General features: G+C 32.7%; 18 protein-coding genes, 1 long non-coding RNA gene and 3 pseudogenes across 21 annotated transcripts; 8 read left to right on the top strand and 14 right to left on the bottom strand.

Moving 5' to 3' along the window:
- Positions 1-302: 302 nt before the first annotated feature.
- LOC128163534 (natural resistance-associated macrophage protein 2-like) lies at positions 303-21,406 on the bottom strand. Of its 2 annotated transcripts, XM_052827155.1 has the most exons (15): positions 21,220-21,405; positions 19,794-19,919; positions 16,808-16,973; positions 16,169-16,229; positions 14,543-14,681; positions 13,673-13,828; positions 12,716-12,874; positions 12,259-12,306; positions 8,997-9,029; positions 8,356-8,475; positions 7,756-7,979; positions 6,360-6,516; positions 5,958-6,008; positions 4,793-4,842; positions 3,380-3,517 (listed from the first exon to the last, which is right to left on the bottom strand). In XM_052827155.1, exons 1-14 carry the CDS (start codon positions 21,367-21,369, stop codon positions 4,801-4,803), a joined length of 1,632 nt encoding a protein of 543 aa, XP_052683115.1. In that variant the 5' UTR covers positions 21,370-21,405; the 3' UTR covers positions 3,380-3,517; positions 4,793-4,800. The 2 variants fall into 2 exon arrangements, with proteins under 2 accessions (XP_052683114.1, XP_052683115.1); XM_052827154.1 differs by lacking the exon at positions 4,793-4,842 and having other exon boundaries at positions 303-3,517; positions 21,220-21,406.
- A 7,911-nt stretch (positions 21,407-29,317) lies between these two features.
- On the top strand, positions 29,318-34,334 carry LOC128164238 (endoglucanase-like). Its single transcript, XM_052828006.1, has 3 exons — positions 29,318-29,396; positions 33,389-33,643; positions 33,985-34,334. Exons 1-3 carry the CDS (start codon positions 29,366-29,368, stop codon positions 34,332-34,334), a joined length of 636 nt encoding a protein of 211 aa, XP_052683966.1. The 5' UTR covers positions 29,318-29,365.
- Positions 34,335-35,029: 695 nt separating this feature from the next.
- Positions 35,030-36,636, top strand: LOC128164066 (uncharacterized). The gene has a single exon (XM_052827790.1). The coding sequence runs from the start codon at positions 35,069-35,071 to the stop codon at positions 36,080-36,082; it is 1,014 nt and encodes a 337-aa protein (XP_052683750.1). The 5' UTR covers positions 35,030-35,068; the 3' UTR covers positions 36,083-36,636.
- On the top strand, positions 36,243-37,007 carry LOC128162230 (endoglucanase-like). Its single transcript, XM_052825404.1, has 2 exons — positions 36,243-36,306; positions 36,650-37,007. The coding sequence occupies exons 1-2, from the start codon at positions 36,243-36,245 to the stop codon at positions 36,976-36,978; spliced, it is 393 nt and encodes a 130-aa protein (XP_052681364.1). The 3' UTR covers positions 36,979-37,007.
- Positions 37,008-43,882: 6,875 nt separating this feature from the next.
- Positions 43,883-47,080, top strand: LOC128163354 (endoglucanase-like). Its single transcript, XM_052826925.1, has 3 exons — positions 43,883-43,999; positions 45,456-45,710; positions 46,677-47,080. Exons 1-3 carry the CDS (start codon positions 43,969-43,971, stop codon positions 47,018-47,020), a joined length of 630 nt encoding a protein of 209 aa, XP_052682885.1. The 5' UTR covers positions 43,883-43,968; the 3' UTR covers positions 47,021-47,080.
- Positions 47,081-47,613: 533 nt separating this feature from the next.
- On the top strand, positions 47,614-54,077 carry LOC128163355 (endoglucanase-like). Its single transcript, XM_052826926.1, has 3 exons — positions 47,614-47,665; positions 52,153-52,407; positions 53,678-54,077. Exons 1-3 carry the CDS (start codon positions 47,635-47,637, stop codon positions 54,019-54,021), a joined length of 630 nt encoding a protein of 209 aa, XP_052682886.1. The 5' UTR covers positions 47,614-47,634; the 3' UTR covers positions 54,022-54,077.
- Positions 54,078-60,800: 6,723 nt separating this feature from the next.
- Positions 60,801-68,944, bottom strand: LOC128163979 (uncharacterized). The gene is made up of 3 exons (XM_052827687.1): positions 68,781-68,944; positions 61,880-62,086; positions 60,801-61,025 (listed from the first exon to the last, which is right to left on the bottom strand). Coding segments are annotated over exons 1-3 (297 nt in total). The 5' UTR covers positions 68,783-68,944; the 3' UTR covers positions 60,801-60,937.
- A 5,391-nt stretch (positions 68,945-74,335) lies between these two features.
- LOC128163591 (tripartite motif-containing protein 2-like) lies at positions 74,336-76,796 on the top strand. Its single transcript, XM_052827218.1, has 2 exons — positions 74,336-74,412; positions 75,122-76,796. The coding sequence occupies exon 2, from the start codon at positions 75,139-75,141 to the stop codon at positions 76,141-76,143; it is 1,005 nt and encodes a 334-aa protein (XP_052683178.1). The 5' UTR covers positions 74,336-74,412; positions 75,122-75,138; the 3' UTR covers positions 76,144-76,796.
- A 4,145-nt stretch (positions 76,797-80,941) lies between these two features.
- LOC128163998 (SAP domain-containing ribonucleoprotein-like) lies at positions 80,942-87,449 on the bottom strand. The gene is made up of 11 exons (XM_052827707.1): positions 87,329-87,449; positions 86,848-86,947; positions 86,259-86,284; positions 85,570-85,637; positions 85,161-85,251; positions 84,786-84,856; positions 84,329-84,377; positions 83,818-83,889; positions 83,161-83,232; positions 82,411-82,494; positions 80,942-82,190 (listed from the first exon to the last, which is right to left on the bottom strand). The coding sequence occupies exons 1-11, from the start codon at positions 87,362-87,364 to the stop codon at positions 82,152-82,154; spliced, it is 708 nt and encodes a 235-aa protein (XP_052683667.1). The 5' UTR covers positions 87,365-87,449; the 3' UTR covers positions 80,942-82,151.
- A 4,673-nt stretch (positions 87,450-92,122) lies between these two features.
- LOC128164270 (ceramide synthase 2-like) lies at positions 92,123-108,971 on the bottom strand. Its single transcript, XM_052828043.1, has 10 exons — positions 108,750-108,971; positions 102,177-102,300; positions 100,978-101,084; positions 100,129-100,186; positions 99,684-99,734; positions 99,186-99,278; positions 96,769-96,897; positions 94,886-94,992; positions 94,311-94,467; positions 92,123-94,026 (listed from the first exon to the last, which is right to left on the bottom strand). The coding sequence occupies exons 1-10, from the start codon at positions 108,911-108,913 to the stop codon at positions 93,886-93,888; spliced, it is 1,131 nt and encodes a 376-aa protein (XP_052684003.1). The 5' UTR covers positions 108,914-108,971; the 3' UTR covers positions 92,123-93,885.
- A 10,811-nt stretch (positions 108,972-119,782) lies between these two features.
- On the bottom strand, positions 119,783-126,105 carry LOC128163617 (uncharacterized; annotated as a pseudogene).
- A 1,369-nt stretch (positions 126,106-127,474) lies between these two features.
- On the bottom strand, positions 127,475-139,952 carry LOC128163801 (uncharacterized). Its single transcript, XM_052827466.1, has 2 exons — positions 139,126-139,952; positions 127,475-130,027 (listed from the first exon to the last, which is right to left on the bottom strand). Exons 1-2 carry the CDS (start codon positions 139,922-139,924, stop codon positions 129,156-129,158), a joined length of 1,671 nt encoding a protein of 556 aa, XP_052683426.1. The 5' UTR covers positions 139,925-139,952; the 3' UTR covers positions 127,475-129,155.
- Positions 139,953-143,221: 3,269 nt separating this feature from the next.
- LOC128163800 (tripartite motif-containing protein 2-like) lies at positions 143,222-145,742 on the bottom strand. The gene is made up of 2 exons (XM_052827465.1): positions 145,656-145,742; positions 143,222-145,435 (listed from the first exon to the last, which is right to left on the bottom strand). The coding sequence occupies exon 2, from the start codon at positions 145,399-145,401 to the stop codon at positions 143,737-143,739; it is 1,665 nt and encodes a 554-aa protein (XP_052683425.1). The 5' UTR covers positions 145,402-145,435; positions 145,656-145,742; the 3' UTR covers positions 143,222-143,736.
- A 9,668-nt stretch (positions 145,743-155,410) lies between these two features.
- Positions 155,411-162,043, bottom strand: LOC128162525 (uncharacterized; annotated as a pseudogene).
- Positions 162,044-162,537: 494 nt separating this feature from the next.
- On the top strand, positions 162,538-164,919 carry LOC128163677 (uncharacterized). The gene has a single exon (XM_052827305.1). The coding sequence runs from the start codon at positions 163,317-163,319 to the stop codon at positions 164,424-164,426; it is 1,110 nt and encodes a 369-aa protein (XP_052683265.1). The 5' UTR covers positions 162,538-163,316; the 3' UTR covers positions 164,427-164,919.
- LOC128162231 (uncharacterized) lies at positions 164,444-167,336 on the top strand. The gene is made up of 2 exons (XM_052825405.1): positions 164,444-164,921; positions 165,937-167,336. The coding sequence occupies exons 1-2, from the start codon at positions 164,444-164,446 to the stop codon at positions 167,004-167,006; spliced, it is 1,548 nt and encodes a 515-aa protein (XP_052681365.1). The 3' UTR covers positions 167,007-167,336.
- A 3,842-nt stretch (positions 167,337-171,178) lies between these two features.
- LOC128163882 (tripartite motif-containing protein 2-like) lies at positions 171,179-177,299 on the bottom strand. The gene is made up of 2 exons (XM_052827563.1): positions 175,634-177,299; positions 171,179-172,138 (listed from the first exon to the last, which is right to left on the bottom strand). Exons 1-2 carry the CDS (start codon positions 177,269-177,271, stop codon positions 171,263-171,265), a joined length of 2,514 nt encoding a protein of 837 aa, XP_052683523.1. The 5' UTR covers positions 177,272-177,299; the 3' UTR covers positions 171,179-171,262.
- A 6,720-nt stretch (positions 177,300-184,019) lies between these two features.
- LOC128162431 (tripartite motif-containing protein 3-like) lies at positions 184,020-187,872 on the bottom strand. Its single transcript, XM_052825647.1, has 2 exons — positions 187,769-187,872; positions 184,020-187,544 (listed from the first exon to the last, which is right to left on the bottom strand). The coding sequence occupies exon 2, from the start codon at positions 187,508-187,510 to the stop codon at positions 185,855-185,857; it is 1,656 nt and encodes a 551-aa protein (XP_052681607.1). The 5' UTR covers positions 187,511-187,544; positions 187,769-187,872; the 3' UTR covers positions 184,020-185,854.
- Positions 187,873-193,307: 5,435 nt separating this feature from the next.
- On the bottom strand, positions 193,308-196,017 carry LOC128163955 (uncharacterized). The gene is made up of 3 exons (XR_008240882.1): positions 195,679-196,017; positions 194,727-194,777; positions 193,308-193,912 (listed from the first exon to the last, which is right to left on the bottom strand). It is a non-coding gene; the product is annotated as an uncharacterized LOC128163955 (long non-coding RNA).
- A 1,842-nt stretch (positions 196,018-197,859) lies between these two features.
- LOC128163509 (E3 ubiquitin-protein ligase TRIM71-like) lies at positions 197,860-204,388 on the bottom strand (annotated as a pseudogene).
- Positions 204,389-209,290: 4,902 nt separating this feature from the next.
- On the bottom strand, positions 209,291-220,895 carry LOC128163507 (lethal(3)malignant brain tumor-like protein 3). 2 transcript variants are annotated; one of them, XM_052827124.1, is made up of 2 exons: positions 220,616-220,895; positions 209,291-209,873 (listed from the first exon to the last, which is right to left on the bottom strand). In XM_052827124.1, the coding sequence occupies exons 1-2, from the start codon at positions 220,857-220,859 to the stop codon at positions 209,860-209,862; spliced, it is 258 nt and encodes an 85-aa protein (XP_052683084.1). In that variant the 5' UTR covers positions 220,860-220,895; the 3' UTR covers positions 209,291-209,859. The 2 variants fall into 2 exon arrangements, with proteins under 2 accessions (XP_052683084.1, XP_052683082.1); XM_052827122.1 differs by lacking the exon at positions 209,291-209,873 and adding an exon at positions 216,959-217,238.
- Positions 220,896-234,249: 13,354 nt separating this feature from the next.
- On the bottom strand, positions 234,250-236,497 carry LOC128162232 (fibropellin-3-like). Its single transcript, XM_052825406.1, has 6 exons — positions 236,353-236,497; positions 235,857-235,970; positions 235,376-235,489; positions 234,883-234,996; positions 234,392-234,505; positions 234,250-234,257 (listed from the first exon to the last, which is right to left on the bottom strand). The coding sequence occupies exons 1-6, from the start codon at positions 236,495-236,497 to the stop codon at positions 234,250-234,252; spliced, it is 609 nt and encodes a 202-aa protein (XP_052681366.1).
- Between the last annotated feature and the right edge of the window lie 9,852 nt (positions 236,498-246,349).

The raw sequence follows: 246,349 nt of genomic DNA on the forward strand, positions 1-246,349 counted from the left end.
TAACGCCTCTTTCTGTCCCCGTTTATTAGTACATGAGTAGCGATTTTACAACTTAGACTTTGGTGTAAAAATATAAAATCTGTGATGCAATGGTTCTTAATGAGAGAATTTTTGAAGAGATGTATTCCATTTTTCACTTTTTCGCAATTGTTTCCCTTTTAAAAGGGTCTTGTCCTCTATTTTGACAATTAAGAATCCCCTTCCTATAAGGATACCTTGTATTAGGTTTGGTTACTTAAAGTTTGACCCTGTGCTTCAAGAGAAACCTTAGGTTTAGGTGAGCTAAAAACAAAACATTAACATAAAATGCCCGCAATTTTTAATAAAATCATCAACAAAGAAAAAAACAGAATAAGCACTTTCTGATTATCATAACAAAGCAACTGCATATACACTCCTGTAAACAAAACTGAACTACAAATGATTCAAATTGAATTGAACATTCTTGAATGGACTTGATTAAAAGTTTTTTGGCAATGTAAGATCGTTTTGCGGTTTCAAAATGAGTTGTTAGACATGCAAGATACATTCTAAATCTATAGCCATGTACATGCATTTGAAACAATCCAAAAAAATGACAATTACTCATTTTCTTCTATATAATAAATAATTTTCAGTTTTCCAATAAGTTTTTGGGAAACATCGTAGCTTGAGATATTAAACAAACTTTTCTGTGTGTAAATAATCTCTGATAGGTTCATCTTTCATTTAAACTAAATAAGATATTCATATTGGAAAAAAAATACCATTTATTAATCTTTTTCAATTTTATAAAAATAAATTATCCATCAAAACTCTTTAAATCGGTAAGTCATTTTCTTGCAATTCTAGAGATTTTTGTTGTAATTTTTAACTATAGCCAACAAAATTTCTGCAAGTTGCAATTTCAAAATTACCAGGATAATAGCGAAGCATTATTCATCTCCAAAAAAGGTTGGATATATGGTATTATTACAAAATTGGGGAAAAAACTAAACATATACACGGAAGTTGTTTTGATCAAACACAGGCAGAAATATTATTAACTGTCTATGAAATACATGCAAGTAACATATGAATATACAAATAACAAAAAAGTCGATATCTTTAAAAAAATAAATCATGAAAGACTTCACCAACACTGTTAATGGAGTAAACTAAATATTGCACCTCATTCAATGCATATTAATATATATCAGATCTAAATGTATATTGAGATGTTCTGGACTTTTTCTCAATCATATAAAATGTTGCTGTTTCATATCAAAATCAAATCTCATATCGGTAACCCAGTAACAGTTAAAGAGATTAACAGAATATTTTTTTTGGTATAAATATACACATCTTAACGAGAGACATTTTAATGCACAAGATAAAGATTTTAAAACTTACAGTGACTGTTACAAACAAAATTGAACAGTACTACATATATAAACCAAATAATATTCGCAGCAACATTATTTTACTACATACGTGTACAATATGTACTAGCGATGAAATTAATTAGCTTTGAATTATTCTTGCAATGGAGCCGAGAGTAAAATGAGTTCTATATATATGCATTCTTCTTCTTTTTCTTCAAATTGTGAATGGAAGATTTGTTTTCTCTAAAAGTAATATTCATCGTTTAAATAATCATTTTATAAAAGAAATGGACACTGGTATCCAAAACTAAAGCTAGCAGATGTTGCTTGCCAATATGACAGATATTTAGAATAATTATGTGCTGATTCAAAATATTTCATTCCCTCTAACAAAATATGACATACTGTGTATATATAAGTCAACTTGGCAGTGAGAAATATTGTGATGATATATATATTCTGGAAAAGCTTGCAAATACATTGTAAAAGCGCATAAAAGTTGGTTTATACAATCATGTAGTATTTCTATGTTACACATTTATGTTTAAGAACTTATTAACTATGATAAACACCCTTATGTATTTAGGAAAAACATGATTTATATATCACATGTTCAGGTTTCTAAAACTTCAAATGAATCAAAACTTAACCCTCTAAGGATATACCAAGCACCAATTACATGTACATTGTAAATCTACAGATCTCCGATTCATCCATTGACGATATTGACAAGGAAAATTTATTAGTTAATGTAACTACTTTTAAATATTGAGTATATGCCACAATTAAAGTATATATATTAATAAGAATAAATAATTATCTCTAATAATTAAAATATATTTGAGATTCAACTTTCTAATATCGGCATATTACATAGCGGTACTTTAATAAAGTGCTACTCTGTTCCATCACAGAATAAGCCTACAGACTTTGTTAAAACAACACTGACTAAAAACTACAATATTATATCACATTTTATGGAATGTCTGGCCCAATGCTTCATTAGAAAAAAATATCTTTGATCTATATTGAAACATATCATTAATTTTATATTGAAAACATTTTACAAATCAAAGTGAATAGGTTTAAATGTACTTGTCATGAAAATATGTTTTTTCCATTCTCAAACATTTGAGTATAATTATCACTCACGTAGAAAAGGATATACACTATACATGTATCTGATTTTATTCAATTAGAAAAAAAAATCGGCAACTTTTTTGTTTCCAAAACTTTCATTTAACAATTCATAAAAATGTTTAAAAGTAAAGCTGTTATTTAACTGTAATATGTAAGAGTTTCTTTGGTATTTTCAAATTCTTAATCGCAGAGGATATCTTTAATATGTAAATTTGAAGAAAAGTTGAATCATTTCAAAGAAAACAAAAAGAGATGAAAAAAAAACCTGAACTGTTTTTGGCAGTAAAAGCACCTGTTTCACACATAAATCTTGATTAACAAAAAATGACCTTCGTGGTAAAAAAAAAATATTTCATGCGTCTACAAAAATAACATTTAACAGCACTTAGGCTGCACAAAGTTAATTCTATGTTTAACGTCACTTCAAAATACCAAACCTATGATGGAGGGCAACAAACAAATTTTTAGAACAAATGATTTTTATTCATTTACATCATTAAACTAAAATATATTGAGCATTCAAGCTACATGGAGGCTACCTCTTCACTAATTATCTTTACTTACAATCCCATTGAATATCTGATATATAGTCCATAATGTGCTCTAAAAAAATTCAAATTTCTACAGATTGCAGCATTTGAGTAAAATCAAACTAGAAAAACTCAAATCAAAATAGGGGTTTGTTAACTTATAAAAAACAACACCCTATGCTCTCTGATTAAGTTAAACATAGAATTAACTTTGGACCGCCTTACCATAACTCTCTTATTGGTGTGAGGTATAGATTTGATATGGAAGACACAGTTTTTTCATCTCCGATGGCTTATGGACAAAAAGCTAGCGAATAATTCATAAAGCTCCTAATTGCAATTACACGGGGTGAGTTGTTAAAATTCCTCCTGTTCTTCGCTGACTGGTCTCGTCTCTGACGTCGACCCAAAGTCTGTTGCGTCTGCCTGGAAATCAAGGCTGGTTCCAGAGATACTCTCTGACAGGACATAAGGGGTTTCCCTGGGTTTTAGGCAAGAAAGACACTGGAAAGAGAAAGTTCAGATATATGAGTGTGGTAGAATGAGCAAGGCTTCCAATGCTCAATAGTGATCTAATTGGAAATCATTTCCACAGCATAAGAAGCATATGAAAAATTACCCCTAGTACATCAAAACATTAAACATTGAAAAAGATAATAACATTAAACATTGAAAAAGATAATAAATATTAGCTACATATGATTAAATGTACACAGTTTCATACAATTGTATTTGTTTTTAATTTATAAATTAATCCATGATTTTAGTTAGTGGGCTAAAAATTTTTGTGGTGTTTGAAAATCATACAATTATATTTGTTTTTAATTTATAAATTAATCTATGATTTAAGTTAATCTATGATTTAAGTTTGTGGTTTATCATTTGGTGACTATGGAGTTCATTCCTTATAAATCAATTTCTATCAAATGAATATATAATTTTATAATCAAATAAGGTATAAATAATATTTTGTTTTTACATAAAACAATATATTATACAACATATATAACATATCATATTATACAAAATTTAAACAATCTCATGACAATTCATTTGTAGTGCATTAAGATCAATGAAAATGGTGAAACACTAAAACCCAACAGTCATCTAAATTATGTATGCACATATTAAGATTGTTAGGAAAAAAAATCCATCTTTGAATTTGTTGAATTCTTTAGAACCATTCATTTCAAAATTTTAATTTTTTGGTCCAGAATATATTTAGAAATTGTTTCTGCAAACATACATTTGTCTGTTATATCGTTGCCTTAACCTTTACAAGTAGATCTGGCATAAATACAATGTACTGTATAAAGGGAAATATTTGCCCCATTTGATTTTTGCCCTCAATGTCAGGGGGCAAATTTAAGACTGAACGAATCAAAAACAATTTTAAAATAACTCTGTATATAGAAAGAGTGTCAATAAATGTATACCGTATATTTCTAAATTTTTCTGTACAAATTCAAGACAGAACGAAACCATTAAAGCCTGTGTAGAAGAGTGAAACGAACCCTTTATACAATAATCAAAACTTCAATAGTGCTTATCAAGGTGGCTCAGTACACCTTGAAATGTTATACGTTTTATCTTAAAAAGTATAAGTTTTGGTGTAGTGAGGTACCTTAAACAGGGGAAAAGCAATATCATACATTGATTGTAAAACCTTTTTTCTTCTAAACCTAACTAAGCAAAGGCACAAACATGTGCATGCAGTGAGGATTATTACAAGCAAAAGAAAAAAAACAATCAAACAACAATTTTCGAATAAACCAGAACCTTCTCTGTCAGAGCAATGGGGTTCTCTCATCCAAGGCAGAGTTCTCTGTCTAATAAAGAAATATGTTAGAAAATTAATTTAGAAGCTGTAGAAAACCATACAAATCATGCAGTGTTCACCAATATATTCACCATGTGTTTCTACCACTACACAATAAAAATCCAATCCCAACACTGTATGCATCGCACCCATTTTATTTTCGCCTCTATAAACGTTTGCCCTCATTATCAGCCGTGCAAATTTTTTTAAATTCCAATGTTTCAGATTATCTTTCATTAAACACAACTTTGACTTGGCGAATTCAAGACGAGGCAAAACTATTTGCTGGTAAAGGACGAATTCGAAAATAACTCAGGGCGAAAATGACAGTATGATATGGTACAAAGCTACACTAATGTGATACTGTAAACCAGCTTGTATTCGCTGACGACTTTATTTCATAATTTTCTTTCAGGGGTTTAACTAGTTAGCAGTGACTAATTTTTGCATGACATTGTGTAATAGTGTGTATATAATAGGCTCAGTACATGTACTACCACACTCCTGCAAGCACTAGCTACTGGGTCATTGGGTAACCCTTTACTTCAGTCTGAAGAGCGTTGGTTTTTAAACTGATGGGTCCCAAGTTTGAGCCTTTCCTCCTCTTCTATTACACATGCAATCAAGTTGTAGATTAGTTGGAAAATGAAATTCCAGAATCATTTGAGTACTTATTTGCAGCCAGAAGTTTTCACTATGATCATGCTCCTTAACCATACAAAAAGTTCCCGCACGCAAATAAAAGTCGGTTTACAGTATAGGTAATAAACTACCGTGAAGGTATACAAAAAAGCTCTCAGTGTGAAGATATACAGCAAAACTCGGTTATAACGAAGTCACCTGGACCTAAGAAATTAATTCGTTATATCCGTAATTCGTTATAACCGTATAAGAAATTCATTAAATTTACATAGCTGGGGATCCAAGATGACTTCGCTATATCCGTGAATTCGCAATATCCGTGTTTGTACTAAACGAGTTTTACTGTACTAATCCAGATAAAAAATATAATTTTAAAAACAGCGTAAACAAATACCTAAGTTGTGTAATTTCTAGTATTATGTTACAAATATATATTTTTTATAATCATGTGAAACAATTATGACCATGAAGTTATTTACTTACTGGCATTCTTTCAAAGAAATGGAATCCATTGCTTACTAAGCAAAACCAAACCTGCAAATGAATGCAAATTCAAATTGGAAAATTTCAGATTCTTTTTTCAACTATGTACTGGTAATATAGCGTCCAGCACCAATATTCTTATGTTTAATGTAGTAAATTTAATAAATGTAGAAGGTTGCAGATGTTGACCAATATAAATACTGGACGACCAAATTGAGCCCTCATTTTTCTTTTTCACATCTACATGTATGATGAGTTTTATTTTCAACAATATTTTTTATTTATCAAACAGAATGAAAACTTGCTTGCTCCATGTTACAACATTTTCTGCAAATTAAGAAAATATCACAAACAGTTCCTTTAGAATTTGTCCCAACTGATTCAGAAGTAATTTATACTTACCAAATATATAACAAAAATGATGTACATCAGGACTAGGACAGACACCAGTAAGTACATGGCCCAGTGATTGGGGAGGCTATGGACATACACTGATATAAAGAACAGGTTAATTCCTATCACTACCACAGCTAGCAGGCTCGTGAATATTGTCATTAACCTGTAAAATAGGATTACAGTTAATTACAGGCCTGTAAATACTGTCATAATCCTGTAAAATAGATTGACAGTTACTTATTGGCCTATATACACTGTCAGATAAATAAGAACAGGTTGATTCCTATCACCACCACAGCTAGCAGGCTCGTGAATATTGTCATAAACCTGTAAAATAGGATCACATTTAATTACAGGCCTGTAAATACTGTCACAAGCCTGTTTAATAGGATTACAGTTATTTATTGGCCTGTATACACTGTCAGATAAATAAGAACAGGTTGATTCCTATTACCACCACAGCTAGCAGGCCCGTGAATATTGTCATAAACCTGAAAAATAGGATTACAGATAATTATAGGCCTGTAAATAATGTCATAATCCTGTAAAATAGATTGACAGTTACTTATTGGGTTGTATAGACTGTCAGATAAATAAGAACAGATTGATTCCTATCACCACCACAGCTAGAAGGCCTGTGAATATTGTCATAAACCTGTAAAATAGAATTACAGTTAATTACAGGCCTGTAAATACTGTCATAAGCCTGTTAAATAGATTTACAGTTAATAACAGGCCTGTATATACTGTCATTATCCTGTAAAATAGGATTACAGTTAATTACAGGCCTGTGAATATTGTCATAAACCTGTAAAATAGGATTACAGTTAATTACAGGCCTGTAAATACTGTCATAAGCCTGTTAAATAGATTTACAGTTAATAACAGGCCTGTATATACTGTCATTATCCTGAAAAATAGGATTACACTTAATTACAGGCCTGTGAATACTGTCATAAGCCTGTTAAATAGGATAACATGTATCTATTGGCCTGTATACACTGTCAGATAAATAAGAATAGGTTGATTCCAATCACCACCACAGCTAGCAGGCCCGTAAATATTGTCATAAAACTGTAAAATAGGATTAGTCAATTACAGGGCTGTAAGACTGTCATAAACCTGTAAAATAGATTTACAGTAAATAACAGGCCTGTATATACTGTCATTATCCTGTAAAATAGGATCACAGTTAATAACCGGCCGGTAAATACTAAATAGAATTACAGTTAATTACAGGCCTGTAAATGTTGTCATAACCCTGTATAATAGATTTACAACAAATTATAAGCTTGAAGACTGTAAAATAGATGAGCAGTTAATTACATGTATATTTATATACATGTAGATGAAACTTTGATCTAATGTTGAAAATTATGGTTTCCATTTCACATTTTTATACCTTCCATTCTTAAAATCCCCCATAATGGCTTCCGAGCTTGTGAATGTGAGTATGGGGATGAGAGCGAACGGCAGCTGTAGACTCATCAACACATTCAGCATGTCGTTCATCACGGTCAGGTCCTGTATTCCAGAGAACGTGGCCACTAAAATGGTAGGGAATATAGCGATGCTTCGTGTGAACAGAACTCGCACCCAGCGCTTCCATTTGAGATTCAAGAAACCCTTAATATAGAAGAAAAAAAAGGAAATGCATGAAATATTGAGATAGGAAAATGCAAGAAACACACTACTGCCTATACCAACACATCTCCACCAAACTCAAATTCTCTGAAAGTTTAGAATGTTTCATAATGTTTCGTGACATGTATTTTCAATAGAACTCAACAAGCTTCACTTCCATCGATGTTGTTGTTTAAATTAAATATGATTTATTCAATTCAGTGCTCTCTCAGTTTGTACAATTTTTACATTACAAACTCTTTTGCTTATTTCAACACATCACAATAACCTACAAGTTTTTTCTATCTGTTGCACTGCTGTCAACAGAGTTAATGGATTAATGTTTAATGAATTCAACACATAATCTTGTGATTTTTACCTCCATCACAAACTGTCCAGTGTAGGTACCAGTCATAGTTGAACTTTGACCCGCTGCCAGAATACCAACGGCCCAGATGTACATGGCAGCAAGCCCGAACTGACATCCCAGAAACACACCCTGAAATTACGGCGATTATAAAAATCGGTTTTAATACAGCTGGATGTTCCTTACCATTTTTAAACTATTTTAGTCTCCTTTAAAACGTCAGAGAGCAAAAATAAACAAAAATTAAATTTTTCAGCTCATTAAATTTTAAATGTCTGTTTTTGGTTTGTCTTTCAGTATCATGTCTGTTTTTGGTGTTATATTGATTATGACATCAATAAACATTTTTTGTTTCAGAATACACATGTGGTGTACATATAAAATTTTGCATTAAATTGATTACTTTGTACCATATATTGGTGTGTCACAATTTTTGTGAAAATGGGGAAAATGTGTAACTTTTTTTTATTTGGGTCAGTAGTTTTTGGCGATCTTAAAAATTTTCTTAGAGCAAACAATTTCAGACATAATTTCTGCATACTGAATATTTTTGCGATGTAAAAGTAATCAGGAAAAAAAAACAAAAAATGAGATCACAAAAATTACTGGATATACGGTAAAGTATAAGTACTTATTATAAATCAAATACTTACCCCTCTAAATATATCAACTTCCAATTTTGTTGTCTAAAATAGAAAAATAGAAAGAAAATGCTTTTAATTAAGATCTAGATCTAGGCCTGGATGGTGTTGGCCATTTTTAGATAATATAAATATCCTAAGAAAAGGAGAGGGCGTTTTGTATAAAGATATAGCAAAATATTCAAATTTCAAATCCAAAATATATAGAATAGAATAATTTATATAGAAAATAGAGTACAGTGTTTAGGATATTTTCTTTACTTAATGCTAATTTAAAACTATATAAATCCTTCATGAAAATTTAGGAAAGATCTGAAGGTTAATTTGTAGACCTCCCATCCTCCTTAAATTAACATATATAAAAGGACTATATATGATAAGGGCCTAAAATGGCCCCCTAAAATGAACATCATCATTTTACTATCATTCTTTGTTTGCTTAGTACAGATATGTATGTGATGTGTTTACATAATAATTATTTTGGTTCAAGTGCCCACAATTTAGAAATATGACATTGTAAAGACAACCTTTTCCCGCCATTTTTGCATTTTTAGCGTAAAACAGCTTATTTTCAAGCAGTTTTTCCTTCCGAAAACATAGAGCGCATTCTTGAACAAATAAAATATTTTAATCAGAGATGTATCTAGCCAAGACTGATAAGTGACAAAAAAATTTTCCTTGTTCAAGCATGCGCTCTGTATTTCCCATTCGTAAATAGATATGAAAAATGTCAATTTTTGGCTGATTTTGATTGAATTATAGAAATGGCGTCACTTCTGACATCATATACTGCCAGTGAGTGCAAATAAATCAAATCAGTAGATGAAAAATATATTTTATATCAACTCTTCTAAAAAATTAGTTAACATTTTAGTGTACCCGAAACACTTAAAAAATGGCGAATTATGGGGGCCAAATTTAACTCTTATCATATATAGTTCTTTATATAATAATTTGATTTAAATAATTAAGGTACGTATCATAATTATCTTTTTTATAAGATAGATCGAATTACATGTATATTGATGAAACGTTATAAGTCATGTACTAATTAAATATATACATAAAATTTATCAAAAAATTGATTGATGTTGTGCTACATTTTTGGTTAGGCATTTATTAAATGACACATTATGACATTTATGACATGCACATGCATGGTTGCATTCAAAGTTAATTGTTTGACAGTTTAATTATTATTTCATTTAAGGGTGGTACCATGGTTTGGATTTCATGATGATTTTACAATAGTTCCAAAATGCAGGACATAACTGTATTACTATGAAAATTATTAAAGGGATACATGGTCCAGATATTGATAAATCAATCATATCATCTGTTTCATTTTAACACTCTTTTAATTATTAAATAGAAAGCAACTGATACTTTGTTGAAAAATTATATTTAAGGTACCTCACTACACCGTGAAATAGTTTCTCAAATCAGCAGGAAATTACTTGATTATGATAGAAAGCATGATGGATAAGAAGTATATATGTCAAATAAGCGAAAAAATGTGCAATTTTAGATAAAAAATGATGTTTTCAAAAATTCCATTCGGTAAACATAAACAAAAGGCCCAGGTGGATTCGAACTCATGACCTGCGGTTCACAAGCCTGATACTTTAACCACTGAGCTATGACGATATACATCTGAATTGATTGATACAAACAGTTTAACAAAACATTTAAATCGCCATCTTGTGACGTAGTGTCTTAAAAAGTATAAGACTCGGTGTAGTGAAGTACCTTAACAAAATTTACCCTTCATTGTCAAATATGGTAGTTAAATCAATGGAATATGGAACATCATATTTATTTACATTATAAAAGATCATGTCAATATCAAACACCTACAAGTCACTTTGGGCAGTTAGGCGTTACAAGAGTTCACAGGCAAACAGACACAATTAAATTACATTTGTTAGAGAAATATCTTGCACATGACACTACTTTTAAGTATGTGTATGACCTTTTTTTCACTTATGATTAAACTGTACATCCAAACAAACTCAAACTAATTAAAACACCTACAAGTATTTCATTGTCTGACAACAGTTTATGGTACATGTAATACATGTATCAGTTACCATTTTTGTCTTAATATCATAAAAAGGTTTAACATGATTGGTTGATGAATGGTTTATTAAAATGATTGGTTGATGAATGGTTTAAAATAAAATGATTGGTTGATGAATGGTTTAAAATAAAATGATTGGTTGATGAATGGTTTAAAATAAAATGATTGGTTGATGAATGGTTTAATATAAAATGATTGGTTGATGAATGGTTTATTAAAATGGTTGGTTGATGAATGGTTTGTAAAAAGATTGGTTGATGAATGGTTTAATATAAAATGCTTGGTTGATGAATGGTTTAATATAAAATGCTTGGTTGATGAATGGTCTAACATAAAATGATTGGTTGATGAATGGTCTAAGACTAACATAAAATGATTGGTTGATGAATGGTTTTGAATGGTTTATTAAATAAATGGTTGATGAATGGTTTTGAATGGTTTATAAAATGATTGCTTGATGAATGGTTTATAAAATGATTGGTTGATGAATGGTTTTGAATGCTTTATTAAATAAATGGTTGATGAATGGTTTTGAATGGTTTATAAAATGATTGCTTGATGAATGGTTTATAAAATGATTGCTTGATGGATTATTGATATGGTGTTACTCTGGAAACTTATTAAAAGCATTGTCCTTACCCACACAAGGTAAATATTAAAAGAACCCTCTACAATCAGGATGGTTATAATGAAATTATTATTAAAAATAGCAATATTTGCAAGAAATGAGCAATTATTTAACAATAATAATTGAATACCAGCACCAGATCTTTTAAGCCCATAAATAAAAAACAAATACAGTTGAACTTTGATATCTATAAAACTGATATCTCAAATACAATGGATATGTTGAAAAAGATTTTTTAGTCCCAACCACTTGTTTTTTAAACTATTTTACCCTCATTATCTTAAATACTTGGATATTTCGAGGTTTTTATACATTCCCATCTAGTTCCAGACAACAAAGTTTGACTGTATTTCATACAGTGCTCCACATTTCTGCAATCTGATATGTTACATGGTTCTTTTAAAAAAGAAACAGAAAAATGAAGGTATGACTCTGCTGCTTATTGTATTATAATAACAATAAATGAAAAGTCTTAGCTTGCATGAACTTTTTAACCAAATTATATTTAAATCAAAACTTCTGCAGCAAATATTGCACAGACAAAATACAAAATGGAGTTCACTTACATTGAAAACTGAAGCATGGGGACTTCCACTTTGCAAACAGCTGTCATACTGGAAAGAAAATGGGATCAAGTTTTATCAACTTGATTAATTTAAAATTCTGAAAGGCCCTCTACCCCTTATAAAAAGTTTTTTGAACCAGTTCCAGTAAAACAAGTTATATTTAGATTCACTTTCTTTCCCTTTACTTTGCATCGATTGATTTGAGTGATATTTATGCATAACACAGAAGACCCACTCATTCGCCATTTTATTTCCGGCCTCATTGTCAGCATACAAATTTAAGACTGGGCAAATTCAAATGTCTCAGATTATCTCTCTTTTATTTTAACACAACTGCGTATGAACGAAATCTTGACAGGGTAAATCCATTTGCGAGCGTAGACGGTTGAAAAGAAACATGGGGGATAAATAACCCTGAATACAGTACTGTACATGTATATTACAAATAGCATATTACCACTTGTGTGACGTTTCTTCCGTAAAATCCTTCAGCAAACACGGCGGTGACAAAGACGTTGATGAGGAAGGACACAAACAGAGCAATGGCCGCCTCCACAAAGAAATACTTGTTCGCCTCCTGCACTTGGTCTTTCTTTGTTCGATCAATATCACGAGACTGCAAACAGCGAAACAAACAGAAAAAACTTCAAATTTTTTACATGGCTCTACTTAATACAGGAAACAGAGATGTGATTGGCTTATTAGCAAAAATGACCTTCTACTTTTTAACTAAATCTGCTAAAATTAGCGTTTCTGCTGAAAAATAAAACATCTCCAAGTAAAAACACGGTTAGATATTGTATAATTGTAACATATTCATGATCATGTTTGCAGCTACTACTAAGTCGCATCATAATTCACATATCTTAAGATTAACAAATATTGCCTATGCTTGGAGTTAAATGCATGCAGGTCCTACCACACTTTACTGATCAAGCTAAACGGTTAAACCTACTTAGCCAGAATTTATACAAATGCCACTGTAAAGATGAGATATTATCTAACACAAAAAATTGTGAAAAAGCATCCTAAGGCTTAATTTGCTGATTTTCAAATCTAACTTTTAGTTTTCTTATCATTGTAAAATTACAACAAAAGTTTGATGAATGGTTTATAAAATGATTGGTTGATGATTAATGGGTTATGAAAAGGATCAGTTGTTGAATAGTTTATACAATCATGTAGAATGATTGGTTGATGAATGGTTTCAAATGATTTATAAAATGATTGCAGATTTTCAAGTCTAACGTTTAGTTTTCTTATTGTTATTGTAAACTTTTTGAAATTACTTTTTGAAAAAGTTTGGTGCTCCCATTTGAATTTCTCAATTCCATACAAAACAGTGGAATTGCAAAATGAAGTACATTATACAAGGAATCTATGGTATTTGACATGGTCACATGACCACACTAACCTTGACTAGAGCTGAGTGTAGATAGATGTTGTGGGGCATGATGATAGCACCAATAATGGCCACGGCCTGAAGTATCTGCTCGGGACCGCACCCCTCACAGTACGGGACAAACATCCCGCGGAGCAAGGACGGCTGATCTGGACTCACAATTATGTACTGGAAAAACAGACAAAATTACATGACTGTAGAATCGTTCAAAATTGTGGATTGGAAGAGGATAGCTGGCTGAAACTCACAATTACAGTGTGTATACTGGAAAAATCAAACAAAAATATACATTAGACTCTGTCAGATTTTGAAAAATTGTGGATTCACAAGTTCTAAATGGGTCTTGATATATTCATATAAACAATGTATTATACCTAATAGCACTGGGACTGATTCATAATTATTTACTGGGAAAACAGTATTGTTTAAAATTTAACATTAAGTAAAGATGCTTGGTTGGGATTCATAACATGTTTTTACTATGCACTGGAAAAAACGACAAATAATACATTACCAAAATGTAGAATCATTTAAGGTTGCTCACTATACCTTAAAAATGTTTCTCAAATCAGCAGAGAATTTCTTGATTATGATAGATAGCAAGATGGCAAAAAATTGGGCAATTCAGGATAAAAAAAAATGTTTAAAAAATGTACTTCAATAAATGTGAACAAAAGCCTGAGGCGGATTCAAACTGCACACATTAAAAATCATACAATCATAAATTTCCATATTAAGCATACTGAACAATACAACACCATTTTGTGTTCATAATCATTCAGAAAAAATACAAACCATCATTAGCTTAACATTAACATATACTGATTGGCTTGAAACTCAACGAAGAGTTGCATTCACATTCCACTTTTAAAATTTAATTACCTCATATCCAAAAGTAACCACCATAATAAGAATGAGGAAGGCAAAGAATGCCTCAAGTTTCCGAAGTCCGTATTTGTCCAGGAGAAGGAAAGTGAACGTGTCGGCTATTGTAATCAGTACACCAGCATATAATGGAATTCTGTAAAACATAAACATATAATAAAATGTACTCTTAACTTCCTGTATTGCATAAGATATACGTTCTTGAAAGCCTCACATAAAAGTCAAAGCTTTGTAAACATATAAATTTAACATACTGTAGATTTTGATAAGCAAAACCTGCAGTAGGGAGGCTGTAGAGATTAAAGAGGCTTGATGGTTGTCACTTTTTTTATAGCATATCCTTACCTCTAGACAAAAAAAAGTAAATAGTTTCGAAGTTGTACTGATAACATAACATTTTAAACTGCCAGTTTGAGAGATATTAAAACACCAATATGCAAATTGTGCTTAACTTAGTACACAAAGTAAAGATTTTGAAGATTATCATATGCATTGGACCAATTGTTCCAAAAGTCTGGTTGATTCCATCACTAAGTCAGCAAACAAAAAAAATCCAGAAATACACAAAGCGTCTCCTTTAAATAGATTGAACTTTGATCCTTCCCACAGTTTTCCCCAATTCCCCTATTCCCTAATTAAATGAGCAAACAAAATAATCCAAAAATATACAAAGCATCTTTTTTTAAATGGAATGAACTTTCATCATTCCAACAATTTTCCCCAATTCCCCGATTGCCTAAAGAAAAAAAAAATCCAGATATACACGCATCTCCTTTTAAATGGATTGATTTTGATCATTCTTGTTTTTTTTTCTGAAGAGACAGTTGTAGTTTAGAAGCAAACCAATTAAGACTAAAATGATCTCCATTGGGAATCAAGATCTAGAGTTGTCTGCCATATTTTTTGATTTTTTCTTTCATCACAACAACAGTATAAGAAACTGACAATCATATTCTCAGGTTGTGAATGTTCACTTTCTAAATAGCAATTACACAGAAACCTTTTGATGTAAAATTAAGTTTGTAGTAGTACGCATCCTCACAAAGTCAGGGTATTCATGTGTCCTCTCTTTTAAAGTCAAGGATTTTTTATCTGATCCACTCCTCTCAATACAAACCCCCTAACATACAGTATACAGGGAAATACATGCATTTGCCCCCATTTTATTTCATCCTTGTTGTCAGAGGCTGAATTTAAGAATGGCGAATTCCAATGTCTCCAATTATCTTTCTTTAAAAACAGCTGTGTCTAAGCAAATTCAAGACAAGGCAAAATTGTTTGCAAGTATAGAAGGGCAAAACTTACATGGAGCAAAAATAACCCTGTACATGTATACAGTATTTTCAGGGTTGTCTCTAAGATCCGGGGAGTGGGGAATTCCTCCGTCTAAAATGATGTAATTACCCGGCTATTATTGCATTCAATCACAATCTAGCTATAAGCTAGACCTTTAGAACCCCCATCTACTTTTTTATTTCTTCCTCCTACTTCAATTTTTTAGAGACAACCCTGATTTAGCTTGTGGACACAGTTAGGACCCCTGATGTTGTGTGAGGATAAGTATTGTACAACATGGCTGAAAAAATAACATTAATTTTTACTTTCAATCAAATGTTTACTCACTTTCCATCAGACAGGATGTAAAAGGCTATGGCTGTTCCAATCACTTCCTGCATATCTGACCCTACAATAATTAGAAATGTATAATCATAAAAGTCTTTAAAGGCCTGAGTGACTGTGCAATCCTATTAATTTATGACAATGTGATTACACAGGGAAAAGTGGCTCACATGAATTTCATGCGATTTCCTTTTCATGGGAAAATCGTGCGAAAATCATGCGAAAATCAGATGAAAAGTTTCTCATGCGAATATCATGAAAATGTGTTTGCATGAAATATTATGAAAATTGTACAATTAATATGGGAATTTCATATGAGATTCATGCACATACAAGCCACTTTTGCCTGTGTAGGATTTTCAAAACAAACTATCAAATTGAAACACAAACAATATCAGTTTTAGGAGAATAATAGAAATCAATCCCAGTGAGAGTTATCTCTCTTAGCAAAAGGTTGCTGCACCTCAACTTTTTATTTCATCGATTTAAATTTTATCAAAACAACAAAATGTATATTCTTTTTAAAGTCTGAACAGTATCTATGTATGTCACTGATGAGGCTTTATTTCTACAAATTGCTTCCATAATAAATGCATGAATGTGACAATTTCGTAAATAGCCTTCTTAAAAAATGCACCATACCAATAATGGCGATTTCCACCATTATCCAGAGGACAATGCGTGGAATTCTGGGATAACTCCTGTAGCACACCTCGGCCAGGTGCATCCCTGTCACCACCCCCAGACGTGCGGACAGACGCTGCATCAGGAGACCAAGGAACGTAGCCGACATTAGTACCCACAGAAGCTGGTCAAAGGGGAAAACATTATACTTCAGACATGCATATTAAACATTGATAATGCATTATAATAACACTTCAGATATACAGTCTGACTGTGTGACCCTGGCTTCAGAAAATGGCAGGCATCAAGACCCACAGATGCTGAGTTCTGAAGCTGATCCAAAAAAAACCATTCAATTTGATACTTCAGCAGACACTTCAGAATTCAGACATACATAAACATTGATAATACATTATTTATATACACTTCAGATATATTGTGGGGCTTTATGGTAGTTCGAATTAGGCAAAAAAAAAAAATATTCCTGTTTCCTGTCACCTGACCAAAAAAATTAGGGTACGGTAGGTAGGTAGGGAAAAAAATTATTTTTAAAAAATATTTTATTTTTTAAAACTTGGAGCATGTCTGTAATGAGAAAGAAGTATACAGCTGTATTTACAGTGCACGGTATGTTAATGATGACTTCAAATTTCCAAAGGTCTGTATTATTGATGCATGTATTATGTATAGAAAACAACAGGCAAAGAAAATTTTTTTTTAAATTATAAATAAAAACTAATATTATTTGCAAAATTAAATCTACATGTGTATGAATGTATTTATCCTTTTCTGGATAAATATTTCTGTATTGTATTTTAATGTCAATATTAATTAAATCAGTCTCTGTACATGCGTGTATTCGGGGTATTACCGGTAGTCCAACCCTTTGACCCACTTACTACCGTACGTTATGTAGAAGACGATTGGCTGTTCGTTCGCCCTAAAACGCGCTCGCCCTTGACACCGTTCGCTCTAGTTTCTGTTCGCCCTAGGTCCGTTCGCTCTTTAATTCTCAAGACAATGAATAAAACAGTTTTATGATAATTTTAACATTTATTGCAAAGTTATTAACTAATGAGGTTTTTAACTAACTGTTATATCATGATTTAAAGTAATAAACATCTTTTTTGTAATTTCCAATGCACAGTATGTTGTTGCATCACCCGTATTTATAACCCCTGAAGATAAGATAGTCGCAAGTTATTAACCACAAGATTAATTTATGCTATAAAAATGTCTGTAGATTATTTTGCTATTATTATTTTTCCATTGGGGTTAATTTGTGAATTGTGAACTCAGAAGACTGGGCACCTTCACTTCTCTTTCCGAGGAAATTCTGGCGAAGTTACCAATCACCACAATTTAATGATCACAAAAAAAACTTTTAGGGTCGGAGGGTAAAAGATAGGGTCGGTCGGGCGACAGGAAACAAGAATATTTTTTTTTTTGGCCTTACAGGAGGCCCCAGAACAGAACTGACATTAGGACCCAGAGAAGTTGATAAATATATAGTGGGGCTACAGTAATCCAAGATAAAAAGGGGCTTTATTAATTCAGATTACAATCATCTGGATGCCTCATCAGGAATACAGTGGGGCTTAAATTTGGTTATCCAGATAACAATAATCTGGATGCTTAATCCAGATTACAATAATTTTGATTTTTCATTTAAGATACAAAGAGACTGGGCTTTACAGATAAATCCATATAAAATAAATATTCCAGAGCTTCATCAGTAGCACAGAGAGGCTTATCAATCCAGATTAGAATTATCCGAATGCTTCCACAGAGAAATACTAAAAAAAAATCCAAATTACAATTTTATCCATATAATGCTTTTGTACAGCATTTATTAGACAGAGTGGATGACTCTTTATGGGAAGTGAATTTGAAGTGAATAGTCTCCGATTTGTACATCTTTTCTTAAAATGCTTTGTTAATCCAGTCAATTTGGTTTGAAATGAAGGCCGGAGTCTGTATTAATGAGGCCCTACTATTAGAAGACATATCAAAGCACCTGCTAATTAGAGAAATAATGGCAACATTGACATTTTTTTTTCTAATTTCTCTGATCCTGACCCCGACTGACCATTTCTTCAGATACCTGAGCTACTTGTTGACATGCAATGCTAATGAAAATACACAGGAGTTTTAGGTTACCGGTACTGCTTTTATCACCTGTAGTGTGCCCACCTTAATTAATTAGCCAGAGCTGATTAAGCACCTGACTGTATAGGTAAAATTGTTTTCTTGTAATACAGTCAAACTCCTATATCAAAAATTATCAATCTTGATCAGACCAGAACAAATTGTAAGAGGTTTAACATTCAACTGATTAGAGATGTGTGCCTACTTTCAAGCTCAATAGACACACTTATAAAGGTATTCCATCCAGATATCAAAGTTAAACTGTTCTTATTTCCAAAATACATTATACACTACAACCTGGTAATACAATTTTTCCTACCGCTTTACCAAATGTACATGCACCTTAACTGAATTTAACCTTCAACTTTCTCTACCACTGTGTGTTCTGTAGAACGAGAGGCCCATGGGCCACATAAATCACCTGACCGACTATACTGTTAAGAAAAATGAAACTTTTGTAGAATCTTGTAAAACCTACAAAAATTCTCAAATACTTATCTAGTCAAGAATATTGTGGTTTCATCAATATTCGTTGAATACCAATTTTCGTGGATTTCGTTGTTAAGTTTATCCATGAAATTAAATGTTCATCGAAGTGCAATTTCTACTATTTATTTGTATTGAAAGGATCATTGGCCACGAATTTGCGTATCCTTGAAACTGTCATTTTCAATTTATCCACGAAAATTGATACCCTTGAATATTAATGAAACCACAGTACATTGAATATTCGCTATACTTGTTATTACAAATCTGTTGTACAGATAAAGTAAATAGATTCCACTGGTCCCTAGGAATTCGATACAACCAAGTTGTACTGTACTGCCTTTTTTTTACCTGTAACCTTTGTTCCTACCTTGAACTTTGCCACGGATCCAGACCGGAGGTCGGATTCAATGTTCCCTGGATCCAGATAGGCTATGCTCATCAGGAATCCGGGGCCTGTAAAAGCCCATAACTTCCTAAGGCTGAAAACAGGATGCTGAAATAAAACAAAACTATAGTATGATGAATTAATGAATTTAACCAAAAAAATTTCAGATTTTTAACAAGATTCATTGTTTTTCTGAGCAATGAACATTCTGTCAAATATTAATTCTGTTATAAAATGTGTCCAATCCAGGATGTATCCACATGAATTTCAAAATAAATCAATCCAATATCCAAACTTTGTCCATTGAACAGACCATGAGTATTATATGGAATTCTGCATATAATATCATGAATTTCTAAAAAATTAAGGATCAATGATATATTTTCAAAACTTTCCATATTAAATATAAAGCAAAACAAAGCACTACTCAGCTAGTATATCATGCAGTCACTCACACAACACATGTTGATTGTTTTCACATTCCATTCGGCTTTGCCCGTTACAAAATTAATATTTATATTGTCTGGTAAATCATAGACAAAATAATGAAAATAAAATTATTGTGAATGACTGCACTCCATCTGTGCAGAAAATGAGATAATTATGTGTTAATGGCTCTGAACTAGAGAAAATTGAGCAAATATTACTGAATGGTATTTAATAGCATCTTTCATGTTTATTTATATAACAATTTTTTGAAACTGCTGCGGAGTGCAAAATTACCGGGGTACTGTAGATTCCTAATTTCATGCGAGTACATATGTACTAAATATGATTTCATGATTCATGATCCACTGTTTTGCATAAAAAAATGATAATATAAAATTGCAAATGCAGGATTTCGACCATTACTTTCAAATATGTGTAGTTCACAAGACTTAGTTCATATTTTGCAGAAAAATGAAAAAAATAACACATATTTTCTACATTTGAATCTAAAAAATCAATATAGCATGCAATAAACATTATGGTAATCATTCCATTATGATATTCTTTAGAATTTAAGTTAGTAATTTTTAAGTTAGTAACTTAAATTCTTGAGGGTTTTGGCAATCATTATAAAGACCTGTTTTAACTTGGACTTTTTCTGGGATGTAACTTAATCTAGTTTGCTCATCAAATCAGTCTGTCAATTATTGACATTCTTTCTTCGGATTCCCTGTGAGACGTTTATAAATATTCATAGACTTCTCAATATCATAGAGTTATAACATACGACTAAGCAGATAACCCCACCTTCTTCAAAATCATAAAGTTTGACAACTGCTGCCAAAAATCTAAGCATTTGTTTAAACATGCCTAATTTGCTTCATTGATTTAAAAGTGAGATTTTAAAAAGCGCAAGGGATGCATGTGCTTTTCACAATTTTAAGCAGACATTAATTCTGTGCATTTGATTTTACAGTACCTGTACATCCTCTGGGATGGGAATCTTGTTGTTGAAGTATGTGGAGGCGATACTGGTAGTACTGGCACTGCTAGCTTTGATTGGCTGGTTCTCTTTTGGAGCTGTCGACCCCTCCCTCTCCCCCTCCCCACTTCCTGTCTGGTCCTCCATCTTGTTCTTAATGAAAATCCTCGCTCATATTATCAATCTCTCTCTGATCTGTTTAGAAATAAATAAAAATGTTAGAATGTTTTAAGTACTATTAATAATAGTAGTGAAAACACCGCATACACACTGAATTGCAGATTTACAGAGGATTCCTAATTTTATGCAAGTACATAATTCCACGATTCAACTAAATTGCGTACACCATATTTTTGTCATAATTTCTGATAATCTACATGCCTCCAAAAAATAAAAGCGAGATATTAAAATCCGCGAGATGTACTTCTCGTGATTATACACAGATAATAACTCCTCGCTTTAAATTAGAAATTAACAGTACATTGCATGCATTAGGAAGATCAGTTTATATTGATTCCAAGGTCTGATTATTAAATTGATTTCTCTCACGTCAACTTTACAAACAATGCATTTGTCGCTTATAGTACTATCATATGAATCTATGAATTGGGGGGGGGGGGGGGTGTCATTATATCAGTTACACAGTAGCAAGTACTATGATGCACATTATAAAATCAATAATGAATGAACTTCTCAAGATTCTGAAAACCCTTTAAAACTATTTTTTTAATTAATTCAAATCTTAATCATGTTAATAAAGCATAACCTCACAATATCAAAAGAAATGCTGTGTTTAAACTAGGTCTTTTGAATTAATTTTCATAACTTCTTTTAAAATATGAATGAGACTTTATAATTTTCTACATGCATCTTTTTAATTGATACAGATAGTTGTTACTACTGTAGATTCCTTAGATGAAACGCGAAATTAAATTACATGTACCTGTATATGCAAGAAGCAGCAGACAAATTTTAAAATCTTGTTTAAATTTTATTTTTCTGAAAGTTGTGACAATAAGAAATTATAAAACAGTTTGGTGCTCGTGTTCTTCATAATATTCTCACTGCATGAATTTAATTCACTCAAAAGAACAAAATTGTATACTATACCGGGTAATTTAGAAATTTAAGTACTTGCACAAAATAAGGAATCTGCAATATTCAAGAATCAAGGAAGCTATGTACAGCTAATACAATGAGCATCAAACAATATGTACATGCTGTATTTGACATTTCATAAAGTGATAGCAATTTTATGAAGTCATTCAACCCAGTTTCGACATCAACATTCAGACATGTCAGTAATGATAATAGTGAAGTCTGTCAATATGGAGATTGACCCAAATATAACAGTTCGTGTGTGCGGTAGAACTCAATCAGGGCAATGTCTCTACGATTTTAATTACTGGATCAATAACAGAATGACTATAACACAGAATGGGTTAATGGCTGCGGTGACCTAGTATCTCGATCAGTCCACAGATGTTTTTGTCATGTACCATGTGTTATACAGTACAAATTGAGCAGTATAGGGCTATATACATGTACAAGTAGTTGAAGATCATACACAAAAGGTGAACACAATGTTGGATTTTGAACTTATTCTTTCATGCCCTTTTAGCTGGTAATTATAATAATTAAGTACATGTACCTGAATGTAACTTATACATGTATAAGTAAAAGTTAAAGTTAAAAGTAAATGCAATAGAAGAAAAAAATCAATCAGGGGAAACGTGTTTTATAAATATGTCACCTATCAGTATCTACCATCAGATTATCACAAAAAAGGATCTCTCCATATATATATAACATGTATAAGAAAGAATAAAGAGTATTTTACAATAGCGATAACAAACCACATATATATATGTATGTCATGAACTTGAAAATCAACGTTCAAGATGGTCGTCATATTGTTCCTACCATTATCACTTTGACAGAAATTATCAAACAATCTTATACATGTTATATGCAAGCTGCTAATTAGGGTCTAGTGCATTGTTTGAGAATGTGTGAAAACATTTGACAGATATATTGTGATAAATATAGGTGAATATTATACAATGTAGATGTTATGCATGTAGGCAAGTGGAGATTTTTCCACAATGGTATACACTTTGTGTCTTCGTCATTTTAAATTCACTTTATGATTATGCATGCTAAAATTAAGAAGGGGGCCCGGATGCCTAGAGGAAGTTGCGATTGAAAAGTTTTGACGGACGTCTCATCGTTTCAGTCTCGACGAATAGATCGCTGAGATTAGAGGAAGTTATTTTTTTATCAAATATTTTTTCGCCTTTCATTGTAGCTTTTTAAACTAGATGAAATAAACACAGTATGCTCTGAAACCAGTTGAATTATGTTATACAAAAAGTTTTTTACATCTCATTCTACATTGAAATAAAAAAGAGAAGAATACCATCATAATGTCATTGCTGAGGAGATGCGGCAATTCGGAATGAAATAACTCAATGGAAACAACCGAGAAGTTCCGACAGAACAAGCGTTTCTACGTTTTCTGCACACCACGCCCGATGTTTAATTCATTCAATTCCAAACCTCCTACGTTATCTATATCATACGATCCATATTTTTATAAAAGGTATCTTATGAGTTTTTTCATATAATTTAATAGATGATATTTTAAAATCAAATGGAATTCAGCCTGAAGAAATCAAAATATTTATTCTATAAGACTTCAATTTATATAACTATACAGTGTAAATAATAAATTCAATCTATTTATATAACTAAATAATAAATTGATTTCCTCAGTACACGTCATTCAGTAATAAAATCTATCAAATCAATCAAGAAATATTTCAATATGGAACTATTTTTTTTACAATGTTTTAGACGAAAAAAATCAACAATATACAATTAATTCCATCTTTTTTAAAACTTAATGAATTGTGGTATGTGTCAGGAATATATTCTGTAGGTCCCTTTTGAGGAAGCGTGGTCACGATTTATGCTGTATTTTTTAGAATTGTATTTTTTCAATCTCAATGTAAAAAAATGTTTAACTAAATTCGGCAAGTAGGTCGTTCGAACGTGTTGTTTTGCGCTTATCTTGCATCAATTGATCAATGTTTCAGTGCCATATGTACAAAATCGGTTTAAAATTTTGATTGTTTTTTTTTCTTTCAAAATTAAACTTAAAAAGAGAATATTTAGAAGCATCGTTTTATTTGAAAATGTTTAGTACTTAGTACTATTTATACATTTATGAAGTGCCCATCAGGCTTGACATTTCACAGTAAAGGTATACCTCACTACACCAAGACTTATATTTTTAAAGATCGACACTACGTCATGAAGACGGCGATTAAAATTTATTTTTAACTGTTTGCATCACTCTAATTGGTTGTCTCTCACCATAGCGCTAGCTCAGTGATTCAATTAAGTATCGGTTCTGTGAAATGCAGATCATGAGTTCGAATCCACCCGGGGCTATTGTTTATATTTAATGAACTATTTTTCAAAAATCATTTTTTTTATTCCAAACTTGCAACATAATCAATAAATTTTTGCTGGTTTCAGAAACTTTTCTCCAGGTTTAGTGAGCCACCGTTGAATTTCAACTTTCATACACATGGATAGCTGCAAGTCTGTGGTGCCCGGCCTGAAAAAACTCCCAAGTCGACCATCCGATTTTTTTTTCAGGCCGGGAGCTATAGACATGCAGCTAACATATGGAAAGCCAAAAGGTCCCATTCGTATACCGATCCTTTACTTGGCCTCGGTAAATATGCTGCCTCTCGGGTAGCTAAATCATCGTATTGACCTATACCCCCCCCCCCCCCAGCAATTTAACTGTATAAAATACAAATTTTGAAGACAAACTTACATGTACATGATTAACAATAAAATCATTTCAGCCTTTAGATATGGAATGATGATTAAATGTATATTCATTACGTTGTCTTTACATTTATTGATGCATTAATGTAAAGAATAAAAAAAGACAATAAACACAAGTAGTTGCATTCTGCCAGGCTTAATGGTATACATCACATATCACAATATGTTGTCACCACATTATTTTCAGAAAAATAAATCCATATTTTCCAAAAAATAAATCGGAACTCGGGGATTTAAAATCGATTTCAATGATTTTGTACAGATGGTGCAAGAACGTGCTTGTATGTGGATGCATTTGTTTTTATTTTATGGTGTATTGATGTACATGTTCAAACACATCTCAAATAGAACTATTTTAACAAGAGCTTGGACTTTGGGTAGTTAATTGTGTCAAACAGCAATGTGACGTAGGTCTATCTATTTTATTGCTAGCCGTTCAGCCATGGCTCTTTGAAATCAATAAGATTTGTCTGGCTTTTGAGCTAATACTAGACAATCTGTGTATATATATTTCACTTACATTTTTGTAATTGATTAAAACTGCGTAATTTTTAAAACCTGTTTTGACGCAAGAAATAGATAGCTACGCTCTACTGAAAGTCCAAGGTCTTGATAAAATGGTTCTAGTTCAGGGAGAAATGATGATATATACAATTTTAGACAAACTCATTTTATTAGAAAAAGTAAGGCAAATATACGCAAGTATCACATATCTGAATACGCGACACCATAGTAATTTTAGATCTCCGGGGGTTTAAAGGGGATAGCTATAGAGTCTGACACGATTTAAGCTCAACATATGTTTTCATTTTTTTTTCCTTTAAAATTCTATTTTTACATGTATATTATTTTCATATTTCTGGTGTCAGGAATTTTTTTTTTTTTAACTTACCTGAGCTGAAAGCTCAAATGAGTTTTTCTGATCACTTAATTTTTCCTGCTTCTGTTTAAATGATTTCAAAGTTTAAGTGCCATTACTCGAATTGTACAAGATGAATACTACAGAACCATTTTAACAAGACCTTGGACTTTCAGTTGGATGTAACGATCTATTTATTGCATCAAAACATGTTACGAATATTGCTGGTCAGATTGTGTAGTTCTACATGTCGCTCAAAGGCCAGGCAAATCTTGTTGATCTCTCAGAGCCATGGCCGAGTGGCCAGCAATGAAATAGACAGGCCTACATCGCATTGCTGTTTGACACAACTACCCGAAGTCCAAACTCTTGTTAAAATAGTTCTATTGGCACAGGACTTCCATGTAGAGCAGGCAACTATTAGCTGCCAACTGGTGCTAGTCTTGTCCCACGATCCATGATCCCTTGCTCTTCGATTGCACGGAGTCCCCAATCGAAGAGCAAGGGATCATGGGACAAGACTAGCCTGCTTACTGCCCAGCTGCTCATTTCCGAATGCCTACTGCCTTGCTAACGCAATGTGTAATTGCTTAAAAAAAACTATGTGAACATGTTGAACATTCAAAACGTTGTAAATATTGATAATTCTAGTGCTATACCACACTAAATACATGTACATGCACAAAAACATTTCGTCCGTTTTTGTCAAAATTTTATTTTAGAGGATACGGATTTTCTAATTTGCAAATAGTGAAATATTAGTAATTGGCAGTTCTAAAGCTGCAAACACAAACAGTAAGCATACAGTTATCATCCGACAGTTGGCTTGCTGTTGTATATAAAATTCCATACAGGGACGCAACATGTGTTCTGCACCAAAACTAGCATAACTCCATCCCGTTGCAAAAACACATTTGGAATATTATAACTTGATATGATATTTCCATCTTAAGAGGGATCGATGGTCATGGCCATTTCAAGAGTATTTTAATCTCCTTTAAAAAAGAGCTCTGTGTGATATATATAGAAAAATGATCAAATTTTAAAACCAGAATATTTGAATGTTTTCTTATTAGTACTTATTGTTATACCCCTGTAAAACAGTTACTATATAACTCTATACGAAAAAAAGTCCAGCATTTTGACTGTTGGACTGGAACTGTTAGATTGGAACTGTTAAAATCAACTGTTAAAAAAGACTGTTGACCGGTGACGTCACATTCCGCGAAAACGTGTTATTGATTTGAAGGGGTATAACAAAACAGTTGTTGACTGTGTCTCGGTCAACAGCTGATCTGTCGGACCGCCTTCGGCCTTGGGCAACAGTTTGCGAGCCGGTCCGACAGATCAACTGTTGCCCTCGACCCCAGTCAACTACTGTATAATGTTAGTTTATGCAAGGACGTAGATATAGTATATACGTCACTGGTTTATGGCTGAAATATCGTATGTTAAAGTTTAAGGCAGGTCTTATGTTTAATTTGTTGACCACCCTGCCTCCTTAACCGTGGTTCAATAAACGTTCTGTCAGAATTGGATGCAGTAAAAAACAGTAAAACCATGCATAAAACTTAGATTGTTCTAATGTCTATAAAGATAAATGTTCTATCCGAATGTCAAAGTAAGTTCTGTTCTCTTATTTTATGTTCATTTCAATTAATAATAATACATGAAATAAAAGGGCATAACTTGCTTTCGAGTAGAATTATTCTTTTCAGTTTAATTAATCGACAATGAATGTAAATCTAGAACAGATGATCCAAAATAACGAATTGCTAATGAACAATTAGATGTAACCTAGCTGTAAACACAGATCGACAGAAAGCAGTTAGTAGTAAGTAGTAAACATTACAGTTGTCAGTTAGCGGTAAGGTGTAAACACGTACAGTAAGTATAAGGCAGTAAGTTGTTAAAACTTACAATAAACAGTTGGCGGTAAGCTGTTAACACGTACATTAAGCAGATGGTAGAAAGCTGTAAACACGTACAGTAAGCAACTGGCAATAAGCTGTAAACGTGTACAGTAAGCAGTTTACAGTAGGCTGTAAACACGTACAGTAAGCAGAAGGCAATATAAGCTGTAAACACTACGGTAAGCAGTTGGTAGTAAGTTATAAACACTTTCAGTAAGCAGTTGGCAGTAAACCGAAAACAGTTGACAGTAAGCAGTTGTCAAAAAGCTATAACAGTTAGTAAGCTATAAACACTTAGAGTACGAAGTTGGCATCTGACAGCTAGGTGTCATGTATGGAGTTGGATGTAAGCTGTAAAACAGTAACAGTTTAAAAAGTTTACAGTAACCTGTTAATAGTAACATTAAGCAGTTGTCAGTATGCTGTAAACTGTAAATAATTGATAGTAAGCTGTAAACAGTTAGCAGTAGGGTGTAAACAGTAATAGTAACAGTACTAAGCTGTTGACAGAAAGCTATAAGCAGTTGGCAGTAAATTGTAGACAGTTATAATGTAAACAGTTGACAGTGAGCTATAAACACTTAAAGTAAGCAGTTGGCATTTGGCAGGTGAGTGTCAAGTATGGAATTCATCGGATACAAAGTTCACATTTATTTGTTTGTAAAGCAGATCGATCCAAACAAAGCAAATAATAAACTAATCAAACCTGACATATAATATACTTTTAGTTTAAAATTCATTAAGGTATCAAATCAGTATCATACCTTTTTGATTAAAAGTTACCATATTTTTCAACCTTTATCTTATGTTACCTGCGAGAAAACACCTGAATATTAAACAATTCTAATTATGTTTTACTTCACTTCTTTTATCAGCAAATGAAACAATTCTTTTCTTATCCAAAATCAAATAGAAAGACAATACCAATCATCAAGTGTTTATTAGATATGAGTTGTGTACACTGTACTCAGCATTTTACATTATATAGTTATTCCATGTGATCCATCTTGTGTTCTACATGTACAGTTACTGGAAAATGAATTTAATTTGATATACAAAATATGATACTTAAAATTAACGTATATAAAATAAAATACATTTCAATTTTAAATTTACCGCCTAGAATTCTATTAGTTTAACGGTATATGCTGTGCGTTGATTCGATACAAAACTACAAAAGAAAACAAAAACTATAAATAGCTCTGTTAAACGTTTGCAAACAAACACCACATTACTCGAATGACTTTAACCCCGGAGATGGAAGTTAGATATACACCTTGACCGAATCACACAAAAATCAATGCATAATAACCTTTTTTTTATTTTTCCCATCGAAATCCCCCCTACTAATAACTATAATTGGTCGAAAAGAAGCTAGGTTATTTTTTAACACGGAAAGTAGGACAAAGTTCATAATCACTTTCAGATGAGCGCTGTAAAGGAACCCGTCTAAATCCTGCTGCTCCTCTCTGACGCCTTATCTTTGTGAAGACGATACAATATAGGGATGTGGCCATTATCTGTTTTTTGTATTCTTGGTAAGTTAAAGCTCTTGTTAAAATTTTTAATTTTATTGATCCCTTGCAACTCATTATATGATTTTATTATTTATATTTTTTTTCGGGGGGGGGGGGTGTATGGTTACCGGAATAAACTGCTTATGAAATGGAAACAGGTGTTGATTCCACGTAAATATAAAATTATATATTTCATATCTCAAAATGGATATAATATCCCCCCTTTTTTGCATAAGCTTACCTCTCTCATCTTGGTTTTTTTTACTACAGTATAAACCATTTACCATGCATTTTTTCATTTGGTTCGAACATTTCCAACTTTGATTTGCTACGAGCATTTTTTGAGGGCATACTTTTACAATCACGTAAAAATAATATTGGAAAGTTTGTTTGCATGAAAATCCATTCAACTGAGAAAAAAATAAGTGATTAAAAATCAGTAGCGGTAATCCGGGTTCCAAGAGCTCAAAAATCACATTTTTTCTTTCTTTGATAAAAATTTTAAGAAGATAAATATTAGTCAGAGCATTTTATCATCCACCTTTAAGAATATTAATTTGATACAAGCTGTTTCCTACACTTGGATAAGGAGCTCTTTAATAATTAGCATGAGGGAGTAGCGCAAAATGCACATAGATCTAATACATGTACATGTAACATGTACTAGTATCCAACGGTGCCTTAATTTATTTCCCAATTTCCTGATGGCAGTAGTGTGTGATAAGCCTTAAATTTAATCTAACTGTTTAATTGTCACAAATTCATTTTATTTTACTAGATATGTTCTGTGATAAATTATATCAGTTGACCTGAAACAGTTAAGGATCCGATTAATTTTGACACAGTCTACGGATTTTCATTTCAATGTATATATATATATATATATATATATATATATATATATATATATATATATATATATATATATATATATATATATATATATATATATATATATATATATATATATATAGAATGACGTGAAAATACTGTGTTTAGCAAGTGCTTCAGAACCTATTTAAGTCTTCGATACCTACAACCTTTAAAAATATAACATTTCCAGCTGTAACCCGTGTTTTATTTCGCCCATATCTTGTTCATGCAGTGGTTGATCCAAAAGTAGTATCACGGACAGTGAACATTGTCCTAAATAATATGAGCTATATAACAGAAAATAAAAAAAGACTAGACACGATCTCGTTGCGAGCAACGAGGAGGTCTTCCGTGCGATTTTTTGAAGGTTATATGACCTTGACTTTGATATTTGACTCTTTATCTCCTTATTGGGGCAACAACAAAAAAATTTGACGGTTGAATATTGTTAGGAACATCATTCTCAGCATTTTATTCTATATTGATTTTCAAAATGATGCTTTTTAAAATATTTGTTCTTTTTGAGATATGTTATAAAAGTTTTGGACTTCTGGCCCCTTAAAACCTATTAAAAACCCCCTAATTACGGAACACATGATAAAATAATTATAATTTATTGTTAATTCCTAAACATATAACAGAATATTTGTCAGTAAAGTGCTATAAAAGAAATACTTCAGAGCCTTTATGCCCCTAAAAATATTTTTAGGTCTTTTGATATTAAACATATTTTGTTCAACAAGTGTTTAGAAATTCTTTGCCGTTTTTGAGCTATTTTGTAAAGACCGTTTTACGGGCTGATCCCCTTATCTCCTTATTGGGGCCATATGACAAAATTTCGATGGCTGAATATTGACAAGCGCATCATTCTAAGCATTTATTATTCAATATTTCTTTTCAAAATATTTCTTAGTAAAGTGCTATGGAAGAAAGACTTTACAGCCCTTTTGGCCCCTACATTGAAGGGCATGCTTCTTGACATCATATGAAAAGTCTTTTGATATTAAACATATTTTATCCAACAAGTGTTTAGAAATTCTTTGCCGTTTTTGGGCTAACTGGGATAGGTCGTTTTAGGGGCCGACCCCTTATGTCCTTATTTGGGCCAGATAACGAAACTTTTATGATTGAATATTGTTTAAAACATCAGTCCTAGCATCTTTTATTCTATATTGCTTTTCAAAATATTTGTCCTTTTTGAGATATAATTGATCGAAGATTTGGACTTCTGGCCCCTTAAAACCCCTAATTACGTAACACATGATAAAATTTTTATAATGTTTAGTTTTATAAGTGATAAATGAACATTTTTGCTTCTTAAACATATTACAAAATATTTCTCAATAAAGTGCTATGGAAGAAAGACTTTACAGCCCTTTTGGCCCCTACATTGAAGGGCAAGCCCCTTTTTCTTGATATCATATGAAAGGTCTTTTAATATTAAACATATTTTGTTCAACAAGTGTTTAGAAATTCTTTGACTTTTTGAGCTATCTGGGATAGGACGTTTTAGAGGCCACCCCTTATGTCCTTATTTGGGCCAGATCACGAAACTTTTATGATTGAATATTGTTTAAAACATCAGTCTAAGCATCTTTTATTCTATATTGCTTTTCAAAATATTTGTCCTTTTTGAGATATAATTGATCAAAGTTTTGGACTTCTGGCCCCTTAAAACCCCTAATTACGAAACACATGATAAAAATTTTATAATGTTTAGTTTTATAAGTGATAAATGAACATTTTTGCTTCTTAAACATATTACAAAATATTTCTCAGTAAAGTGCTATGGAAGAAAGACTTTACAGCCCTGTTGGCCCCTAAATTGAAGGGCAAGCCCCTTTTTCTTGATATCATATGAAAGGTCTTTTAATATTAAACATATTTTGTTCAACAAGTGTTTAGAAATTCTTTGCTGTTTATGAGCTATCTGGGATAGGACGTTTTAGAGGCTACCCCTTATGTCCTTATTTGGGCCAGATCACGAAACTTTTATGATTGAATATTGTTTAAAACATCAGTCTAAGCATCTTTTATTCTATATTGCTTTTCAAAATAATTGTCCTTTTTGAGATATTATTGATCAAAGTTTTGGACTTCTGGCCCCTTAAAACCCCTAATTACGAAACACATGATAAAATTTTTATAATGTATAGTTATATAAAAGAAAGATGAACATTTTTGCTTCTTAAACATATTACAAAATATTTCTCAGTAAAGTGCTATGGAAGAAAGACATTCGAGCCCTGTTGGCCCCTAATTTGAAAGGCCGGCCCCTTTTTCTCGATATCAAACGAAACCTCTTGTAAACATAAATTTTATTTGCTCTATATCTTATGTTCAAATATTTTTAGGAAAGGAGATACAGAACGAAAACCATTCAAAATCACGTCGTTTTTCGAACTCGATTTTCGGGTCCAGGCGAGCTTCGACGCCTTTGAAGCCAGACAACCATACAGGCCTTTAAACACATCTACAATCATCTTGTCTACAATCCCTGAAAATTTAAATTCAATATCTGTTTTCGTTTAGGAGGAGATAGCAGGACAAACCAACCCTCTAAAAATCGCTAAAACGTCAATATCTCCCGAACGGAAATGACGTCATAAAAATAAAAAATTATATAAAAAGGTTTTAATCAATATCTACAAAATCTGAATTTTTTACGAAAATCGGTCGAGTCGTTTTCAAGAAATCGCTTGTACAAAAAAGCATAAGAAAAAAAAAATAAAAGGGAAAAAGAAACAAAGCAATAACAATAAGGTCTTCCGCTGGAAACGGAAGACCTTAAAAAACCAATTTCAAATAAATCTAGATGTTTCATGAATTTACATACAAGATAAACAAACGTCAAGTTAAAAACCATCCAAATAAAAGAGTACTTTAAAACAGAAAAAATGTTTCGTCAAAAGAAAGGAATGAAAAGAGAGAAAGCAAAAAAAAAAAAAAAAGAAAAAGAAATCCATGCCGAAATATGCGAAGGATCTAGTAAATAATTACATTTAATCCTTAAAAGTAGATTTTTATTATTTTTATCCGGTTTGATAATAATATTATAATAGCAGGATCGGCACCAAAATCTTCTCACTTGAAAATAAACAAAAAATGCTAACAGGACCTACAAACTTTATAATTTTTAGCGATCGGGTACGTGAGTTGTGAACAAAGATGCCAGGGGTCGCCAAGAATGTACAACGGAAAGCGATGTGCTTCGACCACCCGATACAACGACTACCACAAGGGGGCGTGCAAGTGTGGATCAGCTTCCGGTGACAGCCAATTCGGTTGGAATCACGACCACTTCGTCACTGCCCCCAATCAGATGTTTTTTGATGAAGGATACAGCGGCAGGTGTGGTCAGCGATGCGGAAAATGTGTCAAGCTGACCACAACAGGTATGTATAAATCTGATCTCCCGATGACTACGACAGGTATGAAATAAGGTATTTACAAATGCAGTCTACTTAAAGCAAAGGTAACCAGAGCAGGTATTTATCTACTTATACCTTACGTTACCTTAACAATACAGGTAAGTGTATATCTAAATACCTTAGGTCAAGGTGACTACGATATTTACAAAAAGGTAATCAAGTTTATAGACCTAAGAAATCCCTCACCTATAACAATATCCTCCACTATCCCCCACCCCCCCCCCCTCCTTCCCCAGGCTGGTAAACAGTTCTTGATCCGCGCCTGTACTTTATATTTGATCAGGTGTTTTCTTTGTCTTACACAGGTGGTTACGTACCCGGACAAGGAAGTCCGACCCCCGCTGGTCAATCACACGTCTTCATGGTTACTAACCTGTGCCGCAACGTCTATCCCAACCAGAACTGGTGCAACCAGGGCACCGGGCCCTATGGAAACGGTCATAACGACTACGGATACGTCGCCCATTTTGATTTGGGAAATGGAGCCAATCAGATCTCGCGCATTGGTTGGAACAACCCGGAAGTGACGTGGGAGATCGTCAGTTGTCATGGAGCGAACACCCCCACGGATGAAATGTGCCAACACTGCCAGTGTGCCCATCACGGTAAACGTTCACTCAACGAATCAACGAACGGCTCGGAAAATGGATTCTGATTCTGTTATGCTGATCAAATTTAGTTTAATAAAAATTGTGTAATATTTAATGTATTGGCATTGGTATCATCTTCTTTTTTAAAAATAGGTGATATAAAAATAGTGCATTTGGAATGAAATGATGATGATTTTTTTGTTGTTCCTCTTCTCACCCCTCCAAAATACTCATCGCAGAATAAAATAGCCATAATGGTATTTAGACATTCGTTGATATGGACCTTTAATTTTACATTTCAAAGAAATTATGTATCACTTCAGTAGAATATGTTCAGTACACTTAATAGGGTTTATCATCTCTGGATAAACCAGGTTATTTTAAGCATAGGTGTTATGTTAATGTTTCAAGATCCATAACTCTTGTTAACTGTTATTGTTGAAAGATCCATAACTCTTGTTTAAGACAACTATATAACTGGGCATGCGCGGTTGCTACTTCCTTTTCCTGCTCAATCCAAAGTTGATAGGTGGCACAAATTCATCTTTGAAAAAATATCCAGTGCATCCAAAGTTGAAGAGGTAAATTATGAATTTAATTTGAATAAATTGCTTTTAAAACATAAACATATTAATTTTGCCGTGAATTTAAGCATTATTAATTAAAAAAAAAACAAAACAAAAAACACGTCTGCATCATTTCAGATAAACATAAGGAAACAAGGATTTTGAAAAATTGTAGTATAACCAGAAATTTATTTTAGCCTAATAATATTTCTTCAAATTTCTTATTTCACGAGATGTTGAGAGCTAGCAAAGTTAGGACGTCGAAGTCCAAGAGCCCTTATGCCAGACCTCCCACGAGGGGAGCGGTTGTAGCCTCCCGGGCGTCTACACGGATGCCAAATGTGACTTCGTCCTCCAGCGGTCCTTCCACAATTGCAGTTACCGAGTCTACAGGTAGAATATATGATAGAAGCCAAAGTTTGCCAGTCCCGGTAGTACAACCAACTGTACAACCTGTTCTAGACCGGGCAAGGGCCCCATCGGATCAGACGGTCGAGCCTTCAGTAGCAGGATCTAGCACCAATACAGGTACAGATTGTTTGTTCGACATTGAAAACCCCACACCTTTCCATAGTGTAGTATCGTCACTTGGGGCTCATGTACCCATAGCATTGAAAGAAAAGATATGGAATAACGATTATATTGCACTTAACAAGTTGTTAATGAAAGAACCTGCATCAGATATTCAGCATCATATTGTATATCATGATGGGGCGATTCAGGTCAAACCAAAATACAAAGATGAAACAATAGTGTCCATTTCACAATGGACAGATGCTTTTCTAATTTTTGCTTCGATTTATTGTGCCAAGCATTCTTTGCAAGCTGTTCATTTATTTCGATACATGGCTACAATTAGGAAAGGCGCAGAGCGTTCACCAAATTCTTGTAACTGGAGGGAATACGATGTTCAATTTAGGTTGAAAAAATCAATTGATTCCAGTCTCAGCTGGGGTTCAGTTGATGCAGAATTATGGCTGTTTTACATGCAGCCGGTAGTCCAAAATAACATTCCAACCCCTACAAAGCAGTTTAAATGCTATTCTTACAATTTTCAGGGAGTATGTGAAAAACAAAACTGTAGGTTCTTGCATATTTGTGTCAAGTGTAATGGTTCACATCCTTCTTTGAATTGTAGATATTCCCAGAATAACAGTACGGGTAAACAATACCCCCCAGTTAAGCCCGCATCACAGCAATTCCGCCCTAGATTCCCACAGAGATCATTCCGCCCAATTACACAATAAATTATGGCAATTGGGATCTACTCCAATAAAAGTTAATAATCTTCACAAGTTAGTTAGAAGTTATCCAGACAGAAAAGTTGCACACTTGTTAGCACAGGGTTTTGAGGGAGGATTTTTATTAAACTATCATGGCCCTAGAATTAAGGTTGAGTTTAGGAATATGAAGTCTGCGATTCAACACTCTAATGAATTGGCAGAAAAGATTAAGAAGGAAATAGATCTTGGTAGAGTTTTAGGTCCTTTTTCAGCCCCACCAATATCAAATTTAAGATGTAACCCAGTTGGTTTATTACCAAAAAAGCAAGGTGGATGGCGTATGATTACAAACTTGTCCCATCCATTTGGAGAGAGTGTTAATGATTACATTGATCAGCAATTTTGTTCCGTCAACTACTCTTCATTTGATGATGCAATTAACATAATTCAAACAAAGGGACAAGGGGCCCTCATGGCAAAAATGGATATTTCTAGTGCTTTTAGGCTTTTACCAATAAGTCCAAGAGAATTTTGTCTGCTTGGTTTCAAGTTTGATAAATCATATTACATAGACAAGTGTTTACCAATAAGGAAGTCCGACCCCCGCTGGTCAATCACACGTCTTCATGGTTACTAACCTGTGCCGCAACGTCTATCCCAACCAGAACTGGTGCAACCAGGGCACCGGGCCCTATGGAAACGGTCATAACGACTACGGATACGTCGCCCATTTTGATTTGGGAAATGGAGCCAATCAGATCTCGCGCATTGGTTGGAACAACCCGGAAGTGACGTGGGAGATCGTCAGTTGTCATGGAGCGAACACCCCCACGGATGAAATGTACCAACACTGCCAGTGTGCCCATCACGGTAAACGTTCCCTCAACGAATCAACGAACGGCTCGGAAAATGGATTCTGATTCTGTTATGCTGATCAAATTTAGTTTAATAAAAATTGTGTAATATTTAATGTATTGGCATTGGTATCATCTTCTTTTTTAAAAATAGGTGATATAAAAATAGTGCATTTGGAATGAAATGATGATGATTTTTTTGTTGTTCCTCTTCTCACCCCTCCAAAATACTCATCGCAGAATAAAATAGCCATAATGGTATTTAGACATTCGTTGGTATGGACCTTTAATTTTACATTTCAAAGAAATTATGTATCACTTCAGTAGAATCTGGACCTGAAATACGAAGGGCCTGTCGACACAATCGCAGTATCTCGGGCCTTTCCGGCAGGCTCGGAAAAACACCTCGAATGTATTTTTATACAAAATGGAGTCGCTTCCCATTAAAATAAGTATCGGCTAGACAGCCTCTTGTGTCGCTTTTGTGGTCAATGTTAGGGTATATCATTGACTTTAACGAAGTCTAGGTGACATCTCAACAGATCGTAAAATGTGTTGTATGAAGTCTAGGTGACATCTCAACTGATCGTAAAATGTGTTGTATTTATATCAAATTGTATAAAAAGGGGGTTGTCATGGCCGCTTAGGTAATACATTCGAGGTGTTTTTCCGAGCCTGCCGGAAAGGCCCTAGAAGTTGTGTTTTTCCAAGCCTGCCGGAAAGGCCCGAGCAGTTGCGATTGCCTGTCGACAAAGAGTACTCAGTAAGTGAATTCGATAAAGTTTTTTTTATACATTTTGTTTTTTCTTGGATTACTATGTCGCAACGATGAAAACTTGGTTATTTAAAGATGACTTTCAGATCCCATTTTGGACAAAGCAGATGAGTTATACAGTCGCCTGTGTTCGAAAGACATTTCTGTTAAGCAGGCTATTGATGATCCTGTTTTCACTGCATTGGAGAAGCGTGTTCGAGACAGGTTTGTCTACTGATTTGATTATAGTGCAGGTATTGATGAGGAGCGTGAAATCTACAGGCGGATTAACACGTGGAAGATGAATGGGGAAAGCTCAGAGGGCTTAACGGCTTTTGTTTATGCCAACATTAGTAGAATATAATCAGGCGATGCAAACATTTACTGACACAGGATACCAAACAAGTGATCAGCATGTCGATATGTCAAGATCAAGAATGGATAAAGACAACAAAGATGTCAATGTATTGCGCGACTTCTTGAAAGATAGGGACCCATTTATCTTACATGACAAGACTTTGCGTAACATTGAAACCGGAATTATTGCAGACAACGATGCAAATGCAGATGCTGCAAAGAGTATAGGCGAAAAAACTATACAGTCTATGGCTGGACAATTGGTATCAGAAATTTCATTTAAAAGGAAAGATCAAGTGGTTCCTCTTGATATAAAAGGAACATCGAACAGTAATGTCACACAGTTCTCGCAAATTGATCCTCAGCTCATGTTTCAGAGGTTGACAGCTGTTGGATCAGAAACACTGAACACAACAGCTGAGTTGTTTCAATGTGAACGTTCAAGCTCTCCGTCATCAATATTTGAAGCAAATGGTCTTTTAAAGCAGGCAGCAAAAGCCACGCTTGGTGAAGCTATATGAATCGAGTACAGGAGACTGCCATGCTGAAGAACTCCCAACAACAAATCTATTAAATGTTATCGATGGAGGATCTCTACTGCATCGAATAACATGGTCCGAAGGCGAGAATTTTCCCAGATTTGCTCAAAATATGTTAATCATGTCAAAAGGCACTTCCAAAATCCCATCGTTGTAATGGATGGTTACATCGGTACGTCAACTAAAGATATGACTCACATGAGGCGCAGCAAAGGAATTCAAACAAACACAATCACTTTTACTGGGATATGCCACTGAGAATAAAGAAGGAAACTTTTCTTCTGAATGTATCAAACAAGCAACGCTTTGCTGAACTCCTTGTACAAAAACTGCAAGAGAGCAATATCGAAGCTATACAAAGTGAGGGTGATGCAGATTTGTTGATATGTCAGACAGCTGTTAATAAGGCAGACGATCACACAGTGGTTGTGTATGGACAAGACACTGATTTGCTAGTTCTGCTGTGCCATTATGCAAAGGAAGACAGATAAATCTTTTTCACAACTGACAAACAAACGTCAAACCACAGAATTTTGGGATATATCAAAAGCAAAGTCAGTTCTTGGAAGTGATAGTTGTCGTCAACTCCTGTTTATTCATGCTTTAACAGGGTGTGACACAACTAGTCGTTTGCATGGCATTGGAAAACCTGCTGCCTTGAAAAAGATAATGACTGACATTTATCTAAAATCACAAGGAGCTGTATTTTTGCAAGAAAATTCTAGCAAAGAAGATAATATAAAGGCGGGAGAAGAAGCATTAGTAAACTTGTATAGTGGGGTACCGCTAGAGGGTTTAGACATTCTCAGATGGAGAAAGTTCACCACAAAAACAATGTCATCTAAAAGAAATGCTGTGGTTCAAGTGCAGTCACTTCCATTAACATCTGATGATGCCATATTTCATTCAATGCGAGTTTACTTACAGTGTCAGTACTGAAAGGCAAATCAGTGGCAGATCTTGATCCTACAGAATGGGGTTGGACTCTTAAAACTGGCAAACTTCTACCTATTGGAATGTCCAAACCACCTGCACCCGACTTCCTATTAAAAATCATCCACTGCAATTGTAAAACCAACTGCGACAATAAGAAATGTAGCTGTCGAAAATATGGCATAGCGTGTTCAGGTGGATATGGAGAATGTAGAGGAATCAACTGTAATACTCCAGAATCTGATGACGAGAGTGAAAACAAAATTTGAAATTAGAAAACTGTTATATTCCTTTACAATAAAAGGATGTTAATTCGATTTCCATTTTATTGTTCATGGTTGTGATGTAAACAATTTGCATCAATTGTACATATCCAATCTTGTTATCAGGTTATAAAATAAGCTGATGCCATATTGATTTGATTATTAATTATTTCTTTATTGATTCGAAAAAATTAAACAAAATAATTTTATTTTAAAAATTGCCATAAATTTGACCAATGTTTCATGTTATGTTATTATTTCAATTGTTCAAATACTATTCTGTAATTTGGAGTGAAGATAAGTCGTTACCAATTGATTTGATATTGTTTTTACTTTTTCCCACATTTCCACAATTTTTTAATAACAATACATAAAAAAGCAATATTTGACCCAAAAGAATCTTAAATATTTCTCGTGAAATTGTTTTACATGTATTACTCGGACAAAATAAAACTTAAAATAAAATGGAGTTTAGAATAAGCTGATACCAATTTATAAAATGTTTCCATATTTCCGCGATTTTTCAATAAAAATGCTATTTTTTACCCCAAAATACCTTCAATATTTGTTGTAAAAGCGTTTTAATCAGTTATACATATGAACTCATTTCATTTCAAAACAGCATGAATTGATACTCATTGATTTAATTTGGTTAATTTTTTCCAGATTTCTGCGATTTTTCCATGAAAACCCATGTTTTTACCCCCCAAAAAACTATTTTCCGCATATCATACAAATGTTTATTTTCAATACAGTATGTTATTTGTATATACAAACACCTTTGATTTCGGTGGTAACTAGCTTTGTAGCAATTTTCTTGAGGTTTTGCTGAAATTTTGACAGATTGACTAGACTATATAAACAAATTTGGAATTTTATAACTTGATATAATATTACCATCTTAAGAGGGCTCGATGGTCATGGCCATTTTTACAGTATTTTAATCTCCTTTAAAAAAGAGTTCTGTATGATATAGATATATTGGAAAATGATCAAATTTTAAAACCAGAATATTTGAATGTTTTCTTATACTTAATATTAGTTTATGGCTAAAGTATCATATGTTTACGTCAGATCTTGTGGTTTGTTGACCACCCTGCCTCTTTAACAGTGGTTCAATAAACGTTTTGTCAGAATTGGGTGTTTAAATGTGTGGTTGGAAACCATGCATAAAACTTAGATTGGTCTAATGTCTATAAAGAAAAATGTTCTTTACGAATGTCAAAGCAAGTTCTGTTCTTTTATTTTATGTATCATTTCAATTAATAATAATACATGAAATAAAAGAGCATAACTTGCTTTCGAATTTTACAGTTTTCTTTACAGTTTAATTAATCGACAATGAAAATGCAAATCTAGAACAGATGATCCAAAGTAACGAATTATTTATAATAACAACAATTAATTTATCACGAAATTAATAGACCAAAGCTTTGTGAAGAAATGAACTCTACTCTTGATTTTGAGTCTAATAACTGCAATTTGAATGTGTACATTTTGTGTTTGTGTTGGGAAGAGATGGGGGGGGGGTTAAGCTGTTTGCTTAGAAAAGGGTAATAATACGTTATTTACCTAACAAATAGTGGCAATGATCTCCCACACAGTATATAAAATTTATCAAATATTTTCTCAGCTTGAATTTTGGACTAAGTTTGCAAGCGTGTATAACCATCATAAGAGTCGGAAAAATCAATTGGATGTAAAATGTAAATACTTACAGTAAGTAGTTGGCAGTAAGCTGTAAACACTTACAGTAAGTAGTTGGCAGTAAGCTGTAAACATGGACAGTAAGCAGTTGGCAGTGAGTTGTAAGCAGTTGACAGTAAGCTGTAAATACGGACAGTAAGCAGTTGGCAGTAAGCTGTAAGCAGTTGGCAATAATCGGTTGGCAGAAAGCTGGAACAGTAAGTACAGAACCGATCAGACCCAACCTAATAGAAAGTAAACACCAACAAAACCATGAGTTTATTTTTGGGTTTACTCTGGGTTTACTAGAGTTAATCCAGAATTAACCAAGAGTCAACCCAAACTAAACCCAGAGTGGACACAGAGAGTGAACCCGGTCAGAAGTATACCCCTGAAAACAGTCGTTGTGTATTCGGAATATACAAGGGACAGGGATTACAGGCAGTAGGATGGTAAGATAAAAGACGGGTCTGCTTCATACATCAGTGCGTACAGTTGACCTCAAAAGCAATTTCCAAGTAAACCCAAAGTAAACCCAAATTTTCAAAAAGTAAACCCAGAATAAACCCCAAAAGTAAACCCGTGGTTTAGTTCGGGTTTACTGTGGTGTAAGGTTGGGTTTGATCGGTACTGTAAGCTATAAACACTAAGAGTAAGAATCATCAAAGAGGCATCTGAATACAATTGAATGTAAGCTATGAAAGAGTAACTGTATAAGAAGTTGACAGTAAGCTGTAAACAGTAGCATGAAGCAGTTGACAGTAAGTTATAAACAGTTGGCAGTAAGACGTGAACAGTAAGCAGTTGACAGTAAACAGTTGGCAGTAAGACGTGAACAGTAAGCAGTTGACAGTAATTAAACTGCAAACACTAACAGTCTGCAGTTGGCATTTGGTAAGACAATAACTCTAATCAAGTGTTAATTAGATATGAGTTGTGTACTCAGCTCTTTACATTACATAAATATTACATAAATATTCCATTTTTGTATTATTGTGTTATTCTATGTTTGTAATTCGTCTTCTGTTCTACATGTACGGTTGCTGGATAACAAAATTAATTTGATATGAAAAATATAATTCTTTACTTATGATATAAAATACATTTCAATTATAAATTAACCATCTAGAAATCTGTTAGTTAAACGGTATTTGCTGCGCGCCGAATCGATGCAAAACTACAAAAGAAAACAAAAACACTATAATTACCGGTGTAAAACGTTTGCAAACAAACACCACATTACTCGAATGGCTTTATAGAGCTTCGTTCCTCTGTTTTTAGGTAGCCATTGTGGGTCGTTTCTAGTCTGGAAATTATGCATCATATATTAATTGTACTTATTAATTCATATTTCACAATGCCAAATAGACTACATGTATATTGAATAAAATAATTAAGGAAAAATGACATATTTTCAGAATTTAATAAAGGACTATATTTTGAGGCGGAAGGTTTTTAAGAAGAAAATGAACATTTTTCATAACTTAGTTGTTTTAGAGTACCATAATTTTACCTTCCGTATTCTCCTTGCAGACCAGAGTTGTTTCGAAACACATATTTTAAAATTTTTTCGATTTTTCTATCGACATATATTAGCATTTTCAACTGATATTTTATAAAAGTCAACAAAAAAACAAACTCCAAATTTTGCTTTAAATTAGCTTATTTCTTGCCCTATCTCAAATTTTACATCATAGACCAATACTTTTGGTTTCATCTTTTTAAATTTATAAGACGTTTCTGACAAGTATATTATAATTTAGGAAAAAGTTTGAGACTCTTAAATATTTCATTGCATGTTGAATCGTTATTAGCTAAAAATAGCGTTTTGTAAGTGCAAAAAAGTCAAAATATCAATTAAGTTAAGAAATCTTTATTTTTATGTTAAATAGTATAAATTTGTAGTCGATGCCATGGATCATTCCGATAAGAAATTATACAGGGAAAAGTGATTTATATGCAATTTGCACTTTCAGTGCATAAAGGTCAAATTAATTGCACGTAGCATCAAAATAAGCATAAAGACCCCAAAATTTTGTTTGAATTTTGGTTAAGCTATGTGTGTAGATTTTTAAAAATACTTTAGAAAAAAAATTGAAGACTTTTGATTGCAGGATCCAACGTCCTTAAACCCCGAAGATAGAACTTAATAGATATACACATTGACTGAATCACATAGAAATGCGCAATAACCTTACTTCTAATGCTACATATTTCTTATGAAAACGAAAAGAAAAACTAACCAAAAATTTTTGGAAAAGATATTAACTTTCTGGTGTCATTTTTTTTTAGTTTGAGGTCATTTGGACCAAAATTATTATTTTTTTTTTTCTGATTTTTTTTATTTTTCCCATCGAAATCCCGCCTAACTATAATTGGTCAAAGAGAAGCTAGGTTATTTATCATTACGGAAAGTAGGGCAAAGTTCATAGATAATCACTTTCAGGTGAGCTCTATAAAGGGACCCGTCTAAAACCTGCTCTCCTCTGAGGTCTTATCTTTGTGAAGACGAAACAATATAGGGATGTGGTCATTATCTGTTTTTTGTATTCTTGGTAAGTTGAAGCTCTTGTTAAAATATTTAATTTTATTGATCCCTTGCAACTCATTATATGATTTTATTATAATTTTTTTTTTGGGGGGGGGTGTATGGTTACCTGTATAAACTGCTTATGAAATGGAAACAGATGTTGATTCCACGTGAATATAAAATTATATATTTTATATCCCAAAATGGAAATAATATCACAAATGAAATCTAGATATTGCCCACGGCGTTTTTGGCCCCCCCCCCCCCTTTTTTTTTGCACAAGCTTACCTCTCTCATCTTACATTTTTTTTACTACAGTATAAACCATTTACCATGGATTTTTTCATTTGGTCCGAACATTTCCAGCTTTGATTTGCTACGAGCATTTTTTTGTGGGCATACTTTCATAACCACGTACAAAATAATATTGGAAAGTTTGTTTGCATGAAAATCCATTGAACTGAGGAGAAAAACAATGGACAAAGTGATTAAAAAATCAGTAACGGTAATCCGGGTTCCAAGAGCTCAAAAATCACATTTTTTCTTTCTTTGATAAAAATTTTAAGAAGATAAATATTAGTCATAGTATTTTATCATAATATTAATTTGATACAAGCAGTTTCCTACACTTGGATTACGAGCTCTTTAATAATTAGCATGAGGGAGTAGCGCACAATGCATATAGATCTAATGCATGCACATGTAACATGTACTAGTATCCAACGGTGCCTTAATTTATTTCCCAAATTCCTGATGGCAGTAGTGTGTGATAAGCCTTAAATTTAATCTAACTGTCTAATTGTCACAAATTCATTTTATTTTACTAGATATGTACCGTGATAAATTATATCGGTTGACCTGAAACAGTTAAGGATCCGATCAATTTTGACCCAGTCCAAGGATTTTCATTTCAATGTACATGTATAGAATGACGTGAAAATACTGTGTAAAGCAAGTGCTTCAGAACCTATTTAAGTCTTCGATACTTACAACCTTTAAAAATATAACATTTAACAGCTGTAATCCGGGTTTTATTTCGCCCATATCTTGTTCATGCAGTGGTTGATCCAAAAGTAGTATCACGGACAATGAACATTGCTTAAATAATGTGAACAGAAAATAAAAAAAGAAAAACCAATATTAAATAAATCTAGATGTTTCATGAATTTACATACAAGATAAACAAACGTCAAGCTAAAAATCATCCAAATAAATGAGTACTTTAAAACAGAAAAAAAATGGGGTTTTTTTTCAAAAAGAGAGGACTGAAAAGAGAGAAAGAACTAAAAAAGAAAAAGAAAAGCCATGCCGAAATATGCGAAGGATCTAGTAATTTATTACATTAAATCTTTAAAAGCAGATTTTTATTATTTTTATCTGGTTTGAGAATAATATTATAATAGCAGGGTCGGCACCAAAATCTTCTCACTTGAAAATACACAAAACATGCTGACAAGACCTACAATATTTATAATTTTTAGCGATCGGGTACGTGAGTTGTGACCAAAAATGCCATGGGTCGCCAAGAATGTACAACGGAAAGCGATGTGCTTCGACCACCCGATACAACGACTACCACAAGGGGGCGTGCGGGTGTGGACCAGCTTCCGGTGACAGCCAATTCGGTTGGAATCACGACCACTTTGTCACTGCCCCCAATCAGATGTTTTTTGATGAAGGATACAGTGGCTGGTGTGGTCAGCGATGCGGAAAATGTGTCAAGCTGACCACTACAGGTATGTTTATACATAAACTCCCGATGATTACGGCATGTATAATCAAAGTACTGAAGAACTGACGGGAGTTGATTTTGTCGATGTTTATTTATTTTAAAATCAATGATATGTTTTTGGCATGACAAGTACACGTATACGTAGTTTCTAATTTGAATTACGCATATTTTGAATTTTTGAACTTTTTCGACTAGAATGTCGAGAAACCTCCATATGAATCATGTTAAATAAAATTTAAAGATAAAATTAATTCAAAAAAGTATGTATCAGTGGTAGAAATATTTCTCGAAAATTGTATGGATCCAAGCAATATTGAACTAAAGTCTCGTTCAACCAAACGCTCGGCTGACACCGTAAATCTCCGACAAGGGTTTACGGAGACAGCCGAGCGTCGAGTTGAACGAGACTATATTGAACTCTGGCGTAGAAATACATACGACTACAAAAAATATTTCAATTGTTCGTACCATTTAAAATCTGACTATTTTAAAGGTATTTGTAAATAAGTTTCCCTGAAAAACAATGCTTTAGCATACATCACATCGAATTCATCAATTATTTTCAAGAACTAAGTCTTGTCAGGAGCAATGATTTGTGCTGAGGTCCAAACACTGTTTCACTTTCGGTTTGTCCGAGTGACTGCATAGGAGAGTTGATTAAAAATCAACTCCCAAAAAAAGGTAATCACAAATAAAGTTTACTTAAAGTCAAGGTAACCAGTGCAGGCATATGTATCTACTTATACCTAACGTCAACTGAAAACTACAGGTAAGTACATGTATATATCTTAGGTCAAGGTGACTACGACATTTACAAAAAGGTAATCAAGTTTACAGGCCTACACAATCCCTCACCTATAACAATGTCCTCCACCCCCACCCCCCCACCCCCTCCCCAATGGCTGGTAAACAGTTCTTGATCCGCGCCTGTACTTTATATTTGATCAGGTGTTTTCTTTGTCTTACACAGGTGGTTACGTTCCCGGACAAGGAGGCCCGACCCCCGCTGGCATGTCCCGCGTGTTCATGGTTACTAACCTGTGCCCCAACGTCTACCCCAACCAGAACTGGTGCAACCAGGGCACCGGGCCCTACGGAAACGGTCATAACGACTATGGATACGTCGCTCATTTTGATTTGGAAAATGGCGCCAGTCAGGTCTCGAACCTTGGTTGGAACAACCCGGAAGTGACGTGGGAGATCGTTAATTGTCATGGCTCGAACACCCCCACGGATGGAATGTACCAACAATGCCAGTGTGCTCATCACGGTAAACGATCGCTCAACGAAACAACGAACGGCTCGGAAAATTGATTCTGATTCTGTTATGCTGATCAAATTTAGTTTAATAAAAATTGTGTAATATTTAATGTATTGGCATTGGTATCATCTTCTCTTTTTTTTAAAATCGGTGATATAAAAAAAATGCATATGGAATGAAATAATGATGAATTTTTTTTGTTCCTCTTCTCACCCCTCCAAAATACTCTTCGCAGAATAAAAATAGCCATAATGGTATTTAGACATTCGTTGTTATGGACCTTTAATTTTACATTTCAAAGATATTATGTATTACATCAGTAGAATATGTTCAATACAATTAATAAGAATCTGGGCCTGAAATACGAAGGGCCTGTCGACATGAGTAAGTGAATTCGATAAAAAAAATTTTTTATACATTTTGTTTTTCCTTGGATTACTATGTCGCAACGATAAAAACTTGGTTATTTAAAGATAGGCTAAAATTCAGCGCATGCGTAAATGAGTCAGTCTATGTCAGACATGGATGAACTAGTAATCCTTCTGCATATGTATCAACTAACACGTGCACACAGACGTAACTACCCCCCCCCCCCCAAACTTCATACTAGACTATAAAGGGGCAAATACTGAGTTCTTATCTTTTCTTGAGAGTATACGCAGTAGAAATGTGGTCCTTATCTGTATTCTTTATTCTTGGTAAGTTAGAGTAAAAATATTATTTTAACTTTCATTGATCCCTTTCAAATTATTAACTTTTAGGGGGAAAGCATAAAACGAATTCGGAACGGCTGTTGTTTCTTTGTGAATTAATAATAATTATCTTTCATATCCAAGGATGAAAAAAATAACAAATTATCTCATTTTCTAAATTGTCTTCAGAGTTTTGGGGTCCTGTTACTTTTCGCATTCATTAATCCCTGATTGATTTTTCGACAACAGAATCATTTGGTTTTTAAAAACATTTTAATTTTGTAGGCCTATACCTTGAAATATTTGCTTAATTATAATGAAAAGTTGATATGCTTATATAAAGCAATTTGTAAAAACAATTCAAAAATCAGATGGCGTAAAAAAAAGTTCCAGGATATTATAAATGCACGGTATCGCGGCAACATAGCTATCAAAATGAAGAAAAGTCTGCAAAATAGGGCCTATATTTCAGTTGGGTTGGAAAATTAAGAACTATTTTTCTTTCTTTGAAAAACGTGTCAGATTTTAAAAAAATAGCAGAATAATCTGCAATTTATCTTTAAGTTTAATCTTATACATGTACATGTAACAGCTGGTATATACATGGGGTATGAGCTCTATATTGAATCACCTGAGGGGGGCGTACTTAACGGGCGTTTAGTTCTTGGTAGTTCTGGCCCCAGGGCCATAAAAGTAAGACGAGCTCACTTTTAATAATCTCAGTATCACTTTTCCGCTACATTTATTCAAAACCCTTTTGTAAAAGTGAGACTGAGATCAAATGTGAGCTCGTCTAAGTTTTATGCCCCCCCCCCCCCCCCGGGCCTGGTCCCGGAGACATAGAACTTTAATGAGCCAACTTCTGATCTAAGTCTCACTGCATGTGCCGCTATATACTCCTCTTGTAAAAGTGAGACTGAGAATGAAAATGGATGTCTTTGTCATTGTTGAAATATCCAATAATTCTACGTCGACCGTGATTTCCATTTTTTTCCCCTTGATCACAACAGCGTTTGATGTATTAATATTTTAATTGTACCTTGAACTTAGCTCTCTGTTGCAGTCACAAATTATTAATTGCGAGATTTTATTGTTCTAGTCATATATGATGTGTGCTGTGATATATTAAAGTTGACCTGAAAACATTTTTTTGAATCCATTCTCAGCAAGGGTACTATAATTTCAAGATATATATACTGTAGATTCCTTATTTTACGCGAGTACTTAATTCCGCGTTTCAACTGTTTTTCCAACAAATCGCGAGAACATAAAATCGCGAATGCCAATATTTTATGAGTTTCATGTAGTTTACAATAGGCCGAAAATAAAAGGCGAGATTTTAAAATTCGAGAGACGGGCTAGCGCTTCTCTCGACTTTACGTGGATATTTATTTCTCGCGTTTAATTAGGAATTTACGGTAACTGTGAATAGCATATACTTTAGAACCTATTGCAATCTTTAAAACTAACAACCTTAAAACTCTTATACATACACCAGTTGTTATCATATCTCCATGCGCCCATTATTTTAGAGATAGTGTCATCACATAATGCATGGTTTTAGTACACCGTTTGTGCTACATGTAGCTGTATATATATATTTGTTATACTTTCATGTTAAATACTGAAATCTGATTGGTTAAGACGCAGTTAATAATATTTACTATTACCCTCAGCGTTAGCAACGCACTTGGCAACGGGTAATATTAAAAAATGTTACATGCGCGAAAATTATGCGCGTACGGTTCGCTGTAGAATTCACGCTATTCCCATATAAAAGCAGTAAAATTTTCTTAAAATTTTTAAAAAAGACATTCAGTATAACAAAATAAATAGTGCCTGTTTGGGAGGATAACAGTTGAAATTGACACCCCTCGAAAACCATTGTCAACCTCCGCTTCGCGTCGGTTGACAATGGTTTTCTCGGGGTGACAATTTCAACTGTTACCCTCCCAAACAGGCACTATTTATATAATATCATAGGGAAAATATCAACATTTGGACCAGATTCTACTTGAAACTGAATAATTATTAATATATGTTTTAAAATTCAAATAATTGATAAATGTTTAGAGCTTTGCAGACACATGTTATCTCTGCATCATAAATTATTATAAATCAGTGTCAAAATCAGTGTTAAACCTGAATCAAACTTTGTCAGTGTGATGATCTGTATTTCAAAAAAAAAACTAGATTATACATTAGTATTAATTGAATCTCCTGTTTATTTTATGTAACGATAAATGAAAATCCAAGAATTGAAAATAAAAATCTTGCCAACTAGTGGAATCGAACCAGGATACAAAAAAAACCCAGCTTTTAATATGCGGTAAGTGACAGCGGGGAAGCCCATTGAGATATTCAAACCTCACAGTTGCAGGCACGTAGCATCAGGGGGGGCCAGGGGGGGGCCTGGCCCCCCCACTTTTTCTCGCAGCAACAAATTTTTGAAAAGTTACATATAAAAAAATGAATTATAATGGAGTTGGCCCCCCCACTTTTTTGGAAGTTAGTAAAAAATTGGTATGAAAATTAGGAAATGAGTAGTCAAATTGAAGTTAACACCCCCCCCCCCCCCCCCACGGATTAGGAATTTCATGATTTGGAGGGAGAAAAATTTTGGTAGGGAAGAATTTTTTTTTGGAAGTATAGTTGAGTCTACTACCCCCCCCCCACCCCCCCCCCCCCACCCCCCCCCCCACCCCCCCCCCCCCCCACGGATTAGGATTTTGAAGATTTTTGGAAAACTTTAAATTTCCCTTTTTTTTGCTTGTCAAGATTTTTTGGATGGGTCTGGCCCCCCCACTTTCAAAAACGATGCTACGTGCCTGAGTTGTAATACGTAAATTTATATAAACCACTAAGTATAATACAAATAAGTTTTTAAAAAAAAATTGCAGTTTTTTTTTGCAAATTTCGACCCCTGAAAAAAAAAATTAATCTCATTTTATTCCTTTTATCAAAACATATCAACATATCTTAGATTTTTTAGGCAATAGCGACAGGTCTTCCTTGACTAAATTCTGGGCCAAAATTTATACAGAAATACAAGAAGACCGTTTTACTGCAAAAATGATGATAGCTAACTTGAAGGCTAATTTAAGAATTATAAACGCAATATGCTAGGTTCTAAATAAAAATTCCAAAAATTTAGAAATACACGTATACACAGTAGAAAATATAAAATGAACTTTTTGGTTTTTAAAAGTGATTTTTTTTCGGGAAATCGATCTCCCTATAGATCAAATCTTTTGTTATATACAAGTGATCCTTTGGGCATTTTCCTATAATACATGCACTTTTATATAGAGCTCTTCTTCCAATGGAGATCAATTATACCGTCTAAAAATGGCTACGGCCATCGAGCCTTCTTAAAAGTATGAAATAAAAATAGAAATGAAGATTTTTCCCTCGAAACGCCACCTATAGAATAAAAATTATAACAACGGTGATTATGCGTTGCAATTGAAATGAACGTGTCAGGATAATAAGCGTTGAAAAATTGTGCGAGGTATTCCGAGTGACTCCGAATGCAGAAAAGATAACAACATTTTCCTTAACTATTATTATTTATAATAAATCTCCGTTTAAGAAATCTGCTTTTGTTCTGTGAATTTTTTCGAGTGGAAAATAATGTGTCGGTGAAGAAATTTTTTAGCTGTACTTCTTTCAAATGAATGTGAATTTTACAAATCGTTCAAAATGTGACGAAATTTAGGATTGTGTTTTGTCTAAACATCTCGGAAACAGTACTGTCAGATTATATGATGTTTTCAAGATATCCTATATCAATTAGCGTGTCACAACGTTATATGTTCATGGCATCGGATGAAGAAGTTATAAACTCTTGAACATTTGTTGAAAATTTTTCTCATTTATGGTTCCTAACAGTTGCTGTGCTAGCAATGTTTTTAAAGTTAGCAGTTTATCCGCAGAGACCAAGCCCGTTTTAACATCAATTTCAATGTAACCATAAATAAAGATTGAAATTAACGCGTGTTAAAACGGGCTTGGCCCCTGTGAGTTTATCAACATTTGATATCTTATCAAATTAAGGACTACGTTTAAGGGTTTGATATCTAATAAAAATATTATTAAAATGTTCCATAATTTAAAGTCAAAAATTGTTTTTAAATCTCAAATTAATAACGTAATGAACAAATACATGTATCGATATTTATAATTGTTATCCGTGTGTTGTGTATTTGAGGAAGATATGGCAGGACCAAGCAGATTTTAATTGAAACAGAGAAAATTCTGACTAATTTAAAAAAAAAAAATTTCGCTTAGATTTTTTTTTTGGGGTCACAATAAGTAAAATATTCAAATTCATTTTTAAAATATAACAATTTTTTTTTAAATCCATGTTTCGATTCTTCCCACCCTCCAAATTGTTTTACTATACGTAGTTTTTTGGCAATGTCAATTCTATTCATTTAAAAGTATAGATCAGAAAAATGCAGTGCTAATTAGAATACATTAATGATTTTTAGCGATCGGGTACGTGAGTTGTGAACAAAAATGCCATGGGTCGCCAAGAATGTTCAACGGAAAGCGATGTGCTTCGACCACCCGATACAACGACTACCACAAGGGGGCGTGCGGGTGTGGACCAGCTTCCGGTGACACCCAATTCAGTTGGAATCACGACCACTTTGTCACTGCCCCCAATCAGATGTTTTTTGATGAGGGAAACAGCGGCTGGTGTGGTCAGCGATGCGGAAAATGTGTCAAGCTGACCACTACAGGTATTTATGCTTGTTTTCCCTCGGACTGTAATGTCCCACCATCATTAACTTAAAACAATTGCATCATGACTGTCAGATACATTTTTATGTCCATGTGGTTGGATTAATATTCGGCAATATGGCCGAAGCCTTGCTTACGTTCCGCTGAATGTAAATTACCAAAATCCTCCCATTAAACCACAGACGCCTGGCTTCAATAATATTTTTCTTTTCATACAAAAAAAATGACTAGCCTTGATAACAAGGCTAGTCACGGTCGCCATTTTGAATTTTTAAGACGGGTCACCATTTTTGGTTTTCTCGTTATGCGGAGAGATATACTGAATTCGGAGTATTATTTTCAATTGATAAAAGGAACGACGATGCGCAAGTATACAAATAAAAGTAGTAAAAGGCCAAAGGAGATACATGTTTTTGTACATCTTTTTAACAGTTTTGCATGAATTGCATCCAGAAAATCGAGATCCAGGCAGGTCTTGAAATTCAAAATAGCGACCGCTGTTATTATTATATTAGAACGGGAAATTGTCTTCTTATTTAAACAATAAATTTTTTTCTTTGGTGATTCATGCGGGATATGAAGGTAGCGACAACGCAGAAAAAATACATAACTCGCGTTAGATGGTTATGTAATTTTATTCTGCAATGATCGCTACCTTCATAACCCACATGAATAATCAAAGAAAGCATTTCATTGTTTATATTTACTTCTTTCTACTAACAAATGAAAAAATTGATTTTAAAAAGTAAGTAAAACTCACTTAAAATTTTACTGTTATTGTACATCAGTACGTTAGCTAAAAGAAACAGCCAAATCAGTTCCTATGGGAACTTGAGTCTGACATCATCACGAGTATTTTGTGCAGTCCGTGACCTTTCTTAGGTCGCTATAGGTTTCGACCTAACGATAAATGGGGCGTGTATATTTCGATCCTGTCAATTTCTACAGTTGTTCTATAGTGCTATGAATTAACTATAAGTTTCCGTAAGAAATAGAGGGAATCAATCGTCGGATACCCACGAGTGATCGCGTCTTTTACTTAGTGATAAGTAAAAGACGCGATCACCCGTGGGTATCCGACAATGGAGGGAATCATATTCGGTAGATGTAAATATAAAAAATAACGACAGGTGACTGTGCATCAAACTATATCTCAACTCCGACAATGCCACCTGCCTACCCTTCACTCACCCACAAGTAGTAAAAACTCTAGATCCGCGCCTGCATAATACATTTATCCGGGTATTTTTCTTTATTAAAAAAAAACAGGTGGTTACGTACCCGGACAAGGAGGCCCGACCCCCGCTGGTATGTCCCGCGTGTTCATGGTTACTAACCTGTGCCCCAACGTTTACCCCAACCAGAACTGGTGCAACCAGGGCACTGGGCCCAACGGCAACGGTCATAACGACTTCGGATACGTCGCCCATTTTGATTTGGAAAATGGCGCCAGTCAGATCTCGCACCTTGGTTGGAACAACCCGGAAGTGACGTGGGAGATCGTCGGTTGTCATGGATCGAACACCCCCACGGATGGAATGTACCAACAATGCCAGTGTGCTCATCACGGCAAACGTTCCCTCAACGAAACGACGAACGGCTCGGAAAATTGATTCTGTAATGCTGATCTTTAATAAAAAATATATTACACTATAATCATGTACCGTCATTTCGTATTATATTTTATATATTGATGATGATTAAATTGTATATTCCCAACCGACCCCCCCCCCCCCCGAAAAAAAAAGAAGTTTATTAATAAAATAAACATGCCACTAAGGGTATCGGAATATTTGTTAGTATTTAACTTTAATTTTTTATACATTTAATAGAAAACATATGTCACTTTAGCAGAATATGTTAAAAAACAATTAAAAAGAACCTGAACTATATTTGGTGATATTAGAACTATCAAGTGGTATCATCAATATGTGATTTTCAATCCATAAGTGATATTACAATCAATATACGATATCAATACGTGATACAACAATCAGAAAGGGATATGACAATCATTACGCGAAATTGCAATTAATACTTTATATTGCAATCAATACATGTTACAGCAGTCAAAATGAAAACTGCAATAAACAAATGATATTACAACCAATACGTGATATAACAATCAATAAGTAATATAAAAATCAATTAAAGATATTAAAATTAATACGAGGTATTACACTTACAATAATCATTATGATATTACATTCAATACGTGATACTGCAATTAATTAACTAGATATATTACATTTAATACATTATATTACGATCATTTCTACGTGATATTACAATCAATACGTGATATAACACCCAATCAAAGATATTACAATTAATACGCGGTATTTGACTTCATGGTATTACAATCAATAAGTTATCGATTAACTTGTGATATAACAAGTAATACATCATATTACGATCATTGCTTTGTGTTATTTCAATCAATACGTGATTTTACAATCAATACAATCAATACTTTTAAAATATTTCAATTAAATTGAATACGCGATATTTAAATGATAAAGTAATGTTACAATTAATACGTGACATAAGAATTATTTATACGTGATAAAACAATTATCAAACAAAATATATTGCTTCATTATGTATCACATATTTTGTACGTTACAGTTAAATGTGGAAAAAGCTAAGGTATGCTAGTTAAATTCTGGTTGAACAAAGCTTAATATATTATCACGTCCTGCATAAAAAAAAAATAGCTAATTGGTCAACACTTCAGTTAAAATTTATTGATTTGCTGCACTTGTTTAAGCTAGTACATGCAAAAATTGTCCTAATAGCACTGTTTTGCAGCAAAATAATCATTAAAAGTTTCAACACATTGATAAAATGAATATAGATTCCGATTTGAAAGGGATTAAAACTTGTAAAGGATAACCAATTGGAGCTTATTTATTACTTTTTTGGAATCATATGTTCACTCAGATCAAAGTTGTTCTTAGCTTTAGGTTAAAAATTGCAACGATTACTTAACCTTATCTAATAAAGCAGCGTTAGACTTTATAAATGCGTAGTAGAATGTTATATATTGACCCCCAGACCGACATTTATAATGACCCCAAACCGACTGATAAGTACACAAGTATACGCATAAATGTCTGAAATGCATGAAGAAAAATGAATACTATAGTAATTCTTCGCACATTTCAGCGTGATCGTGTTATTGCTGTTAAGCACGTACATGCCAATAGGAGTAACAGAAACGCTATCGCTATTTGCAATTTACTAATAAAATGTATTTGAACATTACATTTAAAATAACGAATGCATCAATTTGGTTTTCAACTGAACTGCAGGATCTACCATTTACCTGACTATTGTGAAGATATTAAGATACATTTGATTAAAAGTCTCTTTACCCGTTTGATTCTATATACTGCATCGATAAAATACTAGTTACATGTGCATGTATAGTTCTAAGAAATGTTTAAGAATATAACACAGAGAAATTATTACATGCAGACTTTTCTCTATCTCTACATAATGTACATATGTACATGTTGCTCTCAGTTTTTAAACAGATCTAGAATTATATGTCGATATGACGAAAAGTAAGACATTCTGAATTTGTGAGTACATTTTAGGTGTAATATCATTATCTGCAATGAATTTAAAAGAGTTTTGGTTTTCAAAAAACGCATGTCCCAAATCCAGTTTCAAACTAGGCTTCAAACTAAGAATTGAATTTTAAATAAAAAACAAGCGTACTATGCTTATTTTATTGATGTTATGAGGGGGGGGGGGTCATTACAGAAATACCATATACCTGAATATTGTGAAAATATTGAGATATATTTTATTTTGATAATTTTTGATTTTTAGAAAGATGAATTTTATTATTTTTCAAAGAGGGAGTCATTGAATAATTTTGTTGTATGCACTAGCAAAAATAAACGAAAATTCCTTGAATCGCGTGTACAAAAGAATTATAACAAAAATATCATTATACAGAAATTGCAATGTCGTTTTGTCGAAAAGGTTATCCCACGTACTCATAAGACAGGTCAAATGTTATCTAAAAGATTTCAGCATAAAGTTGAATATCTGTACGTTCGCGTTGCAATATTTTGGAACTTCAATTTAATAAATCATTTGAAACCTTTCTTACTGGCTGATCTAAAAAAGGGCCTTATACAAAAATTGTAACCTCTTTAAGAAACAACTAGCTACCAGTCCACTATTTTTTTTTATCACAAGTAGACAAGTGGTGTTGGTTGGTGAATGAAAAAAAAATAATTCAGTTTGTCATTTAAAAAAAGAAAAAAATGCGGGAAAAATACGTCAATTGAAATATTTTTATTTTTGCATTATGGATTTCGATCATTTGTACAGAATGATCTTCATAAGGTAGGTAGGTATACCCGTATACATACAGACTGTGTTTTTATTTCCTTAATCAATCTGCATGTAAATTTATGGGTGCAATAAATCACAATATCAAATTAGTACTGTGTACAGGGTTATTTTCGCCCCATGTTATTTTCGCCCTTTTACAACTACAACCGCTTTCGCCCCGTCTTGAATTCGCTCAAATGCGTTAACAAAGATATTATTTGCAATATTGAATTCGCCCAGTTTAAAATTCGCCTTCTCCCTATGACAACGAGGGCGAAAGGGGCAAAATTAAAACGGAGACGAATATTTCCATGTATACAGTATTTTCGTACGCCATAGCACATCATGTTAACTGTATGATCCTAGTAGATCAATATACTCGTATTTACATATGTACTATAATACACAATGCTTCATAAAATTTAAGGGAGTTGGATGGCATAGTGGCCATTTTAATTAGAAAATTAATCTCCTTGAGGTGAAGAGCGCAGTATAAAGATATGCTATGCAGATTTTCAAATTTTAAAGCTTAAAGTAGTATGGGACAGCTGACGATATCAATGTGAATAAGAGAACATCATGATCAAAATACCGTTTTAGATTTCTTAATATTTACAATATTTGACCAAAAAAGTATTTCTTAACATTTTTTGTAAAGGTAAAATAATTTTAAATAAAAAGCCATCAGTGAAACTACTATCTAAAGTGTGCTGTCTTATACGTCTTATAATGTCTTTAAGTAACTTATCGTAATACCGATATATGACCTAAATATGTATGTCTTACTTTTCTTAATAATGATATATAGTATGACCTAGATCTGTCTTAAAATGAGAGCAACATGTACATGTAGAGATAAAGACAAGTCTGCATGTACTTTCTCTCTGTACAATCAAGAAGTATTGTATTCTTTAACATTGTTTAGAACTATGGCTAGAAATTACATTGTATATCGATGCAGTAGAATCACACTGTAAAGGATGTTGGATGGTCAACAAATTAACCATCAGATCTACCTCAAATTTTGGCCCAGACCCCCCTCCCCTGTAAAATTCAAATTTCTATAAATTACATTATAAAATGCAGCGAGTATGTTTCTGTTTTGAATTAAATTGTATAAGGTTCAGTGGAAAAAAAGTAGGTCAATACAAATATTTTTTTGAAAGGTTCTTGACCTAATTAAAAGATGTGACCTGATTGTCATCAGCAAAAACGTCATCAGTGGTCAAAAACAGACACGGATCGACCCGGGGCCCTATATGGAACTGATCGGGAAATATTTACTAATATAGTAAAACAAAAACGCTCCACATGTGGTTGTTTCAAATGGATTCAATTCCAGGCACAGCAGTAGAAATATCTCAAACGTTTCATTGTATGTGACAGGTTGTTGTGAGATCATTTTCCTGTATATTGGGTCGTCGATTCATAGTAAAATGTCCTTCGCCGACTCTTACTATGACGTCAAAAAATTCGTGACTAGTACATGTGTATTTGAATTTCGATGATGTAAATAATTATCTCGTTAGCCAATCTAAAAGTCAAATCGCATGAGCTTCATGTATGAACTAAGGAGGCAATCATAATGACTTATCTATTACATGTATTATGTACTATTAGATGATGTTACTATAGTCAACCCATGGTTGAACCCAGCTGTTTATTTCCGCGATATACATGCTATGTTTAGCCTTGTATAATGACTTCTATAATGAGATAGTTCCAGACTAAAAACATTATTGGTCGTACACGAAATCTGTTTTTCTTTAAAACCCTGGTAAATAAAAGGATCTGTTGCGAATAACAACAGACTTGACCTATAGGGTCGCTATTGGTTTCTGTCCTTACAAAGGCATATCAATTTCCGTTCAATTTCTTGATTTTAGACCACACACATTAAACTCGTAGGTTCTAGTTTTCATGATATAGAGTGATTAAAAATATTTCACAGTCGTTGTCCGATCAGCATGAGTTATGGACCCTTTTGTGTTACTTTATCATCTTTAAATTTTATTTTCAGTTTACCTTCTATAGTAAGATACATACAAGGTTGTACTTTATATGCGTTTATTTACAACCACGGACGTATAAGTAGCTATTGAAAGTCTCGCGTTTTATGCATCAGTTTTCTTTTATTCCATTTCAAACATTAACAAAATACTGTAAACGTACATTTTGCTTTGCATTCTTTTTTGCGTTTTTGGCGGAATGCGGCTTCCGTTAAATAAAGTACATCGCTATAAATGCCATGCATATATGTTAAGAATAGTCACATTCAGAATACGCTAATTCAAGTCCACGCCAACTTGTTCAAAAACTAAATTCCGCCAAATATCGCACACGCCAAATATAATACGTTAACTTCACAATATACTTTAAAAAAATAAGGAATGTGTTATTTCACTTCATTTCCGTATAGAATCATAATAATTACAATGATTAAATGCTCACACATGTCGTGTCCACAATGATATGAAAATCAGATATTTATTTTCCTCATGTCTCATTCAGTTTAAAACATGACGACTACTAGTAACCAAATCTTCAAACCGAATACGAAAGACTCGTTATAATTAGATTGTAATAATTCTCGTCACACATGTTTGATGTCTTTCTCAAATCAAGTTTCGTAAAAAAAAAACTTGAAATATTCTTTCTCTTAATTCACTAGTAAATCTGGGATTTCACTTTGGTTGGTTTCTGAGGAAACTTGTTTTTGAGTTTAGACGTTTCAACTTCATGCCCCGCTCGCAAGTGGTAGTCTTGCCAATGAGAAATACAACACTTGACACCAGCTGGAACAAGCACACCTTGCTGTATGAGAATGTCTGTATGTGCTAAACGTGGAATGCAAACCTTGGGACTCTTTGCCGCAAATGATTTCCAACAGACATATCGGGAAGAGCGATAGCTGCAGATGTAGAGGGATTTTTACGTGAGGTTTGGACTCTTTTATTATTCACTGTGCATTCAACTAAACTCCTTTTGGTATTTACGGCTACATTCGTTGTATGAGGATACGTACCTGATGTCGGATTAGCAAGGGACCGGAAAATCCTTATTACCTAACCCAACCTCCTTTTCTATTCTATAAACCTTACTTCTGCATATACTTTCTTTCCGGAGAATGTACTACATCTACTTTGCAATACTTCTTCTGCAATGGTACCATGGCCATTTCTCAGAGTTGTTTTTGAAAGGCAAATGCTGCAGTTTTTGCTCGGCATTGTTTTTCGTGGTCTCGACTAATACATACTGAACGGTGTTTATAAATGGCGTCAATTTTAAAAAAAGAAAAAGTATGCCCACAGATTGAATGGAGCCTGGGCCCAAAAATACCCCAGCGGTTTAACTTCCTGAGCTATTCAGAACGTACACTTTTTGATGTAAATATAGACCAGTATAATAGAAATCATTTTCCGAAATATTGAAGGTTTTATTTTGCAAAATTTGATCCAAGAGCCTGGGTACCCTTAAAAAAATCAATCTTAATTTATGCCTGTGAACAAAAACTATCAAAATATCTCATATTTTTTTTAGGGGCAGGTCGGTCCTGAAGGATATCTAGAAATATCAGAATTATACCATTTTACCGAGGAAATACTGATTTTACCAACTTTGAAGATTAATAACACAAAAATGCTAAAGCAATATGATAGATTCAAAATGCAAATTCGAAAAATTTAATAACATGTACGATATAAAGAAAAAAAACCCCAAAAACAATTTGATTTTCAAAAGCGATTTTCCCGGGAAATTCATCTCCCTTTAGGTCAATTCTTTTGTTATTTGCAATAGATCCTTTATGAAATTGCCAGTCTCCACAGAACAATGATCTACTTTCCTTCTTCCAGACTGTTTGGATTTTAGTGTGTACAAGATATAGTCATAAAACTTGGACCTCTTGTATTATTTGTATGATTTTACAAAAGAATAAATGAATTGAATTAAAATTGAAATTGATACATGTATTTTTTTAAAAAAAGTAAATACTTTCTTTGCTATGCCAGCTAGTTTTAAACAACAAAACAAAACCTAGTTTCCGCAGAATGCAGTTTATTATTCTTCTTCTTTTTCTTCAACGTGAATAAGTTGCACATTCATTTCACATACAAAAAAACCCACCACACAGGTATGTCTTAACAATAATGACCAATAGAACTTGGAAAACTCGAGCTACATTTCTGAGAGTGCCGCCAAATGTAACAGATTACTAATTTTCTTCAATTTCTGTTTATTTCTTTGATGAACATCTCGTCCGTATCTGAAAGGAAACAAACATCTTGTTATTGTTACCGAACAATTATTGCGACAATTATTTTAGAATTGTTAATATTGAAACATTGAAAACATTTAAAAGGGTAAAAATATTTTTTGACGAAAATCGTGACCATGCCGCTTTTAAAACAGAACTCATTTGTATCCAAACATACCCCGGTCCATATATGTATTAATTATTTCAGGCAACGTCTGTCACGAACTCGGTTGCATGGAGACTGGTAATTAGGGGAAAAAATCCGCAAATTAGTCTACGGTCAGTAAGCTTAAATTTTGCGTGACCTGATTTCTTACGACAGGTATCTTTCATTCAGACACCAACATAATGGAATTTGCTAATTTATTTAGTACCATGAATACATGTATTTAAGAAATAAACAGCAAGTTAAAAAGTTTACCGGGATATGAACTTGGTTGGTCATGTGATCAAATCTTGTGAAGTCCGAATGGCTTTTCAGAAGATTTGATCATGTACCAACAGTTCAAATCCCGATGAACTTTTTAATCTTGCTGTTTATTACTTACATTTACATTTGAAAATTAAAGGCAAATTGTTCAGAATTATTAAAATTACTGAGATTTTATGTTAACAATAATCCAAGCGACAAGAAATGAACGTTTTCGCTATTCTATAGGTTCATATAAGGAAATATATTTGCAAATGTGAATATTTACCTATCAACAGTACATACGAGCCTTATACATTACCTTGATATTGTTGTATATTTTGGATTTATACAACTTTAATTTCGTAATTGCATGTATGTTGCATTATTGTTTTCTTATGAGTAAGAATTATTTAAAATTTCAAATATCAGATTGTCAAATCACGTGACCTACCTAGGCCGAGACATCATGTTATAAAATCTGTTTAACTCCATTAAATAGCGCTGCATTTCCTGGAAGTTTTGAAACCCGCTGGGTCTGGAAGGGGGGACGAGGGCCATCAACTCTAGATCCGGGTCAAGGGGAGCGCTGAAGGTCACACTAAAGGTCACGGTCAGTAACAGCCCAAGGACAACGATCTGCCGCGTTACCGTCTGTATCCTGCAAAGAGACAAGGGTTACCTCCCTTTATCATATACTCAATAAATCAAGTTTCTTTTCACTGTATCTTTTCCGGAAAATCAAATAAAAATTGTATTGTAACCGAATTGCGCTTTTAATACGTATGACGTAGCACACAATTACACATCGTTTGCATTGGATGTCATTGTGTAGTCGACCATTTTTAGGTAAATGTTTATCTTCTTTATATGAAGAGTTCCGTTTAATGCTATAGAAATAATGATCATTTAAAAGATTTTACATTATTTTTGCGTTACTAATGAATGTTTTATGGTCAAAATCATCATGTTTACATCTAATCAAGACATATTTGATAAGGAATTTGTTGACCACACATGCGCGTTGTCGAAAATGTTCTTGCTTATTGAGTAAACGTTACTGTATCCATGGAAATATTCGCCCCTGTTTGATTTCGTCCTTTTCATCCTTGTTGTCACGGGCAAAATTTAAACTTGATGAATTCCAATATCTTATAATAACTCTTTCTAAACGCAACTGTGTCTGGGCGAATTCAAGACGGGGCGAAACTGTTTGCAATTATAGAAGGGCAAAAATTACACGGGGGGAAAATAACCCTGTATACAGTAAATAAATTCATTTATTTCAAAGAAAATGTTTCGTTATATTTTTAAATAATGATTGAAAAGGTATACAAATCTATGATGATTATAAGAAGAATTTGATCCGAAGTGACATCACGTTAACACACGCTGATCATTAGAGCTGATGCATGATGCATGCCAACTCTGCTTTTAATCATTAACAAGACCATTGCATTGAAGTACATTGTAGTCTATGTTCAGCAGATCTACTAGAAATTTGACTCTGACAAAGACCTGTCTGTTTAATTGACTAACGTTCATTAGTCGTTGGCTAATCATTTTTCCGACTCGTAGGTTACGATGTACTTGCGTCATCATCGCTCGTATTACTTGACGCCAGCGACAGTTTCGTAAACATGACTGTTACGTCATTACCAAAAGGCTATAGACGGTCGTGTTTCTATTCATACATATCAACCTAACGTTATGAATTGTACATAATCTCTCACTTAAATATTTAAAGCTTCCCTCTGAATCTTGGCTTCGTTATATTACCAATTACTAGCTGCATTCATATCTCCATAAATGTAATTACAATGTATTCTGACAAAAACATGTATGTTCGAGTTTTAAAAAAAACGGTAGTAATAAACAAGGTTTACAAGCGAAGATATTTTCTCCAAATTCGGCACCACGAACTTGTTTTGCTTTGTTAGAATTTTCTAAGATCTAAGCAAGCTGAGTAATCATGACTGTTTACAATTTGACGTGTTAAATTAATTAAGTTTTTAAAAATTAGTTGTTTAAATGTTTTAATGAAGGCATGAGTGTTGATAAAGTAATGATGTAATAAAATACAAAAATACTCAAGTCATTAAAAAAAACCCCAAAAACTTGTTGAAATATACATCGTATATGAAAGGGTTAATACATGAATTTTTCAACTGAAAATCAATAGTTTTGAATTTATGTCGTCTGCTTCTTTTTTTTTTGGCCGTACATGACGCCAGTTGCTCTATAACTTATTTGATACCACAGTAACAATTAATCTTGTATCTAGAACTATAACAATTGTAATTGCTAAAATCAATCCATTAATTTACTCAAAAATTTAGAATATACTTTCTATAAACTTCACTTTCCTTTCGCACTATTGATTTTATAACTAGCATTTGGCGCCGTGTTTTCTTGTTATTTTGTTTTCCTTAACGAAGAAATGGTGAAACCGCCTGCCGGTCCAAATGTTTTTCTAAGACAACACTAAAAAGTCCCATGGAGTTCCGGCACATCCTTTATAATTTTTATTTGGGGTTGTAAATTTACTGTCAAGCGCCAAGACAATTTGTCAAATCAGTGATAAGCCATTACGTGTGTAAAGATGGAATAAACGGTCGAAACGTCATCTTTCAGCATTAATTTGAGAAATGTTGTCGTTTCTCAAGCCATTTCTAATAGATAAAACTCTTGCACTTAATCTTAGCTGATTAATAGCTTGAGTTTTGCAATTGCCAATTCGGAAAGTTTATAAACTGGAATGAGTTTTTTTTTCATTAGGCCATATTCTTCCAGAGGGATTGGTATTTGGTCTTACGTCACAGAATTGCATATTAAAAGAGCAAAACGTGTTGTAAAAAAAGCTGAATGCTTTTTTCAAATTGAAAATTTAAGAAGTTTGTTTCATTTGTGGTTAACAGAAATTTAAAAAAAAAAAAGGGGTTCATGATGCAACAGACAGCAATAAGGTTGTCAAGCCATTAAATTGCAGAACGCAGTCAACTGTTCTTTTGCTTATAAATGGTGGATCTGAATGCATACACAAATACGGTCCAAAAAATCATGTGAAACACACATTGGAGATGTAATTTTTGGGAGTTGATTTTAATCAACTCTCCTATGCAGTTTCTCAGACAAACCGAAAGTGAAACAGTGTTTGGACCTCAACACAAATCATTGCTGCTGACAAGACTTAGTTCTTGAAAATAATTGATTAATTCGATGTAATGTATGCTAAAGCATTGTTTTTCAAGGAAACTTATTTATAAATACCTTAAAAATATTCAGATTTTAAAAGGTACGAACAATTAAAATATTTTTTGTTGTCGTATGTATTCCTACGCCAGAGTTCAATATAGTCTCGTTCAACTTGACGCTCGGCTGTCTCCGTAAATCCTTGTCGAAGATTGACGGTGTCAGCCGAGCTTTGGTTGAACGAGACTAGAGTTCAATATTGCTTGGATCTATACAATTTTCGAGAAATATTTCTATCACTGATACATAGTTTGATTGAATTAATTTTTATCTTTAAATACTTTTTAACATTATTCATATGGGGGTTTCTCGACTTTGTCGAAAAAGTCCAAAAATTAATATTATAAAAATGTGCGTTATTCAAATTAAAAACTACATGTACTTGTCATTCAACATAACGTATCATTGATTTTAAAATACATAAATTTCGACCAAATCAACTCCCGTCAGTTCTTCAGTAGTTTGATTTTTACACTTACATGTACTCTAAAATTGTGAGTTATTGTCTGATATGTTGAATAAGACAGGCAGGTCTACAGAGATGTGTTTATATTAATTATTTATCTTTAAACATCAGAGTGAGTTTACAAATTGAGGGAACTCTGTTACTAATGGCTTTGGAGAAGGGTTCATTAAACAACACAAATTTTCAAATTTTACGCCCAATCCTAATAGAACCATTTTAACAAGACCTTAGACTTTCAGTAAGACTTAACTATCTATTTCTTCCGTCAAAACAAGTTGAAAATGACGTTGGTTTGAAATGAAATACTCGTATACACCGTTTGCAGTCTTGGCTCAAAAGCAAGACAAATTTTGTTGATTTCAAATAGCCATCACTGAGAAGCAAGCAATGAAATAGACAGGCCTCCGTCAAATTGCTGTTTGACACCAACTACCGAAAGTCCAAGCTCTTGTTAAAATGGTTCTAGTATAATAGTACAGTTAATAAACATATATGTTCTAATCAGTTCAACTTGGGTTTTTTATATATAATATTCTTATACGTGAACCAATTTATAAACAAAAAAATTAAAGAAAATAGATAATTAACTTCGTTGAAAACATTATGAAGGGTCCCTGTCAAAATAGAAATCAGTGTTCGTATAACATAAAAGGACTTAATTCTAAGACAGTGCTCAAGTCGGACTTAAGGTGGGTCGCGGGTTTACCCCATAAAAAATCTCACCAGAAAACATACCCGTTAAATCGTTATTTAGAATTCACAGTTCATTATATAAATTTTTTATCAAATTTACCTACGCTATTTGTATGCAATACCGCTCTAAACTTAGTATCGTTTGTAGTGCTGTTTTGACATTTTTCTTATGAAATATATAGGAAAATGAGCATTTTTCTCTTTATATTCGAAATGGAGTTTTTTTTTATAAATTGCAAATAGCTTCTGAACAATTTAGACAAATTTATCAAAGGTTTCTATGTGTAAAGAAAACGTGATTTACGAATTATTTATGTAAAAAAATATATATCTGTTCTCGCTAGATTTTTTGCTATTTTATGTTTCTGATTATTCTACCAAAAATTATCGCATTTCCGTATTTGACGTCATGATATATCCAAAACTTAGGCGCCTTGTAGAGGTGACTTAAACGTGTCTTAATTATGTATTATTTACACACATTTAGAAGTTTTATTGTAAATTATTGCTATTCTGCGTTTGATTACAGTGTGTTTATCACATAATTTACACAGAATTAATACTGTGGAATCATTAGAATTCGTGGTGGCTCAATGTCCGTGGTATTCGTGGGTAGCCCTTCCCCTTGAATTTACGCCCTCAACGAAAGCAAAGTTAGAAAGAGTTATATTTGTTACTGAAACTGGATGTATCATCCATAAAATTACATCCCCACGAATAAGCAAAAAACCCATAATCCAAGACGATTTGCCCCCATGGAATTAAATGATTCCACAGTACATGTGTATCAATATTTACCAATATAAAAGTACATGTATTGGTAAAATTAATATTAATTGTGGTCGTAATGAGCTGTAACATTTTACATATAGTATGCAACCAGGCTGCTTAATAGGTCATAAACACGGCATGTATACGTACTCGTCAGTTTACAGTTGGGAGGGGTAGGGGGTGGGGGGTTACTATATGTATCACTTCTATTCCCATATAATAACAAAGATACCAAGCCCTTGTTCTATAGAGCTACAAGTGCATTCAAATTCTCCAAAAGAAATAAATCTTTTTTGCTTTATAACATAGGCCTGACCTAGCTATGTCATTGCTAAGTTTGCTTCAGACATACTTAAGTATGACTTATGAAGGTTCCTTAGATTCCACCTAAGTTCTAAAATTTTAAAAATTAAGTCAAAATCTAAGCATGCTTTATGTTACGGACCACTGTATTTTAGTAGTGCGTTAAAAGCGTCATTATGTTGACTATTCTAGCTAAGTGAAACGCTAAGTCGTATATAGTATGGTGAAATAACCTTTAAAAGAGACAAGAAAATTAATCACGAACAACTTATTAAGGTGTGAACGTAGCTCTTAAAAGGATTGGTGATCGTGGCCATTTTTACACTATATTTATGAAGAAGAAGAAGAAAACGCTATATAAAAATACGGAACATATTAGAATTTTAAAGCTAAAGAATTCGGAAATTTTTCTTTATAAATTGCTACGAGATTAAAAAGTTAAAATATAGATCTGATTGATAATTTATTGATCACCCAGCCTTCTTAAACATTCACCTCTTTCTATCCTCAACCAGCTACCTCATTTTCTAATTTACCGGCAAGCTACTGCGTCTGAGGATAAAAAAAACCCTCAACAATCTCACAATTTTTTTTAACTTAGTCTCACTTTTCACCTTCTCTCCTTGCATTGGGTCAGCAGTGGCAATTACGCTTCTAAAGATGAGCTTACGATTTTTATATAAAATGCCTCACTGTTACAATTAAAAGTATATATATTTGAATATATGACAGAAGCTCTGTCTTAACGAAAGAAATTTGTCTCCCTTTTCTCATTCCCTTACCTAGCAAATGAAAGAAAAACATCACGTTGTATCTGGCCTTTAGCGGATAACTTTACAGTCGAACTTCGTTATCTCGAACAAGATGGGGCCGTTAAAAACTTCGAGATATCCGAGTATTCGAGGGTAAAATACTTAGAAACAATAGGTGGCTAGAACTTATCACTTCAACATATCCATTGTTTTCGAGATAATAGTGTTCGAGATATCGAAGTTCAACTGTACATATGGGGCAAATTTCACCACCAACAAACAATTAAAATGCATCATGTCGTTATCGTCTTGGCCTCTAAGTCACGAAATGCATGTATATCATAATATGAAACCCTAATGAATTTTTTTGGAACAACAGCCCAAAATAAAACTACCCCTTAACCTTGCATAATTAAACTGCTACTGTCTGCAAATTATAAGGATCTCATTTCATAGGTAATAAAATTTTTACAGAGGATTACATTTTCAGGTGGAGGGGAGGGGGTGGAGGTGAGGGAGACTCGTTCAAATATTCTTAACAAGTAATTAAAAAGGCAAGTTCGCAAATCATGAAAATCCTAATGGGGGGCTGCCTGATTGTGATGTCAGAAGTGTGGCGCTTCACCGTCTGTCTGTCTGTCTGTCTGTCTGTCTGTCTGTCTGTCTCTCTCTCTCTCTCTCTCTGATCCTGAGCTAAACATTCGGAACCTGGGTTGCACACAAGATGAATGAAACACACGAAACAAGGTTTATCTCCAGAGCAGTAAAATTATTATTATTTAAAATCATTGTTCTCATTTTGCATTAAAGACAAGGACAATCTTTCAGTGTTTTAAAGAAGCTAAGCGTCCATCAAAAGAAAATATTCCAATGCCAAAAAGTGATTGCATGATCATTTATTTTAAAAAAGTGCATTTTATTTTTAATTCAAACACTTCTTTTAAACACTAATCATTTTTTACAATAGTTGGTAATCAACAACAATATTTTTGTTGGCAATTCCCATTGAATGAATAAGCTTTTTTATGAGTTTCATTATCACCTCCCTTCCCAATCCCGACCATCAAGTTATTACATGTATGTGAAAAAAAAAGAAGATATATGCAATATTTACTTACATTCTGCCGAGTCTCGTTCCACAACTTATTCCAAAGAGAGAACCGACTCGTGTCACGGACTTTTTAAATTCGCCTTAATTTTCACATCACCCACAAAGTTGTCAAAAGAGATCGAAATCCATGATCTGTTTGCTTGGACCTAAGAAATATAAGTGGGTGGCTTTACCGTTTGAGCATGCGCATCGTTTAACAAGCTCTCTTGTCACTTGCTGGTATAATCAACCCTGTCTATTTCCATTTCGAATTGGAAGCTATACAGATGGCTGAAGAATGTTGCTACTGGTGAATAGCGGTCAGACTGCGAGTTAACATCAATATCACCTTACATTCTTAGATTATATATATCAAATGAAAGCAGGCCGAGTAATGCATGCATGCAGCACTTTCACTAAAATCAGTAAAGTGGACTGTTCACATCTTATAATTTGAATTATAAAAATCTAATTTCATTGTGTATATGTTAACATCAATTAAGTGTGATTCCGTCAATTTTTTTTTACGGAAATTAATTGTAATTCACAGCTATATAATTCACAGACAGAACTGATAGGGCTTTATGGAAGATTTGATCACGTACCAACCCGTATTTATATCCCGATATACATCCAAAAATGATACCTTATTTCTTATACATATGTATTTACATTTGTTGCAAGTATTTGATTATCATGATAAATAAATATGACACTACTTTTGACAAGACAACACTTTTTTTATTATAATAATAAAGTGAAACAGAAAAGAAAATTCACTTGTACATGTACAATTGAAAAAAAAAAAAACCAAACGATTTAAGCTTGGCGGAATAGTACCACTATTGTTGAAGTCGCAGAGCGGTTGGAAATTTGAAAACGAAGCGATTGAAAGTTGAGTAAGAGTCTACAATGGCATTTTCAGGGGAAAGTCTATCGCAGAATTAGATTCAAGAGCATAAGGATTTATCTCCGACATTATAGAGAAAATCTTTTATAACTTCTAAGTTCTTTTTTACGGAACGAAACGGACGGAGAAGCACAAGGAATTTAATTTGACCGTGATTCGTGAATGAACTAAACACTGGAGGTCTGTGATATTGCGTTTTCGATTTTGCTGGAGGCTTGTAATAAAGTCAGAAATGAATTTTTACTGAATTAACTCCTTTGACAAATTGCGATTGTAATTTTCAAGAACATCTCGTTACGATGTGGATCCATAAACATTTTTCTGTTTACGGGCCTGTTCTTAACCCCCCCCCCCCCCCGCGGCAATTAATGTTTTATTTTTTAAGAAAATAAATGAATAAAACTTCGTATAACAAAATACAGAAACGTTTATTTTTTATGCCTAAATTATGTTTTCATATATATATATATATATATATATATATATATATATATATATATATATATATATATATATATATATATATATATATATATATATATATATATATACACACACACACACACACACACACACACACACACACACACGGGCCTCTTCTTACCAGTTTATTGATCGGTGAAAACCTTCGGCAACCTAAGCAAAATACTCAAATTCTCATTTAAAACTACTAAGCTGTTTTTACATGTTACAAAATTTAATTACTTATACTCACTCATTGTGATAAACTTAAATTGCTTAAAGAAAGGTGTACACATGTAAATATCAACAAAATCTATTGTTTTCTTTGATAATTCATGTGGTTTATGAAGGTAGCGATCATTGCAGAACAAAATTGCATAACCCGTTGGTTTTTTTTCCACGCAGTGTCACTATACCTTCTTTTCCAACACGAATCACAATAGACCAATCCACACTTAACAAAAGTTATGTCCCTTAGCCACCATCTTTAGGGAAAAACCCATATATTTCTCACAGTAGCCTTTGTAGTTTAGAGGGTTGTAACTTTGTCATTTGACATTAGAAATTCGTTTCCACTGTAAATTTCGATTGCCCAAAGTTGGGGCAACCCACACATTGAAGGAATAAATTAAATTCCAAGAGATTTCTTCACAGGACGCCCAAATATTTGGTTGCATAAAGAAGGGGAAAGTTGTTTTTTTCCTTTTGACCTTTAGGTTGATCCCGCAAAGTGGAACAGCTTTTGCAAAGTGTGGATTGGACTATAGAAAACATTTAATTGCTTAAATAATGGTTCAAAAATGTGTTTATTTATCCAATACACCCCTTCCCCCCGCCAATCCCATTTCCTAACCTCCAAACACAGAATATTCATTTAATTGAGTTTATAAATAATGTGGAGGGGATTGTATTTGATTTTGAACCATTACTTTTTCCTTTACAATACAATCACATTTATCTATACAAAGAATGTAGATTGAACCACTAGTATAATGACTGGTTTAGAATCAAATAAACATGATTAGGGTTGGGGGTTGGGATGGTTGAAGGTCGGGGGAGTGGGGGGGGGTGTATCGGATTATAATACATGTTGTTTTCTGCATATTCCATGCAGTTAGCCACGCAGATGAATGTTGTGTTAGATTTAGAAAGATTGACATAAATTTTATTCGATTGATGATCATGACGAACAACTGTAGTTTTAAACTAATATATAGTTCTTGACGTAATGATAGAGTATTTTTTAAGCTTCCAAATAGCTTAATTTGTGAAACATTGCGTAATTTCTGAGAAGAATAATATAATTATATTGTCTTAAAAGTCCAACGAAGATTTGATATTTTGCAAATATGAAATCTTTAAAAGAAATTCTTATTACGTTTTCTGAATTATAAGCGTCAACGACAGAGCTGTAATAATTTTAAAATTTTTAAATCAATACATTAATGACAAATGTAACTTCAATATATAACGCATAATTGGATAAAATTCCCTTTTTTACGAAATGAAAAGTTGGAATATCATTTCGTCGAAAAGTACGGTAGCCTAAATTCAAAAGTCGCTTTGTCAAATCACTTCCGGTGAAATTCGCCTGACGGCAAAATTCAGTAATACAGAAGGCCCCTTATGCACATGTTCATTTCCTGTTTCGTCGCATTTCCTTTTCAGCCGCTTATAACAAAATTACGTTGCAAAAGAAGAGGTCCGCATTGAATTTGTACAAAAGAAACGGGGAAGGTTATTACGCTATAATATAATCTGGAAAGTAGAAACGTCCGTGAAATAGCAATCAAAGTGGCCATTGAAACATGTTAAAAGCTAAGATGGGTGATGAACGTTTGGCTTCGATTTTCGATTGTGTGGCGCATTAGAAGAGGTTTTTCTACCACTGATTTCCTTGGAATCCTATCTATTTCATCGTTTCTTCTATTCACCCAGGTCTAATGAAATTAATTTATTTGGTCAGTGTACGTTCTTCGTAGGAATGACCTTTATTTCAATATGTGTATCGCCGTTATATATTACTTCCTCTTTTGATTATGTTAGGAAAATAAACAGTTTTATTGGAAATGAGTAAAGTTCATGTTTATTATTGTTTGTGTCCGTGCTCTATCTTTTTCTCCTCGGAAAAGCAAAAATCTAATTTTTTGTGCGAATATACATGTTAATGTATTATACAAATTGAGTGATTTGTTTACAATAAAAAAGACAGATTATTGCAGAAACTTTTTTTACGCGTAATTCTGTAAAGAACATTTTGTCTATAATCGTTAATATCGTGCGAGATATTTTCGCGAGGTTTCCGAGAGCCTGGTCTTCACGAATCTCTCTAAACGCGAACCAGTTTTCAATTAATTGTCTCTGCAAGGGAAATTATTTTCAAAAAATCATGATCGAAAAATTAGTTTACCAAAATTTTGTACATCGCGAAATAAAGTCGGCGCGAATAAGAACACATGTACGCATGGATACCAATGAACTATCAAAAATGAATGCACTTAATTTTGCATAATTTTAAAGTACATTGTATCCTTAAGTTTCTGCAAAGTTTCCGAAGGGTTTGTGTCAAATTGTTATGGGTGCAGAGTTCGGAAAAAAACCCAGAGAAACGGTTTGAAAATGAATAAGAAGATTTTTTTCAATGATACAAATGAAATTCACAGATTTGAATGTTTCACATGTCAATAAAGAATAGGCAATATTTTTTTGGTTTAGTTTTAGTATTACTGCATTAGGCCAAATTCGACGAGTTGTTGTTTTTTGTTTCCAGTGTGGTATTCGTATAAGTTTCAATCAAATGTTGCTTTTTTGGGTCACTAATATTTCTTAAAACACATTCAACCAATTTATCTTTTTTTCAACTAGTCATTTTAACAGAGAAATGGTCTTTGTCTATACTTTTAATACTTTACTACTTTTGTAAACAAGTATAAGAGTCGAGGTTTGTTTACATAACAATGATTAATATTTCTTGTCTGTGTCTTGACTTTTAATTGATTACTCTAAATGCACTAGTAAACCATTTTATACCTATAAAATAATTTTTTTATCGCAAATTGTTTCTATTAAGTTCCTCTAACATCTAATTAAACGTACTGAAATGGCAAATGACTCATATGTTTTAAAGGATTTTTTTCTTTAATTGCATTTTGAATCTTGCAGTTAAATTTAAAATAGACTAGACTTGTATATGTACATGTAAGTTCGTTTCTCTACAATACTGTAACACTATGTACATCAATTGTATTTAACCTTCGTTATTATTTTTTTTTAATAAAAAAAATCCCAATTGAAAACTTCTTGATTGTACAGCTATAGCTTACATTTCTCTCCCATTGTGTCATGGCACCTCAGCTGGAGGTTTTGTAACCTTTATAGTAACCCCCTCATAAACTCAAATATAAAACATTTTTGTATAAATATTGTATTACACATATAGGAAACACTGGCCTGGTATATATGGGCGGAAACATACCTGAAGAAACAAAAATTACCTGCCAACGTGCTCTGTGTGCACATGAACTAAACAGATGCCAGATGATAAGTCAAGACTGGGTCAGACCGTTCTATTAACCCAGTTTCTGTTTTGTTTTGGTTCATAAGCCGTAGCTGGTGTCTTTATTCATAAACAAGACAGTTCATGCGCGGATCGGAAAGGGGGGGGGGGGGCTACAAAACTTTTAAACTGACATAGTTATGAAAACTTAGATATAAAAAGTCCTGCTTCTTTTCTGGAATACCAAAGCTAAATTTAAAGAAGTCAGTTTCTTAATTAAACAAGGTGTATTGCAAGATGTACACATATATTATGCGGCAGAGAAAGAATTTAAATCCCATTCTGTAACTCTGTGGTCGCCCCCTAATTCCACATCACAAGCCCTCCCCTAGGATAAGCATTTTGAATTGTAGGGGAAGAGAATTTTTTTCCTGCGTTTGTAAAGATTAAGAAATTTAATAAAACCTCTACACGCGCGTACTTCATATATATACGTTATGTATACGCGGATCCAGAGGAGGTACAGACCCCCCCCTTCAGAAAATTCAAACTTATTACTAGTAATTGAATTTTCATCACCGAAAATAGATCTCGCCCCCCCCCCCCCCCCCCTCCGACAAACACAATATTCTGGATCCGCGCAAATTATTTACTCAGTACGCGATGTACACAAACGCTTAATCTCGAGACACGCAGATACTTTTAAAACTTTTATCGCAACAACGTTTTCTCATAAATATGCACACTGATTTATTGCACACAACAGCTAGAATCTCATCATTGATTAAGAGGGTATGTATCATCAATGTTGTCTGATATTTCACAATGTAATTGTATATGGACAAAGACTTGTGTACAGTGTACATTTGTGTGTTTACTTTACCAAATAGGTTAAATGTTTATCGTTCGTCGTATAACAGTAGCGACAGCTATATACCTGTAATTTTGAAAAAAAAAAAAAAGAAAGTAAACGAGTTCACTGGCTTTTAATTTTTTTCCCCCAAGATGAAAATGCCAGTATTGTATTACAAGCCTGAAGGTATAGTTGGTAATTTTTAGAGTATAAAATGACATATACACATGTACATATGGAAAACCATTTGTGAAATAAATTCAGAATTTGTTCGATATGATGTTCCGGTACGGATGAGCAGACTAGTATATAAATGCGTACAATACATGTATATACAAAACAATCTGTGTCATGATAATTTTTTTGATTTCCGTTATATTTTACCATTATCATTGAACCTTTGAAATTTTAATTATCGAATCTACGTTAAATTCAATGCATGTAACCCCCCCCCCCCCCCCCCCACCTCCCTAACAACAACAACAACAAAAATGGACTAAAAACAAGTCTTGCAAACAGCAACCGTACATGCATGCATGTGTACCTAAATTTTTATGAAAAGTATATAATAGGTAAAATGGCTAATGTGTTGACAATCCAGCCTCCTAGTTAAAATTGATTTATGTACGCTCTGTTTTTGTATTTCAGGTATTGATATTAGCTCAATGGCCACAAACTACACGAATACAGATGCAATGGCCCAGCACTTTGTGCAATGCCAACTTTGCCCAGAAAACTCCCAGTTCTACTGTAAACCATGTGAGGTTAGACTCTGCGAAGGCTGTGTAGGGATTCACCTCCAGAAGAAATCACCAGAAGCTCATCAATTCATCCATTATCACAAGTTATGGAAAAACCGGAAGTTGATGTCCGAACCGGAAGTTGTATCAATAGTCACGTGTCCTTATACCAATATGCTGGATATCGCGCGGTGGGGGGAAAGCAAAATTTACGTGTGTAGTACTCTAAGCCGTCACATTCACAAGTTCGACTTCCGTAAAAATGAAGGGGTTGACAATTCGCTAGCTCCGGGATGGCCGCGTCGCCTAGCAACGTTTGGTGAAGATATCATATTCACGGAAAGAAATGAAAATGACGTGAAAATCCTCACCAAAAATGGCGAATTTAAAACATTGTTCAGCACCGCTGATTGGAGCGCTCGTGGTATCGGATGCACAGCATCCGGGCACATCATGTTGGGTTTACAGAAACTGAAGACGGGTAAAGTCGCCATATTTGACAAAGCAGGCAAGGTGCTGAAAGAAATTGTTCACGACAAGCAAGGAAAAGCATTGTACTCAAACCCTTATTACGTCGTAGAAAACAAGAACGGCGACTTTTGCGCGACAGACATCGTATTGTCTGCTGTTGTTGTTGTTGATAGCGAAGGGGGGTTCAAGTTCACCTACACTGGTAATCCATCTGTTGACGGTAGATTTGATCCACACGGCATCGCTGCAGATAGTCTGTCCAATTTAGTCATTGCTGATTGGCTAACTCGTCAGCTACACCTTATCGACGAAAACGGTCACTTCCTGCGTTATTTTGACTTCTTTCCCAATAAGTTTATGTCCGAGAGTCCCACTGGTTTATGCATTGATTCCCAGGATCTGCTATTTCTCTGTGGTTATGATAGTGACAAAGTTAAAGTTATGAAATATCTCCATTAATCGTCTACTGGTATTATTATAAATATCTATTGTTCGGGGTCGCCTTATGTTCGCGATTTCCTTGTCTCCGTATTTACGAATTTACAATAAAGTATATATTATTATAATTTTATTATGAAAATAAAAACCCGCCGAGTATGCAAGCTTGCAATCAGTGCCATGCTGTTCATATTAACGAAACAGCCAAATATCATTTTTTTTTTGTTATTAATTTTAACCGAGCGCTATTTTTCACGACCATTTCTCACAACAGGCAGATAGCCTCGTATTATTATTTTCATTTGAAAAAAAACTGAGAAAAAAAAATGAAAAAAAAATCGACTTGGCCGAGTAAAAAACCCGTAATATACATGTACATTAATTTTCGACAAATTAAAAACTCCGAAAATATGATATGTCAAACATATTAGAGTCAGAAAGTAAAAAGAAGTGGTAAAAAAATCCCTTCAAGAGCATTATTTTTAAAAGTCGGTGCCTGATATATTTTTTAGACTTGTTAAATCTAAAGAATACATGTATCAGTTTTTAAAAATTGCATCCTGCTGAGTACAATTTTAATCCACAGCCCGCTTCATTATTATACGTGTACAAAAATTGAAAAAACATATTTTGTAGACTTACTTTAAGTTATTATATCGATTAAAGGTGTATAAATGAAACATGTATCTTGTTCATTTTTGAAAAAGAAAAAAGTTCAATGCAAAGACAGCAAAATACGGATGAACAAAATCGGAACAAAATGTAAAAGGTATCATAATTTTCTTCGGTTTTTTTCCCTATAATACCGGTATTTTTATAGTGCATGATACATTACAAATCATGTTACAATTTTAATTCCTTTCTGTTGTTTCCAGAACTATTTTCGTTACGTGTTATTTTCGCCAATCTACACTTGCATTTAATCGTTTCGCCCTGTCTCAAGTTCTCCAAGTGACAATAAAAAATAGATACTCTTTCTAATTAAAAAAAAACTATTTGAAAAGTGTTCTTTTCGCCCAGTCTTAATTAAATTCGCGTGCTTTCAATGCAAAAATAAAACGAGAGCAAATATTTCCCTGTGTACAGTATTTTGTTTAAAAGGAATACATGTATAAGGCATTCTATTGACACAAGAGAGATACGGAAACAGAAATTATAATCATTGTTCAGTACATATAAGTGCCCGTAATTAGAATCATTTTAAAAAGACCTTGGACTTTCATTAGGACGTAATTATCTATTTCTTGCGACAAAACAAGTTAAAAACGACGCTGGTTTCAAGCTAAATATACACCGATTGCGAAGTCTTAGCTCAAAAGCAAGACAAACCTTGTTTGGAATAAAATAGACAGGCCTACGTCACATTGCCGTTTGAAACAACTACCAAAAGTCCAAGCTCTTGTTAAAAAGGTTCTAAATGAAAGCTGGATGATCATAGTCATCTTTTTCCTCTTTGGAACTGGTAAAACTTAAAAATCTAATTTAAAAAAAACCTTAAACAGCTAGTTGCCGAATTGGACTCTATTTATAATAAACAATCAAAAGGATCACATATCAGATCTAAAGCAAAATGGGTAGAAAACGGTGAGAAAAAAAAAAAAACACGTCGCATTTTTTTTTAGAAAAGCAACAATAGTCATCAAACGCAATAGCTGAACTTATGACTTCAAACAATGAAATAATTCATAATACAAATTCACTTAAGCGGGGAAATGTTCAAGTTTTGCCAGAGCTTATACGCACGTAAAAACATTGATAATAAATTAATCGATGATTACTTATCGGAAATCAACGTACCATTAATAAGTGAGGATAATGAATATAATTTTATGCTAGATAAATTTCCGACGTTCGAGGAATGTACGGAAGCTTTTAAATAGAATGAAACCTGATAAATCACATGGCCATGATGGATTTCCAAGTGAATTCTACAAATATTTTTAGAATGTAATTGTTCCTTATTTTCTAAGCCGTATACTATATGCAAACAATATTTGTCGAATTAACTCTAAATATTTTTGCCGTCTGTACTTTATTTAAAATTTATAAACAATATCAAATTATATAGTGAATATAAACACCTTAGTATTTTAGGGTATAAGATAATATGCTGCTTTCTAGACAACTTATTAGAAAAAAATATTTTTATAAAGTAAATTTTAATGAAAAACATGTTTATCGATATGCACTATTTATATAAACAATTAAGGAATTATACGCCATATATCTATAAGGTTACGCTAATTATTTTGCTTGAAGATTTTGTACACTTTTAAATGTGTTTGTTCTATTCTTTTGAATTTCTTGACAAGAAGTCTTAGAGCTCTGTATAAAATAGAAAAAAAATTCAAATTCAAGAGCTAATTTAAACTTTTAGATTTGTTCTTACTTAAATAGCAGTTTATGCTTAAAGAAATCATCTTTGATATTTTTTAAGGTACATGTAGATCTGATGGAGAATTGTTGACCACCCAGCCACCTTAATAAGATGGTTGACTGCAGCGAGGGAAACAACTGTCTCCCTTCATTTTAACCATACTGTCTGTTCGCTGTTGGATTCGATGCCATAAAACCGCAATTGTCAGTGGCGATTTTGATATATACATGTATCATATCCGTTTTAGTTAAATATGGCGCATCTTCCCCATAAACATAAGAAACAAATACGGAGGCAAGCAAGGTTTTCCGGTTTTTATTTTCTTTTCTATATTCAGTCTATTATAGTGGCATGGCGTACATTATAATAAATTTCCCCTCTCGCTTTCTGCAACCTCCGAACACTGTTGTACACATTAAATCAAACTCAAGGTTTTTATAACTGGGGAAAGTCGCACTTTAAGTAGGTTATAAGGATGTCAACAAATTATCCTTCAGAATATAATTGTTTGTAGCTATAAACTACACTGAATGTTTTGTAGTAAAAAAAAAACCCGAAGTGTTTTAGATAAAAATATCAAATAATTTTCCTGTGACTTTATATTTCGCTCTTTTTCCCGAAGAGATTAATATGGTCTAAACAATGGTCAAGATCATCCAGCTTTCTTGATTAGGATATATTTATTTAACTGTTATGGAAACGTTTAAAGGTTCGAGGAATACCTCAATAAACATTACTTAAAAACATTTTTCCTTCCGAAAACATCGCAATAAAAAAATTCTAAATTAACAACTCATCATCTTATCCAGGAAACACCTAAGCTACGATAAAGGTTAAAAACATGACTGCTTTCGGAGAATATTTTTGTTTGGTAGCATGATGCAATTTCACATTGTTCGGCTTTAAGTAAGACAGTTACTCCATCCCTGCATCAGCAATTTCCTGATTTTGATTCCCCATAATTGATTATGCAAAGTGTCATGTTGTAAATTTTGCATTTACACCCACCCAGTAAATTCAAAATTTTCAACATGACAATACAGAACGCTTTATGACAGGTTTTGATACACAAATAGACGACCAATTAGAGTGGAAAATGGATCATAGTAACATGTCCAGTTAACGATGTTTCATCCATCTATCGCAAAGTTGAAGTATGTTATTGATTATATCGCATGAAACTTTTTACATGTACAAGTTTACGTATTGATATTGTATTACCTCTTTAATATTCTAATACTGTCGGTAGTCCTATATTATACAAGTCCCGTTTACATCCTCAAATTCGTAAACATTGCCGTGTTGTCCGATATCGAGTTAACATCGTACTATTCTATCCTGTTTACATTGTCGACATCGATACGACATCGCTTCTCTTCCATATAGTTTTAATTACAAACCAATGCTGGCCGACATCGAGTCCACATATCGTATCACCAGCACACTGTCGACACCGCAGTGTGGACGATATAAACTCGACATCATGTCAACGTCATCGACAATGTTGACGATGCTGATATAAAATAAATACTAGTTTAATCAACGTCGACAATATAAACTCGATATAGTGTCGACACTGCGATATCGACAATATAAATTTGATTATCGTGTCAACAATGTTGACGATGCCGATATAAAATAAATGCTTGTTAATCAACGTCGACAATATAAACTCAATATCGTGTCGACATTGCGATATCAACAATACAAAATCGATTATCGCGTCAACATTGTTTACGATGTCTACTCAACATAATTTACATCAATGATCCGAAACATTTTGATATTAACTCGACATCGTATATCAATAGTGTCTTCGTTTCGCTGTTGACGTTACTGAAAAAGCAATATGTTTTGAACAGGAATGCCTCATCCATCTCTTATTTCACCTTAATTAGCATGAAAACAAAAACACAAATCTATTATTACCTAAAATTTATTTAACTCAACCTTGAGTATTAAAAAAACGTATCTCTAGTATTACACATGATTAAACATGAAAAATATAGAACCATTTGTAAATTGTGAAATTTACTCTTTTTATATGATTAATCTAGGAGGAATGGGACATTCTCCATTACATGATATTCTTTCTTTCAAAATAAACGATAAAAATCAACCTGAATTAGATCATGCCATCTCTACATTTCCTCTACAAGGATGCATAACTCAGATAAGGTTATGCTTCAATTACCGGTAATGATTGTTAATTCAGTAGCTGGAAACCAGTTTAGATTACATTTTTCACTGCAAGATTTTTTTATAGTTCTGAAATTACTGTATATATTTCAAAACATTGTAGAAAATTGTAGATTAAAGAACAAAATATGATATATTGTCACCCCTTTTTAGATTTGAACATGCCCCATTCCTCGTATATCTACATGTATCTTATACCCAATCTGTAAAATATTATTTCTTCAGTGATTTGATTTAACTCACTTTTAGCTGATATAGTACAGGTTTAGATAGCATTGATTCACATATAGATGGATGTTCATAAGTAAGACTTTACTATGAAAAAATATGTAATATGATTTTCTAAGCTAAAAAACACAAATACATGATTTTGTACGGACATCAGTATACTCCACTGAGTATATCTAATGACTCTTTGGGGGAAAAAAATCTACCACTGAACATCAACAAAATTGAAATTTGGCTTCGTTACAAACTAGATTTCGTTTTGGACAAAAATCATTTGAAAATAAACTATATGCATGACAGTATGAGTATGCAGTTAAAATGCATGTTACAAAAATACCCAGGTTTAATTTCAACTGTTTTGTCCATGGCTACCCTTTTAATAATCAAATACCAGTCCATGTACCTTGATATGTACTTCTGAATTGCTGTCATTTGCAAACAGTGTAAAAAGATGACAATTAAAGACATGGGATGAAAATTTATAAAAAAATAATTTATGACTGCATATTGAACACCAACTTTTATTCCCATGCCAGAATTTATTTTTGCAAAGTTCAAGAGAGCCTCAATGACAACCAATCCTTGCTGTATGGATGTATAAATAACATCACATATAAATAGAAAAAATTATTCAAAGCAAATCAGTTTATCTCAGGTAAATTTTATAATAATTAAAAGTTGGTTTGCAAAATTTGGGATAAGGATGTCAGCAGAACTATACACGTTGTTTGTTGAGTACTGTCTGAACTGTAAACCTGTACCGTATGAGCTGTAAATCTGTACTGTAAGAGCTGTAAACCTAATAGCATACTGTATGAGCTGTAAACCTGTACATACATACATACACATTGCATGCATACATGGATTTCATAATCTGCCAGATTTCTCAAACAAGTATTTCTCTTTTTTTTCCTAGCTTTACAAAATTCTTGGAATATTAAAATATGAATAATTCTTTAAGAGGAAATGCTCTTCATATTAAACTAAGAGTAAAGGGTAGCATTCTTTAAAACTGAATTTTTCAACTCATAATATGTGGTTCAACTAAACTAACATACATTCTGTTTGAAGATTTTACATACTTAAAATAAAACATGATTTCTTTTTTACAGAAATAACTGTTGTATAACTATGAAAACATGTTAGCAGCCTTCATTGCGATTCAAGAGATGAAAGGAAGTAAGCGAAGTTCATTGCATGGTCCAATGATTCTTGTGAATCCCATTTACGTCAATCCAAATCTTTCAGCTCGCTTTTTCTTTGCCTACAATACATACAGTATTAAATAAATGAAAAATAACTACGGCACTCAAGAAAACGGAAAACTGCCAAAAATGTTCTCTTTTAGAAAAGGATATGAATGTAAATAATCAAATCATTTGAGCTGAGGTGCTTGTTGATACTACTTTTCATCAGAAGGTCATTATTGTATCCACTTTCCATCCATTTAATATCCACTTTACATCCACTTTGTTTCCACTTACCTCTGAACTATCTGTGGATGCTGCTGAGGTAACACTGGCTCCGAATCGCTCCTTCCTCTTTAGTAGTCTCTCCTCTTCAGCTGACTGAAAGCATAATCACAACCTATCAAAGCTACACAAAAACAATATTCTGCAGTTCAATATCTATACAAGATGCCCTTTGATTTGATATGAAATTTTTGTTCATATTTAAAATAAACATTTTTTCCAATGAATTTCAATTGTATTAATCTGCACATATTGAGAATAAATTTTTTGTAAATAATATACAAAACATATAATGTCATGCAATTTATTAAATTATCAATTACTTGTTATTTTCTTGACAATTTTGTCTTAATTTTCTACATGAAATGCTAAAAAATTGAGTGTTAAGGAATAGATTCAATGTCTACCACTAAAATTTATACAGTTTTGAAACTGGTTTGGAAAAGTTAACCCTTTTTCATAAACTAATTCATTGTCTGTGTGGCGTAAACCAACTCAAAAAACTTACGTTGCTACCAGTATTAAATGAGCTAATTCATTACATGTAATCATTTTATCTAATAAACTGTAGTCAATTAATGTCCATATAAAATATACACAATTCAACCTTGACATTTTTTGTAAGTTTAATTGGCCTTCTATCTAATCATTTGTTGTTTAAAATTCAAAGCAATTATACCTCTGATCATCAGAATTTTGATTGCTCCTGCATGATACAACAACCACATGCTCTGACATTTGAACTTTTGACCTCTGACCTACCTTAGATAGTACAGGGGCTACGACGGTACCGAACCTCTCCGCTCTCTCTTTCAGCTTCTCTGTTGTAGCAACCTGTCAATCACAATTTCGAAAAAACTTATTAAAATGATCTGAAACAACTGTAATTAAATGCATGTACCATCTGATCACTACTATGTAACTGGGATTATCTGTGGTGGCTTTTGCTTATCAAATCTCTAAAAAAATATATTATTATATTCTCATAGATGAGCACATGACTCAGAAGTCAAAGTAACCCCACAGATTGGGGATTGAGCCACTCTTAATGTTGTGTCCAAAGACAAGAAACTTTGCATTTTCTCGGTACCGCTAGCTGCAATAGGTACTGGCTAATGCTGAGTGTTAACCTGTGATGGACTGGTGTCCCATGCAGGGAGAGTCAATGACTCTCATCTGCTTGAAACAACAGAATACAGGGATAAGCACCAGCTCTATGAGACTTCATGGCTCAGAGAAGAATTAAACTTATCCTTATTCTTAATATTTGGAAATTATGATAAAACAATTACACAGTAAAAGTTACCACAAAAATCTTACACATTATCTATAAAAGACTGCTCTCTTGATGGTAGTCTCTATAGTCATTGGAAAGGAAAGGATGTGGGAATGGGGGTTGAGAGATACCATAATTCTAACCTTGGACAAAACTGGAGCTACCACCGTCCCAAACCTCTCTGCTCTTTGCTTGAGTTTGTCAACATCAGTAGCCTATAAACAAATCAGAATGCTTCCACTGTAATACTAACCAGTACTGAAGTGAGTTTTTCAATCATTTTTTTTTTAGGATGGGTGCTAATTTTGGCCTATCATAGCAAACAGAATCAAATATACATGTAACTAATTTTATCAACAATTAAGAAATTTAATTTTTTTTTAGAATTGGTAAAATCTTACTATGAAAATTATTGACAAACAAGAATATGGTACATTTTCTTTTTTAGTAAAAATTTCTCAAAATTGACAATTATAAATCTTAACATTAACACCTGAGTCAAAATGAGTTTATCTTTAAGGTTAAAAAAAATTTCTTAGTTTTGAATGACAAAATCTGAATATAATCTGAATTCCATGTAATCAAAATGACTGTTTTACAAGTAAACAAATTCAAACGTAATCATGGTACCGGTACCGTAATCTTGTAACTTACAACATCTGATGTGATTTTTCCATTGCTAGCCTGCACAGTCCCACCAAACCTACAAAACAGGTAAAAAATGATTTATAAATCTTATTAATTGACATATCCACAAGTACTCTAAGGTTTTTGTGTACTGAATTTGTACACTTACAGTGAAGTGTAACGTGTTTTGCTTCTACCAATCTGATCAGATTACAGATTTCTACTATAATGGCGCAAAGCGCAGACAGATTTGACAACCACCCATAGAGAGTATGTTATTCGATATCAAGATGAAATTTAACTAATCAGATGTCAAGTTCCACTTTTCTGAATCTTATGGTGTCACCATTTTTAAACAATGTTAATGCCAATTTTGTAACAATTATTGTGATTGGTTGATGAGCTTATCTTTCACGCATATAACAAAATTTGTTCAGATGTCATCTATTGTACCATTGAATGTGTTTGAACTTATCATACAGACCTCTCGGCTCTTGCTTTCTTTTTCAGATCATCATTTAATGCTCCAAACCTCTCTGCTCTCTTCTTTAATCGCTGTAAGTTCAGAAATTGACATTCTTCAGTACATGTACTTGTCTTCAGCCATTATGAAACACTAAGCTTTCAAACATTGACAAAAATACAGTAACTATATAAGAAGCCTTAACTTTGCAGGGATTTTACTAACTTAAAGGCTAAAATCCAAGACTTCAAATGATCTACATGTATACAAAATGCTCTTAAGTGAACCTAATAACTTTATCAAAGGTCCATTCAACAACACTTTCTCTCTCTCTCTCTCTCTCTCTCTCTCTCTCTCTCTCTCCTTGATTTAATTTATCATTAAACATCTACATACATCTTCCTCTGACATCTTGGTAGAGATGACTTTGGGCTCTGGCTTCTCGTTTTCAACCTCTTCTTTGGCTTCTTTTTCAGCTTCTGTTTTGCTGTGTAATAAAAAATACATGTAAGATACAAAACTTGATTTATCAAATCATTAAGAAATTATGAGAGTCGGTTATCATCCTATTTGGTACATTGTATTAAGTATGAAATTGGTATTTGATTTCCCCAGATCAGAGCAATTTCAGCTTTCAAAAATAACATGTCTCTACACTTAAAAAGACAAAACTAACAATATTGCTTAAAATCAGTGGACAATTTAGTTTTATACACACATTGTCATCTATATTTTCAGGTGCCCCCTCCCACCCTCCAAAAAAACTCAAATATCTGTGACTAAAATGGCTACAATCAATATATACCTTTCTGTGACTGTCTCTTGTTCTTCTGCAAGGATGATTTCATCGTCATCCTGCAGGACATCATCTCCCTGAAATACAGGTCAATTGTGAAGGATACTTTACATTATACATATAGGTCAAGGTTACATCAATGTATAAAGGTTACATTAGTTTATACATACAGGTCAAGGTTACATCAATGTATAAAGGTTACATTTGTTTATACTACAGGTGAAGGTTACATCAAAGTATAAAGGCTTAAGTTACCGGGTACTTTAATATATATATAATATATAAAAAATTTTTACAAAGGAATTTGCTGGTGAAGCAAATAAAATACATGAACATTGAACACATACAAAAAGTAGTCTAAATTCTAATATCTACATATAAATCAGCTTAATATACTGGTAAGCGTTTAACAAAAAAAACCCTCATGATTAAGTCTTAAATTTTTTCAGTCTCATAAGTCATAAAACAATTAATCCCCAATGCATATCCTTTACACTTGTACATTATAAAACCATTCATTCTAAATCATTTCAATGTAATATATATGACAAGTACATGTAAGTAACAAGTAAGTTTTATCAGCATTAAGTGCAATTATTTATATGCAGCTTAAAAATGAAATGCATATCAAAATTTGGTTGTTCGCTCTCTCATAAAATGCAGCTCTGAGAAATTAAGGTTAAAAACCCACAACCTACCTCATCATCGTCACCAATGTCATCATCTGAAATGATTAATGGTAATATGCATAAAAAAAAAATCCAACCTAGATTTCTGAAATATAACATACTTTTTTGACAAAAGTCAACAGTGAGTTGTTGGGTGTAATATTTGTTTAAGTTTCATATATTTAAGATATTAGGGAGAGCCATTTATTTCCAGACTATGGTATTTTTTGTGATCTCAACATTGTTCGCTATTGAAGCATAAGTTTCATATTTGGTGTTGATGGCTAAATTAAGCTAAAATTAGCAATATGCGGATACAACCTTCTATGCAGTACTTTTAAAAGGACTTAGGTTTATGTGTATAAAAGTATTTCACAAATTTGGAAATGCAAGCAGTAGCTTTCAGTCAAGAAATCAGATAGACAACAAGGAAATACAGTTTTGTCCATATATTGAAAACTGATGCAATGTAAACTGATATATCTGTTAGGCCTAGTGGGCCTAGTAAAATCTCTGATGAAGCTGAAGCTTCATGGTCATTCAACTCGATTTTCCTTAAAGCTACAGTTCTGCAGCTATGGGTGGAACTGATTTGCAACAACTCCACAATAAGTCTTACCTGTGCTCTGTAAGGCTTCTTTAAGGCGGCTGATCAGTTCTGTTTTCTGGCCAGTGGTTGGAAGACCAAGCTTCTTTAGCTCAGCCTTCAGTTCAGCCACCTATATGGAATATAAAATATAACATGTTTCTTTATATCTAATGATAATCAAAATAATTATATTAAAACATTTTTAAAAACCTTTAATCTTAAAATCAGTGTATAAATTTTTAAAAAAAGTTTCTCTACCAAGCCGGACAACTAATTTAAAAGATTAAGCGCATATTCATTCGTTTCCATTAGTGTGATGAGTAGAATAGAAACAATTCATCTACTTTTCTTTATTCCAAGTATACGTCTTGTAAAAATGAAATCGTAAACTCGTTCGAGGTAATTCGAATTCAATTCAGTAAAGACGCGATGCGAATTGTGATTGATGTTCGAGGCTTTTGTCATCGTCAATACAAACACATACAAGATAAATAAAACTTTTGATTCTTACCTTCATTTTAGAGATATCTGTCTCGGTTGCAGACATATTTATCACTTATTTAAGAAAAATTTCCCGAGCAGAAAAGCACGACAATATTTTCAATTTATCGACTTTTTGTACCTTCAAATCTAAAGAGTTCTCATAGTTGATAGTCCATTCAAAGTTTATTCGATCTTATAGTAGTGTATAGTTTAAAATAATTATCTCTTTAATGATTTTTGTAGAATTTAAATTGTAACAAGAATTTTTTAAATGAAATATTAGGGATTTAATTTTGTCTTCCAAATTGTGAAAAATTAAGACCTATGTATCACAATTTGGAAGACAAAATTATAATTAATGAATATTATAGTGTCCGTGTTACATTGATTCTATTTATGATGCATCTAAGGACTGGTATCATAATAAATATAGAGTTTGTGGATTATTATTTTTTTGGGGGGGGGGGGGGGGAGATGTTTATGTTGTAAGAAATTATCCCATTGTAAAACCCACTATTGGTATAAATTATATTTTTCATTAAAAAAATTGCATGTTTTCTTTCTTAATGTACAGTCATGTATATTGTATGTCCTCTTCCTGACCCCTGCAAGTCAGGGTTTAAAAAACATAAATTCTTCAAAGAATATCCAAACATCTTAACTTCAGACTAGGCTAACAATCCCTTGGAAAATAAAAATAAAACTGCATGCATGAATAACATCTTCAAGATTTTTCAGATTTCATTCATAATTACTTTGCCATCAATATACATAAGACTATTTTCAATTCAAACTGTGAAGATCTCCAACTTTTAAAGTGTACATGCAAATTGAAACATGTGTCTTAGTTTGTTTTGCCAAATGTATTTTGATGAAGAAAATTTAATTTCATGAATACTTTTGGCACAACAGCTTCTGAAACCAATTTGATTATTTAGGGATTAAAGGATCAATCTCTGTGTATGATAAGGTGATCAAATAAGGTTGAGCTCAATTGAAGATTTGATTACACCTGACCATATCTTGTCCAAATTCAATCACCTTATAATATTTAAAGAATGATTCTTTAATTATTACTTAATTCAAAATATTTAAATATTAATCTTTTAGCTATAATACAATTACATATCAAATTAGTTATTGATGAAATGTATTGGTCTATATGTATACATAATAAAATCAATTCATAACGTTTAATTTAATTCACAGACAAATGAAGACATTGGAAAATGTAAATATTTTATTTTGAATACACGTAATAAGAAGGAACTTGTGAAAGCACATGCATATATTACTTACAATGTAAAAAAAAAAAAGTAGTCAAAAAAAAATACTTTTATGTAATAATGCAGAATTCATTGAAAAAAAAGCACTAAATCAGGAAAAAAATCATGGTAAACACATTACCAATTTATTAACAGAAAACGCCTGTAATATAAACAATCCTTTATTTCATACAAAACAAGAACATTATATTAATTCAAAACTTTCAAAGCATAACAAATTCATTCCAAATCTCACCCCTACATATGTACTTTTAAAATACATGTTACATAAACTTTAAAAGTTTTGGGTGAATCTTTTTATAAGAAATATAAATGAATGCACCTTACACATATGTATATATACCATGTAAATCAAATCAAGCTACCCAACTTATACATTGTACATGTACATGCATGTGTATAAACAAGCAATAATTCCTGATCAAGAACAAGGAATGAAGCAACTTGTACTGAATAAACTACCCTTTGATTTGGGCAGAAATGATGATATTTTTGTATAAAATAAATAATATTACATATGCATGTTTCTAAGGTTATACATCGAGAATAAATTCTACATAGGTCAGACACTAACTTAAATTGATTAATCAACATTATAAATTTAACTATACATGTAAAAAGCAGCCTACAGATTGTCTATCTTGCAATATCTTATATCTTTTGATATATCTATATAAATATTAAATATAAACCGGGTATTTCTGATATTTTTATGACCTTAGAAATTCAATTTGTCAACTATACTGCCTGCTATGTTACTAAAACTAGACTTGTCAATTAAACTCCCTTCTCTGTAACAAAATAAATTGGAGTCATTAAGGTGGACCAATTTACAAATCCGCCAAAATCTGAATATCAATAGATTAATTGAGCTGCTGTTATTTTCCATGGACATATGATGGATCTACAGCCTCCTTAAAACTTTTACAGTATTAATCTTACTTGCTTCCATCTCATGTTCCGATTACAATTGTATTGTGAATATGCTAATAGTAACTCTATCTATCTAGCTATTCGGCACAAAATTACTTAAATGATCCAGAATCCATGGAAGAACAAATGGAGTAAACTAATGTTCTGAGTACATTAATACATCATGCATATTGGAAAAATCCTGTGAACTACAGAGCATTTGCTAGCCTTCTAAATTACCAAAAACATACCGTTTATCCAGTAATTTTCGTGATGATATAATTTTCACTTTTTTTTGTGATGTCTTTTAAAATCGCAAATTATTGAATATGCAGAAATTATATTCAGAATTATTTTCAATAATAACTTTTTAAATTCCAAAAAATGACTGGTGCAAATTAAAAATGCTACACATTTTCCCGATTTTCGAAAATTTTTGTGACCCGTGAAAAAAACTGGATATACAGTATTTGGTCTTTTCACTTTTGTCAAGTTCTATTAAAGGGAAAAAAAAAATCTTTTCCAGACAAGAATAACTGGGATATCAAAAGGCCGACCCTTTGTCATGCATCCCTTTAGCATAAAAGTTACGTTAAATAACTAAGTCTACAAAGTGCTAAACTAAGGAATATTTATGGGACAAAATATGATATGTATAATTCAAAACGAATACTAGGCGTTTGGAATGGAGGGAGAGAAAGGAATTCATGCAATTAATATAACAAAATTAATATGTCAAAACCATAGAATTGAGAGATCGCTTAGATATCACTATAGCTTAGATATCACTATAGCTTAGATATCACTATAGCTTAGATATCACTAGAGCTTAGATATCACTAGAGCTTAGATATCACTATAACTGGCTTATTTCCAGTAATACATATGTAATAGATACATTACTGTAAACATATTATATCTGGCTATGTAAATGTATTATATTTGGCTGTGTATTCATTTAACTAAGGTGTTTTTGAAATTGGTGGAAAGCTGCTTCCACTAAATTAAGTACTCGCTTTATGCCATCCATATACAATGTACATATGACTTGTATTAATAAGAATACGTACATCCAAAAATAAAACTAGCTAACGTTAAATTGTTTGGAAATCAATAACCGTCAAATATTAAAAATGCCAAATACAGTAAGTTTAGCGGATTTCATACATGAAAATAATAATGAATATTATTAATACTTGAGGGAATTCTTTTCATTTTAATTTTAATAGATACCAAAGTCTTTAGGGTCATTCAAAAATAGCATAAGGATAAGATTTAATCATGAACCAACACCATGCATCTTTCAGAGTCTACAAAATATGCATATATTTTTTTTTTGCTTGATACATGTGCATGAACTGGTCAAAGCTATGAAAACTGCAAAATACACAAGCTTTCAATTTTAAAGGAAACCCCAACATTATAATCTTATCTAAAAGTTATTAATTAATATTACAATAAAGAATATGAAAATTTCAGGATTAAGATGCTATTTCTTAACTTTGATGAAAAAATAATACAACCCCCTCCCCCCACAAAAAAAAAAATCAAGATATGGATAGATTTGATAACAGTAAAATAGACTAAAGATACAAGTTGTAAACAAAATATAAAAAAACAAATAAAACAATAAAGGAATAATTGCTCATCATTTGTAGAGTACAAAAAAATACCTCGATCATTATTAGAAGCCGTGGCTAGTCTCCATAACACTTATCAATGCTAGCCAAGAATTTACAATTCACTCTGCTCAATATATATGATTAATAATGAATTTAATGTAAACAAGAAAAGTTCAAAAGTTTGTTGAGTCGAGTGTTAGCCAGTAAGTGAAAAGGACACAAGTTATTGATTTCTGTCAATGAAAAGTACTTATAAGCTATCAGATCATTCATCAAATAATACAGAAGAACTTCAAGTTGGTTATACAAGTATTTTTAAAAAAAAATTCTGACTGACATTAGCATTTACAGGTATGTATTATTTCTTCAATTCTGTATTTCAAATTTATGTACGGTATCAAAGCACACATTTAAAAAATAAATGCTGTAATTGAAAAAAAAAATAACAAGATCTAAATAAATAATATTATGTCTAAATCAATATTCTCCTTTTCTTAACACTAGTACATGATAATAATAATACCATAACAGTAAATGCAACATTTCATATGTGTCAATTTACATACTTTTTGTTTAATTAAATATAAGGGTCAATCCTGATTGTCAATCAAAGATTAACTAAAATTCATGAACACTAAGATATATGAACTCTTCTAAAAGGAAAAGTTGGAAATTATGAAAAATAACATTAACAAAAAAATCCAAAACATTTGAAGGGGCCCTACTGACACTAACAGAATCTTGAAGATAAAATAAATACAAAGACAGTTCCCCCCTACACCTCCCCCCTTCTTAAAAAAATAACAAAACAACCCCCCCCCCCCCCCCCCCCCAAAAAAAAAAAACACAAACAAACAAACAAAAAACAAAAAAACAAAACACAAGTAAAAAATAATGACCCCCTAGACCTGTACTTAATAATGTATGGAGACCAATGAAACTTAAAATTTAAGGAAAGGAAAAAATCAAGATTGCATAGAGTTTAACCTACATTTGTAGGTTTGGTAAATAAGAATTATGAACTACAAAACAGCCTTGGATGTTAAGAAAAAAATATGAAAACTTGTAAAACTCACTATCATCTATAAAGCCACTGAAATAATATTAATTAAAGCATACCTTTGGATTTGTATCATTATCATATAAATTTTGGGGCAGTTATTTTCATTTTCAAAACAAACAAATACATATTACCAGTACTCACCTAAATGTAAATGTGCAAAAATTAATGAATATGTCAATAAAAGGACTGAATGATCACAGAACATTTATGACTTGAATAATCTCCTTTTGTTAAAGAGCTCTGTATTAACATGTTATAGGAAATATTCAAGCTTTAAACCCTACTTAGATTCTTCTTTAGTACTCATAAATGTTTATGGCCAAAAGTATCAATGTCATTTTTAAAATCTTAGTAAATATTTAATGGGTGATTTGTTGACCATCAAACCTGTTTAAAAAAACCCAGAGAAATAAAGGGTGCATATGCTGAACACAATGTCATTCTGAATGCATGGATATACTGTAGAAGCACATGCATATTTTCGTAGAGTTTAAAGCAATATGAGCTGTACTTTTTTAGAAGTTTATTTCGCTGCAAAAAGCTGCTAGTATGATTAGTCTGCGTGTAACTTAAACTCTAATGATAATTAAGATTTGAAAGAGTCATTAATTTTCGCCAGAAGAAAGATTTCTCTTCTAAGGAACATATAGCGGATCAATTTTTGTACAGGAAGACAATAATTCAACTTTGCATCAATTAAGCTTCTTAACGGCCTTTTCCAATGAAAATATGGCTAACAGAACTTTAAAAACCATGATATTTTTGTCATTTTTGTAGAAAATAACATTTTCGTGAAAAAGATATTCCGGCAATAAAATTGCAGCTCAAATTGCTTTAAAAAAGTCACTGTTTTTTCAGCCAAATAAAATTTCATTGGCATTTAATTTCCTCATTTCGTAATCTCTAAAATGTATCACATATCAATTCTGTATTAATTAATACATGGGTTAAAAAATCATCATGAATTTAATTAAATTGATTCATTCTGCCAATGAAAATTACGAAATTAAATCCTCAACGAATATTTCTGCTCTTACAGTAAACGGTGTCATTGCTGTTGGGAAGAAAGCATTAACAAAATCAATGACTGTAAATGTAATTTCTTTGTATAATATACATTTTGGTCAAAATGAAAAGACTTGAGTTTTTTTTATTTGGTGTACATTAGATTAAATGTTTCAAAGAGAAATTAGTTCATCCAATGATTATGTTAAGGTGCAGACACAGTTCTAGAAATAGATGTAAAATTTGACTCTGTATGTTTTCTTTAAATAACAATTGCATAATAGGAGATTCAATTTTTGTTCCTTAAAAATAATTTGAACACATTACCATGAAGTCTTTTTCAGTATGATCGAACTCTTTACTACAAGAAGGCAGATTTTCATTGCAGCTTTAAAAAAAAAAAACCTGTAAAAATTAGCGTTTCAAAGAGAACTACCATTGAAGTTTTATACCAACATCATTATAAAGAAAAATTTGTTCAATGCACACTCTAGCACATTTTCCATTCTATGAGGAAATACAAAAAAATAAAAATAAATTACGACTATTTGCATATGTACACATTCAGAAGAAATCAGAAAAATTCTGAGCAAAACCAGCCTTCATATATCCATCTAAGATTCAAAGCACATAATTCTAACCAAAGAATCAAAGCAAAGCCCGAGGGAATGTTCCAATGGTGACATCTTGTGGTGCTCTAATAGGAGTTATCCTTGACGCCTTTGGATCTCTGTCTGGGTACCACACGGCGTTTTTGAGGTGATTCAGTGGCATCTTCGGAGGCGGTGGTGTCGTCATCTGTACTGGACTCCGATTCACTGCGGCTGTCCTTTTTGAGCTGTAAAAAAAAGGAAAAGCATGGCATTTTTGACACAGTTTGTTGTTAATTATCATATGGAGATAAGTCAATATACTGTCCTGATTAGTTAAAAATATTGAGTTATTCCCCTTTGCAAATCTTGCAATAAAATACAAATGTACCTGTCTGTTGCATTATACAATTAATCTTTAATTTGTTGGCCTGAGAAATTAGATTTTATATTTTTGTTGAAAATATAAATTCTATTTCTATCAAAATAGTTATTTTTCTCGGGATCAGCTCTCTCTGCCCTCTTTACGAACCTCTCCCTCGGTAAACTTCTGCATGATAATCTTGAAGATCATGTAGCTCCACAAGATGTGCAGGATTTGTAGAACCACCAACAGAATGTTGAAGAAGTAAGCTGAGTAGAAGTGTCCCACTATCTGGTAAACCTCAACACTGGATGAGTAAACCACCCTGTACAAGGTAATAGAATGATGAACAGTACTGTAGAAAACCAAACTTGATTTTCAGTTCAGTAACGGTTGGTACTTTATTTCCCAATGAAAAATATTCAAATGGTTTACAAAAACACAAATTTTGCTCCCTCTCTCTCTCCCTCTCTCTGATCTTTTGTTTCTCTTTTCCTACATTTGTCTGCATGAGGACAAAATCCTTCAACTTCTGCACATGCATAGGCATTGATCTTAACTTTTTGATTTTGTTTCTTCTTTCATTCTTTCTCTCCGTCTCTTTATAATTACATATAAGTGACAATCTTTATAATTCTGTACCTTCTTACTCTCTTTCCAAAGTTGGATAGATGTCTTGACCTTCATTTCAACTGCATATTTAAGCATGCAAAACTCTCTTTCTCTCTCCACACTTTACCTACCAGAATGGATATATGATAAGCCGGGTGATGATCCATACAATGACAAAGACAACGAAAAAGAATTCACACAGCATCTGTCGCTTGCAGTATTTAGCCATTTTGGCTGCCTGTAACAAACAATGCCTAGGAGTCTAAATCATATAAAACGCCTTTTATTATATATAATCACATTCATATATTATGATAATAAATATTATGGCAAACACATGTAATAGGAATTAATTTTTTCTTTACAGTTTTATTATTCCTTTCCCTCTTCCTTCCTGATTACAGTGAACATTATCTTTCTATCCAATCTAATTAAAAATAGAACTAACATCTGCTCTCCAGTTTTTGCAATGACAGTAAGAGCATTCATCCCCTTCCCCATGTTCAATGTGTATCAAAAACTGGGGAGCAGATGGAACTTCTTATATTAATAAGATTTCTTCCCCTCTCTCTCTGTTTCTTAATAGAATCATTCATTATTACGAGTGTGGGATTATGAAATTCCTTCAACTTTGCCGAGTCCTAGACCGTGAATCTTGGCCCCAAGGTGGAATTTCACTATCCCACACGAGTAACTGTATATAATAAATGATTATTTTTCTCGCATTATTTTACATTAAAAAACCATGTCTGACAACTTTCTGTTATGACGTTCAAAAGATTACTTTCGGTTTATCCCTCCGCTTGCTTCAAATAGTCAAGTCAAAATGAGAGCACACGACAGTTTTATCAATAAAAATAGGATAAATTGTAATTAACTAAGCAAAACAATTACTTAATGAATAATCTCAATCAATCATTTTGCATTTCCCTACAGCAGAAAACGTTTGTTTACGTTTTAAAGCGGCGTAGTAATACACAGTGTAAGACAGAAAAATCTCACACTGCTGCATCACACTGGATAAACCGATCTCACACCGGTGATAATGCGAGAAATATGATTCTCTCTCTCTTTCCCTGATATCTGTCTGTCTCTTTCTCTCAGATCTGTCTGCTGTCTGTTTCTCTCTGAAATCTGTCTGTCTCTTTCTGTGAGACCCGTCTCCTGTCTCTGTCTCTGTTTCTGAAATCTGTCTGTCTCTTTCTGTGAGATTCGTCTCCTGTCTCTGTTTCTGAAATCTGTCTGTCTCTTTCTGTGAGATCCGTCTCCTGTCTCTGTTTCTGAAATCTGTCTCTCTCTTCTGTGAGATCTGTCGCCTGTCTCTGTTTCTGAAATCTGTCTCTGTCTCTTTCTGTGAGATCCGTCTCCTGTCTCTGTCTCTGAAATCTGTCGGTCTCTTTCTGTGAGATTCGTCTCCTGTCTCTGTTTCTGTTTCTGAAATCTGTCTGTCTCTTTCTGTGAGATCCGTCTCCTGTCTCTGTTTCTGAAATCTGTCTCTGTCTCTTTCTGTGAGATCCGTCTCCTGTCTCTGTCTCCGAAATCTGTCTGTCTCTTTCTGTGAGATTCGTCTCCTGTCTCTGTTTCTGAAATCTGTCTGTCTCTTTCTGTGAGATCTGTCTCCTGTCTCTGTCTCTGTTTCTGAAATCTGTCTGTCTCTTTCTGTGAGATCCGCCCCTGTCTCTGTTTCTGAAATCTGTCTGTCTCTTACTGTGAGATCTGTCTCCTGTCTCTGAAATCTGTCTGTCTCTTTCTGTGAGATCCGTCTCCTGTCTCTGTTTCTGAAATCTGTCTCTCTCTTCTGTGAGATCCGTCTCCTGTCTCTGAAATCTGTCTCTGTCTCTTTCTGTGAGATCCGTCTCCTGTCTCTGTTTCTGAAATCTGTCTTTCTGAGATATGTCTGTCTGTCTTTCTCTCTGAGATATGTCTGTCTGTCTTTCTCTCAGTTCTGTCTTTCTGTCTGTCTCTCTCTGTGAGATCTGTCTCCTGTCTCCATCTTTCTTTCTCTTTGACTCACCGCCATCCAGTAGTCCACGGCATCATGAACCACGAGAACCAGCGTACCGATCCTCACAAAGTTACAGCACCAAGAGAAGTACAGCAGCGCTATGGTTACCAGATGGTGGACCACCATCTCTTTAAAGTCCTGCCAAGACAAAAGCATGTCATCATAAGAACAGTACAGCTACTACATTATATTCTTACTGACTGCAATTCTAAGAGGGCTAAATGTCTGTGGCAATTTTTTTTTAGACTATAAAAATCTCCTAAGAAAATTCTGAATCTAAAATATTTGGATTCTCCTTCACTTAATGATAGTTTACACATGTAACTAAACAAATCGTATCTGAAAATTGATGGAAAAACTGATGGTTAATTTGTTTGCCATCCAGCCTCCTTAAGTTGCAAATACATGTAGATAAACATTTTTTAAATTTCTTAAAAGAGGAATAGATGTTTCATACTATGTACAGAAAGGTCACCAGAAATTTACCTAAACCCAAGTGTAAAGGAGATATGCAGCACAAAATTAAATTTGGACCACCACAGTGATATCCAAACCCAAAAGAAATTTCAAGGTTAGTATTTTTACAGAATGAAAGATGTGTGTTACAGTTAATGGGTATATTCACAGGGAAGTGTACCATATATATTGTGCAAATTGCATAAATCTTAATATACATGTAATATCAGAGCAAGTATTGTATATCATTCAAGATCTATGTCATTAGAGATGGTGGCAAACATGTAATTTGGAGAACCATGTGAAAATGTACATGTATATATTATTCAGCACACATAGAAGAAATTAAGACAGAGATCTTTTATTTTGACAATTTCACAGAGAAAGTTCAAATTCTCTTAACTTTTTAAAATTTCATTTTCTTAATTTCCGTTGAGTAATTCAAATGAATTAGAAACATACATTTAGATATATTTCCATCTATACCGTGTATTTTCTGCATGCACTCATTCTTACGAAATCTGTTTGTGAAAATTCTGCTATCATTAATTGGCTTATGTCAATTTGTCTGCAAATTATTGTATTATTGTTAAAGAATTTACTGGTACACATTTTCCGGCAATGCAAGAGGCCCTCAGACTTGCAGAGAACTCCATAAAAGCATTTAATGTATTAAATTCAAAATTAATTGAATTGTAGAGGACTACATGGCATGCTTCATGCATCAATACCTATATATTCTCATACCATTTTGATATATGTTCTATAATTACCTTTTGTTTGTGTCTAACATAAAGGACATTTACAGCATTATTAATTAAACATTTTCATTAAAATAAATCATAAATATGATATTTGAAAACTGAATATTCTCAAGACCAATAGTAATTGTTATGATTTCTTTTCCTTAGGCATTAGGCCAGAAAAATTAAGCATTAGGTTTTTAAAGCCAAAAGTTAAATCATTTTTGAAAAGATAAACAAAATCATGAACCTCTAAGCTCTCTCTATCATCAGCAAATTTTATATTTATTCAGTGTACCGGTACATGTACTTAAAGGTTCTTTCTTGTACAACAGTATTAATTTTTAAAAGTATTTTTTAAACTAAAATGGTACATGTACTAAATGCTTTTAAAATGCAATTACATCTATCTATACATTGTCTAATATTTATATGTATATAGAACCATTTTAGCAAGACCTTGGACTTTTAGAAGGATGTAACGATCTATTTCTTGTGTCAAAACAAGTTAAAATGACGCTGGTTTCAAGCGAAATATACACCGATTGCATAGTCTTAGCTCAAAAGCTAGACAAATCCTGTTGATTTCAAAGGGCCATGGCTGAGTGGCCTGCAATGAAATAGACAGGCCTACATCACATTGCCGTTTGACTCAAATACTCAAAGTCCAAGCTCTTGTTAAAATGGTTCTATATATCTTAATACCTCAAAAGGTACATATGCAGTTTTTTCATTATATACACATTTATTACTCTATCATTATGTAAAAATGATGCACCTCCATCCCCTTCATTAGCTAACCATTATCAAAGACTGGTTCATGGCAAGAAATATTCACTTAGACTAGGCTCTTGCGAACCTTATCAAATTTTAATGCGTGTGAATAAAAGTTGGTTTACGGTGTATTAATATAGTTTCAGCAGTTATATGATTAAATTTTTTAACAGTTTTACATTACATGTATCATGTGTATTATAATTTTAAATAATTATGCAAATTTAACCACAATTATGCCCAAAAAGTATGGAATTTGCTTCAGTGATGAAATATACTGAACTATTAATACAAATTGAATTGATTTCATAGTATTTTCCAAAACGAAAACCCTGAAAAATGTACATATATTAATAATGTATTGCTGGCACTGTATAGAAGATGCAATATTTTGGACAATGCCAAGAGATTTCAATGCTCTGCAAAATCTCAAAATCATGAGCCTTTTCTTACCTTTCGTTTGTGGTCAGATAGTAAGGTGAAAGTCAAACTCCAGTAGAAGCCGAGCTCGATCATGTAAAACCAGTAGGCACCCTGGGATACGTGCTGTTGTTCAAGATATATAAGTACAATTAACCTTGTTCAACAAATACATGCATGAAATTTATCCTGTTCAAGAAATGCATTTATGAATTTAATCCTGTTCAAGAAAGGCAGGTATACTCAAGAAATACATATATGAATTTAACCCTGTTCCAGAAATACAAGACTTTAGTATGATTCAAACCTTGTTCAAGAAATAAATGTATGAATAACCCTGTTCATGAAATACATTTATGAATTTAACCTTGTTCAAGGAATGCATGAATGAATAACACTGTTCATGAAGTACAAATCTGAACACAAAGAAATAATAAAGGCTTATTTGTTTTCTATCAGTATATCTACAACAATTTACGTTACTCTTCAACTGAATTGTCATATCAAAACAAATTTAACCATCAATCTAACCTGTTTGGGCCAACCAATCCAACAATTCTTTGTCTCCCAGAACCAAGGTTTCTGAAAAAAAGCAGAGGGAGGTACTATAGATTCCTAATTTAAAGCGAGGAATTAATATCAAAATTAGAAAAAGATGTAAGCCCTAAGACCACCCTTACCGTAGTTTTACAAAGATTTACATAATTCATGGCTTCTTTTGAAGTAAATGTTTCACTTCATAGTCCTCGGGAAAACGAAACACTTGTTAGGCCTAGGTTTGTTAATTACTGACCGACTACGGCAATATATCAGGTTGATCAGTCTATGAGACTGGTCAACCCAATAGATTTCTGTAGTCAATAACAAACCTAATAATATATCTATAAAGAATTGTTTTTAATTGACAAAAGAAAGACATCACAGTTTATTCAAAGCTTATTGATAAAAATTTATCCCATTAGATCGTTTTACTTACATCCCATAATACACATACGCCGTAAATAAACATGGCACTGTAGAACATGAAGTGGTAGCTGAAAAATCAACAACAAAATCGTCAAAATCATTTAATATCATAAAAATTTTATAATATTAATATATATGGTACATAAAATATCATCCATTTTAAAATATCCTACTAATACTGACTGCATGGTTCCTTGAACACAAATTTTGACCCTTAAAATAAAATATACAGTTGAACTTTGATATCTCAAACACTGCTATTTTAAATACAATGCCTGAATGGAAATGTCAAAGTGATTTGTAACTCCCAACCACTTATTTCTTAAAGTATCTTACCCTTGATATCTCAAATACTCTGATAATGTCTGATATCTAAAAGATTTTTAAACAGTCCAATCTAATTCGATACAACAAAGTTTGACTGTACCATAAATTAAGACCTTGAGATCATGAAATATCAAGTAAATTGAAAAAAAAGATTCAATTGGACCTTGAGAAAAAATAAATAAATGACCTTGAATCCTGACCTTGATATCACCAAATGGAAATTAAAATTTAATATTATTTATTTAATATGAAAGAATTCTTATCACATGAATCAAGAGTTGAATGGTTGAAAAATATTCTGTTCTTTAGACACTAATTTTGACCTAAAAAACCCCAAATGACCCTGAAGTCTGACCTTGATATCACCAAAAACGAGATAAGTTTCTGATTTATTGGTTTTGGGAAAATTCAGATATACCTTACATGGATAATTGATTGGTGATTATTTAAGGTTTGTTTATGTGATGATATTAGGTTGCTGGGTGATGACGTAAGGTTGCTGAGTGATGGCTCAAGGATGTGGAGCACTGACCTGCACTCGGTGAATTTTTGCATGGTACTGGGACTGTCCTGCTTCCCCCGTCGTCTGAGCCAGCGCAGCACCTGTCTCTCCGACAACTCTGTCTTCTTTGTGACCTCCTGAAAATGTCAATGTCATAAGTCCTGAGAGAAGAATAGTAGTACATTGGGCTCTACAGAATCCATTAAGCCTGGGGAAATTGTGCATTTTTTGAAGATTTTGAAGTCCTGGCCTAAGGATCATGAAGTAATTTCAGACTTAAGTCAAAATTTCGGTCAATCAAAATATGATTGTCATGAAATGACAACATTATTAAAATTTGTAACAACGTTATATCAAAACACATTTAATAGCATTTAAATTATGTCAGTTTTTTATAAATCAAAAGACATTAGTACAGCGAGTAAACATTTAATTACTTAAGTCTGAGATTGCTTCATGATCCTGGGGTCTGATGTATGTAGTAAAATCGATTCTACAGATTCCTTAATTTCTGTTGAGCTTTTGATAAAACTGTTTGGTCGAGAGATCTAAAGTCCTAATACATGTAGTGGATAAGATTCCGCAAAATCCATTAAACATATATGCGGTACTTTTATTAACAGTGTTTGCTGGGAGATCTAATTAGTCTTTAGTATTTATGTATGTACTAGAAACAATTCTACAAAATCCATTATCATGTCCTTGGGACTTATAATACATGGTTATATAGTTAGTACATATTGGTGAGATAAGAATGAGAAATGAGGGGGTAATGCATATCTACATGCAGATTAATCTTATATGTGTATTAATAAAAAATATATCTCTGAATTCAAAGAAGTCACTATCTACAATACCTCAATAAGTTGATACTTTGATATATTAGATGTAAAGATAGAAAAGTAGGAACACCATTGGAAGAAAAATGGAGAGAGAAAGAAAGAATGGAAAGAAAAAAGAGAGAGGAAAATTACTTTAAAAGACAGATGGTAAAAGCTGAGGATAAAAACAGTTTCACATGTAGCAGTTTTTTTTCTTGAGCTTTTCAAACAAGGAGGAGATATGAGACAGGGAAAGAGAAAGGGAGATCTGAATGACAGATAGTGTGAGCTAAACTGAACAAAGTTTCAGCTTCCTGTTTATCAAGCATAAAAGAGAGAGAGAGAGAGAGAGAGAGAGAGAGAGAGAGAGAGAGAGAGAGAGAGAGAGAGAGAGAGAGAGATATTCACCTTGATGGATTTAGTAGTTGTCTTCTTGGATTTGTACAGCTTTTCCAGCTTGGGAACATGAGACAGGGGGAGGCTCTTCCTCACCCTGATTCCCAAACATTTTGCAATAGGAATCACTATCAACCTACAATTATAATAACAATCTCATCCACCCTTCAATCGCATGTACAATTTTATTACCTTTTTTACAGAGTAACTGAACATTTTCGGCAGGTAAATACATAAAATATTGCAGATATATATACATATTTATGAAATACTGTCAGATACTGCTATGGACACATTTTTAAGGAGATTAATATTGGGGATATCGTTTTATTGCTACATGTTGCTAGGGGGGATATCCTTTTGATTGCCAGGGGAATATCCTTAAAATTGCAAGCTCACTCAGTCTTAGTTAGTGATGGACAGCAAATCAAGGAGTGGAAGCTTAATCATAAAACAACAGAAGCAACTTGTTAAACTGATTCTATGGCCTATACTCTTTCCCCAAATCATAGATTTACATTTTACTTTATTGCGTGATATTTATCAATACCTCAGGGTTTAAACGATGTTCATTCAAAAGTATGAAAAATTTCCAAGATTTCTCAGTTGAAAAAACCCCTGTTCGTTTATCAGGTTTCAAAATGTGACGTATATATGGGGATTTTGTATTGCAGCAAGCCCAGATGATAAGGTTGTAAAATTGTGCGATGTATTCTGAATGGAGAAAAGATGTAAACATTCTCCATTATAAATCTCCGTAAGGAACCTTTTTTCGTTCCTGTGGATTTTTCCGAGTGAAAGATGATAATGCGTCAATGAAATTATCTTGGAAATTATCTCTTTCAACTATTTCAATTGCTTCTCTTTCACAGGTATGTGTATTTTTATAAAAAATCGTCCAAATGTGCTGCATAAATATCTTGGGACAGACTATAGTTTTCAAATGAGACTGCATGCAAACAATCAGTTCATTTACTTTGGACGCTATAATTTTGTTCTCTGATGCATAATCAACTTTGAATTAATAAGGTTTAACAAAATATTGTACTGCTTTGTCACTGTGTGGTACAAAATTATGCTTAGTACACAATCATTCTAATTTTGGCCCATATAACTGACGGTTTGTATTTTAGCTCGGAAATCATTAAAACATGCAGAATTGACACAAACTTTTTTTTCTTCAATTTTCCATTGAAAGTTTGAATTTTTATTGAAATTGTGCGGGATTAAAATAAAATATTAAATGATAAATCAAGGTACTTAATTTTAAATTGTAGCCAACAAACAATTTAATGCATGCATTACAAACTAAGGGTCATACTAAAACACGCCTGCCGACGCCTGCCGGGGAAAACACGCCTGCCGAGAGAAAACTGCACGCCTGCCGTTTACCTGATGGATTATTTTAATATTTTCTTTGATATTTTATTTAACTTAACTAAATTAAGTATCATAATAACAAAAAGTTGACTTTATATTGATTATTTAGCACAAAATTAGCAAAAATGTTCAATGTTGGTAAAGATAGATAACTCTTACGTAGAATCCATACGCCTGCCGAGGAAATCTAGACGCCTGCCGTTAATTTGATGGATTATTTTACTTTTTTCTTTGATATTTTATTTCTTTTAACTAAATAGATGATAATAGAAATCAAAAGTTGATTTTATATTAATTAATTAACACAAAATAAGTAAAAATCGGGTAAGCTGATAGCTCTTACGAAGAAACCATACGCCTGCCAAGAAAATGTATACGCCTGCCGTTTAGTTGATGGATTATTTTAATTATTTCTTTGATATTTTAGTTTACTTGGCTTAATAAACGATAACAGAAATAAAAAGTTGACTTTAAATTCGTTAATTAACACAGAATTAGTAAAAATCGGTAAAATAGATAACTCTTACGCAGAATGCATGCATACGCCTGCCGAGAAAATCTATACGCCTGCCGTTTATCTGATAGGCCTATATGATTTTTTTTTCTTGGATATTTTATGTTTCCTAACTAAATACATGATCAAAGAAATAAAAGGTTATTTTGTATTCGCTGTTTAATGAAAATATTATTAAAAATGTTCAAAGTCTGTAAAGAAGACAAAGAGTTCTTACCCTGTTACGCCTGCCGAGACACTGAGTTGTAATAAGCCTGCTGATTTAATCATTTATCCATGTCTTTTATTTTTATTTCTTGAAAAACTTCAGCTTTTTACATAGTTATAGTTTATTAGTGTTTTCATAACCTTATTTTTTGTTGCAATTAATTAAAGATATATTACAAACTCGAATCAGGGACATACATGTACTGTTAATTACATGTATATACATGTACATGACTTTTGTATGTCTCTGCTCGAATTTTAAGATTAAAGTTTTCGAAGAACCCTTAAAATATGCATGTATTTTACGTATAATCAAAATATTTTATGTTATATATTCATACGATCTAGCCTAAAAGTGGTGTCTGAAATAAGAAGGAAAGTATACTGATGTGAATATATATAATTAATGCACTGTTATACTAAGTTCAGAAATACGTATGGAGTCAAACTGTAAATACTGTGTTGGGTGAACATGTAAATACAAACTTCAAGACATGTAATGGAAATTAATATTTACACCAACTCAATCAATTCAAAAGATGCAATTCGATAATTTCATTTCTTTAGAGAAGTGGACTGGCATAACCTTTATCCGTGTATGAAGGCTATATAATGTATTTCTTAAACAAACAGGCTAGCGTACTTAAATTGTGTATGCATTACAGATTTTATAAATATTTATGCTCCTAAATTATTAATTCTAGTAAATGTATATGGGGAAAGGTTAGACTTTTTAAGCAAAGTGCATTTACATTTTCGTACACAATTAGTTCTGTACAATGTTTGTAACTGTTTACATCTTGAAAAACTTTTTCATCTCAAAACTTTCACTGCCTAGTTCACCAAACTATATCTAAATCTCTAGATTCTGATTCTGTTTCGCTGCATTTTTAAAATCAAATATTACACAGGACATTCATAAGCCTGTAGCAAAATTTTACATTGCATGATATATCAGTGTAGTGGATAATTATTCCATTCAGGGGAAAGAGGGGTAGGGGGTATCAGTTTGAATATTTAAAAAAAAATCGGCTTTTTCTAACAAGAAAATCTCTAACATAGACTCAATCATACCCCACTATAGACTTTTGAAATCCAATACACGCTTAACCTTCCAGTGATGACTTATTCTGTTCGTAGAAAAAATAAAGCAGACTTATAGAGCATGCAATTACCAAATCAAAGCAGAACTCTGTAGGTTGATTCGATATTCATCACAATCAATATACCGGTATAATTATTGCAGCTACATGTTCAGTATATGCTTTATTTTGAGGTTATCATTCAGTATTAAGTTCATTCAATTTTTCCAAGCTGATGAAAATGTGACCGGGTTAAAATTTTACGATTTATGGTCTCAGTTTTAAATGGAGAAAAAAAAAGAACCCTGGTTTAATGATTAACGTTGTAAAGTGATTCAAATCGTGTCAATATCCTTGGTTATAAGCCTGGACTGTCTCGTAAATTATAATGAATGATATTTTCCCCTACAAAATAAGTTTTGTTTTCTTTATATTTTATAAGCTTCACGAAGATATATAGTAACACAAATGTTTCAATGTTTACGGTTATGAATGGACTATACATGTTTTATGAAGAGGCGTAAGTCTGACCAATTAAAAACTGATGGCTTATTAATCAGAAATATTTTTTTTATTAAGTGCTTGTACATGATATATACATATATAAGGATAAAATGGTATTATTCTTCAATTTCATATCGATACATAAAAAATACAAATATAAGAGTCAGAAACCATGATATGGCGACCTTGCTCTATCAATTGGAATAATGGCATTAAAGTGGACTGCAAGGTTTTAATAATACTTTTGGGTTAATAATTAGGTGTAAGTTCAAAGGCTATACATAACTTATCTTAAGACATACTTAGGTAGATCGACTCGTTCATAACTATTTTTCTCAGTCACCTAAAACACACGAGAGAGAGAGCGAGCGAGAGAGGGTGGGGGCTTGTGTACAAGGTGCGTGCTTCACGGTCGTCTTCCAATATACAGGTAGGTAAGGTCTATTGTTTCTTAAGAGACAAAAAACCGTTCAATTCACACAGAATACACAAGAAACTAACACGTGTATGTATACACGTGTATCAGTAGAGCAACGATCACTAGTTATCTTTGGACATGTAGCCCCAACCCCGATTCGCCCAAAATATTATAGCAAAGAACATAATGAGTAAATTATTTTGTTATTATTACATGATTTATAATATAATGAGATAAAAATACATTAATCTGTATGTGCATGTTCAGATTGTGGTCCCGTTTTTTTATTTACAAAACTATGAGTGTAACCGTTTGAGGGATAGTGAAGTGAGTGATATTGTAAGCCGTATGGTATGATTATATACATTGAAGAATCAATAATTACGAATGCATGCATTATTCTTTCTTTTTTTTTATCAATAAACATATCAACCTCCACGACGTACGATTAATTATAGTCAGTATGGTTATATCATAGATCGACCCTTGTGATCAGTAAGCTGTCGTAGATTAGGATATTTCAATATCAATGTTCTTGCTAACAATAATAATGTTAGTATAACCCATTAACGTCCATCAAATATTCATATCAGTCACCATTCATTAATTTTTGGGGGGATGATCTAAGAATTTTTCTTTGGCTCTGTAAATGATTTTCACTCATTCTTTTCATGAGTTGATCTACTCGGGGGGAGGTGGGTAGAGTTACCCCCCCCCCCCCCGGTAAAACTCGAATTTTTTACTGAAGTGGGGGTGATGGAGTCCCCATCTCCCTTGGAAAATAATTTTTTTTTTTTTACATACAAGTAAAATCACCAAAAAATTTGCCCCGACACCCCAACCCCGGACAAACCTGAATACACCCCCCCCCCCCCTGAAAAATATATACTGGATGCACACGTTTCGTGTTACGTTTTAATATCATTGAAATCTAATTGTAATGTCTTTATTCGTTTACTTGGTAAAGTTAAATGAAATATGAAATATTGTTTGAAAATACAAGATTATCAATTTTTGCGTTAGGCGAAAAGTTATGATATTGATTATAAGTATCCCTCTTTACAACACACAAAGTTTTATTTCATTCTTATTCTATGATCATGTACACAGTTGACTGAAGAAGAAAATTAATGAAAAAAATCATATCATGCAATAATATAGGTATTCGACAAGCGTAAAAGCGTACACATGTATATTCCTTGGGCGTTTCGTATCTATAGACGTGTTGATAAATCTTACCCTGTATTTCTATCATAAAAAGTTTTAGCGACAGGCTTAATCAAAATATTAAATTCTGATAGAAAACAAAACTTTTGTCAAACTTAAAAGGGATGACATACATATTATATCATTCCGTATCACCCGACTTCATATAATATGATTAATCAATAGCAGCAATAAGTAAAGTTATGAACATAATTATAAGGCAAAATGTTAAGTCTATATTGAGCAATCTTTGAGTAATTTATAAATTAGTTTATACAAATAAAAATGACATAAATAAAATGGCAAGCGTGCATATTAAATCGACAGTCGTAAGATTTCTACATAAGAGTTTTCCCTTTATTTTTTAACCCTTCGCAATTTTTTTCCTTTTTATCTATGCTTGCTATTTAGTACAGTAAAATAAAATACTAACATAAGAAAAATATTAATTCATCTTCAGGAAAACGACAGGCGTGTGGTTTTTTCTCATGTTGTGTTGATTAAAAAATGTGGTAAATTTTTAATTAATCTGATCATTTATCAAGTTAGAAAACATGAAATATAAATAAAAAATTTAAAATCATCCACCAGGTAAGCGGCAGGCGTGTTCTCTTCTCGGCGGGCGTATGCATTCTTCGTAAGAGTTATCTATTTTACCGATTTTTACTAATTTTGTGTTAATTAACGAATTTAAAGTCAACTTTTTATTTCTGTTATCGTTTATTAAGCCAAGTAAACTAAAATATCAAAGAAATAATTAAAATAATCCATCAACTAAACGGCAGGCGTATACATTTTCTTGGCAGGCGTATGGTTTCTTCGTAAGAGCTATCAGCTTACCCGATTTTTACTTATTTTGTGTTAATTAATTAATATAAAATCAACTTTTGATTTCTATTATCATCTATTTAGTTAAAAGAAATAAAATATCAAAGAAAAAAGTAAAATAATCCATCAAATTAACGGCAGGCGTCTAGATTTCCTCGGCAGGCGTATGGATTCTACGTAAGAGTTATCTATCTTTACCAACATTGAACATTTTTGCTAATTTTGTGCTAAATAATCAATATAAAGTCAACTTTTTGTTATTATGATACTTAATTTAGTTAAGTTAAATAAAATATCAAAGAAAATATTAAAATAATCCATCAGGTAAACGGCAGGCGTGCGGTTTTCTCTCGGCAGGCGTGTTTTCCCCGGCAGGCGTCGGCAGGCGTGTTTTAGTATGACCGCAAACTAAAATCCGGTGAGCTGAGAAAATTCGAAATACATACCTCTCGGACAAGAACCGAATGATAAGAAGAACAAGTCCGATAAACATCGATAGTAATCCTATATCTTCAATCTGTGGAATATAAATATTTGGGTCTTCATTTCGCAAATCTAACCAAGTTACTCCTTCGGGAAACCAAAATTTCTCACTCCAAAACATATCCATGGTTGGTTTGGATATTATGAAAATTAGCCGCCAAAACTTCCGTTTTTAGTAAAAGTAAAACTGATATCGGATTTATTTTCCGGTTGTCAGCAAACATGTTTTTAATATCATAGACAGGCACGTAGCATCGTTTTTGAAAGTGGGGGGGCCAGACCCATCCAAAAAATCTTGACAAGCAAAAAAAAAAAGGAAAATTTAAAGTTTTCCAAAAATCTTCAAAATCCTAATCCGTGGGGGGGGGGGGGGGGGGGGGGGGGGGGGGTGGACTCAACTTTACTTCCAAAAAAAAAAAATCTTCCCTACAAAAAATTTTTTCCCTCCAAATCATGAAATTCCTAATCCATGGGGGGGGGGGGGGGGGGTTACTTCAATTTGACTACTCATTTCCTAATTTTCATACCAATTTTTTACTAACTTCCAAAAAAGTGGGGGGCCAACTCCTTTATAATTCATTTTTTTTATATGTAAATTTTAAAAATTTTGTTGCTGCGAGAAAAAGTGGGGGGGCCAGGCCCCCCCTGGCCCCCCCTGATGCTACGTGCCTGATAGAGATATGCAAATGAATCCTCACAGTAAATATCCCGTTAGTTCACAGTCCTTAAGACCCTTTCAACTGTTAGAACTATAAGTTAGACATGTTTTCTTTTTCAAATGAGGCCCACGCGCCACGTAGCTCATCTGAGCAACTCCTACAACGTGTAAATACGCGTTATAAATCCGAAATAGACACATAGGCTAACAATTGATGATTTACAAAAGAGACTCACTGTGATTTTTCTGTCTCGGATCTGTCTATACCCATTACTGCTTTTGAATTTTTTTTAAATGTTTGATCATATGAATTCAAAACCTCGTTCGCATATGACTTTTTGTGTACCCTCGATATACATGTAGCTGTACACTGTAAATGTACGTGTGAATACAAGGAACATGGATTTATTTATTTTTCTGATAATGAAAAAATATATACCCTCTACCTATGTCAGAAGCCTGTGTGTGAGGAGTCCTCTGTGATAAATATTCACTGGTTTAGGTAAGTTTAAAAGATCCCAATTTCGTAATGGAATTAAAATCATTATGGTTTTGGCCAATTTTAGACTGTATTTCGAACTCCTTTAGAAGAAGTGCTCCATATAAAAATATAGAAAAATACAAAAAATGACAGTCAGGATTTATGCACGTGGTTCTTCTTTAGTTAATAATATTAACTGTTGATTAGAAAAGGATTATGATACATACATGTATTTTAAAAATGATGAGCCAGAAAATATTTTATTAATCGAGGAATGACAATTAATATAATCATGCATGTTTAATTTTCATCTTCTAATCAGTGTCTTTTTTAATAACATAAAATAAGTCAGGATGTTCTCATTAGGAAAGCACAAAGATATAAGTGTAGTCACATCTGCGTTATTACATGTTCAATTATAAACACTAGATGATACCCCGCGCAAACGCGGGAATAAACACTCTACAAATTATTATCATAATTATAATGCTTAATATGTTGAACCATTTTTAAAAATTGTTTTTCGTTTATGTATATACTTTGTCCGATTTTTTCCTTATCTTATTCTTTAAAAATAAAAACTAAAAAACAAAATGCATTGTTGGATATTTAGAGGAGGGGGCAGGGATGAATTTTCTAAACTGAAATGGATAATATGTACATGTACATGGCCTTAATCCTGTTTGTTGCAGCTGACTGAAAAAAATAAACATTTTTATTGTATCTATTTCAAACCGGTGAATGGGTATTTAGTGTACCTCTCTCTAAATTTAGTTCTATAGGTCAATTCTCAATATAATTTGTAATATGTTTTACGGTGCAACCGTTGGGGCGAGCACAGCATGTGATCAAACAATGAATTATAATAAATTAATAAAATAAAATTAACAACTTGAAATTTGAATGCCAAAAAATAAAACATACCTATTTTTCAGTAAATTTTCATTATTCATAGTTTATAAGACTTGTTATAATTTATTTATTTATATGTAGAACAATAGTTTAATCTCAGATACAATGTTGTTAAATAATAAAGATTTTAATATATAAATATTCATTGCACTGCATCTCCTCTTTTAAAGTGATTGTGATTATGATTGATTGATTGATTTCCCCCTTTTTTGCAGTAGACATTTTTTCTTAAACTTACATATAAAACTTGACTCATCATAGAGCTCCGCCCATGCTAAATTTTTTTTCATTTTCGTCAATTTATACATGTTTAATTTTATTTTTAATTTACGCTTAAAAATATTTACTTATCATGTTAAAAGAACATGGTGTTTGTTATTTCTCATTTTGTTCCTTGTTGTAACCCGTGTTTTAATTATTTTCCTCAGTGACATTAATTTTGTTTTAAATCTTTTTAATTTTTGTACGCTATATAAGCGTTATAGACATGTGCCCTCACCCCTTTCTTAGTGTGTGATATCCAATATTATTTGACCACATATGCAACTATATAACAAATACATGTAGCGGTAGATATTTTAACAGTTTAATTCTTGTCATTTATCTATTCATTACAATATGACGTGGCTGCACGTAGATCTAATAATGATTAGACTTTTCTTTCTTGATAATTTTTTGTCACCTACCTAACGTATGCATATATGATTGGATCAATATGACAATAAATTTAGCATGGAACTTGCATGTGTATTTACTAAGCAAAAAAAAAAAAATCATCAAAACAAAACTAATCAGCCAAAGAGTCACCGTTAACACTGATACTGAGTACTTCCTACATGATCCAGTACATATGCTTGATCCACCTCTAAATGTATCGCGGCAAATTAAAACGCGAGATCTTTGTGACGTCATAGTTAACATTCTTTTGCGCTCGACAGTTTTCGTAAATTGTCGGATAAATTCGGAGAAGGAAATGACGTCATATGTCAGCAAAAGTTCAGTTTTTTTACGTAAGCTTATGTGTTGTTTACTGTGATGTTTTTAGAAGGATTTTTTTATTGTTAAATGAAAATGATGTATGCGATGTAGAGGTAAGAATTTTCCGTAGAAACACTTTCTGTTCCACCATGTTGCTATGCACCGCAAAGGATCACTGGGATAGTAGAACGTTTTCACGTGGCCTCATAAAATTTTCTTTGAACAACGTGCAGATTTCAACTCGAATTTCCTCCGTTCGTACACGTTGTCTATGGAGCTCGCTACGCGAGCGGCGCTTCGCGCCGCCTCGCTGCGCTCGCTAATATGTTTTACGGTGCGACCGTTGGGGCGAGCACAGCATGTGATCAAACAATGAATTATAATAAATTAATAAAATAAAATTAACAACGTGAAATTTGAATGCCAAAAAATAAAACATACCTATTTTTCAGTAAATTTTCATTATTCATAGTTTATAAGATTTGTTATAATTTATTTATTTATATGTAGAACAATAGTTTAATCTCAGATACAATGTTGTTAAATAATAAAGATTTTAATATAAAAATATTCATTGCACTGCATCTCCTCTTTTAAAGTGATTGTGATTATGATTGATTGATTGATTTCCCCCTTTTTTTTTGGCAGTAGACATTTGTTCTTAAACTTACATATAAAACTTGACTCATCATAGAGCTCCCCCAATGCTAAAAATTTTTTTTCATTTTTGTCAATTTACACATAGAAAATCGACTTACCATGGATTTGCCCCTCCACTTAAAAAAAAATAATTAATGTTTAATTTTATTTTTAATTTACGCTTAAAAATATTTGCTTATCATGTTAAAAGAACATGGTGTTGCCCCCCCCCCCCCCCAGCATGTAATAAATGGAAGTGAAAATAAAGAAACCATTGAACTGCTAAAAAGCTGAAGGATTAGAATTTTCATGATTTATTTTTCTTTTTGCTTGCAAAGATTTTTTGGATGAGGCTGCCATCCACCCACCCACCCCCTTTAAAAAAAGGCGTTTCAGGAAATTACCGTAATTATAGTGAATAAAATATTTGTGAGCATTCATCCAAATTAGTGCAATTCAAAACTGTTTCCTGTATCTGAAGAAATGTCCTTATTCGTCAGCTGTTCTTTATCTTAGCCTTTGCAAGATTTTAAGAGGATTTTGGTCATTTCAGCAGATTTACAATAACTTCAATTAGAGTAATTTCCCCTTATCAGTGCTTATTGTGACGTCAAAGCTGACGTTGGTTAAGGTCAAGATCTAGTAAATGATTCCAGACTGTCTTTTTGGTGCTAGAACCATTATGACGTCATAATTGATTTGATGAATCTTTTCCCGTATTTTACGGCTATAAAGGAATTTTGTAGAAAGCAAAACAATATTTTGACATTCTATAATTAATCACGGGAAAAGTAATCCCGGTACATATTTTCAATTTGTTATCATTTTAAAGAGGAGGTCAAAAGCTTGTTTTATGCCGTTTTTGGAGAGACTGTAGGCATTCTAGATTTATTTCATTGGTCAAAAATGGATAAAACTCCGATATTTGTTACTTTTATCCTTCATAATTCATAGAAAATGGTTGTTTAAAACATAATTTTTCATTGTGTTTACCAAAAATATAAGCCCCGGTACACCCTATGAAACAAAGATATTGTTATAAAGCATCATTAAAAGAATTTATATCCTGAATTTCATAAACCTGTAGGCACCTTTTATTTACTAGATCTTGACCTTAAGTTGTCGTCTTACTCTTTAAAACTCCCCTGAGAAATAAAAGTATGCGAAGTATACTGTTTTATTTACTTAAAAAGCATGATGTTCTTAAAATTACACATCTTATAAGCTTTTCAAAGGTTTTACTTTGATTCTCGGGAGAACGTGATGTTGGAACGTGAGGTTGGAAACCATTGGTACTATGAATTGTGGGTCAAAATTTACTGACTCCGAAAAAATATATCGGATCAATGTATAAACGTTTGTGACGTCACACGATTATTTTTGATTGAAAGTGTACTGAGGTGAACTTTAGAGGTAAGGTAACATTGACTGTATGTCGCTTACATCGTTATTGTTTTTACTGTCTAAATTTGTCTTGCTGATTCTCGTGAGAGTGTGAAGTGATAAAAATTGCCATGATTACAGGGAACTACTGGGACGATTAAAACGATGCATTACTGGTCCGATTTACTGACGCCAAAAAAATCCGTTGAATGAATGTGCAACTAGTCCGAATTTTCTATTCACACACGCCTTGCCGGTAGAGCTCGCTTCGCGCCGGCGCTGCGCGCCGGCGAGCTGCGCTCGCTATAAGTTAGACATGTTTTCTTTTTCAAATGAGGCCCACGCGCCACGTAGCTCATCTGAGCAACTCCTACAACGTGTAAATACGCGTTATAAATCCGAAATAGACACATAGGATAACAATTGATGATTTACAAAAGAGTCTCACTGTGATTTTTCTGTCTCGGATCTGTCTATACCCATTACTGCTTTTGAATTTTTTTTAAATGTTTGATCATATGAATTCAAAACCTCGTTCGCATATGACTTTTTGTGTACCCTCTATATACATGTACATGTAGCTGTACACTGTACATGTACGTGTGAACACAAGGAACATGGATTTATTTATTTTTCTGATAATGAAAAAATATATACCCTCTACCTATGTCAGAAGCCTGTGTGTGAGGAGTCCTCTGTGATAAATATTCACTGGTTTAGGTAAGTTTAAAAGATCCCAATTTCGTAATGGAATTAAAATCATTATGGTTTTGGCCAATTTTAGACTGTATTTCGAACTCCTTTAGAAGAAGTGCTCCATATAAAAATATAGAAAAATACAAAAAATGACAGTCAGGATTTATGCACGTGGTTCTTCTTTAGTTAATAATATTAACTGTTGATTAGAAAAGGATTATGATACATACATGTATTTTAAAAATGATGAGCCAGAAAATATTTTATTAATCGAGGAATGACAATTAATATAATCATGCATGTTTAATTTTCATCTTCTAATCAGTGTCTTTTTTAATAACATAAAATAAGTCAGGATGTTCTCATTAGGAAAGCACAAAGATATAAGTGTAGTCACATCTGCGTTATTACATGTTCAATTATAAACACTAGATGATACCCCGCGCAAACGCGGGAATAAACACTCTACAAATTATTATCATAATTATAATGCTTAATATGTTGAACCATTTTTAAAAATTGTTTTTCGTTTATGTATATACTTTGTCCGATTTTTTCCTTATCTTATTCTTTAAAAATAAAAACTAAAAAACAAAATGCATTGTTGGATATTTAGAGGAGGGGGCAGGGATGAATTTTCTAAACTGAAATGGATAATATGTACATGTACATGGCCTTAATCCTGTTTGTTGCAGCTGACTGAAAAAAATAAACATTTTTATTGTATCTATTTCAAACCGGTGAATGGGTATTTAGTGTACCTCTCTCTAAATTTAGTTCTATAGGTCAATTCTCAATATAATTTGTAATATGTTTTACGGTGCAACCGTTGGGGCGAGCACAGCATGTGATCAAACAATGAATTATAATAAATTAATAAAATAAAATTAACAACTTGAAATTTGAATGCCAAAAAATAAAACATACCTATTTTTCAGTAAATTTTCATTATTCATAGTTTATAAGACTTGTTATAATTTATATATTTATATGTAGAACAATAGTTTAATCTCAGATACAATGTTGTTAAATAATAAAGATTTTAATATATAAATATTCATTGCACTGCATCTCCTCTTTTAAAGTGATTGTGATTATGATTGATTGATTGATTTCCCCCTTTTTTGCAGTAGACATTTTTTCTTAAACTTACATATAAAACTTGACTCATCATAGAGCTCCGCCCATGCTAAATTTTTTTTCATTTTCGTCAATTTATACATGTTTAATTTTATTTTTAATTTACGCTTAAAAATATTTACTTATCATGTTAAAAGAACATGGTGTTGTTCCCCCCCCCCCCCCCCCCCCCGCATGTAATAAATGGAAGTGAAAATAAAGAAACTTTTGAACTGCTAAAGAGCTGAAGGATTAGAATTTTCATGATTTATTTTTCTTTTTGCTTGCAAAGATTTTTTGGATGAGGCTGCCACCCACCCACCCATCCTTTAAAAAAAAAGGCGCTGCTACGTATAACGTACGTTACGTTTCAGGAAATTACCGTAATTATAGTGAATAAAATATTTGTGAGCATTCATCCAAATTAGTGCAATTTACAACCGTTTCCTGTATCTGAAGAAATGTCCTTATTCGTCAGCTGTTCTTTATTTTAGCCTTTGCAAGATTTTAAGAGGATTTTGGTCATTTCAGCAGATTTACAATAACTTCAATTAGAGTAATTTCCCCTTATCAGTGCTTATTGTGACGTCAAAGCTGACGTTGGTTAAGTGTCGTCTTACTCTTTAAAACTCCCCTGAGAAATAAAAGTATGCGAAGTATACTGTTTTATTTACTTAAAAAGTATGATGTTCTTAAATTTACACATCTTATAAACTTTTCAAAGGTTTTACTTTGATTCTCGGGAGAACGTGATGTTGGAACGTGAGGTTGGAAACCATTGGTACTATGAATTGTGGGTCAAAATTTACTGACTCCGAAAAAATATATCGGATCAATGTATAAACGTTTGTGACGTCACACGATTATTTTTGATTGAAAGTGTACTGAGGTGAACTTTAGAGGTAACATTGACTGTATGTCGCTTACATCGTTATTGTTTTTACTGTCTAAATTTGTCTTGCTGATTCTTGTGAGAGTGTGAAGTGATAAAAATTGCCATGATTACAGGGAACTACTGGGACGATTAAAACGATGCATTACTGGTCCGATTTACTGACGCCAAAAAAATCCGTTGAATGAATGTGCAACTAGTCCGAATTTTCTATTCACACACGCCTTGCCGGTAGAGCTCGCTTCGCGCCGGCGCTGCGCGCCGGCGAGCTGCGCTCGCTATTACTGTCCCAAATAAGAATTTAAGATAAAAGACTGTTTTGAAAAACAATTTGGAGGGGGGGGGGGGCATTAAATTTATAGACGTACGATACAATAATCTGTCCATTAGTGTTTACAATTAATGTCTAATGTTTACAACCAACATTAGAGGTAAAAAAAAGTATGAAATTAAAACACGCTAAGTTACCATTATTATCCATTCGCATGCATATTTAAACCAAAGTGGTCAGATTCAAAGTATCTGCCCGATGGTTAACCCGCCCTACACTTTTCGCCATTATGTCAATTTGTCAACCCGTTTCTGGGCATGTTCCCCGTTCTGGAAAGTTCTTTCCATCAATACCAAAATCGCATTAATTGTTTCATTTTATTTAATAACTTTTTGCATTAATCGAAGCCCGATTATAGGTATCTGCCCGCGATGCATACACTTTTCGTTAATTAGTCAATCCGCGTTCTTGGTTACCCCGTTCTGAAAAGTTCTATCCCATTCTCTCCAAAGGTCATGCTTCGCAAGCGAATGTTTATCACAACTAAAATCGCCTAGTACTAAAGAAACGAATTGACTCAATTTATTTATTCAACATTTGTGAAATCTTAACTTCTATGTATTCTCTAAATAGGCCCACAGTAAATGTATTCACTCTTTACGTAATCATTCAATTTTATTTCATTGCAAGAAAATATTTTGATGCAAACTACCCCTGACTTTGATCCGCCTAAGTGTGTCCACCACCTTGCTCTCGAGAGCTCAATTTTGCTATTTCGAGCTTCTTAATCGAAAATGAAAGTAGGTTTTTGATTAATTTCACAATAATAACTTATCAGATAAAATTTAATTATTCCTTACGGACATCATCACGCATGTGTTGGAATACCAAAGGTGTAAGCAAGTACTACGGTGCAGGCATTTTGTAGTTTATTAGCAAAATGACTTAATTTATAAGTATAGATTAACAATGTTCAGTACATGTACAATGTTCCCCTCATAGATAGATTGGGCATGCGTATAATAGATACTGCATGCGACCAATGTGGCTCGGACACCGTACGCTACAATCAGCCGGTGTAGTGCTTTCGTCTTAAACTGGATGGTTAACAAATTAACAAAAAAACCGATCATAAACCTAAAATCGCCTATCTGTGCTTGTACAAATTCTGAAAAAATGATTCCCAGGGAATCCGAAAGATAAACAGTTTAATTTCCTTCCTATTATATATATATATATATATATATATATATATATATATATATATATATATATATATATATATATATATATATATATATATATATATATATATATAACCTTGTGTTTTCATGCAAAATTGGCGTTTATCAGTTTAATTTTTTTAAATTATGCTTAATATGCAAATAAATGACGCTTTTGACAGCATAATTATTCTCAAAATGTAAACTTTGCATCAAACCGAGTAACAAGTATAACTCGCTCTTGTAATTGAGATGGCTGTGAATTTTTCACTTAGAAAAGGGCATCAAAAGAGGAAATATACAAGCACTCTAAAATGTTTTATTTTTTAAATAATTTTTTTACAGCAATATTTATACCGCAACATGCCAAATTAACAGGGATTGGACATTGAAAAAAATCAACTGTAATATGATCCTTTGACCAACCTAAAGGGCTAACGTTTCTCTGAAAAAAAGGGCAGAAATATAAAACAATACGAAAAAATGATGAAATTTAGCACTTTCCCAACATATTTCCAACGTGTCTTGAAGTACAATTGGAATAATTTTGCAACGATCCTGATCATGTCGAAAACTGGGATGGTAAATAAATTATTTTAAATTTTAACTAAAATAATTCAGACTGTAATAAGACTAAATGCAAGAAATTTTATCAAAATATCTAGGGTGGAAATAATTAGACTTGAGCTAATTCATACTACATTGTATCTACCTCGGAAAAAAGGATATGTCAGTGTAGCATAAATCATTGGATTTGTTCTGCTTTTTTTCATGCAGTCTTAAGGGGCATTACTATATCTTGATTAATTGTGTTTTATTCCAAATTATCATTTTCCTTAGTGATTATGAAAAATGTAATTGAAACAAAAATAGCATTTTAAAACTTTTTAATATTGTGCATGTTGTGGTTTCATCAATATTCGTTGAATACCAATTTTCATGGATTTCGCTGTTAAGTTAATCCATGAAATAAAATGTTCATTGAAGCGCAAGTTCTACTAACAGTTTGTACTGATAGGGTGATTGGCCACGAATTTTCTTACCCTTGAAACAGTGATTTTCACTTAATCCACGAAAATGGATACCCTTGAATATCAATGAGACCACAGTATAAATATTTTGCACACATTACTAGTAATAATCGGCATAATAACTATAAATGGGAAGATAGTTTTGTCAGTTAAAGGGACTTGGACACGATTTGACTTAAAATTTTCAAATTTTATTTTTCCATTTTCAGTGTTTATACTGATAAATATAAAAGTTTATAATGCTTTGTCAAAATTTGAAAGTCAAATATTAAGTTATAAGCAAGATACAGAGTTCACAATTCTTTGTTTTGTAAACAAAGCCCGAATGTTGTCATTTTTACATATGTGTTGTATTGGTGTAAGTTTCAAATAAATGTAATTTTCTTTTGTGATACTAGTATTTATGAAGATTTTGAGTTAGTTTTAATTGTTTTTTACATGTCATTTTGTCTAAGAAATGGTTAATCTCTACTTTACATATTTTGTAAACAACTATAAGACTCGAGCTTTGTTTACATAACAACCAATTCTTACCTCTGTATCTCACTTGTAACTTGACTTTAACATTCAATATTTTGGTCAATCATTTAAAATGCACCAGTAAACCATTTTATACATAAAAAATAAAAATAAATTTTTTGATCTCAAATCGTGTCCAAGTCCCTTTAAACTCACGAAAAAAAGAGCACGATAACACATTTATTATTGCAAGAAGCCTGACCGTAGTGCATACTATACATAAACAAAAGAATTTTTATGTTCTGACATGTTTTCAAAATAAACATTCATAGTTAATTTTTACATTCAATATAAATACTCATGGTCATTTAGTTCACATGCATTTGAAAATTATAAACAATTTGATTACGTGTAATATTGAATTTTTTTTACTTTACATGTATCACTTTCAGCCACAAAGAGGTTGTCACTGGTGTCTACACATAAACAGTATGGGTTCTTTAAAAGACAGTTGTCAATGATTCGGAGGAATTGTCCGTCTTTATCGATAATGTGGATACGGTTGTTGTTAAGATCTACAATCAGGATATGACTTTGGCTGTCTGTAGTGATGCCATATGGGTAAAATAATACATTGGTAGTAGCTGATATGCCATGGTAAGTAAACCGCAGTTTGCCAGCCTGATTGACCACCACTACTGCACGGGCTCCAAAATCTGATACACATATATCTAGGTTTCTGTTTTCGCTGATGTATTTAGTACAACCACCTGATGAATAGAGAGGTTGTCCTTTGTCATCGTACTGGATACTTTGTTTCTCTGTGGAGCCAGAGTAACGCACTACTTTTGCTTGTGTTTCTCTTTCATTACTTTCCATTACAACCAGGATATCACCAGAGGAGGTACTACAGGCACCGCGAGGTTTCCATCCCTTTAGTGGGATCAATATCACTGTCTCTATTTCTTTATTCTTCACTATATTTACAGTTCTATTTGTTTCATCAGTATATACTAAATCCCCACTTTTTGTGACTGCTAAGTCCGCTGCACCTGACTTGGTTTTGATCGACTTTAATAGTCCTCTCTGGAGATTGTACAGTTTCAAAATGTTGTCGTTACCATGAATCCAGATGTCCTCATCACTCAGACAGGACACATTTACAACATATTGAAAATCGGTCTTTATCTCTGTGATGATCTGTGGCACATCAATATGGGACCTCTCTGCTGGAGAGTGCTCAGTACGTAGTGTGTAGTTGTGTTCTTCTGTTTCAATAGATAATGCTGACAGAGAGCCAAAGTGTTTAAACATTTGATGTTTGTCAATTCTCTGAGGAGAAAAGCTTGGTAGAGTGACCGTCAGTTTAGTTGTGAGGAAGAGGTGCACTGCACGCAAATTGGAATGTCGCATTGTTCACAGTAAAGTTCACATATTTTTGAAAAATGATTTGGGCATTTAGTTGTAGACCCTCGCTTTTCAAACGGTACAATTTTGTGTTCTTTGGCAAACTCGGAAAGATGTTCTCCCACACATGCTTTACACAGATGAATGTGGCAAATGTCGCAGTACATAGGGGGAACCGGTGTCTCACAAAGATCACACCGTAACACATCCTGGGCGCTACGTCGAGGGTCCATGGTCAGGTCTATACCTAGTATTCATTGAGAATTCTGCAAATACAAATCATGAACTATCAAATAATGATTTCACAACTTTTTTCACAAAAAGCCGATATAATTTTAAGCCAAAACAGTAAATGGAAAGTATTACAGAAATATTGTTAACGTTCTTAATTTTGACCGTTTTTGTATATCATTTTTTTTCTTGACGTGCTATTTACTGATAAAACTGTTAAATTGTAAAATACTTATTTATATATTTAGATATTTCTTACGTGTCATCTCTTTCACACCTGTTTTTAAATCACAAACATGGCATTAACCCTCTAGTGTAACATGGCGACTGTCGAATTTTTTATTCCTGGTTTGTCGATACTATTACGTGTTCAAATTTAAATACCGAGGCTGGTGGTGGATCTTTGGGATCACTCTATTTCCACTTTTAATAAGGCCAACTACGCAATATGACTAGATGATTCATCGTACCTTTGACAATTTATGTCCTATTTTTACACAAAAATATAATAGTTATCTGACTGTGTATTGTTTGCCTTTATTCGAAGTCCCAAGTATTTGACACCCGTTTTTCTCTTCTCCATTCTTAACTTATTTTCATAGACCTTATTTAATGCATATAATACATGTACATAAATAATTGCAGTAGCTGCAGTATAAACGGATAAGAATAGAGTATGATATCCCTAATTATTTATTTTACTTGATACAGTTTCTGTTGGAATATTTTTTTAAATTTATTTTGCTAGATAATATTTTCCCACTTATCAAGAGTCTTGATACCCAACTGACATTTTTAGCTTCATATAATCTGTGCACTCTTTTCAAATATGAGAATGTGCAACACTTCTACGACTGAAGTTATGTACACTTTGTCGTGGAATAAATAATTTCAAAAAATTATTTGGAAAAATAAATTTCAATCTCTCTATTCATAAATGTTCTTTCGAATTCTTGTAAGCCTGTCTACTATAGCTGTTTAATGTCACTGAATTTGTATATTAAGTTTAAATCTTTCACCGTTGCCCCATTAAAATTTGAATGTTACTTAATTTCCGATTAAATATATAAGTGTAGCATCGTTTATAGTTTAAAATCCTTGTCACACTGGGGGTACGTCCTCAAGGCTGACCTGTTGCGTCCTTGAAAATTAATATAGAATGCCGAAGTGGGCGCAATATAGTCTTATACAGCGCCACAACAACGCACCAACTACTGACAAGAGACATAACCTTGCTTATTTTCGAGGTGAGGAACATCCCTGCTTATTTAACCGTATATCAGGTAATTTTCGCGATGATCTTATTTTTGCTTTTTACGCGATCTCTTTTATATCGCAAATAATTGAATACGAAAAAGATATATCCTGTATCATTTTCTATAACAAGCTTTTTAAATCGCAAAAAACGACCAACGCAAATTTAAAATGTTACAGATTTTCCCAATATTCGCAAATTTTGTGACACGCGAAAAAACCAGCCTATACAGTATATACCTTAGCCTAAGCTACGGTTATGAAATCTTTTTGTAAGTGAATTTGATCACAAGGAAGGGTGATCAAATTCACTTGATGTGAAATCAATTTTCCCACTTTATATATTGTAGATGATTAATTAATTAAGTATTGATTACCATAGTGTGATTTTATATTAGGAAATATATTTGTAAATGTAAATTATGGTAAAATTTTGGGAAGCAGGTGAGTACAGAATGAAAGCAAATAAAAATATACAAAGACTTTTGCTATAGCTATTTTACCAAACGTCTTGATGTTATAAATATATTGGATCGACAAAATTTAGCAATAGTTGTAAGTAATTTAAAATGAAAAAAAAAAAATATCTTTTTTTATTATTAGGAACTATTTAAAATTCAATCATGCAAATCTAAGATCATGGTATCTGGACAAAATATTTGTTATGTCAGTAATAAATCACATAATGTCGAAAGTACGGCACAACGAGAAGTACAAACAAAATTAATTCAACTAAAACAAAATCAAAACCCTAAGGAAACTGCAAAAATGATCAAAGGTGTAGATATGTCAAAGGTTTTCGTTCATTTGTGTTAACTTTTAATACATTTTGTGGGCCTGGTGGTAGCTGTGTTTTAGAAATGAAAGAGTCCGAAAAAATAGAATATCCGTAAATATTTAGTCAGAAGAATAAGGAATGTCATCTTATGACCAGGGTTTGTCTTACTGTGGACGAAAGTAGATACGGTAGACAGTTAAGACTACGATTTACTGATTTATGATTTTCGACAAAATATGAGGGAATAAGGTGTGAAATGGTGTAGTGCCATTTTCAATTGACAGGTGAAAGGCACAACAGACTAACCTAGCTATAAAGATTGGGTATTTCTATAAGTTTTGCGTGCATCCTCTTGACGTCATGTTTTGAATGTTACCGTGCTCCGTGGTGACAGAACATGTTGTTTTTAAAATGAGTAATGCGTATAAATAAGATTTAAGGCATGCATGAATGTTATACAAAGGTATATACAAACAAAATTATTCAGTTCATTCACATTCCTCACATAAAGAGTTTAGGCTCAAACAAAATTGGACTTTCAGCGAAAGAGAAGAAATTCTTACTAAATTTTTCAAACGTTGTTTCATTGAACTCTTTTTTGGCAGTATTTCAAAATAAATAGGTAAATCAGTTAAATTTAATCTTGAAAATAATTGATATCTTATCAAAACTTCAGGTAAAAAAGAACACCGAAGTACATACAATTGGTTTAGAAAAATACGACTTAGCTTCGTTATTTTTATCTTACTCGAAAAAGAAATGTAAATACTTACAAACTAAAATCATAAAACCACAACCTATGTAATAAAAACAACTAATAACTTTTTATAGACTTTCATATTTCAATATATAATTTATTTTATACGATATGTTTACTCGTAATATATAAATTACAAATGGGTGGACAATTTATTCAGTTAAAGAGATTATAAGAAGGACACGATAAAACATTAGTTATTACAACAAAACTGATCTTAAGATATAGGATACTAGTACGTTTACACTAGCATAACTATGTGCTGACATGTTTTAGAGATCAGCATATTCATTGTTGTTTTTTACATTCAATATGTATATTCCTGGTCATTTAACATGAATTTGGAAAATATGAACACTATCATTACTTGTAATATTGAATTTTCTTTACTTTACATGTTTTTTTATCAGCCACAAAGAGATTGTCGCTTGTGTCTACACATAGACCGAGAGGTTTCTCCAAATGGCAGTTGTCAATAAAACGGAGAAACTGGCTGTCTCTATCGACAATGTGGATACCGTGGTTGTCAAGATCTGCTATCAGGATGTGACTTTGGCTGTCTGTAGTGATGCCATATGGATCGAATAGTTTCTTTGTAAAAGAGGGAAGACCAATGTACTTAAACTGGAATTTCCCTGTCTGGTTGACTACCACTACTGCACGTGCTCCCAAAACAGACACACATATATCTATATTCCTGTTTTCGCTGATGAATTTAGCAAAATCATATGATTAATAAAGAGGTTGTCCATTCTCATTGTACTGTATACTTTGTTTTTCAGAGAAGTCAGAATAACGCACAACTTTTGATGGTGTTTTCCAATCATCTTTGTTCATAGCAACCAGGATATCACCGGAGGAGGTACTACAGACACCGCGAGGTATCCATCCCTGTAGTGTGATCACTGTCTCTATTTCTTTATTCTTCACAATGTTCACAGTTCTATTTGTTTTATCAGTATATACTAAATCCCCAGTTCTTGTCACTCTTTAGTCCTCTGCACAGTTATCTGACTTGGTTTGGATAGACTTCAATAGCCCACTCTGGAGGTTGTACAGTTTCAAAATGTTGCTGTTACCCCGAATCCAAATGTCCTCATCACTCAGACAGGACACATGTAAAGCATATTTATAATCGGTATTTATCTCTGTGATGATCCGTGGCACATCAGTAAGGGACCTTTCTCGTGGAGGGTGCTCAGTACTCGCAAAATCTATAGTGTAGTTGTGTTCTTCTCTTTCGATAGATAATTCTGATAGAGAGCCAAAGTGATTGTATATTTGGTGTTTGTCAATTCTCTGAGGAGAAAAGCTTGGTAAAGTGATCTTCAGATTAGGTGGCAATCTTCTGAATTCCGCATTTCTGGATTTGTAGGTAAAGACAAGGCCGACGTCATCAGAATTTAACATTTTTCTCAGATCTGCAATTGTTTGTGTGATATCAGACAGCATATGTTTGATTTCATCTTCATGCTTATTTAGTATTGTAAGATAATTGGAGCCCATTTCATCAAGATCATATTTTAGTTTCTTGATAATTACATCTATTTCCTTGTGCATTTTTTCTCCATGTTTGCTGATATCAGAGGCAATCTTCTGTGAAGATGTATTAAGGGTAGCTTTCTGAACCGGAATACTTGTTGCAATCTCTTGATATTTGGGAAAAATTAACTTCTCTAATTCTTGTATATCTTTCTGTAATGCTGACCGCTGTTTTTCAAGAACTTTCACGATGTAGGCAAATGTATGACCTTGATGTTTTGTGGAAGAAGTGCACTCCGCACAGATTGGAATGTCGCATGGTTCACAGTATAGTTTACATATTTTTGAAGAATGATTTGGGCATTTATTTGAAGATCCCCGCTTTTCAAATGGTACAATTTTGTGTTCTTTGGCAAATTCGGAAAGATGTTCTCCCACACATGCTTTACACAGATGTATTTGAAAAATGTCGCAGTACATAGGAGGAACCGGTGTCTCGCAGAGATCACACCGTAACACATCCTGGGCGCTACGTCGAGGGTCCATGGTCAAGTACTGTAACGGGTATCTATTGAGAATTCTGCAAAAACCCAGAAATCATGAACTATCGAGTTATGAATTCAGAACATTTTACTCAAAATGGCTGATATAACTTGCAGCAAAAACCATTAAAATGAAAGTAGGACGCAAATATTGTTAAGTTCTCGATTTTGACCTTTTTCATCGATCAATTTTTATCTTAACGTGTTATTTATTGATAAAACGGTCGATTTTGTGATCAATTAATACACAATTCTTATGTTTCATCTCTTCCACACAAATTCCGGATCCTGAATTACAAACATGGGTGCAATCTCTCTACCGTTACATCGCGACTGCCTTATCTAACGATAGTATCAAGTGTTCAAATTTAAACGCCCATCCTAGGGGCGGATCATTGGGGCGTCCCACTTACTCTTTTAAAACTTTACAATATGGGTAGATAAGGCATTCCACCTCTAATAATTTGTTCGATTTTCACATAAGAATAATAGTTATCTTTATTACTGTAAATTGTTTGCCTTTATTCAACGTCTAAAAAAATTGCCCCCCCCCCCCTTTGTTTTCTTTACTCAACCCAATGTCTTTTTAAAGTTGTTTTTGTTTAAATTCATTCAGTTGCCTTTATAAATATATTTTGTTAGGTGATATACTATTTTCCCCTAATCAAGTGTGACGATACCCGCATATTGCACTCCTCTCTTCATAACAAGTGCTCTTTCTACGAATATATAGATCTGTTACAACACAACTGAACGATTGACACTAGTTGTGACTTATATGAATATTCTTTGAAAAGAATATGAATTTCTCAATTATGCAAAATTACTTTTGATTTTATTTAAGCTCCCTTGTGTCTGTTTAATCTTAATACCCGTACATATTAAGGGGGGGGGTGTTGTTTTTATTATTTCAGCGTCTTCATGTACGTCTCCGCTATTACTTTATTTACAGAATATTTTAAAATGATAATTTGAGGACAATTCAACCTCGCAACAACACACAAGCTCATGAAAAAAGGAACAACCACGCTTATTTTTAAAGTTGTAATATGCTTCAGTGTAAGCTACAGGTTTCAAAATATTAATATGCATGAAAAGATTCAATTTGTAAACCTCTTTTTATATATATCGTAAATAAATAAATATTTATTATAAATTATTGTTATGTTGTAATTTGATATTAGTAAACATATTTGCAAATGTAAATAACGGTTGGTAATGTGGATCAGGTGAATAGTCCACTCTTTTCTAATTGTTTTTAAATTACGGTATAATGGTCGATAATACTCCGTACGGCGTCCCTCTACTCATATAGCCCCAACTACTCACTACTTAGCTTATGACATCACATGGTGATGCCTTACCTGTCCATATCCTGGTGTAAAACACAGGAGAACTTACCTTTGTTAGCCCGCATAAATTAAACACTTCTATAGCTTTATGAAAAAAAAATTCTATAAAAATATTTATTAAGTACGATATTATATGAGTTTAATATAACAACAATGAAATGATATTCAGTAGATATGTATCTATTACTCCATTTCTAAAAAATGCGTTTGTAATTCATATAGAAGCAGACAAGATTGAAATCTCCACGCCCTTCTTCCATATTTCACCAGTATATAAACGAAACATTTGCAGATGAAAATATGCATTCATTTAAACTTAATAATTTTGATATATATTATAAAGACATTAATTAAAATATAAATATATAAAATATTTAATAGAACATTTGGTTTCATAATAATAAAGGTTTGATCGAACAAAATACAATCATCCAGTTTGATATAAAAATTATATGAGCTTAGTACTACCAAGTCCGTGGATTTTTAATACCTTAAGAAGGTTGTTCCCTGTTTTACAATACAGTCTTTAAGGTTTTTGCCAAAGCAATTTTTTTAGTAATATACACACCCAGCTTAAGGATTTTAATTGACCTATCTGTTCTCAAAGTGCAACTTAAAGAGATATTGCATTTTCCTTAATGATTTTTTCCGAATGAAGCGTATGGCAAAAAAAAAAAACCCCAACCTTATTTGATTAAAAACAAAGGTAAAACAAATTAGAATGTTGACTTTTTTGTCTTAATACGACGTAGTTTTCATGCACAAGAATTCAACCAGCAATAAAATAAGTTAAAAGTCTCAAATTATTTTTTACTCAAATTAGTAGACTTGTTGAAAAAATTTTATTAATAAAAAATAAGAAATAAAAATATATGCCATTATTAAAATGTTGAATATCGCATAAAATAATTTTTTTTGTGTGCAAATCATTAAAAACACTATTTGCTAAATGATCCAAAATATGTTGAATGTGCAGACCTTTTAAAGTACAGGTGACCAAAAATGTCTACCGAAAAGCAGAACAACCCTCTACATGTATAACCACTATACTCATTGACATGTTTTAAGCATTGTACAAAAATATAAAAACTCAGGGGTTGTCACAATTCTTTACTGAAGCTGTTTATTGATGTAATGCGTGATATTAAGATTCAAGGCGTACATGAATGTAATATAAAGCTATATAAAACATAATTATTCAGTTCATTTACATTCTTCACATAAAGAGTTTAGGCTTCTTTAAAATTGGACTTTTAGCGAAAGAGTAGATATTCTGACAAATTTTTTTTGAAACTTTGTTTCATTGATCTATTTTCGGCAGTACTATAAAAGAAACAGGTAAATCAGTTATAATTTATTTTGAAAATAATTGATATGATATCAAAGCTTCATGTAAACAAATTATCAAACTACATGTACTTAGGGAGTACTTAGAGATAATTAGACTCAGCTTCTTTATTTTTATCTTACTCGAAAAAAATGTCAGTATGGCTAAACGCATAAAACCACAACATATGTAAGAAAAAAAAATAACTTTTTAAAAACTTTCAATATATTATTCATTTTAGACGATATGTTTACTAAAAATATATAAATTATAAATGGGTGGACAGTTTAGTCAGTTAAATTGATTAAAAGAAGCAAACGATAACACATTAGTTATTACAACAAGCCTGATCATAAGGTAAAGGATACTAGTACATTAACACTGTCATAACTATGTGCTGAGAAGTTTTAAACATAACATATTCATTGTCGTTTTTTACGTTCAATACGTATATTCCTGGTCATTTAACATGCTTTTGGAAAATATGAACACTAAGATTACTTGTAATATTGAATTTTCTTTACTTTACATGTTTTCTTATCAGCCACAAAGAGATTGTCTCTTGTGTCTACACATAGACCGAAAGGTTTCTCCAAATGGCAGTTGTCAATAAATCGGAGAAACTGGCCGTCTTTATCGATAATGTGGATACCATGGTTGTCATGATCTGCTATCAGGATATTACTTTGGCTGTCTGTAGTGATGCCACATGGATCAAATGGTTTCTCTGTAGAAGAGGGAAGACCAGTGTACGTAAATCGGAATTTCCTTGCCTGGTTGACTACCACTACTGCACGTTTTCTATAATCAGACACACATATATCTAGATTCCTGTTTTCGCTTACGAATTTAGTACAACTATCTGATGAATAGAGAGCTTGTCCATTGTCATTGTACTGTATACTTTGTTTCTCAGTGGAACCAGAATAACGCACAACTTTTGATGGTGTTTTCCAATCATCATTGTTCATAGCAACCAGGATATCACCAGAGGAGGTACTACAGACACCGCAAGGCATCCATCCCTGTAGTGTGATCACTGTCTGCATTTCTTTATTCTTCACCATGTTTACAGTTCTGTTTGTTTTATCTGTATAAACCAGATCCCCATTTCTTGTTACTGCTAAGTCCGCTGCACAGTTCCCTGACTTGGTTTGGATTGACTTCAGTAGTCCTCTTTGGAGGTTGTACAGTTTCAAAATGTTGCTCTTACCCCCAATCCAGATGTCCTCATCACTCAGACAGGACACGTTTTCAGGATATGTATAATCGGTGTTTATCTCTGTGATGATCTGTGGCAGATCAATAAGGGACCTCTCTGGTGGAAAGTGCTCAGTACTCGCAGAATCCATTGTGTAGTTGTGTTCTTCTGTTTTAATGGCTATTGGTACTTTGCGGAACGGAACGGAACGGAACGGAACCAGTTAAGAGGCCCCAAAAGGGGAAACAAGATTTATTTTAAACGTCATTATTTCAATTTAACTTATCGTAAATGGAAGATTGTTTTACAAATTTTGCTGTTTTAATGAATTGTGTATTACATAAAATATGCTACTCATTGCTCTATAAGTCAATACACGCTTCTTTCCCGAGAAAACCTAAAGTCACTAGTTGTTTTATGATGTTTGATTGACACTGTAAATATAAAGTTGAGGTTTAAACCAGACTCAATTAATCTGTGTGTGTAACGTCGATGAAAATTACTTAAGTAATCTTTCTCCTGAATATATTTCTTCTGATTCCGTTCCGTTCCGCAAAATACCATTACCCGTGTGGATATTGGTATTTAACGGAACGGAACGGAACCGTTTAAAAAATTTTAAATAAAGGAAAACATCATAACAACTACTAGCTGTTTATTTATTTCTATGTTCTTTTGAGATAAATGAAGCAAATCATTTCATCAATTCAAACATCTTGCATATGTGCATATCACTCCTGTGTTGTGTACAGCTATAACTTTTATTTCATCTATGATACTACATTACTTACACGGATGATATTACTAGTTTGTTCACCAAGCTAGCAATAACGCAATGTGCATCCCATATTACGTAGAATTCTAAAATATAACGAGCACATTCGCAAGGAAAAAGTTTAATATTCATCACTTACCTTCCGTCTGAACAATTTTCTTCTGGTTCCGTTCCGTTCCGCAAAATACCATTACCCGTGTGGATATTGGTATTTAACGGAACGGAACGGAATCTTTCAAACTTTTTAAATAATGGAAAATATCATAACAACTACTCACCGTTCCTTGAATTTTTTATCAGATTCTTTAAAGATGAATGAGTCTATCAATCAAATCAATTCAGTCATCTTATGTATTTGCTGATTATTAATTTCAGCGTTTGTGTGCGTGTGCTGCATACAACAACAACTTTGTTTTCATTTTTTGTTTATCAATTTTATAAATAATTTTCTTCTGGTTCCGTTCCGTTCCGCAAAATACCATTACCCGTGTGGATATTGGTATTTAACGGAACGGAACGGAACCGTTTAAAAATTTTGAAATATAAAATATATCATAACAACTACTAGCTGTTTGTTTATTTCTATGTTATTTTGAGATAAATGAAGCAAACCAACAAATCATTTCATCAATTCAAACATCGTGCATATGTGCATATTACTCCTCAGTCCTGTGTTGTATACAGCTATAACTTTTATTTCATCTATGATACTACATTACTTACACGGATGATATTACTAGTTTGTTCATCAAGCTAGCAATAACGCAATGTGTATCCCATATTACGTAGATTTCTAAAATATAACGAGCACATTCGCAAGGAAAAAGTTTAATATTCATCACTTACCTTCCGTCTGAACAATTTTCTTCTGGTTCCGTTCCGTTCCGCAAAATACCATTACCCGTGTGGATATTGGTATTTAACGGAACGGAACGGAATCTTTCAAACTTTTTAAATAATGGAAAATATCATAACAACTTCTCACCGTTCCTTGATTTTTTTTATCAGATTCTTTAAAGATGAATGAGTCTATCAATCAAATCAATTCAGTCATCTTCCCACGGAGTATTTGCTGATTATTAATTTCAGCGTTTGTGTGCGTGTGCTGCATACAACAACAACTTTGTTTTCATTTTTTGTTTATCAATTTCATATCATTGTCACGGCAGAACTAACTAGTTGGTTAATTAAGCTAGCAAAAACACAATGCTTATATCAAGTAGAATTCATATAATACCAAGATCATTCGCAGCGCAGGGATAATATCGATAAAAATACTTGATAGTCTTATTTGAAATAAATTTGAATGAATGTTGATATAACAAATGTTGTTACCATACTTATAAATAATTTTCTTCTGGTTCCGTTCCGTTCCGCAAAATACCATTACCCGTGTGGATATTGGTATTTAACGGAACGGAACGGAACCGTTTAAAAATTTTGAAATATAAAATATATCATAACAACTACTAGCTGTTTGTTTATTTCTATGTTATTTTGAGATAAATGAAGCAAACCAACAAATCATTTCATCAATTCAAACATCGTGCATATGTGCATATTACTCCTCAGTCCTGTGTTGTATACAGCTATAACTTTTATTTCATCTATGATACTACATTACTTACACGGATGATATTACTAGTTTGTTCATCAAGCTAGCAATAACGCAATGTGTATCCCATATTACGTAGATTTCTAAAATATAACGAGCACATTCGCAAGGAAAAAGTTTAATATTCATCACTTACCTTCCGTCTGAACAATTTTCTTCTGGTTCCGTTCCGTTCCGCAAAATACCATTACCCGTGTGGATATTGGTATTTAACGGAACGGAACGGAATCTTTCAAACTTTTTAAATAATGGAAAATATCATAACAACTTCTCACCGTTCCTTGATTTTTTTTATCAGATTCTTTAAAGATGAATGAGTCTATCAATCAAATCAATTCAGTCATCTTCCCACGGAGTATTTGCTGATTATTAATTTCAGCGTTTGTGTGCGTGTGCTGCATACAACAACAACTTTGTTTTCATTTTTTGTTTATCAATTTCATATCATTGTCACGGCAGAACTAACTAGTTGGTTAATTAAGCTAGCAAAAACACAATGCTTATATCAAGTAGAATTCATATAATACCAAGATCATTCGCAGCGCAGGGATAATATCGATAAAAATACTTGATAGTCTTATTTGAAATAAATTTGAATAATTGATGATATAACAAATGTTGTTACCATACTTATAAATAATTTTCTTCTGGTTCCGTTCCGTTCCGCAAAATACCATTACCCGTGTGGATATTGGTATTTAACGGAACGGAACGGAACCGTTTAAAAATTTTGAAATATAAAATATATCATAACAACTACTAGCTGTTTGTTTATTTCTATGTTATTTTGAGATAAATGAAGCAAACCAACAAATCATTTCATCAATTCAAACATCTTGCATATGTGCATATCACTCCTGTGTTGTGTACAGCTATAACTTTTATTTCATCTATGATACTACATTACTTACACGGATGATATTACTAGTTTGTTCATCAAGCTAGCAATAACGCAATGTGTATCCCATATTACGTAGAATTCTAAAATAAAACGAGCACCTTCGCAAGGAAAAAGTTTAATATTCATCACTTATCTTCCGTCTGAACAATTTTCTTCTGGTTCCGTTCCGTTCCGCAAAATACCATTACCCGTGTGGATATTGGTATTTAACGGAACGGAACGGAATCTTTAAAAATTTTTATAATATGAAAAATATCATAACAAGCACGGCATTTATTCAATCTATAACGAACATGTATTTGTTACGGGAGTTTACGGGAGATTAAACGAGTTTGTTTATCAAATTAACAATATACAATATTTACATCCAGTAGAATTTTATATTATATCAAACATATTCTGAGGGATAACATTATTTTCAAAAATAATTGATGGCTTTATTTGTAATACATTAAAATAGATATTAATATAAGAATATGGATTCCATACTTATTAATAATTTTCTCACGATTCCGTTCCGTTCCGCAAAATACCAATACCCGTGTGGATATTGGTATTTAACGGAACGGAACGGAATCTTTTTTTTTTAAAGCCATCTCAGGGCTTTGTTCGTACGATCAGTTTTATAATAGAGATTAACTGCCACTGATCATGGCTAAATATACATTTACATGCTTTATATGTTAAAAATATAATGTGCACATTAAATGGATTGCATGTCACTGAATTTTCATATCCATGATACAGCAAGAGACAGATTATCATAATGTTGATTAAATGTGCTTAATCATGTGTCTCTGTATTCCGCTTGTAAGTTTGTGTTACTAATCAGTGCAGTCTAATTGCAACTTCTCGGGCCTTCCCGACAGGCTCGGAAAAAACATGAATGCATTAACATTACCGGATGTTAGAATTTTATACAAAATGGAGTTGCTTCCCATTTAAATAAGGATAGACTAAACAGCCTTGTGTGTCGTTTTTCGTGGTATAGTTTAGGATATATCGTTGGCTTTAATGAAGTCTATGTCAGGTCTCAACAGATCATAGATTGTGTTGTATTTATATCAAGTTTTAAAAAAATGGATGTTACCATGTACGCCTATCTAATACTTTCAATTGTGTCAATTTCAACTGTTACCCTCCAAAACAGGACTATTTACTTTTTATACTGAATGTTGTAAAGGGGCATGGTCACGATTTTGGTCAAATTTTATTTTTCTGTTTTTATTATTTACAGTGCTCTATGAATGCATTTCTAATGATCACATGAAATTTGGGTGCCCGTCGGTGAGTTTTAAGCAAGATACAGGGCTCACAATTCTTCATAATGTAAACAAGGCTCGTGCCCTTTTTTTGTTTACATAGGTTCAATATACCAGTAAAAAATCTTTTTCAAGCTGATTTGTCTATATTCTTATTTATTTTAAGCATAAATAATCAGTTCCTAACGATTAACACATTCATTTTAGGTCTAAAACTGGAATTTTCACTTCAACAAAATGTAAACACAAGCTTTGTTTACATTGCGAGGAATTGTAAGCTCTGTAACTCGCTTATTAGTCAACAAATGACACTAAAATTTTGATTGTCTATTCAAAATGCCTTTCTGAAGCATTATAAACATTAAAATCGAAAAAATAATTTTTGACCAAAATCGTGACCATGCCCCTTTAATTCTAGAGAACATTTTACTGCTTCTACATAGAAATGACGAGAATTATACAGCAAACCGTATGCGTATGTAACAATTTGTGTGTTACCCGTTGCCAAGGGAGTTGCTAATGCTGAGGGTAATATAACGGATTATCAACTGCGTCTAAACCAATCAGATTTCAGTAATTTTTTTTATTCGAACTTTCATGTACAAGTTATTCACATCATCTTATATATTTAGTTTTACAGTGCATACACATCATATATTCACTTCATTTGAGATTTAGAATATAAGTATAATATAGACACAGTCACATAACGAAGATAAAAAAGCACATGTACAGACAAGTGTATACACCGACAGACAGACGTATATATGCACAAACAATCTCGAAAACTTGCTTTCAGAAATTAACATAGAATTATAATAAAACAAAATATTCGGAAATGTATTTATTGGCCAATAAATCTCTCATCGACGGTAGAAACTAAAATATACATATAAAGACAAATGAATTCAAAGCACAAATCACACACCAACGCTAGATCAATCACAACGACAACTGATTACCCTTATGGCACGTCATACTATTACTTATTAGGTTAGTTACTGACTCACTACGCCTCGCTTTCGATAAGTTTGGCAAGTATCTAGTACATTTCGGAAAGATGTGTTTATTATGCAGCGTACAGATGTAGTCAGACGATAGGAATAAGTAATTTTAACATTTTACAACCTATATATCGTCAGAAATCGTTGGAGAAACGGAAGAACTTGTTTAAAACATAGCTTGAAATGAGGACCCCCTATAAATCCAAAATGGCGAGTGTCGTCCCTTTACTTTTTTTAATGTACATTGAATACACTTTTTTAACATGATTGAAACGGGGGGTTTCGGTGAATTTATTTATTGCAATACACAGAAATACACATAAGATTACCAATTTTAATCCATTTTTTCTTCGGGAACAAATAATTAGGAAATTCACTATCCAACAACCAAGCCCCTGTGATTAAAGTATTCTCGTGCAAAATGTGACATAAAGTAAGCATTAAAGATTTTAATTGACTGATAACTGCAATGCGATAAGAATCTGTAATAAACAAAATACAAATAAAAATGACAGGTATTGGTTTCCATAGAAAAACAATTAAATATACCTTTCACATAGAATTAAGTAATGCAACATATCTTAAATATATTCTATAAATAAATTCATTAATTGAATAGAAAATAATGAGTTAAAACCGTAATCAATTGACTTTATTAAACTGACAGTACGTAATTATCAAGTTCAAAATGTAATGTTTGTCGACGAAATGGCGCACCATACTTGAAGCACATGGTAAACTAAAATCCATCGGTAACAAGAATATGCAAAACTAAGCATAGTTGACAATAAAGACAGAGGTAAATTACATCACTAGCAGATTAATAATACATAATTATAACAGTCAAAACACTTACACAGTGGAATTCAAGGCTTACAAAAAACTGTAGTAATCGAGCGTTTAGAAATATGGCGCAGTATTCCACCCATAAACAAACAAGTCGTACACAAAATCTTTCGTACAAAATACATGTAGTAATCAAAATAAGATATGCACAAGACATAACAGAAATAAAAGTTAACGTTGTACACAAGATAAGCACACAAGATATTTATAATTTTATATTAATGAAATGGTTTGTTAGCTTGCTTCTTATATCCCAAAATGATGTTTTGATATTTTCCATTATTTTTTTTTTTTTTAAGATTCCGTTCCGTTCCGTTAAATACCAATATCCACACGGGTAATGGTATTTTGCGGAACGGAACGGAATCATAAGAAAATTATTCAAAAGTTTCGTAACAACATTTGTTATATCATTATTCATTTCAATGTATAACAAACAAGCTATAGGTTAGCTTTTTAAAAAGAAAGTTAAGAAAGTCAGCCAGCGGAATATTATTTTTGGTCAAACGTTAATAGTATACACAATCTATTAAAATACGGGTAATGTAGTTTTCAGAAGAATGATAATAGGCAAGTGTATTTTTAGTTTGCACGCTTATTTTCATGTCTATATGCATATGTGCGGAGAGAAGCTTATATATTATAGCAAAGTACTTACATTGTACGATTGCAAATCTACTTATTACTTAAAATTGTAATTTGCAAGATTGCACTCTGAATTTCATGGTCCTTTCGCAAACTACTGCCGATGCATTTTCTCTCCAATCTCACTAAGCTGATTCCGAAGACCCCGGCCCGTGAATGCAGACGATACTTATGGGCAGTCTTTCAAGATATATATCCAGTTTGACCTAGAATCTTCGAGTTTCTCTAACAAGGACTGTCTAATTCCTTCCCAAAATTTTTAATTTACGGAAGCGCAATTGAAGTTTAATCCCAACTTAATAAGTCAGCCCACTCATAAGGCTATCAAGTATTTATTTTTAAAAATGATTATAACCTTGCAAATGGATTTGATATAAACTTTGACTTGATGTAAACATTGTCTTTCGCTAGCTTGATTAACCAACTAGCTAATTCTTCCTAAAAAAAATCAAATAATTTATTATATAATGAATAAATGTTGCCTTTGTAAAAATATGTTTCACATTTTAAAAAGTTTGAAAGATTCCGTTCCGTTCCGTTAAATACCAATATCCACACGGGTAATGGTATTTTGCGGAACGGAACGGAACCAGAAGAAAATTGTTCAGACGGAAGGTAAGTGATGAATATTAAACTTTTTCCTTGCGAATGTGTTCGTTATATTTTAGAATTCTACGTAATATGGGATACACATTGCGTTATAAACTAGTAATATCATCCGTGTAAGTAATGTAGTATCATAGATGAAATAAAAGTTATAGCTGTACTCAACACAGGAGTGATATGCACATATGCAAGATGTTTGAATTGATGAAATGATTTGTTGGTTTGCTTCATTTATCTCAAAATAACATAGAAATAAACAAACAGCTAGTAGTTGTTATGATATATTTTATATTTCAAAATTGTTAGCCAGTTCCGTTCCGTTCCGTTAAATACCAATATCCACACGGGTAATGGTATTTTGCGGAACGGAACGGAACCAGAAGTAAATTATTTATAAGTATGGTAACAACATTTGTTATATCATCATTCATTCAAATTTATTTCAAATAAGACTATCAAGTATTTTTATCGATATTATCCCTGCGCTGCGAATGATCTTGGTATAATATGAATTCTACTTGATAAAAGCATTATGTTTTTGCTAGCTTAATTAACCAACTAGTTAGTTCTGCCGTGACAATGATATGAAATTGATAAAAAAAAACCCAAAACAGAGTTGTTGTTGTATGCAGCACACGCACACAAACGCTGAAATTAATAATCAGCAAATACACAAGATGACTGAATTGATTTGATTGATAGACTCATTCATCTTTAAAGAATCTGATAAAAAAATTCAAGGAACGGTGAGTAGTTGTAATGATATTTTCCATTATTTAAAAAGTTTGAAAGATTCCGTTCCGTTCCGTTAAATACCAATATCCACACGGGTAATGGTATTTTGCGGAACGGAACGGAACCAGAAGAAAATTGTTCAGACGGAAGGTAAGTGATGAATATTAAACTTTTTCCTTGCGAATGTGCTCGTTATATTTTAGAATTCTACGTAATATGGGATACACATTGCGTTATTGCTAGCTTGATGAACAAACTAGTAATATCATCCGTGTAAATAATGTAGTATCATAGATGAAATAAAAGTTATAGCTGTACACAACACAGGAGTGATATGCACATATGCAAGATGTTTGAATTGATGAAATGATTTGCTTCATTTATCTCAAAAGAACATAGAAATAAACAAACAGCTAGTAGTTGGTATGATGTTTTCCTTTATTTAAAAAGTTTGAAAGATTCCGTTCCGTTCCGTTAAATACCAATATCCACACGGGTAATGGTATTTTGCGGAACGGAACGGAACCAGAAGAAATCTTTTCAGAAGAAAGATTACTTAAGTAATTTTCATCGACTTTACACACACAGATTAATTGAGTTTGGTTTAAACCTCAACTTTATATTTAAAGTGTCATTCAAACATCATAAAACAACTAGTGACTTTAGGTTTTCTCGGGAAAGAAGCGTGTATTGACTTATAGAGCAATGAGTAGCATATTTTATGTAATACACAGTTCATTAATACAGCAAAATTTGTAAAACAATCTTCCATTTACGATAAGTTAAATTGAAATAATGACGTTTAAAAAAAATATTGTTTCCCCTTTTGGGGCCTCTTAACTGGTTCCGTTCCGTTCCGTTCCGTTCCGCAAAGTACCAATAGCCGTTTTAATTGATAATTCTGATAGAGAGCCAAAGTGTTCGTATATTTGGTGCTGATCAATTTTCTGGGGAGAAAAGCTTGGTAAAGTGATCTTCAGTTTAGGTGGCAATCTTCTGAGTTCTGCATTTCTGGATTTGTAGGCAGATATAAGGCCCGTGTCATCGGAATTTACTAATTTTCTCAGATCTGCAATTGTCTGTGTGATATCACACAGCATATGTTTGATGTCATTTTCATGCTTATTTAGGACAGTAAAATATTTGGAGTCCATTTCATCAAGATCAGATTTTAGTTTCTTGACAATCAGATCTATTTCGCTGTGCATTTCTTCTCCATGTCTGCTGATATCCGAGGCAATCTTCTGTGAAGATGTATAAAGGGTAGCTCTCTGAACCGGGATTTCTGTTGCAATCTCTTGATATTTGGGAAAAATTAACTTCTCTAATTCTTGTAAATCTTTCTGTAAAACTGACTTCTGTTTTTGCAGTATTTTCACTATGTGGACAAATGTATGACCTTGATGTTTTGTGGAAGAAATGCACTGCGCACAGATTGGAATGTCGCATTGTTCACAATAATTTTCACATATTTTTGAGGAATGATTTGGGCATTTAGTTGTAGATCCTCGCTTTTCAAACGGTACAATTTTGTGTTCTTTTGCAAACTCGGAAAGATGTTCTCCTACACATGCTTTACACAAATGAATATGGCAAATGTCGCAGTACATAGGAGGAACCGGTGTCTCACAGAGATCACACCGTAACACATCCTGGGCGCTACGTGGAGGGTCCATGGTCAAGTACCGTACCGGATATTTATTGAGAGTTCTGCAAAACAGAAATCATAAATTATCAAATTAAGATTTCAAAACTTTTTACACAAAATAACTGATACAACTACAGCAAAATCCAGTAAACTGAAAGTAGGACACAAATATTGTTAACGTTCTTGATTCTGACCTTTTTTGTAGATCTTTTTTTTTTACTTGCCGACTGATAAAACTGTAAATTTTAATGATACTAAATATATTTACAAATTTCTTACGTTTCATATCTTTCCCACCAATTCCTTCATCACAAACATGGCATTAAACCTCTAGTGTAACATGGCGACTGTCGAATTTATTCCACGTCTATCGATACTATCACGTGTTCAAATTTAAATGCTAAGGCTAGTGGTGGATCTATGGGAGCGCTCTATTTTTCTTGTAATAAGGTTTAAGGCCAACTGTATCTCACGTCTGATAATTTATGTATATCCAATTTTTACACAAAAATATATAAATGTGCGACACTTCTACATGTACACTTTGTTGTGGATTAAGGATGAAGTTTACTCAGAATGAAAAAAAAATCCACTGATGATAATAAAAAACCAACTATTGTGTGTTATAGACCTTACATATTAGTGTTATTCTTCATTTTTAAAAAAGTAGGTCAATAACCTATTTTTTGAGTACATGGCCATTGAATATTTTTTTAAAATTTAAGAAAAATACATAAATTTTTTACAATATGATTGATATTTTCTTAAATGTGAAAAAAATACTAAATGCTTTACTCTTTGACAAATGAAATACAGTTTATGAATGGTAGTGACATTAAATAGATACAAAGCATTAAGTTTTCATTCACAATTTTTATAGATATTCTAGTCCGAATTTCCTCTAGCGGTGTTCAATTTACTACCAATTTTTGATTCAATATAACAAAAAACCTGAATAATGATAATGCTAAAACATTTATAATATTAAACTAAGTATATTGACGTTTCTCTGGTGGCATAAAATTTACATGAGGTCAATGATCAAAATTTTGAGATATGGTGTCTTTTATCAATTTTAAGTATTTTTCAATATTTTTGTAGTGTGTGCTATACGATTATCTAAACGAAAAAGCAAAATAAAACCAACAGACATTATGCAAAATTATATTGACTAACAAATAAAATATCAACTTTAAATATTATATTACTACCAAAAATAATTCAGTGGAAAACAAAATTTGAACAATTTAGTCCGAATTTCCTCTGTTTTGCTAAAAGTCAAACTTTGTCAGAGCCTAATTCCATAATTAAGTAAAAATATCGATTGTTATGTCAATAATAATTCATTTCATAATTACTTTTTGTATTTAAAACAAACTTTACTCATGAAATTTAACTTTTTAACAATCCGGATTTGAGAACTCAAAACCTGAGTAAACAACGTCCTTAAGTTATCTTAAAATTATTCATTTAGAAAAATAAATTTCGATTTTTCAATTCAATAAATTAACTCTCGAATCCTTGTAAGCTTGTTTAATGTGGCTGTTTAATGTTCATAAATTTGTACGAAAAATTTTCAATCTTTCAGACGTTTCTTATTTAGGATGCCTTATTTTCCCAAAATACAAATGTGAAATGGCTTTGTGAATGCCTATGAAACCATATTTTAAATAATTGTAATTGTATGATTATGCTACTAATGTGGTTTTTGATCATCCATTGAGGATTGACATGTTTCAATAATTATGATGATTTCGTATCGTCGATAACATCTTCATACTTCATTAACATGCGTGTCTAAAAATTAATATTAAATTTTCTCAATTTTTTAAATCACCCATTCTAAATATCAGTGAGCGATGAACACCTGAAATAGAATCAATAGTTTTCGGGACCGAGTTTCAAACACTCAAAGCATTAGTTATAAGAACAAAATCAAACTATATAACTACAAGGTAAGATCAAGAAAAGATACATGAAAATTTTTAAAACTAAAGGAAAAGAAATCGTTTCTACGTATACGCCTTTAAAACTGTACTGCCAATGGTATGTACAAGTCATAATATTTATTTTATGTTCATTGATTTAAAATTGCATTTTAGCAACTGCTATTGCCCCCATTTATTAAAAAAAAACCAGTGTAAGCACGCTTTCCAAAAAAAAAAAAAAATAAACATTTTCTTTCACAATCACCAATATTTCTATCATTGATTTGGCATTATATTCCAATATAATCCACTGCATATAATTTACGGGATTAAATACAAGCAGAAGCAACAAAAAGTTTTATTGGATTTAGAAATAGTTTATAAAAACGAAAACGGATAATCATATAAACTGTGGGTTTCAAAAATCATGCGCGGATCTAGCAGGTGGCCGGAATGTTTGAAACTCAACCTTATTAACTTCACATATAGTATAATTACTGAACATAGGCCTTGAATATCATCCTTCGGAGCTCCCTCTAAACACCCCCAATCTAGAGCAGCACAGGTTTACGCACTTGAAAAATAGATAACGTATTGCAGGGCAGCGTTTTATATATGCTTATTTTAATCATATCGATAAAAATGACAAACACCAGTCACTGTGATTTTTATTAAGGTTTTTGCGAAAGTACTTTTTGTAATCTACACGCGTAGCTTAAGCATTTTAATATAACTTTCTGTTTTTAAAGTGCAACTTACAGAGATATTGCATTTCCTTAAATATTTTTTCCGAATGAAGCATATGGCAAAAAACCCTTATTTGATTAATATTAAAGATAAAAAAAATTGAATGTTGACTTCGTTGTCCTAATATGACGAAGTACGAAGTTTTCATGCACACGATTTTAACCAGCAATGAAATTTGTTAAAAGTCTCCAACTTTTACTCAAATTATTAAAGATCTGGCGGGAAAATCTTATCAATGAAGAAAAAATTATGTCATCTTTTAAAATTATGTGCAATTTATTAAAAACACTATACTAAACGCTAAATGATACAAAATATTTTGTACGCACAGACCTTTCAAAGTAAAAGTGACAAAAAGTGTCAACTGAAAAGCAGAACAAACCTCTACATGTGTAACCAATATACTCATTGACATGTTTAAACAGACATTATACAAAAAATATAGAATCACAGGGGTTGTCACAATTCTTTATTGAATTTGTTTATTGGTTTAATGCGTGAAAATAAGATTTAGGGTATGCATGAATATTATACAAAACTATATAAAACATATTTAGTTCATTTACATTCTTCACAAAAAGAGTTAAGGCAAAAACAAAATTGGACTTTTAGTGAAAGAGAAGAAATTCTGAAATTCTGAAATTCTGAATTTTTCAAATGTTGTTTACTATAAAATTAACAGATAATCAGTTATATTTAATCTTGAAAATAATTGATACGATCTCAACTCTTCAGGTAAAAAAATAATCAAAGTACATGTACTTAGGTTAGAGATAATTATACTTAGCTTCGTTATTTTTATCTGACTCGAAAAGAAATGTCAGTATGGCTAAAAGCGTAAAACCACAACCTATGTAAAAAACCAACTTTTTTAAAACTTTCACATTTCACTATAGTATTCATTTTATACGATATGTTAACTAGTAATATATAGATTATAAATAGGTGGATTGTTTAGTCAAATAAATTGATTAAAAGGAGTACATGATAACACATTAGTTATTACAACAAGCCTGATCATAAGGTATAGTATGCTATTACATTAACACTAGCATCACTATGTGCTGACATGTTTTAAACATAAACATATTCAATGTTGTTTTTTACATTCAATATGTATATTCCTGGTCATTTCACATTCTTTTGGAAAATATGAACACTATGATTACTTGTAATATTGAATTTTCTTTACTTTATATGCTCTGCTATCAACCACAATGAGATTGTCTCTTGTGTCTACACATAGACCGAAAGGTTTCTCCAAATGGCAGTTGTCAATAAATCGGAGAAACTGGCCGTCTTTATCGATAATGTGGATACCATGGTTGTTAAGATCTGCTATCAGGATATTACTTTGGCTGTCTGTAGTGATGCTATATGGATCAAATGGTTTTTCTGTAGAAGAGGGAAGACCAGTGTACGTAAATCGGAATTTCCCTGCCTGATTGACCACCACTACTGCACGTTCTTTATAATCAGACACACATATATCTAGATTCCTGTTTTCGCTTAGGAATTTAGTAAAACTACCTGATGAATAGAGAGCTTGTCCATAGTCATTGTACTGTATACTTTGTTTCTCAGTGGAACCAGAATAACGCACAACTTTTGATGGTGTTTGCCAATCATCACTTTCCATAACCACCAGGATATCACCAGAATAAGTAATACAGACACCATGAGGTCTCCATCCCTGTAGTGTAATCACTGCCTGTATTTCTTTATTCTTCACCATGTTTACAGTTCTGTTTGTTTTATCTGTATAAACCAGATCTCCACTTCTTGTCACTGCTAAGTCCGCTGCACAGTTCCCTGACTTGGTTTGGACTGACTTCAGTAGTCCTCTTTGGAGGTTGTACAGTTTCAAAATGTTGCTCTTACCCCGAATCCAGATGTCCTCATCACTCAGACAGGACACATTTTCAGCATATCTATAATCGGTGTTTATCTCTGTGATGATATGTGGCACATCAATAAGGGACCTCTCTGTTGGAGAGTGCTCAGTACTCGCAGAATCAATTGTGTAGTTGTGTTCTTCTGTTTTAATTGATAATTCTGATAGAGAGCCAAAGTGTTTGTATATTTGGTGCTGATCAATTTTCTGGGGAGAAAAGCTTGGTAAAGTTACCGTCAGTTTAGGTGGCAATCTTCTGAGTTCTGCATTTCTGGATTTGTAGGCAGATATAAGGCCCACGTCATCGGAATTTACTAATTTTCTCAGATCTGCAATTGTCTGTGTGATATCACACAGCATATGTTTGATGTCATTTTCATGCTTATTTAGGACAGTAAAATATTTGGAGTCCATTTCATCAAGATCAAGTTTTAGTTTCTTGACAATCAGATCTATTTCTCTGTGCATTTCTTCTCCATGTCTGCTGATATCCGAGGCAATCTTCTGTGAAGATGTATAAAGGGTAGCTCTCTGAACCGGGATTTTTGATGCAATCTCTTGATATTTGGGAAAAATTAACTTCTCTAATTCTTGTAAATCTTTCTGTAAAACTGACTTCTGTTTTTGCAGTATTTTCACTATGTGGACAAATGTATGACCTTGATGTTTTGTGGAAGAAATGCACTGCGCACAGATTGGAATATCGCATTGTTCACAGTAATTTTCACATATTTTTGAGGAATGATTTGGGCATTTAGTTGTAGATCCTCGCTTTTCAAACGGTACAATTTTGTGTTCTTTGGCAAACTCGGAAAGATGTTCTCCTACACATGCTTTACACAAATGAATATGGCAAATGTCGCAATACATAGGAGGAACCGGTGTCTCACAGAGATCACACCGTAACACATCCTGGGCACTACGTGGGGGGACCATGGTCAAGTACCGTACCGGATATTTATTGAGAGTTCTGCAAAACAGAAATCATAAATTATCAAATTAAGATTTCAGAACATTTTACACAAAATAACTGATACAACTACAGCAAAATCCAGTAAACTGAAAGTAGGACACAAATATTGTTAACGTTCTTGATTCTGACCTTTTTTGTAGATCTTTTTTTTTTACTTGACGACTGATAAAACTGATAAAAATTTTAATGATATTAAATATATTTACAAATTTCATACGTTTCATATCTTTCCCACCAATTCCTTCATCACAAACATGGCATTAAACCTCTAGTGTAACATGGCGACTGTCGAATTTATTCCTCGTCTATCGATACTATCACGTGTTCAAATTTTAATGCCAAGACTAGTGGTGGATCTATGGGAGCGCTCTATTTTTCTTTTATTCCAACTATATCACACCTCTGATAGTCTATCCGATTTTTACACAAAACTTAAAGTTATTTGACTCTGAATTGTTCGCCTTTTTTCAACGTCCCATGGCAAGTATTTAACACCCTTTATTCTCTTCATTTAACCTAAGGATGTCCTTGATTATTCATTTACTTTCAGACAGTTTCTGTTGGGATTTTATTTTTTACATATTTTGTTCGTTCATATAACATTTTACCATTATCCGGAGTGTTGATAGGTCTACCCCGCAATTTACACATTTCCCTTCATTGTTATCTGGGCTCATTCTTCGAATATATAAATGTGCGACACTTCTACATGTACGACTGAAGTAATTTACACTTAGTTGTGGATTAAATTGTCTTAAAAATATTCATTTTGGAAAAATAAATTTCGATTTCTCAATTCAATAAATTAACTCTCGAATCCTTGTAAGCTTGTTTAATGTGGCAGTTTAATGTTCATAAATTTGTACAAAAAAAATTCAATCTTTCAGACGTTTCTCAGGATGCCTTATTTTCCCAAAATACAAATGTGAACTAGAGCAGAGCTCGTGGCAAAGCCACGAGTAGGTCTTCAATTGTTGCTGCGAGTTGAAAATGTATGTGATATGTTGTCAATAATTTATAATGACTAAACTTTCAGTTCTGCTTTTGTTATAAAAATGTGTTGTGATTGAAAGCCTGTATATAAAACGTGTTTTGAAAAAGAAAGAAAGAAAATGTTTTAGGAAAACTATCTGTCGAACACAGTTTATGTAATCGTTTCAAACATTCTTTAAAAAATGAGATGTTTAATGGCAAGTTAAATTTTCAGAGGGTAGCAAGCATTGTTACATGTACTCATGGTTCATGTGAGGAATTGTGTTTTTTGGGAGTTGATTTTAATCAACTCTCCTATGCAGTTACTCTAGCATACCGAAACTGAAACTGTGTTTGCACCTAAGCACAAATCATCGCCGCTGACAAGACTTAGTTCTTGAAAATAATGAAGCATTTTTTTTAAAGGAAACATATAGTCTCGTTCAACCATCGGCTGTCTCCTTACATCTCCGGCAAGTAGAGAGTCAGTCTATATTTAGAGGTCGCATCATCAAGCTATCAGGTGACCTGGTATCTCTTACTTGTCGGAGATTAACGGAGACAGCCAAGCATCTGGTTGAACGAGACTAGAGTTCATTATTGGTTGGATCCATACAATGTTTGAAATATTTGGAATACCAAAACATAGTTTGATGAAATCAATTCTATTTTAAAATATTACACAACATGATTCAGAAGAGGTTTTCTCGAAATTCTAGTCGGAAAAGTCAGAGAATTCATATTATAAAAAGGTGAATAATTCAAATGCAGATTATAAACTACTTGCCAAGCAAACTAGCATATCGTTGATTTTAAAATAAATAATATTCGATAAAATCAACTCTCGTCAGTACATCAGTACTTTGATTTTAAAACCGAACCCGCCTACAAAACACGTAACCTTTTCTCGAAGATAACTTCTTTATTTAAAAATATTTTTAATTTTTTGAAAACTATGTGCAAGTTTAGAATTGTTGCGTGATTACAAAATTTACAGACCCTGCAACGTACCACTACACCAAAAAACGTCGGCTTACGTGCGAGAAACGTTTCGTGTAAACCGTTTAGCGTTTCGTGTGATTGTGAAGCGTTTCGTGTAAACCGTTTAGCGTTTCGGGCAAAGCGTGTAAATCGTTTCGGGCAAAGCGTGCGAGAACCGCGTGAAACATTCATCAGATTTCATTCGGAACTCACTGACACTTCAATTCACTTTCGATTGATGAAAGGGAATATATCCAAGATATCTTCATTGAACAATTTTCACTCATAAAATTTCACAGGAACGAAAACAATTTTCTTACGGAGATTTATAATGGGAAATGTTTACATCTTTTCTCCATTCGGAAGTACTCGGGATACCTCGCGCAATTTTTAAACGTTATCATCCGGGCTTATTAATGGCTGATGCAAATGCAAAATCCCCGTAGACTTTCAATATTGGGATGTGTATTGAAACCTGAAGCGGTAGAGGGGGCGTTTCAACACATATAATCTGGACATTTTTCATATAAGTGGATGAACGTAGTTTGAGCACAAAGGTATTTACTATTATTGAAATATCAAGCAAAAAGTGGTGGAAGAAAAAACTCGGGACATAGTATATCTTATAAATTTATGAAACTTTGAAGTGTTTTGAAATTCTTTAACCAGGGAACAACGATGTCTATATATAGATCAGTAATAGGATAGGGTAATGTCAAACATCGAAGATTGTAGGAATATTTAAGAAACTGTTTTTATTACAAGTGTTACCGTTAATAATTAAATCAAAGTTTGCCGAATCTTCCTGGAATTAAACATAGGTTGTAAATTTACTTTGTATAAAAACTTTCTTCATGGTTACTCAGTGTGAAACATTCTTTACCTTAGACGTTTTACTTTTCCACTAAGCATCCGCCTTCGTTGCCTTTCCTTTACACTACATCTAAATTCATCATGTTCATAAGTGATTATTCGTTCGCAATTTAAAATATTTAATGTCCGTATTCTCGGACTCCATGCTAGGAAATTTAGTTGAATATAAGCTACGTCATTCTTATCCATGTGCATGTTGTCGACGGCGGGCGGCCAAAGAAATTTTCAGCTTTACAGTTATACAATATAGGATATACATGTAATTTTTACATACATACCTTAATTAATTTGTTTGCAAGTTTATAACTAATGATTATTCCTTTATCGGCACTACTTATAATTTACTCTCTCTCTCTCTCTCTCTCTCTCTCTCTCTTCTTTCTCTCATTCAAGTCACGAGCGGCAATGTCTTTACTCCGCCCAGCTACGATCTGATTGGACATAGGTCAGTGAAAACATTAGGTAGAAACATTTCTGGAGTAAACCCCTATTAAACGCTTCAATGTACTTTGCTGTAACTTAAACGATCATGTTTTGATAAGCATAATATTTTTTTTTTTATCTATTTACATCGATAACTCTTACTGAGACCATTCGACTGTGTACAAGCAGCACACTTAACCTCGGACATCGGGTGTCTCCTGCACCTGGCTGAACCTGTCAATCAACCTCTGTGTATTTGTTTTCATTGGATGGTCAAGCGTCTTTTTTTTTTATCAATAGCCAATGGAAAATTAATGACTTCAAGGTAATCGGAATCAGTATTTGATGAAGCATACAATTCAAATGACAAAAATTTTATTAATTATCTGAAAATTATTTAAACCATTGTTAATGGAAAACAAAGAGTCTTATAAGTAATTAACACACAGGGATTTGCCTACAATGTACACAGTCATGCAATTACTAGTAATTATTATGGGAATCTTTACGCATAGTACTTAATTCGAACAGACTATAATAAGCTATACACTATACGCCGTTACACATGTACGAAGCGCCGGTAATATATACGAATATTGAGTCAAAAATTTAAATCATTTTTATTTCTTGTTCTTTTCAATACAATGTGAAAGTACTTTCAGAAAAAATTCCGAAATACTAATCTCAACTTTCTTTTTTGTGTAATCATTTGAATTTTTTCTGGGTTCATGTATATATATATACAGAACATACTTTTTTACGCGCGAATGATACGACATAGGAAAAAAATAATCGGTTGTTCGTAGAACATTTTTATCTTACGAATGTGACTAATTTAATTTTAAATATTTTTCAACATTATCAATGTAAATAATATCAGGTGTATTTACAGTTTGTGTTTTTACATCGTAAACTCTGAAACCAATAAAAATACTAATGTTAGCAGAAAAATCAAATCCCTCCGAATACTGAAAAACCGATTTCAATTAGCAATCATACAGATTTTATTTTTGGTATTGACTATTGAGTTACGGTAACTTTTTTTCTGGATGATTTTTTTTATCTATTATTTTATGTAAAAGCACCATTCCAACAGTTACTCAATTATATAGCAATTGATGACCTGGGGCTATATATGTTCCGAGCTGTGTGTGCTGAAGCAACACAAGATTCTCGGTCGCATGTGGCGTTTGAATTTACACAGACTGACCGAATAAACAAACGGGTGGGAAAGTGAAACAAAATGTTACACATGAGAAGAAGCCACCAAAAATGATTTTCGATAGATCTTGATATCGTTTTGACAATTAAAAAAGTCCAGCGCGAGCTCCTGTCAGCGGGGCGGGAGGGGGCAGCAATGAGTTCGCTTCTACAAAGAAACGAACGACCATGTTGGAAAACTACAGGAAGTGATTAATATGTGACCGATAGAATCTAATCTAAAGTTGTTTAAAATTCATGTGAATTTTTTTTTATAAAAATCACCGAATGCCTCAATTGAGGACATTTTTTATCGTGCTAGCACCTACTGCAAACATGTTACATGGAACTTTGATTATAATTTGATTTTTAAACTACCTTGTATGCTATCTATAAATCAATGCTTAACTGTACAAGTTTAATGAATTTATCTTTTCATCTTAAACGAATATAATAGTTGAAAACATAATAAAATATAGTTGTGTCCGTGCAAAATATGAAACATGAACGCGCGATAAGGTACATGTAGAAGAACACGAACCGACCCCGGATTACTTGTCCACTCGCGCCGGTTCTCCTCAGCCATGTGCGAGGGATGATCATCATTTAAAAGTTTACTATTTGTGTGTGTGTGTGTGTGGGGGGGGGGGGTTGATTTAAAACATTATTTGTGCAGTTTCTAAAATATTTTACATAAACAAACAAACAATTAATTTATGTCTTACATGTACGATGTTTATGAATTGGAGTAATATCGCTCATTAATATTCATTTACACTCAAGTGTTCAATTGAATAAATACAAGATGGACAAACTTTTATAGGATTAAATAAAAACAGTTCATGTTTTTACGGCTATATTTACTCAAACACGTTCATATGCATGTAAGTGTGCGTCGCGGTGTGAGAATCTTATGTATTAAATACCCGCTTAATTACCGCTAGGTAGTGCAGCCGTGGCTGATCTCATCGGCCGTTGGCGAAGGATATATTACGTAAAGGTACATGTACAACGCACAGATAGGCACAGTTCAGAACCCAGGAAGATTTGAAAAGTTTGCAGTATAATGACCATACTCTATCAAATAGAAGTTATTTATTTTAAACTTAAAACCCACAATTGATCTGTGTCTATTATTGCTTTAGATTGAGAATGACATTGCTTTTATTAATTAACTGAACGATTTCTTAATTGACACCCGATCGTTTAATCCATAAAAAAATTATGTGTAATCAAAACGAAACCAATTATCGAGTTCGCGGCTAAATAAACTCATACATGTATATGAGAGAGCAATGTCAAAGCGTAAATTTTTGTATAAAGGAGTAACTATTGAAAACGTAAAATCATTTTGCTATTTGGGTATTGTTTTATCAAGAAGTGGAAAATTTAATAATGCTAAAAAGCATTTAGTAGAACAAGCGTCAAAGGCATTGTATGGTGTTTTACGTAAAATACGTTATTTTAGCCTACCAATTAATTGTCAGTTAGACCTATTTGACAAGGTTATTAACCCAATTTTACTTTACTCGTGCGAAGTGTGGGGTTACGAAAATTTAGATATTATTGAAAAGGTACATTTAAAATTTTTGAAATTTATTCTTAATCTTAAATCTAGTACTCCAAATTGTATGGTGTATAGAGAAACTGGAAGGTATCCATTGTCACTTTTTGTTAAAATTAAAATGATAATGTACTGGGCAAAAGTTTTGACAGCCCACAATTGTAAACTCACTAATGTAATCTATTGTTATTTTTATAGATGAAACAAAAATGGAACTTTTATACATCCATGGATACAATGTATACATGATATACTCAACTCGTGCGGGTTGTCATATATATGGGAAAATCAAACAATATGTAGTTATAACTGGCTTAAGTCAATAGTTAAAGAAATATTACAAAATCAATTTGTACAAGATTGGAGACGTATTGTAGATAACTCACCAAAATGTATTAATTATAGAATTTTTAAAACAAATCTCAATTTAGAAAAGTACTTGTTGATTTTACCTACAGATCTACGGATCACGTTTACAAAATTACGAACATGTAATCATCGATTCCCCATTGAAACAGGTAGATGGCATTATATTGAAAAACATTTAAGAAAATGTACAATGTGTGATTCTAATAGATTGGGGATGAATTTCATTATATTTTAGAATGTACATATTTTGTAAACGACAGAAAAATGTTTTTACCCAAGAGATATTATGAAAACCCAAATATTATAAAATTTAACGACCTCATGAATACTTTTAATGTAGAAAAACTTAAAAACTTGTCAATATTTGTTAAGAAAATTTTCAAAGTCTGTTCTTCCAGAAACCAACTTTAACAACCTATTGTATTGTGATTTTAACCTTTTTTTGTCATTATTACTTCTACTGTACATGTGATCCTTGACTGTATTCGTGTACATTTGTATATACTGATTTTGAACCTCAAATACCAGTGAACTGGTCTTGAGCGAATAAAGAATTGAGAGACACAGCTCTCGTGTATTAGATAACCGCTGACCGCTACAGCCGCGAGCATGGTGACCGAATTTCTCGGCCGCGGGCGAAGGAGAGCTTACGTAATGGTACACACACACACAGCTCTGATTCAAGGTAGATTTTAAATGCATAGAGTTAATAAATAAAATGTAATGCATAGAGTTTTTAATGCCATATTTTGTGGTTAAATAGAAAAGAAAAAGAATGTTTTGTTTTCCAATTGCCGTTTTTAATGATTGTGCCCTATAAGAACTTAACAACAATGACTTAAACTCCTAAAAGAAGCATGTACTAAAAAAAAAAATTCTTATAAATTAATGCCTCCTGTATAAACCAGCATACTTTCTGCTGCAACTTTATGCCAGTTGTACGCACAAAGACTTTCGTTAACTTGTCAAATGAAAACAGGTACATGTCAACATGTAAAGCTTTTTACACTCATACTGCACAAATCACTTACAAAATAATATTGTTACGACCTTTATGAGATCCCAACAAACAACTTTTCCAGCGACATCCATATCAAAATCCTAACCGTTTTTGAGTTATTACGCAAAAACTTTTAGGGGCTATTGACCCTTAATTTAAGGGGCCAGCCCTTTTGTATTGGTGTCAAATGATAGACCTTGATATTCTGCACAACTTTTATTGTACATGTCTTAACAAAATATTTTTCTTTAAAAAGATATAAAGGAAAATATGTCTAAATTTTTGCACTTTTTGGAATCCTGTTTTTTGACCCCCTACCTTTTCCTAAATAGGGAACGTAATCCAAGAACAAAAACCGATGTATACAACTTCAATGTCTTTGTTATTCAAATTCGTTGGAATCCCATTCCCTGCTATCTTAGTCTCGGAGCCTTTGTCTGGAAACCAAAGGCCCTAAAAAAATTTAAAAGGGGAATAACTCGTTAACGGAAAGGGAATTCTAACTTTTATGAATTGAAGAAAAAAAAATTAAGAATAATCTTAACCCGCACAATAATAGAAAGGTCTACCGTTGGAAGCGGAAGACCTTAAATAGCTTTGTGAATGCTTAGAAAACATACATGTATTTAAATAATTGTAATTGTATGAGTATGTTACTAATGTGGTATTTGATCGTCCATCTTCATACTTCATTAACATGCGTGTCTAAAAATAATGAATATTAAATTTTCTCAAATTCTCAAATCACCCACTCTAAATATCAGTGAGCGATGAAAACCTTAAAAAGAATCAATATTTTTCGAAACAGAGTTTTAAACACTCAAAACATCAGTTATAAGATCAAAATCAAACTATATAACTCCAAGGTAAGGGCAAGAAAAGATACATGAGAATTTTTAAAACTAAAGGAAAAGAAACCGTTTTTACGTATACGCCTTTAAAACTATACTGCCAATGGTATGTACGAGACATAATATTTATTTTGTGTTCATTGATTTAAAATTGCATTTTAGCAACTGCCATTGCCCCCATTTATTAAAAACACTGTAGGAACGCTTTCCAAAAATAAATAATATACATTTTCACAATCACCAATATTTCTATCATTGATTTGGCAATATATTCCAATATAATCCACCGCATATAATTTACGGGATTAAATACAAGCAGAAGCTACAAAAAGTCCAATTGGATTTAGAAATAGTTTATAAAATTGAAAATGGATAATCATATAAACTGTGGGTTTCAAAATTCATGCACGGATCTAGCAGGGGGTCGGGGTGATCTTATTACATGTAACTTCACATTTAGTAAAGTTACTGAACATAGCCCTTGAATATCATCCTTCGGAGCCCCCTCTAAACACCCCTAATCTGGAGTAGCACAGGTTTACGCACTTGAAAAATACATTACGTATTGCAGGGCAGCGTTTTATATATGCTGATTCATATTGGTAAAAATGACAAACGCCAGTCACTGTGATTTTGTTAAGATTTTTGCGAAAGTACTTTTTGTAATCTACACGCATAGCTTAAGCATTTTAATATACCTTTCTGTTTTTAAAGTGCAACTTACAGAGATATTGCATTTCCTTAAATATTTTTTCCGAATGAAGCATATGGCAAAAAAAACCTTATTTGATTAATGCTCAAAGTAAAAAAAATTGAATGTTGACTTCTTTGTCCTAATATGACGTAGTTTTCATGCACACAATTTCAACCAGCAATGAAATTTGTTAAAAGTCTCAAAACTTTTACTCAAATTATTAAAGACCTGTCGGGAAAATCTTATCAATGAAGAAAAAATTATTAGTCATCTCTTTTAATCATGTGCAATTTATCAAAAACACTATTTGCTAAATGATACAAACTATTTTGTATGAACAGACCTTTCAAAGTAAAAGTGACAAAAAATGTCAACTGAAAAGTAGAACAGCCCTCTACAAGTACAACCGATATACTCACTAACATGTTTAAACGGACATTATACAAAAAATATAGAATCACAGGGGTTGTCACAATTCTTTATTGAATTTGTTTATTGATTTAATGCGTAAAAATTTGATTTAAGGTATGCATGGATATTATACAAACCTATATAAAACATATTCAGTTCATTTACATTCATAACATAAAGAGTTTAGGCTAAAACAAAATTGGACTTTTAGCAAAAGAAAAGAAATTCTGACTAAATTTTTCAAATGTTGTTTATTATAAAATTAAATCTGTTATATTTAATCTTAAAAATAATTGACACGATCTCAAATCTTGTTTCATTGAACTATTTTTGGCAATACTATAAAATTAAGAGGTAATTCAGATATATTTAATTTAATTTTGAAAATAATTGATATGATTTCAAAGCCTCATGTAAAAAGATGTAAAAGTCCACGTACTTAGGTTAGAGATAATAAGACTCAGCTTCGTAATTGTTATCTGACTCGAAAATAAATGTCAGTATGTCTAAAAGCGTGAAACCACAACCTATGTAATAAAAACAATAACTTTTTAAAAACTTTCATACTTCAACATAATATTCATTTGATACGATATGTTTACTAATGATATATAAATTATAAATAGGTGGATAGTTTAGTTAGTTAATTGATCAAAAGAAGTACAAGATAACACATTAGTTATTACAAGAAGCCTAATCATAAAGTATAGTATACTAGTACGTTTACACTAGCATAACTATGTACTGACATGTTTTAAACATCAGCATATTCATTGTCGTGTTTTACATTCAATATGTATATTCCTGGTCATTAAACATGCATTTGGAAAATATGAACACTATGATCACTTGTAATATTGAATTTTCTTTACTTTACATGTTTTCTTATCAGCCACAAAGAGATTGTCACTTGTGTCTACACATAGACCAAAAGGTTTCTCCAAATGGTAGTTGTCAATAAAACAGAGAAACTGACCGTCTCTATCGACAATGTGGATACAGTGGTTGTCAAGATCTGCTATCAGGATATGACTTTGGCTGTCTGTAGTGATGCCATATGGATCGAATGGTTTCTTTGTAGAAGAGGGAAGACCAGTGTTCGTAAATCGGAATTCCCCTGCCTGGTTGACCACCACTACTGCATGTGCTTCCCAATCAGACACACATATATCTAGATTCCAGTTTTCGCTGGTGTATTTAGTACAACTACCTGATGAATAGATAGCTTGTCCATTGTCATTGTACTGTATATCAAACCGGAATAACGCACAACTTTTGATGGTGTTTGCCAATCATCACTTTTCAAAACAACTAGGATATCACCGGAGGAGGTACTACAGACACCAAGAGGTTTCCACCCGAGTAGAGTGATCACTGTCTCTATTTCTTCACTCTTGACTATGTTCACACTGTAATCTCCGTAATCAGCATAAACTAGATCCCCACTTCTTGTCACTGTTATGTTCTCTGTCGAGTTCTTTGACTTGGTTTTGACTGACTTAAATAGTCCTCTTTGGAGGTTGTACAATTTCAAAATGTTGGTCTTACCCGAAATCCAGATGTCCTCGTCATTCAGACAGGACACATTTTCAGCATATCTATAATAGGTTTTTATCTCTTTGATGATCTGTGGCACAACAATAAGGGACCTCTCTGGTGTAGAGTGCTCAGTACTCGCAATATCCATTGTGTAGTTGTGTTCTTCTGTTTCGATAGGTAATTCTGATAGAGAGCCAAAGTGTTCGTATATTTGGTGCTTGTCAGTTTTTTTTAAGAGAAAAGCTTGGTAAAGTGATCGTAAGTTTAGGTGGCAATCTTCTGAGTTCTGGATTTGTAGGCAGATATAAGGCCCACGTCATCGGAATTTGCTAATTTTCTCAGATCTGCAATTGTCTGTGTGATATCAGACAGCATATGTTTGATGTCATTTTCATGCTTATTTAGGACAGTAAGATATTTGGAGTCCATTTCATCAAGATAAGATTTTAGTTTCTTGACAATCAGATCTATTTCCCTGTGCATTTCTTCTCCATGTCTGCTGATATCTGAGGCAATTTTCTGTAAAGATGTATTAAGGGTAGCTCTCTGAACCGGGATTTTTGATGCAATCTCTTGATATTTGGTAAAAATTAACTTCACTAATTTTTGTAAATCTTTCTGTAAAACTGACCTCTGTTTTTCCAGTATTTTCACTATGTAGACAAATGTATGACCATGATGTTTTGTGGAAGAAATGCACTGCGCACAGATTGGAATGTCGCATTGTTCACAGATATATTTTCACATATTTTTGAAGAATGATTTGGGCATTTAGTTGTAGATCCTCGCTTTTCAAACGGTACAATTTTGTGTTCTCGGAAAGCAAACTCGGAAAGATGTTCTCCAACACATGCTTTACACAGATGTAAGTGGTAAATGTCGCAGTACATAGGGGGAACAGGTGTCTCGCAGAGATCACACCGTAACACATCCTGGAGGCTGTGCTCAGGATCCATAGTCAGGTACCGTTTAGGTGATTTTTTTGAGAATTCTGCAAGAAACAGAAATCGTGAACTATCAAATAATGATTTTAGAACTTTCTACATAAAAAGCTAAAATAACTATGTAACAGCCAGTAAAATGAAAGTTGGACACAAATGTAGTTTAAAGTTCTCGATATTGACCTTTTTTGTAGATCAATTTTTTTATCTTAACGTGATATTAACTAAAACAAACCCGGTCGATTTTGTGATAAAAGATACAAAATTCTTACGTTTCATCTCTTTCAAACTAATTCATAAATCAGAAAGATGGCTGAAATCTCTCTACTGTTACATGGCGTCTGTCGTATCTAACGATACTATTACGTGTTCAAATTTAAACGCCAAATTAGGGGTGGATCATTGGGGCGTCCCACTTCTTCTTTTAAAAGGGCCAACTTTTCAATATGAGTAGATAAAGCATCCCACCTCTAATAATTTGTCCGATTTTCACATAAAAATAACTGTTATCTTAATGTAAAATGTTCGCCTTTATTCTACATCTCAATAAATTATTTTTTCTTCACTTAACCTACTCTATTTTGTAATTTTTTAATTCATTCAATGTGTTTTTTTTTTTTAAATATTTTGTTAGATTTTATTTTCCCCTTAATCAAGCGTGTTGATACCTTGCAATTGACATTCTGATCTTCATAATATATGTGCGGTCTCCGCAAATTTATAAATCTGCGACGATGCAACTGAAAGAATGATGACACTCTTTTGTGGATTGAACATCTTAGAAATATTTCTTGAAAAAGAATACAACTTTCTCTTATTTTAAAGTACTTTTGATTTCATTCAAGCTCTCTTGTGTCTGTTTATTGTTTATACCCCTAAATATTGAGGGGGCAGAATGTTTTTATTATTTCAGTGTCGTCATGTACGTGTCTATAATTACTTTAATTACAAAGTTTTTTGAAATGATAATTAAAGGACCATGTCAGCGCCGCAAAACACACCAGCTTATAACAAAAGGAACAACCATGCTTATTCTAAAAGTTGTAAAATACCTCAGTGTAAGGTACATGATTCAAAATATAAGTATGCATAATAAGGAATTAAATTTGTTAAAATGTTCTTTACATATCGTAGATAAATAATTAATTGTTATAATTGATTATCATATTGTAATTTGATGTTAATAAACATATTTGCAATTTTAAATAATAGTTGAAATATGTGAATCAGGTGAATGGTATTTTTTAATGGTTTTTAAATTATAATGGTCGATAATACTCCATACGGCGTCCCTCTACTCATGTAGCCCCAACTACTTCACTACTTAGCTTATGACATCACGTGGTGATGCCCTACCTGTCCATATTCTGGTGTAAACACTGGAGAACTAACAATTGTTTCCCTGCATAAATTAAACACTTTAAGCTTTATGAAACAAATATTTCTATAAAAATATTCATTTAGTCCGATATTATATGATTTTAAAATAACAACAATAAATTGATATTCAGTAGATAGGTATGTTTTACTCTATTTCTGAATAAATGCGTTTGTAATTCATAAAGAAAAAGACACGACTGAAATCTCCATGCCCTTTATCCATATTTTACCAGTATATAAACGAAACATTTACATATGAAAATATGCATTCATTTTAACTTAATAATTTTTTATATATGTTATAAAGATATTTATGAAAACATAAATATATAAAACATTAATTTTTATAAAAAATATTTGGTTTTATTATTATAAAGGTTTCCTCGTACGAAATACAATCATTTAGTTTGAAACAAAAATTATGTGAGCCCAATACTATCAAGTCCGTAGATTATTATTACTACTCACATTGAGAAGGTTGTTCCCTGCATTAAAAAAGTCTATAAAGTTTTTGCGAAAGTATTTTAGTAATCTACACACATAGCTTAAGCATTTTAATTGACCTTAAGTTTCTGTTCTCAAAGTGCAACTTACAGAGATATTGTATTACTTCCGAATCGAGCATATAGGAACAAATGATTAAAAATAAAGATAAAAAAAATTGAATGTTGACTTTTTTGTCCTAATACGACGTAGTTTTCATGCACAAAAAATTCAACCAGCAATGAAAGTAGTTAAAAGTCTCAAATTTTTACTCAAATTATTAAAGATTAAAAACTCTTATTAATGAAGAAAAAAATTTAAAATTATGGGTCATTTTTAAAATTTTGAATATCGCATAAAATAAACTATTTTTGTGCAAATCGTTAAAACGCTATTTGCTAAATGATCCAAAATATGTTGAATGTGCAGACCTTTTAAAGTACAGGTGACCAAAAATGTCTACCGAAAAGCAGAACAACCCTCTACATGTATAACCAATTTACCCATTGACATGTTTTAAGCAGACATTGTACCAAAAAATATAAAAACTCAGGGGTTGTCACAATTCTTGATTGAAACTGTTTATTGATGTAATGCGTGAAAATAAGATTTAAGGCATGCTTGAAAGTTAAACTCTTCACATTAAGAGTTTAGACTCAAAACAAAATTGGACTTTTAGCGAAAGAGAAGAAATGCTGATAAACTGGCAGTACTATAAAATAAACAAATAAATCAGTTATATTTAATCCTGAAAATAAATGATATGATATCAAAGCTTCATGTAAAAAAGAACATCGAAGTATATGTAATTAGTTTAGAAATAATTAGACTCAGCTTCGTTATTTTTACCTGACTCGAAAAAAATTGTCAGTCTGGCTAAAAGCATAAAACCACAACCTATGTAATAAAAACAATTCATAACCTTTTGAAACTTTCATATTTCAATATAATATTCATTTCATACGATATGTTTATAAGTGATATATAAATTATAAATGGGAAGATTCTTTAGTCAGTTAGATTTATTAATAGAAAAACATGATAACACATTAGTTATTACAACAAGCCTGATCATAAGGTTTAGTATACAAGTACGTTTACACTAGCATAATTATGTGCTGACATGTCTTAAACATAAACATAATCATTGTCGTTTTTTATATTCAATATGTATATTCTTGGTCATTAAACATGCGTTTGGAAAATATGAACACTATGATTACTTGTAATATTGAATTTTCTTTACTTTACATGTTTTCTGATCAGCCACAAAAAGATTGTCTTTAATATTCTACACATAGACCGAAAGGTTTCTCCAAATGGCAGTTGTCAATGAATCGTAGAAACTGGCCGTCTTTATCGATAATGTGGATACAGTTGTTGTTAAGATCTGCTATCAGGATGTGACTTTGGCTGTCTGTAGTGATGCCATTTGGATCGAATGGCTTCTTTGTAGAAGAGGGAAGACCAATGTACTTAAACCGGAATTTCCCTGCCTGGTTGACCACCACTACTGCAGAAGCTCCCGAATCAGACACACATATATCTAGGTTTTTGTTCTCACTGATGTACTTATCATTAATATAGTAACCCGATGAATAGAGAGCTTGTCCATTGTCATTGTACTGTATTCTCTGTTTCTCAATGGCGCCAGAATAACGCACAACTTTTGATTGTGTTTGCCGACAATTACTATCCATAACAACTAGGATATCACCAGAGGTAGTACTACAGACACCAAGAGGGTCCCACCCCTGTAGTGTGATCACTGTCTCGATTTCATTTTTCTTCACTGTGTTCACAGTGTTATCTCCGTTATCAGCATAAACTAAATCCCAATTTTTTGTCATTGTTATGTCCGCTGCACGGTTCCCTGACTTGGGCTGGATTGGATAGTAGCCCCCTCTGGATGTTGTACAGTCTCAGAATGTTGCCGTTACCCCGAATCCAGATGTCTTCATCACTCAGACACGACACATTTACAGCATATTCAAAATCGGTTTTTATCTCTGTGATTATCTGTGGCACATCAATGAGAGACCTCTCTTTGGGAGAGTTCTCATTACTTGGAGAATCCGTTGTGTACCCCTGTTCTTCTGTTTCGGTGGCTAAATCTGATAGAGAGCCAAAGTGTTCGTATATTTGGTGTTTGTCAATTTTCTGAGGAGAAAAGCTTGGTAAAGTAATAGTCAGTTTCGGTGGCAATCTTCTGAATTCCGCATTTCTGGATTTGTAGGCAGAGACAAGGCCCACGTCATCGGAATTTATATTTTTTTTCAGATCTTCAATTGTCTGTGTGATATCAGAAAGCATGCGTTTGATTTGATGTTCATATTTATATAAGGCAGCCAGATTATTTGAGTCCATTTCATCAAGATCAGTTTTTAGTTTCTTTATAATTACATCTATTTCCTTGCGCATTTCTCCTCCATGTTTGCTGATATCGGAGGCAATTTTCTGTGACGTTTTATTAAGATTAGCTTTTTGAACCGGAATGTTTGATGCAATCTCTTGATATTCGGGAAAAATTAACTTCTCTAATTCCTGTAAATCTTTCTGTAAAACAGATTTTTGTTTTTCCAGAATTTTCACTATGTAGACAAATGTATGACCTTGATGTTTTGTGGAAGAAGTGCACTGCACGCAAATTGGAATGTCGCATTGTTCACAGTAAAGTTCACATACCTAGGGGGAATGATTTGGGCATTTAGTGGTAGATCCCCGCTTTTCAATGCAAAGGGTACAATTTTGTGTTCTTTGGCAAACTCGGAAAGATGTTCTCCCACACATGCTTTACACAGATGTAAGTGGCAAATGTCGCAGTACATAGGAGGAACCGGTGTCTCACAGAGATCACACCGTAACACATCATGCAGGCTGTATTTGGGATCCATGGTCAAGTACCATAACAGGCATTTATTGAGAATTCTGCAAAACAGATATCATGAACTATAGAATTAGTGCTACCCAGAGGGTCTATGTTCAGGTACAGTAACGGGTATTTATCGAGAATTCTGCAAAAAAACCCAGAAATTATGAACTATCGAATTATGATTTCAGAACATTTTACACATAAAGGCTGATATAACTTGCAGCAAAAACCAGTAAAATGAAAGTAGGACGCATAAATAGTTTAGTTCTCGATTTTAACCTTTTTCCTCTGTTAACTTTTATCTTAACATGGTTTTTTTACTGATGGTAGGTTCGATTTTGTGATCAATTAATACACAAATCTTATGTTTCATCTCTTCCAGACCAATTCCCGAATCACAAACATGGCTGCAATCTTTCTACTGTTACATGACGACTGACGTATCTAACGATACTATCACGTGTTCAAATTTAAATGCCCAAGATATGGGTGGATCATAGGGGCGTCCCACTTCCTCTTTTAAAAGGGCTAACTTTACAATTAGTTAATTAAATTTTTGTTTAATTTATTATTAATGTCTACGTATGTTCTTCCAATTGCGTACATGTATTCTATACATGTGTCATAAAACTACCCTGCCACTTTGTTACCGCCTGCAGTGCCTGTTGCTGACCGTAGTTGCTAATTTTAGACCACCCGGCTTTGTTTATTTGCCTCGGGGGGTCCTTTGTTTATTGGGTTGGTCAGCAGCGCTAGTCTCGGGATACTGTGCGGTAATATTACGTAACCATGAGTTGTTAGTTCCATCGGGTCGCCTTGGCACTTTTTCTCTATTTAAAAGGGGTCCCGATGGATCTTGGCATGTTGGCATGGCACCAACCAATCAGAGGCCGTGAGGGAATTCTAAATTTGCGCCCACTTCCCTCTCTCTCTTCACTTTCTTAGAATTAGTCGAAGGGCAAGGCCACGCCATTTTCCTTAAAATTTTCTCTGTTTCCTGTGATAATTCAACTTGCGGCCCTTCGACTATAAGATTTTATTCATTGCTATTAGCATGATCGTTCACCATGGCAGAAGAACGTTTTGTAAGGCAGTATTTTGACATTCCGCAGTGGTACGTTTTCGCAGAACATGAAGTAAGCAGACTCAACGCCATTATTCGTGAGAACGTGCCTAGCCAGATTATTTCGTGCATCTTACTGGACTGCTCGGCTATGTGCAATTCGTGTATTTTTTGTGATCCAGAGATCAATGTCCCTATGACCTGTGGCGCTATATCGAGGCCGACAAGATCGTGTTAAATATACAAACTATTGACAGTGACGATGGCAGACCTATCCGCCGATATAGAGGAAGTCACGCAATGGGCGGCCTCCAAAAAACTTTCAGTAGACACTGTTAAAACACTTATAGCGTATGGATACGAGTCAATGGACGCCTTGGAGACTCTTACCCCAGAGGACATTTCGAAGGCGAAAATCCCCGTGGGCCAAATGAAACTTTTACTTAAGGCAGTCCGCAACACGTTTCGTGCCGAGGACGCACCATCTCCTGTGGCCGCACAACAAACACCGAACACCAGTGCCGACACCGCCGCCGCTACCTCGACCCCAAACGACCTCGCTACTGCGGTGAACTCGGAGACGTGTGACGACGCTTTCGTCCGCGTGGTGATGGACCAGATGAGGGCCAGCCAAGCAAACATCGCCAAGTCCGTCGTACCAGAGCCCCTACGGAACCAGGAGCTGCCTCCAGAAATTCAAGGTGGGTACTCTTGGCAAGATCCCCAAGTTCATTTAAAATCATTAAGTGCCAGCAGCAATTCTACATGTAGCAATCATTTAGATATTGTAGACTTTGTTAATGTTGGAGGGGCACATCAGTCTGAGAAAGTAATGTCTGATAATTCTGGTTTTCAAATCATTTGTCGTAGCGGACCCAACAAACCAAAATTAGAAAATTTAACCCTCTGTCATTGGTCAACTGCCAATTTGGCAATTTTGCACAAATTAGTTGAAGATGGGGTACTTCCCCAGGCGCAGATATTTGATTATTTGTCTCACACCTCACGTATTTACCGCCTGGTATCCTCACACGAATTGGTGTCTGTGTTCATGTACGATAGAGAGTATAGACGCTTGCAACATTTACATAAGTTTCGCTGGGGTACTAGTGTATCCCACTTAGCTGAGGAGTATCTGCGCCTAAGGAATCATGCCCCAGGTATATCTCAGACTGGTGTGGTCCCTCATAAAACTAAGGATCGCCTTAGGGGTACTAGCACAATGGCCTCCCACACAGCTCAGGGAAAAGAAATATGTCGACGTTTCAATTCAAAAAATGGATGTTTTATTAAAAAGTGTAAATTTGAGCATGTGTGTGGGATACCAGGGTGTAGTGCCCCCCATCCTATCTCCGGTCACTCAAAAAACTAATACACCCCAAGCCCACGATGAGGCTCAAATACAAAGCCTGGGAAGATGAATTAAAATATGATCCAGATAAAATTTTTTTGCTTTCTGGTATCAAATATGGGTTTGATATTATTGACCCAAATGCTGATCCTAGTCAGGCTAGTTGTAATAATCACCCTAGTGCTCAACCTAATAGCCCCCTTTATGCTAAGGCTACTGAACAAATAAATATAGAAATTCAAAATGGCAATTATATAGAAACACATGAGCCACCTGTGATAATTAGCCCCCTGGGTGTCATCCCAAAACCTGATGGGGGTGTAAGACTCATTCATGACTGCAGCCGACCTCAGGGTCTCTCTGTCAATGACTATGTTTCTAACAAAGACAAACATAAATATAGCTCTGTTGACTCAGCATCTAAGTTAGTACACAAGGGATATTACATGGCTAAGGTTGACCTTAAAAGCGCTTATCGCAGTGTTCCTATTAGTACAAAGAGCCAACTAGTTACGGGTATAAGATGGGAATTCCCTGACAAGACTAGGTATTTTTATGATTGTAAACTACCTTTTGGTTCAAGTTTAGCTCCCGGTATATTTCATCGCCTTTCCCAGGCTGTTGTTCGCATGATGTCTCGTCGGGGTTTCAATTGTATTGTTGCATATCTGGATGATTTTTTCATATGTGCACCCAGTAGAGAAGAATGTGCTTCTATTATGGGCACATTAATTAGACTTTTACGCAAACTTGGGTTTATGATAAATTGGAAAAAGGTCATAGATCCTACTCAATCTATCACATTCTTGGGTATTGAGATATCCTCAATTGACATGCAGTTATGTCTCCCAGGGGACAAACTAGGGCAAATTAAGGAAGAACTCGCAAAGTTCAAATCGCGCAAGCGTGCAAGCAAAAAGCAATTGCAATCCTTAATAGGGAAACTAAACTGGGCTTCATCAGTTGTCTATGGTGGGAGAGTATTCCTTCGCCGCTTGATAAATGCTATGAACTCCCTTAAACATAGTTCCCATAAACTTCGCATAAGTCAGCATATGTCCCAAGATTTGCATTGGTGGCACTCATTTATGGTTCACTTTAATGGTAAATCATTGCTCCTTGATAAGGTCCCTGTTACTGCAGTATATACAGATGCCTGCCCTGCAGGTGCTGGGGGCCACTGGGGGCACAGCTGGTTTTACCTTAACTGGGAAGTAGATTGCCCAGATGCGCTGAACTTGCATATAAATGAGCAAGAGGTTTTAGCTGTGGCCTTTGCTGCACATTATTGGGCACATCATTGGGCCAATAAACGCATTCTTATTTTTTCAGACAATGCAGTCACAGTTTCTGCCCTTAATAAGGGTACATCTCGCAATAATACAGTTATGCGGTTCTTGCGATATATGTTTTGGTTGTCAGCAAAGTATAACTTTCATATCACAGCTAGGCATATTAAGGGTACACATAATGATAGAGCTGACACAATCTCTAGGTTGCACGAGCGCTCATCATTCATAAGATTCTTAAGTAAATACCCCTCCCCTATGCCATTTTCCGAATTTCTACTACATATGTCACCAGCCTCACTGTCATTTCTTTTGTCTAGGCACCTCACCGGAATCTCAAACCCACTCTCTGGATTCTAGGGTTGTGCACCTGAGGACTAATGCCTATGCAGCTTCCACACGTCGTACTTACCTAACATATTTACACTCCTTTCTTAAGTTTTGCTCAGACAATAATATTGCACCTGTGCCAATTTCCTCGGCTAATCTTGGTAGATATATTGCTCATTTATCTCTAAAGTTGTCCTTTAGTTCATTACGGAATTACCTGTCAGTTGTTAGAATTCTGCATTTAGAAGCAGGAAAACCCAACCCCCTTGATTCCTTTTACATTTCAAGCATTTTAAAAGGGGCCCGGCGGGTGTTAGGGGAAGTCTCCAAACCCAAGTTACCTATTACAATTGACATACTTAAGCAAGTGTTTTCCTGCATTGACTTGTCTTCCCCGCATGACATTTGTTTTTGGGCAGCTTGTCTAGTAGCATTTTTCTCATTTTTTAGAAAGTCAAATCTTTTAGCCCCATCATGGGGTCACTTTGACCCTAACAAACACCTGTGTCGTTCCAATATCAAGTTCGGTGCTGATGGGGTTATCATTACTGTCCACTGGTCTAAAACCATTCAGTACAGTCAAAGATCCTTAGAAATTCCCCTACCCCTGATTCCTAATTCTCCATTCTGCCCGAGCACAGCCTTAATGCTGCTGTTTAAATCTACACCCTGCTCTATTCAATCAGTGCCAGCTTTTGTATTTAGGCAACAAACTGCTACCAAATTAATGACATATGATATTTTTGTTTCACGACTTAGATTTTTTTTGCACAAACTGGGTTACAACCCTAGTCGTTACTCTGCTCATAGCTTCAGGAGAGGTGGGGCATCCTTTGCCTTACAGTGTGGACTGCCTCCTGATTTAATTCAAACTCAAGGGGACTGGCGTAGTGATGTTTATAAAACCTACCTTGACCCCTCTCTCTCCTTCCGACAACAAGTAGCAACCACCTTAGGACAAGCAATAGGCAAAGTACTGTAGTTATTTTAACTGTGTAACTCTCATGTGTTGGTTATTACACAGTTTGGCTGTTTAGTTGCCTTATGTATATACATTTAGTTAAGATCCTCGCAATGTACATTAGGATGTATAATTAGATGTATTTGATCATGCTGCTGGCACCTTGCACTGTATATATGTTACCTTGTATTTTACTATATTTTGTGATATATCTTGCCAAGAGTACACCTTACATATATGTGTGTGTATTTCCGTTGTGAATGTCCTGCGATGGATGTCCACTTGGTGATCTGGTCAGACTTGCGATCAGCCCGCCGCCAACTCTTACACTGCTCGGACACTTTGCGTATACCATGCGCGCACATAGACTGTTGTTCCTCTGTCTAAGTGGCCAGATGATGTCCGTCCGGAAACTGTTCCTGTCATTTCCGTCCGTGTGTCCGACTTCCTAATTCCCTCCAATGGCAGTGACCCATCATCAGACTATCTTGTTATCATGTGCCAAGTACTTATTACAACAGTACAACACTTTGTTACTAAGTCATTACTTTTTGAATTCTAATGTTTAAGTTATTATTTATATACTACATATATCTACTCCCTACAGGCTTGGGTGATTGGAGTATGGTTTTATTTTACTCATTGGTTTTTAAAATGTAGTACACGTGAACTGTGTGATATTTTACTATGTGTACTAATTTATTACTCATTCAATAAAACCATGGATTTGATTTCACCCAAGCCTGATTTACTGGTTGTTTTTTACTGATGCTATTAAATGCAAAGTTGGCAGGGAGTCTCTGGCTTACATGAGTTTAAAGATTAATTAGTTAATTAAATTTTTGTTTAATTTATTATTAATGTCTACGTATGTTCTTCCAATTGCGTACATGTATTCTATACATGTGTCATAAAACTACCCTGCCACTTTGTTACCGCCTGCAGTGCCTGTTGCTGACCGTAGTTGCTAATTTTAGACCACCCGGCTTTGTTTATTTGCCTCGGGGGGTCCTTTGTTTATTGGGTTGGTCAGCAGCGCTAGTCTCGGGATACTGTGCGGTAATATTACGTAACCATGAGTTGTTAGTTCCATCGGGTCGCCTTGGCACTTTTTCTCTATTTAAAAGGGGTCCCGATGGATCTTGGCATGTTGGCATGGCACCAACCAATCAGAGGCCGTGAGGGAATTCTAAATTTGCGCCCACTTCCCTCTCTCTCTTCACTTTCTTAGAATTAGTCGAAGGGCAAGGCCACGCCATTTTCCTTAAAATTTTCTCCCACCTACCCTCCTCTTAGACATTGATTAGTTTTGATTAGCTTAATTAGTTAAATTAGATTTAGTTCTCGTCCATGGATTTGCACATCTGCACTCGGAGTTTACTGCTATATTGTTATACGCATGATGACCTTTAGGTCACTTTACTTGCTTTGTACGAGTATGGTTTTATTTTACTCATTGGTTTTTAAAATGTAGTACACGTGAACTGTGTGATATTTTACTATGTGTACTAATTTATTACTCATTCAATAAAACCATGGATTTGATTTCACCCAAGCCTGATTTACTGGTTGTTTTTTACTGATGCTATTAAATGCAAAGTTGGCAGGGAGTCTCTGGCTTACATGAGTTTAAAGATTAATATGGGTAGATAAGGCATCCCACATAATTTGATCGATTTTCACATAAAAAAAATAGTTATATATCTTAATGTAAATTTTTCGCCTTTATTTAAAAATCTCAAAAAATTGACACCGACTTCTTTTCACAACTTAACCCACTCGCTTTTATAAGATTTTTTAAAATTATTCAGTTGCTTTTTTTAAGCATATTTTGTTAGATAATGTGTTCCCCTTAATCAAGCGTGTTGATACCCTGCAATTGACATTCCAATCTTCATCATAACATGTGCTCTCCCCGCAAATATATAGACAATACAACTGAAAGACTGACACTCTGTTGTGGGTTAAACATTTTAGAAATATTCCTTGAAAAAGAATAAGAATTTCTCTTCTATATAAAATTACTTTTAATTTCATTCGCTCTCTTGTGTCTGTTTAATGTGCATATCCCTACATATTGAGGGGGCAGAATGTTTTTATTATTTCAGTGTCGTCATGATTACGTCTCTGTAATTACTTTAATTATTAAGTTTTTTGAAATGATAATTAGAGGAGCATTTCAGCGGCGCAATGACACACCGGCTTATAACGAGAAGAACAACCTGGCTTATTTTTAAGGTTGTAATATACTTCAGTGTAAGCTACATGTTTCGAAATATTTATAAATTGTAGATAAATAATTAATCATTATAATTGATTATTATATTGTAATTTGATATTAGTAAACATATTTGCAATTGTATATAATGGTAAGAATATGTGGATCAGGTGAATAATCCCCGCTTTTCAAATGTTTTTTAAATTATAATGGTCGATAATACTCCGTACGGCGTCCCTCTACTCATATAGCCCCAACTTCTTCTGATCACTACGTAGCTTATGACATCACATGTCCATATCCAGGTGTTAACACAGGAGAACTTACCTTTGTTTGACCGCATAAATTAAACACTTCTACAGCTTTATGAAAAATAAATTCTATAAAAATATGTATTTAGTCCGATATTATATGAGTTTAATATAACAACAATGAAATGATATTCAGAAGATATGTATCTATTACTCCATTTCTAAATAAATGCGTTTGTAATTCATATAGAAACAGACAAGACTGAAATCTTCACGCCCCTCTTCCATATTTCATCAGTATATAAACGAAACATTTGCAGATGACAATATGCATTCATTTTAACTTAATAATTTTTATATATATTATAAAGATATTAATGAAAACATAAATATATAAAACAATATTTGGTTTCATTATTATAAAGGTTTGATCGTAGGAAATACAATCATTCAGTTTGAAACAAAAATTATATGAGCCCAATACTATCAAGACCGTAGATTATTATTACTTTTCACATGTAGAAGGCTGTTCCCTGCATTTAAAAAGTCTATAAGGTTTTTGCGAAAGTATTTTTAGTAATCTACACACATAGCTTAAGCATTTTAATTGACCTTAAGTTTCTGTTCTCAAAGTGCAACTTACAGAGATATTGTATTACTTCCGAATCGAGCATATAGGAAAAACATGATTAAAAATAAAGGTAAAAAAAAAATTGAATGTTGACTTTTTTGTCCTAATACGACGAAGTTTTCATGCACAAAATTCAACCAGCAATGAAAGTAGTTTAAAGTCTCAAATTTTTACACAAATTATTAAAAACTTGTCGGAAAAATCTTATTAATGAAAAAAGAGTTAAAACTTTGAGTCATATTTTAAATTTTGAAGATTGCATAAAATAAACTAATTTTCTGCAAATTACTAAAAACACAGTATGATAAATGATCCAAAATATGTTGAATGTGCAGACCTTTCAAAGTACAGGTGACCAAAAATGTCTACCGAAAAGCAGAACAACCCTCTACATGTATAACCATATGCTCATTGACATGTTTTAGTAGACTTGTACAAAAATATAAAAACACAGGGGTTGTCACAATTCTTTATTGAAACTGTTTATTGATGTAATGCATGATAATAAGATTTAAGGCGTACATGAATGTTATACAAAGCTGTATTAAAACATAATTATTCAGTTCATTTACATTCTTCACATAAAGAGTTAAGGCTCAAACAAAATTGGACTTTTAGCGAAAGAGAAGAAATTCTTGATCTGACTAAATTTTTCAAACCTTGTTTTATTGAACTATTTTTGACAGTACTATAAAATTAACAGGTAAATCAGTTATATTCTGTTTTGAAAATTTTTGATATGATATCAAAGCTTAATGTAAAAATAATCACCAAAGTACATGTACTTAGGTTAGAGATAATTAGACTCAGCTTCGTTATTTTCATATTACTCGAAATAAATGTCAATACGGCTAAAAGCATAAAACCTCAACCTATGTAATATAAACAATTAATAACTTTTTTGAAACTTTCATATTTCAATATATTATTCATTTTATACGATATAATTACTAGTAATATATAAATTATAAATGGTTGGATAGTTTAGTCTGATTAAAAGAAGTACACGATAACACATTAATTATTACAACAAGCCTGATCATAAGGAATATGATACTAGGTCGTTTACACTAGCATAACTATGTATTGACATGTTTTAAACATAAACATTTTCATTGTCCTTTTTACATATAAGTATATTCCTGGTCATTTAACATGCATTTGGAAAATATGAACACTATGATTTTTTGTAATATTGAATTTTCTTTACTTTACATTTTTTCTTATCAGCCACAAAGAGATTGTCTCTTGTGTCTACACATAGACCCAAAGGTTTCTCCAAATGACAGTTGTCAATAAAACGGAGAAACTGACCGTCTCTATCGACAATGTGGATACCGTGGTTGTCAAGATCTGCTATCAGGATGTTACTTTGGCTGTCTGTAGTGATGCCATATGGATCGAATGGTTTCTTTGTAGGAGAGGGAAGACCAATGTACTTAAACCGGAATTTCCCTTCCTGGTTGACCACCACTACTGCACGGGCTCCAGAATCAGACACACATATATCTAGATTCCGGTTTTCGCGGATATAATTAGTATAATCACCTGATGAATAGAGAGCTTGTCCATAGTCATTGTACTGTATACTTTGTTTCTCAGTGGAGCCAGAATAACGCACAACTTTTGATGGTGTTTTCCAAAAAAATCTGTTCATAGCAACCAGGATATCACCAGAGGACGTACTACAGACACCACGAGGTATCCATCCCTGTAGTGTGATCACTGTATGTATTTCTTTATTCTTCACTATGTTCACAGTTCTATTTGTTACATCAGTATATACTAGATCCCCACTTCTTGTCACTGCTAAGTCCTCTGCACGGTTCCCCGACTTAGTTTTGATAGACTTCAGTAGCCCTCTCTCGAGGTTGTACAGTTGCAAAATGTTGCTGTTATCCCGAATCCAGATGTCCTCATCACTCAGACAGGACACATTTTTAGCATATGTATAATCGGTTTTTATCTCTGTGATGATCTGAGGTGCATCAATAAAATACCTTTCTGGGGAAGAGCTCTCAGTGCTTGAAGAATCTATTGTGTAGTTGTGTTCCTTTATTTCGATAGATAATTCTGATAGAGAACCAAACTGTTTTTATAGTTGGTGTTTGTTAATTTTCTGAGGAGAAAAGCGTGGAAAAGTAACCGTCAGTTTAGGTGGCAATCTTTTGAATTCCGCATATTTTGATTTGTAGACACAAAAAAAGCCCACGTCATCGGAATTTACTAATTTTCTCAGATCTGCAATTGTCTGTGTGATATCACACATGATGTGTTTGATGTCATCTTCATGCTTATTTAGGACAGTAAGATATTTAGAGTCCGTTTTATTAAGATCAGATTTTAATTTCTTGATAATTACATCTATTTCTCTGTGCATTTCTTCTCCGTGTTTGCTGATATCCGAGGCAATTTTCTGTGAAGATGTATTAAGGGAAGCTCTCTAAACCGGGATACTTGATGCAATCTCTTGATATTTGGGAAAAATTAAATTCTCTAATTCTTGTAAATCTTTTTGTAAAACAGATTTTTGTTCTCCCAGAATGTTCGGTATGTAGACAAATGTATGCCCTTGATGTTGTGTAGAAGAAGTGCACTGCGCGCAGATTGGAATGTCGCATTGTTCACAGTAAAGTTCACATATTTTTGAATAATGATTAGGGCATTTAGTTGTAGATCCCCGCTTTTCAAAGGGTACAATTTTGTGTTCTTTGGGAAATTCGGAGAGATGTTCTCCCACACATGCTTTACGCAGATGTATGTGGCAAATGTCGCAGTAAATAGGAGGAACCGGTGTCTCACAGAGATCACACCGTAACTCATCCTGGGCGCTACGTCGAGGGTCCCTGGTCAGGTACTGTAACTTGTATTTATTGAGAATTCTGCAAAAGCAAATCATGAACTATCAAATGATGATTTCACAACTTTTTACACAAAAATGCGACATAATATTAAGCCAAACAATAAATGGAAAGTAGGACAGAAATATTATTACAAACTGTCACGTGTTCAAATTTAAATACCGAGGCTAGTGGTGGATCTATAATATTACTCTATTTCCACTTTTAGTAAGGCCAACTTCTCAATATGAGTGGATTAGGCATCGTACCTCTGAAGTACCAATTATTTGACACCATGTATTTGAAGACCCAAGTATTTGACACCCGTTTTACTCTTCTCCATTCTTAACTAATATTCATAAACCTAATTTGATGCATATAATACATGTACACTTACATAAATACTAGAATTAGCTGCAGTATAAACGGATAAAAATGGAGTATGAAGTCTTTAATTATTTTTTTAACTTGATATAGTTTCTGTTGGAATATTTCTTTTTTTACATATTTTGCTAGATCATATAATATTTTCCCACTTATCAAGAGTCTTGATACCCATTTGACATTTTTAGCTTCATTGTAATCTGTGCACTCTTTTCGAATATATGAATGGGCAACACTTCTACGACTGAAGTAATGTACACTTTGTCGTGGATTAAATAATTAAAAAAAAATTATTTGGAAAAAAAAATTTCAATCTCTCTATTCACAGATGTACTTTCAAATTCTTGTAAGTCTGTCTATTTTAGCTGCTTATTTTTAATAAATTTTTATATTAAGTTTATATCTTTCACCGTTGCCCCATCAAAATTAGACCGTTAATTAATTTCTGATTAAATATACAAATGTAGCATCGTTCATAGTTTAAAATCCATGTCACACTGGGGGTACGTCCTCAAGGCTAACCTGCTGCGTCCTTGAAATGCAGAATGCCGGGGGCGCAATATAGTCTCAACAACGCACCAACTACTGACAAGAGGCATAACTCTGCTTGAACACCCCTGCTTATTATATATACCTCAGCGTGAGCTACTGGTTTTGAAATCTTTTTGTAAGCATAATGATCACAAAGAAGGGTGATGAAAGTTACTTGATGTGAAAAACAATTTTCTTCCTTTATATATTGTAGATGATTAATTAAGTATTGACTACAACAGTGTAATTTTATATTAGGAAATGTAGTTGTAAATGTAAATTATGGTTAGATATTTGGAATCAGGTGAGTACTGGGGTTACAATGCTAATGAAAGCAATTAAAAATATACGAAGACTTTTGTAATAGCTATTTTACCAAACGTCTTGATGTTATAACTAAATTTGATCGACAAAATTTAGCAATAGTTGTAAATAATTGAAAAACAAAAAAATAAATATCTTTCTTTATTATTAGGAACTATTTAAAATTCAATCATGCAAATCTGAGATCATGGTATCTGGACAAAATATTTGTTATGTCAGTAATAAATCACATAATGTCGAAAGTACGGCGCAACGAGAAGTACAAACAAAATTAATTCAACTAAAACAAATACAAAACCCTAAGGAAATTGCAAAAATGATCAAAGGTGTAGCTAATATGTCAAAGGTTTTCGTTCATTTGTGTTAACTTTTAAAACATTTTGTCGGCCTGGTGGTTGCTGTCTTTTGGACATGAAAGAGTCCGATAAAATAGAATATCCCTAAATATTTAGTCAAAAGAATAAGGAATGTCATCTTATGACCAGGGTTTGTCTTACTGTAGACGAAAATAGATACGGTAGTCAGTTAAAACTATGATTTACTGATTTATGATTCTCGAGAAAATATGAGGGAATAAGGTGTGATCTGGTGTAGTGCCATTTTCAATTTAAAGGTGAAAGGCACAACAGACTAACCTAGCTATAAAGATTGGGTATTTTTATAAGTTTTGCGTGCGTCATCTTGACGTCATGTTTTGAATGTTACCGTGCTCCGTGGTGACAGAACATGTTCTTTTTAAAATGAGTAATGCGTATAAATAAGATTTAAGGCATGTACGAATGTTATACAAAGGTATATAAAAACCTAATTATTCAGTTTATTTAGATTCTTTTCATAAAAAGTTCAGCCTCAAACAAAATTGGACTTTTAGCGAAAGAGAAGAAATTCTGACTAAATTTTTCAAACGTTGTTTCATTGAACTATTTTTGGCAGTACTATAAAATTAAGAGGTAAATCAGTTATATTTAATCTTGAAAATAATTGATATGATATCAAAGCTTCATGTAAAAAGAAAACCCACCAAAGTACATGTACTTAGTTTAGAAATAATTAGACTCAGCTTCGTTATTTTATTTTACCCTAAAAAAAATGTCATGCAGTTTGGCTAAAAGCCTAAAACCACAACCCATGTTATAAAAACAATTTATAACTTTTATAAAACTTTTATTAATTCCTTTTATACGATATGTTTACTACTCATATATAAATTATAAATAGGTGGATAGTTTAGTCAATTAAACTGATTAAAAGAAGTGCACGATAACACATTAGTTATTACAACAAGCCTGGTCATAATGTTTAGTACACGAGTACATTAACACTAGCATAAGTATGTGCTGACATGTTTTAAACATAAACATATTCATTGTCGTTTTTTACATTCAATATGTATATTCCTGGTTATTTAATTGGCATGCATTTGGAAAATATGAACACTATGATTACTTGTTATATTGAATTTTCTTTACTTTACCTGTTTTGCTATCAGCCACAAAGAGATTATCTCTTTTGTCTACACATAGACCGTGAGGTTCTTTCAAATGGCAGTTGTCAATAAATCGGAGAAACTGACCGTCTCTATCGACAATGTGGATACGGTGGTTGGCAAGATCTGCTATCAGGATGTGACTTTGGCTGTCTGTAGTGATGCCATATGGATTGAATGGTTTCTTTGTAGAATAGGGAAGACCAATGTACTTAAACTGGAATTTCCCTGCCTGGTTGACCACCACTACTGCACGTGCTTTCCAATCAGACACACATATTTCTAGGTTTCTGTTCTCAGTGATGTATTTCGTATTAACACCTGATGAATAGAGAGTTTGTCCATTGTCATTGTACTGTATACTTTGTTTTTCAGTGGAGCCAGAATAGCGCACAACTTTTGATGGTATTTCCCAATCATAATTGTTTATAACCAGCAGGAGGTCACCAGAGGAGGTACTACAGACACCGCAAGGTTTCCATCCCTGTAGTGTGATAATTGTCTCTATTTGTTTATTCTTCACTATGTCCACAGCGCTATATTTTTCATCAGTATATACTAGATCCCCACTTCTTGTCACTGCTAGGTCTGCTGCACAGTTACCTGACTTGGTTTGGATTGAATTCAATAGGCCTCTCTTAAGGTTGTACAGTCTCAAACTGTTCTCGTTACCATGAATCCAGATGTCCTCATCATTCAGACAGGAGACATTTTCAACATATGTATAATCGGTTTTTATCTCTGTGATTATCTGTGGAACACCAATAAGGGACCTCCCTGGTGGAGAGTGCTCAGCTCTCGGAGAATGAATTGTGTAGCCATGCACTTCTGTTTCGAGTGATAATTCTGACAGAAAACCAAATTGTTCATTAATTTGGTGTTTGTCAATTTTTTGAGGGAAAAAGCTTGGGAAAGTAACCGTCAGTTTAGGAGAGAATCTTCTGAATTTTGCATTTCTGGATTTGTAGGCAGACACAAGACTTACGTCATCGGAATTTACTAATTTTCTCAGATTTGCAATTGTCTGTGTGATATCAGAGAGCAAAAGTTTGATGTCATCTTCATGCTTATTTAGGAAAGTCAGATATTTGGAGTCCATTTCATCAAGATCAGATTTTAGTTTCTTAATAATTACATCTATTTCTCTGTGCATTTCTTCTCCATGTTTGCTGATATCCGAGGCAATTTTCTGTGAAGATGTATTAAGGGTAGCTCTCTGAACCGGGATACTTGATGCAATATCTTGATATTTGGGGAAAATTAACTTCTCTAATTCTTGTAAATCTTTCTGTAATACTGACCTATGTGTTTTCATAACTTTCACTATGTAGACAAATGTGTGTCCTTGATGTTTTGTGGAAGAGGTGCACTCCGCGCAGATTGGAATGTCGCATTGTGCACAGTAAAGTTCACATATTTTTGAAGAATGATTTGGACAATTAATTGTAGATCCTCGATTTTCAAATGGTACAATTTTGTGTTCTTTGGCAAACTCGGAAAGATGTTCTCCCACACATGCTTTACACAGATGAATGTGGCAAATGTCGCAGTACATAGGGGGAACCGGTGTATCGCAGAGATCACACCGTAACACATCCTGCAGGCTGTACTCAGGATCCATGGTCAGGTACCGTAACGGGTATTTATTGAGAATTCTGCAAAATACCGAAATCATGAACTATCAAATTATAATTTTAGAACTTTTTACACAAAAAGCTGATATAACTTTAAGTTAATAACAAGTAAATTGAAAGTAGGACACGTAAATAGTTAAAGTTTTCGATATTGACATTTTTTGTAGATCAAGTTTTTATCTTAACGTGTTATTAACTAAAAAAAAACCCCGGTTGACTTGTGATACAAAAATACAAAATTCTTACTTTTATCTCTTTGAAACCGATTCCTAAATCACTAACATGGCTGAAATCTTTCGACTCTTACATGACGACTGTCGTTTCTAACGATACTATCACGTGTTCAAATTAAAACGCCTAGGTTAGGGGTGGATCATTGGGGCGTCCCACTTTCTCTTTTAAAAGTGCCAACTTTAAAATATGGGTAGATATGGCGTTGCACCTACGAATTTTGTCCAATTTTCACACAAAAATTATAGTTATCTTACGTTAAATTGTTCGCCTTTATTCAACGTCTCAAAAAATTGACATCCCTTTTCTTCACGCACCCCACGGTTGTTTATAATTTTTTAATTTATTCATTTGCCTTTTTAAACATATTTTGTCAGGTGATATAAAATGTTCCCCTAATCAAGTCGGATAATATCCGTAAATGGCATTCATCTGCATAATGATAGATGCGCTCTCCGGGAATATATAGATCTTCTACAACACATCTGAAGGATTCACATTCTGTTGTTGATTAAACATTTTAGAAATATTCTTTGAAAAGTAAAGAATATGAAATTCTCCAATATATAAAACCACTTTTGATTTTATTTAAGCTCTCATGTGTCTGTTTAATGTTCACACCCTACATATTGAGGGGGCATGTTGTTTTTATTATTTCAGTGTCTTCATGTACGTCTCTGTAATTACTTTAATAACATAATTTTTTTAAAATGATAATTAGAGGACCATTTCAGCGCCGCAACAACACACCAGCTTATAACAAGAGGAACAACTATGCTTATTTTAAAGGTTTTAATATACTTTAGTATAAGCTACAGGTTTCAAAATGTTACAGTATGAATACAAGGGATTTAATATGAAAAACATTTTATGTTACGTAGATAAATAATTAATAATTATCATCATTGATTATTATATTATTTTATATTAGTAAACATATTTACAATTGTAAGTAACGGCTGGATTTTATGGATCAGGTGAGTAATGGTGTCCACTTATCTCTTTATTTAACATAAGGTATTCTTATTCCAGTACTTGATATAATAAATTTTCAACGAAGTTTTGATGTTTTTAAACTTTTAAGGACTGGTTCGAAATGTTTTTTGTTAAGACCAAAGTTTATAGAGTAATTCTTTTAAAAATGTTGATAAATGTTTTCTCTTCATTATTTGGTGAACGCAATGAATTCTTTATACTAAATTGATGAAGCATGATATTTTTAAAAACAACTAATAAATACTTTATTCAGAGTATGAATATAAATGCAGGTGATTTTAAATAAGATTAATGTATGTACAAAATATTTTTCTCATCATTTTGTTATAAGCATCAATTTAGTATATCTATATGTATGAAATTAATAACAACAAGATATTTTAGGAGACTTAAAAAATATTTTAAATGTGTTCAAAATCACAATTACATAATAAATTTGCAAAAAATTTCATAATAAATGACGAGTATTATGACTGAATCACTAAATCGTTTGAGGACAGATATACCAGAAATGTAATGCAAAAAAAGAAAATGTCCATGAAGTATTAATAGTTTTTGAAATTGTGTTCATAAATTTAGAGAAAAGTAGCCACTATTTATTACAATTAACTGAAACCACAAAAGAGAGATCAAGTCTAGAATCTAAAATTTAAATTTTGGCGGATCTGAAATTGATTGTGAGGCGATTAGTACACGTGCCCTACTTCATTTTTCATGTAACATTATAATGCCCTTAATTCATCTTTAATTCTTCATAAATGTTTTCGGTGTCTTAGTGATTTACATGTGTATCGGTATGATTCCTGTGACGTAACACTTGAATTGACTGTTATACTTTTATTTATATATTTTTATATTAATAACAATCTTTAGTATTGGTACCCTTACCAGTCTGGTGTTATCTCTAACTTAAAGTAGTTAGGAATGATTGGCAGCGGTCGTCTCGTAGTTCTTCCCACACATGCTTTGGTTGTTTACGTTGCGGCCATTTTGCTTTTTCTTGGAATTACCCATAGCTTCGTATTCTATTTTTATAAGTAGTAGAAGTACATTTTGGTGGATAAATTTGATTAACTTGTCTATATCTATCAGGCTTGGGGCGAATTACATTGTAAAGTAATGCATAACATTACCATTACTTCATGAATTACCATTACTTGATTTTCTTGAAGTAATGCATTACATTACCATTACATGAGTAAAGTAATGCATTACCATTAGCTTTACTTTCTTTTAAAAAAGTAAAGCTAATAAAGAGTTTTTGCAAATGTTTCAAATATAAAACACTCTTTAACATATATCTACAGGTTCATGTTCAGTATCAGGTTCAAATTCAATGACTATATAAGAGTCATTATTTGCTCAATATATATCATCTTGTGGCATTATGAACAACATAATACATATTAAGTAAAAAGATATTTATAGACATTTGCCATGATACAATGTCAGATATGATATAGAGACTCAGAATTCATGCATAATAGAAAACAATATATGGAATAATGTTGCCGTTATTAAAGCACTAAATAGAGATACTTCCCCAGATTACACAAATCATTATAATTTTGGACACTTAAATGTATTAATTTATAAACAGAGGGTTTTTTCACAGTTATATTTCTAAATATATATTTTAATCGGATTTCTTTATGCTGAGGACACTTTCAGACCAAAGATTGCTTTTGCACTTTGTGATCAAAGTTTCAAAAGTTTCATCTTTTAACTGCATCCTATTAGTTTGAAAATCTTCCCAGCTATACTAAATAAACGTTCTACAGGAGCAGTGGAAGCTGGGACTGAAAGATTGTTTGACAATCTTTATCTTAAAATATTATTAGTTGCAAAAATAGAAAAAATACATTAATCTTGTATTTTCTATCAGTCCAAACTAATGTACTTAAATACAACAGAGAGAGAGAGAGAGAGAGAGAGAGAGAGAGAGAGAGAGAGAGAGAGAGAGAGAGAGTAAAATTATTTTCAAATCGGTTATAATATTGGAAGTGATTTTGATTTTTATCATGGATGGACAGTGCATTCATTTTGCCCTTAAAGGTGCATGTCTGTCCTCTATTCTATTGGGACATGGCGTAGGGAAGGGGATTGGGGTGTTTAGTAGTTCTTTGTGTTGTTGACACATCTTTATTGAAGTGCAAACTAATTGGAGTAAATTGTTCAAATGATTTAAAACTCTAAATAACAACACTCATAAAAGTGTTATGAAAATGTGTTGTTATATCTAGTAATATAAACAATTTAAAAATGAATCTTTTTAAATAATACATCTAAATCATTTTTATTTCAAGAATTATTTCGTTCTTTTTTATGACAAACTGATTTATATTCAATTTCAGCTATTCATTTATTCATCACATTTTTTTAAGTGAACATGCATAAATAAGCATAGTAATGCAAAGTAATGCCATGTAATACCAGCATTACACAAAATTTTGGAAAGTAATGAATTACATTACCATTACTTCTAATGCTAATTTTGTGGCATTACACATTACTAGCATTACTTTGAAAACATGTAATGCATTGCAATGCATTACCATTACATTAAGCATTACCCCAAGCCTGATATCTATTATAAAATATTTGTAAGTTATTATTTTTTAGCTTGCATGCAATTATTTTAAAATTGTTTTACTTATTTACTGAACTGTAATATTGTATGTAATATAACTAGTAGCGGAGGTATTAATTTGTTCGTACTAGCGATTTTGTAGAGAGTTAGGGAATATTCTATACGATATTATATTTTAATAAAACAACAATAGAAAAACCGTATATTTGAAGAAAAAAATTGTAAAAAATGAGTCAATAATTCAAATTTTAAATATTGCATAAAAAACCTAATTTTAGGCAAATTATAAAAAAAAGTATTTGCAAAATATTCCAAAATATGTTGAATATGCAGACTTTTCGAACTAAAGGTGACCCATACTGTCTATCGGATCACATACGAAAAAAAAACTCTACAGTCGATACACACATTGTACAAATTATTTAAAAACACACGGGTTGTCATATTTATTTATTTATTTATTTATTGAGTTTATAAACAAAATTTTTGAAAATAAATTATAAGGCATGCATGCATATTATAGACAGCTATATAGAAATTTATTCAGTTATTTATATTTTTCACTTAGAAAGTAATAATGGATTTTTTTAAATTTACTTGTTTTGATCTCAGCCACAAAGAGGTTGTCTTTGATTTCCACACATAAACCATACAGACGCCGTAAATTACAAATCTCAATGTAGCGGAGGAACTGTCCGTCTTGGTCCACGATTTGTATAGGTTTTTGCCATTGTCTGTTGTCAGAATCCGACTCTGGCTGTCTGTAGCAATACCGTGAGGATACAATGCTTTCTTTAATTATAGAGGAAGTACCAGTGTAGGTTTCTCACGTCCTAATTGACCCGGCAATCGTTACCAAAATGAATTGTTTGCGGCAACTTTGCAGCAAATTTGCCGCAAATTTTCGGCAAACTGATTTGTTTACCAGAAAGCATTTGAACTTGTTTGCCGACCTTTGCCAGTAGTGGCAAAATTCTGATAAACCTCCTTTATTTTGCCAGAATTTTACCAGACACTCGGTTATGTTTGCAGATACTTCGCCAATAGCGGCAAACGTTTGGCAAATTCCTCAGAATTTGCTAGAAGTTTAACACAAACTTTTCTTTTTTTCTCTTTTTTATTTACTTCCTGAGATTCCCACAGCTTTACCAGAAATAAGACTTAAAAAATTTACACATTCAGCTCAACTTTAAGACGCATGATGATTTGCTTTTATAGTTTCGTATGTTTGTAAAGAGAAATACTTCTCCAAAACAAACTTCACAATGTTTGTAACAGCACTTCTCGTACCGTAGAATTCCAACATGATTGCGCTATGCGTACAGTATGAAATAATCACAGCTCATGATATTCTGGTATTTTTTTTCCTTTATATGCAATAGCATCAGAGGCAGGGTCAGGTTTTTCTCTTAAGATATACTGTGAAATCATTATAATTCGTAGAGACTCAATTTTCGTAGTATTCGTAAATAGCCCCCCCCCCCTCTCCCGAAATGAAATCCTCACTGAAAACAATTTTAGAAAGAATTATCTTTGTTATTTAGCAGAAACCAACGCATCCACGAAATAACATCCCTAAATTTGACCCCACAAATTTAAATGAATCCACTGTATACCTTCCGTTATATTTCCGCAGAGTTAGGTATTTAATTTGTTTACTCATTAAACTGTACGTTTATCTTTCCTACACTGTGCATTAATTCAAAATAAAAAAGTGAAAAAATTATTTTTTGATCAAGCATGATTTTTCAAAAATCATAATTAAAGTGTGCTGAATCCAAAACAATACGCTAGTCTTCATGAAAATGTCAATAAATACGTTAAAATGGCGATTCAAAATAGCGGACAAACAAACAACATAATTTTCTCTTAAGGTCTCTTCCTTATTGACAAACAACGATAAGACGTAGCAACATTGTATTGTATTATACCCAAAGTGTGCTGAGTTACTTGGGTCAAAATGGGGGACAGCCAGAATCCATATTTTTCTCCCAAAAGTTTTTAAAATTAGGAAAACGAATGAGTAAAAAGAAATAATAATCCAGTCCAGCAATTTGCATTGTTAAAGTCTGCGTAGTCTGAAAAAAATAGTCTGATTATGTCAAAAATGTTCATTTTTTTATTTGGGACCCATGTCACATGCAATATGCCATTTTTTGAAATATTGGGCCCCAAACAGATATGATATTTTTTCTGAAATGAGTGCTAAAATTTGGGATGAAAAATGATTATTTTAAGAATCAAGCAAATGTTTTTAGTTTTAACTTTTATTTAATTATCATATCAATAGAGTATGAAGTTAAATACAATTGCAATTTTCAGCAATTCAAATTTCACAAATAAAATGAAGCACAACATATATTTCCCATGAAACAAACATTTCTGAAAACCATTCCTAAAGACGTAAGAGCACTACCTAAATAAACTGATGGTCCTATATAAGAAAAAGGTTTGCCATTGTCTGTCAAATATGGCAACGTTACAGAATTCCTTGATCCTTGTATCCAAACACCTAAGATTGACTCTTTTTTCTACAAAAATTAATTTAAAAAAAGAAAAGTTACACTTGTATTGTTTTTTGCCATTTGAATGTCTACAAAACTAACAAATCAATTTGAATTTATAAAATTAAAGTGATTTGTAATCACAGGACCAAATCAAAAGAAATCGTCTGCTTATGATTTTAATAAATTAGGCAGTTTTTTCTCTATTTTTTGGAGGCGTAAAACGAAGGAGAAATGAAATAAAAATAAGCTGTTAGCAAAATATCAACCCATGAAAACGGATACATAAGACAGTTTGCATTAACATTGAGAATCTGGAAAAAATTATAATTATGTGAATAAATAAATGACTAGATTTGGTATGATGTTGAAAAAACAAAAAATGAAAAGATGACACATACGTTAATATCATGTTCATTTTTATTAATTTTAAAAGATGGTAGAACAACGAGGAGGCAATCAAACACCTGGCGAAGAATCAAAATAGCAAATAATAATATTATTATGTCCTTTCATATTATGATAAAAATAATTGAATAAAAGCAGAGCTTGTAAACATCCTGGTTTACAACATGATTACACAATATGAGTACATTCCTATCGAAATATAAAAACAAAATCAGGATGATTTCGTAGAATAACATTTTATTAATTGTTTTATTGATTGTTTCATTGAAACCGAAAGAAGGAACAAGATGATTCAGTGTAGCAAACCGGTATTGTATAAATAGTCATAAACCACTTAACGGTATGATTTTTGTATTAGATTTACACACTGTCAGATTTAAAAAGATTGTATAGACATGTTCAAACTTAAATTAATTAATGTAAAACTGTTAAATGTTGACTCAAAAGAATATTTTAACGTTCCTATTTCAAAGAGGAATTATTATTAAAGAGGACCTAATGGCGTGGCCATTTTTGGACGATATCTAACACCCGTACAAGAAGTAATGTTGAGCTCTGTATGAAGATATAAGAATATAAAACATGCGAAATATAAACATTCCAAAGTTACACTATATAGATTATTTCTTTCCTAAATGATTGTTTATATATACATTCATTTTAACTTAATAATTTTTATATATATAATAAAGATATTAATAAAAATATAGATACATAAAATACCTATAAAAATATTTGGTTTCATTATTATAAAGGTTTGATTGTACAATTACCAACATCCAGTTTGATAAAAAAAATTATGTGAACCCAATACTATGAAGTCCGTAGATTAATACTACTACTCACATTTAAGAAGGTTGTTCCATGCATAAAAAAAGTCTATAAGGTTTTTGTGAAAGTATTTTTAGTAATTTACACAAACAGCTTAAGCATTTTAATTGACCTTTCTGTTATGAAAGTGCAACTTACAGAGATACTGCATTTCCTTAACTATTTTTTCCGAATGAAGCATATGGCAAAAAAACCTTATTGGATTAAAAATTAAGGTAACAAATTACAATGTTGACTTTTTGTCCTGATACGCCGTAGTTTTTATGCACAAGAATTCATTCAGCAATGAAATTAGTTAAAAGTCTCAAATTTTTACTCAGATTATTAAAGACGTGTCGGAAAAATCTTATTAATGAAAAAAAATTAACATTATTATTCAGTTCATTTACATTCTTTACATAAAGAGTTTAGGCTCAAACAAAATTGGACTTTCAGCTAAACAGAAGAAATTCTGACTAATTTTTTCAAACGTTGTTTCATTGAACTATTTTTGGCAGTACTATAAAATTAACAGGTAAATCAGTTAAATTTATTCTTGAAAATAATTGATATGAAATCAGAGCTTCACGTTAAAAAAAGAACACCGAAGTACATGTAATTAGTTTAGAAATAATTAGACTTAGACTCAGCTTCGCTATTTTCATCATACTCGAAAAGAAAAAACAGTATGGCTAAAATCATAAAACCACAACCTATGTAATAAATACAATTAATAACTTTTTGGAAACTTTCATATTTTAGTATGATATTCATTGTATACGATATGTTCATTAGAAATATATAAATTGTAAATGGGTGGATAGTTTAGTTAGTTAATTGATCAAAAGAAGTACAAGATAACACATTAGTTATTACAACAAGACTGGTCATAAGGTATAGTATACTAGTACAACATTAGCATAAGTATGTGCTGACATGTTGTAAACATACACATATTCATTGTCTTTTTTTCATTCAATTTGTATATTCCTGGTCATTTAACATGCATTTTTAAAATGTGAACTCTACGATTACTTGTAATATTGAATTTTCTTTACTTTACATGTTTTGGTATCAGCCACAAAGAGATTGTCTCTTGTGTCTACACAAAGACCTACAGGTTTCTCCAAATGGCAGTTGTCAATAAATTGGAGGAACTGACCGTCTCTATCGACAATGTGAATACAGTGGTTGTCAAGATCTGCTATCAGGATGTGACTTTGGCTGTCTGTAGTGATGCCATATGGATCGAATGGGTTCTTTGTAGAAGAGGGAAGACCAGTGTATGTAAATCGGAATTTCCCTGCCTGGTTGACCACCACTACTGCACGTGCTCCCCAATCAGAGACACATATATCTAGATTCCTGTTTTCGCTGATGTATTTAGAAAAATCGCCTGATGAAAAGAGAGCTTGTCCATTCTCATTATACTGTATACTTTGTTTCTCAGTGAAGTCAGAATAACGCACAACTTTTGATGGTGTTTTCCAATCATCTTTGCTCATAGCAACCAGGATATCACCAGAGGAGGTACTACAGACACCGCAAGGTTTCCATCCCTGTAGTGTGATCACTGTCTCTATTTCTTTATTCTTCACTTTGTTTACAGTTCTATTTGTTTTATCAGTATATACTAGATCCCCGTTTCCTGTCACCGCTATGTCGTCTGCACGGTTACCTGACTTGGTTTTCATTGCCTTCAGTAGTCCTCTCTGGAGGTTGTACAGTCTCAAAATTTTGCTGTTACCCTGAATCCAGATGTCCTCATCACTCATACAGGACACAGTTGCAGCATATTTATAATCGGTGTTTATCTCTGTGACGATCTGCGGAACAGCAATAAGGTACCTCTCTGGCGGAGAGTGCTCAGTACCTAGTGTGTAGTTGTGTTCTTCTGTTTCAATAGATAATTCTGATAGAGAGCCAAAGTGTTCAAACAGTTGATGTTTGTCAATTCTCTGAGGAGAAAAGCTTGGTAAAACGACCGTCAGTTTAGGTGGCAATCTTCTGAATTCAGCATTTCTGGATTTGTAGGCTGAGACAAGACCCACGTCATCGGAATATACCAATTTTCTCAGATCTGCAATTGTCTGTGTGATATCAGACAGCATATGTTTGATGTCATCTTCATGCTTATTTAGGACAGTCAGATATTTGGAGTCCATTTCATCAAGATCAGATTTTAGTCTCTTAATAATTACATCTATTTCTCTGTGCATTTCTTCTCCATGTTTGCTAATATTCGAGGCAATCTTCTGTGAGGTTTTATTAAAATTAACTTTTTGAACCGGAATGTTTGATGCAATCTCTTGATATTTGGGAAAAATTAACTTCTCTAATTCTTGTAAATCTTTCTGTAATAATGACCTCTGTTTTTCCCGAATTTTCACTACGTAGACAAATGTATGACCTTGATGTTCTGTGGAAGAAGTGCACTGCACGCAAATTGGAATGTCGCATTGTTCGCAGTAAAGTTCACATATTTTTGAAGAATGATTTGGGCATTTAGCTGTAGATCTTCGCTTTTCAAATGGTACAATTTTGTGTTCTTTGGTAAACTCGGAGAGATGTTCTCCCACACATGCTTTACACAGATGAATGTGGCAAATGTCGCAGTACATAGGGGGAACAGATGTCTCACAGAGATCACACCGTAACACATCCTGGGCGCTACGGTGAGGGTCCATGGTTAGATACCGTACCGGGTATTTATTGAGAATTCTTAAAAAAACACCCAGAAATCATGAATTATTGAATTATGGCTTGAGAACATTTTACACAAATGGCTGATATAACTACAGCAAAATCCAGTAAACTGAAAGAAGGACACAAATATTGTTAACGTTCTTGATTCTGACCTTTTTTTGTAGATCAGTTTCTTTTTACTCAACGACTGATAAAACTGTCAATTTTTATGATACTAAATTTATTAACAAATTTCTTACGTTTCATCTCTTTCCCAACAATTCCTTCTTCACAAACATGGTATTAAACCTCAAGTGTAACATGGCGACTGTCGAATTTATTCCACGTCTATCGATACTATCACGTGTTCAAATTTAAATGCCAAGGCTAGTGGTGGATCTATGGGAGCGCTCTATTTTTCTTGTAATAAGGCTAACTATATCACACCTCTGATAATTAATGTATATCCGATTTTTACACAAAATTAATAGTTATTTGACCGTGAATTGTTCACCTTTTTTCAACGTCCCATGGCAAGTATTTAACACCCTTGTTTCTCTTCATTTAACTCAAGGATGTCCCTGATTATTCATTTTACTTCAGACAGTTTCTGTTGGGATTTGTTTTTACATATTTTGTCAGATCATATAATATTTTACCATAATCCGGAGTGTTGATACCCCGCAATTTACACATTTCCCTTCATTGTTATCTGGGCTCTTTCCTCGAATATATAAATGTGCAACACTTCTACATGTAAGACTGAAGTAAATTACACTTTGTCGTGGAACAAATTATCTGAAAAATATCCATTTGGAAAATTAAATTTCGATTTCTCTATATATTCAATGATTTACCCTCGAATCCCTGTAAGCTTGTTTTATGTGGCTGTTATGTTTGTACAAACAAATTTCAATCTTTCAGACGTTTCTTATTTAGGATGCCTTATTTTCCCAAAATACAAATGTGATATAATTTTTTAATGCCTATAAAACATATTAAAATAATTGTAATTGTATTATTATGTTGCTAATGTGGTATTTGATCATCCATTGAGGATTGCTATGTTTCAATAATCGTGATGATTTTGTATCGTCGATAACATCTTCATACATCATTAACATGCGTGTCTAAACATTATTAATATTAAATTTTCTCAAATTCTTAAATCACCCATTGAAATATCAGTGAGCGATGAACACCTTAAATAGAATCAATATTTTTTGGGACAGAGTTTCATACACTCAAAACATTAGGTATAAGATCAAAATCAAACTATATAACTCCAAGGTAAGGGCAAGAAAAGATACATGAGAATTTGTTAAAACTAAAGGAAAAGAAACCGTTTCTACGTATACGCCTTTAAAACTGTACTGCCAATGGTATGTACAAGTCATACTATTTACTTTGTATTCATTAATTTAAAATTGCATTTTAGCAACTGCTATTGCCCCCATTTATAAAAAAAAACAGTGTAGGCACGCTTTCCAAAAAAAAAAAAAAAAATAAACATTTTCTTTCACAATCACCAATATTTCTATCATTGATTTGGCATTATATTCCAATATAATCCACCGCATATAATTAACGAGATTAAATACAAGCAGAAACTACAAAAAATTCTATTGGATATAGAAATAGTTTATAAAATTGGGAACGGATAATCATATAAACTGTGGGTTTCAAAATTCATGCGCGGATCTAGCAGGGGGTCGGGATGTTTGAAACTCAACCTTATTAACTTCACATAAAGTAAAGTTACTGAACATAGGCATTGAATATCATCCTTAGGAGCCCCCTCTAAACATCCCCAATCTGGAGCAGCACAGGTTTACGCACTTGAAAAATACATTACGTATTGCAGGGCAGCGTTTTATATGTGCTGATTTTAATCATATTGGTAAAAATGACAAACGCCAGTCACTGTGATTTTTTTTGATAGATATATGATTGTTGTTAAAAAAAACCTGACCAATCACTTCATTGTCTCCAATTCTTCAATACTGAATTTTAGGGAATTAGGACGGTGAACAGACCAAGTTCAAAACTGTATGAACTTTAATCGGTTAAAAAAATAAAGTAGAAAATACATTGTAGATGTTATCATAAATCTGTGATACTGCTTAATTTTATGTATTTTTTCTTTAATTTCCCACATGTTTACTCAGTGTAGTAAACACTGGATGCTGAAGGAGAGTACAATGTCCTTTTTTTCCTTAAAAAATCGATAGGGTTTTTTCATATGAGAACAAAATTATGGGACGTAGTACGAAATTCTTTGAATAAGCAATTTCAAAAGCATTCATTTGAGACAATTACAGTATTTCTATTATAAATGGGAAACATTGCCTTTAAATAGGCATTAAACGTTTTCCAAAAAACAAATTATGAGTTTCAGAGAAAAAAGAGGGGGGGGGGGGGGGTTCCGACCCCCGGACCCCCACCCCCCTTTAATCCGGCAATTATGCAGGGGGGTTCTTCTTTTTAGTTAATAATATTGACTGTTGATAAGAAAAGGTATTATGATACATATTTTGAACAAGATGAGCAAGAAAATATTTTAATCGAGGAATGACAATTATTATAATCATGCATGTATAAGTTTCATATTCTGATCAGTATCTTTTTTTATTAACATAAAATAAGTCAGGATGATCTCATTAGGAAAAGACAGAGATTGTAGTCACTCGTCTGTTAAACATCTGCGTTATAACATGTTCAATATTATATACACTAGCAAGTGTATATACACAAGCGCGGGAATAAACACTTTACAAATTAGTATCATATACGTACATGTACATTGTCTCTTTGTTGCAGCTGACCGAAAAAACTAAACTTTATTCTTATTGTATCTACATGTATTTCAAACCGGTGAATGGGTATTTAGTGTACCACTCTCTAAATATTGTTCTATAGGTCAATTTTCAATATAATTTGTGTTACTGTCCCAAATAAAAATTTAAGATAAAAGACTGTTTTGAAAAAAAAAAATTGCAGGGGGGGGGGGGTGGTGGTCCCATTAAACTTTTAGACGTACAATACAATAATCTGTCCATTAACTTTTACAAACTAATGTCTAATGTTTACAACCAACCAGTCGTGGTATAAAAAACTATGAAATTAAAACACGCTAGGTGATGCATTATTATCCATTTGCATTCATACTGTAGAATCATCATATTACGTGGGGGTCAATTTTCGTGGATTGCTGGAATTTTATAGGTTCATGGGGACGTAAGTTAATCGTGTATTTTCTTATACCTACAAAACGAAATATGACTTTATAACCCTAATTTATAATTTGTGGAGAATGTTAAACCAATAAACCAGTAATAAACTTGCTCTCATTTTTGCTATTTGAAAATGAAATTAGGTTTTTGATTAATTTCACAATAATACAACTTATCGGTTAAATTTCAATTATACCTCACAGGGATGGGGTAATTGAAAAAAGTATTTGTAATTGAGTGTAATTAATTACATTTTTCAAAGTAATTGAAAGTAATTTGTAATTGGGTCTGTCTTCAATTACAAGTAATTGAATGTATTTAAATACATTCCAAAAATATTGTGTATTTTCAATTACTTTTCAATTACATCTCAATTACTTTTTTTCCAAGTTTAAAATATAAAAAGGTGTCTTATAATGATAAATAGATTTTATACATGTTTGGCATGGACTTTTGTTTATACAATAATTAAATGTCCCATAATGTTTAATATGTTTTTACAGCATAACACACTGCCCAGGGCAATAGGTAAAGATCTAATTTTGTGGAGGTGTGAACTCCTCTAATACCCAAGAACCCCCATTGATTTTAGACTTAAGGGAGTCAACATATCTCATTTTTGTGGCAATTATTATTTATACATGTATGCTGTACTGCCAAAAGTTGTACTTTCTGAATAAACATAGTTTTAATATGTGAATAAAAATTAATTCACTTTAGAGGAAATATTATTCAGAACCAAAAATGAACTCAATGGTACTTAATGAATTTAATTTAAAAAAAAAAATTCTAGAATTTTTCAAGAAATCTGATCTGAACTGAACTATACAACCTTTAAAAACATAACCATACATAAAGCTCTGTATATCTTAATGCTGTTAATATATGTATATGTTCTCAAGATTTAAAAAAATAAAACTAATAAAGTATTTGAAATGTAATTAATTACATTTATCAAAGTAATTGAGAGTAATTAATGACATTTTAAAAAATCAATGTAATTGTAATTGCAAGTAATTGATAAAATTGTCAATGTATTTGAAAGTAATTAATTACTTTTCAAAGTAATTGACCCCAACTCTGTCACAGACATCATCACGCATGTGTTGAAATACCAAAGGCATTTGTAGTTTATTAGCAAAATGCCTTAATTTATAAATTTAAACCGCGTTAGCGGGTTATGTAAATTTTTCTGCAATGATCGCTAACCTTCATTATCCTAATGAATCATCAAAGAAAGCATCGCAGGACAGTTAAGGCAACATTTTGCTTTTAAACAGCAGTAAAAGGAGGTCGTTTTGCTTTTGTCTAATCATTTCTGCATAATGAATAGTTCTAAACTATTTTGGGTGTTATTGTAAAGATATGGGTCTCCTTTACTTGACCATGTCTAAATTTGTCGGTCACGTGACTTTTAAGGGTCACGTGGGCATCTTTTAGACAAAAATCGTCAATGCTAAAATGAGACAAAAAGTTCAAGGGCAAGGCAAAGAAATTTAAGAGTAAGTAATATGGGAACATATTCAAAATTATCCATACATCATAGAAATCAATGCTCATTCAGTTGTAAAGTTTACTAGTTATGTAAATTTCTTTAAAAACTGGCTACTTGTTCCTTAAATCGTGCATTTTTGTATATTTTCATTAAAATTACAAAGTAAACCTTTATCTCTCAACAAATGAGCATCAGTTTTTATAAAGAACTCGTAAAAGGGAAGAAAATCGTACCAAGTTTAATAATATCTATAGCCGTCTTGCACTTGAACTTTTGCATTTAATTTCTCAATCTAAAAGTCCTCTCAAATCAATACACATTTCAAACGCACAAGTGATCCCAAAAGGGGAGGTAACTCTTTGAGCGATAACTCTTTTGATATAGGCGCGATGTCATTTTATCACATAATCCAAATTAATTTTAAGATATGTTTCAACAGTAAATTATGTAAATGGTTATTTAATCATAGTGCTTCTGTTTTATTTATTTTAAAAGAGACAAGATGGGTACGATGAATTGTCCGCATTTCCTCTGTTGTATCATGGATGTAAACAAAAAACCGTTGTGTATCAGTTCTCTTGGTTAACCGCATTCGCGGAGTTATTGGTTTCTTAATATTTTTTTAGTAATGGGAGAAAAATATATAAGAGCTAATTGTACACAATTATTTGAGGGATTAGATGTCAACAGAGACAAATGAAGCCCCTGATATTAATATACTAACTAAATTGTTCTCATAATATATATTAAAAAATAAGATATATAGTATTTTTTCATTATTTATGTGCAGCCTTTGCCCAATGACTGCATATTCTATAGCACTGCTTGGGTCTGTTAATATTATTCTGGGGAGGGGGTTCAAAGGGGTAACTTTATTCTGTTTGCCAGGGGCCAGGTACCATGGTGTTTTACTATGTAAATTGTGAATTAAATCAGAATTTACCACGGGGACTATACATGCAGATCTGCCCATGTATGAGGCCTTTTCCCACCCCCCATAAGCAATCAACGGTATTCACCTTTGTATTACACATGTTACACTTGTAATTTAAACACTCATTAATATTGACTTTTATTTTTATTCAACACATGCAGAATGATTAAGATTAAGGAGAGGGGGGAGGGTGAGCATATCTATTCATTCACAAAATAAATTCTAAACGCTCATTTCTCATTACCGAGAAAGGAAAGAGAGTGTGTAAATCCTGCAACAAGGCGATCAAAAACCATTTTTGGTTCATATCAATATATTGAATTTAAATAAGTCTGAATTCTCCTATGTGAGAGACTCTCTCTCCCGCCCATTTACATACCATCCCCTTTCCACTTCTCAAACAAAATTATATATATAGAAACAATTATATTTGGTTCATTTGTTTTATTAATTCAAGAAGATAAAGGGACTTTCTGGAAAAAAATTCTGTGACAACATTTAAACCTGACATATGCATGCAAACTCAAAATTGCAATTTCTTTTTATGATGTCAATGTGTTTATTGTATGACTTCTTAGTTCTGGTCCTCTTCTCTCTTCAAAAACACAGTCTTCCTGTTCCTAAAGTTCAGGTTTTTCTTTCAATCATTTCATCTTGTATATGACACCAGGATAAGGGTGCGGGTAAATGATCACCAATAAGAACACCATTTATGTAAATCTCAAGACAAAGCAGGTACCAGCTAAAATGAAAATTATATATATTTCAGTAAGTTTAACTTGTTATCAAAATGGCTGAAAGTCTGAAATGGAGGATTTTCTACAATTTGATAGTCAATGGAATTTATTTATCTTAATAAACATTTCATTATGTTTAGATGTGCATTTAATTTTGCACAAATTCAAATACAGCTTTTCAGTTTGATCGATTTGAAATTATTCGCATCCTCACCCCTGATATGTGCATGATATTAGTTTAATTGCACCCCTTTATTTTACCCGGCCTGACCTTAAAAATGCACCTCTCTCTCTCTCTCTCTCTCTCTCTCTCTCTCTCTCTCTCACACACACACACACACAACTGATTTGATTGATTGATATTATATAATGCTGGTGCAGTCAGTGTGAATTAAAACATATCATGTATTGTTGATGAGCAATACTGTAAATTCCTTATTAAACGCGAGGAATTTATATCCGCGTAAAATCGCGAGAAGCATCCCTCGCGGATTTTAAAACATCGCTATTATTTTCTGAGAGTTAAGAACTATCAGAAATATGAATATATCTCCCGCGTTCGCGATTTTATATACACGCGATTTGATACAAAACAGCAGGATCGCGGAATTAAGTACTCGCGTAATATAAGGAATTTACAGTATTCAAAATTGTAGATTTATAAATAACATAGGTTTATATCAATCATTTTAAAACATTAAATGAAACCATTCGTACATGAAAATACTTTTTCTAATTCAATTGTCTCATTGAATAATCAGATTGATCATTATTTCAATGATAAATTATTGAACTTATACATGTATGTTATTTACTTACATTTTTTTCCAGCCTTTTTTTTCAAATCAGTGTGACACTTTTCAAATTACTCTGCAAATAACAAAATATAATCATGAGAAGTCATACAATTTAATTTACATGCATATAAGGACATGTCAACAGTAATTTGAACATTTTTGTGAAAGGTCTACATATATTATGCATGGATGGGTAAAATGACCAACACTTCAAATTTTATTTGAAAGTTACATATGCACATTCTACACAAACATTACAATATATGACCATGAATGAAGATTCCTCATTTAGAGAAAATCAGATGGAGACATGCAGTCATTTGTTTATTATTATTTGGGGTTTTTTTTATTACCAATAGTACAGCATCATAAGTATGAACCCAGGTGACAAGATTTCAAACAGTGTTATGGTAGTATATACTGAGTTCTAAAAGCAAACTAGTAATAATTAAGAATTAACTGATTAATGTGCATAAACAGCTTAATATATCAACTGGATGAATGTGTAAAAAATATAAATGAACTGTCATGGAAGAATTTTGAACACAGTAGAAAGGTGTTATTGATCAGCTGTTCATCAATTTCCAGAAAATGAAATCAGCATCTTTTAGCCTGCACTGTACTGATTTTCAGAAAATCAAATCAGCTGTTTTCACACAGTCTTTGTATTGTTTACTTACCAATTGAAATAAAAACAAACAGCTATGTAAAGCTAAATATTGTCAGTACAAGTACTATGAACTGATTCGTGTCGATTGGTGAACATGATCAACAATTTAACGGACTGGCAATAAAGCTACATGTACAATGTACATTGTATAGGCCTAAATGTAAACAATGCAGTCTCTCCTCATGTTTTGAACGAAACAACACATTAAGTCGATCAGAAATGCATCAACAGTATAAAATCACAATAAAATAGTTATTGAACTATCTGGTATATTACAAATACACTGTATATCTATTCTACATACCTGATAAATCATCAAAAGATCGCCATCATCGGGAATACCAGCTACACGTGTTTACATCGTCTGACGAGCGCTTTTGGGACGCAGATTCACACCCAAACGACAGATGCGTTATTGAAATTCTTCGTATATTCTGATTGTTGTAAACTTATAAAAACACACATGAGTGATTCGTAGTTATATTTTGCTTATGAAGTATTAAATCAGCCGTATTTTATGCTTAAACTGCTGTTTTCGGTATATGTTCTATATATGGTAATACAGAGGCGGGGCGTATATTATGACGTCATAACTCATTATCCCTTCATTAGCATATCAAAACGATGTGTTGCCTTATCTGTCCTGCGATTTTATTGTTTATATTAACATCTTTCTTTTAGCCAATTGATAAATTGATTATGAAAAGTAAGTAAAATTCACTAAATTACTGTTAATGTACGTAAGGAAACAGCCAAATCGTCTCCTGTGAGACTTTTGAGTCTGACGTCGTCATGATTATTTCGTGCAGTCAGTGATTTTTCCAAGGTAGTTGTAGGTGTCGACCAATCGATAAACTGGGAATGTCAAGTTTGGTCCTGTCACTTTCTTGTCAGTTTCAGCCGCTTAAGATTTCGACCAATCAATAAACAGGGCGTGTAGATTTCAATCTGGCTGTTTCTATAGAGTTATGAATTAACTATAAGTTTCCGTAGGAAATAGAGGGAATAATACTTGGTAGATGTAAATATATAGATTTACAATGTACAGTACATGTTCAATGTTCCCCTCATAGCTAGATTGGGCATGCGTATAATAGATACTCCATGCGACCAATGTGGCTCGGACACCGTACGCTACAATCAGCCGGTGTAGAGCTGTTGTCTTAAACTGAGGAGGCTGGATGGGTAACAAATTAAAAAACAATGATCATAAACCTAATATCGCCTATCTGTGCGTATACAAATTCTGGAAAAATGATTCTTAGGGAATCCGAAAGATAAACAGTTGAATATCCTTCCTATTAAATAATTAACTTTTTGTTTTAATGCAAAATTGGCGTTTGTCAGTTTAAATTTTTAATTTACGACAATTATCATTATTAAATGTAAAATCGCGCTTTTGACAGCAGTATATTCTCAAAATGTAAACTATGCATCAAACCGAGTAACAAGTATAACTCGCTCTTGTAATTGAGATGGCTGTGAATTTTTCACTTGGAATTTATCAAAAGGGCACCAGAAGAGGAAATATATAAGCACTCTAAATTATTTTATTTTTTCAATTATTTTTTTTACACCAATATGTATACAGCAATGCGTCTAATAAACAGGGATTGGATATTGAAAAAAATAAACTTTAATATGACCATTTGATCAACCTAAAGGGCTAATGTTTCTTTGAGAAAAAGGGCAGAAATATAAAACAATACGAAAAAGGATGAAAATTAGCACTTTCTTAACATATTTCCAGCGTGTCTTGAAGTACAATTTGAATAATTTTGCAACGATCCTGATCATGTCGATAACTGGAATGGTAAATAAATTATTTCAAATCTTAACTAAAATAATTCAGACTGTAATAAGACCAAATGCAAGAAATTTTATCAAAATATCTAGGGTAGAAATAATAAGACTTGAGCTAATTCATACTACATTGTATCTACCTCGGAAAAAAGGATATGTCAGTGTAGCATAAATCATTGGATTTGTTCTGCTTTTTTCATGCAGTCGTAGGGGCATTACTATGACTTGATTAATTGTGTTTTATTCCAAATTAACATTTTCCTTAGTGATTATGAATAATGTAATGAGAAAAACAATAGCATTTTAAAACTTTTTAATATTGTGGTTTCATTAATATTCGTTGAATACCAATTTTCATGGATTTCGTTGTTAAGTTAATCCATGAAATTAAATGTAATTGAAGTGCAAGTTCTACTAACAGTTTGTACTGATAGTGTGATTGGCCACAAATTTTCGTAGCCTTGAAAATGTGATTTTCACTTAATCCACGAAAAATGATACCCTTGAATATTAATGAAACCGCAGTATATATATTTCATTTAACACACAATATAATTTATTTACTAGCAATAATAGGCATAATAACTATAAATGGGTGGATAGTTTTGTCAGTTAAACTCATGAAAAAAAGAGCACGATAACATATTAATTATTGCAAGAAGCCTTACCATGATGCATAGCATACATAAACAATAGAATTTTTATGCTCTGACATGTTTTCAAAATAAACATTCATTGCTATTTTTTACATTCAATATAAATTACTCATGGTCATTTAGTTCACATGCATTTGAAAATTATAAACACTTTGATTACATGTAATATTGAATTTTCTTTAATTTACGTGTATCATTCTCAGCCACAAAGAGGTTGTCTCTGGTGTCTACACATAAACCGTATGGTCTCTTTAAATGACAGTTGTCAATGAACCGGAGGAATTGTCCGTCTTTATCGATTATGTGGATACGGTTGTTGTCACGATCTGCAATCAGGATATGACTTTGGCTGTCTGTAGTGATGCCATATGGGTCAAATAATAGATTGGTAGTAGCTGATATGCCATTGTAAGTAAACCGCAGTGTGCCAGCCTGATTGACCACCACTACTGCATGGGCTCTCCAATCAGACACACATATATCTAGGTTCCTGTTCTCACTGATATATTTAGTACAACCACCTGATGAATAGAGAGGTTTCCCTTTGTCATCGTACTGGATACTTTGTTTGGAGCCAAAATAACGCACAACTTTTGATGGTGTTTTGCTATCATCATTCCACATAACAACCAGGATATCACCAGAGGAGGTATTACAGACACCTTGAGGTTTCCATCCCTTTAGTGTGATCACTGTCTGTATTTCTTTATTCTTCACTATGTTTACAGTTCTATTATTTTCATCACTATATACTAGATCCCCACTTCTTGTGACTGCTAAGTCCTCTGCATATTTCCCTGACTTGGTTTTCATTGACTTTATAAGTCCTCTCTGGAGGTTGTACAGTCTCAAAATGTTGTCGTTACCATGAATCCAGATGTCCTCATCATTCAGACAGGACACATTTCTAGCATATTCAAAATCGGTGTTCATCTCTGTGACGATCTTTGGAACATCAAGAAGGGACCCCTCTGCTGGAGAGTGCTCAGTTCCTAGTGTGAAGTTGTGTTCTTCTGTTTCGATAGATAATTCTGACAGAGAGCCAAAGTGTTCATATATTTGGTGTTTGTCAATTGTCTGAGGAGAAAAGCTTGGTAAAGTGACCGTCAATTTAGGTGGCAATCTTCTGAATTTAGCATTTCTGGATTTGTATGCAGAGACAAGGCCAACGTCATCGGAATTTATCAATTTTCTTAGATCTGCGATTGTCTGTGTGATATCAGACAGCATATGTTTGATGTCATCTTCACGCTTATTTAGGACCATAAGATATTTGGAGTCCATTTTATCAAGATCAGATTTTAGTTTCTTGATAATTACATCTATTTCCCTGTACATTTTTTCTCCATGTTTGGTGATATCCAAGGCAATTTTCTTTGAGGTTTTATTAAGATTAGCTTTCTGAACCGGGATACTTGATGCAATCTCTTGATATGTGGGGAAAATTAACTTTTCTAATTCTTGTAAATCTTTCTGTAATACTGACCTCTGTTTTTCCAGAATTTTCACGATGTAGACAAATGTATGACCTTGATGTTTTGTGGAAGAAGTGCACTGTGCGCATATTGGAATGTTGCATTGTTCACAGTAAAGTTCACATATTTTTGAAGAATGATTTGGGCATTTAGCTGTAGATCCTCGCTTTTCAAAGGGTACAATTTTGTGTTCTTTGGCAAACTCGGAAAGATGTTCTCCCACACATGCTTTACACAGATGAATATGGCAAATGTCGCAGTACATAGGGGGAACCGGTGTCTCACAGAGAACACACCGTAACACATCCTGGGCACTACGTCGAGGGTCCATGGTCAAGTGTTGTAACAGGGATTTATTGAGAATTCTGCAAAAAACCCAGAAATCATGAACTATCGAATTATGATTTCAGAACATTTTGCACTAAAAGGCTGATATAATTTGCAGCAAAAAAACCCAGTAAAATGAAAGTAGGACGCAAATATGGTTAAGTTCCAAATTTTGACCTTTTTCGTCTATTAATTTTTATCTTAACGCGTTATTCACTGATGAAAATGTCGATTTTGTGATGAATTAATACACAGTTCTTACGTTTCATCTCCTCCACACCAATTAATGAATCACAAACATGGCTGCAATCTTTTTCCTGTTACATGACGACTGACGTATCTAACGATAGTATCACGTGTTCAAATTTAAACGCCCAAGATAGGGGTGGATCAATAAGGGCGTCACACTTCCTTTTTTAAAAGGGCCAACTTTACAATATTGGTAGATAAGGCATCCCACCTCTAATAAATTGTTCGATTTTTACATAAGAATAATAGTTATCTTTATTACTGTAAATTGTTTGCCTTTATTCAACGTCTCAAAAAATGTTTTTCACGTAACCCACTGTCTTTTATGATTTTTAAGAAATTAATTCAGTTGCCTTTACAAACGTTGTTTGTTACGTGATATAATATTTTCCTCTAATCAAGTGTGATGATACCTGGAAATGGCACTTCTCTCTTCATAACATGTTCTCTCTCCGCGAATGTATAGATCTGCTACAACACAACAGGAGGATTGACACTCTGTTGTAAATTATATAAATCTTCCTTGAAAAAGAATATGAATTTCTCAATTATGTTAAATTACTTTTGATTTCATTTAAGCTCTCTTGTGTCTGTTTAATCTTCATACCCTACATACTGAGGGGGCGTGTTGTTTTTATCATTTCAGCGTCTTCATGTACGTCTCCGCTATTACTTTATTTGCAGAATATTTTAAAATTATAATTTGAGGACAATACAGCGTCGCAACAACTCACAAGCTTATGACAAGAGGAACAACTACGCTTACTTTAAAGGTAATATGCTTCTGTGTAAGCTACATGTTTCAAAATATTAGTATGCATTAAAAGGCATTAGATTTGTAAAAAAAAGTTTCTTTATATATTGTAGATAAATAATTAATTGTTACGATTGATTATTATATTGTAATTTGATATTCATGAACATATTTGCAATTTTAAATAATGGTTGAATATGTGGATCAGGAGAATAGTAACCGCTTTTCAATTAAAAAAAATATATTGGTCAATAATACTTGCGGCGTCCCTCTACTCATATAGCACAAACTAAATGTACTTCACTACTTAGCTTATGACATCATATGGTGATGCCTTACCTGTCCATACCCAAGGGTAAAACACAAAAAAACTTACCTTCATATAATAAAGATTTGGTTTAAATATTATAAAGATTTTGCGAAAGTATTTTCAGTAATCTACACTCATAGCGTAAGCATTTTAATTGGCCTTTCTGTTCTAAGTGCAGCTTACAGAGACATTGCATTTTCCTTAATTATTTTTTCCGAATGAAGCATATGACCAAAAAACCTTACTTGATTAAAAAGAAAGGTAAAACATTAGAATGTTGACTTTTTTGTCCTAATACGACGTAGTTTTCATGCACAAAAATTCAACCAGCAATGAAATTATTTTAAAAGTCTCAAATTTTTACTTAAATTATTAAGGACTTGTCAGAAAGTTCTTTTTAATGAAAAAAAGAAATTATACATGTAAGTACGAGTCATTATTGAAATGTTGAGTCGCATAAAACTGTTTATTGATTTAATGCGTGAAAATAAGATTTAATGCGTATATGAATGTTATACAAAGCTATATAAAAACATAATTATTCAGTTCATTTACATTCTTCACATAAAGAGTTTAGGACTTTTAGCGAAAGAGTAGGACGTAGATATTCTGATTAAATTTTTATCAACGTTGTTTCATTGAACTATTTTTGGCAGTACTAAAAAATTCACAGGTAAATCAGTGGTATTCTATCTTGAAAATATTTGATATGATATCGAAGCTTCATGAAAAAATAATCAAAGTACATGTACTTATGTTAGAGATAATTAGACTCAGCTTCGTTTTTTTTCTCTTATACTCGAAATTAATGTCAGTATGACTCAAAGCATAAAAGCACAACATATGTGATAGAAACAATTAATAAATTTTTAAAAACTATCATATTTCAATGTATTATTCGTTTTATACGATATGTTTACAAGTGATATATGAATTATAAATAGGTAGATAGTTTAGTCAGTTAAACTGATTAAAAAGGCACACGATAATATATTACAACAAGCTTGATCATGAGATATAGGATATTGTTATACTTTCATGTTAAATACTGAAATCTGATTGGTTAAGACGCAGTTAATAATATTTACTATTACCCTCAGCGTTAGCAACGCACTTGGCAACGGGTAACATTAAAAAATGTTACATGCGCGAAAATTATGCGCGTACGGTTCGCTGTAGAATTCACGTTATTCCTATATAAAAGCAGTAAAATTTTCTTAAAAATTTTAAAAAAGGCATTCAGTATAACAAAATAAATAGTGCCTGTTTGGGAGGATAACAGTTGAAATTGACACCCCTCAAAAACCATTGTCAACCTCCGCTTCGCATCGGTTGACAATGGTTTTCTCGGGGTGTCAATTTCAACTGTTACCCTCCCAAACAGGCACTATTTATATACTAGTAGATTAACACTAGCGTAACTATTTTAAATTCCTTATATTACGCGAGTACTTCATTCCGCGATACCACTGGTTTGCATCAAATCGCAGGAATATGAAATCACGAACGTAGAACTTTTTTCTCCATTGCTTTTAGTTCTTAACTCTCAGAAAATAATGGCGAGATTTTAAAATCCGCGAAGGGTGCTTCACTCGCGCAAAATTACGCGGTTATTACTTCTTTGCGTTTAATTAGGAATCTATAGTATATGCTTACATGTTTTAAACATAAATATATTCAATGTCGTATTTTACATTCAATTTGTATATTTTTGGTCATTTAATTGGCATTCATTTGGAAACTATGAACTCTATGATTACTTGTAATATTGAATTTTCTTTACTTTACATGTTTTGCTATCAGCCACAAAGAGATTGTCCTTTGTGTCTACACATAGACCAAATGGTTCCTTTAAATGCCAGTTGTCAATTAATCGGAGAAACTGGCCGTCTTTATCGATAATGTGGATACGGTGATTCTCAAGATCTGCTATCAGGATTCGACTTTGGCTGTCTGTAGCAATACCTTGGGGGTAGAATGATTCCTTAACAGTAGAGGGAGGACCAGTGTAGGTAAACCGGAGTTTCCCTGCCTGGTTGACCACAACAACTGCATGGAATCCATAATCTGATACACAGATATCTTGGTTCCTGTTCTCACTGATGTATATAGTAAAATCACCTGATGAATAGAGAGCTTGTCCATTTTCATTGTACTGTATACTTTGTTTCTCAATGAAGTCAGAATAACACACAACTTTTGATGGTGTTTGCCAATCATCACTGTCCAAAACAACTAGGATATCACCAGAGCCGGTACTACAGACACCGCGAGGTTTCCATCCCTGTAGTGTGATCACTGTCTCTATTTCTTCATTCATCACTATGTTTACAGTTTTATTTTTTTTATCAGTATATACTAAATCCCCACTTCTTTTTACTGCTACGTCCTCTGCACGCTTCCCTGACTTGGTTTTGATTGATTTCAGTAGCCCTATCTTGATGTTGTACAGTCTCAAAATGTTGTTGTTACCCTGAATCCAGATGTCCTCATCATTCAGACAGGACACATTTTCAGCATATATATAATCAGTTTTTATCTCTGTGACTATCTGTGGCACATCAATAAGGGACCTCTCTGCTGGAGAGTGCTTAGTACCTAGTGTGTAGTTGTATTCTTCTGTTTCGATAGATAATTCAGACAGAGAGCCAAACTGTTCAAACATCTGATGTTTGTCAATTGTCTGAGGAGAAAAGCTTGGTAGAGTAACCGTCAGTTTAGGTGGCAATCTTCTGAATTCTGCATTTCTAGATTTGTAGTCAGAGACAAAGCCGGCTTCATCGGAATTGATAAATTTTTTCAGATCTGTAATTGTCCTTGTGATATCAGAAAGCATTTGTTTGATTTCATCTTCAAGTTTATTTAAGGCAGCCATATATTTGGAGTCCATTTCATCAAGATCAGATTTTAGTTTCTTGATAATTATATCTATTTCCCTGTGCATTTCTTCTCCATGTTTGCTAATATCCGAGGCAATTTTCTGTGAGTTTTTTTTAAGATTAGCTTTCTGAACCGGAATGTTTGATGCAATCTCTTGATATTTGGGCCAAATAAACTTCTCTAACTCTTTAAATCTTTCTGTAAGACAGATGTTTGTTTTTTCAGAATGTTCTCTATGTAGACAAATGTATGACCTTGATGTTTTGTGGAAGAAGTGCACTGCGCGCAGATTGGAATGTCGCATTGTTCACAGTTCACATATTTTTGAAGAGTGATTTGGGCATTTACCGGTAGGTGTAAATCCCCGCATTTGAAATGGTACAATTTTGTGTTCTTCGGCAAAGTCAGAGTGATGTTCCCCCACACATGCTTTACACAGATGTATGTGGCAAATGTCGCAGTACATAGAGGGAACAGGTGTCTCACAGAGATCACACCGTAACACATCCTGCAGGCTGTACTCAGGATCCATTGTCAGGTACCGTAATGGGTATTTATTGAGAATTCTGCAAAATACCGAAATCATGAACTATCAAATTATAATTTTAGAACTTTTTACACTAAAAGCTGATATATTTTTAAGCTAATAACAAGTAAATTGAAAGTAGGACACGTAAATAGTTAAAGTTTTCGATATTGACATTTTTTGTAGATCACTTTTTTTTTTTATCTTAACGGGTTATTAACTGAAAAAACAGTTGACTTGTGATACAAAAATACAAAATTCTTACTTTCACCTCTTTCAAACCAATTTCCAAATCACTAACATGGTATTCTCTTTTGAGAAGTGGACAGGCATAGCCTACATCCACTTCTCTTCGCAAGCCCTCATATTTTGATTCTGGAAAACGTGTAAATGTCGGAACCAAAGACGGTTTACGCTTCGACCCATGTTCCGACTCCAGTTTCCCTGAAGTTTCGTGATAGACCTGCTATTTCTACAATTTAAACATTATTGCATCCATATATCACAAAAAAATCATCACTAACCCGCTGTCAAATCATTTTCTCAACTTCTACATCCCGGGTTTAAATTTGTGTATCACATTGTTTATCTAGGTCAGCGCAGATTAATGTTTGTGTTTCGGATAAAATTGAAAACGTAATCATGGTAATAAAGACAATAATGTCAAAAACGTTACTTGATCAACTTAATCTTACAATGTACAAACCAGTACTGAGTCACAAAAATACAAAGTGATATTTCTTCCCTTTTTAAGCATCTCTGATGGTGACAAATTTTGCTCTACAACTGTTTTAAAACATTAACGAGGCCGAGTACAGAACGAGTACGCACGCTTTCGCGCAGCGTTTCATTTGTATTGTGACGTCATCTTTTTGCTTGTTTGACGCCATGCCGTGATAGTTTTATCTGCAGATATTCAGCGAAATTTGTTGGTTTTGGCTCGTTTAATGCGTAAAATTAATGTTATATTGTGGAATAAACATAACTGTCTCGAAGTATAAGCTATATTTGGGCTCAGGTCGAAAAAGTGAAGAGGGTTCAGCAGGCCAAACCCTCTGTCACGTTTTCTTAACCCGCCTAAATATAGCTTAATTCATATATTTCAAGACAGTAACCATGTATTTTATATTAATGACCCTTAATATGTGATGTTATATATTTTTTATTACTTAAATATGTCTGAAGGCTTTAATAATACTATAAAGATCATCTTTTCCGCCTTTGTCAAATAAAAAATAGCCATTATCTGACAAATCTGGGAAATTGGGCATACAAAAATCAACTTTGAAAAGACCCCTGGAACAAACCAGGAGGTAAAAGGTTTTTTTTATTTGACCAATTGATGCCTTTTAGCAATAACTTTAATATGTAGAACAGAAAAAGAAATCCCTAGGGCAGAAGTTTAAAAAAATGTGCAAAATTGATACATTTCAAGCGAAATCCCATAAGGTCCTATGTTAAAGATTAACAAACTTTGAGATGACCCCCTAAACAAACGGTGTGGTAAATGTCTTATTTTTTAATCTTAAAATAATAATTATATCAGTAGAAATTCAGGTAAACAATTTCATTAAAAAATCTAGGGCAGAACTAATTAGACCCGGCCTCGTTAAAACGAATTTTGATTAATATAGCATACAAGAAAGATTAAAATGAAGGGTTTTTATTGTTTTATGTGACCTAATTATTTATTTAATCGTATGAATTTTGTCTATTTGTCTTAGAATGTAAAACCATTCTTTATACCTCTTTAAATTAAAATAAAAACACCTTTTATCTAATGTCTTCAATCAGAACATTATTTCCGTTTTTTCCGACTCTAAATTTTCTACTTTTTAAACCTTCTTTAGCGAGTGATCACATAATTTGAACCCGGAATGAAGAAATTGAGTAAATGATTTGACAGCGGGTTAGTGTTGATTTGTATGTGATATATGGATGCATTATTGTTTAAAATGTAGAAATAATAGGTTTGTTACGAAGATTGAGGGAAACTGGAGTCGAAACAGCGGTCGAAGCGTAAACCGTCTTTGGTTCCGACATTTACACGTTTTCCAGAATCAAAATATGAGGGCTTGCGAAGAGAAGTGGATGTAGGCAATGCCTGTCCACTTCTCAAAAGAGAATACTAACATGGCTGAAATCTTTCGACTCTGTCGTATCTAACGATACTATCACGTGTTCAAATTAAAACGCCTAGGTTAGGGGTGGATCATTGGGGCGTCCCACTTTCTATTTTAAAAGTGCCAACTTTAAAATATGGGTAGATATGGCGTTGCACCTCCGATTTTTGTCCAATTTTCACCCAAAAATGAAAGTTATCTTACTGTAAATTGTTCGCCTTTATTCAACGTCTCAAAAAATTGACATCCCTTTTCTTCACGCACCCACGGTTGTTTATTATTTTTTTTTAAATTTATTCATTTGCCTTTTTAACCATATTTTGTCAGGTGATATAAAATGTTCCCCTAATCAAGTGTGATAATATCCATAAATGACATTTATCTGCATAATGATATATGGGCTCTCCAGGAATATATAGATCTTCTACAACACATCTGAAGGATTCACATTCTGTTGTTGATTAAACATTTTAGAAATATTCTTTGAAAAGTAAAGAATATGAATTTCTCCAATATATAAAACCACTTTTGATTTCATTTGAGCTCTCTTTTGTCTGTTTAATGTTCACACCCTACATACTGAGGGGGCATGTTGTTTTTATCATTTCAGTGTCTTCATGTACGTCTCTGTAATTACTTTAATAACAGAATAATTTAAAAAAGATAATTAGAGGACCATTTCAGCGCCGCAACAACACATACCAGCTTATAACAAGAGGAACAACTATGCTTATTTTAAAGGTTTTAATATACTTTAGTGTAAGCTACAGGTTTCAAAATGTTACAGTATGAATATAAGGGATTTAATATGAAAAACATTTTATGTTACGTAGATAAATAATTAATAATTATCATCATTGATTATTATATTATTTTATATTAGTAAACATATTTACAATTGTAAGTAACGGCTGGATTTTAAGGATCAGGTGAGTAATGATGTCCACTTATCTCTTTATTTAACATGATATATTCTTATTCCAGTACTTGATATAACAAATTTTCAACGAAGTTTTGATGTTTTTAAACTTTTATGAACCGGTTCAAAAAGTTTTTTGATAAGACCAAAGTTTATAGAGTAATTCTTTTTAAACATTTTGATAACTGTTTTCTCTTCATTATTTGGTGAACGCAATGAATTTTTATACTTAATTGATGAAGCATGATATTTTTAAATATGATAATACTTTATTCAGAGAATGAAGATAAATGCAGGTGATTTTAAATAAGATTAATGTATGTACAAAATATTTTTCTCATCATTTTGTTATAAGCATCAATTTAGTATATCTATATGTATGAAATTAATAACAACAAGATATTTTAGGAGACTTAAAAAATATTTGAAATGTGTTCAAAATCACAATTACATAATAAATTTGCAAAAAATTTCATAATAAATGACGAGTATTATGACTGAATCACTAAATCGTTTGAGGACAGATATACCAGAAATGTAATGCAAAAAAAGAAAATTTCCATGAAGTATTAATAGTTTTTGAAATTGTGTTCATAAATTTAGAGAAAAGTAGCCACTATTTATTACAATTAACTGAAACCACAAAAGAGAGATCAAGTCTAGAATCTAAAATTTAAATTTTGGCGGATCTGAAATTGATTGTGAGGCGATTAGTACACGTGCCCTACTTCATTTTTCATGTAACATTATAATGCCCTTAATTCATCTTTAATTCTTCATAAATGTTTTCGGTGTCTTAGTGATTTACATGTGTATCGGTATGATTCCTGTGACGTAACACTTGAATTGACTGTTATACTTTTATTCATATATTTTTATATTAATAACAATCTTTAGTATTGGTACCCTTACCAGTCTGGTGTTATCTCTAACTTAAAGTAGTTAGTAATGATTGGCAGCGGTCGTCCCGTAGTTCTTCCCACACATGCTTTGGTTGTTTACGTTGCGGCCATTTTGCTTTTTCTTGGAATTACCCATAGCTTCGTATTCTATTTTTATAAGTAGTAGAAGTACATTTTGGTGGATAAATTTGATTTACTTGTCTATATCTATCAGGCTTGGGGCGAATTACATTGTAAAGTAATGCATAACATTACCATTACTTCATGATTTACCATTACTTGATTTTCTTGAAGTAATGTATTACATTACCATTACATGAGTAAAGTAATGCATTACCATTAGCTTTACTTTCTTTTAAAAAAGTAAAGCTAATAAAGAGTTTTTGCAAATGTTTCAAATATAAAACACTCTTTAACATATATCTACAGGTTCATGTTCAGTATCAGGTTCAAATTCAATGACTATATAAGAGTCATTATTTGCTCAATATATATCATCTTGTGGCATTATGAACAACATAATACATATTAAGTAAAAAGATATTTATAGACATTTGCCATGATACAATGTCAGATATGATATAGAGACTCAGAATTCATGCATAATAGAAAACAATATATGGAATAATGTTGCCGTTATTAAAGCACTAAATAGAGATACTTCCCCAGATTACACAAATCTTTATAATTTTGGACACTTAAATGTATTAATTTATAAACAGAGGGTTTTTTCACAGTTATATTTCTTAATATATTTTAATCGGATTTCTTTATGCTGAGGACACTTTCAGACCAAAGATTGCTTTTGCACTTTGTGATCAAAGTTTCAAAAGTTTCATCTTTTAACTGCATCCTATTAGTTTGAAAATCTTCCCAGCTATACTAAATAAACGTTCTACAGGAGCAGTGGAAGCTGGGACTGAAAGATTGTTTGACAATCTTTATCTTAAAATATTATTATCCAAGATACCTGATGAATAAACTAAGAGAGATTGATTAGGACTAAATACTTTATTATGGTTTGGCGTTACTGGCCGCAGTGACTTTAGGCTACCAATGGGCTGCCTCACAACAATTCAAACAATACAACAATACGTGACGGCCCATCAATAGGCTCATTGCGCAGTGGGTGAGCGCAAATGCACAAACGTCACAAAATATAATATTCTGTACAGTGGGTAAGTGCAAATGCACAGACATACAAATGACAAAGTTATACACAAGGTTTGTGCGAATGGGTAAACGCAAAAGTTCAAAACACATTAAAATTGTCAAAGTTCTTGTGCAGCAAGTATGTGGGCGAATGCACAAGCATGAATACACAGCATGTTAAACACATTAACAGCATTATAAACACATTATATTGACAGTAAAAAGCTGTATCCTATGATAGTTTGAATGATTGCACTCTTCCATTGGAGTTGGGGTGCGACGATAGCGCCATAAATCAACGACAATGTCAGGAATAGAACGAGTGTCACTGCGACGATTTTTTGTTCAGAGCTGCAGGTATCACAAAGATTACGTGGGTGTCACACCGGAACTGAAGGTATCACAAAGGTTATGATGGTTGACCTGAAAAAAATAATGTAAAGAAAAGCAGTATGTGGTTCTAAGGAAAGGAAATGGGGGAGGAAGGGAGGGTAAATTAATCTAAAGAGTATACTTTATTACAGAGAATTAAAAAATGTCTTACCAGTTTCAAGAAGAATCCAGAAATGATGCAAAAAGAGGCCTAATTTTAAAGCGAGTATATTCAACCGGAAAAATTCCGGAAAAACATAAACACTATTTATAGGTCCTTGGATAAATTTGCATATCTTTGACAAGCCAAGATATGCCGTATTATCCAAGATACCTGATGAATAAACTAAGAGAGATTGATTAGGACTAAATACTTTATTATGGTTTGGCGTTACTGGCCGCAGTGACTTTAGGCTACCAATGGGCTGCCTCACAACAATTCAAACAATACAACAATACGTGACGGCCCATCAATAGGCTCATTGCGCAGTGGGTGAGCGCAAATGCACAAACGTCACAAAATATAATATTCTGTACAGTGGGTAAGTGCAAATACACAGACATACAAATGACAAAGTTATACACAAGGTTTGTGCGAATGGGTAAACGCAAATGCACAAGTTTCAAAGTTCAAAACACATTAAAATTGTCAAAGTTCATGTGCAGCAAGTATGTGGGCGAATGCACAAGCATGAATACACAGCATTTTAAACACATTAACAGCATTATAAACACATTATATTGACAGTAAAAAACTGTATCCTATGATAGTTTGAATGATTGCACTCTTCCATTGGAGTTGGGGTGCGACGATAGCGCCACTTGCAAGGGTCATGAACGATTGTTTATGACACTGCAACCGCCACCAATGGAGTGCGCCACTTTCCAAAAGTAACATTGGTGACGGCGGCAGGACCGCAACTCCAATGGTCACCACGAGCCAGTAGTAGTTAATTGTGATGTGGTTAGTCCGGAAGGCCAACACCGCCACAATTTAATAAATCTTGCAACGCACCTTTAATGGTATTTAAAAGGATATCATTACCCAGCTGGGACAGGTGAACTCCATCAGGGTCAAACAACGTAGGTGGTTTTTGGGAAAACTGAGGGTATTTGATGTAATGACCGCCCCTGGATGTTACAAATTTTATCGCTTCTCTATTCATTCGACCCCTTATTTCTTTCATTGCTTTAACATTCTCTGAAAAGCGCCAAGCTAATCTAGGCAGGGCAGGGGACCAAACTATCGTTGTGGTAGGGAACATGTCAAATTCGTGACAAGGTTTTTTTTTTTTTTTTTTTTTTTTTTTTTTTTGGTAATGAATTTATTAATTTCATACAAGAACAGTTATATCATAATGACAAAGCATGAAAGTTTTCAAAAAATGTTAAATGGCTTAAATTGAAAAAACTTGTCTCAGAGAGAGAGAGAGAGAGAGAGAGAGAGAGAGAGAGAGAGAGAGAGAGAGAGAAGAGAGAGAATTATGTAAATAAATGTTGCCATATTTCCCATCTGTTATTAAATTCATTCATTTTATTTTCCACACCTGCAGTGTATTTTATTGCCTTAATATATGATTCGATCTCATGTAGTACTCCAAGGACTGATAAGTTACTTTTAAAGCATCTGCTTCTGTATATGTATTGCTTAACTAGCATAAATATAACATTGCTCTGTCTAATATTTTCTTTAGTTTTGTATTCTCCAAACATGAAAGTATCTTGATTCAGTTCAATATCTATATTCTTTATTTGACAAAAGTTTATGAAGTTATTAAGAAGCTGCTGTACAGTTGGGCAATTCCACATTAGGTGGCAAATTGTTTCCTTTTCACTATGACATAGATTACATAATTTTGAATCAACTTTCCCAATTTTAAACATAATACTATTTGTTGTTAAAATATTATGATTGATGCGATATTGTAGCCATTGTAACTTAGCACTATTGGTAGTAAAAAATGGGATAGAATATATCTTTTTCCATTGTAAGTCAGTAATTTCAAAGATTTTCCCCCACTTTTCCTGTGCACCTGGCTTGACTTCTGATCTATTTAATACATCATACATTGCTTTTGATCCTTTTCTTGTTGTGACAAAAATCTGGATATTTATCGGAATAAAAGGTTTATCTAAACATACATCTCTGTATATATTACACTTTCTCATATCAGATATTATAGCCTGCTTGATTCCTAAAAAAGTTACATAGTTTGTTTTTGTATTAAACTTCAATTTTAGTGTATCTAAAGATATAAAATTCCCCCGTTCATTCAGTAGGTCGTTGACATATATGATATTATTTTTATACCAAGATCTGTAAAAAACTGTTTCTTTCCCTATTTTAAATCTTTTATTATGCCACAAAGGCTGGCTAATATATTCTTTCCAATTACTAATTTGGTTTTTATCTTGAATGTCCTTGAACGCTATAAAAACATCTTTCCAAAAATCATTTTTAATATTCTCTTTTAGGCCAACTAAGTATTCAGTTCCTGTGCTTAATAAAAGTTCGATATCTACTATGTTTTGTAACAAGGTTTTCCACTTTGAATTGTTATTAAAAAGAATTCTTCTTATCCATGTAGATTTTAGTCCTTTTATATAATTTTCTAAGTCAAGCATTTTCAGCCCTCCATGAGAATATTTTTGTGTAACAATCTTTCTTTTTACTTTATCAACATCAGAGTTCCATAGAAATCTAAAAATAATGCTATTTAGTTCTTTCATTAGTATAGGTTGCGGGTTTGGTAAAGTTATAAATAAGTGGTCAAGTTGAGATATGATTAGAGATTTTATAAGAGTTATTCTTCCAATTGGTGTTAAGTTACGCTTTTTCCATTGTTCTATTATACTTTTTATTTTTACCAGTTTTTTGTCATAATTCAATTTATTTATTCTTGTTAAGTCCACATCATAGTGAATGCCCAAAAGTTTAAAGTTTGTTGTCCATTCGAAATTAATTTCTGTACAGATTTTGTCTTCTGAATATTTTTTACTTCCTATCCATACAATCTGGGTTTTTGCATTATTCATTTTAAGCCCTGACATGATATAAAACTTCTCCAACTCTTCCATTGTTGCATTTAATGACTTTTCTGATCCATCCAGAATTATAACTGTATCATCAGCATACTGTGATATTATATATTCATTATCGTTTATTTTTATACCTTTAATATCTTTGTTATGTTTTATATTTATTGACAATATTTCAGCACATAGCAAAAAAATGTATGGAGAAATAGGGTCTCCTTGTCTGCAGCCTCTTTCTAAATTAAAAAAATTAGATAAGATGCCTGCTTGAGTTACACATGACACAGACTTATTTTGAAAAGTTTTAACCCAATTTGAAATTGACGGGCCAAAATTGAAGTAGGATAGGACTTTATAAATGAATTTCCAAGACACCGAGTCAAAGGCTTTTTCAAAATCAATCATAGCTAGGACTCCAGGAATATTACATATTTCAGTGTAGTTCATTAAATCATATATTAATCTCGTATTTTCGCCAATATATCTGCCTGAAATGAAACCCGATTGGTCTGAACTTATTATTTTGTTTAAAGTGTTTTTAATCCTTCTAGCTATACATCCTGATCCAATTTTATAAACTGTATTAAGTAGAGTTATAGGTCTCCAATTTGCAATGTTAAATTTACTTTTACCCTCTTTTGGTACACATGTTATTATCCCCTGTTTCTGTGTTGATGATAATTCTCCAATTTCATAACCCCAGTTTAAAGATCTTATAATGAAATATCCTAACTTGTTCCAAAACATTTTAAAAAATTCAGCTGTAAAGCCATCACTTCCAGGGCTTTTGTTATTTGACATGTTTTTTTAATATTGTTAATGCTTCATCATATGTAATTTTTCCCTCTAATTTTTCACGTTCTGAGTCATTTAATTTCATAACATCTGTGAAAGTTATTCTATTCAAATCAAATTCCGCTGTATCTACATTTGTTTTTGCATTATATAAATTTTTATAGAAAATTGCTACTTCTTTTAAAATGTGTTCCTGTTTATTAATTTCTACATGTACATTGTTGTCCTGTTTTATAAGCTTAGGTATAATTTTATTAACATAATGTCTGTTTTCCAAATTTAAAAAGTAACTGGTAGGTTTTTCGCCTTCGCTTAGCCATTTCGCTCGTGATCTAACTAAATTTCCCATTTGCTTATGCTTTCTTATGTTTTCTAGTTCTTGTTTCTTTTCATATATTATATCCATATTCATTTCATAGTCTTCCTCTAATGAGCCTATTTCTTCTATAAGTTTCTGTTCAGCAATTGATCTACTTTTTTTTAAATAGCTTGCAAATGAAATAGTTTTACCCCTGATTTCGATTAGCAGCGTTTCCAAAAATAGCTGGTCATTTATAAAAAACTGTATTTCAGGGTCTGGTAAATCTAAAATATTTTCCCTATTATATATAGGCAATGCATATTGTTTTTTAATTTCATCAATATGATTATTGATTGATTGTACATATTCAGGTATATTTAAAAGAGAGTTATTAAATTTCCATAGGCCTTTACCATGTTTGAATTCATTCAGTTTCAACAATATCATAATTGGTGAATGATCTGACCTATAGCTAGTTAATATGTCACATTTTTGAACTTGTGTTATCAATGAAGTTGATATCAGGAAAAAGTCTAGCCTTGCTTGTTTTAATGGATTAGATTTTCTCCAAGTATATCTTTCTATGTTTGGGTGAAATTCTCTATAAATATCTGCTAAATCAAAATAACTAATTAGCTCTAATAGTTTTCCTCTTGCTTTCGGGTTATTTACATGCAAATAATTAAAATAATCTTTGGATGTATCTATAACCATATTATAATCACCTACAATAATTATTTCTTCATTATTTATTCTTGTTATTATGTCTGATAGTGTTTGATAAAAAGTGGGAGAATCTTCATTAGGTCCATATATGCATGCTAAAGTTAATCTCTTATTCTCAATTTTGATATCTAAAGCTAATAAATTCCCATTATCATCCTTCACACACTCATATATATTATATTCAAAATTACTGCTGAAAAGTATTGCAATTCCTCTTGAATTAGATGCATAAGAGTTAAATACAACTTCAAAACCCCATTCGTTTCTGATATTGTTTTCAATTTCCTCTGTGAAATGAGTATCTATCAAACAAAGAATGTTACAGTTTTGTTTTCTGTAATACTCGAAAACGTCTTTTCTTTTTTTATCGTCATTCAGTCCTTGACAGTTTACAGAAAGTATCTTAATGTCCGACATGAGCCGATAGACAGATTATTTTTAACTTACAATTAACATCGCAAACGTGGAAAATAATGAAGTAATTCAAACAAATAAAATTTTGGGTAAACAGTAATGTCAAAGAGAGTGAAAGAAGAGAAAGTATGAAGAAGATAGAATACCTTTGTGTAGACATGCTCACTATAACTATGACACAAGGTAAACGTCAACTTTTGCAATTTCAGTGTCCATAAACACAAACCGGATGTTTTATATGTGCAGTTAAAAAAAGGAATGAAATAGTTGAACATAATAAATCCGGAAAAAAAATTAGGTGGAGTAACTGTACATTTGAAAGTTGGTATAATGTTCACACGTGTAAATAAATACATTGCACTTAACATTGTGCGAGAAAATTATGGAGTTTTTTTTTTTAGATCCGATATAAATATTCGCAAGGATTCGCAATAGGTTTCGCAAGGAAACCTATTTTATAGGTTGTCCAGTAAGTTCGCAACATCGCACACATGTTCCTCCATAATATTGAATCTCTCGGGACCCAGTCGCGTGTGACCACTCCGCCGTGTAATGACCACCGCTATATTCTGCATTTGATTAGTTTTTATATAGTGTAGTAAACGCCTGCCCGCTCCATGCTCCCCATCGTCATAGTATCCTTCTTGGATCCTGCTTGAGGAGTCCGTGAAACGATATACAAGAATTCTGTGATCAGCTGATGCTGAAAATGGGTCCAAATTTACTTTTTGGTAAAGGTTTTGGACATCGCTAGATGATGATACTCTTGCTCCGCTTACAAATATTTCCGACCCTTTTTTTGAGTCGGGTCCGTTGAAACGGAATCTACTAGTTCCACATCTTGCGTCGCAATTTGTAATACATCAGAAGATTCCAGTTTTGGAATTGGTTCCTGGTACTTTTCGCCGTTTGGTAATACGATTCGGCCCCTCTCGACCTTTGTTCTGATATTCTGCGATCTTAACATATCTGAGATGGCGTAAAGGCGTTTTTTTCCTCCACCATAACTGTGGGTTCCTGTGTTGTTATGAAAAAAGGGAGGGTTACCTTTGCCATTTTTTTAGATTTTTGAGCTTGTAGTAGCTCATCTTTCATCTTTCGATCTACTAATTTCCCTGTAATTGACACTGGTTTGGAATTAACAACACCTTTTACGCTGTTTCTGTGGATTCTCACGAATTGGATATCGACTCCTAATGTGTCTTTAATTGTTTCGGGGATGATCTGCATTAAATTTTCGCCTTGTTTGTACGGAAAGTTGTGAATAAGAATGTTGTCTCTCATGGACCTTGCCCTCAAATCTGTTACCTCAGACTGCACATTTTCCATTTTTCTATCGAATTTGATCAGCATAGCCCTCATGAGATCGAGCTCCCTCCGCAATTGTGCGTTTTCTGCGCGGACAATATGAATTTCGTCGTAATTACTCTCTGCTTGTTCTCCAATATAATTGACAGTTTTTGATATCCCCATATCTGGATCTTCTAAAGTTTTTTTAATGGCCTGAATTTCACTGTATATCGGCTCATATCTCGAAAGTTTTTTACTTAAATCTTTTACTGTCTTTTGTAAGGATTGAAAATCCTTTAAAGGTACCGTTACCTGTTTGTTTTCGTCAGCTGGCTTCGGTGAGTTCTCCTCCCCGGGCTTTTTGTTGAACATTTTTACAGGCCTTTGTTGTTTACCTGTTGACATTTTCACTTAAATCCTTTGGTTTTTTTGCACTGAAAATTTTGCAGAATGCTCTACAAATGTATATTAACAGACGGGTATAAATACAATTTCACTAATCCCACCGTAATTCACACTGCCGGAGCCGAAATTTTTACCTGGCCATTGTTAGCACGTCACGTGACACTTCGTGACAAGGTTGTGGAAAGGAGCTCCAGCAGCTCTTCAGTGGTTTTCTGGCCAACATTGTTTGCTCTGCAATGAATGATGAGAAACTCAGGACGATCTTCTAACCTTAGCAACGTTGATAGCCTAGTATTAAGGTCTTGTAGCTTCATGCCACTATATCCCTGCCATAAGACTGAAGTATTCTCGAGATTAAGATTAAGCCCCCCCCCCCCCCTGTCTTGATACTGCACTCATAGCTGCTCGTTTGATGATAGAAGATCCGACAATCCAAACTCTGACAGGACCTAGAATTATCTTGTTTATGGTTAGTAAGATAGAGGTTACCGAATGTATGTACGAAATGCATTAGAGCGCCATCGTCCTGACCCTTGGATGACGTCACTGTGAACGCCTTGAATAGCAAGGGTTGTAGCTGCACCTATTCTAAATGAGTGGGAATTATAATTGGAGCTATCAACCCCTATTGCATTAAGACAACGCTTCAATATGGTGATAAATTGATAACGGGTCAATGGTTGACCTTCAAAATGAATAAACAATGGGCCAGTTTGAGATGTGCGCATGTGTAAGTAGGCATGTATGGCGGCAAAAGGACAAGCAACATCATTTGAAGCAGGAATCTGCAAGTTTGCCCCCACACCTAATTGGTCTGTTTTTGAATGACAAATTGTCAATTGAATGTTGGTCTGCTGCATTGTTATGTCATGAAATTGGATGATAGTTGCTGGTGTGTTGCCTTTAGACACTGTGAATTCCCCTATGCGCAAGAGGGCGTGAAATGCTAAAGTGAAAGCTGCAGTGAATAGTTTGGTTTCGTATATGGTGTTGCATACAGTTTGCAATGTTGGTATACTTTTGTTTAAGAGCTGTAATGTAATAGGCAAACGAGTGTCCTTGTGTAGTGTTGTTCTTTGCATGCCCTGAAGTAGCTTTCTTATAATAAAATGATTAGTAGGATCTACATTGTAAATTGCTTTGCTGTAAAAACTGATGGCTGCAATGTATGACTGAGCTGTGGAGTATTTGTAACCTGAAAGTGACAGGTAAGCGATAAACCTTGTAATGTGAGTGTCGAGAGGTGGCCACAGACTGGGCAGGTTATGAGACCGGCGAAATGTTTCAAATGAATTGATGCCTGCTGTGTGTGTTTGCCTAGTGTTTACAGCAACTGAAGCGTTGAACAATGATTGGATGTGACTTTTGAGAGTAATGTCTGGAATAGGGCTGGAATGGCCTGCGGATGAAGGTCTGCATAAGGTGCTGCTGCTCGAAAGACTTCCCACTGTTTGCGAGATATAGAATCAGCAATTATGTTTGATTTTCCCGGAATATGTTGTGCTTTAAATTGTATGTTGTGTTTTAAAGCCATTAAGACTAACACCATTACTCTTGGGGACTTGGCTGACTGTTTGTTGAGAATATGTACAAGGGAAATATTATCTACATGGAGGATGACTTTTTTGTTTTGCAAACGCAATCCCCATATCATGAAGGCTAATACAATAGGTACTAATTCGAGAAAAGTTATGACCCGCAAAATTGGCTTGTTTAACCATGAAGATGGCCAGGTAAAATGAACCCACTGACCCTGAAAGAAACTGCCGCAACCAAGGTGGCCAGAACCTGCACTATCCGTGTAAAGTTGCAAAGTATCTAGTGTAACCCATTCAGTGTCTGGGAAGTATACAACGCCGTTAAAGTTGTCTAAAAATTGTAGCCATGTGAACATGTCTTCACGGATAGGGTTCGTAATTCTGATGTGATGATAGGGAGAGGGCACCCCGGACATAACATTGTAAAATCTCCTATTGAATGCACGGCTACCTGGGATGGCTTTACTAACGAAATTGAGCTTGCCCACTAAAGATTCTAACTGGGAAAGAAGAATTTGTTTCTGTGTGACCCAATGCTGCAACAAAAGTTTAAGTTCTTGAACCTTACTAACAGGAATTTGGACCAGCATGTTCACAGTGTCGATTTCTAAACCAAGAAATGTAAGCTTAGTGGTTGGCTCAATAGTTTTGTCTTGGTTCAGGGGGACCCCTATTTCTGAACAAATGTCCTGAAAAGTGTGCACGAGAGCTGAACAATTATCTGAATTGGACTTGCCAAAAAAATAAAGTCATCCAAGTAGTGGTGAACTGTATCGAGTTGTGTTTTAAATTTGACAACCCATTCTAAGAAAGTGGAAACAGTTTCAAATATTTTGCATGATATTGAACACCCAAAGGGGAGGCATTTGTCGATGTAATAAGCCCCATTAATGTAAATTCCTAGAAGTTCAAAGTCCCCTGGGTAAATTGGCAGAAGACGAAAAGCATTTTTAATGTCCACCTTAGCTAATAGAGCCATAGGACCTAGTGTGCTTATCGTTTGGACCACTGTGTCAAAAGATGTATAGGTAACTGTAGTGAACTGTGGGTCTATGTGTTCATTAATACTGAAAGAGGGTGGGTAGGATAAGTGTGTTATCATACGCCATCCACCGTCAGCTTTGGGTACAACACCTATGGGAGATACGTGTAAATTAGGCATGGGTGGGAGTAAGTATGGGCCAGACATTCGACCTGCCGTAACTTCACTCTATATTTTTTCCAAGAGAACCTCCTCGCTGTCGGAAGCTGAACTCAAGTTTTTTGAGAAAACTGAAATGCGTGGTCCAGAGTATTGCAATTTAAAGCCATGTTTTAGACCATCCTCTAAATACCTTGCCGAACCCTATCTGGGTATTGACTCAAATAATTGCTAATTGCGCTAATGATTATGGGAGAATACCCTAGGACCCAAATGTCTCTGGGGTTGACGAGGGTTTCCTGCCCAATGTTGGTTGATGCGTGTTTGGTGTGCTGGTGTCTGATACCTGAATGTGGCATAAGAGTTGTTGCGGACTGGAGTGGATGCCCGAAAGGAATTATTTGCATGACCCGGGGGTGGGTTAGCACTGTTGCACAACATAGATGGATGGGTGCCATTGCATTTAGACATCGGTGTATGTACGGACAATGGGGCTTGTAACAGTTTGCTTTGAGATTGTAATCAAAGCACTTGTGGTGTTGGGTACTAGAATATTTATTTGAATTGGTAGTCATGTATAATAACTAAAGCTCATTATCTATGATTCCCCAGTTCTGTGACGGGTTGTGTGCAATCCTTAGCCTAAATTGTTCATCGTACGAAACCCACCCATTAGAATTCTGTGCCCCTAAGCAAACGTTGTGCATATATTTAATAAGCTGTTGCGATCTAAGTGGGTGCACTGCAGTATAAATGCTAAAATAAATGAGAAATGCATCTGTCCATTTTTCGATAGATGTTATTCTGGTTGTGGGTTTTGGTTGTGATATGATGTTACCCTGCGCATCAATTATGAGAGTAGATGTTGCATGGGCATTAGTGGGGTCCCTTACCAATAATGTTCCCAGATTGACAAATTCGCCCTTGATAATTTTTTGCTTAATTGGTTGGTTTACATGATACCCAATAGGAACTGTAATAGAGTTGATTGGTTCAGGAGTAGGCTGATGGGTTGCGGTGATAATGGAAGTTATCCCTGTATCTGTGCATGTAGATGTGAGACTAGAATTGACAGGCGAAATGAGGCCGGGCATTAGAGTCGTGGATTGTTGTAATGTTGCTACAGGGGGATTAAAAATCACATTACCCGCCTGATCCTGGGCTTGCTGTGGTGGGGCTGCCTGTTGTAACAGTGCCGCCTGATGCTGTGGGGCTGCCTGGGGTAGTTGGACTGCCTGGGGCTGAGGGGGTGCCAGTTGAGCCTGGACATCTTGTTCGTTATTGTTGGTCTGTTGGCGTTGAGCCCTGCGCCGGCCTGGCCTGCGTACTTGTCCTGGGTCTTGAGTATCACGGGCAGCCGCCCGTTTAAGTTGTCTCTTCGGCCTTGGCATTGACCCCGTTGATCTCGTGGTATTTTAAAACAAAAGCGAAAATTGTTACCTAATTAATTTGTAAATAAATCAATGTTAATCAATTTCATAAAATTTTATTGGTATATTGGTAGCTTAGCCGAAAAAAAGCAGTAAATTTAAGATCAAGCTAAAATAATGTGCGCCATTGAAGATTGCACTCGAGAGATTGTTACATCTAAATCCATACAATCAAAGGACCTCAGTTGCCATCGAGCGGAAATCGGTGGCATATATGCCTTTCTCGACTTAATAAAATTGATAAAAGTATTTGAACGATTAAATTAATCTAAAGAGTATACTTTATTACAGAGAATTAAAACATGTCTTACCAGTTTCAAGAAGAATCCAGACATGATGCAAAAAGAGGCCTAATTTTAAAGCGAGTATATTCAACCGGAAAAATTCCGGAAAAACATAAACACTATTTATAGGTCCTTGGATAAATTTGCATATCTTTGACAAGCCAAGATATGCCGTATTAGTTGCAAAAATAGAAAAAATACATTAATCTTGTATTTTCTATCAGTCCAAACTAATGTACTTAAATACAACAGAGAGAGAGAGAAAGAGAGAGAGAGAGAGAGAGTAAAATTATTTTCAAATCGGTTATAATATTGGAAGTGATTTTGATTTTTATCATGGATGGACAGTGCATTCATTTTGCCCTTAAAGGTGCATGTCTGTCCTCTATTCTATTGGGACATGGCGTAGGGAAGGGGATTGGGGTGTTTAGCAGTTCTTTGTGTTGTTGACACATCTTTATTGAAGTGCAAACTAATTGGAGTAAATTGTTCAAATGATTTAAAACTCTAAATAACAACACTCATAAAAGTGTTATGAAACTGTGTTGTTATATCTAGTAATATAAACAATTTAAAAATGAATCTTTTTAAATAATACATCTAAATCATTTTTATTTCAAGAATTATTTCGTTCTTTTTTATGACAAACTAATTTATATTCAATTTCAGCTATTCATTTATTCATCACATTTTTTTAAGTGAACATGCATAAATAAGCATAGTAATGCAAAGTAATGCCATGTAATACCAGCATTACACAAAATTTTGGAAAGTAATGAATTACATTACCATTACTTGTAATGCTAATTTTGTGGCATTACACATTACTAGCATTACTTTGAAAACATGTAATGCATTGCAATGCATTACCATTACATTTAGCATTACCCCAAGCCTGATATCTATTATAAAATATTTGTAAGTTATTATTTTTTAGCTTGCATGCAATTATTTTAAAATTGTTTTACTTATTTACTGAACTGTAATATTGTATGTAATATAACTAGTAGCGGAGATATTAATTTGTTCGTACTAGCGATTTTGTAGAGAGTTAGTGAATATTCTATACGATATTATATTTTAATAAAACAACAATAGAAAAACCGTATATTTGAAGAAAAAAAATTTAAAAATGAGTCAATAATTCAAATTTTAAATATTGCATAAAAAACCTAATTTTAGGCAAATTATAAAAAAAAGTATTTGCAAAATATTCCAAAATATGTTGAATATGCAGACTTTTCGAACTAAAGGTGACCCATAATGTCTATCGGATCACATACGAAAAAAAAATCTACAGTCGATACACACATTGTACAAATTATTTAAAAACACACGGGTTGTCATATTTATTTATTTATTTATTGAGTTTATAAACAAAATTTTTGAAAATAAATTATAAGGCATGCATGCATATTATAGACAGCTATATAGAAATTTATTCAGTTATTTATATTTTTCACTTAAAAAGTAATAATGGATTTTTTTAAATTTACTTGTTTTGAACTCAGCCACAAAGAGGTTGTCTTTGATTTCCACACATAAACCATATAGACGCCGTAAATTACAAATCTCAATGTAGCGGAGGAACTGTCCGTCTTGGTCCACGATTTGTATAGGTTTTTGCCATTGTCTGTTGTCAGAATCCGACTCTGGCTGTCTGTAGCAATACCGTGGGGATACAATGCTTTCTTTAATTATAGAGGAAGTACCAGTGTAGGTTTCTCACGTCCTAATTGACCCGGCAATCGTTACCAAAATGAATTGTTTGCGGCAACTTTGCAGCAAATTTGCCGCAAATTTTCGGCAAACTGATTTGTTTACCAGAAAGCATTTGAACTTGTTTGCCGACCTTTGCCAGTTGTGGCAAACTGGTGATAAACCTTCTTTATTTTGCCAGAATTTTACCAGACACTCGGTTATGTTTGCAGATACTTCGCCAATAGCGGTAAACGTTTGGCAAACTCCTCAGAATTTCTTAGGAGTTTAACACAAACTTTTCCTTTTTCTTTGATTTATTTACTTCCTGAGATTCCCAAAGCTTTACCAGAAATAAGACTTATAATGAATTGCTTTTATAATATCGTATCTTTGTAAAGAGAAATACTTATCCAAAACAAACTTCACAATGTTTGTAACAGCACTTCTCGTACCGTAGAATTACAACATGATTGCGCTAAGCGTACAGTATGAAATAATCACAGCTCATGATATTCTGGTATTTTTTTTACTCTTATATGCAATAGTATCAGAGGCAGGGTAAGGTTTTTCTCTTGAGAGATACTGTGAAATCATTTTAATTCGTAGTGGCTCAATTTTCGTGATATTCGTAAATAGCCCCCCCCCCCCCCCCCGAAATAAAAACAATTTTAGATTGAGTTATCTTTGTTATTTAGCAGAAACCAACGCATCCACGAAATTACATCCCCAAATTTGACCCCACAAATTTAAATGAATCCACAGTTTACCTTCCGTTACATGTCCTCGATTTAGAGATAATGATTATATTTTGTACATGATAAAGATTTTAATCTCCAAGTGTGACCTTGGATGTTGATTATTAAATATTAATTGAAAATCGTATAGCATTAAGAATATGTACACGTTTTATACTATATATACTCCGCAGAGTTAGGTATTTAATTTGTTTACCCATTAAACTGTACGTTTTTGTTCCTTCACTGTGCATTAATTCAAAATAAAAAAGTGAAAAAAATATTTTTTGATCAAGCATGATTTTCCAAAGATAATAATTAAAGTGTGCTGAATCCAAAACAATACGCTAGTCTTAATGAAAATGCCAATAAATACGTTAAAATTGCGATTCAAAATAGTGGACAAACAAACAACATAATTTTCTCTTAAAATCTCTTCCTTATTGACAAACAACGATAAGGCTTAGCAGCATCTTTACTACTATATTAAAATGATAGACTCGAATTTTTGAGCGTTAATACCGAAAAATCGGAAGAGTACTGTCTTTTATTTTATATATTTTAAACTTCATTGGTACTTGAAGATTACTAATTTGTTTTTATTTTTTCTCAATCAAGCTTTGTTCATTAATAATCAACGAAAATTCTTCAAAAAATTCCGAAAATCATCTGAATATTTGGATTTTACAATCTTGCGTATGCGCATTACATTCACGCTAAATCATCGGAGGCTCTTTTTTTTATGTTTCCACAATATCACATTTGCATGGATAAACTTGGAAACGATAAAACAAATGCGTGTTGATTTCCATTGGAAATTTTTCTGTTCCTCAAAGAAAATACGGGAGATAACTCTAACACAGTGCATTTACTATAAAAAAATCCCGAGAGTTTCGAATGTCAACATGATGTGTAAAAAACGTTGTTGAAATATGTTGAATTCTGCAATTATAGAATTAAACTTTTCGAAGAAAGGTATTTAGAGCTTCAAAATGGTTTGTTGTGAACAATTTGACTATAATTTTCAATGCAACTTCATTAATTTTCTCCAAAATCGTTTTGGAGCGATTCTGCAATTTTCTGCTACACTACGGGTATATGGGATGCATTTCAACTGTGGTGATGGCCTTTCCCGAGACACAGTTAGATTATTCCAACTCCGCAGAGTGTAGTGAAATTAATAGCATTATTGTAGGCTTAAAGTTTCGTTATGCAAATGTCAACAACATACGGTGTTTCGATGTATCTATTTTGTACATGCCCGATACCATATGCAATATCAACCCGTGCACACACGGGTCAAAGTCTAGGAGTATTGTATTATACCATTGAAAGTGTGCTGAGATAATTGGATCGAATTGGGGAACAGTCAGAATCCATATTTTTCTCCCAAAAAATTTCTAAAATTAGGAAAACGAATGAATAAAAAAAATAAATAATCCAGTGCAGCAATTTGCATTGTTAAAGTCTGCGTAGTCTGAAAAAATAGTCTGATTATGTAAAAAAAAAATGACATTAATAATATTAATATCCTAATGGCAATTAAAACTGCCGACAGCATTATTCCTGGTTTAATTACATCTTGAAAATGGCAGCTATAAATTCTATCGTTGATGTATCCATCTCTATCTGCTTGTCTAAATTACAATATTGTTACCAGGGTTTTTCCTGTGTTTACTCGCTTTGCTGAGGTACCGGGGAATAAAGGATCGTCGGGGACTTCGAAATAAAACCAAATATTAAAATAAGGCCAAAATATAAAGTTTATTAATTTAGATTTCAAATGTCAAAGGTCAAACTCACAATATAAACAGTTCTTAAAATTGACAATTAAAAATAACATAAAATGAAAATATATTTACCTTCGAAATAAAACCAAATATTAAAATAAGGCCAAAATATAAAGTTTATTAATTTAGATTGCAAATGTCAAAGGTGACAATTTGCGTGTGGCTTTTGGTTTTATTTCGACGATAATTACAAAGTCACGCCTATAAAGTTAATCCCGAAATATAAAATATAATTGGATGTTTAATTACTTATGGGCGTGGATAAAAATGAAACGAACAGGTAACAATCATTATAATTAGTGTTAATAACCACTGTTCAAATTATGTAATTAAAATGCTCACAGGTGCCAGGTAAGATGTCAAAACAGGTTGAATTATGTAATTAAAATACTAGGCGGTCCTGTGAGGCTTATTTAACAATTGACGTTAATTTGAAAATTAAAGAAATAAGTATTTAAAGATTTCGACATAAAAATAATATTAACTAATTATTAAGTTAAATCATAATTGCGAAATTTGAACATTCTTTTTTTTTTCGTTTTTTTTTTTTCATTTTTAGAACGTATATACAAAATAATTTATCTACAAATTAAGAACATTATTAAAATAGCATTTGATATGAATAAAATATACACAAATTATACAAGGTAAGTGATATATAAAAATATAAACAAAATATATACACGGAGCATAAAATTCTGTAACAATATCAAAAGCATCTAAAATTTACATTCTAAAAGAAATACCATGCTATTAAAGTATTAAAATAGTGAATAAAAAATTACCATGATTCCTAATTATACTTATACGAATGAGATACTTAAGGAGGTTTGCACTTGAAAAACAAGTAATGTCAATCATCCGAAAACCTCTTGGATATAATTATGGTGACCTCAAATGTTTATTTTTTTTTATTTGGGACCCCTGTCACATGCAATATGGCATTTTTCGAAATATTGGGCCCCAAACATATATTATATTTTTTTCTGAAATGATTGCTAAAATTTGGCATGAAAAATGATTATTTTAAGAACCAAGCAAATGTTTTTAGTTTTAACTTTTATTTAATTATCATATCAATACAGTATGAAGTTAAATACAATTGCAATTTTTAGCATATCAAATTTCACAAATAAAATGAAACGAAACATATATTTCCCCTGAAACAAACAATTCATCGTATCTGAAAATCATTCCTAAAGACGTAGGATCACTACCTAAATAAACTGATGGTTCATAAGGAAGAGGTTCGCCATTGTCTGTCAAATATGGCGATGTTACAGAATTCCTTGATCCTTGTATCCAAACACCTAAGATTGACTCTTTTTCTACAAAAATTGATTCAAAAAAGAAAAGTTACACGTGTTTTGTTTTTTGCAATTTGAATGTCTACCAAAGTTATAAATTAAGTTGAATTTATAAGATTAAAGCGATTTGTAATCACCGGACCAAATAGAAAAAAAATAGTCCGCTTATGATTTTTATAAATTAGGCATTTTTTACTATTCTTTGGAGGGGGAAAAAGAAGGAGAAATTAAATCAAAATAAGCTTTTAGTAATACATCAACCCATGAAAACGGATACATAAGACAAAAATATTAGCGTTTGATTTTTTTTTTAAAGACTTTGTTAAAAAGTTTGTATTAAAATTGAGAATCTGGAAAAAATTATAAGTATGTGAATAAATAAGTTACTAGATTGGGTATGATGTTGAAATTACAAAAACTAAAAAGGTGACACATACGTAAAAAATCATGTTTATTTTTATTAATTTTAAAAGATGGTGAATAACGAGGAGGCAATTAAACGCCTGTCTAAGAATCAAAATAGCAAATAATATGGGGAAATATTATGTCCTTCCATATTAAGATACTATTAATTGAATTAAAACAGATGTGTTAATTAAACATCGTGATTTAATACATTATTACACAATGGGAGTACGTTCCTATCTAAGTATAAAAAAAAATCAGGATGATTTCAAAGTCATTTTGAGCTCTGTATGAAGATATAAAAATATAGAATATGCAAAATATAAAAATTCTATAGACATATAGATTCCAAAGATATAAAAATTCCAAAGTTACACTATATAGATTCTTTCTTAAATGATTGTTTATTATTAAATAAAAAATAAGAAAGATCTGGTGATACGTTTGTTGACTGCCCAGCCTAAATTAAGTATAATTACATTTTCCAGTGCCTTTGCATGTGATAACACTACGTACCGACTTTTTACTATATAACCAATATTACAAATGTCGCCAAATTGAGGCGACAGAGGGGTTTGCTTATTTTTATTTATATATTAAATCGTACGATGGCTTAAAATTATATATGTATAAGTAATAAGGAATCGTTCTTTGAATATTATGTAGTGATAATTTCGGTCGGGGCTAAAAAAAATAAAAAAAAAAACTATCATAAAGCCCTTCGGGCTTAATTGGATTTGATCACGCCCAGACCGAAATTATCACCTCATAATTCTAAAAAAATGATCCTTTATTCATTATATATATACATACCAAGTACTGACGCTAGTTTCGTAGCTTCCGTTGCAGAGTTGATCAATAAAAGTTGACCTCCATCACTGTAACACTGTTCACTTGCATTAGAGTGAGGTGCGCCGTCCTTATATAGACGGTAGCAACCCAAAACAGGATCAGGTGTATATCCAGGTGTAATGCATAATGCTAGAACAAAGCGTAAGAAATGAGCGTATATTTTAAAAGATTTTTAAGTTTCAAGATTTTTTCTGCAATGATCGCTGCCTTTATAACCCGCATGACTCACCAAAGAAAGCATTTTATTGCTTATATTAACATCTTTCTTTTAACTATTTACTAAATTGATTACGAAAAGTAAGTGAAATCCACTAAATTACTGTAGATGTACATAAGCGCGTTAGCATAAAGAAACAGCAAAATCGTCTCATGTGAGACTTTGAGTCTGACATCATCATGAATATTTCATGCAGTCCGTGATATTTCTTAGGTCACTTTAGGTTTTGACCGATCGATAGACATGGCGTGTCTATTTAGTCCTGTCAATTTCTCGTCAGGTTAAGCCACTGCACATTTCAACCAATCGATAAACGAGAGGTGTAAATGTCAGTCTGGGTGTTCCTATAGAGCAACGAATTAACTTTAAGATTCCGTAAAAAATAGAGGGAATAATACTTGTTAATAATGTTTTTCTTTTTCTTAAGAGAATAATAATTAATTGCTTTGCTTGACAATTTCAATTTGACTTAAAATAAAGATTCAAATGCAGTGGTTATTACATAGTTTAAGATAATATACAATGGTTTAGTGAATTCTTTAAAAATTGTGTTTCAAATGATTGTTATCCTATAAATATAATTCAATAATTCAATAGATAGATATATTAATAGAGAGAGAGAGAGAGAGAGAGAGAGAGAGAGAGATACCTATATCACAAAGTGATCCCTCCCATCCAGGACCACATGTACAAGTAAAAGATCCTTCTGTATTCACACAAGTTGCACCATTCTCACATGGATTACTCTGACATTCATTTGTATCTTTTGAAAAACAATTATACAAGTTATTTTTCCTCAGAGTCCTCATAAACACATTTTCAAAATATTTAGAATTGTAAAGTATGACCTATTGATAAAAACAACAATTAAATACAATTCAAAAAATCAAAAAAGATTCATAAAAGAACTAAATTAAAAACCTGAATTAGAATTTAATTTTACATTACATTTAAATAGATTTTGAAAAAAAATCATCTCCGACATGGTGTACGCTGTCAAATATGTTCATTAAATGACTAAAATCATATAACGATAATTCAAAAAACAGATAGATAGATAGATAGATAGATAGATAGATAGATAGATAGATAGATAGATAGATACCTATATCACAAAGTGATCCCTCCCATCCAGGACCACATGTACAAGTAAAAGATCCTTCTGTATTCACACAAGTTGCACCATTCTCACATGGATTACTCTGACATTCATTTGTATCTTTTGAAAAACAATTATACAAGTTATTTATCATCAGAGTACTCATAAACACATTTTCAAAATATTTAGAATTGTAAAGTATGACCTATTTGATAAAACAGGAATTAAATACAATTTAAAAAATCAAACAAGATTCATAAAAGGATTTAATAAAAAATCTTGATTAAAATTTAATCTTATATCATATTTTAATAGATTTTGAAAAAAAAAAATCTGATATTATGTACGCTATTAAACATGTTAATTAAATGACTGTAATCATATAAAGACAACTCAAAGAATATTCTGGGTTTTTTTTATATAAAGACACATTTCATCAGATAGATAGATAGATAGATAGATAGATAGATAGATAGATAGATAGATAGATAGATAGATACATACATACCTATATCACAAAGTGATCCCTCCCATCCAGGACCACATGTACAAGTAAAAGATCCTTCTGTATTCACACAAGTTGCACCATTCTCACATGGATTACTCTGACATTCATTTGTATCTTTTGAAAAACAATTATACAAGTTATTTTTCCTCAGAGTCCTCATAAACACATTTTCAAAATATTTAGAATTGTAAAGTATGACCTATTGATAAAAACAAGAATTAAATACAATTTTAAACAAGAGGCCCAGGGGCCACATCGCTCACCTGAGCAACAATTGCCTTAATTCTGATCAAATTAGCATTACAGTATCAAAATATCTTGACAACTAAGTATAGTAGATCTTGCTAAAATAAATTGAAAATCTGCCAACTTTTATCTACCTCTCATTTTTTGGTTAATACCAAGCCCCTTTTGTTGTTGTACCTGTAAGAAGATTTTTCTCTATTCTTATATACCCCCCCCCCATTTCGTGGCCCCACTTTTCTCTAGGGAATCCTGGTTTCATCAAACTTAAATCTGCATAACCTGTGCTTTCACACTAGGTACTCAGTTTTGGACCGAAAACTTTCCCAGAATATTTTTAAAGATTTTCTCTTTATATTCCTATGAAAAAATTCAAACCGCCATCACGGTCCTGTCCTACCACTAGGGACTGTGATTTTGCAAACTTGAATTTACACTACCCGAGGATGCCTCTACACAAGTTTAAGCTTTTCTGGCCAAATAGTTTTTAAAAAGAAGATTTTTAAAGATTTTCTCTATATATTTCTAAGTAAAAATTCATCCCCCATTGTGTCCTCACCCTACCCCTGGACTATTATTTAAACAAACATGAATCTATAAAAAAAAACTGAACTTTATTTATTTCACAACGATTGATAAGCAAGTTCTAAGCAACTTATATTAATATCTCTCGTTGGCGCGAGGGGGCCATTGGTGTGGGAAGAAGCCGGAGAACCCGGAGAGAACCCACGTGTCCAAGCAGGCGACCACCATACCCTATCACATACCACCACTGTCGATCACTGGGATCGAACTCGGGTCGCAGCGGTGACAAGCGAGTGCATTGTCCTCTACGCATACTTGAATCCATATGATCTGGGGATGCTTCCACTCAAATTTGGGCTTTCCTGGCCTAATAGTTTTGAGAAGAAGACTTTTAAAGATTTTCTCTATATAAAAAAATTCATCCCCCATTGTGGCCCCGCCCTACCCCCAGGGACCATGAATTGAACAAACTTGAAAATACACTTCCTGAGGATGGTTACACGCCAATTTGACCTTTTTTGGCCAAAAAGTTTTTAAAAGAATTTTTTTAAAAAGATTTTCTCTATATATTCCTATAATAAATTTATCCCACAATTGTGGCCCCACCCTACCCCCGGGGACCATGATTTGAACAAACTTGAAGCTACACTATTTGAAGATGCTTCCACTCAAATTTGAGCTTTCCGGCCTAATAGTTCTTGAGAAGAAGATTTTTAAAGATTTTCTCTATATATTCCTATGTAAAACTTAATCTCCCCATTGTGGCCTTACCCTACCCCCGGGAACTTGATTTAAACAAACTTGAATCTACACTTCCTGAGGATGCCTCCATTTTAATTTGAGCTTTCCTGGCCTAATAGTTTTTGAGAAGAAGATTTTTAAAGATTTTCTCTATATATTCCTATGTAAAACTTGATCCCCTAATTGTGGCCCCACCCTACCCCCGGGGACCATGATTTGAACAAACTTGAATCTACACTATCTGAGAATGCTTTCACTCAAATTGCGCTTTTCTGGCCTAATAGTTTTTGAGAAGAAGATTTTTGAAGATTTTCTCTATATATTCCTATGTAAAACTTGATCCCCCAATTGTGGCCCTACCTTACCCCCGGGGACCATGATTTGAACAAACTTGAATCTACACTACCTGAGGATGCTTCCATTTTAATTTGAGCTTTCCTGGCCTAATAGTTTTTGAGAAGAAGATTTTTAAAGATTTTCTCTATATATTCCTTTGTAAAACTTGATCCCCCAATTGTGGCCCCATCCTACCCCGGGGGATCATGATTTGAACAAACTTGAATCTACACTACCTGAGGATGCTTCCATTTTAATTTGAGCTTTTCTGGAGGATGCTTCCATTTTAATTTGAGCTTTCCTGGCCTAATAGTTTTTGAGAAGAAGATTTTTAAAGATTTTCTCTATATATTCCTATGTAAAACTTGATCCCCCAATTGTGGCCCCATCCTACCCCGGGGGATCATGATTTGAACAAACTTGAATCTACACTACCTGAGGATGCTTCCATTTTAATTTGAGCTTTTCTGGTCTAATAGTTTTTGAGAAGAAGATTTTTAAACATTTTCTCTATATATTCCTATGTAAAACATGATCCCCCTATTGTGGCCCCACCCTACCCCCGGGGACCATGATTTGAATAAACTTGAATCAAAACTACCTAATGATGCCTCCACACAAGTTTAAGATTTTCAGGCCGAATAGTTTTTGAGAAGAAGATTTTTGAAAAATACCAACAAATTTTCAATAATTCTCAATTATCTCCCCTTTAAAGAGGGCGTGGCCCTTCATTTGAACAAACTTGAATCCCCTTCACCTAGTGGTGCTTTGTGATAGATAGATAGATAGATAGATAGATAGATAGATAGATAGATAGATAGATAGATAGATAGATAGATAGATAGATAGATAGATACCTATATCACAAAGTGATCTCTCCCATCCAGGACCACATGTACAAGTAAAAGATCCTTCTGTATTCACACAAGTTGCACCATTCTCACATGGATTACTCTGACATTCATTTGTATCTTTTGAAAAACAATTATACAAGTTATTTATCATCAGAGTACTCATAAACACATTTTCAAAATATTTAGAATTGTAAAGTATGACCTATTTGATAAAACAGGAATTTAATACATTTTCAAAAATCAAACAAGATTAATAAAAGGATTAAATAAAAAATCTTTATCAAAATTTAATTTTATATTAAATTTTAATAGATTTTGAAAAAAAACCCCTCTGATATTATGTACGCTATTAAAAATGTTAATTAAATGACTGTAATCATATAAAGACAACTCAAAGACTATTCTGTGTTTTTTGTATATAAAGAGACATTCCACAGATAGATAGATAGATAGATAGATAGATAGATAGATAGATAGATACCAATATCACAAAGTGATCCCTCCCATCCAGGACCACATGTACAAGTAAAAGATCCTTCTGTATTCACACAAGTTGCACCGTTCTCACATGGATTACTCTGACATTCATTTGTATCTTTTGCAAAACAATTATACCAGTTATTTTTCCTCAGGGTACTCATAAACACATTTTTGAAATATTTAGAATTGTAAAGTATGACCTATTTGATAAAAACAAGAATGAAATACAATTTTAAAAATCAAAAAAGATTCATAAAAGAATTAAATTAAAAAGCTGAATTAGAATTTAATTTTTTATTACATTTAAAAAGATTTTGAAAAAAAAGCTTCTCTGACATGGTGTACGCTGTCAAACATGTTCATTAAATGACTAAAATCATATAACGATAATTCAAAAAATAGATGGATAGATAGATAGATAGATAGATAGATAGATACCTATATCACAAAGTGATCCCTCCCATCCAGGACCACATGTACAAGTAAAAGATCCTTCTGTATTCACACAAGTTGCACCATTCTCACATGGATTACTCTGACATTCATTTGTATCTTTTGAAAAACAATTATACAAGTTATTTATCGTCACAGTACTCATAAACACATTTTCAAAATATTTAGAACTGTAAAGTATGACCTATTTGATAAAACAGGAATTTAATACAATTTAAAAAATCAAACAAGATTCATAAAAGGATTAAATAAAAAATCTTGATTAAAATTTAATCTTATATCATATTTTAATAGATTTTGAAAAAAAAACTCTGATATTATGTACGCTGTTAAACATGTTAATTAAATGACTGTAATCATATAAAGACAACTCAAAGAATATTCTGGTTTTTTTATATTAAGACACATTTCATCAGATAGATAGATAGATAGATAGATAGATAGATAGATAGATAGATAGATACCTATATCACAAAGTGATCCCTCCCATCCAGGACCACATGTACAAGTAAAAGATCCTTCTGTATTCACACAAGTTGCACCATTCTCACATGGATTACTCTGACATTCATTTGTATCTTTTGAAAAACAATTATACAAGTTATTTATCGTCACAGTACTCATAAACACATTTTCAAAATATTTAGAATTGTAGAGTATGACCTATTTGATAAAACAGGAATTTAATACATTTTAAAAATTCAAACAAGATTCATAAAAGGATTAAATAAAAAATCCTTATCAAAATTTAATTTTATATTAAATTTTAATAGATTTTGAAAAAAAACCCTCTGATATTATGTACGCTATTAAACATGTTAATTAAATGACTGTAATCATATAAAGACAACTCAAAGAATATTCTTTTTTTTTTATATTAAGACACATTTCATCAGATAGATAGATAGATAGATAGATAGATAGATAGATAGATAGATAGATAGATAGATAGATAGATAGATACCTATATCACAAAGTGATCCCTCCCATCCAGGACCACATGTACAAGTAAAAGATCCTTCTGTATTCACACAAGTTGCACCATTCTCACATGGATTACTCTGACATTCATTTTTATCTTTTGAAAAACAATTATACAAGTTATTTATCGTCACAGTACTCATAAACACATTTTCAAAATATTTAGAATTGTAGAGTATGACCTATTTGATAAAACAGGAATTTAATACATTTTAAAAATTCAAAAAAGATTCATAAAAGGATTAAATAAAAAATCTTTATCAAAATTTAATTTTATATTAAATTTTAATAGATTTTGAAAAAAAAAAAACCTCTGATATTATGTACGCTATTAAACATGTTAATTAAATGACTGTAATCATATAAAGACAACTCAAAGAATATTCTGGTTTTTTTATATTAAGACACATTTCATCAGATAGATAGATAGATAGATAGATAGATAGATAGATAGATAGATAGATAGATAGATACCTATATCACAAAGTGATCCCTCCCATCCAGGACCACATGTACAAGTAAAAGATCCTTCTGTATTCACACAAGTTGCACCATTCTCACAGGGATTACTCTGACATTCATTTGTATCTTTTGAAAAACAATTATACAAGTTATTTATCGTCACAGTACTCATAAACACATTTTCAAAATATTTAGAATTGTAGAGTATGACCTATTTGATAAAACAGGAATTTAATACATTTTAAAAATTCAAACAAGATTCATAAAAGGATTAAATAAAAAATCATTATCAAAATTTAATTTTATATTAAATTTTAATAGATTTTGAAAAAAAACCCTCTGATATTATGTACGCTATTAAACATGTTAATTAAATGACTGTAATCATATAAAGACAACTCAAAGAATTTTCTGTATTTTTTGTATATAAAGAGACATTCCACAGATAGATAGATAGATAGATAGATAGATAGATAGATAGATAGATAGATAGATAGATAGATACCAATATCACAAACTGATCCCTCCCATCCAGGACCACATGTACAAGTAAAAGATCCTTCTGTATTCACACAAGTTGCACCGTTCTCACATGGATTACTCTGACATTCATTTGTATCTGTTGCAAAACAATTATACAAGTTATTTTTCCTCAGGGTACTCATAAACACATTTTCGAAATATTTAGAATTGTAAAGTATGACCTATTTGATAAAAACAAGAATTAAATACAATTTAAAAAATCAAAAAAGATTCATAAAAGAATTAAATTAAAACCTGAATTAGAATTTAATTTTTTATTACATTTAAATAGATTTTGAAAAAAAAAATCTTCTCTGACATGGTGACTCTGTCAAACATGTTCATTAAATGACTAAAATCATATAACGATAATTCAAAAGTTAGATAGATAGATAGATAGATAGATAGATAGATAGATAGATAGATAGATAGATAGATAGATAGATAGATAGATAGATAGATACCTATATCACAAAGTGATCCCTCCCATCCAGGACCACATGTACAAGTAAAAGATCCTTCTGTATTCACACAAGTTGCACCATTCTCACATGGATTACTCTGACATTCATTTGTATCTTTTGAAAAACAATTATACAAGTTATTTATCGTCACAGTACTCATAAACACATTTTCAAAATATTTAGAACTGTAAAGTATGACCTATTTGATAAAACAGGAATTTAATACAATTTAAAAAATCAAACAAGATTCATAAAAGGATTAAATAAAAAATCTTGATTAAAATTTAATCTTATATCATATTATAATAGATTTTGAAAAAATCCCTCTGATATTATGTACGCTATTAAACATGTTAATTAAATGACTGTAATCATATAAAGACAACTCAAAGAATATTCTGTGTTTTTTTATATAAAAACACATTTCATCAGATAGATAGATAGATAGATAGATAGATAGATAGATAGATAGATAGATAGATAGATAGATAGATACCTATATCACAAAGTGATCCCTCCCATCCAGGACCACATGTACAAGTAAAAGATCCTTCTGTATTCACACAAGTTGCACCATTCTCACATGGATTACTCTGACATTCATTTGTATCTTTTGAAAAACAATTATACAAGTTATTCATCGTCACAGTACTCATAAACACATTTTCAAAATATTTAGAATTGTAGAGTATGACCTATTTGATAAAACAGGAATTTAATACATTTTAAAAATTCAAACAAGATTCATAAAAGGATTAAATAAAAAATCTTTATCAAAATTTAATTTTATATTAAATTTTAATAGATTTTGAAAAAAAAACCCTCTGATATTATGTACGCTATTAAACATGTTAATTAAATGACTGTAATCATATAAAGACAACTCAAAGAATATTCTGGTTTTTTTATATCAAGACACATTTCACCAGATAGATAGATAGATAGATAGATAGATAGATAGATAGATAGATAGATAGATAGATAGATAGATACCTATATCACAAAGTGATCCCTCCCATCCAGGTCCACATGTACAAGTAAAAGATCCTTCTGTATTCACACAAGTTGCACCATTCTCACATGGATTACTCTGACATTCATTTGTATCTTTTGAAAAACAATTATACAAGTTATTTATCGTCACAGTACTCATAAACACATTTTCAAAATATTTAGAATTGTAGAGTATGACCTATTTGGTAAAACAGGAATTTAATACATTTTAAAAATTCAAACAAGATTCATAAAAGGATTAAATAAAAAATCTTTATCAAAATTTAATTTTATATTAAATTTTAATAGATTTTGAAAAAAAACCCTCTGATATTATGTACGCTATTAAACATGTTAATTAAATGACTGTAATCATATAAAGACAACTCAAAGAATATTCTGGTTTTTTTATATCAAGACACATTTCATCAGATAGATAGATAGATAGATAGATAGATAGATAGATAGATAGATAGATAGATAGATAGATAGATACCTATATCACAAAGTGATCCCTCCCATCCAGGACCACATGTACAAGTAAAAGATCCTTCTGTATTCACACAAGTTGCACCATTCTCACATGGATTACTCTGACATTCATTTGTATCTTTTGAAAAACAATTATACAAGTTATTTATCGTCACAGTACTCATAAACACATTTTCAAAATATTTAGAATTGTAGAGTATGACCTATTTGATAAAACAGGAATTTAATACATTTTAAAAATTCAAACAAGATTCATAAAAGGATTAAATAAAAAATCTTTATCAAAATTTAATTTTATATTAAATTTTAATAGATTTTGAAAAAAAACCCTCTGATATTATGTACGCTATTAAACATGTTAATTAAATGACTGTAATCATATAAAGACAACTCAAAGAATATTCTGTTTTTTTTATATCAAGACACATTTCATCAGATAGATAGATAGATAGATAGATAGATAGATAGATAGATAGATAGATACCTATATCACAAAGTGATCCCTCCCATCCAGGACCACATGTACAAGTAAAAGATCCTTCTGTATTCACACAAGTTGCACCATTCTCACATGGATTACTCTGACATTCATTTGTATCTTTTGAAAAACAATTATACAAGTTATTTATCGTCACAGTACTCATAAACACATTTTCAAAATATTTAGAATTGTAGAGTATGACCTATTTGATAAAACAGGAATTTAATACATTTTAAAAATTCAAACAAGATTCATAAAAGGATTAAATAAAAAATCTTTATCAAAATTTAATTTTATATTAAATTTTAATAGATTTTGAAAAAAAACCCTCTGATATTATGTACGCTATTAAACATGTTAATTAAATGACTGTAATCATATAAAGACAACTCAAAGAATATTCTGTATTTTTTGTATATAAAGAGACATTCCACAGATAGATAGATAGATAGATAGATAGATAGATAGATAGATAGATAGATAGATAGATAGATAGATAGATAGATACAATTATCACAAACTGATCCCTCCCATCCAGGACCACATGTACAAGTAAAAGATCCTTCTGTATTCACACAAGTTGCACCATTCTCACATGGATTACTCTGACATTCATTTGTATCTGTTGCAAAACAATTATACAAGTTATTTTTCCTCAGGGTACTCATAAACACATTTTCGAAATATTTAGAATTGAAAAGTATGACCTATTTGATAAAAACAAGAATTAAATACAATTTAAAAAATCAAAAAAGATTCATAAAAGAATTAAATTAAAAACCTGAATTAGAATTTAATTTTTTATCATATTTAAATAGATTTTGAAAAAAAAAGCTTCTCTGACATGGTGACTCTGTCAAACATGTTCATTAAATGACTAAAATCATATAACGATAATTCAAAAGTTAGATAGATAGATAGATAGATAGATAGATAGATAGATAGATAGATAGATACCTATATCACAAAGTGATCCCTCCCATCCAGGACCACATGTACAAGTAAAAGATCCTTCTGTATTCACACAAGTTGCACCATTCTCACATGGATTACTCTGACATTCATTTGTATCTTTTGAAAAACAATTATACAAGTTATTTATCGTCACAGTACTCATAAACACATTTTCAAAATATTTAGAATTGTAGAGTATGACCTATTTGATAAAACAGGAATTTAATACATTTTAAAAATTCAAACAAGATTCATAAAAGGATTAAATAAAAAATCATTATCAAAATTTAATTTTATATTAAATTTTAATAGATTTTGAAAAAAAACCCTCTGATATTATGTACGCTATTAAACATGTTAATTAAATGACTGTAATCATATAAAGACAACTCAAAGAATATACTTTTTTTTTTTTATATCAAGACACATTTCATCAGATAGATAGATAGATAGATAGATAGATAGATAGATAGATAGATAGATACCTATATCACAAAGTGATCCCTCCCATCCAGGACCACATGTACAAGTAAAAGATCCTTCTGTATTCACACAAGTTGCACCATTCTCACATGGATTACTCTGACATTCATTTGTATCTTTTGAAAAACAATTATACAAGTTATTTATCGTCACAGTACTCATAAACACATTTTCAAAATATTTAGAATTGTAGAGTATGACCTATTTGATAAAACAGGAATTTAATACATTTTAAAAATTCAAACAAGATTCATAAAAGGATTAAATAAAAAATCTTTATCAAAATTTAATTTTATATTAAATTTTAATAGATTTTGAAAAAAAACCCTCTGATATTATGTACGCTATTAAACATGTTAATTAAATGACTGTAATCATATAAAGACAACTCAAAGAATATTCTGTATTTTTTGTATATAAAGAGACATTCCACAGATAGATAGATAGATAGATAGATAGATAGATAGATAGATAGATAGATAGATAGATAGATAGATAGATAGATAGATACCAATATCACAAACTGATCCCTCCCATCCAGGACCACATGTACAAGTAAAAGATCCTTCTGTATTCACACAAGTTGCACCATTCTCACATGGATTACTCTGACATTCATTTGTATCTGTTGCAAAACAATTATACAAGTTATTTTTCCTCAGGGTACTCATAAACACATTTTCGAAATATTTAGAATTGAAAAGTATGACCTATTTGATAAAAACAAGAATTAAATACAATTTAAAAAATCAAAAAAGATTCATAAAAGAATTAAATTAAAAACCTGAATTAGAATTTAATTTTTTATCATATTTAAATAGATTTTGAAAAAAAAAGCTTCTCTGACATGGTGACTCTGTCAAACATGTTCATTAAATGACTAAAATCATATAACGATAATTCAAAAGTTAGATAGATAGATAGATAGATAGATAGATAGATAGATAGATAGATAGATAGATAGATAGATACCTATATCACAAAGTGATCCCTCCCATCCAGGACCACATGTACAAGTAAAAGATCCTTCTGTATTCACACAAGTTGCACCATTCTCACATGGATTACTCTGACATTCATTTGTATCTTTTGAAAAACAATTATACAAGTTATTTATCGTCACAGTACTCATAAACACATTTTCAAAATATTTAGAACTGTAAAGTATGACCTATTTGATAAAACAGGAATTTAATACAATTTAAAAAATCAAACAAGATTCATAAAAGGATTAAATAAAAAATCTTGATTAAAATTTAATCTTATATCATATTATAATAGATTTTGAAAAAAACCCTCTGATATTATGTACGCTATTAAACATGTTAATTAAATGACTGTAATCATATAAAGACAACTCAAAGAATATTCTGTGTTTTTTTTTATATAAAAACACATTTCATCAGATAGATAGATAGATAGATAGATAGATAGATAGATAGATAGATAGATAGATAGATAGATAGATAGATACCTATATCACAAAGTGATCCCTCCCATCCAGGACCACATGTACAAGTAAAAGATCCTTCTGTATTCACACAAGTTGCACCATTCTCACATGGATTACTCTGACATTCATTTGTATCTTTTGAAAAACAATTATACAAGTTATTTTTCCTCAGAGTCCTCATAAACACATTTTCAAAATATTTAGAATTGTAAAGTATGACCTATTGATAAAAACAAGAATTAAATACAATTTTAAACAAGAGGCCCAGGGGCCACATCGCTCATCTTAGCAACAATTGCCTTAATTCTGATCAAATTAGCATTACAGTATCAAAATATCTTGACAACTAAGTATAGTAGATCTTGCTAAAATAAATTGAAAATCTGCCAACTTTTATCTACCTCTCATTTTTTGGTTAATACCAAGCCCCTTTTGTTGTTGTACCTGTAAGAAGATTTTTCTCTATTCTTATATACCCCCCCCCCCCCATTTCGTGGCCCCACTTTTCTCTAGGGAATCCTGGTTTCATCAAACTTAAATCTGCATAACCTGTGCTTTCACACTAAGTACTCAGTTTTGGACCGAAAACTTTCCCAGAATATTTTTAAAGATTTTCTCTTTATATTCCTATGAAAAAATTCAAACCGCCATCACGGTCCTGTCCTACCACTAGGGACTGTGATTTTGCAAACTTGAATTTACACTACCCGAGGATGCCTCTACACAAGTTTAAGCTTTTCTGGCCAAATAGTCTTTAAAAAGAAGATTTTTAAAGATTTTCTCTATATATTTCTAAGTAAAAATTCATCCCCCATTGTGGCCTCACCCTACCCCTGGACTATTATTTAAACAAACATGAATCTATAAAAAAAAATGAACTTTATTTATTTCACAACGATTGATAAGCAAGTTCTAAGCAACTTATATTAATATCTCTCGTTGGCGCGAGGGGGCCATTGGTGTGGGAAGAAGCCGGAGAACCCGGAGAGAACCCACGTGTCCAAGCAGGCGACCACCATACCCTATCACATACCACCACTGTCGATCACTGGGATCGAACTCGGGTCGCAGCGGTGACAAGCGAGTGCATTGTCCTCTACGCATACTTGAATCCATATGATCTGGGGATGCTTCCACTCAAATTTGGGCTTTCCTGGCCTAATAGTTTTGAGAAGAAGACTTTTAAAGATTTTCTCTATATAAAAAAATTCATCCCCCATTGTGGCCCCGCCCTACCCCCAGGGACCATGAATTGAACAAACTTGAAAATACACTTCCTGAGGATGGTTACACGCCAATTTGACCTTTTTTGGCCAAAAAGTTTTTAAAAGAATTTTTTTAAAAAGATTTTCTCTATATATTCCTATAATAAATTTATCCCACAATTGTGGCCCCACCCTACCCCCGGGGACCATGATTTGAACAAACTTGAAGCTACACTATTTGAAGATGCTTCCACTCAAATTTGAGCTTTCCTGGCCTAATAGTTCTTGAGAAGAAGATTTTTAAAGATTTTCTCTATATATTCCTATGTAAAACTTAATCTCCCCATTGTGGCCTTACCCTACCCCCGGGAACTTGATTTAAACAAACTTGAATCTACACTTCCTGAGGATGCTTCCATTTTAATTTGAGCTTTCCTGGCCTAATAGTTTTTGAGAAGAAGATTTTTAAAGATTTTCTCTATATATTCCTATGTAAAACTTGATCCCCTAATTGTGGCCCCACCCTACCCCGGGGACCATGATTTGAACAAACTTGAATCTACACTATCTGAGAATGCTTTCACTGAAATTTGCGCTTTTCTGGCCTAATAGTTTTTGAGAAGAAGATTTTTAAAGATTTTCTCTATATATTCCTATGTAAAACTTGATCCCCCAATTGTGGCCCTACCTTACCCCCGGGGACCATGATTTGAACAAACTTGATTCTACACTTCCTGAGGATGCTTCCATTTTAATTTGAGCTTTCCTGGCCTAATAGTTTTTGAGAAGAAGATTTTTAAAGATTTTCTCTATATATTCCTATGTAAAACTTGATCCCCCAATTGTGGCCCCATCCTACCCGGGGGATCATGATTTGAACAAACTTGAATCTACACTACCTGAGGATGCTTCCATTTTAATTTGAGCTTTTCTGGAGGATGCTTCCATTTTAATTTGAGCTTTCCTGGCCAAATAGTTTTTGAGAAGAAGATTTTTAAAGATTTTCTCTATATATTCCTATGTAAAACTTGATCCCCCAATTGTGGCCCCATCCTACCCCGGGGGATCATGATTTGAATAAACTTGAATCTAAACTACCTAATGATGCCTCCACACAAGTTTAAGCTTTTCAGGCCGAATAGTTTTTGAGAAGAAGATTTTTGAAAAATACCAACAAATTTTCAATAATTCTCAATTATCTCCCCTTTAAAGAGGGCGTGGCCCTTCATTTGAACAAACTTGAATCCCCTTCACCTAGTGGTGCTTTGTGATAGATAGATAGATAGATAGATAGATAGATAGATAGATAGATAGATAGATAGATAGATAGATAGATAGATAGATAGATAGATAGATAGATACCTATATCACAAAGTGATCTCTCCCATCCAGGACCACATGTACAAGTAAAAGATCCTTCTGTATTCACACAAGTTGCACCATTCTCACATGGATTACTCTGACATTCATTTGTATCTTTTGAAAAACAATTATACAAGTTATTTATCATCAGAGTACTCATAAACACATTTTCAAAATATTTAGAATTGTAAAGTATGACCTATTTGATAAAACAGGAATTTAATACATTTTCAAAAAATCAAACAAGATTCATAAAAGGATTAAATAAAAAATCTTTATCAAAATTTAATTTTATCTTAAATTTTAATAGATTTTGAAAAAAAAAACCTCTGATATTATGTACGCAATTAAAACTGTTAATTAAATGACTGTAATCATATAAAGACAACTCAAAGACTATTCTGTGTTTTTTGTATATAAAGAGACATTCCACAGATAGATAGATAGATAGATAGATAGATAGATAGATAGATAGATAGATAGATAGATAGATAGATAGATAGATAGATAGATAGATAGATACCAATATCACAAAGTGATCCCTCCCATCCAGGACCACATGTACAAGTAAAAGATCCTTCTGTATTCACACAAGTTGCACCGTTCTCACATGGATTACTCTGACATTCATTTGTATCTGTTGCAAAACAATTATACCATTTATTTTTCCTCAGGGTACTCATAAACACATTTTTGAAATATTTAGAATTGTAAAGTATGACCTATTTGATAAAAAAAGGAAATTAAATACAATTTTAAATATCAAAAAAGATTCATAAAAGAATTAAATTAAAAACCTGAATTAGAATTTAATTTTTTATTACATTTAAGATTTTGAAAAAAAAAGCTTCTCTGACATGGTGTACGCTGTCAAACATGTTCATTAAATGACTAAAATCATATAACGATAATTCAAAAAATAGATAGATAGATAGATAGATAGATAGATAGATAGATAGATAGATAGATAGATAGATAGATAGATAGATAGATAGATAGATAGATAAATACCAATATCACAAAGTGATCCCTCCCATCCAGGACCACATGTACAAGTAAAATATCCTTCTGTATTCACACAAGTTGCACCATTCTCACATGGATTACTCTGACATTCATTTGTATCTTTTGAAAAACAATTATACAAGTTATTCATCATCAGAGTACTTATAAACACATTTTCAAAATATTTAGAATTGTAAAGTATGACCTATTTGATAAAACAGGAATTATATACAATTTAAAAAATCAAACAAGATTCATAAAAGGATTAGATAAAAAATCTTGATTAAAATTTAATCTTATATTATATTTTAATAGATTTTGAACAAAAAGCATCTCTGACATGGTGTACGCTATTAAACATGTTAATTAAATGACTGTAATCATATAAAGACAACTCAAAGAGTATTCTGTGTTTTTTTTATATAAAGACACATTTCATCAGATAGATAGATAGATAGATAGATAGATAGATAGATAGATAGATAGATACCTATATCACAAAGTGATCCCTCCCATCCAGGACCACATGTACAAGTAAAAGATCCTTCTGTATTCTCACAATTTGCACCACTCTCACATGGATTACTCTGACATTCATTTGTATCTTTTGAAAAACAATTATACAAGTTATTCATCGCCACAGTACTCATAAACACATTTTCAAAATATTTAGAATTGTAAAGTATGACCTATTTGATAAAAACAGGAATTTAATACAATTTAAAAAATCAAACAAGATTCGGAAAAGAATTAAATTAAAATTCTTAATTTAAATTTAATCTTATATAAAATTTAATAGATTTTGAAAAAAAACCCACTCTGATATGGTGTACGCTGTTAAACATGTTATTTAAATGACTGTAATCATAGAAATATAATTGAAAAAATATTCTGCGTTTTAAAATATAAAAACACATTTCATCTGATAGATAGATAGATAGATAGATAGATAGATAGATAGATAGATAGATAGATAGATAGATAGATAGATACCAATATCACAAAGTGATCCCTCCCATCCAGGACCACATGTACAAGTAAAAGATCCTTCTGTATTCACACAAGTTGCACCATTTTCACACGGATTACTGTGACATTCATTTGTATCTTTTAAAAAATGAACTGTGTCAATATTTTCTTAAATTAATCATACAATCGAATTATTTAAAGCCGGGCTCTTTGATACGTTATTATGTGCATTTTGTGTCGTAAAATCTCTCTCTCGTTCTCTCCCGTCCTTTTAAAGTCGGCAAAGCGTTATGTATAGTTTAACAATAAATGTCATTGATTTTATCAATACATTTAATGTATTTTTAATGATTTCCATTACCGCTTTAGTGGGAAAGTAAAACGTTTCAGGGACTCTAATGTACAGTGATATGGTGTATGCTATATTACATGTGTTTGAAATGATTGTTATCATATAAAATTTAAATATATTACGAAGTATAAGATACCTGCATTTAACAGAAAGACAAAAAATCAATACAATTCATCAAAGCGACTTAAATATACATGCACAGATTCAATTATTAATTAACAAAGACGTAAGACTTAAATGAGAGAGAGAGAGAGAGAGAGAGAGAGACCTCGATCACAAAGTGATCCCTCCCATCTAGGACCATATGCACAGGTAAAAGACATCTACAAATTACGGATAATGACTGATACAACTTATTTAGAATCAATCCTCTGTCTTGTCTCATGAGAAAAACGTGCTTTAGAAATTTACGATTGAATTGATCTATCTGATTTACAGTCTATACTGTCTTATTTGACCTTCGAAGGACTATAAGAAATAGTCGTATAAAACAGGGAATTTACAATTCTAAAGCTAGTAATAATACTTCGAACCAAATAGTTATGGTATTATCATTAGTGTATCCTTTGACTTAAAGCTAGTTTTTTAATCAACGAAATTTCAAAATCCATCAAGTTTTTAAAAGGCTTTTTAAAAAATCACTCGTAAAATGAATTTTTGAGGGCATATCAACTGAGTTCACTTTTTATGTTTTTATTTATGTGTATTACAATTTGATTATCAAAGCAATGCTTATCAGTTTGG

Source organism: Crassostrea angulata, chromosome 9, assembly GCF_025612915.1.
Source record: "Crassostrea angulata isolate pt1a10 chromosome 9, ASM2561291v2, whole genome shotgun sequence".
Taxonomy (NCBI): Eukaryota; Metazoa; Mollusca; class Bivalvia; order Ostreida; family Ostreidae; genus Magallana; species Magallana angulata.

Bases quoted from the DNA above. Each gene is read 5' to 3' on its own strand.
- LOC128164270 (XM_052828043.1), bottom strand. From the start codon at position 108,913: ATGGATATGTTTTGGAGTGAGAAATTTTGGTTTCCCGAAGGAGTAACT. The intron at 102,301-108,749 runs GTATGTATTTCG...TTATAATTGTAG, and splicing joins ATTCGGTTCTTGTCCGAGAG to GTTGATAGTGATTCCTATTG. The intron at 94,027-94,310 runs GTTCGTAAAGAG...TTTTTTTTACAG, and splicing joins AGAAGTTTACCGAGGGAGAG to CTCAAAAAGGACAGCCGCAG.
- LOC128162231 (XM_052825405.1), top strand. From the start codon at position 164,444: ATGAGGCTCAAATACAAAGCCTGGGAAGATGAATTAAAATATGATCCA. The intron at 164,922-165,936 runs GTATAAGATGGG...AAGATTCTTAAG, and splicing joins AAAGAGCCAACTAGTTACGG to TAAATACCCCTCCCCTATGC.
- LOC128163801 (XM_052827466.1), bottom strand. From the start codon at position 139,924: ATGGACCCTCCACGTAGCGCCCAGGATGTGTTACGGTGTGATCTCTGT. The intron at 130,028-139,125 runs GTACTTTGCGGA...CCATTAAAACAG, and splicing joins ATCAATTAAAACGGCTATTG to AAGAACACAACTACACAATG.
- LOC128163979 (XM_052827687.1), bottom strand. The intron at 61,026-61,879 runs GTAGGTCACGTG...GTTTCCTTTCAG, and splicing joins AACATGATGTCTCGGCCTAG to ATACGGACGAGATGTTCATC.
- LOC128162230 (XM_052825404.1), top strand. From the start codon at position 36,243: ATGAAGTCTGCGATTCAACACTCTAATGAATTGGCAGAAAAGATTAAG. The intron at 36,307-36,649 runs GTAGAGTTTTAG...TTTACCAATAAG, and splicing joins TAAGAAGGAAATAGATCTTG to GAAGTCCGACCCCCGCTGGT.
- LOC128163998 (XM_052827707.1), bottom strand. From the start codon at position 87,364: ATGTCTGCAACCGAGACAGATATCTCTAAAATGAAG. The intron at 86,948-87,328 runs GTAAGAATCAAA...TATTCCATATAG, and splicing joins CAGATATCTCTAAAATGAAG to GTGGCTGAACTGAAGGCTGA. The intron at 83,890-84,328 runs GTAAGTTACAAG...ATTTGTTTATAG, and splicing joins GAAAAATCACATCAGATGTT to GCTACTGATGTTGACAAACT.
- LOC128162431 (XM_052825647.1), bottom strand. From the start codon at position 187,510: ATGGACCCTCACCGTAGCGCCCAGGATGTGTTACGGTGTGATCTCTGT.
- LOC128163800 (XM_052827465.1), bottom strand. From the start codon at position 145,401: ATGGTCCCCCCACGTAGTGCCCAGGATGTGTTACGGTGTGATCTCTGT.
- LOC128163677 (XM_052827305.1), top strand. From the start codon at position 163,317: ATGGCAGACCTATCCGCCGATATAGAGGAAGTCACGCAATGGGCGGCC.
- LOC128163591 (XM_052827218.1), top strand. From the start codon at position 75,139: ATGGCCACAAACTACACGAATACAGATGCAATGGCCCAGCACTTTGTG.
- LOC128163354 (XM_052826925.1), top strand. From the start codon at position 43,969: ATGTGGTCATTATCTGTTTTTTGTATTCTTG. The intron at 44,000-45,455 runs GTAAGTTGAAGC...TATAATTTTTAG, and splicing joins ATCTGTTTTTTGTATTCTTG to CGATCGGGTACGTGAGTTGT. The intron at 45,711-46,676 runs GTATGTTTATAC...TGTCTTACACAG, and splicing joins TGTCAAGCTGACCACTACAG to GTGGTTACGTTCCCGGACAA.
- LOC128163882 (XM_052827563.1), bottom strand. From the start codon at position 177,271: ATGGATCCTGAGTACAGCCTGCAGGATGTGTTACGGTGTGATCTCTGC. The intron at 172,139-175,633 runs GTAAAGAAAATT...ATCGAAATAAAG, and splicing joins CTGATAGCAAAACAGGTAAA to GAACACAACTACACAATAGA.
- LOC128163507 (XM_052827122.1), bottom strand. From the start codon at position 220,859: ATGCCAAGGCCGAAGAGACAACTTAAACGGGCGGCTGCCCGTGATACT. The intron at 217,239-220,615 runs GTAATGTGATTT...AGATAATTCTAG, and splicing joins GCAAGCCCAGGATCAGGCGG to GTCCTGTCAGAGTTTGGATT.
- LOC128163355 (XM_052826926.1), top strand. From the start codon at position 47,635: ATGTGGTCCTTATCTGTATTCTTTATTCTTG. The intron at 47,666-52,152 runs GTAAGTTAGAGT...AATGATTTTTAG, and splicing joins ATCTGTATTCTTTATTCTTG to CGATCGGGTACGTGAGTTGT. The intron at 52,408-53,677 runs GTATTTATGCTT...AAAAAAAAACAG, and splicing joins TGTCAAGCTGACCACTACAG to GTGGTTACGTACCCGGACAA.
- LOC128162232 (XM_052825406.1), bottom strand. From the start codon at position 236,497: ATGAATAACTTGTATAATTGTTTTTCAAAAGATACAAATGAATGTCAG. The intron at 235,971-236,352 runs GTATCTATCTAT...GTTTTTCAAAAG, and splicing joins GGGATCACTTTGTGATATAG to ATACAAATGAATGTCAGAGT. The intron at 234,506-234,882 runs GTATCTATCTAT...GTTTTTCAAAAG, and splicing joins GGGATCACTTTGTGATATAG to ATAAAAATGAATGTCAGAGT.
- LOC128163534 (XM_052827154.1), bottom strand. From the start codon at position 21,369: ATGGAGGACCAGACAGGAAGTGGGGAGGGGGAGAGGGAGGGGTCGACA. The intron at 19,920-21,219 runs GTACTGTAAAAT...GTTTTATTTCAG, and splicing joins CCATCCCAGAGGATGTACAG to CATCCTGTTTTCAGCCTTAG. The intron at 12,307-12,715 runs GTAATATGCTAT...TTTTCTTTCCAG, and splicing joins GAAGAAACGTCACACAAGTG to TATGACAGCTGTTTGCAAAG.
- LOC128164238 (XM_052828006.1), top strand. From the start codon at position 29,366: ATGTGGCCATTATCTGTTTTTTGTATTCTTG. The intron at 29,397-33,388 runs GTAAGTTAAAGC...TATAATTTTTAG, and splicing joins ATCTGTTTTTTGTATTCTTG to CGATCGGGTACGTGAGTTGT. The intron at 33,644-33,984 runs GTATGTATAAAT...TGTCTTACACAG, and splicing joins TGTCAAGCTGACCACAACAG to GTGGTTACGTACCCGGACAA.
- LOC128164066 (XM_052827790.1), top strand. From the start codon at position 35,069: ATGTTGAGAGCTAGCAAAGTTAGGACGTCGAAGTCCAAGAGCCCTTAT.